Source organism: Lepisma saccharinum, chromosome 26, assembly GCF_977018435.1.
Source record: "Lepisma saccharinum chromosome 26, izLepSacc3.1, whole genome shotgun sequence".
Lineage (NCBI taxonomy): Eukaryota > Metazoa > Arthropoda > Insecta > Zygentoma > Lepismatidae > Lepisma > Lepisma saccharinum.
The window spans coordinates 3,766,994-4,055,351 of NC_139254.1; the positions used below are offsets into that span (position 1 = coordinate 3,766,994).

General features: G+C 38.0%; 6 protein-coding genes across 24 annotated transcripts in view; 2 read left to right on the top strand and 4 right to left on the bottom strand.

Moving 5' to 3' along the window:
* The window catches only part of heph (polypyrimidine tract-binding protein 1 heph), a 1,248,713-nt gene extending 1,230,304 nt beyond the window's left edge, over positions 1–18,409 (top strand). For all 17 annotated transcript variants that reach the window (XM_083112799.1, XM_083112794.1, XM_083112804.1 and 14 more), the window contains 3 exons: positions 8,525–8,602; positions 10,425–10,488; positions 13,767–18,409. In XM_083112799.1, the coding sequence (XP_082968925.1) occupies positions 8,525–8,602; positions 10,425–10,488; positions 13,767–13,835 (211 nt within the window). In that variant the 3' untranslated portion in view covers positions 13,836–18,409. The remainder of the gene's footprint in view (positions 1–8,524; positions 8,603–10,424; positions 10,489–13,766) is intronic.
* A 35,258-nt stretch (positions 18,410–53,667) lies between these two features.
* Positions 53,668–57,461, bottom strand: LOC145979358 (uncharacterized). The gene is made up of 2 exons (XM_083112222.1): positions 57,035–57,461; positions 53,668–53,756 (listed from the first exon to the last, which is right to left on the bottom strand). Exons 1-2 carry the CDS (start codon positions 57,459–57,461, stop codon positions 53,668–53,670), a joined length of 516 nt encoding a protein of 171 aa, XP_082968348.1.
* Positions 57,462–57,894: 433 nt separating this feature from the next.
* LOC145979360 (protein CFDP2-like) lies at positions 57,895–58,635 on the bottom strand. The gene has a single exon (XM_083112223.1). It carries the CDS (start codon positions 58,633–58,635, stop codon positions 57,895–57,897), a length of 741 nt encoding a protein of 246 aa, XP_082968349.1.
* A 25,504-nt stretch (positions 58,636–84,139) lies between these two features.
* aux (cyclin-G-associated kinase) lies at positions 84,140–171,389 on the top strand. Of its 3 annotated transcripts, none has more exons than XM_083112332.1 (23): positions 84,141–84,386; positions 85,673–85,734; positions 91,797–91,856; positions 92,795–92,909; positions 95,110–95,246; positions 98,702–98,827; positions 111,005–111,230; positions 113,767–113,922; positions 115,675–115,981; positions 120,025–120,349; positions 128,515–128,648; positions 130,146–130,259; positions 133,132–133,237; positions 135,937–136,127; positions 137,759–137,952; positions 138,497–138,606; positions 141,937–142,350; positions 143,996–144,227; positions 156,216–156,425; positions 158,329–158,433; positions 159,264–159,418; positions 160,864–161,037; positions 165,162–171,389. In XM_083112332.1, exons 1-23 carry the CDS (start codon positions 84,260–84,262, stop codon positions 165,270–165,272), a joined length of 3,891 nt encoding a protein of 1,296 aa, XP_082968458.1. In that variant the 5' UTR covers positions 84,141–84,259; the 3' UTR covers positions 165,273–171,389. The 3 variants fall into 3 exon arrangements, with proteins under 3 accessions (XP_082968460.1, XP_082968458.1, XP_082968459.1); XM_083112333.1 differs by having other exon boundaries at positions 84,142–84,386; positions 135,952–136,127; XM_083112334.1 differs by lacking the exon at positions 156,216–156,425 and having other exon boundaries at positions 84,140–84,386.
* A 2,453-nt stretch (positions 171,390–173,842) lies between these two features.
* Ns1 (Nucleostemin 1) lies at positions 173,843–229,865 on the bottom strand. Its single transcript, XM_083112422.1, has 11 exons — positions 229,731–229,865; positions 216,368–216,475; positions 211,839–212,167; positions 209,194–209,329; positions 208,380–208,628; positions 203,338–203,425; positions 200,553–200,733; positions 185,468–185,610; positions 182,739–183,006; positions 178,103–178,262; positions 173,843–174,130 (listed from the first exon to the last, which is right to left on the bottom strand). Exons 1-11 carry the CDS (start codon positions 229,744–229,746, stop codon positions 174,006–174,008), a joined length of 1,803 nt encoding a protein of 600 aa, XP_082968548.1. The 5' UTR covers positions 229,747–229,865; the 3' UTR covers positions 173,843–174,005.
* Positions 229,866–256,187: 26,322 nt separating this feature from the next.
* gammaCOP (coat protein (coatomer) gamma) lies at positions 256,188–285,750 on the bottom strand. The gene is made up of 15 exons (XM_083112185.1): positions 285,602–285,750; positions 282,875–283,005; positions 282,205–282,432; positions 279,484–279,650; positions 278,766–278,895; positions 276,188–276,430; positions 275,235–275,438; positions 273,337–273,496; positions 272,789–272,897; positions 270,033–270,276; positions 266,072–266,398; positions 264,354–264,528; positions 260,259–260,353; positions 257,798–258,035; positions 256,188–256,455 (listed from the first exon to the last, which is right to left on the bottom strand). The coding sequence occupies exons 1-15, from the start codon at positions 285,639–285,641 to the stop codon at positions 256,325–256,327; spliced, it is 2,622 nt and encodes an 873-aa protein (XP_082968311.1). The 5' UTR covers positions 285,642–285,750; the 3' UTR covers positions 256,188–256,324.
* Between the last annotated feature and the right edge of the window lie 2,608 nt (positions 285,751–288,358).

Consider the following 288,358-nt stretch of genomic DNA (forward strand, 5'->3'; position numbering starts at 1 on the left):
TCTGAATGTGAATGTTAAAAAATATGGAACTGAGTAAATACTGATAGATGAGAATAGCAGAGAAAATATGACATCGGACTGCCACGTCGTAAACCCAGGTTCGATTCTCAGTGTGAATGATTTCAAGCAGAAAATTTTCCAACATTATCCTTGCATAAAACCGAGTCTGTGAATGTATTTGATCTATTTTTATAAAACTTTCACTGATACGCAATATATGCACTAATTTAATCAAACTTGCATATTTTAATTAATAGGATTAGGTCTAAAGCAAAATATGGCCATTTAATACCATGTGGTCCAAAAAGATAATAATTGAGAAAATGGTCAACTTTTTCTATTTATATAGCCTATATTTTTGTTGTTGTAACCCCTATGCAAGAGTAGTATTTTCCTTTACATGACTTCGTTTAAAAATTGCGGCCCTGTTTGACTTATGATTTGCAGCATTTTTAGCCTTTGTAGGCAGTTGCGGTAATTATGATAACTCATCTAAGAAAAATTATAACTTGGGTAAAAAACATTGTTTTCAGTACATTTCAAGCTACATTGTATGTTTCGTGTATTTTTTCAACATATTGATTTTGACCAAAATTCAAAGTTTAGGATATTTTTGTTAGGGAAGTTATGTAATATCAGATTATTTCGGCTGAATTACTGTTATAGCTCTTTGATCGTTTCTTGATTCTCTTTTTCAAAATTTTGAGCCCAGACGTCTCCGATCGGGGAGCTAAAAAAATTGATATTTACAGCGTAAAGATTACTCTATGACAGGTACCTGTGAAACAAAAAATTCCAGATTGATATTTCATGGATAACAAACCTACAACAGAGGAGGGATTGGTCAAAAACAGGCATTTTACATTATTATTTACAAAGAAATGTTTGCTTTTTAATAATCATGTAATTAGAGTTATTGCGTTTATTAATTACATCCTGCGAATGGCGTAATTTGTCCGTTAGTACTGTTACGAATTAAATTTTCCTTTTTCTTTATCCCATTAGTTATGAAGAACTTCATCCCGGCTCAACAAATGTCACAAGGTCTTCAAACTAGAAAATAGACTGCTTTATGCCAAATTTAAGTCAGATTACGTGTCAGTAAGCAGTTTTTTTACCTGTCTAGACCCCTACTTCAACTGCGACATTTGTCCGAACGGGAAGTTTACCGATTCTGGCCTATGTTAACTTATTCTTTATAGAATTACAACAAAATTGGTTGCTTTGTTATTTTATTGTAATTTTGAAAAATCCAATTATGTATAAAAAGATGTTTTGTTACTATAATTAACTACTTGTATTTGAAAGAAATTGGTAAAGCCACCCACCTGCATTATGCAATGTGTTTTGATGGTGTATTGGTGGGTGGGTGGTGGTGGCTCTTTGCATATTCACAGTCTCGCTTATTTATAGACGCGATGCAAATCGTCTCTATGCTCCCACGTAGTTATATAGTAGAGTCCCTTGTACTTAGATGCACCCCATGCAGTGGGAGAGCCCACTTTCCTCACCCTCTCCTCCGGGAATCGAACGGCAGTCAAGCTCTCCTATCGATGGTCTTTATCCTCCCAAAAATAATTTCCGAAATAAATTATGACCGATTTTGAATCAGGTGCAACACAAACAACATTGGAGATATTGAATCGGTAGAGAAAACCCGATTTGTAGGTTGTAAACTTATATTGGCTCCCGAGCGTTCGTGTATATAAATACAACCCCCACCCACCACCCCCAAATTTTTATAATTCTCGGCATTGAATTAATAATGGAGGTTAGGATATTGAATCTTTAACCCGAAATTCATTATAAAATTTTAAAATGAATTCCTAATGATTTATTGATTTGGTGTTTTAAGTTCACTTTATGCACAGTAAGGCTAATCGGGACTGGGACAGGCATGGAACCCGGGATCCCTTGATTACAAGGCGACGACGCTACCACTGCGCCATCGAGGATGCTCAACTTTTAATGGGGATGTAATTCAAATTATTAATATTACAAAAGCCTCCCCGCTATTTATTCCATCCTGTTTAATGATTACGAAAGATTGTTGTTTCAATTTAGCATGTAGAAGGATTCGAACAGGTGTACCAGCCAGATTAAATCGGCGTTATCTTCCAACGTTTTGAGCACATACATAGCAACATCATCTCATCCCTGAAGATGAGAGCAATGTATACGATGGAAGCTAACGTCGATTGACGTCGCCAGGAAAGCTACAACTCCTATGTAGAAGGGTGGAAATACAAATGAGTTGGATGAGATAATTGAGGAAATTAATGAATGATAAGTCTGATGAGATGGAGGCCAAAATATATATATATATATATATATATATACATAAGAAGATAAAGTGCCTACTGGCAAGAGCTAAATATAATAAGATATTAGATGGAAAATACAAAAATTGATTTAGTAATAATTAGAGGTTATTGTAAGCGTAAAACATTGATGAATGAAAAATATGTTTTGATATGTTTAATAAGTTATGATTAGGGTGCGGATTTATAGGCAATTTTTTCTATCTATCTATCCATCTATCAATCAATCAATCATATGTTTTGTCACTGCTTTTTACCTACTAACTATTCATACTGTGCTTCAAAAGCTGCTTACTTTTAGGGATATTTGATATCGAAGCAACACGCGACAAGCGACACGTGTCTCTTGGTAACTGGCTCTCAGTAATAAACGCAATCAACCATTCAGCTTGTGTTGTCTGTTGCTTGTGTGTCCCTAGGACTGAGTTATTTTTCATACCATCCATCTTATCGCCCTTGTCTGTTGTTCGCGCATGCACAGTGAATATTTTGCTTTAGACGGCGTGAAATATCCATGTCGCTTGATTGAACGCAGGTTTGTGTGACATGTTATCCTACAGCTGTGTGAAACGTGACAGGAACTGTTAATTTAAAGGAATGCCTTTCTCATTGTACATTGCATGAAATGAAACTGTGTATTTTCAGAATGTTGAAATTACTAAAGGACAGGGGTTCGAGGCTGAGAGCTTGAGTATAAATTCCTCGTAAGTAGGGGTAGTTAAAGTGTTTGTTTAATCGGGTTGGCCTGGATCTCAGGATACCAAGAATATAATGTTGAGGATTGCCTGCACTGCCCTAAGTCCTAGCTTGGCTACCTTAGTAATATTAGACGAACATTGATTGGATTGTTCTCTAGACGAACCAGTATCTTTTTATCTTCGTATATTAAAAACAATAACTACTATATTCAAGGTCTGGTGTTCAAATTTCCTGCCGATCGGAAGTATTCTGGTGGGAAATAAATATTTACAGTCTAACTTATAAACAGTGGGTGGATTTTCTTTACACCTACCATGAGATGGGTTGATACCCCGACTACTGGAGAGGGATAGAGGAGTTTCTAGGAACGCAAACCATTTCCGAAAATAAAATGGTCGCTACGCTGCGCCGCTGTTATTGTTGTTAGTTTTATGACAGTTTTGCCATTCGCCAGCTTTACTGATCTTCAAATTTAACAAGTATTATTTATATATTTTATTCAATTTCTGTTATTTAGCGTCATTTTTTAGCCAACTTTGGCTAATCGCGATGATGATGATGAAGGGATGCCACCAAGGTCTAGTATATTATTGTTGTTTTATTTAATGAGTTTTAATTGTTTCATCATTTCACAATTTGTAATATGTAAATATCATAAACCATTGCATAAGAAGAAAGTATCGAAAGACACGCATAAAATGTCGGTTCTTAGTAGTGCGGGGGAAAGGGAGGCACCAAACGACAATCCTGCCCAGCGACTGATCTATGGGGCTGGTTTCAACTCGTGAACCTCGTAGAACGGAATTCGCCTGATTATGTGAAATGACGGCGCACAGGTTCACAGTTGACACTTACGATTCATCTTTATGATTGTAATTTCGATTATGATAATCTGTAAATAATGAAGTAGATAAATAACGTTCAGGTATGTTTAAAGTAGTCGAGACCCAGAGTATGAAATACTAATGAAAAAAATGAAACCTGCAGAAATGAGGTAACGGCGAGGAAGAAGAAAGATCATCCGTGTTAGATGTAGTGAAACAGCAGTATTTGTTGGTGTTTACCATAAATGTGGAAGAACTGCGCAATTAACATAAAATTTCTTGCCCGATCATTTAGCCATACCATAGAGGTGTACCATTAAAATTCCTTTGAATTATTATTACTTTTCAAACAATGTATTTATATTTATTTATTTCGTCTTCTTTTACATGGCGAAGTTAAGGCTGTGGAGCCTTTTCTTCCACTTGACCATGTTTACAAAAAAAATGAATGTGAAATAATTAAAATATTGAAAGAGAAAGAAAGAAAAAAAATATAAAATCAAAAGCTGCTTACTTTTAGGGATATTTGTTATCGAAGCAACACGCGACAAGCGACACGTGTCTCTTGGTAACTGGCTCTCAGTAATAAATGCAATCAACCATTCAGCTTGTGTTGTCTGTTGCTTGTGTGTCCCTAGGACTGAGTTCTTTTCCATACCGTCCATCGTGTCGCCCTGGCCTGTTGTTCGTGCATGCACAGTGAATATTTTGCTTCAGACGGCGTGAAATATCCGTGTCGCTTGAGGATTTCACCAATTGAACGAAGGCTTGTGTGACATGTTATTCTACAGCTGTGTGAAACGTAGCTGTTGACTGGATTGTTCTCTAGACGTATGTGTCCCTTGTCACTTCGGTCTGCAGCTACATTGAGAAACGTTGCTGTTGACTGGCTCATTCCCAAGCGACACGGAACATTCACATCAAGCAACAAGAGCCTATTCAGTTTAAAGCAAAACATGAACGAACAACAAACAGAGTCGACATGATACACGATATTGAGAGAAAGTCCCAGTCCGAGCGACATGCGACACGAGAAGCTTATTTCAGTCATGAACAAGCTATGAAGATGTAATTGAATTCATTGTCACTCGCCCTCTTAGGGAGAACTCACACCGAAGCGACACGCAACATATGTCGCTTGGGAACGAGCCAATCAGCAGCAACGTTTCACACCGTAGCGACATGGCAGGCCGCACATGCCTACGCTCGATTGGCGAAATTCTCAAGCGACACGTGTCGCCGGTCACTTGTCGTTCCGGTGTGTTTTCTCCCTCCATCACGATTAATGTATTCACATAATATCCAAAGTAAAATATTAATGAAACTAGAATTAAAAAAATTGCAAGATGTAGGTTCCATTATTATAACATAACATTATATATAGTATAATTGAATGTGCAGTGAATTATTTTTAAAATTTAAATATCTACCTTCAGCATAGTTGTCTTACCTCTTTATGAAATATATCGGTGTTCTCTAAATGTGAATGTATTTCCCAAGCGTGTTCTTTGTATAGACACAAATTGTATTTTTAAAATGCGTTGAAGTTAATGTGACTATAATTGAAATTATATTCAGAGATCGAGACGAAAACGAGAGAGCGTTTACATAACCCGGGACAAGAACAAGATTTACAGTTTGAAAGAGGACCAGACTGACTGTCTGACTTCCTCTCGCTGTAATTTCTGTAGGGCCTCCCAAGGCATGTATCTAGAAATACACCGAACCAAGTGTGTCAGGAAAAATAATAATATGATGTTTAAGTTAAAATTATATTATTATCACATAAATAGGTAAAAAGATCGAATAACAGCACGTATTCATTATCTAGCTTACCTGTAGTTAAGATCGGCATAATTTGCATAAAAACAAGTGCCGTGGCAAAGAAATTCATTTCAAATTGATGAAGAATTGAATATTTATTGAATAAAAGAGAATGTTAGATCCGGTTAGCGAAAAGTAAAGTTCCTGATTAATATTTGATGTATATTGTTATAAATAGTAGCGTGCAATCATAAATCTTTGGTAATTGGTACTGTCCTTCTAAGCCCCCTAATTCCAATCTTTCTTCCAATAAGTTCAAAGAGTGGGCCTCCTCGATGGCGCAGTGGTATCGTCGTTGCCTTGTAATCAAGGAATCCCGGGTTGTATACCCGGTGGATGCAAGTAGTTGTTCGAATCTCACTTTAAGCTGTAAGTCCAGTCCCGATTAGCCTTTCTGTGCAAAAAGTGGACTTAGAAACAACAAATCAATCAATAAGTTCATAGGAAATTATAACCATCGATTATGTAATAAATGCTACACAAATATATTTTCATTATTTAATTTTTTCACTTGGTAAGTCTTTCTTGGGGAGGGCTCCGGACCCCTCCCCAAATAAGTCCTTGAGTTTCCATGGAATTAGTAGTAATTATCTGGACTTGTATTCAAGGGGTCTCACGTTCGATCCCCGGTAGAACTACACAGTGGTCTGGATCCCACTTTATCCTGTAGCCCCAGTCCCGATTACCCTATTTGAGCATGTAATTGACTTAAAACAAATTTAATTTTGCTATAATTTATGTAAGATTCAATTGGGACAGTCTCTGTATTAATGTATTTATTATTTTGGAAAATAGAAATAAGACAAATGAAACACAATGAAAAAACAGCCGGGTGAAGGAAATCAACTTTGGATTTTCCGAAATGGTCGGAGCACGGTCAAAAGCTGCCCCCAAGGGAAAAGACAATGCCAAGGGTAGAAGAAGAAGTTTTCCAAGCCACGCCCACAGTAGTAAAACCTGGTCAGAGTCATCTATCGGCAGACGGCTGAACTTGTAGGATTTGAAAATAACCTCGCCAGCCGATGGCCAGCCTCGCCACGGCTCGAATAAAGCCATTCTCAAAGGTGTTTGAAAATGCATATCAATGTTTGCAATGGCGTATTGTCACAATGGGCCTCTCAATTTGAAAAACAAAAAAATCAGTTTACTCAGGAAGGGTGCAAGAAAGCCTTGCAAGGTTTAATTTTTACAGTAACTTAGAATCGGGCTCTATACGCCGATACAAAAACTGAGATATTTGACAGCTAATATCTATTAAAATATGGAAGTGATAAAAAAATTTCGATAATCACTGTTAAGATTCATCCTTTCTGATCAATTCACCACAAAGCTCATTCAAATGCCTCAAATAGTTTTCGAGTAAAAGTTTTCTGAATGAAGGTCTGTTTTTCCGCTGCCCATGATATGGCCTCTTAACTCCTCCCACTCTCACCAAAGTTTGGAATATTGTTGTAATAGGTTATAGGCACGGTGTCATATTCTGTCGAAAATACAAGACTGTCCAGAAGACAAACAGATACCATATGTTGTTGCATTCCAAGGCTATGCCTAATATAACAATATTCCAAAGTTTTTGTGAGGAGTGTAGATCAGCATTGTTCTAAGTGAGTGGCATGTTCGACAAACATACGTGGCCAACTTGCAGACACATAAATAGCCAAGCCTGTGACACAGTTTTCCATAGAATTCGTCAAATGCAATCCCTTGTCTGTATGAAAATATGGAAACCTGAAGATGCACACACGTGTAATGGAAGGAAAGCACATGGAGTGATGAAAATTCCACACATGTTTTTGTGCACTTTCTTTTATATCTTGGCAGACGTAAACATAGCTTGCATAGATGTAAAGGCCACCATAGACACAACATGAACAGTAGCAGCCATCATTGGAGTTGTCAACAGCCTGTAAATGTAAGAGGGCTATCCAGAAAGTAACTATCGTTTTGGAATAAAAAGAACAAAAGTGAAAGTAGACATCTTTTATTATATACATTTTGAAGTGACACTCTTACACTACTTTTCAACATAGTTGCCGTACAAGTTTAGGCACTTATCATAGCGATGAACAAGCTTACAAAGTCCATTGTCATAAAAATTTGGCACCTGTAACTTAAACCATTTGTGCACACCAGCCTCAAGGTCTGCTTTGTCATCAAAGCGCTGCGTTGCTAGCCAGGTCTTCATGTGGGGAAACAAGTGGTAGTCACTTGGTGCGAGATCCGGGCTATATGGCGGATGGTCGAAAATCTCCCCATGAAAGGCCTGTAAAAGTTCCTGCATCAGGTTGGTCGAGTGCGGGTGGGCATTGTCATGAAACAGCAGAACTTTTGCACTCAGTTTTCCTCGGTGTTTGTTTTGAATTGCTCTTCGCAACTTCTGTAATGTTTCACAATATTTGTCGGCGGTAATTTTTGCACCACGTTCACTCATCACATCTTTACCGTAAACTTCACACAGTTGTCGATGAATGTCAATCGGTTTAGTGTCTTTTGCCAACAAAAATCGTATAACCAACCTCACTTCACAACTGGCAGGATTTTCAATCGGAGCACTCATGTTAACAATGTATTATGAACAGAGCAGAAGCGACACGAACTTCACACGTCCACAGCTAGATGCACACTGATCGGGCGGAAGTCTCTGCACAAAATGGCAGGCCTCACTCTGCCCCTAGCGGCACCCTGCCGAAACGTGAGTGACTTTCTGGATAGCCCTCCTAGATTTCTCTGTCGGCATAATGTAGGAGACAGGGTGTTCTGTGTAGCGTTTGTCTTAATGTATCAATAGTTGTAAAAGTAAGCTAATTAACTATACAATATTGGTTGATGTGACACTTTTTTTTTCTTTTTTTACAGACCCACAGTTTCAGAAGAGCAGATAAAAGAAGCTTTCTCAAAAGAAGGATTCAATGTGAAAGCTTTCAAGTTCTTCCCGTAAGTAATATTTGTTAATTACTAGTGTTGAGCGATATATCGTGATATTGAAAAAATATTGTCCAGGTGATATCAACTAGACGATATATTCTCATGATAGTTTGTTGATATATTCGTGGAGATAATATAGTCAAATCTTCCGTGATGATATATTGTGATATCCATATCCCAATATCGTCCCTCCTTATTAACTACAGTGTGCTGTGTATAAATGTATTTACATTCCCAGATTATACATTTTCATGACATGGTGGTATATGCATTTCCAAGCATGCACAGTGCAAGTTCATGAGATTGTCAGGTGGCAGTTTATGGACCATACTACACCATGAACATGTCAGGTAACCGATAGAATCCACATGTGGATCAACATAAAATGAGTCTCATTAATTGACAGGCTGTGTATCTTAATGACAACATTACAGAGTTAGTTCAACCACGAAAGGTTCCACGTTTGAGCTCTGGCCTGGGCAAGGATGTTCCTTCAATAATGTCATAGTCAGTTACGAGAAATGAGCGGAAACCATGAATCTGAGTTGATACATTATCAATTTATTCATAGTGGATATCTAGTAATGGTTGTAATATCAGAATCATTTACGGAACAAAAGCAAGCAATTAAAAATTTAGCTGGTATAAAAAGTGGAGCATCATGCAGCACTTTTTCACTATGCATTTATGAAATGATGTTACGACACAAAGCTCAATATATAACATAGACACACATATAACACCTGGAATAATCAATGTGTCAAACCATACTTCACCAGACTAACTGTAGTTCAGTGAGGACCCAAACAGATAGTAATTAAAATATTCAACCATCTAGCAAATGCTGTAAAAGCAAAAAAAGACCTGACAATGTTCAAAAAATTGCAGAAACTATTATTACATCAGGATTATTACTAGGGCTCGGATAATTATGCATTTTGCATATGCAAATGCATATTTAAGGATTTTAAACTAAAAATGCATATTTCATATGCAGGTGCATATTTCTATGAAAATAAGTTGATGTGCATATTTTTGTATCCACAACCAACACCGAGCATGTACTGTATTTTATTTTTCTTCTCCTCACTTCTCTTCTCTTCTGTTTTATCTTTTCTCTGTCTTTCTTCTTTCAACAACTTCAAACAAGCATCAAAATTATAGAAGACGTTAAAGAGGCCCTCGCCCAGGTTATCCTGTGTATGTACAGAAATTGGATGCAGTATTGAAAACTAACAGTGGGTTTGCAACAATGGTGAAAGTTTGCAAAATTCTGGATACAAATGGACAATGTGTGGATGATCTGAAACTTGATATGTGTGACTTTGTTGCCCTAAAATACAGTTCACTTGTATCTTGAGAAGTGAAACGTGTGTTTTCTGAATATAAGACTATTCTAGCTGAAAACCGGAGTTTCAAGTTCAAAAATTTGAGACATCAAGTTGTTATCAAATGCAATCATGATCTTGATCTGTAATATGTATTGTGTTTCATTTAACGCAGAACCATATTAATTAAAAAAAAAATCTGTGTAGCAAATGAGCATTCAGAATAATGCATATTCATTGCCTGGCATGTAGTCTTTCATAATTTGTAATCTACAGCATTTATAAATTAAACAGGTTTTTAAAGTGCATATTTTACACCTTTTTAATGCATATTTTGCATTTTTTTAGTCCATAACTATCAGAGCCCTAATTATTACAGTGTAAGTGAATACTTAGAATGTAAATCATAAAAACCTGAGATGATTACGTACTTTTTTTTAAATTACTCTTTATGTCGAGAATTGTAAATTTTGTGTATTAATTATAATTTCTTTGCTTCGCAGGAAGGATAGAAAGATGGCACTGATCCAGCTCCCTACTGTAGATGATGCTGTAATGGCATTAATGGTAAGTAGATACTTAAGGTGTTGTTTCAAAGATTGGCTCTTATTGTATTAAAAAGCAGATTACTTGTGACCTCTACTTAATGTTAAGATAAGGCATAACTTACACCACATGCCATCATTTCACTAAGTAATGTTGCCACCCAGAGTTGGAGTAGGAAGGAGTGACAAGGCACTGCTTTGTCTTTCGCAATCGATTTCGCCACCCGTCTGGTAGCTTCGTCAGGCGTGGTTCCTTCTTCTTCCGCTTGTGCTCGTGGCGGCACTAGTTGATGCAGTCCTTTCACTTTCTGCCGGTCCTGTGTGGGCGTAGTGTTGCTTTCTTTTACCGTGGAACGGGGTTTTGGCACTGTTAGTGGCGGCTACCGCTCTCGTCGTCTGCTTTCGTGGAGCGACGCGTGTTCGTAAGTGCAGGCGGGCTTTTTTGCGAACGCTTGAGGTCCGTGCTTGGTTTCTTGTCGTGGGGAAGGAACAGGTTGGGTGGGTGCGCATATTCCTGATAGCAGGAAGCCAGGTTTTATTGAGGGGTCCAGGGTTAATGTTGATGTTGGCGGGCATGGTCACTATTGGATAAGTTTTCTTTGAAAACCATTCCAATGTAGATTCCTGCTACGAGAGCGGAAACCGCCGCTTACATCACCAAAACCCCGTTGCGCGGTAAGAAAGAACTACGCCCACATGGGAACGGCAGAAAGTGAAAGGACTGTGTCAACTAGCGCCACCACGAGCACAAGCGGAAGAAGAAGGAACCACGCCGGCTGCAGCAAGACAGTACATGCCTGACAAAGCCACCATACGGGTGGCGAAATCGATCGTGAAAGAAATTTACGCGGAAAAATAAAAAAATAGTTTATCCGAGTTAATTACTTTAACTTACCTTCCCATAATTAGGAGAAGGGAGACGCTGTAGTAGATAACTACGGAGAAATTAGTACTCACTTTATTCACAAAATTGTTTTGTTCTTCGGGTTCCATTAATTTCAGTGGCCACTGCCACCATCCTCGTTGGAACTCTGTGTACTGTTGCTACCAGGATGGTGGCAGCAACTAGAAGCATGCCAAGCAACAGTACAAAAAGTTCCAATGAGGATGGTGGCAGTAGCCACTGAAATTCATAGAACAAAGAAGAAGAAAATAAACTTGCGAATAAAGTGAGTACTAGTTTCTCCATGTACCTTCCCATGTCTTAAATCTTGACTATACTTGTCCTATCTCATGACGAAGCCACATGATGTGGTTCAAAGGCTTGAGTACCAAGTAAGTACATGCCATTTCTTAATGTTAAGTCTTCCAAATTCCAAAGAGTCTCCCATATCTGGCTGTTCTTTCAATCACCAGTCCACGATCTGGATAGCCCTTTCACCCCACCCCCTGGCATCTGAGGAGAGGTCAGCTCTTGCCAGAACACCCACTGTCGTTGTTCAAAGGCCTGTCCGAGAGTTCAGACTAAAACAAGTGACATCTCCAATTGCAACCCATTTCTTAGTCTTACGACACACAGCATTTTGCCAGTCAATAATGAATTCTGTAGAAATGAAAATCAGTTTATATGATTATTTAGCTTATTTTGTGAAATAATAATGAATCCTACCAATTTTCATTTTTAAGGCCTCTACAAAAGTTTGTCATACTACTACACTTTGATCAATGCAGAGGTAACACTGTCAAGAGGTTGCACTTAACCTGTAAACGGAAATTCTCATCTGTCAAAGAGATGTCAAAACTACCTGCTTTTTGTCATTTCATAGTTGAATGTCTTATTTTTTTAATGTTGCATTAAATTGTGTACTTGAATAAGGAGATAATTTAGCAGACGAGAGTGAATTAATTTTCTAGAAACATTATTTGAGTTACTGTAAATAATAACTACCATCCACTTTCTAATTGTTGTCAGCATGACTACAGTAATTTTTCATTTGTCTATTGTAGCTTCCTTCGATTATTTTGAACTAACATGTTTCTTATGTCATTTTAAATTGTGTAGAAAATTTTTAGGTTAGTTTTCATATTTTAAACGCATGGCCATGAAAATAGGCAGCTGGCCAGAATTGCACTGGTGCCACATATGGGACAAAAGTCGCTGGTTCCCACGCACTGTGGAGCAACGTCAACCGGGCTGCATTGCCTGCAACACCTCTCGGGATCACTTTTGTGTCATCCCTGATCTTTCGATCAAATACTGTCAGTTTGTATCACATGGATTGCAAAGACCAACTCTGCAACGAGATCTTTCATTCTCCTCTTAAACCTCCGAACACATGTGATTGTGCTGAGACGTGGCAACAGCATGAAATTCAGCCACCCGCCTAATTTCTAATTTCATGGCCGTGCATTTATCCAATGTATATGCTGCGCATTAGTGAAGAAATTAGTAGATACAAAAATACCGGGTGTCCGAGAAGTCTTTGTATGAAAACAAAAATTAACTGTATCCGCTATATGCAACATAGACATGAAAAAATGGTACCAAAATGTTCGGAAACTATTCAAGTTTTATTGGCAATAGGAAAGAAATCAATAAATCTCCACGTGAGCACCCTTGGTAGCACGGAGTACATCTAGTCGAAATTCAACTTTTCGCCATGCATTAGCCAACATCAAAGGAGGGATTGATGTGATGACTTGGGTTATCCGTTGTTGCAGAGTTGCAAGATCGGATGCAGGAGTTCTGTAGACATTGTCTTTCACATAACTCCATAGAAAAAATCTAAAGGGGTTATGTCTGGAGATCGTTCAGGCCACGCCGTCGGTCCATCTCGACCAATCCATTTTCCAGGAAATGTCTGTTCAAGGTAGGAACGAACCTCCATACTCCAATGTGGCGGTGCACCGTCTTGTTGAAATATAACATCTGGGTGGTATTCTAGCAATTGAGGAACAGCAAACAATTGCAACATGTCGAGATACACTCCAGATGTTACGGTGTCCTCACAGAAAAAGAATGGTTCGATTATTCTGTCATGCAGCAGCGCACACCAAACGTTCACCTTCGGGTTGCCCATGGTCGACTTCCTCACCTCATGAGGGGGCTCTTTACCCCAGATACGCACGATGTTTGAAACTGTCTCTGCACTGTTTTTTGTGACCTGCTCTCGTGAAACCACAGGAGACACTCAGCCTTTTTCTGATTTGTGTACATTTCCAGTTTGCTGGACACTGGCACTGCTACACTACTGCAACGGTACAGAAATCTGAAACAAAAAAAACTTGAATAGTTTCCAAACACTTCTCGGACACCCGGTAGATTTATCAATATTAATTCTTCTCTCTCTTTCCTGACAGAAAATGCACAACTTTCAATTGAGTGAATCCAATCACTTAAGAGTTTCGTTCTCCAAATCAACAATCTAACTCGGCTGTGAAGCTTTCACTGCTACTTCAGAACCAATCAGGGACGGACTTTGTATCATGTAGGCAGTGTATGAACACATCAAGAACAGGAAAAAAACTGCTTCCATGGAGGATTTCAACAAAGGCACATACTGTGCTCCAGTCAATTCTATTAATTACAAGAAAAAAAGAGTATCATTAGGATAAAGTTAATAATGTGGTGCAAGTGTTTTTTTTTTTTACGACTGTTTCCAGTTTCAAGAACTGGAGCAGCCTATGTGGGTTTACCTAATGTATTTTTTGAACTGCAGCAAGCTGTCTGGACACATATATATCTATATTACATATATATATATAATTTTTTAAATGAAAGTGAGCATTCAGTTCAAGTGAATAGCATATTCTAGATGGTGCACTTTTTTTTAGCTTGGTAAAGTGTGTTTAAAGTATTAGATAACGGAAGAAAGGAGGTGTTAAAACATAGACTGCTTAGGAAACCAGGGGGAAAACTGAACATATCGTTCGTATTTTCTGAACAAAGAAAGTGTGTTATAATCTATAGAATACTTTTTTCTCCATTATTTAACCTGAGTGCATTTCCTATTTTTCGTGGTAGCTCTTTTTACGATGTTTCAGGTATTCTACACTAGTAGGCTAGAGTTTCCAGTGTGCATATAATTGCCTTTGATAAAAATACCAACATTTTAATGTGCTATTTTTGGATCGCAAAATTATTGGTAGGACCTGAGTTTTTCCTTGTACCACTTTTGGATAAATATTTTTGCATTTGTTCCCCATAGGATGAGTCTAGCTCTTCGAAGGTAGTTCATATTTAGTAAACAAAACAACAACAAAAAAAAACAGTACCTAGAGCTGGCAAAATAAATGAACATTTTACAGAAAATCAGCACTTTTTGTATCATCAGCTGGGTTTCATCAGTAGCAGGGGAAGAAATTATGTCATTTAAATGTATTTTAAGAGAAACCATTCCAGAAAAGAGAAGAATTCTGTGGTGTGTTCAAGTATCATGGGTTCGATAGATACCAGCTCCACGATGCCAGGCTATTTTGAGCATTATTCAGCATGTGGAGTTGTGGGTATGGAATAACTTATTCCATGGTGACTTTTGACTTTTTTTAAATGGTGGAATGGACTGGACATAGTATATAACCTTTTTCCCCCTTTCACTGTTTTCGTTTTTTTTCCCTAATGTACATCGGTGACCAGTCCATTGTGAAAGTGAAGAAATTGGTACAGGCATTTCATTGTTTTAGTATATGACATGTAGCTCTAGTTGTATCTATAGACGCTTTACAAGTATTCTTTATTATTTAACTTCCTTTTTTTACTTTTTAAATGCACACCATTAATGCACAGGGGTGGTTAGGTACATTCTTCTGAAGAATATATATATATATACATAAATGGGGAGAATTGTATTGTATTGCCTGTTGCAGGGAATTTTATTATTTCTCCCCGTGGACCATAGATGTCAGCACTGTTGTGCTAAGTTTTTACTGATGCTTAAAAAGAAAAAGAATTTTTTCCATTGAGGTCAGCCAGTTCAGTGTTCTGATTCCATACGTGTGCGTGCGTGAATCCTAACCTCCCATTCCTTGTGTCCCTCGTACCCTTTCCCTTCTTAGGTAGGGTGTATGGTGTATCAGTATATTTGAAGCAGTATTGTTGTCTTAGCTTTAAAAACAAAAGAGAAAAACAATGGTTCGTGAGGAAGGGATGCCATGTTGGTGAACCAATCACCTTTTTTTTTTCCAGCTACACAATTGACAATCATTAGCCTCTTGGACTAAATAAAAAAAGAGGGAGGTGGAGACCTTTTGTTTCATCATTATGACTAATGCTAGTGGCGAAGGCGCTGGGATTGTACTACTGAATGCTTTGCTGGTTATGTGGGGGCATCGACATATCAGACCTCTTATTTTTGTACCTCAAGGTACAAAGTGCCTTTCGGATTGTAGAACAGGACATCTATCATGCGCCACATAACAGCATTAAGGTTTCTTGTACCCCTTGTGCATTGTATTAAATAATTAATATCCTTTTTGTTCGTTCATGTAATAACTACCACTTATTAGATGTAAGCCTTTACTTAAATAGTTGTCTTTTTTTAGAAAAAAAAAACAATCACATTTAAAGTAACTATTGTGAATTACTTTTTCTTGGTCTGTTTCTCAAGGTTGCATCTGTGTTGCAAGAGTGGCAGAGGCTCAATGTGTCATCCATTTTTTTTTCGTGGCATTAGATGCTACGCAAGATGGCAACACTATGCACTTCCATTTTTTTTGAGCTGTCTGTACACTGCAGTAAAATCATAACAGATTGAAAAAGAAAATTTATTGGTTATGTAAAGATGTGATAGTTGTATGTAACACAAATTTAAAATTTCTCGATTTTGCAAGGAAAAAGTGACATTGCAGTATGAACTATTATAGAAATTAAGGCATTTTATTTAAATATAGTGTTAATATGCAAGAAAAATCATCTATTTTGTTATAAACAGTATAAATACTTGAGAAAAGGGCCCTGCACTTGAGATGTGCCTCATGTTTTACGGGATCAAAGCAAGCGTATATAGTGGATATATCAGGTTATATATTTAAGAAAACAAAACAGTGTAGTAGAATTGTTCTGTGTATACTATCCCTGCCAGTTCAAGCTAGGTGTAGTTACCTATCCAGTTGTGTATGATGAGGGGAATACTTTGGCCATGTTAAGTGCAGAAGCGATCACGATTCTGCATTCGATACGGCCTGGAAAAAATTGATTTTTTCTCAATGTGAACGCGGTAGGTGACACTCTCATATGGTTTGCATAGGACAAGAATATGGATAGTTATCACTAAAAAAAAAAATTTAAGGAAAAAAAGCTATATTGTGCCTTTCTTCAGAAGCTTAAAAGAAAAAAAACCAGTTAAAATGTACACACGTTTGAATGAATGAAGTTTTGTAATGCCGATGCAGATAAAAAGAAAATCAACTTGTATTTCTCTGATTTCACCTTTGTATTTTAAACTTTGTGGCACAATGCTTTTTTCTAATTGTGAATCTTGTAACCTTTTTCCTGTGAATCTATTCATACGTTCAGGGGAAGTAATGAAAGTACATACTGGGTGGGAGTGGGGGTGGATCATATCATGAAATTGTATCTCTGGTTTGATTATCTTGTTGGGGTTGGAGTGTTTTCATTAGGTACCCCCAGTTAAGGGTGTTGTCAGTATTAAAGAAAACCTTATAGACATAGGCATGACTGCTGGCCAGCATTTATATTGAATTGTCAAGTACCAACATATGACCACAACTTTTTATATATTTTTAACGTACAAAGAAAAACAGAGGATGAAAAAGGTATATTGAATGATATATTATATACATATATATATATATATTTAAAAAAAAGCTATAGTGTGTTAAATTGTGATGCATATTTGAAAGTTCAGAAAGATGGTATAATTTTAAATTTCAAATCCTCTTTGTTTTTTGTAATAAAAGGTATGTGTACATTGTAATGCAGAAGTTACTAAGAAAAGATACATTATGCAAAAAACCTCACCCCTCATCCCACCCTGACTGCTGCGTTGACACAACCATTGAGAATCTCCTGTTGCTCGGCAATCGGTTGCAGGAAGTTTCTCGTGTTGTGTGAACCAGAAAAAGGTTTTTCTTAAACTAATGTTGCTTTTGCACACAGATATACATTAAATATATTTGTATATAACCAACAACATATTTCTGTGTAGGTGTAGAAAGACTTGATGTGAACGAGCCAGCGACCTGAACTTTTTTAAAAGAAAAAAAAGCTGCTTGTTTACTGATGATTCGTGATATTTATCTGAAATCATGAAACTGCTATCTCTACCTGCCAGTGTATGAAAATGTATTCTTAAGCTTCTATTTTGCTATTGCTGTATCTGTCTTTCACTTGCTCTATCGCTATAGTTCTTTGTACTACTTTTTTTTCCATCTTGTCCTGTGTTAATCAGTAGTGTGTCAGTGGACCGGCATAGACCTGTGGCCCCCTACCAGCTATTCATTGTCAGTGTTTGTTCCCAGAGTTTTGTAGGGCACATCAGCCATTTTCCATTGTATTCGTTCAGTCTTTATTATATTTTTTTTTAATAGTAGTGACGTAGAAATGAGACACGCTCCTGGTCTAGAGAGAGCGGGAGCAAGTTAAATTAGTGATAGATGTTAGTTTGTGTAGCTTTGTTTTCTCTTCCGTCACCTTAGACCGGAGGGAGTTGAGCAAGAAGCTAAGTGCCCGCAGCAAAGGGCACAGTGTGATGTGATTTGTGTAAAATTAATTGTCACGTTTCTTCTTTATGCACAAATTTTCATTTATTTTGGTTCTATTCTTCATAGAATACTTTTTATTGTTCATTGGTAATTTTTTCTTCTTCTGTATTCTATTTCAATATGTACGTACTGAAAAATTAAACCCAGATGGGACCCAAATCATTTCATTGCTGTACCAGGCTGAACTTCTTGTTGGTCTGAAGCGTACACATCTAACTGCATTGTCAATTTTGAGCTTTTTAAAAAATAAAATACATAGCACAAGTGTATATTGTGTTCAAGGTGTGGTTTTTAATTTAGTTCCCCCTTCATAGCTTAAAACCAAGTAAGCGAAATGGTGAATGGAAGTGGTTTTTGCATGAGGAAGAATGTATGGGTAAAAGCAGATGGATAGCAAAATAAATTCTCCCCATTGCGATCTTGTATTGTGCGACCAGAAATTGTCGGTTCTCTTTACAACTTTAAACTAAAGTAAAATGCATCTTATGCTGTGCAGAAAGCATTTTTAATAATTTGATCTCAATTCATAGTTTCCTAAAAACTGCTAGGTTGTGTTGATGAAGAAATTAAGTCCTGCTAAAAATTTTATTTTTGTTCAAAGTTGTAAAGTGACTTCTTCTAAACTGCATCTGTTCTTATTGGTGAAGAAAAATAAACCACAACACTTCCATTTCAATACCATTTTCCTCTACCACGAGCCTGTGTGAAAATTATTTCTGCAAATTGTATTTTAGTGGGAAGGGGAAGAGACAAAGACCAGCAGGAAGAAACAGTACTGATGTAGAATTTATTTCTTAGCTCTTGTAGATGCAAATATACAAAACTTTTCTCCTTCCTATTTATCCTCTTTCCTTCCTCTTTTTTTCGAATTTCTTTTCTATCTTGCTGTCTTCCTCCCCATAATCAACTTGATAACTTGATGCAGTCATATTTTAATGTATGTGTGTGTGTATGTGCAACTAAATAGTGGTAAATATAGGAAGCAGCAAGAAGAAAAAAATTGGGTGTTCGTCACCTGAAGGAAAGCAGTCTGAAATGCCATTTCAAAGTGGAACTTTCACTGAACAATAAGCAGGAGATTTCGAAGTCTTGAGTAAAAGGACTAGGTATACAGATTCTGTTTCCTTTGTTTTATGTGATATGTTTTGAGAGTTTCGTCACTTTCTGCCTCATATGTTGCTGTTGGTGTCATGAACATTTCGGTCGCCTCATATTGTCTGGCGTGTGTCTCCAGTGGTGTAGTGTAACGTTGTCACCTTGTAATCAAGGGGTCCCAGGTTCGATACCCGATAGAGGCACATGGCACAGTGGTTCGGATCCCACTTGAAACTGTAGGTCCAGTCCCGGTTAGTCTTTCTGTGCATAAAGTGGACTTAATACATCAAATCAAAATTATATTGTCTGGCCAAATTGCATGTAATCTAGAAAAAAGTTGGATGCTCTAATTGTAAAATCCTGGATGAGATCCAATTTTGAATTCCATTAGGATACAGTCCTGTGCGAATTAATCGGAACAAGATATTTTTATGCATGATAGAGTCTCAAACTTGACTATAATTTCATGATGATGAATCTATGACAAATCGTGTAATACAAATTATATAACAAAGAAGAACATATTAGCTATTAAGAAATATTACGAATATGTAATTTAATGTTTCTGAATAGTATAATTGATGAATTAGGGTATAAGTACAAAAAAATAAAGTGTTTAGTTATTGTCGTATTTCAATTAATTCACATGGGACTGTACGTGTGTGTGAATTCGCCCACTAATAAATGTATGAACGTTGAGAAAATATTTCAAATAAAGTAGGCCAATTAGAAATGAGGTCTACAGTCCCGTGCGAATTAATTGAAATATGACAATAACTACACTGGTTATGTATTTTTTTCTACTTATACCCTAATTCATCAATTATACTATTCAGAAACAATAAATTACATATTCGTAATATTACTTAATAGCTAATATGTTCTTCTTTCTGTTATATAATTTGTATTACACGATTTGTCATAGATTCATCATCATGAAACCATAGTCAAGTTTGAGGCTCTATCATGCATAAAAATATCTTGTTCCGGTTAATTCGCACACGGAACTGTAGGAAGACCAAAACTCAGGATCCCGGTAATCAGAATCATGGCAAGAAAGTAATCATAGATGAATTGCAAGGATATCTAGAGGACACTTAGCAGATGGTGCAAGGCCACACAAGGCTAAGATCACCCATTCTGCACCTTGGTTACCAAACACCGAAGCCTTTACTTTTCAGACATTGCTCCATCTGATTACCATGTGTTTCATTCACTAGACAACCACCCCTGAGGACAACAGTTTTCAAACCTAGACAAGGTGGAAACTGCACTTGTTGACATCTTTGGTTCACGTTCCTCAAAGTTATATAGTGGAACTACAAGCAAAAAAAAAACCTACGTGGACACTCGAGTCATGTCCACCGTACTCCTGCATGGAGGGGAGGGTCAGAGTGGAGCATGCTTCTTCTTTATGGCCCAAACTGAACGGAGACTTTTCGTCGAAGGTTCTTTTCCTTGTGGTCGCTCTGTAGTGGGATCCATGACCTTCCAGACCATTGGAGACAGGTCATTTGTGTCGATGGGGACTATGTTTGACTATTCCATTCAGTTTCACATTGTTTTTTGTCATTTGAATGAATGAATTAATTAAAAATGTTGCGTGCATCAGCACTTTAGGCCATTTTGCACGCTCCAATGTATATTGGGATATATATATATATATCCCTTTATCTAAAAATTGTTACTTAAAAATTTAAAAGAAGGTGTGTAAATAGGCCGTTTGGGAAAATTAAAAGTGTAAGATTGTAAAAGGATCTGACAAGACAAACACACATAAAAACTCTCTCACAGACAGTGGAAGAGTCTGGTTCTTTGCAAAAACTTAAAAGCTGAAAATTGAATAGAACTTCTTTGCTTACCTTGATATGTTTATATTTTGTCACTGACTGTAAAGAATACCAATAGCAAAATCTGAGGAAAGAAAGTGATACTTTTAATATATATCATATAAAACAAAGAATGTGGTAGCTGCATTGTTGTGTACTTTCATGTCAAATATGTGGGGGAAACTATTCTTTTGGGAAGTGTAGGTACACAACCAGAATCTTTGAATAAGTGCTTTGATATGTCTTTTGAATATGAATTTACAAAGGATGAAGAAAAAGTCATGTCTGAAGCTCAATAGATGCAGCAGTGATGTACTCCAAGCCCTCCTTGGTGTAGGAGCTAGAGTATTGCATGGAACCACCTTTGCTCGATCATACTCGTTCGAGTCTGAATGTGACAATAATCATAGAGGTACAGCAGTGTCTCGTTTATCCGACATGCCACCAAAAAGAAAATCGGCAACAAGAACTGCGAGCGTAAGCATAATCTATTTTTAGTTTCTCCCGACACTACTGCGTGGCGCGCCCGCCTACACTATGGCTCATGTGTCTGTCATTTGCTACTCACTGTCAGTGCAGTGCAGTTTATCATTGTGTGCAGATCGGTTTATTGTCTGTTACATGTGTATGTGTCTGTGTGTTAATTTGACAAATGTTGTTGTGGTGTTTAAAAGTTGAAATTTACGCAAGTACAGAATGGTGACGAAAAGAAACCTATTTACTGTATTAGGTTCGTAATGTGTAAAATTATAACATTAGTTTGACGGTTAATAGGCTTTTTCTTAACACCTCCCTATTATCCGACATTCTGCCGGACCGTTTATGTCGGATAACCGAGACACTACTGTATATGTGTAAAAATCTGCCCTGGTAGTTTGTCCATAAGCATCTATTTAATTTTCGCATACTGCTATCTGTTGGTAACATAGACAACTACATTTTAACATGGAGATGATGACAATGTTCACTTAAATTTCAATTTCCCTGCGTCTCTCACTCAGGATCAGTATCATTTTGTCTGATCGAGCTGAGATGCTGCCAATTCTGTATTCTATCTAGCATCATCTGTCTGAACTATTAGACACTCGAACAAAAAGCCCCCATAGCTCTCTAGTAGGAACTTTCATTTCAGTGTGTTGAACAGAGAGGATGAGTAGCTATAGGTTGTGAATTGGAGGCATGTAATGATGATTGCAGAAAGCAAAGGATGCCCACAAGAGAAGCCACATGAACTCATAGCAAATACAGTAATCTGTGGAAACATTTTACAATGGTGCGTTTTACTCACTATCGATACAGATAAAAATCTATAAATGACTTACTTGAGTGAGTAGAAATGGTTCAAAACGACGTTTCGGAAGTCTGTACAACTTCCTTCATCAAGTAAATAAAATTAAAAGCTTTAGGTGCCAAACATGGTACCGCGTTGTCAAATCGTAAGTTGAGGATTCAGGTTGTGGTAAAAAACTTACTGTGATGGCATAAAATCAGTGTTCTACCCAACACTGACGGGAGTCACTAGGGGGTTATAATAGGTCATCGATTTTTAGTTGTGTGGTTTTTGTTTTTTAACTTTTTAACCAGTGAAGGGTTTCATCGGAGTTTTTATGCCGTCACAGTAAGTTTTTTACCTTTTTTATCCTCAACCTGAATCCTCAACTTACGATTTGACAACGTGGTACCATGTATGACATTTAAAGTTTTTTTTATTTTATTTACCTGATGAAGGAAGTAGTACAGACTTCCGAAACGTCGTTTGGAACCATTTCCACTCACTCACATAAGTCATTTATATATTTTTATAATCTGTGGATCAAAAGAAAATTGTTGCCACTTCATATTTCACAAGAACATATTTGTCAATGTTGTTGACATTCTCAAATATCCATAACTGTGGGATTTGTCCAATACACTGTTATAATTTTCATACCAAACTGACGAGGCAGGTAAATTCATGGATATGGTTATGCCACCTAATTTTGTGGTGTAAACCATCCTTGTATTAGACAAATAAGCCACAAATCCTGTTAACTTGATTTTATTTTGAACTTTCCTTACACACAAAATATAACACTACAATATTGTCATACCAACCCAATAATCTTAAAACTATGTCTAGAGCACTCCCAGACACATGTGCTTGGTCTGAGCTATCCTGCCACCTAGCAGCTGAACACTGAAATTGCGAAATCTTTTTGCAAGTATTGAGGGAAGATCGCTCTTGACCTTGGAAACGTTTTGAGTCATTGTTTTGTGATGTTCAAGTCCCCATTGTTGTTGTTCCAGAGCTCCGTGTGTTTGCGGCAGACCAAAGGATAGAAGAATTGTGTGTCGAAAGAGAAATCAGGCGATAAAGTTGCAGAATTTTGAAAGAGTAGTGAATGAAATTTGTGCTGATGAAGTGAAAATAAAATCTATATTCCCAAACTTGATGGAATTCATGATGTAATATATTCCAATCGTACAGATGAAAGTTATAGTGAAGATACTGTGATCTTATCCCCAGCGCATAATACACATTGCATTGGACAAATTACTAACTACTACAATGTTAAAACTATTACATTATAAATACAGGGTGTTTGAAAAAGAACTCCCTAGTTTTAAGTATAAATTTAATAGGGAAAGTAATGAAAACTTACATCAATGAGTACATATCATGAAAGAGGATTCCTTCAAGTTTTGTTCAATGTTAGTACACCTCAACGTGGGATCCATTTGTTGCCCTGCACACGTCAAGACGATATTCCACTTCTCGCCACGTATTCACCAACATTTCAGGTGTAACTGTCCCAACCGCAGCGACGATTCTTTTCCGTAAATGATTGATGTCTCTGATCCTAGCACTGTACACAACATTTTTTATGTGGCCCCAAAAGAAAAAGTCCAGTGGTGTTAAGTCTGGGCTTCGTGGTGGCCAAGGTATTGGGCCAGCCCTGCCTGTCCACCTTCCTGGAAAGCGAGTGTTAAGAACCGCACGCACCTGTTTACTGTAATGAGGTGGGGCGCCATCTTGTTGGAAAAACACAAGCCCCTTTTCGGCCTCAATATCGTCCATTTGGGGAAAGACGTACTCTGTCAACATGTCATGGTAAACGTCCCCGTTTATTGTTTTTTCTACAAAAATGAAAGGACCAACCACACGATCTTCCATCAAACCGCACCAGACATTAAGTTTGGGAGAGTCACGTTGATGCTGAATAACTTCATGTGGATGTTCTGCCCCCCAAATTCTACAATTATGACGATTCACTGTCCCACTGACTTGAAATGTAGCCTCGTCAGAAAAGAGAATGTTTGGTAAAAAATTGTCATCATCAATTCTGTTTAGAAAGTCAACAGCAAACTCATACCTTTGGATTTTATCAGTAGGTTTCACTTCATGTAACAGTTGCAATTTGTAGGCACGCAACTTTAGTCTTTTACGAACAACATCATACACTGTACCTTTAGGCACTCCTAATTGTAGACTACGTCTGGCCAATGACTTCTTCGGGCTCTGAACACACGAAACACGGATCTGATCAACAACATCTTCGGACGTTCTCGGTCTACCTGGTGATTTACCTTTTAAAAAACTACCGGTTTCCTTGAAAGACTTTAGCCAATGACGGATAGTTTTTGCTGTAGGTGGTTCACCACCATACTGACGTCTAAAATTACGTTGCACTGTTATAACTGACTCAGTTTTCACAAACCAAATAACACACTGCGCTTTCTGTTGCGGAGTACACATTGTTGCAGAGTTGCTCTGCACTACACGAACGCCGGAACTGAACTAAGGGAACAAAGGAAAAAAAAACCAGCACTGGTGCCGTCTCAAGGTCAAGCAGACCTACCATCTGCAAGGGTGCCAAACTTGGAGAGTTGATGAATCAAACACCACAAACTAGAATACTGTATGTCACTTTGTACAGATTCTAGGACACATTAAAACTAGGGAGTTCTTTTTCAAACACGCTGTATATGCTTTCATTGATCCTTTACTGATATTTACACTTTGTAGAACAAAAGATTTCATCTTTGTTGCTGTTGCCAAACAAAAAGAATAAGTATGTCTTTTAGGTTAATTTTGTTTAAATTGCCTGCCAGAATAGGGACAGCAAGTTCGTAATCTTGCCACCAGGGAAAGAGTTACTCTGTGTCACTCTTTATCAATCAATCTGCGTGTTATTTGAAGCAATGCCTTCAACAGAGGTCAATCATAAAACAGTCTTATACAGCACTGGCAAATTATTACCGAGCGTGTCCATTTCAAGAGAGAAGCTACACATTCTCTTTGTCCATCTGCCTCTCGCACACTGAAATGAAACATGAATTGCACTTGCTAATGAAATATTATTCTAAGAATGTGGTAGCTGCATTATAGTGTACTTTCATGTCAAATATGATTGATCCAAGTTGAATTTTTGAACTTTTAACCAGTGGCATCTATTAGGGAAGACAGTTATTTGCCACTTTTGCCCCCGCACTATGCTAAATCATATCTACAAAGGGAAATATACAGTCCCCCCTGTTTTGAAACCTGATTGCTGCCACTGCTTTTCTATTTGCACCTACGTTTCAGAGACTGAGTTCTGTCTCAGTCCTCAGGATTGTGTATTTGTCTCTAACTTGTCACCTGTCAGTGTTACCTGTACACCAGAAGTTGTCAATATTCATGGTTACAGTGTAAGGTGTGATAAAAACAGTGTTGGGTAGCATTATCCATCAGTGGCAGAGGTTCTGCAGTGCTTAGCATAGTTCTCGCTCTAAACGTAAAGATTTGGCAGACACTTTCAGTTGATATATGTATAAAACTCTTAACTCATCACATCACTCACTTTAAAAAGGCCTCTGCAACCCTGCTTTGGCCAGTCAGCATGCAATCGAGGAACAGTGTAGCTCACGAACTGGGAAAAATGCATGCACACTAGTGATGGGTTCAAGCCGTTCATTTGTGCGAGTCGACTCATGAGCGCTCGCTCACTGAGAAGAGTCGTTCAAAAGAGTCGCCAAGCTTCTTTTTCTCGAAACACATGCCTGAAGAGGGGGAAGGGGGTAGGTGGTGTTGAAGCAGATGATTGTATTTAAGTAAACGAACACAACGTACGTCCTTCAAGATTAATAAATTGTATTGCATTTTTGTGTATGTGTGTGTGCGTGTAGCCGACTAGATGGCCAAGATTCTGAAGTAATCGACATTTGATCTTGCCACAGAAGTTCCCGGGATCTAGTCCCGGTCTGGGCAAGGATATTCTTTACGAGTGTCCCTTCATCTATATCATCACGCATCATCCTCATCGTCGCGATTACTTAAAATTTGAAGAAAAGCGGCATAAAATAAGAAAAATACAAATACGATTCTGTATGTGTGTGGATATACATATATGTGTAAACAGTAAACACACACACACACACAAACAAAATTTATACTTTTTTTTATACACATACTTGTTTTCATTACTCTGCCTCATGAGTGAGATTTTCTATATTTGTATCTTGTTTCAGTTTACATTTCATGCTGCGGATAATGCAAATTATGCAGTACGATAGCATACACAGAAATGCTATATAATAATATCATCAACCTTTTATTAGTAATAACGTGCATTTACATATTCTTCCTTTTTTGCATTCGATCACTGGTTTTAATATCGCAACAAAATACACTCCAGATCTGCGCTGCGACACATGCTTGCATTTCCACGAGCATCGCTCTTTCACGACTCTTGAAACAGCACGAAGAGTCACAGCACAGTCCCACGACTCTTTCCCCATCATTCGTTCACGACTCGCGAGTCGGCACGAAGAGTCATTAAGCACCTTAGCGACTCTTCTCCTCCCTCATCGTTCACGACTCGCGAGTCGGCACGAAGAGTCATTAAGCACCTTAACGACTCGCTCGCCTTAGCGACTCTTCTCCTCACTCATCGTTCGCTCGCAAGTCGCGAGCTCTCTTACACAAGGCGCGGCGGCGGCAGTCTCGCCAGCAGACTGGATCTACAGTTTAAAGTAGGATCCACCCGCTCGCTCTTGAACATTATCCATGTCCATCCCATATCCATGTTTTTGTTGTTCTACAGTCATTCAATATAAGTTTCTGCCAATATCATAATGTATGATCGAATTTCTATAAAGCGGGCCAAATTATACGTATGTATTTTTTTTAATGTTGCTTTCTACTAGTAAAACACCTTAACACGTAGGCTCACCGCAGATGGCCAACAGCTGTTTATATCATTCGTGAACATGACCCATGTCCATCTTACGTAGTTGTTCCTAATTCTGCAGTCATTCAATAAAAGCTTTTTTGCAGTATCATGTACGATGAGATTTATGATTAAACTTTTATATTTATTCTTTAATGCTGTTTTCATTAGTAAAATATTTACACGTTAATGTTAATTAAATATTTCACGTCATATGAAAACGATTTTGTCAGACAATGTTTAAAGTTCACTTTTTGCTCGGGATTGAAGCTACATTTTAAACTGGGGGTCTAAATCACTGGGCAAGGTGCCTCCACAGAGGATCGAATCCGAGACAGGAAGTGATTTCCTTACCAGGATTTAACAAGGAATGAAAGGATGGCTGAATAACATAAATAAAACATACTCCATGGTGCATGTTCTTTGTGTCTTGGTTTCTATGTTGGCCAGCTTGAAATAATCTTGGAGTGACAGATAAGTGGTGTCGCCCTCCTCAAAGTAAGCCTATTGACACCGAAAGTTCCGGGTTCGAACCCCAGCCCAGAGATGAGTGGTAATCTGTATTTAACCTCTTGTCAATTACTCTAATCACCATCCATCCTCCGTCGTTGCCTTGTAACGATACCTGGTGGATCCCACTTTAAACTGTAGATCCAGTCCCGATTAGCTTATCTGTACGTAAAATTCATTCATCCTCGCTGTCAATACTAAGTAATTAGGTATAAAAGATGCATAAAATACAACAAAGCGTGTTAGGTAGTTAAAATATCGAGTATCGTGGTGAGACAAGATGACTTGGCACATCGTTTCAACTCGTGAATGAGAATGCATATCTTGTTCGTGATTTGATTTCAAGTTAAAAACACCTGTCAGGTCTTGTTCGCTTATCGATTTCAAAGCATAAATCGGTATCGTTACTCCAATGAGACGAGATTCTCGGACAGTACATTTTACACAGAGTGTCTCTCATCATCTCACCAACTTTGGAAGGGTTGGCCCTGTTTTCATTGCGATTTTGTAATGCCCTGCTACTTATGAAACTGATTCACTTCCAACAATTTCAGTCGCCTCTGTGGAGGAGTGGTTAGAACAGTGCGCTAAGAGGAATCTCGGAATTGAGTGTCACTTCATCAATTTCATTATATCATCACTGATTTTCATGTTCGCGATTAGCCAAAGTGGCAGAAGAGCAAAGCCTGGGCAAAAGTGGTATCCCGAGCCGCTATGTGTATCCACCGAATATCGGCCTCAGGATTCCCTGCCCTCGTGCCGCGATGTGCTAACCACTCCGCCACGGGGGCCGGCCCTCCCCATCACATCTCTGTTTTATACTAAAGGCTATGATTGAATATGAATTTAAAATTTTGTGTGCGTCACTTAGGCTATTTTGCACCCTTCACTTTATACGGGATCCAGCCCCTTACCAGAACTAAAATAACTTAACTGTAATGTCCTGTAGTAACTAAAATATTAAAATAATCTGACCGGTTAAAAGCTGAGGCTGTAAAGGCACTCTGCACACATAAGGACAAAACACAGGACAACACACACACACACACACACACACACACACATTCCTACGAAAATTATACTGGCCGTAGGTATAGACGCCAGAGCCTCGTTAGTCTGCAAAATGCAGTCCAGGGTGTACTATGTGGAAGTGAGGTTGACAATTGGGTGTACTACGTCGAAGGATCATCCCTTACATCCCTTAAACTATATTTCTCGAGACCCTTGATGTGCTAACCACACCGGCATACATTATAGAATACTTGAGTTAGTTTTGTCAATATTAATTTTATTGATTGCATTTTTGATTTGCAATGATTTTGCGCACTGAATTTTCATATTTATCTTTGCTTTTCATTTGTGTTTTACTTTTATTTTGTATATAATGCTGTGTTTCTATTGGTGTAAATTTGTGATTCGTCTCTAATAACGTTATCATTTCAATGTGATTTAAATTTTAATCTTCTAATCTCACGTGTATAATATATAAGTATATGTATGTACACATGCATACAGAGAGAAAGAGAGGGAAATTGCATGATATGATCGTTAGAGGGGAAATCCCCACCGTTCCCCGCATAATTTCAAATTTGTTCCTTGTATTACACAAAATATATTAAATTAATGTTATAACAAATTGAATATCCATTATAGATCGTATTATAAGAAATTATGTATAACTGCGTGTGTGAGCGTGTGTTTGTTTCTCAGGTTCTTTATTAAAAAATCAGAAAAACAGAACATAATGTAGCTAGTATTCAAATATAAAAAGACCTTCATTTCACGAGTCCACTTATAATTAATTCATTATCATGTGGTTTGTTCTATTAGGTAATTCTTAACTGAATATAAAAAATTGTAAGTTATAATTTTTGTTTTAATACATGTTTGTTATTTTCACTAAAGGTTTATCATTTGAACTTGTGCTTGCTGCTTGTATTACGTCATTTTTGGATTTGGAGTATCATAAAACAAAAGGTGTTTATTGTCTTTGATCTTGCTTTAGAAAATAATGATTGGTTGATTGATTTGGTTTATTTTACTTCGCCTTTCTGTCACTTTTTTTGGGTAATCGCGAAGATCAGGATGAGTAATGAGGTGTACTAACCACTCCACCATGGAGGCCGGCGCTTTAGAAAATAATTAAAAGTAACAATCGCTTTCCACTCTAAGTATTTTGTGTTGCAAATTATAAATTACTGCCTCCCTTTTCTGATTCACTTTAATAGCATAGTGGTTAACGCTGTCATGTATTAAAATGGTTTGCTTGGCAAAAATTGTTATAAGTCCACTTTTATGCTCCAATAGGCTAATCGGGTCTCCCCGATGGCGTAGTTATAACGTCGCCGGTAATCAAGGGGTACCGTGTTCAATACAAAGTGGAGGTTCGGATCCCACTTTAAACTGTAGGTCCAGTCCCGACTATCCTATCTGCACATAAAGTGGACTTAAACAATAACAACTCAAAATAGGCTAATCGGAATATTGTAATCAAGAGGTCTGTGCCTAACACCTTCCCAAAATCTTTACAAGACTCCCCTAATATTTTTTACTAACATTAAATTTCTTGTAATTTTAGCGCTAATGGTTTGGCCGAACTTGAAACTACAGGACAAATTTGTTGGCTGTTCTTCGCTGCCCGTCATGGGCTGAGGTTGCGTGCTCTCTCTCTCTGCAAACAACACTCGCGAGTCGCGAGCTCGCGAGTCGACTCTTTCCTTCGTTCAAAGAGTCGCTAAAGTGTGCCACGACTCTTTGAACGAAGGAAAGAGTCGACTCGCGAGCATGCTCCTTCCCCTCTCATCGTACACGGCACGTTTCAGCCAGCTTTACTCAACTAGGGGTAGGGAAAAGGAACAGAGAGGACCCCTCCCTCTCCTCTCCAGTCCCCATTTGCTGCCCGCAGAATCGACTTGCTTTCTTTAAAGAAATCCGGCCGCCAGGCGAGTATACACTTGCGCATGCGCCTTCCTCGCAAAATTCGTGGAAAGGAGAGGGAATAATGGAATAATAGTTGCTTGGCGGGCGGAGGAGTCGTGGCACACATACGACTCTTTGAACGTGGTTCAATTCTGGTGAACGAGTCGTTCACCGCTCACAAGAGAGAGTCGTTACTTTTGAACGACTCGTTCACGAACGACCCATCACTAATGCACACCAGCCATTCCACAGAAAGTGAGCATAGATGTTCCGACAGTAACAGTGCTTTGAAAGTGTGTCTGTTGGTTACCACTTGAAAGTGAAATTGGTAAAAACATATCCCAGACTGCTGACCATTAGTACTGAATAATATGCTTAATTACTCTTTATCATGCTGTATGTATGAAAAGTTAATTGCGTTTTATGTAATGTTATGGTCATTACATGTAGGGCTAACTTTCTGTGGAATGATACATCCACACAATAATTCAGGTGCCGACATTTGCACGCAAGCGGCACTGAAGGAGATTCAAGATTATAAAGTTTCAAGCTTTTTTTTTTTTCCCTCAAGTTTAAAGTTTTCAAGCATTCAAAGTAAACTTTGAATGTCAACCCCAAACTTCTCTGACATGGAACTCCGGCCCACTACAAAGATAATCCTTCCCAACACTTCACACCCAAGAACAGGTCTTACCCAGATTACTATTACTACACAAGGTGAAGTTTTAGCTACCGATAAATACACTGGTCTACATATGAATTTTTTTTTCTGCTGACTTAGATATTTTAACTGATTCTATATAATTTGAGGTCGCTGATTCCAAATATGTAGTCAGAAAAACTGTATCACGTCACAATTTTTCACAAATCACATTTGAAAATCTTCACAATATTATAATACTGGGCTAATCTCCAACAATTTTCCATATAGATATCTGCACATAATGAAATTTCTTTTTCTGCTGACTTAGATATTTTAACTGATTCTATATAATTTGAGGTCGCTGATTCCAAATATGTAGTCAGAAAAAGTTTATCACGTCACAATTTTTCACAAATCACATTTGAAAATTTTCACTATTATTATACTGGGCTAAACTCCAACAGTTTTCCATATAGATATATGCACATAATGAAATTATAGGACTATACATAGGTGGCGTAGCTGATAACAGGTATTAAGTTGCATTGTTTCACAAGTCACATTTCAAAATTTTCAGAAAATTATATCTGGCTACATTCCAACAGCACTTGCAAAGAGAATGCGACGTAGTCAGATGTCCATGCAGAGTATCACGTCACGTTGTTTAACAAACATACGTTTCTATTTTCTCAATAGGGAGTTCTTAATGGACAAAAAGTTTAGGCAATTCCGGCAAATTGATCAATTTGTTTCACGAGCACATACAGTCAACACCTGATGCCTATACTTATGCTAAACTTAACATACACCACAGAATAGCACAACATGCATACCTACTTAGGCAAAAATTTTCATTTCTTTGATTTTCTGGAGTAGGTGGCCTCAGGAACGTCACGCTGCAATCACCAGCAATAGTCGGCCATCATGTTTTCATTCCATCTCTCCTGATATCAGTGCTCCATGGTTTTTATGCCTTGGTAGAAGCGTTCGCCCCGTTCTTCACTTACGACACCAAGATTGGACGGAAATACATCGAAGTGGCTGTGCAGGAAGTGAAGCTTGACACTCATAATTACTCCTAACTTTTGAAACATCACCAACAAATTTTCAACTAGAACCTCGTAGTTTTGCACCCTGAAGTTTCCAAGAAAGTTTGTAATGACTTCAGAAAAGGCACACCATGCATCTTTCTCTGTGCGGTTCATTGTAAGAATTCTTCATCTTTCATTAGCATCCTTAACTGAGGACCATCAAAAATACCTGCTTTTACTTTCTCATGCATCAATGCAGGAAATTTTGAGCAAATGTATTTAAAGCAAGCCCCATTTTTATCCAGAGCTTTTACATACTGCTTCATTAATCCCAACTTAATGTGCAGTGGAGGAAGTAACACTTTCTTAGGATCAACAAGCGGCTAGTTCTGGATGTTTTTTGCCCCGACTTCAAAGCTTTTCCTGGCAGGCCACAGTCTTCGTACCCAATGTTCGTTCCTTGCTCGACTGTCCCATAAACACAAAAAGCATGGATATTTCGTGAAACCTGCTTGTTGACCAAGTAACATTGAAATGACCTTGAGATCTCCTCACAGAAGCCAACTGTCATTTGCATACTTTATCTTTCGAAGCAGTTCTTTCATTGTTTCGTAGCTTTCCTTCAAATGTACGGAGTGGCCAACAGGAATGGATGCCAATTTATTTCCATTATGCAGCAACACACACTTCAAACTCCTCTTGGACCTATCAATAAAAAGCCTCCATTCTTCTGCATTATACGTACATCCCATAGTTTCAATTAGTCCCTTCACATCTGTACAATAGACAAGTTCTTCGTCCCTTTGAAAATATCTTAATAGATCTCTCTCTCTGTCTCGATACATGAAGGTTGTTCCAGACGCTAACATATTTATTTTCTTTAGTCTACACAGGTCCTGCATACTTTATGAGGTGCCCAGGATTTATCTTGATTACCCAATTTAATTCCGAAATATGCACTATATGCTTTCCTTACAAAGTTAGTAATATTTGTCCTTTGTTTTGGGGTTAACAATGTTCGAATAACTGATTGAAGTAATATTCATTATAATATTCCATGTGCTGCCATCTTGTGACCTCTTTACAGACTATGTTGTTTCATTGCTCTAAATATACATCCCTAATATTAGATAATTTTCAATTTTCCTCCGAAACCTGACGTGATAGAAAAAAACGGATTTCGGTTTTGAATTTACCACCCTCGAATTACTAAAGATCAACCATCAGCCTCCAGTCAGCAAAATGGACTAGACCAATGTAATCATTCCAGGCACTCTTTTTATCACACCTTGCACCGTAACCATGCGTTCCGATGCCCAGTGTTCAATCCAGTCTCTTTCCTCGTAAAGGATCTCAAACTTCATGGTAGGGATGTGGTCGGCATCAAATTATAATACTAAATAAATTTTTCCTTACTTCTGATATGTATTTCAGTTAACTTAAGTGTAGATATAATTAACTATCATTTTAATAATGATATTAGGAGAATCAATAAAATGATATAGCATGCAATAATGTACATTTACAGCAAACTAATGTGTTGAGGATTTTTTACAACATACCTGTGTGTGACATCATCAATAGTGTCTGTGGGTTTGTCACAGCCCTCAGTTGACACCTTTATTGAAGCGTATCCTGACCCATCTTAATTTTGTCATCGCCCTATTTATTGCTGAATGACCTTTTTATGGGGGCAGTCAGTTATCAAAATGGAGGATAATTCATTCATTGTTTTGACTTTTAATTATAAAGAGGATTGAATCAGTGCCGATTATTACAAAAAAAGCTGAAAAAGTACGTTCTGCATTAAAGTGAATAAAAGTAAGTCAGAGTGAACATGGTTGCCTAATTTATTAGCTATTGCAGTGGTTCCCAAAGTGTGTGCATCGGCATCCTCGGTTGGTGCCGTGATGCTTACAAGGGCACCGCGAAATGTTCCAATATTTTCACAAATGACACAATCCAAGTATCTGCTTATTTAGTACTTTTTTACACAAAATGTTTCTGAATTTGAAATACGTCATTTTGTTAACTTGTATCAAGCAACCCGACCACACTAACTGAGCATTGAAAGTTTTAGATAGGCCTACATTCTAACTTGGGTGCCGTGGAAAAATCTTGACACTAAGGGCACTGTGAAACGAAAAAGTTTGGGAACCCCTGAGCTATTGTCTGAATGCTCTCCCATGTTGCGATATTTTTAAGTGGACATTTTCAGTTTCCGGAGGGGATTTTCCCCATCATCCCCTGAATTCATCACTGTCAACTCCTTCCCTGAACACATCTGGTGTATGGGTAACACTGATAGATGACAAGTTAAGAGAAAACTAGTCTCTGAAACCCGTGTACAAGTAGAAAGTAAAAAAACTGGTTTAAAGTCCAACAATTCAATGTGAAGTCTTGCTTAACTATTTCTGCTTGCAGCTGACATCATCAAATGAGGGAAGTACACTACAGACATCTAGCCAATTTGTGCTCACACTTTTAATTGTATTTTCTATTGGAGGTAAGTAGAAGATGCTGTGTGTACAAATTTAACAAGTTGATCACAGGTACGACTATCGATATTGGGTGGGTAACAATCTTTACATTTATGGTAACAAGGTGCAGGGACATCCGAAGATAGCAGAATGGTGCAGTATCGCATCTTCCACAGTTGTACCGGTTTGGTTATGAAAATTTGTCGGAGAATGTTTGGGTTTATGCAGAATTTTGAATTATACTGAGCAAAACCTCAAGAAGTGAATTATATAACACTAGTTTGTACAGAATTGGTTAGCAAATAAAGAAGTCATAATCATTTAAAAATAGGGGATGACTTGGCAGGCACCCAGTAGATCCTTCAATACCACTTTATTTTTTAAAAACAAAAAAACTGCTAGTTCAATTCTAGAGGAGTGATCCATAAGCACAGTGGGTTGCCCCTGGGGTTCATACCCCCACCCTTTGGCCCAGTTTTTCTGTAAAAAGAACGCCGAAGTCAAGAATAGGTGACAAAATTAGGGCTGATTAATATGTATCCCCCTCCCTTTCTAAAATCCTGGGGACACCACTGCATAAGCATAAAGGGCAGAGTGTACTACATACTATCCAAATCAGGCTGTCAAAATGTAACTAGCAAATTTCATGATAAAAATGTGCGAAGATGAATATTTTTTTTCCCCCACAGACCATGTATAATGTGCTCTATACCCTAACATATAGACTGCTAAAAGTGCAGTAATTTTGAAATCATTTTTATTACATTCCCGGTAATTCTGGTCATTCCATATCACCACTTGAACTGAGCTGTTGCAACGTTATGTGTCTGCACCTTTCCTACATGCGAGTAGGACTTTTGAGCAGCAAATCTGACCATGTTGGTCTTTATGTGTGCATATACCATAGATAAGCATGACTTCTTTGCTTCCATGATTTTCCGTCAATATATTTTGACTGCTTCAGTACTTTAAAGAAATGGGAGGGGGGACATCATTATAAATTACTCTGGCATATAAAACACATTTTCCCCTTAAAAATACATAAAAATAGCATGCATCTTATATTCTGGTACTCAGTTTTTTCATTACCTTCATCTGTTCAGAGTTGGATGATTTCATTCTTGCTTCCATGAGGTGTGTGATGAAGATTAAAATGTATTCTTTCCTAGTTGGATTATGTATGTTACTAGTTGAAAGTAGACCTACATTTGAAATTCGTAAATTAATTATAAATCCAGTTATAAAGCTTTTTCCTAAAAATTGCACGCTTGAGAAATGTTGTTTCATCAGTTTTATACAAGAGTGAGATTTTCTGTTGAAAAGCTTTTGAAAATTTTACCATAAATAGGAAAATATGCCATGCTATGCCACCACCACCAGCTTTTCCTCACAATTGTGCATTCAAATCATCCTTTTTTTCTTTTCAACAGACTATGATATCTACAAAGACTGCCCCATGTAGTAATATTTGTCTAATCAGTGTCTTATAAAGAAAAGTTCTGATTTCGTACGGTTTTTGAGGCAACACATGTATGTAATGGGCATCTACTTCAAGAGTGTTATCTATTATAAAAACCTGAAATTGTCCAAGGCAATGCATTCCACAGAGCCCTGGATTCGTCCATTAAATATGTAGCTCCCATTTATCACCAGTTTTGGTGCTTTCTCAAAAGGATGGGATGGTCTCCAAAGTAGCCACCTGTGAGACCTGAAGTCCATAGTTTGCATTGGCTAAGGCCCGTGTGTTTTTGAGTAAATTGTCCCCTTTAGAATTAATTATCAGCAAGCTCTGTTGAGTGAGCATTGGCATGGAATGCAATGGATGCTGGTTTGTTCCTACTTGTAACACAATTATCTGATACTCCATTAACTTTGTGCACAAAAAAATGGCCGTTTTTTTGTTGTTTTTTTTGCAAAGAAATTACAACATACGGAGGAAAAACTACTGTCCTCTAAATTAAACAATATTATTTCTCCCATCTAAAAAAGGGAAAATGATAATCATGTTCAGGCAAAGAAAACTTTTTTTTAAGCAAAAACTGTGTTATGCAAAGTGTTTTTAGAAAAAATACTGCATATTAATTTTCACTTTCTGTTATGTAAAAATGAACAAGGTACAGTATGTAACATTCTTATTTGTACACACAGATTTTCAAAGAAAATGCTTTAATATCTGAAAGGAAATACACTCTTTTGAAAATGTTTCTCTACGATGCAATAACTAATATCATTAGGAATATACGCGTAAAATCTTACCAATGACAATAATAAATTAAATGAAACTGAAAGAGAAACATTCCATTTTTTGTACAACTTTTCTATTCGTAAACTTAATAATATAAAAGAAAAAAGTATATTCAGAGCAAATTGACTGACAGTTCTAATACTTTGATGCGTATCCTTCGGCTTTAATTACTGCTTGACACCTGTTCTTCAAAGAATTAACCCGTTTCCGACATGTTTCAGAGCTTATTTTATTCCACTTGGCTTGCACAACAGTTTTCAACTCTTGTTTGGATTTGACGCCTGCTTTATGGACTCGCCTCTTCAAAATTGCCCATAAATGCTCAATGGGATTTAAGTCTGGACTTTGAGCTGGTGTTTGTAGTAGTTTGGGCACATTCCATATTAGCCAATTCATGTAAACTCGCACCTTATGCTTACTGTCATTGTCTTGTTGGAATCCGTAGATAGGTGGCATGTCCATTTTTTGGACACTCTGCTTTACATTGTTCTTCATGTCCAAATAGACATATGCATCCATGATACCGTCAATAAACTGGATGGTACCAACACCTTTGGACGACATACAGCCCCAAATCATTAATGACCCACCACCGTGTTTAACTGTTGGAACTGTGTTAACGTGATCATTGTCTTTATTTGATTTTCTCCAGACCCTATTTATCCCATCTGACCAGTATATATTAATCTTGGATTCGTCTGACCACATGACACTATCCTAAAATTCCTGGTCCTTGTGGATGTGCTCTTTCGCGAATGAAAGTCTATTCCTGCGATTCACCTTATTTACATACGGCCTCTTTTGTGGTATTCTGCCATGATATCCATGCTTCCACAAGGCACGTCAGACAGTTTGATCAGACATCATCTTGCCAACAACATTTGCTACTAACGGTCGTAACTGAGGATCACTTAGTCGAGGGTTTTCTCGCACTCTTTTTAAAATAAAGCGTTCATCACGTTTATGTTGTTGAAATAAGATCTGAGAATGAGATAAATTTCCCACATCCTCCACACGTGTTACTTGAAAGGGGGTAAAAGAAACTCAGTAGGAAGTGGGGCCCAGAGGCAATTATCCTTTTGCCCTTAGGGCCAGTAGCCCCTCTTCTGGTATGCAGGTTATACAGCGTACGAGTTAAATATAACCATTACTATGGAGGATTTTGTGACGTTCATTTTTCTAACATTGAAATTTTGTGGATATTCTGTCAAACCAGTTCTTCATTTCCAGTGTGTTACGATTTTGTGATCCAGGCTACAGTGCTCCAAGTGAAAATTCCTAGCTGTGAATTTGCTTGTTCGAGCTTGGGGGTAGAAGACACTAGGAAGGATCCTTATGTGAATCAACTTGAAGACAATCAGTAGGTGGAGAAGGATATTCATGCAAATTATCCTAGCTCTGGGGGGGGGGTTCTTACTTGGAGAATAGCATCCCTCTGCGTCCTTTCCCCACACACACACACTTCGAGCACTGATGATCTATTAATTAAACGGCTCTTGTTTCATGAAAAAAACTTCTTCAAGAAATATCAATTCTCTATCGTAAAGAAATGACATCGTTAAAATTATGAACAACAATATTGAGGTCCACTAAAACCAAAATTAAACACCGTGTTCCTGTGGCAAAAACCTTTTTTGGGGGTAGGGAGTTCCAGTCCTTCCAATCGGCATTTCATTGAGTGGCAAGTACTCCATCTGTCTCTGAAGACTTGGGTCCGCTGCTACTTATTTCTTCATAGCAGATTGCAATTAACCTTAATATGATGTTAGATCATCATCGACAATCTAGAGGTCCAGTTCAACCTCCATAACTGAAAGGATGAGTTGATTGAGTATATTACTCGCCTAATGCTCATATTAGAAGCCTAATGTGAGCGGCTCGTACATTGAATATTGGCCTGGTGCAGCCTGGTGATAGCTTTTGGGACCTCAAAGTCCAAGAAAGGAGTGTTTACTATCCATGAAACAATTCCTTAAACAGTATCTTTGGAATATCTGTGTATTATACAAGAAACTAATTTAAAAAAATGTTTCAAGCAAAAAATACAAAGAATCGCAAACAAAAATATTTGGCTTCGTGAAGCCTCCCCACCCTTCAAAAAAGAATCCTGGCTGTGCCGCTGCATTGAAAAGAAAATATTTCTAATTTTTTCTTCCATAAATTTATCATAGATTTAGGCCATCCTGACTTAGACGCTACTACACTGATATACAGTATAAGTCGATATTTGGGATAAAAGTTTATTTCTTTTACAACTGGGGGGTGGGGACTAAAAGGCCACCAATATTATACTTGCAGGGGGGGCCGGAGAACTCTGCTTCGCCACTGGTATTCGTTGTTTTCCTCACGTATTAAACACTTGTTTTCCACCATAGCAATCACATAGTGTTTTCAAATGTTCGTACACATACATTTCCACACATTAGAAGAACTTAACCAACAACTTGATGGCCCATAACGTATATTTAACCTGTGTTGCTGGTTTTTACCTCCGTTATTTTAAACAAATGAATAATGTCACATGCTAGTTCCGACGACACAATGAAAAATGCAAGGAAGAAATGTTTCCCGACAGCGACGATAGATGGCAGCACGCCATATGATGAAAAGCAGAGTTCACTGTAGAAACTTGGAGCGGAGAAGAGCTATTATATATATTATAGTAAATGCAAAATATATAAAGGAAGAGTATAAAAATTATAGAAGGAGTGAATAAAATGTTGTATATAGCAAATTAAGGATATGCTCGTATATGAAACAATTAGGAAAGTTAATAAGTGAGCAAATGAATTCAGAAATGTATCTCTCTCCTTTTTGATCCTAGTGATCCGAATTTGATTTAATACCTCTGACGAGGAGAACATCGTCAGCTTTTGTGTTTGTCCGTCCCTCGGTGGCGCTGTGTCAAATTAGACGCCCCGAAGCACTTACCGTTGCGCTCCTTATTAGACGCACTGGGCCAGGCAGCGCTTGCTGTTAGCGATCCTGGGCTATTCCCCTTTTGGTCGTTACATTGGAGGTGGCGCTACTGTCAGTTTACACGCCCCTAATATTTCTATAAGTATAGCTTGTGTCATGCCAAAGAAGCGGGGAAAGCTAGCGCATATATGTAATAAATAAGATTATGCTTTAAAAGGAAAGACAATAAATTAGAAGAAAGAAAAGAAGAATAAGCCTTTTCCAAAAATAGACGGAAGAAAAGAAGAGGAAGCCTTTTCCCTAATCAAATATAGGAAGGAAGAAGAAGCCTTTCCCAAAATAGAAGGAAGAAATGAAGAAGCCTTTTTCCCAAAAATTACGAGAAGAAAGAAGATTTCCTTTCAATTATTCATATATAAGAAGAATATAACCGACGTAAATTGGAATCAGCATACATATCTATTTCAATGTATATACAAGCTTCGTTATATATATTCTCTGTATTGTGTACGGTTTTCAGAATATAGATCCGCATTTAAATATATCCTCTTGGCTATAAAACGCTTTCTTATTTGGAATTCTCGAATAAAGAACCTATCCCCTGAGATTAAGATATTTCTGTAGCCGTGGTAAATAACATTTAAGTACGCACCCCCAGGGTCGTAGCGTAGTGGAGCCTTACCTTAACTTACCCACGAATGAGATGTAGCAGCATTTGTATTCCAACAAGATGGTTCACCTCCCCATTTCCAGACTGCCTTGCTGGTACCTTCCCCGACATGTAGATCGGCTATGGGTCATCAAGACCTTGGGCGGCTCTCTCTCCAGACCTGACTCCCGTGGCCTTTCTTGTGGGTTTCATTAAGTCTAGGGTGCACCAAGTAAAGATCAGCACCATAGAGCAACTGACAGCGAAATAGCTGCAGCAACAGGGGAGATCTATGATGGAGAATTTGTTCCGCTCTAAGCAAGAGAGGTGGGTGCTATGCCTATGACTTACACGAGTTGTCTTCTATTCTAGAGTAATTTTCAGCAGTACTGTCAATTTTATCAATAAAATGCTTTTTCATTTCCTTTCCTTTTTTCTTTTTTTTTTTTCTTCCCGATCACGTTCCTGAGCTAACCGCTCACGTTCTTTCTGTTCCATGGCGGTGACGAACTGTTCCTGTCGTTGCCGGTCTCTCTCTTCTCTCACACGTTCCTTTTCAGCAATGGCAGCAATCATCTGATCCTGTCTCTCCAGCACGGCCTTTATCCAATCCGGGATCACTGACACGGTGCCTAGCACAGGTTCCACCGGCCGCATCCTCTGTTCAAAGCACGTTTGACACAGCAACTCCTTGTCATTCTCTTCGACCACAGTCTCTGCTCGTGTGGAATAAACTGTCACAATTTTGACATCGGTATCCAGATTCTTCTGTCCAAGTAGTGCTGCAACACGCCACTGTCGTCTCCTGTACTACGCTGCGTGATTGGCTCCTTAGGTTCTTCCTATCCATCTTCTGGGAAAGTGGCTTGAATTTTGGGAGGACACAAAACACTCGGGACCACTGGGAAGCACTTCACACAATGGGAGAAAAGACAATCTTCACTCTTCTCGAGCCCCGCGATGTGGCGCCAAAAACTTGCTACGTCCCGTGTAGCGGTGCACTTCACAAGTACACTTACCTTATAAGCTCAGCAGAGCATGCTGGATAATCCCAGGGTTCGGGTTGAGATACTGCGTTCCTTCCCCTTGGATCCACAGGTGAAGTCCAATGACAACCCACGAGGTTGTCCTCCTGATGCAGGTATCCACAAGTACGAAATACATTTTCGAAATCAAGAAATACCGCAATATGTTCAACTTTACGTTTATTATAGACACGCACGTATATCATGTAAGACTAAAATTACAATTAAAATACTTTCGAACGGTACAGCACGAAATGCGTAAGCCTCTTTCCCGTAACGCGAAGCACCTCTTGCTATAAATCGCTCCACGCAACTACTAACAGTTTTTTTCTGGAAGGCGATTATAGCTCCCTAGTTACACACTGTTACCAGACACAATAACCTTTTCATACTAGGAAGTTGTTAAAAGCAAACAGTAATATATTAGAAATAAATTAGGTATGTGGTGGCAACAATGCAATGAAAAGCGCGTGATCTTCTCACACCACAAGAGTTTAAATAAATCAACAATGGCTTTCAAAATATAAGAGAAACGAACGGCGTTTGCCAGAAACATGAAACAACAAATAGATATAAAGAATTTAACTCAGAAATTATTAACTGTATAATACCAACCATAATAAGCATGAAATAATAATGGAAGATATAATAATAATAATATAAAACCACGAAGTAATGGCAAACTCGGGGTCATTTCAATTATATTCTGAAGGAGGGCAAAATAGAATTCGAATGGTAGCATATGAGTCGAGAGTGATAATTGCATGTCGGGCGGAAAGAATCCTTAAAGAGTGGTTATGGCTGAAGGAAGTAATAGGATCGGCCACACCGACTGATTAGCCTGCGGATGCTGAACGTCTGCCGCAACCGTAAACATCGCCCATAGCGTGTGGCCGATCCTATTACTTCCTTCAGCCATAACAACCAATGCTTAAAGAGTGCTGAAACGCTAATCATTCTTTCCGCCGTGTGGACCGGGGCTAAAAGTTGTCCCATATCATGGTGAATTTGAAAGTACGAATTTGTATGGCGAATAGATGTATCTTTATTCCCAAGTACTTCAGATACGTTTATCATAGAGGTCGCTGATGTAACGTGTGCAGATTGAGCTGCGCTTATATATCCTACGTCGATGTTCACCTGTCACAGTGTGACGTAATTCGAATAGCGCATCTTGCGGCCTTTACAAAAACTTATCAACTACAGGTGCAAGCATACAGTATCTACACAATCTCAATATCAAAGCATAGTCTATATAAGCTAACAGGACAGGAAAAAAATTTACAAGGGCAAATATGAATCTGTCAATAAAGACCAAACAAACACCATTTCTCATTGTAATTTCGACCTTACTGAACGCAAGAGCGAAAAAATAGATCTTTCCATTGTTGTCAATAAGATATTATGTCACAATAACTTAAAGAGTTTTAGGAATACAGAGCCTAAACATACTGTTATGGAAAAAGAAAACTGACTGATATTTCTAATTTGATATTGATGAAAAATCAAAATCTGAAATATCCACTTTGACTGCGTTTACACTCTCTGTTCATAAAGTTGTGAAAAATATTAGCGAATTATGAACATAATAAACATTATCCCTGAATGAATATTTCCGCTATATATACGAATGAACATAACGTGTATGAAAGTTAATTCATTATTTTCTTCGTAACTTCATGTTATTTCGAAATAAGCATGTGGATGCACGTTCATGTCTTGTTAACACTTTTACTTTGTACTAATGCATCATTTCAATTCGTTGTATACGTGCGAGGGTTGTTTCAAAATTAACCATAAGGCTGTTTCATCTTAACATCTTGGATCGACATTATTTTTTTGTTCGATATTGAATTTTTTAACTCTTTCACTGCGGAATTCTCTGGCACACAATATCCCTTGGCTGCGTAATTAAATTTGAAAATATATTTTTTTTATAAACAAATAATTTTCACAATTACATTGCATTATATATGAGAGAGAACTTACAAAAGTCATTCCTTGCACTTGAAAACCATTCTGTAGTCCCTGGTGGTATGATATTTTGAAATTTTGAAAAAACAACAACATTTTTTTAGAAACAACAATTTTACAAACATTTTTTTAGAAACAATAATTTTACACAATTACACTGCAAAATATGTTATAGAGAACTTACAAAAGTCATTCCTTGCACTGGCAAACCATTCTGTACGTATACCCTGGTGGTATGATATTTTGAAAAATTTTGAAATTTTGAAAAAAAAAAAAATCTGTTCCATGATGTTACGGACGGAGGTACAAATTCTTCATCAGACACTACACAATCACTGTCACCACTTGAAGTCTCATAAAAACTGTCGCTATTATCGTCACAACTTAATTCACCTTCTGATTCTGAGTCGGCAAATAACAGTTGAGTAACATCATTATCAGACAAGTGTTGACAACTTGACGAAGTCATGTTGTTTACATTCGAACATGCATTTGAAACTGACATGTCAGAGAAACTCAACGCTCGTATGTCAAAGAATTCTAAACGGAGGCGTAATTAGTGACATCATACGGATAAAAACAAAACTACAAGTTCAAATAGTTCCAAATACTATCAACAGATGTCAGAAGGCTACTAAAAGCGACGTACTGCAGAAATGCGACACCCGCAGCGAGTGGAAGTACGAAGTCGCAATAATGCGACTTCCGCAGAGCAAGGCACCTGGCGTGCTGTGCATAAATGCGACGACCGCAGCGAAAGAGTTAAATTGAGTTTGGATGGAATGTGTTCGAAATGACAATCACAATGTTGCGCTGCCATGTGTTGCCTGATGGATGTGTGGAATCTTTTAGTGAGTTTTGGGTTTGGGACATAGTAGTGAGGGTGTATAAGGAAAAATTCTGACTAAGGAACACAAACGCCCGAAGGTTCAATAAGCTGATTTTACAGCGGGTGGAAATAAAATAAAATAATCAAAAACTGAAATTTAGTTGACATTTTCCGGATGGAGAGAACTTGGTTTCCCACCTGTTCAAAAGGCTCCGGCACCCACCCAGCGTCTTACAAAGTGGGTACCTGGATGAAATTCTGGGGGGTAGTACCTGCTTGTGGCAGCGACGGCGGAGGGACGGGGTTCGACGGGCAAGTCTCTGCCATGCCGGCCGGTCACGGAGGTGGGGGGAGGGTTGCAGGAGTATCCTACCCGTCGCCGACGGAACGCAGCTCGCGAGAGAAGCGTTCCGGGGAGAGGTTGGAGCGACAGCCTACCTTGCACGGCACGAGAGACCGACACTTGTCGGCCGAAAGTGACGTCACTTAATTTGATTGCGGAGGGACGGGGGGGGGGGGTAACGGTTAATTTGATTGCGGAGGGACGGAGGGGTAACGGTTAGGCAGATATATGAAATGTCAGGCTTCAAAATAACTCTTTATCTGCTTCCATGTACGGTGAGATGTCACTGTCATCTTTCCGGGTGTAAGGATCATTTCAGACGAACAGGGACGTCGGATCTCCACGACCTTCAATTACAACAACCTTTAAAGGATTCCCAACACTCCAAAGGTGGAATCAGCGAACTGCATTCCGTAGACTTGCAGTGCAGATAACATGTGCGTCATTGCTACTGGTTCACAATTCTAACTTCAAGCTTATAATAATACATTTTTTTAGTCTGTATTCATATATCGGGAATGTAGAACATTATAAATCACATGTTACACCCTCGAATATATAAACACTCAGTACGCCAGTTCGTTAACGACGCCGACTTAACGATGCTGTTTAAGGTCAGACGACCAAGGAACTAACACACAACAACCCTTCAAGCAATCGACTTGGTCTCGTTGCCATGGGGAGGGGCACCCCAAAAAGGTCAAGGAGCGGATAGGCCCATCGGTCGCTGCAGAGTTGTAAAAGGAAGGATCTCCTATTCTCTCTGTCTCTCCCTGAGCTCGAGCGAAGAGTGCAGGTTGACATGAGATTTGTCTTTTACGAGTGGATGAAAATCAAGCCTGTGGCAACTACTTTTGGAAACTAAAAGCCTATGTTAGTTCTTTCATCGCACGGGTTCAAGATCCTTGTACAACCGATTAGCCTTAATTTGTTACTGACAATGTAAGGATCCTACTGTGGGTAAGATTAGTCCCGTGCAGTTTGCTGCACTTTTTGATTATATTTGCACTGAAGCGTCTAGCAAAACCGACTCTTCTACTTCGTCGATTTGGTGTTGGTACTACGTTCTGGAGCGGTGTAGCGTGAGGCATGGCCGTAGGCAAGAACAATTTTCGGGGGGGGGGGGGTTCATTCATAATTGTTCCCATGGGCGTCGCCAGAAATTTGAATAATAGAAATAATAACAATAATTATACAATAATAATTAAAATTTCATAATAAAACAATTTTATTCCAAAATAATAATAATAATAATTATTATTATTATATCCTTAAGGGGGCTTACTCAATTCAGCAGATGAGTGAATATCGAGCACAAGGTTTTTTTTTGGTGTTTTTCGTACAGTGTGTACTGAAATGCACAATTATTATACTTTATCAAATTTTAAGATACCTTCAAGAAAAAGCTCTAAAATTTAGATAGAAATTTTAGTCATAAAGTTTTTGTTTGACCTTATAACTTAATTTTTGGAATTTTGAAAAGTGTGGAACCAGTTACTCTCTTTAAAAACTTAGCCTGGTGCATGGATTGTAACCTCAATCGCGTAATGCGCTACGAAACTGGAGATCCTAGGTTTGAACTCCTATCAAGGGGGATTTTCAACTTTATCGGACAGGGAATTTAAAAGTTGGAAAGAAAATTTTGGGACAATCATAAGGGAATTTTCAGTGTATATTCCTTGTGACGCAGGAACTAAACTGAAAAGAGGACAGCATAAATGAAAATGGAGGGGTCATGGGTGGGCTGCAATTCCGAGAATAAATCCTGTTTCACTCAACTTTCAGAATTCCAAATGTATGAAAATTCTAGCTCTATCGTTTCAACATTGTCTCCTTGTATTTGTGTGATGCTTCGAAAAAAAAATTGAAAATAGTTACAGATTTTGGTTTCTGAACTTTTATTAATCCAACATGTCAGATGTTTCGGGGGGGTTTGAACCCTAGAAACCCCCCCTCTAAATACGGCCATGGCGTGAGGTGTATGGGCATGGTTTGTGCTAACTAACCAAATGAACATGATGAATCTTTCCGTTTACTTGCTCGAACGTGATTTCCTTGCACCAACTAGACGGGACTATTACGACGTACTGTATCACACTCGCCAATTTTATTCGAGGAGGTGGTCCTTCCCGATCAGATGTTTGGAAGCAAGGTCTCTGCAACCACAGGTAGGCGACGAATTCGAACTCAAACACGAGCCGAGCCTCGTTCAATTTGATGGGAATCCCGGTTGATCCAACGCAGAGCGCCACTTCGCACGGACCCTGGGAGCCCCGTGAATACCTTGGATCAGGGGCGTCGGGAAAACAACGCCAGCGATGGTGCATGGATGCATGGAGAGGAGGAAGTTGGTATGCACTTCACGTCCAATGTTACAGCGGCTGCGAAAACCCAAGTTCAAAACACGGCCAACTCAAGAAAGACAGATAACTTCATATTTATAATTCGTCTAAACAATACACTTTTCTCAACGCTCCCGAAACATTAACAGAAATTCACAACCCTTACAGACTGTTGAAAATTGTAAAAATAAAAAGTAAAAAAAATATATATTGATGAATATTAATATGAGCGAGTAATACACTCCAATTATGTGTTAAGACACAGAAAAACATGCAGCGATAAAGAGACGGAAAAAGAGGGTGAAAGAGCGACACACAGAAAGCAAGAGCGAAAAGAGCAGAAGAGAGAGAGAGAGAGAGGGGGGGGGGGTGAGTTACTTCAGAATACAAACACTTGTTACGTTCAACATAATATTTGTTACAAAACCAATGGAATCTTCTTCGCTATATATTTTCTCTGTATTGTGTATAGTTTTTCAGAATATAGATCCGATTTAACTATATCCTCTTGGCTATAAAACGCTTTCTTATTTGGAATTCTCGAATAAAGAACCTATCCCCTGAGATTAAGATATTTCTATAGCCGTGGTAAATAACATTTAAGTACGTACCCCCGGGGTCGTAGCAATAATGAGTGCGGAAACCACGTGATCTAGTCACCAACCATCTGTACTGCGAGCCGTGCACTTGCGTGCTTCTGTTCTTTGCACTTTCGAACCGCACTAGGTGGCGTCACTTCCGCCAAGACCATACTTCAAGTGTGTACTTTGTACCTTTCGAACAGAGCCTAAGGTCGGAGTTGCTCTGGCCTTTTCCCCACATAAAGCGGCTTTGGGGCCCACTCAGTCTCAAATAAATGGGTACCTGGGAGAGTGGGGGGGGGCGGTAAAAGCGACCACCACTAAAATGACCAAGATCGAAGAATGTGAAGGGCCCTATCCCCACAACCCCCTATATATCCCTCATGGCATGGTACAAAGTGCACGGGAACTCTACCTTTACCTTACGCTACTTGATGACGTCAAGTATTTTTTCCACAACAATGCTAGCATAGCAACTTTCAGGCAAGACATCTTATGGCTCACTCTATATGTACACAAAAAAGAGAAAGAAATCTGCCGACGAGAAACACTTATTGAAACTACGAATTGAGTTTCGTAAACCGCCTTCTTATGCCGTGCGTTTTAAGCGTCAGATTTTGGGCTTCGTCTTCGGGACGTGCGCGGGTTCGAGTCTCCTGGGGGAAGCGTAACAACTTTTATCCTGAAATTATGGCCAGTGAATGGGACCGGTGGCCACCCACCATCGTAAGGAAATTGATGAGCTATGGGTAGCGTAACCCTGTCATGGAAACCTACAACAGAGCCACTGGGAGTTCGTCGTGCTGACCACACGTCACAACAATGAAGCACTTAAGTTGAGAGAATTGCACGTGACGTAAAGAAATACTGTGCAAATTTTGTTTTTTTAAAGTTCCGATTTCTTTTCTAATGTTGACATGTTTCTTTTAATTTATCTACCATAATTTTGCGGATAGATTAAATTAGACTTGCAATTTAATTTAGGTAACAGTTCGTTATATCGGAGACACATTACAATCGGATATTTTGTGTTTCTCATGGTTCGTACTTACGAATTGTGTATTGCGGAACATAGTTGAAGGTGCCATTATCCTTTTTACACAAAAATAACATCGATTTTTCACATTACGAGTAATTCTTTTGGTTCCTTTCTTCCGTTGCGGAGCATACAATATGGTGCGCACAGCTGTGGATCATCGCGCGTCGTGCTTGTGTTTTGTCGATTTGGAGTGGGTATGCAGTGTTTCAACCTTCGTAACCGAAAAATACCTACTTTAAAAATCATTCACGATAGCCCCACAAATCATTGACGGTTAGCCCCAAAAATCATTCACGATAGCCCCAAAAACCACTCACGATAGCCCCACAGACCATTTCCGGCAAGGTTAGGTTAGGTTAGGTAAGCATAGTTTTAAAAAAAAATCTCGTAAAAAAAAAAGGCACGTTTGGAAACATTGACGAGATCGCGTGACTTTCGACGCTCGCGCCATCTGCTGGTACATAATGGAAACAACGGCATAATGTTGTCGCTTTGCACAAAATTAGGGTGACCAGATATTTGTTGACCAAAAAGAGTATAGTCTATAGGTTGAAGGTGCACATGCACAAAACATAAGAGGAAAACGAAAATAAGGGTGGCTATTTGTTATTGCTTCTATTATAGCCCACATAAAATAGGTATACACTCTACAGATTCAAATTACTTATGGGTCTAATGTAATTAGCTAATTACAAATACTTACCAATTGGCACCATCGTTCATACTTCTGGATGATTTTGCTTTCTTGAGTATGTTTAAATCGTACTTTATTGCCAGTCCAAACTCTTCACAGGCCATGTCCACATTGAATTTCTCTTTCATTACTTGTTCGAGTGTTGACACCAGGAGTGTACTTTTTCCCTCTCACCAATAAGTTTTAAAAACACTGAACAGTCTTTCACAACCAACATTTGTACCAGGCAGAGTAAACAAGAATTTTATAAGAGGCACAATCACATAAATTTGACCCAGCCTGTACTAAAACTTTGCACACTGACCTCCACTTACCCATCATTGATTCTGATGCAATTCTTGAATATTCGAAAGCAAATTTCTTGGTATGTTGATGTATATAATTGGAGGAGAATATTTACACACCAATATTGATCAATATTTTGAACAAATTTTAATTATTGAAATTTTCAGGTATCGGTATCGGTGGGAATCGGTATCGGCTTAGCCCTAATCATTATCATTAAATTCAAATGAATTTGAAATATGTTTTGCTTGTTGATGGAATATGAAAATGACTCTTGAAATTGTTCATAAGAAATTCTTGAGTCAAGGAGTAAATACTTCAGTTTGTTGACAACTTGACGTTTTCCATTCTGTGGATTAAAAGGCATTTATAATGAATGAAATTACTAAATAGGAAGAAAAAGAGTATATTTCGGGATTTCTGCAAATTGAAAAGAGTATAGAGTATATGAACCTCTAAAAAAGTATAATACTCTTAAATAGAGTATGTCTGATCACCCTACACAAAATGCAAGTTTATTATATCAAAAGTGCTTATTTCTTGTTGTGCAGCATTCTACGGTGAGAAAATACTTCCACGAACTTTCAAAATGCTACAGAAACTCATTTCCGTAAGTAGTTTCTTCTGTAAAAATGAAGAAATGTGTCTCCGATATAACGAACTGTTACCTTAATTTAATAGCAGCACGTTCAGCATGAAATTCCTCATGCATTTAAATGTGAGAAGGAGAACAATTGCCATCAAAGAGCGGGGGCGACACAACTATCGTGTTTGCTGCCTCTACAAGACCTTTCTTAGTTGACCAGGCCCATTATCGGAAGGGCATTGCAGCAGTGACGTGCGGTGACGTCGGTACTTGGGGTTAGTAATGAGTGGCGTGCCCAACGGGTCATAACCCCCCCCCCTTCCTTTAGGGCCCAAAAGAAGAACGTCAAAGACAGGAAAAATTGTAAAGTTAGGAATGACTACAAAAAATTGTACACATAACTTCCACCCACTTTCGAAAATCAAAAACTATTTGATTTGACTACTGAACCATAGATGCTGGGTTTGAATCTCGGCTTGGCAATGGGTTATCTTTGTGTGTCCCTTTATCAATTTTATCGTATCGTCTTTGCGATTAGCCAAAAATGGCGAAAAGCGAAGTAAAACAAACGAAATGAAACAATCAATCAATGAATGATTTGATTTGATTCGCTTTTTTGACACATTTGGTTAATCGCGAAGATGATAAGACAAAATTAATGAAGGGGTAAACACAAAGAACACCCGTGTCCAGGTAGGGGTTCGAACCCGGAACTCCTGGTGTCGTACCGCGCTGTGGTAACCACTCCCCCACGGTTGGTTGATTTGATGTTTTAAGTCCACTTTATACACAGAAAGGCTAATCGGGACTACACCTATAGTTTAATGTGGGATCCGAACCACTATATGCCTCCATCGGGTACCGATCCGGGGCCACTTGCACTCCCCCACGGAGGTCGGCCGAGAGGAAAGCGCTAACCATTCGGATACGTGGGTATCGGTAAAGCAAACTGCATTTTTCCTGAGTAGTAATTTTCAATTGAATTTTTGAAATACCATCTTTATATACGATTAACGTTTTTTCAAAAATTTTGCATTGCTTGATTTCCCTAATTTCCCCATCTCACGATCTCGTTACTGAAGGATCCGGGCTCGAGCCCTGACCTTTGCATGAATGTTTCTTTGCAACCACTCTTCACCCGTTCAATTTAATAAACGTTCATCGTCATGGCAGAAATTAGGTAAAGCGATGGAAGAGAGAAGAAAATACAAAAATTTCCTCCCAGTGCATCTACAGGGCACTGTGAAATCAGGAGCCTTGAATTCTCTGTTTATGATTGTCCCTCACGACCAGCCCCGGCCCTAGGAATTTTGCCGCCCCGTGCAATTTTACTTCTTTCCCCCTCCCAAAATACGTACAAAGAAAACGTAATGTATGAACAACCAAGCTTGTTATCCGTGGCATTCACATGGTATAACCCATTTTTAACATAATAAAATGAAAGAATACATAATGTCAGAAGATAAGTTATTCATAAATTTTAAAAAATGTATATATTTAAGCCTAATAATAATAAAATATCTGTTGCATTTACTCACCACAGTTTCTGCCGACGTGCAGAACTCTCAGCTCTCCTTTTTTGTTTCACTATTTCTTCATGACTATTTATACCGTACATAATTATGTACATTTCCAGAACTTTGTACATGAAGTAACATATCTTCACTTCATTACTATTTACAATAAACTATGTATGTACAATTATGTACGCCTCGTAAACCACAATTTCATCATGATTACACTATTCACTTTGTACCTTCCCCCCCCCCCTTAAGTTGGAAAGCTTACAAATGAACTTTTCTAGCTTTCCTATTTGCAAAATCGCGAATAACAGAACCATAGTCTAATTTTTTACCAATTTCATGTTCAATTCAGATCATGGCAAGTCCTTCTAACCGCGATTCGCCCATTGTGGAACGTAAATAAGTTTTAATAAGCTTTAGTTTCGAAAAACTACGTTCACCACTTGCAACTGTTACCGGCAGAGTAAGCAGTATTCTCAAAGCTACGGCTACATTTGGAGCGAAACAATTGTCAATAATGTAGCGCAACACTTCAAGTGGAGGTGAATCATCTTCTATTAAGTGGGAAAGTACCTTCACTTCATCGCATAACTCAGTGGCATAAATGAGGTGCAACCAGCAACGACAAAAACAGCGGATATTCGCACTTACTATTGCGTCTTGCGCGATTCGGCAAAAACCTATCATCACCACCTTTCGCGATCAACACGTCAAAGAACAATGCAGCTCTACCTAGTCTGGCCATAAATACTATTACAAACTTTTGGCTTGGACTGTACATCCGGTAGTCAGGCTCATGAACCATGCTTGTGCTGAAGTTCACTCCTGACAATTGTGTGTTCAGCTGTGAAAGATCAAGTGTGTATCTTGTTGGGCTTAGCATGGAGTGGGGCGAATATGAAAACAGAGTAGCCGTAATTGCTCTGCATATGGTTGGGAAGTCAGTCATCAGTCACTGAGATTTTCCAGCCCCTAAAAATTCCGAAGATCAGCAAAAGGTTTATGTATCAGACAATTCAGAGATTCACTGATACTGGTAGCATGAAAGATCGTCCAAGAGTTGGTCGACTTCACACCGTATGAACAGCTGCGGCTGTTAAAGGAGTGATGGCTCGCATCCGCCGAAGCAAGTGATAATGGCACAGGAGCTAAACATTTCACAACAATCAATATTCAGGATACTTAATGAAGACCTTGGAATTGGAGCTTACCGGTAGAGTACTGGAAATTTCCTGACGACACAAGTGAAGAAGCAAATGGAACTGAAATCGAGACGGCTTTTGCAGCGGTACGTTGCCAATGGACATTGTAGGATTCTCTTCACTGACAAGAAATTGTTCACCACTGAATAAAGTTTTAACCGCCAAAATGAAAGGGTGTATGCTTCAATGCTTCAAACTCTCGAGACGTTTGTCAGAGAGTTCCCAACAATCATAGATGCCACCAGCCCTCCTCAGTCATGGTTTGGTGGGGGGTGGGGGGTGAGCTATGAGAGTTCCACCAGGCCTCATTTTTGAGAAAAAGGGCTTAAAAGCCGTGCGAAAGTGTATGTGAAAAGTGGCCTGGACCCTCTCGTGACACTGTTGAACCTAACAATGTTTCACAATGAATCCTGGATGTTCAAGAAATATTCTGCCCCAGCTCATAAGGTTAGGATGACGCGACGGTGACTGGAGACCAGTGTACTCGATTTCATCTCCACTTTCGATTGGCCCTTTGATAGCCATGATCTCAGTACCTTGGACTACAAACTCTGACCAGAGCTAGAGGGTACTGTCTGCAAGAAGAGGCACCCTATAACTGAAAGTTAAAAGCGCTCCTTGATAGCAGCAGGGCGGACTTTCCCATCAAGACCATCCGTGCTGCAATAGATGCCTGGCCAGGGAGATTTCAAGCCTGTGTGAGGGCGAAAAATGTACATTTTATAAACTGATTGGTGCTATTTGTGTGTAATATATCGTCGGTCCAATGACATAACGACGTATCTCATTTTTTTGCGAAATTGAGTTATTAACATCGTTGTGATCATACCGGTGCCCTGCATCACTTGGCAAATCGGCGTAACTCAAATCCAATTAATAAGGAAGTTATGAATATTTTTTAATTTTGCGTATCTCAATTTGTTAAAAAATTTGGTATGACATAGCGGCGTATCTTGACTTCCGTCGCTATGTCAGATAAAGTAAATCCTAAACTGTTTCGCAAGTTGGCGTATCTCTTTTTGCTTACAGCAGCAAAATGCAACAATCGGGGCCAATACACTCGCAAAGAGGAAAATAAAGCAATGCAGAAATGTATATTTCAGTGTTTACAAATCTTTGTAAATATCTGTAAAATTTTACTGGCCTCCAGAAAGGAAGTGGTACTACAAAGGGACTGTCATAGAAACATTGAATGAAGAATCTGCCGTACCTCTGTCTTATCTGCTGAAGAAGAAGGACGATGTATCATCCCCTACACAAGAACAGGACGAGAGTGACTGATGCCGAAAGTGAATTTCTTGAAGATGTCAGTGACCCGGATGATCCGGATTATTTGCCAAGAAAATCGCAACATTGTGAAGCAAGAGGATGCAAGGATGAAGTCTTCTCCTCATGTTCCAGATGTCACATCCTGCTTTGCTGGGATCATTTCGTTCAAGATAATGACTGTACATTACACAAGAAACGGGGCGTTATTGACAATTCAAAATGTGTGGTAAACAAAATGCAGGATAACAATTCTTTAATATGTGATAGCAATGCCATCACTAGAGACCACATTGCAACAAATCCTGAAAGTTATGATGTCGACGGATCACCAAAAGAAGGCTCTACTACAGCTTCTAGAAAAGGAGGGAAGAAAAATCTGAGTAAGAAGTTACGTAATGAAGGCTATGAATACTTCAGTTCAACTACAGGGAAGGTTGTTAAGAAAAGAAGTTTGCTGAAACCGCCCTGCATAGGCTGCACCCACAAAGGAAGAAAATGTTATGTACTGAAGAACAATGAGAAATCACGAATAATTATTTGAAATGGATTTTTCGATCTTGGAAACTTGCAACGTCAAATGGAGTACGTAGCACGACACGTTGATGTAGAAGATACAAGACAAAAAACCGCAAAACAAGCATCGAGACGTACAAAAACACAATTTTACTATCTTTCCCTGGATGGAACAAGCCTGAAGGTTTGCAAGAAGATGTTTTTGAATACTCTTGGAATTAGCGAACGATTTATACGTACGACAGTGAACAACATTCAAGAAACAGGCATATTACTAATTGAAAAACGAGGTGGAAGATACAAACATTTGAAAGAAAATGACGAGAGTATAGTAGAAGATCACATAAATCGCTTTCCACGAATGGAGTCTCACTATTGTAGAAAATATTCAACAAAGGAGTATCTGCATTCTGATTTAACTGTAAAGAAGATGTACAAGGAAGAGATTGACACAACATGTCAAGCATCTTTGCAAACATACACAAATGTTTTCAAGGGTATGAATCTTGCATTTCATCAACCCAAAAAAGATCAGTGTGGATTATGCATTACGTACAATGCGGGATCTGATGAAGATAAAATAAAGCTAGAAGATAAATTTAAGCAGCACGTTGCAGAGAAAAGTAAAGAGAGAGAATTGAAAGCAATAAGTAAGACTACAGCGACCTGTTCTGCTGTTTTGATCTGCAACAAGTTATTCACTTGGCTAACTACAACTTCACTGTCTATGCTGAACACGAAAAATTGTCATTGTTTCTTGTGGCATGAAGAAATCAGCAAGCGTGTATCATGTGAAATACCGTGCGTCCATTTTGATCTTCAGCCGAGAGATCGGGAGAAGCATGGCGGGCGGCGCTGACGGAGATGCCGACATTTGCGTCCTGTAATGCCCGCTTATTTTTATGGACATATGCATGACTTACTTGACTTAATTCCTGTTGTTCCCTGTGGAACATAGGGCATCAACAAAGCATCTCCACCTGGTCCTACTGACGGCAATTCTCTTCACTGCATTCCAGCTCTTTCCTTCCTCCAAGGCCTCAGCGTGAACAGATCTTCGCCACGTCTGACAAGGCCTTCCTCTTTTCCTTCTTCCCTGCGGGTTCCAGTCTAGTGCCTCTCTCTCGACAGCCTCATTTTCCTTCCTCAACGTATGCCCTATCCAATTCCATTTTCGCCGCTTTATTTGTATGGACACCTCGGTTTCTCCAGATTTTCTCCAAAGTTCTTGGTTTTGAATCACTTCTGGCCAAAAGATATTCAAAATTTTTCTCAGGCAGCGATTGATGAAGGTCTGTAATTTAGAGGTAATCGTTTTGGTTACCATTTGGTTTTGGTTAACATTACTTCGAAAAATACGAAGTTTGGTCTTCATAGATATCTTCTTGTTTTTCCATACTGGATAGAGCCTCACAAAGGTACCATTTGCTTTTTGGATTCGTTGAGAAACATCCTGTGCAGCCCCTCCGTCTTTTGCCACCACACTACCCAGGTAAGTAAAGCTATCCACATTTTCAATAGTCTCTTCACCAATATTAAACGGGTCTGTTTTTGTGGAGTTAATCCTCAGTGCCTTGGTCTTCTTGGAGTTAATCACAAGTCCTGCTTTTTTTGCACTTTCTATCAGATCTGCTAGTTTTGTTTGCATACCACCATGTGCTTCAGATAAGAAGCACAAATCGTCTGCAAAATCAAGGTCTTCTAGTCTGTTATTCAATCCCCATTGGATACCACGTCTTTTCCCTCCTATTACATTTCGCATCACTGCATCGATCACGATCAGGAACATTGTAGGTGATAATATACAACCTTGCCTCACTCCAGACTGCACATCTATTGGTTCAGATACACGGCCTTCATGTATAACTCTACATGTATAATCACGATAAGTTTCTCGGATAAGATCAAGAATTTTTGTGGGCACTCCATATCGTTTCACTTCCTTCCACATTGCATTTCTGTTGACCGAGTCAAATGCTTTCTCGAAGTCAACGAAAACTGTATAGAGACGAGATGACCATTCTATACATTGTTCCAAAATTATCCGCAAGGTGTTAATTTGATCAATACAGGAGCGATTTGGTCGAAACCCTGCCTGTTCTCTTCTGAGTCTCAAGTTAACATGCTCCTTAATTCTGTTTAGGATAACTCTAGTGAAGATCTTACTCGGAATGGAGAGAAGTGCTATACCTCTCCAGTTGTCACACTTTGATGTATCCCCTTTTTTCGGTAGCTTCACCAACAGGCCACTCCTCCAGTCCTTAGGCATCACTCCCTCTATCCATATCTTCTCAAATAAGGGCTGCAACATATTTGCTGTGGTGTTTATATCACTTTTCAGCACTTCCGGTGGTATGTTGTCGACACCAGCTGCTTTACAATTACTTACCTCTCTCAGAGCCTGTTTAATCTCTCCTACTGTTGGAACATCCGTCCTAATTCTTACACTGGGGCCAACATCACCATCATTGTCATCTTCCTCTTCCCCCTGGTCTATCTGAGCATCCACAGAGCGATTAAGGGTTGCAGAGAAGTGCTCCTTCCAACGTTTCACTTGGTCCTCAGTATTCGTAAGAAGGGTACCATCTTTACTTCTCACTGGTCGATTTCTCTGCATCTGTTTCCTTGACAGAACTTTTGTGATGTTGTATAATTCTTTAAGATTCCTCTTTTTTTGCTGCTTCCTCCGCCTGCTGAGACAGATTGTCTACCCAATTTCTTTGATCCCTACGAACACTACTCTTTACTTCTCGATCCTTCTCTGTATACTTTGTTTGCAATTCTGCCTTCCTTGCCCTTGTCCTGCTTGAGTTCATTGCCTCCTTAATTACTTTTCGCTCTTTAATCCTTTCCCAGGTCTGCAGAGACATCCAATCTTTTTTCCTCCTATCCTTGAAGCCCAGAACCTTTTCACTTGCTTCTGCGAAGGCAGATCGAATATTTGTCCATTCTCTTTCAATTGTTTCATTCTGCTCACTTTCATCGGTCAATACTTGGAACCGATTTCTCAGTTCAATCCTGAAGGTTTCCTGGAGATTCTTATCCTTCAACTAACTAACATCATACCGCTTCCTTGTCTGTTCCATTCTCTTCTTCTGAGCTTGAATTTTCATTTTAAAGTTAGCCACTACCAAATGATGATCACTCCCAATGTCCGCACCTCTCTTGTTTCTTACATCCTGTAGCGAACGTCGCCACCTCCGTCTAATTGCCATGTGGTCTATCTGGTTTTCTGTTCTATGGTCTGGCGATACCCACGTTACCTTATGGCATTTCTTGTGAGGAAATATAGTACCACCAATAACTAATTCATGGCTAGCACAAAAGTCCACAAAAAGTTGTCCATTCTCATTTCGCTCTCCTAAACCATGTTTACCCATGACATGCTCAAGGCCTTCGTTGTCCTGCCCCACCTTTGCATTTAAATCTCCTCCAATTATTATGATATCCTTCCTTTTTTGCTTCTTTATTGTTTCATTGAGCTGCCTATAAAACTCTTGTTTATCTTCAGGCTCTGCTACTTCTGTGGGTGCATAACACTGGATCATAACGATGTTTCTGATATTGGTTTTGAAATGTGCCACAATTATCCTCGCAGACACTGGATACCATTGAATAAGGCTCCTTTTTGCTTCCTTGTCCATCAATATACCCACACCATCACGGCTCACACCTTCACCCTCAGGTCTTCCAGAATATATGAATGTAACTCCTTCATGGGTATTTACCTCTCCAAACTCTGGCCATCTGACTTCACTTATACCTAGGATGCTCAGACAATAGCTCTTCATGCAGGCCACTGCCTGCCGTAGTTTTCCACTCTCCCGCAGGGTTCTTACATTCCATATTCCAATTCTCGTTGTCCTTTTCAGGCCAAATGTCGTCGTCTTAGAATCAGTTCGGCTTCCTCTTGTTGATGTTTCTTTAATAGTGTGATTTAAAGTGTGCGGGTTATTGGCCCACAGCACCCGATCTTGGTAATGGGGCTGCCACCTGAGCCTCCAAGCAGGCTAATTTTCTGTCGGGGTATTTTCCCCTAGTCTTTTAGGATCCCTCCTCCACAAGACAGTGGCTTTTTCTCATATTTATACTCACTGAGAATGAGTGCCTCTTCCGCCAGCTATGCCGTTCCAAAGGTCTCCTTCTCCGCCATAGTTGCCGTTGAGGTCTTCACCGTAACCCTGGCAAGGGGCCCTTACAAGGTACTACCAGCCGGTGCCAGCTGGCCCAAGGTTTTTTAAAAAGAGGTGTTACTCCTCCTGATTCATGGTTCTTCCGCCTCCTTCGCCGTTGAGATGGCCATCCATCTTCTTCCGCCATTGGAGCCGTTGACCAGTAGGTTGCTTCTTAGTCTGACTCTTTACCACTAGCCTGCCCAGCATGGGAGGCCCTACCAGTAGCTATGCTACCGCTGATATAGCCTAGTGGATCATCAGAGTACGCAAGCCCCACCACCAACTACAAGGTCATGCAACCACTAGGTGGGGTGGACATATGCATACATTCATTTAAATATTGCAAAACGCGCGCTAACCTGTGTTATAATTCATAATCTGTAATTCATCCAAGTTCTGCCCTTATATACACAAAAAATACGCTTTAGAAACGATGTTAAGAGCCACAGATAATGAAACATTTTAATCATAGTTTTGACAAGTAACGTCCTGCTTAAGTTTATATCCTTGAAAGAGTTTTGTGTCGATCGTTTGGAGGTTTCGAATGTGCAACACTGTATCAAGATTACGCTGCAGACGAAACCGTTAAACGTCAATGGTTTTCGTGAGCTTCCTTGCAATCCGAAATCTCCGAGCTCGAGTTTTTTGTTCCTTTGCGACTAGATGAAGACAGAGCTGTGAATATAGTGGCGAGCAGATGTAAACCAAGAGCATGTTAATTTCATACTGTGTGCAAGAGTGTTATTCTTGGTTACTTGCCGTTACTTGTTTGTGTTATTGCAGTGTGTATGTGTGTTGTGTCAGTGAGACGATTGGAATGCCAGCCGCAAGGATCACGTTAGAACAAAGAATTCTTATGTATGACACTTACGTGAAAACAGACTCGTGTCGAGACGTGTGTAGGCAATTTGTACAGAAATTCCCAGGCGTTTCACCTCCACATAGAGATACGGTTAGACATCTTGTCCTTAAATTACGAGAAACTGGATCGTTAAATTTTAAAACACATAAGCAAAAACGACGGATGTAACCCAAGCAAAACTCGATGAAATTGGTGCAGCGTTAGAACGTTTTCCAAACAAACCTCTACGCCGTAAGATGGGCGTGTCAAAATCATCAGCACATACAGCTACTAAGCTACTAAAATTAAAACCGTCTTATAACACAGGTTAGTGCTCGTTTTGCAATATTTATATGAATGTATGCATATGTCCATACAAATAAGCGGGCATTACAGGCCGCAAATGTCGGCATCTCCGTCAGCGCCGCGCGCCACGCTTCTCCCGATCTCTCGGCTGAAGATCGAAATGAACGCACGGTAGCAACATGTCTTTACCAGTATCTAATGAAAGTGGACCAAGAAAAGAAGAATACAGTTCACTTATATGCTGACAGTTGTGTTGGCCAAAACAAGAATAGGATTGTGGTGGCTGCGCTTATGAATGTAATGATAAAAGCAGAGAATATAAAATAAATTGTGCTCAGATTCTTTGAGCCTAATCATGGGCAAAACGAGGCAATCTCCAGATCGTTACGGAAAGTTTGAGAGATATTTGTCCCCTCTCAGCTTGTACCCATCATAAAACTAGCCCGAAGAACCCATCCTTACTTCGTGCACACAATGCAGATGGAAGATTTTCTGAATTTTAAGGCAATTGCTGAAGATCTGAGGCTTCTCCAGCTTAAGAAGACCGATGATGGTTGTAAGTTCAGTTGGAAAGATATTCGTGAACTACGATTGCAGAGCAACAAGCCAGATACTATCTACATAAAAACAAGTTTACTGCAAGAGAATCCCGCAAAAATCGTAGTAAAGAGCAGGGACGGCGACAGGGGTGGGCACGGGTGGGCAAGCGCCCACCCAAAAATTCCTGTGCCCACCCGATTGCCCACCCAATCAAATTCAATAAGTACATATACTCGGGGATATATGAATGATTAAATATGCAAGTGTAACCTGGTGTTCATAACATGTACATTTTACTAGTAAATATTATCTACGCTGGAAATGTTCACATATTATCAACCCATAAAAAGCCACTTTTGTCATTGTTGAAACAAAAACTGTGATCAAATGAATACTTCCATGTTTAAAAGCAGCTAGTAGGCTTAGGAGGCTCAAAATTATGCAGGTTATGATCAAGATTAAATCAGAATTGAGGGTGAACTTGAGGGCTGCAGCTCCGGGCCTCCACTACGTATATATATTCCGGCCTGGCTATGGTTAAAATAATCTCCAAATAAACAAATCTAAACATCATCTTAGCGTTACTTCCACCTGCAACACAATAAATTATTTCGACTTTCTAATTAATATTAGAATAATTTAATCAAGAAGACTTAGTTAGATGGGCAGGCCATGTTACACGAATGGCAGAGGAAAGAATAGTTTACAGGATTCTTGTTGGGAAACCTGATGGTAAGGGAACAGTAGGAAGGCTAAGACGAGGATGGAGGGATAACGTTGAGATGGACCTAAAATAAATCGGTAAGGATGGGAAAGATTGGATTGGTCTTGCCCAGGATAGAGACAGATGGAAGGCTTGTGTTGCTGCAGCCATAAACCTTCGGGTTTAAGTATGCTATAGAGCAGGCATGTCCAACCCGTCGATCGCGATTGACCGGTCGATCGCGGGGCGTTTGTTGGTCGATCGCAGTTATCTCTTGTAATTATACGAATATACGTTATTTGAATTCAACTTCTATAATGTATAATGGCTGAGTACAAATTTTTGCAAAGATTAACGATTAATAGTAGCCCACTGCCTGTTGTGACAATAAAAAGTAGATAACTGCTTGATTGAAGTTGGATATGCCTGCTATAGAGTATAATATAATTTTAATTAGCTCTGCATTGAAATTCCAGAAGTGTCCCTTTTTTTATTACAATTTTTATATACCTGTCATCTTCAAATATCAATATGGTATACGAAATATCAACTTTATATTCGTTCTACTAATAAGAAGGAATCACAACAATCACTACAATACCGAAGTGAATAAATTTTAATAAATCAGTTATATATGGAAAAAGCTACAGAATTATTCAATTGCTAATGAGTGGCTTATCCTATTTAGAAATCCTCGTTCCACACATAAATTTTGTCACATGAATCAGCCGAAAATGTAAACAGAATCTGTAGATGCAGCTGAAGTAAAGAAAACAAAGTTATGTCACGAAGTATATATAAGACGATTTTGTTAGTTTGTTTCTAAGCCCACTTTCATGCTCAGATAGGCTAATCGGGACTAAACCTACAGTTTAACGTGTAGTCCGAACCCGTGTACATTGTGCTTCCACCAGAGGACGGGGAGTCGAAACAGGACCTCTTCATTATAATGCGACAGCGTTATGCCATTGGGGGAAAAAATATACAGAAAGAACTCGCACCAAACGTGGCATTTTATCACCACAGAAGATGCGTCTATTTTAAGAGAGTGATTGCCTGAGACAAGTATTTGAGACTTTCGGAAAACAACGTCATTGTTCACGGAATTAGCTGCCTTGATCCACTAATGAAACGCCGTGCGATTGAAATTACCACCTCAACTTTCAAAGAGGTATAAAATAATGAATCTTCAATTTTGGAAGAGTAAGTTCTGGTTGATTTGTTTTATTGTGTCATTTTTCTGCTAATTTTGATAATGACGACGTTATAAGGTTCAATGGTGATTAGATGAAAGTAACCAAGGGGCGAAAACAAACACACGCTGACACTCAAAATACAAACCCTCATAAATTATTACTTTGACAGTGGTTCCAGGCGCCAGGGACTCGTTGCCCTGAAAGAATAAAGTTTCCAGGGTATGCTGCACAGGATAGAGGTTGACATTCTAGTGTGTTCGAAATGGTCACGCCATACAACCCAATGAAAAATAGATGAAGTATTACTGGTACGATGATCAACTTCGATGAATTTCTTGTGTCCTAAATAATTTTGTTACCTCAAAAAATATGTTCATGTAACCATACGTGTATTGCTTCTCCCGCATTAGTAATATGACAGTTCTTCAGAAAACGAAGAGCAATTTAGCTAATAATCTCTTAAATTCTGAACAGATTTCTCAATCTTACTTGTTTATTACTTATGACGAGTGATATTTTGTCAAAATAGCCTTTCATTAGCCTAGAGATACTTAATGGACAATGAACAAATAATTTGTTTTCCGTGTGTGTTTTAAATCATTCCTAATAAGACGTTCATTTTAATCCAAACATTCAGTGGCGGCGATTAGGAGGAGCGGGAAGTGGGGGATGCAGTTCCCCAGCCACATTTTGCCACTTTTTGCCCCCGCACTATGTCCTCTTTATGCTAAGCCTTTTATACCAAGAAAACGTATATTCAGGGGTGCCCACGGGGGGGATTATCGCGCAGGCTGCGCCATCGAGATTCTTTGGGAGATTTTTTCCCTTCAAATAACGTAAAATTGAACATTTATATATTTTTCCAAAATACAGGTAAAAATTTTACACCTTAAATTCACCATATGTAATCCATTAGAAGAAAAGAAAGTGTTTAAGGTCGTTATTGAAGGTGCGAGGGGGGGATAAATATCCAACTCTTATATGTTAGGCCTTAATTGACACGTGGGTTCTGGGGGCAATTCTGAATTATACTTTGGCGGGGACAGTATTCAACTCTAAGTTTTAGATTATGGCGGGTATTTTGGTTAGAGGGGCACTGAGCATTAAGGTATCCAATTCTTGTGTATTACTATTGTCTTAGAATGTTGCAGAAATTCTGGTGTGGAGACTGAGAATTAATTTTTTGGAGGAGGCAATATCCAGTCTTCAATAACAACAGTAAGTCTAAAATTGGCTTGGACATTTTTGTGGTAGGATTGAGTAAGAAATTTAAAGTGGGAGATAGGAAGCTCTTGATAAAGTGTTAAATCTTAGATTGTCAAGGGATTTCTGTAGTGAAGAGAGAGTTTGAACATTAAATTTTGGAGACTGTATTTAGCGATATGGTATCCACACGTTTTCAACCACGAACGTGCCAAAACAGAAGTTGGAAAAGACTAAATATCCCGGGATCCTAAGAAAGTATTGACACCCCGTTAAATTAATATTCTTGAAAGCCTGCAAAGACATGGATGTAAAAATGGTCTTGCTTGCTTCGCTCGCAATAATGTGTTTGTTACAACAATGCGTGTTTGGCGCTTTACTGAGGTGGATGTGAATTTTTATGCTATAGCTGCATTACAAGACATGAGCGATATTCTCCATATTCATGAGTAACATCACTTCTTAAAATATAGTGCTTAGTGTTGGTATACTGCTTAGGGATTACGATATAGTTTCAGGGCGCAAATGATATGCTTTGGGAGGGGGGCATGATTTTTGTGGGGATGCGCCATTGGCCTTGGGGGATGGGCACCCCTGCGTATATTGTCCTTGCCCCTCAAATGTTGGCACCCAATCGCTACTACTACAAACATTCAGATAGATTTGTCAGTTGTACAAACCTTGTAAGCTAAGAAAAGTAACCCCCAAGGAGTAAGAAAACTCTTTCATTCAAAAACTTATACGATGAAAATACTATGCTCAGGAACATGCATTTAAATTACGAGAAACTTCACGATTGTCTACCATCGCACTTTCTATCACTGTCGCCGAATACATAAAATCAAGTATGTGCCTTGTATTTGCAACACAAGCTTAAACCTAATTCACATTTATTTCACTGTATTAACATACATGAAAGAATGTGATTAGAATGTATGGCTGGTGTATGGCTGCGCATGTGTAAACACTTCCTTGAAATAATTGTGTCCATCAGAGACAAAACGAAAGGAAATGGAACAACATGCGACAGTAGATTAGAAAAGAATAAAGAGGAAAACAAGGAAAGGGAAAAGAAGCAAGAAGAAAATCGGGAGTGTAAGAGAGAGGGGGGATACATACGTCTTACGTACACATACATGGTCTTACATTTATACTGCCCACCCTAATCTATCACTTTGGAGCTTCTGCCCACCCGGTCGAAAATTTTTGGCGCCGCCCCTGGTAAAGAGATGTAATACTAAAGATATAGCGGCGAGAATGCCACCTCCATTGAACAAAGAAACTGTGAAAATAGCGCAAGAGAAATATGCAGATTTATTGTCAATGTGTGAAGGTCCTTTTCCCGTTGTTCTAGATAGTGACTGCAAAACCTTTTACGCATATTTCTCCACTCTATTCCACAAAAATGTTTTATTGATGTTTATGTAATGTAGCTAAATTATCTCCTAATATTGTACTCTTGTTATGTAGTAATTTTGCATGTATAGCTTTTTAATTGTACTTGTAGTGAAGAGTTTTGTAATTTGTACACGTACTTAAAGCATGTAAATCTAAAGAACTTCAAAATAAAAATAACCATTCACTTTGAAAAAAAAAGCGTCATGAACAATAAAATCATAAATATTATATAGTTTTGCTCACACTTTGACTAAAAAAGAAAATTTCTCAAATCATGAAGCAGTAACTTGATACTAATTTGCATGGCGTATCTCAAAGATATTTCTGTGTGAGTAATTATTTTGATCTGACATACCGACGTATGTCAAGAAATTATGAAATTTCAAGCACGTAACGCAACACATGTAACATTCAACCATATTATTTTACAGCAGAAACATAATACAAAATTAATGACAAAACAAAATTTGTTATGGAGTAAATGATTTTCTCACAAACGTCTACGAAAGTGTGTGCGAAAACGTTTTTTGCTTCTCCTGAAAAGTTGGAAAAAATGAGATAGGTCGTTATGTCATTGGACCGACGATATGTAAGTGTAACATACTACAAGAACATTTAAAAATCTGAAACCATATTCAATTTATTCACAAAATAATGTGTAACAGTATTTATGGCCAGACTAGGTATTTCCGACTACCGAAATCGACACGTCAGTTTAACTCAAACCTCGATAACAGGGGGCGGGGGCGGAGGACGAACGGACTGGCGCGCGATCAAACAATAGATAGCGTTGCAACTTGGCACCGCACACGCACAGTAGACGTTGCTTACCATTTTCACAGACAAAACAATAATAGATGCTTTCTTTCGCAGTTACTCTTTGCTCTTCTTATTCTTTTCTGCTTTATACAGCATACGCAGATGGATTTAATTTGAATTTTCTCCTCCCCAAGATGACCAAACTGCCTCAAATAATGCAGCTTCCATTTTTTGTATATTTTGCCGCCCCCTTGAGCTTGCCGCCCCGTGCAAATGCACGTGTTGCACGTACGGTAGAGCAGGCCCTGCTCACGACTATCATAAGCTCTTAGCTACATATTGTGATTAAATCTATACAGCTAGAAAAAGCGATGGGAGTAGTGTTATTGGGTTGTTTCAAAGTAGTACTTAGTAGGTATGCCTTTTTTTTATCAATTGAATATCACTTTTTGACATACTTTGACAATTTTTTGTCGATGTTTTAGCGTTTAGCGATGTTTTAGTACAAATTTTCACTATACTCATTTTTTCCCCACTCGTACTTGGTAGGTATATCATGATGTTACGTGATACAACTTAACCTATCTTTTTTGTACGATTATTTAATTTTTTTACGATCCTAAGTGATATAACTTAACCTATTATTTTTTTTATTTAGGTACTGTTTGAACGTTATTATTTGAGGATCATATTTTGTAGGTATTTTTTTTTATCAATCGAATATCACTTTTTGACATACTTTGACAATTTTTTGTCGATGTTATAGCGTTTAGCGATGTTTTAGTACAAATTTTCATCGCACTCATTTTTCCCCCCACTCGTACTTGGTAGGTATATCACGATGTTACGTGATATAACTTAACCTATCTTTTTTTTTACGATTTTTTAATTTTCTTACGATCCTAAGTGATATAACTTAACCTATCATTTTTTTTATTTACGCACCGAACTAACCTACAAGGGGGACTCTGTTTGTTTTAATATTTCAGTATTATAAGGTTTTCACAAATTTTATATAACCTAAAATGTGTTGGATGTTGATTTTTAGTATGTGGCAATTTTTTATGAATTTAAAACTGTTCCGTCACCCTCTCGTTCTTCACGTCGTGGACGAAGGACTTCTCCGCAATCAGGATGACACTGCATAGGGTATCCTCGGGCAGCGCGTCGTGGAACTCGCAGACGATCTTGATGTTGGTTCGATCGTTGACCACAACCTTCTTCCTCTTAGATGTGTTGATGACGGTCATGGGTCTCCGGGCTTTGAATTCGCTGGGCGTGTAGTACATGTCCACGCTTCCCTCGGTCACGCGTTTGTAAGCCGTGTAAGCTTCGTAAAGTTTGAGGTAATCGTTTTTGGTCACGTCGAGGTTGTAATTCTCGCGCGGGAACACTTCGTTGCGTCCATTCTTCAGATAAACGTTCTTGATCTTGCAGTCGTCGAACTTGCTGGAATCTTTCTCCTGATTGTTATCGCGCCCGGTCTGAAAAAGCACTACGACGAAATCTGGCATGTCGAACTGTATGTTGTTGAACTGCGTCGTCACGTCGAATTCCATGTGACTTCCCGACGCCATCTTCTGCACGCACTGGTAACCGTGAAAGTGAATCAACACCTGCGGACTTTTCAAGATCTCCGCTTTGTACTTGAGGGCGTAGTTCGTTTCGTATTCCACCACCGGCATTCTCAATTCCATGCTTCGGATGAGGCATTTCGCCGCTTCGGGTAAAGTGTTGGCTATCGGCGTGGTGCCGTCCGGACCCAAAGTAGCGTATCGCATCAGTGCGTCGTTGTCGTTGGCCGCTCTTCGAAACGTGACCCTCAGTCCTCCCTTCCACATGATCTCCTTGTAGTCCGAGAAGAAACCAGGCAGCAGACGCATGGGAAAGAGCACCGTGTGACTTTTCGTCGATATTTTGGACTCGGCTTCGAATCCCCCGGCCTGGTAGTACGCTGCGTCCGTTTTGGATAATTTCAACGTTCCCACTGCCGTCGACGTGATGCCTGGATAATCTATTCTGTCGATGACGGTGTTGTGTTTCCTCACCTCCACCTGCGAGAACAGGTAAGGCACGAAGTTGTCCACGAGTATCAAGTTTGCTGCTGCGGGAAATGCGTCTCCGCTTTCCTTCTTCACCACGTCGAATTGAAGGTAGAGGTCCGCTCTGTGAGGATGAATGAACCCATCGCCTACGTCCACATCGTATTCGATCTCCCTGTTCGCCTCGTTGAGATTGGCGAACGTGCGACGGTTGGGAGGGAAAGATTGCAATTCGTAACTTTCGATTTGCTCCATTTTACATGTATGGTTATTTATTATACGTTGATCTCCACGATGGCCGTCGTAGTGGCACCTGCGAAATCCACCACGTCTCCTTTCTCGTTCGTCACCACCAACTCTATGTCGTCTATGCGGTTGCGACATACTGGAAAATAGATCGGCGAAGAGGGCGTGTAGATGATCGGTTCCATGAACTCGGAACTTGGTTTGAAAGTGGCTATGATTCCCGTCTGCTTGTGACTTCCTAACAATCCGTCCGAAGATTTCGTGATCATACCTTCGGCCACGTTACAGTGTACGTTCAGAGTCTCTATGGCCAAGAATTTAGGAATGTTGGTTGCCACGTGCTTGATGCCAGCTTCGAGTTTGGTGTCGTTCTCGAAACCTAAAAGTTCTCCCATGGTGCCCAGGTCCACGGTCTCCGTAGCGGATAGGATTTCCACTCTGTGCGTGACCGAATTTTGAGAAAGGTATGTGCCTTTGGGTAACTGAGCTTGCAAAGTGGAAAGATTGTATTGTCCTGGCGTGACGACGATGTGTTCGCTTCCGACGCTAATTTTGTTGTTGTGCTGCGTAACATTAGGTATGAGGTACATGCTGTAGAATGCACGCAGAGCCACGGATTTAGGATAGACGATGTCGTCGTGCAGCGTGAGTTTCAAGATTGAAGATTCGCTCGTGAGATGGAACACGCCCATCCTAGTGATGCTGTTTGAGGTTCCACAATGCTTTCTGGAAATCCTCGATCGTAGGGTTATTTATTTTAGAGAGAAACGCGAGCACGGAGAGGCAGAGATGACCGCAGTTCACGTCTCCGAAATCTTGAATGCGTTCGTCGTTGTAGTATATGGAGGTTTTGTTCGTTTTCAGATAATGAATTAAATTTGTAGGTGGAACGCCTCCGAAAGAATCGAAAACGAATGCTTTATCATTATTGTTTTTGTGGTAACATATCCAATGCGTGCCTGGATTTTCTTGACCATCCAAGTTGACTACTCCGCATTCTCTTCTTTTGACGCTTGAAGGTAACGAGTCGGACATGAAAACTCCTCTGAAGTGTTTGATTTGTAACGGTTCGATCAGAGATTCAATATCTCGGTTGGTGAGTGCTTCTGTTTCTTTTTTTTAAACTTCTTCATCACGCCCTTCCCCTTCTTCTCCATGGCCAGGTTGTGACGTTTCTGTTCTTCCAATTCCGCCTTGTTCTTCTTCGAGTCGATGACGGTTTTCGCGATGGCGGCACTTCCGCCGGCCAAACTTCCAACGGCCCCCAATGCTGCCAGGATGGCCGGGATGCTGAATATGAAACCTCCGATCTTTTGCTGTTTCCGCGAACGCTGCAATCTTTTCAATTGAGGTGTGCTAAGCAGCAATTTCATTCCATGTCCTTTCGACAAGCAAGAACGTTTCTTCTCACGTTGTTTCTTGGTGAGTAACCCATCGAGGGCACCTAGATTTTTAAGATTGGAGTATGGTATCTGGTACACGACACCCTTGGGCTTCATGTTGATGCTCTATGTGTTATTTTCACGGTATGTTATTTATATATATATTCTGAGATTTTTTTTTGTGTAGTTTTTTTTACGGTATGTTATTTATATATTTTCAAGGCCTCGCAGTCGTTACACAAATTCTATTACGTGCTTCGTTTTCTTGCCAAGAAGTTCCTTTGTCCCCTTGTATACGATTCGAGTTTTGTTCTCGATTAAAATAGATAGCTTCTCGTCGGATAACATGTTAGCGTATCGATCTGGTAAAAATAGACTGTATTGTGCGTTGAGCAACAGGCGTACCTTGGGACCATACTGGGTAGAAACGATTGAACCGGAAGTTATCGTGTAAGGTTTGTCGACTTCCAATTCCTGAATTTTTACATACTCGACTGACAAATTTAGCATTTGTTTTAATGCTTGGAGATCACTTATTTTTTCGGTCGTCATATCAAGAAAAATTTCAAAGTGTTAGAGAGAAATTTAATTGTTTTTCACGATGTGTGTTATTTATATATACCGAAGATTATTTTTTTTTTCACGATGTGTGTTATTTATATATCAAGTTTTTTTTTTCACGATTTGTATCGAAGATTTTTTAACAGAGGAAGAAAATCCGTGCTTCCGAAAACGCGAGGATGTGCGTAAGGATATCTTCCTTCTCCTGCATAGACTTGTACCAATCATCAGTATACCATCTTCTTCCCTGCATCGCCTCGTACAGTTCGTCCGACCTATCGTCCAATTTTTGCCCTGCAGCCAAAAGCAGAATGTTGAGATCACCGCACCTCAGGCCGCTGATCTCCCGAAGAAGGTTGTTGAGAACCATTTCACAAGGGATGCGAAATTCCGGCATTGTTCTTGCTATGTTTACAAGTTTATTAACATCTCCGTTAACTACCTTTTTGAATATTTTAGATAGTAGCTCGGGTGGCAAATTAGTTATGCAATCCATGTTGTTTTTTTACTGTATGTTATTTATATACCCCACCCCAATTTTTGTTTCGTGTTCATGGCGATGGTGGTGCCCAGTGCGGCGACCCGTTCACCCAGCGATGCGTCTCTGCTCACGAACCTTTCGAAAGCTGCGTGCTCTAACTTTCTGTCTGCTTCGTGACGTGCGTCCAGATCCGTCTGCGTGGTGTTGTAGGCGATGTCGTGATCTTTGCATGCCGCGTCCAACGGATTCACACCCTTGTCTCCTCTCTCCAATCTTTTCTCGAGTTTGGTACCCGGCCCGCAGTACTGGTAGCCAGGTAGATGCATCTCGAAAGGTAACTTGTTGATGATGTCGTTCACGAGTCCCTTTCCTTCGGCCACGTTCCAAAATTTCGGAGGCAGCGTGTTGATGATTTTGATCAGGTAACCTATGCCCTTGTCGTCGTTCACGATGAAGTTGGAAAGTTTCGTGCTGATCATGTCCACGATGCCAACCTTCTCGTTGTAGAAATTACGGTTGCCTGCATTCTCTTCGCCGGCTATCACCAACAATCGGTCCACGAGTTTCCTAACGTCGTCCACCCAAACGAATTCTTTGGGTAACGTGTTGTAGCGTTTGACGCCGCTGCCTGTTTTGACCTGGTTCCAAATCGGTTTGATGAGATTCCTGTACTTCTCGCCGCTGCTCGATTTCACCCTATTCTGCGAGGCGTCGTTGTTCTGGTACAAGGCATCCGTCATGATCAGAATTTCCTTGTAACTTTGGTAATCTTCGTCGGTGTAATCTTTCGGCTGCTTTTTGGCGACGAGTTCCCACAGTCCCACCGTACCCGGATACCTGGTCCAACTATCCTTGTCGCCTAAATTGACTTTAATGTCGTTGCCTTCGAAGGTCACCTTCGATTTCCCAATCTTCCACACCACACCGCCGCCTTCGTTGGTTTCCATGCTGGGATACAATCCGAACACTTCATCCTTGTCGAATTTCCCCGTGCTCAGGTAGTCTCGTGCCAAAGGTCCCAACTCGATCTTATCCGAAGACGACGACGTGCTGCCTATGGCTCGACGTCGTGCCGGTGCATCCTTCAGTTCGAACGGCGTCGAAGGAATGCTCGAAATGGGCGTGGGTACGGCGTAACTTTTAGCTGCGAGCGGTACGAGTTCATTAATCAAATTTTTATTTTGTTCCGTGACACTTTTAATTTCTTTACCTAGACCGCTGATGGCATCGATCACAGGTTGATCCTGACGTTTCTTCTCTTCGTAGAATCCGCGATTCTCGGATTTCCAACCTTTGAAGCGTTTCGCGAGGTAATCGCGAAGCTTGAGATTTTCGTCTTCGATTTTTCGTTTCGTCATGACGTTATTTATATACGTCGTTTCTCACAACGTTGCAACGTTTAGAAAGTCGTTGATTTTGTTTCTGTATTTTCCGTCGTTGGGTTTCCTCGTCATGTCGATCGTCGCGAATCCGAAATCGTCACCGTTCCAGCAAGTAGAGCAGCAGCCTTCCGAAAATTGATTGTAGTTCATGTCTCCGCCTACGTAGTCATCGTACGCATGCTTGAGGTTGGTGTGATCTTGACGAAACAAACATATGAAATTGGCGTTGTCGCGCACTAACTGTTTTGGAATTTTGGAAAACGTTTGAGCTAGGTAAAAACAATCCATTCCTTTGTGACGACCTTGCGTGAAAAAGTTGCGAATTTCATTTTGATTTTCCAGGATGGCGTCGTCGAACACAACAACTGAATTTTCACGACAATCGTCGAGTGGTTTTATTTCCGAGGCGAACGTTGCAATGTCCAGACCATCGTACAGTTTCATCAGTTGCTGGTATTTGGATTGCTCCAAACTTTTCGAGAACACGTACAGGTGCCTGTTCTTCCAATATAACCAATTCGGTGCGAGGAGAAAATTGTCCACGAGCAGTGTCGTTTTCCCACACCCCGAAGGACCTACGATCAGACAGCGGATGCTGTCGGGAAGCAACTCGCCGTTCTTTTTCTTCGTTTGACTTTCCGGATCCGGTAGACGCTTCACCACGTTCCACGTACTCACAAGATCACTTCGTCCGCATCGATCCAACTCTTTTCCGGAAGTCCCAGCCATTTGACCAAAAGTTTGTCACCTTTCCTACGCAATACTTTCTCGATGAGGTACGTGTCGGGGTGTTTTGTTTTAGAGAGTTCCTCTTCGTAAAATCTTCCTTTCAAAATCTCGCCGCTACTATCTTTTATTATATACGTGTGTCGGTTTCCAGGTAGAACTCGAACCACCGTAAAGAGTTCCGTGCTCCAATTTTTTGTGAATCCCTTCTCGAAGGTGCGTTTGAATTTGCTGATCCTCACCTGGTCTCCAATTTTGTATTTAGCTTTTTTTGTCGTGGGTGTGTACTTTGGACAGTAAACTGTAGAAATTAAACGCTGCTCGTCGGACTTGGTAACGTCGGCTGGCTTCATGCCTATTGTTCTGTGTGCCGTGTGATTATAGGTGTCGACGAGTTCCGGCAGGATGTCGACCCATTTGTAATTTCCCCGAAGCGTGAATCGTTTCCACATGTGTGTTTTCAAGGTTCGATTGAATCTTTCCACGATGCTGGCTTTGATGTGACTGAAGCTCGAATAATGTCGAATCTTGTGTTTTTGAATAAATTTTTGGAATACGGCGTTGTAAAATTCTTTACCGTTGTCCGTTTGCAGAAACCGTGGTCGTCTGCCGCCGCTTTCGCGAAAAATTGTCTTGAATGCTTCCGTGACGCACGTTCCCGTTTTCGCCTTCAAAGGTAGAGCCCATGCGAATTTCGAAAACGTGTCTATGAGGGTGAGGAGGTACTTGTTGCCCTTGTTCAATTTATGTACGTTTTTCAAATTGCCGCTACTCATCTCCACGAGGTCGCTTTGCCAGAGGTCGTCGATGCCCTTGGTTACCACAGCCAAACGTTCGTAGTTGCGGCGTGCAGGTTTATGCAATTCTTCGACGATGGCCTGCCTAGACATTTTTTGTTTAGAGATTACGTTTCAAGAGAAGCACAAGCGTGATGGGATTCAAAGAGGGTGGCACTTCGCTCGTGTTTTGAATGATCAGCTTATCGCCGGCACTCACGTCGAAAACGGTGAGATCTTCGTCTTCGTGTATTTCATATATGTTGCGCGTTTCGTTCCAACGTGCCAGAGGAATGTTTCCTGCTTTCTGGACACCACGATTCGATATCAAAGTCATGGTGGGAACGCTAGCTTTTCTACCGTGAGACCAGTACGAAAATTCGTTTATCTGAATCGTGCCATCGAGGAGAAACTTGTAGTACGGATGATAAGGATGCAACATGTACAGTTTGTTACCTTCGACGAACGTGGAGATTCTCTGTTGATTGGGTACGCTGTTGATTTCGATGGCTTGCAGAGAATGCAGTTTAGCGAATTTAGTGTCGACGCTAACGAGGTTACTGTGAACTTGTCCGAGTTTATTTTCGATGGGCAGCAAATGCTCGACTATGGTATCCGTTACGGTAGAAAACGACGGTTTGATTTTCACTTCCACGTTCAACTGCTTGTAGTTTTCGTTGAGTTCTTGCAACTTGGCACCGAAAGAGGCCAGCGTCGATTCCTGCGTGGATTCCAGCACTCCGACTTGATCTCTGATGTTGACGACGATGTTCTGAAGGTTCTCGACTTGATTCAATTTCGAGCTCTTCTCGGTAAGATCGTTCACGATGCTTCGCATCTCTGTAAACTGCGCGTGAAGGTCGGCGACGCTCTGCGAAGTGGGCAGCGTCGACACCAGCGAACTAATTTCGTCTCGAATCTGTTCCACGTTCGCCGTTTCCGTTTCCAGTCGTTTCAGCATTCGAGATATGTTCCTTTTCAAAGCGTGCAATTCTTTGGAGGTGGGGAGATTGGCCACTTTACTCTCGAGATCGCTCAAAGAACTTTTGATGTCGCTCGAATCGGATAGTGCCGTCACCGCCGTTTTCAATTTTTCCAAATCTTCGCTCGAAGGCACGCTCGTCCGTAACGATTCCAAGTCACCCTGTATGTTGTCCAGTACGTGATGAAAATGAGCGAGATTCGTTTCGACGTTCAAATTTTCTAAATATTCGATTTTATGCTGAACCGTGCTCAACGTGTCTTGAATGCTCGTCAACGCTCTCGCTTCAGCGTGAATATTTTTAATTTCTTCGTTGATCAATTCCAAGGACGCCTGAAGCGTAGCGATGGTGGTTTGAATGTGTTCGAAATCTTGATAGGCCTCCAATTGAATTTTTATGTTCGCGACGCTTTTACCGATGACCTGCAGTTCGTCCGACGATGGTAGGTTCGTCATTGTATCTTCCAAAGTCTGCAACTTGGATTTAATTTCTTCCAACGTGCTGGTGAATTCTTCTTGTAATTTGGAAACGACGACATGCAAGCGTTCTGCGTCTATATCGTTCACGACGGTTTGAAGTTCAGAGAAATTCTTTTCTATTGCGGAAGTTCGTTCTTCGATTTCGAGTTTCAATTTTTCCAAATCTTCATTTTTCGATTGAAATTGCTGTAATTTGGCCAAATCATTTTGAAGCGAATCCACGCTCAACTGTATATTTTGAACGTTGTCGTAAGAAGGTACGTCGACATAATTTTTTATGAGCGTTTTCAGTTCGGAATCGATTTTCAGAATGGGGTCAAGACATTGCGTTTGGAGCGTAGCGATTTCCGACTCTAAACTTTTGTTTAAGGTTTCCTGCAAAGCGATCAAATCGGTCCTCAACTTCTTAACTCGAATGTCCAACATGAGAATCTCTTCTGCGTGGTCCACACGCTTGGTGTTGCCGAAAATGTCGTTAGGCATTTTGTTAACGGTTATTTATAATAGGATAGACGATTCGTAATTCTACGAAGAGAGGAATAAGTTTGTCGTAATCTCCGAGGAGTTCCATGTAAAGATAATCTCCTGCGGACACATCGTACGTAATGTTAGAAAGCATCTTGTCGTGCTTGATTCGAAAAATGTTCTTGCCGGTAGAAATTTTGATTTCGCCTGCGTTTTCCGGATTCACGGTGATTTGAAGTTTCCCGTCGATCGGAATTTCGTAGAAATGTAAATTGTTATTAAAAACATAAAACATCTTGCCCACATCGTCATTCAGTTTCGTCCAAATGCTGTTGAGGTGAATGATCAACAGACCGTTGAGTTTAGGTAACACGGAAGGTAGAAATTCATGATCTGTCGTCGTGCGGTGTACAGTCTCCATTGTTTGCTTTCGGAAACCAAAAAGATTCATTGTCCTTTGCTAGTTATTTATCGTGTATGTGAGACAGCTAAAGTTTATTTTTTTTTTTCAATTGCATTGCCTACAATTTTTACTAATTTCTAAACGACAGTGCCCCCAAGGTAACGTGTGGATTCCGCAAGACAAAATACATCTTTTATCGTCATGCGGATCCAGCGCAATTTTCTTAACTTTGTTTGTGGTAAGCACGTGGTCTACGCTTTGTATCCTTGTCTCCAAACGTAGAATCCTCGACTGTGAATAGAGGCAATTGATGTAATCCTCGAACACAAGCTTGTTTTTCACAGTATTTTTACCAACACCTTTGGCTTTTTTGGTGATGCTGGTTTCTGTTTTCACCACATACATTTTGGAACGTAAGCCGGCGAACTCCAGAATGATTTCTCCGTTGCATTCATCCTTCATTTTACCAAGCACTTTTTTATTGCGAGAAGGGAGATCAAATCTGTTTGGTTGAGGGAAGGAAGATGTGTCGAAATGATCAATCATTTTCGGTTGTTTCAAATTGTTGTAGAGGTCAGATGTCTGTACGGAATAAATAAAACTGTCCGTGTCCGTGTACAAAAGTGTTATATTTTCGTTATAGAAGGGTTTCATGACATTATAATGAAATTCAAACATATGCAGTTTAGATAAATCCAAAACTGTCGCCCCCACGTAGATTGGTTTGTTGAACTTGATTATTTTTTTATCCATCACAAACAGGGCCAGGTTTTCATCATATATATTTCGTGATTTGAATGTCGGCGATGCTATCAATTTTCTACATTTATTTGAATCGGGAACTAATCTCACGTCCACGTGCTTCCTGACATTCTCCATTGTTTTTCCGTAAACAGCATTATTCATGAGTTTAAAAAAATCTTTATCTAAATCTGACGTGGCGCGTGTTCTATGATACGTATTTTTTTCAATGTAAGGTTTTAACCACTCGGAATGTTTGAATTTCATTATTCTTCTCACATTTATTACTTGAACTCCCTTCTCAATTAAGAATTGAAGATTTTTGTAATGGAGAACGTATCTCTCTTTCCTATCCAATGTTAACAGAAGCTTACGTTGATTTGAATCAGGCGAACATTTTAGTTCGGGTGCAGGAGGTAGATCTTTGAAGTAATCGTGTAGATGGTCGGGGAATCCGAGGTCCGCCTCTATAAACAAGCCAAATTCACAGTCGTTGAAATTATTAATGTTAATGGAAGTGGTATCCACCCATTCGAACCCGCCGTAAGGAAGTTTTTGTATCATAGCATGTCCGTATAAATTATTTGCATCCACATAAAATATGTATTTCGATTGTTTGTTAGGATCGTATTCTTCTGTCATGTGAACGTTATTTGCTTTTGCATGTCTCTGTACGCATTGCACCATTCCACCTCGTATCCCCCTCTCGATAAAATATAACATGTCCACGTCCGGTATCAATTCGAGTTTTATTTTTGTCTGTAATAACATGGCAGACCACGCTAAGCCCGAGAGACCGTAAAAATATGCAGGATCTAATTTGTAAATATTCGCCGACGTTTTCCTGAATGCTTGAAAAACATCCGCGAGTATTGTCACGTCCAGTTTCAAGTAGGCATCGTGATAATCGCCGAGTGTCCTACATCCTAATTTGTCCCACATCCGTTGCGCGTGTTCGTATTCATCATCCGTGATTCCTTTCTCTCTGAGTCGACTGTAAAATTCTTTTTGAGGTGGAAGAGTGTCGTCGTTAAATTTAGAATTATCGCTAACATATTCGTAAGGATAAATCCCTTTACGTCTAATCATTTCTATGTCTACGGTGGGAAAATTAGCTCTTGTTATTCTAAATTGTTCAGCCGAAAGTTTGCTTGCAAGAGCGTCCAAGCTCGCAGATAAAAATCTGTAAGAATCTAAAAATCTCATCTCCACAGTTTCGTTTGTTCCCGGAATCAATACTCGCTTGCTGACACTGATGTACCTTTCTTCATTCTCTGCTAGAATATTTATCTTTTGTCTATCATATCCAAGATTCCGAATTAAGATATGGAAGTCGTAACCGCTGCCATTATGAAGGTATATGGGGACAAACGTAGGTTTTTGGATTTTTAGATTACACGTGTTACAGATTCCACCGATGTAGTTTCCGGTGAAGTGATTGTGGTGAAATACTTTCCGGTTCTCGTCGGTGAAACGTTGATCGCACACCGGACACGTTTCAATGTTATTGTGAGATTGAAGTTCATCGCTGGATAATGGAAGCATTGGTTTCGATTCGCGTAAGAGGCTGCCAATGGTCTCAACCTCTTCAACCATCTTTTCAAAAAAATGTTTGATTACGTCTGGTCCTCGGTAAACATACGGTTCATCTATCCTATCCTGTCGCACGACAACATATCCGAAACTCGAGGCTTCGTGCAACTGATACGGTGTTGTGGATGAAAGTTCGGGGTCTGGTTCGCAGTACGACAACGGTTTGAGAAAAGACTCAAAATCAGCAATGATGATTGCAGGATGTTCGAACAATGCCTTATGCATCCTAAATTCTTCGGCCTCTTTTGATTTCGGCATCAACATGCAAGTTGGTCTGTTGTCACCGCAGTAAATTTTATGTTCGGCAAGTTTCTCGATAGCAATTTGACGACTATGAAGATTTTGATGATCACGTCGGTCACGATCGTCGAACATGGTTAGGCATCTCGGGCAAACTTCGATGTTGTTTGCATGCTTGGTTGATTGACTTCTGACCAAACGTGATAGTGAACGAATTAGCGTGTAGTGATGAACATCCTCGTTTGAAATTAGAAGGAGATTAATCACACGAGCATCGTCATCGTCGATATCGCTTATCCTGACGGGATGTACAAGATATTTATCTGACGTGAAGGAATACACATTAATAGCGATGCGTTTTCCTGCACGATTTTCGAACTTTGTTATATCCGACAATGTCACCGGGTATTTAATGTCAGACATTACACTTTCAAACTCGGTCTCGTATTGTTTGTAATTAGAAACCTGTTCTGGATTATTTGACCAATGAACAGGATGCAGTGCAGCCAATATACACCAAAGGAAACACTTGTTATCGCGATTCTGTATATTTAACACAGCCCTCTTGTGTTGAATGTTCGGTGGAAGAGGAACGTAGCTGGAAGCTCGAAGAGGCGAGAATCGGTTCACGTAAACAGTTAACGTGTGAGGACTTCCACATAGAGACCATCCCGACCCTTTAGCCTCGAAATCGTCATGTTTCTTAACCAGCTCGTTGGAAACTTTATAATAGAAGTTGTCCAAATTTTCGACGTTCGCCAAATAAAGAGTCTGATTTTTTGTACGATGATAAAAGACTCTTGTTGTACCATCGACTTTTTCGTATTCGGAAAATAGATTAACGTATATTTTTATGGAATTATTTTCCAATTTATTTTTTAGAATATTTATCACGGATGTTTTTGTTTCACGCAAGAAACTAAGAATGTCGCAGCCTGGTTCCGAAGTAAAAAAGAAATCCTGAATATGACGGTTGAATGCAGATCTAATTGGTTTGCGTTCATTAGATAATTTAATTTGCTTGGAAGTGGAAGCTTCCGTTTCTGAATTATCGATTTTCCTTTTCGATGTTGCTTGTCCGGTCGATGGTTTGCAAATTTTGAGATGTTTACTTAAATTTGTAATGCTAATCATCTTTCCGCATCGAGCACAAGGCTTAGAAGGCAAGGAACGATTAATTCTCGAACCTGTTTCGCTACATCTTGCCCTGTGTACCGATAAATTGTTCCTTGAGATTAGCTTCCCACAAGTAACACATTCAGTTTTATCATTTTTACGATTGAAACTGGTGGTGGATGCCATTGCTTTCTCCAAAATCACAGAAATCAAAAAGTCTAGTATATAGCGACACAATTTTCAGGTATGTTATTTTATATAGAATTTCTTGGAGTGATTACAAAACTCAAAAATTCAATCTACTGTAAATAGAATTTCAGGTATGTTATTTATATAGAATTTCTTGTGTGCGAATACAAAAACTCAAGAATTCAATCTACTGTAAATACAATTTTCAGGTATGTTATTTTATATAGAATTTCTTGGGGTAATTACAAAACTCAAAAAATGAATCTACTGTGAATATAATTTTCAGGTATGTTATTTTATATAGAATTTTCTCGGGGCGTTCAATATTGTCAACGGTATCATATTAGAGCGCGGCGCTTGTCGCCTAAACACTACAGCTCACAGGTCGGTAAAATCTGACATGAAAGCAGATAATACGCTTATGCCTTATTTATATATAATTTTCACGGGGCGTTCAATATTGTCAACGGTATCATATTAGAGCGCGGCGCTTGTCGCCTAAACACTACAGCTCACAGGTCGGTAAAATCTGACATGAAAGCAGATAATGCGTTTATGCCTTATTTATATATAATTTTCACGGGGGCGTTCAATATTGTCAACGGTATCATATTAGAGCGCGGCGCTTGTCGCCTAAACACTACAGCTCACAGGTCGGTAAAATCTGACATGAAAGCAGATAATACGTTTATGCCTTATTTATATATAATTTTCACGGGGCGTTCAATATTGTCAACGGTATTATATTTGAGCGCGGCGCTTGTCGCCTAAACACTACAGCTCACAGGTCGGTAAAATCTGACATGAAAGCAGATAATACGTTTATGCCTTATTTATATATAATTTTCACGGGGAGTACAATATTGTCAACGGTATAATATTTGAGCGCGGCGCTTGTCGCCTAAACACTACAGCTCACAGGTCGGGAAAATCAGACATGAAAGCAGATAATACGCTTATGCCTTATTTATATATAATTTTCACGGGGAGTACAATATTGTCAACGGTATCATATTAGAGCGCGGCGCTTGTCGCCTAAACACTACAGCTCACAGGTCGGTAAAATCTGACATGAAAGCAGATAATACGTTTATGCCTTATTTATATATAATTTTCACGGGGCGTTCAATATTGTCAACGGTATCATATTAGAGCGCGGCGCTTGTCGCCTAAACACTACAGCTCACAGGTCGGTAAAATCTGACATGAAAGCAGATAATACGTTTATGCCTTATTTATATATAATTTTCTCGGGGCGTTCAATATTGTTAAGAGCGTTAGTTTTTGTAGAGCTCTCTTTTTCCATCTTTCCTCTATACAGTGAAGACACAATTAGCTAACCTAGCATACAACATACCTTCCTAATTAATATGGATATTGTCACACACTCCTCTTATTTTATACTGTTGTAAATAGAAAAGATTATGTACGGTAAATGTTTTGTACATTATAGGAAAAAAATGCAAAATATCCTCCAATTTTAATTCGAATCGAGTCGAATTTTTACATATTTCCACGCCGCCACATATTGTCCTATTTGCTTCTTTTACTTGCCTTGCTTAATTAACTCTCGCTAATTAGCATTTTTTTTGGAAGAAGTCAACTAGAACAACATATGGCGGTATGAGAAATATGCAAATCAAAGAACATTTTAGCAATATATGGGCCCTAGCAATTAGCTTTCTCGACTAAGAGTACTCTTTCAAACGTCTTCTGCTGATCGTATTACTAAACGAGGACGTTTAAAATTTTTGGGTGTTGAAAAAGTTTGACCCTACTTTTTTATTTCTATTGTTTGTTAATAGATGGCGCTAATAGTACCCCCTCCCCTCCCCTCTCCCCTCTTCTCCTCTGCTGTATGACAAATAGCACAAACATAAAAATCAAGATTTTGGAGAGCAAAACATAAAATTTGCATGCATCTGATGTCGAACCAGGAACTTTTATCTTTCGGGGAGTCAACATTATTTTTTACTCAGTCGTCATATAACATGAACACACGCAAAAATTCACATGTGCTTTTATTATTTTGTGTTCGGTAAGTACAAGTATATTATTACATAAATTATTGTTTAATTTAATAAATTGTAAACTCGGAGCCTGCTATACTAGCCTGTCTATTGAAAGCGAATGTTGCGTGCACGCGGAAATAGCACAGAAAAAAAAACCGGATGGAAGTAATTTAAAATCACTGGGGGCAAGGTCAGTATTACGAGAACGTAAAAAACACGTGCTTCATTCAACTTCGAAAAATAAGAATGAATGTGTGCATACAGAACACATATGCTTTCTTTTCATAGTTGTAAGAACATATAAATTGTGCATGAGGTAAGTTACGAGAAGGCTCTCTCAATTAGGTACAAGTATTGTACAATTAGGTACAAATTGTTGTACAATTATTTCCCCCAGTTGCCCAGTTGGAGTTGGGGGCATAACACTGGTATTATTTGTAATCACAGTGCTTACTCATGTATTTTGTTTAATATTTTATTTCAAATTCACTGTCAGAAACTAGTGTTGTTAGTTTCTGCATGTAGGTTTATTTACTCTGTTGGTTGTCACTGTCAAGTTTTTAGTATTCGTACAGCATAAAAAGCTATAACCCCCCTCTCAAAATATATACATTGTATACGCCAAGATGCGCAATAGCCTGGCAACACATCATGAAAAAACATGCCAAGAAGACCCAGTGGGTTTATAAGTCAGTGCTGCCAATTCCTATTTGTAGGTTAGCTTAGCCAGTGAAAGATCATATAGTAGAATTTTTGTAGAGTGGGTGTTTGCGAGTTCCACGACGCGCTGCCTGCCGATACTCTATGCAGCGTCATCCTGATTGCGGAGAAGTCCTTCGTCCACGACGTGAAGAACGAGAGGGTGACGGAACAGTTTTAAATTCATAAAAAATTGCCACATACTAAAAATCAACATCCAACACATTTTAGGTTATATAAAATTTGTGAAAACCTTATAATACTGAAATATTAAAACAAACAGAGTCCCCCTTGTAGGTTAGTTCGGTGCGTAAATAAAAAAAATGATAGGTTAAGTTATATCACTTAGGATCGTAAGAAAATTAAAAAATCGTAAAAAAAAAGATAGGTTAAGTTATATCACGTAACATCGTGATATACCTACCAAGTACGAGTGGGGGGAAAAATGAGTGCGATGAAAATTTGTACTAAAACATCGCTAAACGCTATAACATCGACAAAAAATTGTCAAAGTATGTCAAAAAGTGATATTCGATTGATAAAAAAAAATACCTACAAAATATGATCCTCAAATAATAACGTTCAAACAGTACCTAAATAAAAAAAATAATAGGTTAAGTTATATCACTTAGGATCGTAAAAAAATTAAATAATCGTACAAAAAAGATAGGTTAAGTTGTATCACGTAACATCATGATATACCTACCAAGTACGAGTGGGGAAAAAATGAGTATAGTGAAAATTTGTACTAAAACATCGCTAAACGCTAAAACATCGACAAAAAATTGTCAAAGTATGTCAAAAAGTGATATTCAATTGATAAAAAAAAGGCATACCTACTAAGTACTACTTTGAAACAACCCAATAACACTACTGATGGGGGATAAACAGGGGGCGAGGGGGCAAGGGAGGTAGAGGCAAGAATCTTTCCTTTACCTTCGGAAACCCGTTTCTACCCGGAACTGTGAGGCGGAGGAAGAGCGAGCTAGACCAGCTTTGCCTGCTGAACGCACCGAGGGACGAGAAGCGCGTGAAAAAAAAGTGTTGCATATGAACTGTGGCTTCAACAATACAAAAAATATTGTGATTTGAAAACAATTAGAGATTTGAGTTTGATTGCTCTATCTCTGCTAGACTAGCTACTCCTCAGTGCACGTCACTGCATTGCAGAAACATGATAACTGATTTTTGAGGAACCAAAACTATTAGGGGGGAAATTATACCTCGTCTGACTTTGCTTGCACCCCTGGAGAAAATCATGCGAATGTTCATGCTGATACATAGTGGATTTTCCCGAGTAATCGGACCCCCTGTCCCCGAGCTAACGACGCCTGTGTCGAAGCCTGTTGTGTTTTTGATCTACAGCATAATAGTTACATATATTCACTTTATTTTAATCTATATGTATGTATGTATATCATCTCATTCCATAAATGATTTGATTGTTTACTCCTGCAATGCGTACCCATAAACTGGAGTATTTTTCTTTTTAAAGGAACTAATTTGTAGGCTGTGTTTTATTTTTGCTGTTATTGTTTAAAGTGTTGATATATATATTTTTTGATGTTAATAGATGGTGTGTGTTCAGTCTTTTCAAAACTTTTCTTTTCATTGTTTCGTTTCGTGAACATCGATACGCTTTGTGATGTCACACTTTCCACCTAACATGAAAGCGAATTTGACAGTCGAAAGTCGATATTGTAGGTAGAAGAATATGTACTATGCGGTGACACGGTGCGGTGCATTGCAGTAATTTTGACTTTTCATAACCCTTCAGAATGTCTGATCTCTTTAAATCAGCTATAGGTTATTTTAGCAATAGTTCAGGCTCGAGCAATGAGTTAGTAGGCCAACTAGTTGAGATTGGAAATATCAAATTACGAGTGAAGAAAGTAATAGCAGAAGGTAAGCTCCTTCTTGAATATTGTTTTTGTTGTGTAAAAGCTAATAATAGGGTTTAATTTTTCTTGACACTGTTTTACAGTGCCAATGTTGTTGGTTATTTGCATTTTCTAAGTATCCTTTGCCAGCGATTTTAAAAATATTTCGGAATCATCTGTGTACCATCTCCGCCATTACAGAGGCGTTTGGCGGAGGCTACCAAACAGGTGAATATTGGGAGATAAATCAAATGTTGATTGGCCTCCACATATTAATCATATGTGATTTATTGGCAGTGTTCGGTTCTTTATGAATTCTAAATTTCCTCTGGCAAGATTATTGTTTTGGTACTGACCTGTCAAATTTTGTGAAAAGGAAAAACTTGAGTTAAAAGTTATACATAATTATAATTTTTAAAATAAAAATAGTATGCAGCTTTTAATAAATATACCTTAAATAGTACTTTCTTGCTACTGTTATTGTACTGACATTTGAATTCACTTCCATAAAATTAAAAATGTATGTGAACATGGAACACTATGTGGTTTATTTTGTGCATGGATATGGTACCAACAAAACCAGTATGGTACGGATTACCATTATTAAAATAACCTGGGGAATTATTTTTAAAATATTTGACATAGCCTAAGTGTAAATGGACATGGACAGTTTCCAATGATGGAATGAAGGATGTAAGGAAGTAAAATGCACAACTGCGATGAGAGTATGGAGTAAATTTGTATTTTAAGAATACTGACATTTCAAGTAGAAGTACACTGTTTTAGTAAATAAGAAATAAGTTGTAGGAAATATTTTTCAGTGAACAAGGGATGTATAATAAGTTTTTGGGAAACTTTTCATGGTTAAGCCTGATAGCATAACACATAAATATGCCACTAATGGACAGTTTATAGTGTGTAGTATTTGGCCAGACCAGTAACTGTGCTTGTGTGAGAAGATAGAAACTCAAAGTTAATGAACCAAATTAGTACAAATATGTTGGGTATTTTTTACTAGAAATTGTTTTGGTACTTGTTTACTATCCTTCGGACAGATTTCGTACATAGCCCCACGAACCATTTCCGGTAAGGTTAGGTTAGGTAGGGCCACGCATAGGTTACAATAGTTAAAAATTGGTTTCGAAAAAAATATTCGTAGCCCCACACACCATTCTCGCATAGCCCCACGAACCATTGACGCATAGCCCCACAGGTGTCCGAAGGATAGTAAACATTTACCATTGTTTTTAATATAACGTTTGTGTGGGTGTTAAAATCTGTCTTTGGTTATTATTATCCCTCCTGTTTCAGGTGGGTTCGCATTTGTTTTTGTGGCTCAGGATCCAAACACAGGAAAGGAATATGCTCTTAAGGTGAGTGTAGTGCTATTTGGAGAGAGTGTTAAAAACATCGTGATTGGCAGTTTTCAGTATAAATTGTTATTGATTGTTTAATACCGAATTTATCATGATGCACAGACAATTTTTACAAGGTTCGATTTCTAATTATGTCTGTTAACACATGCTTCAGAGTCTTAGTGATTACTTGACGGCATGTTTTCTGGAGAATGATTTTTCCCTTCCATATCATTCTATATGATTCTTTGTGAACAGCCATTAGTTTACTGTAGCCTTGTATACGGGCTGCGGTAGGACTGCAGAATATGGGCTGCTTAGGAGGAACGTGGTTCATAAATTTTTGGTAACGTTTTGTAGTTAGTAATCGGGAAAAGTAAGTTTTAAGGTGCGGAACAAATGGAGAAACGCATTGCTTTTAGTAGCAGGAAAAAACATTTTTTATACGCAATAATATAATAGTAATCGGAAAAGTAACACCGGAAAATGGAAGTAGAAGCTACGTACTTTAAGGGGATATACATTTTGTTAGTCTATTTAGAGGAAATAAGCAGCCCATGTTCTGCAGTGAGACCCGGGCTGCTGCTGCCATGTACTTCACGTGCATGGGGTGTGAAGGGGTAAATGCTGTCATTGTTAGGTTAGGTGGGTCAGGTTTTAGGGCTCCAAGCAGTAAAATAATGCACATAAATGTTTTAAAATGCCTGATAACATATCTGGTCTCGAGTATAATACCTCCTTCAAGTCTTGCATGAAAATCCGCAAATACTCGTGTCTGAGTCGACCAGAAACCAACAACGCATGCTCATGCAATCTACATTTCAAATCATAATTTCTCCGGTAAATAATACTTAGTGAAGGTTTTAACTGTACTAATTGGTTTTTCCAAGCTTCGGTCTTACACCCACAATCATTTCCACTATTCTAAAAAAAAAGGTAAAATGTTCCCCTGTGCATAGCACCACACCATGAAGGCGTATAGGGGGTGTGGGGGTAACGCCCCACACTTTCTTGATCCGGTCGTGAGTGGGGGTGATGTGATCAGCATCACGCCCCTGACTGCCTTTACCCCCCAGGGTTTCCCCCAGGTACTCATGTTATTCGACGCTGGGTGGGCGCCGGGGCCGCTTCCACCGTTAGAAAAGTTCCCGGATTTGAACCGGCCGGGGATCGAACCCGGGACCTTGAGCATGGTAGTCAGATGCGTTACCGACTGAGCCACCGCGGCCACTATTCTAAAGCACTTTCTAATACTCCTATAAAACTTGCGAGAAATCAGTAACACGTTAGCTGCCATGGGCATTTTAGAAAATCTATAGCACACACAATTGTACCGCCGGTGGTTCAAGTGTGTGGATTCCCAGGTGGCCAGTTGACCCGCAGGCAGTCAAGTGGCTGTTATGAATTTGTCATGTTTTGTAAGGCTCTGTTCAGATAATTGTAGAGTCAGTGTGGCCTGCTGGGAATATTATTTTCATTCTGCATGTGCAATATTTATATTATTACTTTTATTTATTATATTTTCATGATTATTGTTTCCTTTAGTACTATGGTTCAAATCAAAAACCCTGACACCTTCTGTAAACAAAACCACCTGTATGCAGAAAGCATTGCAAACTCATAGAAGTAAAATAATCCACACGAAAATCCAGCGTTGTTACAGTATGCATTACGTAAGGTAAAACAACAGCCAATTTGTAGTATGGGATACGCTGTCACAAATGACGTCTCACTTTAAACCCAATGCTCTTTCTTTTTCTACTTATTGCTTCACCTTTATGGTTAACTCTTTGCACCAGTAATCATTTCCCATAAATTTGGCTTCTTTCTTGCATGCGAATTGAATATATTTTACTTGCATTTTTTTAGACAAAATGATATAACATGGTAATGTATATTTCTAAGGTTTGATAAAGATAGGAGTGTATTTGAAATTTGTTTGTAGATTTTATGTAAATTGTATCTTATGTAAATAAAATATACAATGGGCATAAACAGCCATATGCATTGCTGTAAGTCCAATAAATATATTCATGATGATGATCAAAACAAGACAAAATGTTCGTAAATTTATTGTGGTTGGAAACTTTGACAAGCATCCTAATAACGATTTTTGTTCCGCCAAATATAGTGCACTTCGTAAAATAACTTGGTGACATGGCAAGGAAAGATAAGTGTGAACATTTTGTAGTAATATGCATTGTAACTTTCAATGAGCTTAGAGATTTGTGTACATAATGATATTTTATAACATTGGTTATTTTCTAAAAATAATCATGTGAACAGCAAGGAAGTAGTGCAACTTAGTAATATTGCCTGACTTATCGTTAGAAAAATAACATGCCGAGTTCTATGCGTGCGGGAAAGTCTCAGTGTTCTCCGAGCTTGTTTTCAAAACACCAGCAAGGACAGCCTTTGAAAAGGGGGTGAGAAACAGATTCTACTCAATATTTATGTAACGTTCTGTCAGTGGTATCCTGAGAAACCAGTAAATGAAGTGGTTAAGTTCGTATCCCAGTGCAGTGGTGTGTCAGTGTCTGCAGTTTTAAGGGTTATGAAAGAGAGAATGACCGGGAGAGTAACATTGTATGCGGCTGCATATTCGTCTGATGTTTTGAGAGCGGGTTCTCACATTCAGAGGCTCTTATATAAAATGAATAAGTGCGGCGAACTATGAGTGTAACAGCAGATGATTGTGGTCATGAATCAGCTGACGCGGAGTGATACATCGACCGTTTGTTTACAGAAGGTCTCAGGGTTGGTGATTTACACCATAGCTACAATATTTTTACATTTTTTTTTTTTACAAGAGAGCCGGAGTGGTTAGCACAGTGTTTTTTTTTGCTTTCCCAGAAAATAGACTGTCTAAAATGAGGTGGTCTGTATAGTACTAAAGTACCAAGTTCCTTTTGTTTTATTGAAATTTCATCATGCTACGAATGCAATTTTAACATGGTTCAATTTCAATTAACTTCTGTTAACACATGCTGCGGAGTTTTAGCGATTACTTAAGATTGTGTTCAATATTTGCTTTCGTAGTTAGGTTAGGCAAGCCAGGTTTGGTTCTCATAGCATTAACAAAGTGCCTAAATAAGGGGTGTTTTTTTAGAGGGATAGAACATGAACATGAAATAAAACTCCTGAAACTCGTGGTACTGGCCATGGTATTGGCTTTATTGGAAAGAGAATTGTATGCCATTATTGTTTAAAGATGATTTCGGGCATATGGGCACCGTGGCTGGCGCTAATAAAGCGCAATATGGAAGTCCAATTGTCACAGGTCCATATTTTTTTCTCCACCAAAATTTTACAAACCATTTTGTTATTGAATCACTGCTTGCTTTGTTGATTATATATGTACAGTTATTTACTGATAATTACAGTCATAAATTAAAATAATGACCAATTATTGCACGAGTGTCACACACAGTTTACCATTCATTAAAACTCGCAAAAACCATAATATTTTTTTACTAATGCTTTTTTGTTTGTATAGGTGCAGTTGTTTATTGATTATAATAATTACAAAAATTATCATCATTACCAACGAATTGTATGCTGTCACTGGCATGAGTGTCTCAAATCACACATTCAAAGATGGCACCTGATTGACCCACCAAGAACATTTTCGCCTGCTATTTACTTGACATTTATGTTTTTATGAAGAAAAGTAATATAGAAATATTGAGAACACCGTGGGGAACAATGTATTTATTTTCAATTTTTTATAAAAAAATTCAGTTGAAAAATGGATTAAATAGAGACTGTGGATAGGCTACGTTTAATATATGTGCGAAGAGAATCATATTGTTTCATGCATGCTACATTTGTAATAAATGAATTGTGATGTAGACAACCATTAGGCTCATTGGTTACTCTTCATCTCAAAATGAGACTTTCATGTATTCAAATGCAATTTTCTAATCTGTGATATCGACAAAAGCTCATATTAAATGTTTGCTTCATATTATTACACTTGCAGATGTGATTTTTTTCATTATTTTCACACTTATCTCACAAACTATTGAAAAGTGAAATAGAATTACATATCCTTGGTATCTTTTAAATAAACAAGTTATTTCCTAATCTTATTTTTTGTCTTTGGTGCCACAATTCAGATATTAGTTTTTAATATTATTGCACCATTGTTAAAGTATGTTCATTGACTCACTGTTGCAGCATGCTATAACTCTGAATCTTAATGTAATTTGTTCCATACAGGGCATACAGAAGAATGATGCGGTTTCAAAAGTTAAAAAAAATATATCACCTGATACGGACACAACATACACTGTCAAAGTTTCTCATGCGCTACCAGCAATTCGCTTCTCATGCTTACTGCTGTGTCATGGGGCCAGTTTCTAAGATGACGTCACAACGGGAGAAAGCTTTATGTATGCTCTCTTTTGAGGTGTCCATATCTGGGATTACAGTGCAGCGTGAGTTTCTTTCAGGGTTTTAAAAAAGGCTTCCCACCTCCCTCAAGAATAACAACCAGGTGGTACCAGCAGTTTGTGGAAACTGAATGCTTGTGTGAAACCAAGAGTCCTGGTCGACCTTGTGTGTCGGATAACAACATTGTAAGAGTGCATGAGGCGTTTCAGAGAAATCCTTGCAAGTCTGTGGCTAGAGGAAGCAGGGAATTGGTCATGTCAAAAATGACTGCGTGGAAGAGCTATGTTTTAGATCATACAAGATGGTATAGTGCAGGCCCTTTCACCAGCAGACAGAGTGAAAAAGAGTGACTTTTGCGAGGAGGTGCAGTTGAATATGAAGGAAGATGGTTTCATAGAAAGACTGATCATCTTCGAAGAAGCCACATTCCACATTAGTGGCAAGGTGAACAACACAATGTCCTTATCTGGTGAACCAAGCAATCACTCGATAGAGCACCAGCTGCGAGAAAGTGCACGGCCCATTTTTCTTCACTGATGCAACTGGTTGTTAACCCCAACTGAATACCAATTATGATGATTACTGTCTACAACTGTACAGATACCTCCCCCAATTTTCACAGGAATGCACAAGTGCTTCACAATTGTGTTCTTCCAAAGTGCTGGATCGGACATGCTACTACAAATGGAGACAACAACCTTCTCCTGTTCGCCAGATCTTACACCAAACGATTTCTCTCTTTGGGGATTAATTAACCCTAGAACATTAGTGTACGTAAAATTTACGTATGCTTTGTGCCCAAATCCCTCCCCTACCTCCCACCTTGCATCCACTCATCCCTCTCCTAGTGCCTCGGGGATTCTGTCAGACGCAAGGCAGCACTGTGGTAAGGATGGTGCAAGCATTGAACGTCTTCAGTTTGTTCATTATGTTGGATTCTGTACGTCAATAATACATAGCGCTAGAAATAGAAGAAAAATCGTGCACGTAATTTTGACATTTTTAAATTTGATTTGGATAGTTAGATTTTAAAAACAAAAGTTCATAACCATGCATTATTTTCTTGTAAGACTTTAAAATTACATTCATTCCTTATTTACAGCATGAATATTATTTTGTTTGTTTTTCATTGTTTGAAATTTTCACCTTCATTCTTAATGTACGTAAGGGCTTGTCAATCAAGACATTCTCTTAAAATATTCTATGTTTAATAAAACCATGTTTATACATTTTAAAATGAAGAATAAAACAACAATATAAGGAAAATAAACAAAATAATGTTCACAAAGAATAGTCATTTCGTTTTCATGATGTAGAGGTTGTTTTGAAAATCGATTCCTTCTTAAAATTTACGTAGTTCTAGTTATGCTGTGTGTTCTAGGGTTAAACAAAGTGTTTATGTACCACCATTGCTCACATCCACCCACGAACATCATGATTGGATAATGGATGCACTGCATTGCATTACAACGGGTCTTAGATTACCATGTGGATGTGTGTTGTATGACCCAGGGTGCATACATTGAAGGACTGTAATTAACAGTTAAGAAACCGCTGACAGTGTATGTTGTGCCTGTAACGTGAGAAATATTTTTTTTTTTAACCTTTGAAACTGCACCATTCTTTTGTGTATGTCCTGTATTCTCAAATGTCTAGCTAACTCTCATATTTCCATTCTTCCATAGCGACTTATGGGGGCAGATGAAGACACATGCAAGAATATCATGCAGGAAATTACTATTTTGGTATCCTTTGTGTGCAGTGTTGAATAGATAAGGTTCAAGGAGGGTTAGGATAAGAGAGAGAGTAGAAGGAAGAGAGACTTCAGAAATGTGTCATCATGCATTTAGGTATATTTTTTTAAAATATGACAACCTAATCAATATTGACATTACAATTGCAACAGTGTACTTTGTATAATTTCTATTTTTTTCATAAAAATTTGAAATTGCATTTATAACACCATTAAGCCTTGTTTCCATGATTATGAAAAACTAAATATGCTGACCAAGGCAGTAATTTATTTTATTAAAAACATAAACTAACGTAACGTTTCAACCTTCTAGCAAGGTCTTCTTCAGACTCTGTATCAAGTACAAAAGTTAAAAGTTCAAGTACAAAAGTTTTGTACTTGATACATAGTCTGAAGAAGACCTTGCTAGAAGGTTGAAACGTTACGTTAGTTTATGTTTTTAATAAAATAAATTACTGCCTTGGTCAGCATATTTAGTTTTTCGAAATTGCATTTGTACAATTATCACTTTCCTACCAAATTTTATATTCTGATACTGAAAACTATTGATAAAAAATAACTATTATAGTTATAAGGATAATTTTTTATTTTATTTACTGTACTTTATTACTTGGCTATTGTGTGCATTTTCGAAATCAAAAGATAAAAAACCTTTCAGAAACAATTCTCAGAATCGTGGGAATTCAGGCTTGATAGTTAACCTACTTCGGAACTGTTGTGTTGGTTAATTCCCACTGCAATATCATAAACTAGCCTGCTTACAGTATTTGCAAAACTTTCTTAATTTTAAAATTGTGTGATATGTATATTTTTAGAAATGTGAACACATCTGAATGTGATGTTTTCTTTCTTGCGTATAAGATTAAGGGTTTAGACTAATATTGTTGTCCTTTATTAACATAATTCAGAATTTTCTTAACTTGCTGTTAGAAAAAACTATCAGGACATCCAAATATTATCCAGTTCCTTTCCGCAGCGCACATTGACAAAACAAAATCTGGCCATGGCATGGCAGAGTATCTGTTGTTGACAGAACTGTGTGTAGGTAAGTTATGCATTTATTATTAAACACTTGAAAATGTTTATTTGCATCTTGTGAACAGCCAACTTTCAACTGTGTCAAAGAACAGGTTGTACAATAGTCATAATCTAAAGTTGTAGCTCAATAAACATTCATTTTATCTTCCATTAATTGTCAACGGTACCACAAATTGTACCCTATTTTAAAACCTGTAGGACCTTTCAACCTTTCACAGACGAAGCATCGCATGCCTGTATTCCCGTTGAAGCCAATGCCTTTTCAAATGCGCTCTTTTCCAACTTGCCACAAAGTACAAAAAAAAATTGGGCTCAAGTTCCTTTTGTTTTGTTGCAATTTCATCATGCTTCGAATGCAATTTTTACACTGTTCGATTTCGATTTGAGTCTGTTAACACATAGTACAGAGTTTTGGCGATTACTTAAGATTTTGTTCAATATTTTTTCGTGGTTAGGTGAGGTCAGGTCAGGTTTGGTTCTCTTAGCATTAAAATGAAGTCCCTAAATGCATTCTACTAAGGTTCCGATTTATTTCTACATTCATTCCCACTAGTCTACAATATTTACTGTCGCTTGTCAACTGAGAATACCTTGTGCTGCTTGCGTAAGGTAATTTTTAAGTTGTTTTTTGTTCAACATAAATAACTTTTTTCAAATCCAAACAGTGCTCATTACTACGATAATTAGTCTTCGTGGTAGGAGAATTTGAAAAAGAACCATAAAACAATCTGAACCGTTAATAAAAATTGGAGCTCAAGAACTAATTGCCAGAGAGAGATGAATTTGGTTTTGTTTCATCGCGTGTCGTGCTTGTGTTTTGTCGATTTGGAGTGGGTATGCAGTGTTTCCAACCTTCTAAACCAAAAAATACCTACTTCCATGTTATTCATTTTCAATTTAACCGATGTTTGAAATTATGCTAATACCTAAAATTTGGTGTCATATAACCATTGACGGATAGCCCCACGTACCATTCACGCTAAGGTAAGGTTAGGCAAGCATAGCTAAAATTTGGGGTTGTAGAACCATTGACGGATAGCCCCACAAACGATTCACGGTAAGGTTAGGCAAGCATAGCTAGAATTTGGGGTCACATCATCTTCTTGAAAAAAAAAACATGGGCTGGTTAGAAACAGTGACAGGGGGTTATGTCATCAAATGCACGGAACATACAGTTCTCGTAGAGGAAGTACATGGAATGGCAATTGCAATATTTTTATCCATATAAACATGAATTATCGCTAAAAAAGATGAAACGATGACAGAAAATACATTCGGGAACTTCATTGATGCTACAGAAAGTGATTTGCGTAAGTAGTTTCTTCTGTAAAAATGAAGAAATCCGTTTTTGACTAGTTCAAAGTGTTACAAAAATAATATATAAAGCGGCAATGTTGTCAGCTTCCTGACAATGTCCAAAATTTCACTTCTAGTGTTGCCCCTGCAAATGCTAAATGGACCAAATTTGGAGGGAAGGAAAGTTTGAAGAAGATAAACAAATTATGGCGTTCAGAAATTTTGTGTAACTACGGAAAATTTCAAACTTTAGACCGTTGCCCTTGTGTCTTCCCTAAATCCTTAATTGTCGGACGTTGCTTAAAATGTTGCTTTTTACTCATCCTTGCTTGTAGAATTTAAATTTTTTGAAACAATACAGTAATTTCAAATTTACAGCCATTTTTATAAATCTATTGCATAATAATACAGGAGTATTGAAGGGAAATTATGAACTTTTTCAAATGTCGCTTTTTAATAATAGTAACAATAGATATATTGTTTTATAATTCGAGTATCTCATACCTTCATATGTATACTAATGAACAAAAAAGACAGAATTGAAATATCATGTGTAGTTTTCGTGAAATGGCATGTTAAATTCTACCATGCGCTGCTGGTCAACATATTGACCATTCCAAAATCTACCATCTGGAGGCTAAAGGTTAAGAGCATTTAATTAAAAATGTAGATATAATTAGGTGTGTAATAACTGCAATTATGTATTAACAGTTTGTATTTAAACTTTTCTTTTAACCTTCCATTCCACATGGAATCAATACAAAATGTAAAAATTTTCAGGGAAATATTAAATTGTGGTTTACATAAGAGGATGTGAATTTTTTTCAGGTTCGAATAGGTTTTCTTTTACTTTTCAATCATGTATGATTATATGTAGTATTGTGCTTCTGATTGTTGTAATGTGTTTGTAGGTGGTTCGTTAATTGATGTCCTGAAATTGAAAGGCTCGTTGCCTCCAGAACAAGTATGTCAAGTCTTCTGGCAGACTTGCAAGTCTGTGCAGCACATGCACAATCAGAGTCCACCAATTATACACAGAGATCTCAAGGTAGGCACAGTATATTGTGTTTTTTGTCTTTCTCTATTTAATATTTTAATGCAGTTCATCTCTTTCTTAAGGTATTGCATGCAGGATACAGAGAAGCTAAAACTTTGGTGAAAAATACTTGAGAAATTGGTGAAAGCGGGATTTCATATGCATTATATAGTGTTTGATTTCATATATATGAGAGTCATTATACAATGTGAGATAAAAGTCAAGAACCATAGTGTTATTCACTTCAGCTTATATTGTCTACATGATATGCTCAATATGTTGCCCACTTCAGCAACGCGCATGTTCAGACTTTTTGAGACAGCAGCTAAAATTGCAATTGGCACCTCCTTGTTGGTTGCCGTCTGGTGTCTACCTGAGCAAGATCGATCATGCACACTGCCAGTATCCTTGATGCGTTTGGATAACTTCACGACTGCACTCTGTTTATAGGAGTGTAGACTGTTGAATTCTGTAGCAACATTTCTTGCACTGCGACTGCCAGCCAGCAGTACCACTTCAACACGTCTTTGGTCAGCATCATCTCAGCACCTAAAACACACATTAGTCCTATGGTTCCTGACTTTTGACTCACCCTGTATATGATTACAGTAGAAGTGTAATTAATGATTAACTGATTGATTTGTTGTTTTAAATCCACTTTATGCACAGATAGGCTAATCGGGACTGGACCTACAGCTTAAAGTGGGATCCGAACCACTTTGTGCCTCCACCGGGTATCGAAACCCATGATACCTTGATTACAAATCGACAATGTATAATTAACAAATACAAGTATGCATTGTCAGTAAAATAGTGTCCCATTTTATGTAATTGAAATTTGTAGGATTGATTTGAGAGCAAAATTTATTCCAATACTGTTTTAACAATTTCCACAGATACCTAAACTTAAATATTGTGATATAATTAGTATTTTTTCATACACTATTTCTCACAGGTTGAAATCCCAGGCTGAGCATGAGTGTTCTTTGTGAGTGTCCGTTGATCAATTTCATCATATCATCACTCATCCTCATCTTCGTGATTATCCAAAAGTGGCAGAAATGTGAAGTAAAATAAACAAAAAATCAATCAATCTTACACTGTTTCACTTAATAAGTATTTTTCTTACACTATTTCAATTTTCTATGTATTTTATCTAATTACGACCATGAGTATGAATGAAAATTGGCTGAAATGAATTTTAGGAACACTCATTCCCACTTTGGGACTGATACCATCAGTGGTGAGATTATGAGTCCACTCAACACAATGGGGTGGTATTTTTGTAACCGTTTAAAGTTCATGATATTTATGTTACAATTTTGTTGATATAGTACCATATTATTGCACAGAGTTTAACTTAAAAAAACATTAATTATATATATGATGGTTCAGTCTAGGGCACCATACCATGTAGGTAACTAGAGTTCAATTTCCAGGCTGGGTGATTTCATGGGATCTCTTTATACCCCTGCATAATCAGCTCTGGAGCTCACCCGCCTCTCGTCGGTGGTGCTAGTGCTGATCCACATACCGTATTTACATGTGTATAGTGCACGTGCGTGTATAATGTGCACCCTGGTTTTTGATGGGTAAAAGTGACAAAAAAATTTATCTTGTATATAAAGCGCAGTACAATCCAGTTTCAAGAAATATCTTTCTTAGTTGTAGGTCATAAAGCTGTTGCTATGCTGATCAAGAGTGAATGACATCATACCTATTCAATGAGTCACCTGTTGTTATGTGGACCAAGAGGAAAATATCCTCTTGTGTAAACAATAAGTCTCCAACTCATGCCACACACACACCCCTCTCGCAGCATCCCAAAGCTTTCACTCTTTAACCATCTTATTTATTCTGTAATAGTAGAAAGCGAGATCAAAATTACGTTGTGGATTTGCAGTGCTCAGGAAGTTATTTTCTATTATTTCTTGCCCAACAAATACTGCTCATATGCATCCCATGTCATGGAAGGTGCATGCTCGAATTCCACCAGAGTTGCACTGCTTTTCTGTCGCAGAACATTAGATTACAAAGTGAAAAACCATGTGAAATGGCCTTCAAACTTTTATATGTGGTTTTGCTCATTCCTTCTTTACTTTTTCTAAAAGAACTTTAAAATATATACTTTTTCTATCCGTGACTAATGTAACATTTATAGGAGGCACATTCGGGACCTTCCAAATAGCAGTTAGCTCCACAAGATTTCTTCCATTAAGAAATTTACACACTCCATGTATGTCATATTATTTGGCCAGTAATACATTTTAATTTTTAGTATATTTTTCCTTATATTTTCTTTCATCCACAGTACCATAAAAATCAGAACGTTTCTCTTGTCATGAACTTATTTCAACCGCATTTCACATTTGTGTTGTTATCTTGAATGGAATACGGTTTCCATATTCAGAAACTGCAGGATTTAAACTTTACAACGATATATAACATGATAGGGTTCCGTAAACATGAAAAATTAATGCAAGTGTCCCAAAATCATGGATCGACCCTGTATGGTTTCATGTTGGCTGTCTGAATTATTCCGTGTATAATACGCACCACAGTTTTTGGGTGCAAAAAGTGCACATTATACATGAGTAAATATGGTATCTCCATATGACCCAAGTTCAAGAACGTGGGGAGCACTTCCTCCACACCTTCACGCTAAAGCTGTCACCTGTGCATTACACTGTGTCATGAAGGCAAATAAGGGAGTTTGGATGTAGGGTTCCACACATTCTCAGTCGCAGCCATGCTGGACATGTGATGATTACCATGCTCTATGGCTGCCCCTACCTCAGGTACCCACTGATTACAGGCTGGGTGAGCCTCAGAGCCATTGGGAAAATTCCAACCTGGGATGAAAGATATGTAGCTTTTTTTAAATATATACTGATATCAGAATATGTATTAACACTACTGCCATTTGATTATCCCAATCTTAATTTAAAATTAATGAAACTGAATTATGCAAAATTTCCACTAAAGTGTTGGATGGTATTTTGCAGGCCGAGTGAGATACCCAAGGTAAAGGTTGTGAACATAAGGCCCGACATTAATGATCTCAGCCATTTTCTTTAAGTGTTGTGATCAACACCATGGTTTGCCTGTCTTTAATCCCAGATACCCATTTATTAGAGGCTGGGTAAACCCTAGAGATGTTTTATGTCACAGGTCTCCCATGTGACAGTCAGGTGGCATTCCAACTTGACTACAACTCCGAGACACCAAAATTCTGAACGGTATCTTCTGTTTGGTGATGCAATTTAAATTCTCAAAACGACATCGGTGTGTCCACTTATACCTAATATTTTGTTAATTATTCTGTTTCATTAAAGCTGTTAATATTTTGTTTCCCTCTTTTCCTATGTAAAATTTCCAAGCACGCAATCCTTTAAAAATGCTGGTACCTGAATATTCTGCCATTAATTTTCTAATAGAGCAATATTTCTTGTTTTGTGCATCTGCAGATTGAAAACTTACTAATAGGAGCTGACAATGCTATCAAGTTGTGTGATTTTGGAAGTGCTACAACGAAAACCTATCACCCTGACCCATCGTGGTCAGCCACTCAGAGGTCCCTTCTGGAAGATGAGGTAAGTTGGTGCATCATCTTCATTTTCGTACTTGTAATGATGAATAGGGCCCGGGACTTTGTCCTATAAAACTGTAAAATATGTATGTAATTATGTCACAAAAATTGAAAAATATGTCATGAAAAATTAAAAAAATATGTCAGAAAAATGCACAAACATTCCCAGTAAAGACAAAAGTATGTACAACAGTACGTTCGAATTTCTATTTTTAGAGATGTCAGTATCTTCTAGGTAAGATCGACTAGGGTAGGGGTGGGGTATTAAATGTAGTCAGAATCCCTTTAACCAAAGAATGTAGTTGAAAAACACTGAAAATATCGTTAGCTTCATTTACTACTGTGTTAGATTTACACCTTTGTGGAAACTGATGCATAATTGGCAGCTCGCTACAGCTTGGGTAAGTCTAGGAAACAAACACAACTTTTTTAAGGCAGACTTTGATATTTCACTGTGTGTAAATGCTGCAATACTGAATCTCTTCGAATATCCTACCCCGGTTTCACACAACTTGCAAGACAGAATCTTGTCACCTGTGGAGAACACATCACTCCTAAATTCTTTAACGTAGCTCTTCAGTCTCGCCACAATAGATTTCTTTACAGGAGGCGGCATTCAATTCACTTGCATTGCTACACATTGATAGGTGCCTGGCTCAAATGACAAGTGATCTTGAAAGTCCTATACTCGATTGCCGATAGAGTAGGGGCTATAATGTACCAAATGTTATTTTTAATTTTGACCGATTGTTTTGAGAAGTGAAAAAAAGGTAAAGCAATGAGAACAATTGAAACTTGTTTACTTCCCATGCCCACACAACAACGAGAGAGAACATTTTTCCTCAATAATGTTTGCAGTGCTATCAATTCAGTGAGATATAAAAAATGGGGGAAGGGGGTTATTATTGTTCTGTACTACTACATCTGCTCTTAATTTCTTTGTAATTTCCTTATCCTTGACACGGTCATGCCAGGTTCAACTATAGCATATTAAGATCCATAAGAATAGATTTATCTCAATACAAATTGAGAATGAGTAACATGAGACTGTATATCGGTATACACGTGATACCTCCCAGGGCACGGGAAAACATTAAGATTTGCAGTAAATTAACAAACTCAGGACTTACGTGTTAACATCTAGGTTCAGAATATATTTATCTTGATTATGCAATTAAAAACAACATTTTACATCATAACGAAATGCACTAAAAATCATAGTAACAGCAGCACAAAAATTATCACATCAACTTCCATTAATCTCGTAACTTCTATTCCCCCGCAACAAGATTCATATCTATCAGGCGGGATGGTATACTTCAGCAGTCTGTTCATACGTCCAGGAAGGACATGTCAATCGCCCCCTCCATTGAGTAACAAAATTGACGACGACTCGTGGAAGCACTCACAGTCTAGAAGATTTTGGATTCAACCTTCTAAAAGTATTTTCCTCATGTCTGGAGAACAATTAAAAATCTTGAGATTGTCGAAATTCACCTTGCACACTTCCTTACGAGTTTTTGTGTCCAATAACACTGCCGTGTTGAATTTCACTTGGGTAGCTATGAACGGTCCTGTCCACAAATAAAACAACTTGGAAATAGTTCGGTTAACAGCTGAACTTGGACGATGACTTCTTAGCAGCACCAGGTCATCCTCCTTCCACTGCAAAGCATGGAACTTCTGCTTCAGTTTCCGCCTCTGCACAGCATATCGTTCCCTTAACTGCACTTGAACAACCTTACTCTGCCAGTCTTTCTCACCGTCTTCGGATTCGGGCTGGAAATTTAGTACAATCTTGGATAGAACTTCACGTACAAAAACAATTTGTAATTGTTATCAACCAATGAGTCAATGTTGAAGAGCATTTTGAACAATATCTGGGAGACACACTGGCAATACACGTGAAGAAAACGTAAGAATTTCTGCAACTCAACTGGATAAAATCTTTGAATCACTGGAACGTCACTGGACAGATGAATGTCACAAACTAAGCCCTTTTCCGTGCCAGACCTCTCTGAAAACACCTTACTATGTGCAATAAATATCTCGAACAATTCGGCTCTTTGTTCCTTAGCCAATAATTCACTGGAGTCAATCTTCTCCCTTATTTCCTCTAGCGGTGTAGCCCATTTATGGTAGCTAGCTTCAATCCTCCGGACGCTCATCTGCTTATCAACGGAATCATCATCATCATCATCTAGCTTTTGCTCAATTGGCTCTCCATCCACCATTAGATACAACTTTTTATGCTTGAGATTGATCTCTGCTTCATATTTCTGCAGGAACGAATAACCCAATAATAAGTCTGAAGGCAAATCCTTCACAACAAAAATTTCTAAAGGTATGGTGCTCTCAGCAATTTCCAGCATGATTCTGCGCTTTCCCACAACTCGAGTTCGACTTTTTCCAGCGAAATCAGTAAGTCGTACCTCTGGAGTAGCTTGTAACATGGCCCCTGGCAAATTTTGCTTTATTTTCTTCCAAATCTCGAGACTCAGAACAGATATTTCAGCTGCAGTGTCCACTATACAAGTGATATCAACATTTGCTACACGTGCCTTGAACTCAGGTGCTCTTCCAAAGTTTTTAGACTGACTAGCCTGACACAAATTGTAAAGAAACTCACTCTCTTCATGATTAATAACAAACACCAGCTTCAGATCATTACTTACAGACTGGGAATTATTTTCTGCAGGCCCCAGTTCTATCCGAGACCGCCCGACATCAGAAGGGTACGTTTCTATGCCAGGCGTGGGGTAAAATCCCGCACCTGGTCGAGATTTGCTCCATTCTCCCAGCAAAAATTTCTGGTCAGCTCGACGCTCTGTTGCTGCTCGTTACTAGGGTACGACACTGCAGCATCTGTTTGTAAGCCACTGCTCGCCGCTTGGAATCGTGGAGAGCTACGACCTTCTCTCAAAGGTTCACTGTGCTCCAGGGAAGATACACGGCTCTCATTTCGTGGTCTCTCACAAGGTTCGTATCTGGGAGCAGCATACTCACGTCTCTGCCTATTTTGGCTTTGTTGACGATAACGATTGCCGTTTCTATATGGACCTGCAGGGCGATTTTCACGGTAATTATTCTGCCTCTGGACCATACGAACCCTCGGGTTTCTGTTTGCCGAGTTGCCTGGAATATCTCTGTTGATCTGGTGAGTAGGATTCTCCTTCCTCCACGCAGTTCGCCAAGCATCCTGCCCTTCCGCTTGCTCGTATCTCTTAACAAAATCTGCAAGCAAATCAACAGTTACGGGAGCGTGGGCCATACACAATTGCTTCACTCTATAAGGCAATTGGCCGATTGTGAGGTTTACCACCTCCTGCTCTGTGTAGTGGCTACTCAGGTTTCTGTAAGCAGAGTATACAGACCAAACATATTCTTCCAAACTATTGTCATTGTTTTTATTGTACCGCTTGGCCCTAACAGATGCCAACTCCCTTTCTTTTGCCTCTGAAGACGCAAAACGCCTCTTAAACGCCCTACGGAAATCTGAATATGTGTGGAAATCATTCTTATGAGAGTAGAACCAATGATAAGCCATGCCCGTTAGCAAACGAGGAATAATCTCCAGCCTGTATCTATGCGGGATCTGAAGGATCTCAAGGTTGGTATCTAATTCTTTGAGATAAATCTCAGCCGAAGTGGCTATAATATTTCCGTCGAATTTCCGCATGGAATTCAGATCAGCCATCCGGGGAGTCATCCCACCACGCGTAGCATTGGTTCGAGATTTTCTTTCTTTTCTCTTTTCCGATAAAGTAGACTCGCTGCCTGAAGAACTGGAAACGATCTCTCTGTGGCGTCTTTTTTTTACATGTGTACGGTTTCGTTGCCCCGAAGAGACCTCAGAACGACTAGGAGACAGTAACCTTCGAAAAGGCGGTCCACCCACGGTAACTCTGGTTCACCGGAGAGTGGCAACTTGCTTAAAGTGGTTGAAATTTGAGCCACTTCGTCACAAAGACTACGCATGTTTGAAGAAAGCTTCACTTGTTTGGATTCCATATCATTTTTCCACTCTTCAGCATTCTCTCTAGGACCCTCTGTGCCTTTAAGTTTTTCCGCCACAGTCTCTTCAACTCGCAAATTCAGGTTTTCTCTCAGCTGATATGCCATATTGGTCACCTGGTTGTCCAGCTCTCTGCGTTTCACTGATTTCCTTTCGGAACTCCTCCTTGGTCTGCTCAGCTTCTTCCCTCAACAGAACAACTGTTTCATGGAGTTTAGATTCCAGCTGCTGAGAATTTGACTGACATGCTTGACTTAAGCTCATCATCTCAATTTCAAGGCTTTCCTTCAATTTCTGCTGTCCCTCAGACATTTGCAGAGTCAGTTGTTCGATCCTCCGTCCCATCTCTGAATTGGACGCAGCGAGTTGTGAACAACTATGGGCCAGTTTCTCCTCCATCCTTGCTTCTAGCCGGCACTCAAGAGTTCTACTACTTTCTTCTAGTCTTAGTTGTAAACTGTGCTCCAAGATATTCATATTTTCCTGAAGTTTATCCTCTAACCTCCTAGAGTTCTCATGTAACTTAGCCTCCAAGCTATCAGAATGTTCCCGCATTCTAGATTCTAGATTATTAGCATTTTCCGTAATCCTTTCCTGGATTCTAAGTTCTAGATTACTAGTATTTTCAGTAATCCTTTCCTGGATTCTAAGTTCTAGATTACTAGAATTTTCTGCCATTTTAGCTTCCAGATTGCTGGAATTTGCCTCCAGCATTCGCTGCAATGACGCAAGCAAATCAGTAGTAACAGGAACAACAGGAACTGCAAGTTTTTCTTTGCATGCGAGACATGTTAATTCACAAGGAGAATTACTTTCCTTTGGTGACTTTAGCTTTGCACAATTTAAATGAAAAGTATTGTGACACTCAGTGCAAACAAACGTATCATCAAGCCTTGATGTAGTCTCACAGCAAAACACATGAACTGTGCTTTCGTCAACATTTAACGCTTTGCTTCCACTTCTTAATATTTTCTTTTCCATTGTTGCGCATCAAAAGTTCTGAGTCAACTGCAAATCTAAAACACGTTACCAAAGATTAACGTAACTAATGCACAATGTGTTCGCGGCCCCACGTTCTGTGCGCCAAATTATTGACACGGTCGTGCCAGGTTCAACTATAGCATATTAATATCCATAAGAATAGATTTATCTCAATACAAATTGAGAATGAATAACATGAGACTGTATATCGGTATACACGTGATACCTCCCAGGGCACGGGAAAACATTAAGATTTGCAGTAAATTAACAAACTCAGGACTTACGTGTTAACATCTAGGTTCAGAATATATTTATCTTGATTATGCAATTAAGAACAACATTTTACATCATAACGAAATGCACTAAAAATCATAGTAACAGCAGCACAAAAATTATCACATGAACTTCCATTAATCTCGTAACTTCTATTCCAAGATTCATATCTATCAGGCGGGATGGTATACTTCAGCAGTCTGTTCATACGTCCAGGAAGGACATGTCATCCTACCATCGAAAATACAAATTATCCATTGTTCTAAAGGTATGAAGAATAAATTATATGCAGACAATTACGAAATTATACAGAAATATGTCTTTATTATGAGAAAATCGAAGAAATATGTTGTAAAAATGCAAAATTGGTAAAATGTCAAAATATGCCGTATCAAGTTCATCTATTGCAGCTGATTTTCATCAGGTATGTAAAGATGTCACCCCAGTATTCAATCTGATACCAAATTAAAATTTAAAAAAATACTAATTTTTTTCGTTCCCAAACGATATAAAACAGAAAAAATGAAAAAATTTCATGAGTTGATTTACAAAGATTAAGGATTGGCTGGAAAATATATAACTGGCAACACTGCTGCTGCACTTAGCAAAGCAACTGACTTTGTCTAATGTGTGCAGTTATATATTTGTACATCAGTGCTGCGAGCATGAACAGATCTCAGAAAGATAAATCCCCTGATAGTCAGTTTTACTTCAATTAACATTCTGGCTCTTTTTTTATTTTATTTTATTCTTGTTCTCCTTATAGTTGAGATGCTGGTCCTGATATCGATTTCCCGTTGATGAATTCTCTTTTATCCAGATCTAAGATCTGTTTCCAATTGCACTGAGCATAAAGTGTATTTAAAGAAACTATGGTACAATGGTGAAAATGTGTAAGAAACAGGTTTCAGTATCATGCACTGAAGAAAAACAAATGCCAGGTGTTTTTTCGTAGGACACACATTTAATAGATTTACAATGGCTGGACTATGCATTAAAACACTTTTATGTGAAATTCTACTGTTTCCAATCTTCTGTTTTGGATTAAATTTAGATATACAGCGTAAGTCAAAATGATGGACTCGATTTCAGACATTTATTGTATGAAATATAATAAACAAATGTTATTGTGAGACATGTGCTAAGTTTTTTTCAAACACAAGTGTTCTATGTGAGCACCTCACGTAACACCACACATCAAACCGATAGTCTATCTCCTACCAAACCTTGTATAGCATGTTGCGGTGAATATCAGCAATGGCTGCTGTGATGCAGGTATGCAGATCATCCAATGTTGTTGGAAGTGGTGGTACGTAAACATGATCCTTGACAAAACCCCACATGGAATAAATCACAGGGGTCAAGTCAGGGGAACGAGGTGGCCAATGAAGGAGAGGTCAATCCTCCGGAGATGCACGGCCTATCCAACGTTGTTCCAATGCCCCATTGAGATGGTCCCGAACGCTGCCATGGTAATGCACAAGGGCACCATCCAATTGGAGAATGAAATCTGCGCTATCCTATGCAAGCTGTGGAAGGAGCCATAGTTGCAACATATCAAGGAATCCAAATCCTGTCACAGTACGTTCATGGAAGAAAAAGGGTCCATAAATCTTTTCATGGGATATGGCACAAAAGGCATTCACTTTGGGAGAATCGTGTTAGTGTTCCACAAATTCATGGGGGTTAGCAGTTCCCCAAATCCTTACACTGTGTCTATTCACTTTCCCTGAAAGGTGAAAAGTTGCTTCATCAGTGTAAATTAACCTCTCAGAGAACCCATCCGTTTCCATTAATGCGAGGAAATCAGCACAGAAGGACGTGAGCAAAGCATAATTATTGTCTTTTAAGGCTCGAACTAGTTGCAAGCGGTAGGGTTTCATTTGTAAACGTTTCCGCAGAACCCGCCAGACAGTTTTCTGTGGAAGTTGAAGTTCTCTCGCTGCCCGATAGGTGGACTTCTGTGGACTCTGCACAAAACATGTGCGCACTCGTTCCACTGTCTCTTCCCCAGTCGACGGACGGCCAGTCGATTTTAGTTTACAGATGCAGCATGAACCTCTGAAATGTTCATACCACTTACGAATGGCCTTCCCCATAGGTGGTTCTCTCCGATATTTGGTACGGAAATGCAGTTGCACACTAATCACAGACTTGTTCACATGATAATCAAGCACACAGAAAGATCTCTGTTCTCCAGTCAACGCCATTTTCCTGCTTGCTGCTGACTCCTAGCGGTAGAAAGTGGAAACACTGCATGGAAACTAAACTTTGAAAGTTAACCTTTCGAAGTGCATGTCTCACAATAACATAGATTTCACAGAATAAATGTCTGTAATTGGGTCCATCATTTTGACTTACCCTGTGTATGTGGCTGGAGGGAAATGTGAGTGTGGAATAATCCATATAAAGGTATTCTAGAATAGTTTTAGTTATGTTATAGCCGGTATAAACTAAATTCATGTCCTATTGCTCAGGAATACGTGTGAACTTGTCGGATATGGCAGCTGGTCCCTTGTGCATTTTTAGCAGTGTTTTTCTGCCACTTGTCTAATTGCAAAGCTGATGATGGGTGATGGTTAGATGAAATTGATGAAGGGGCCTCGCAAAGAACACCCTTGCCCAGGTTGGAACTTTGTTGGGCTCCTGTGTAACCATCTTTGTTTTCATCCCTTGCAAGTCAAACATTTTCCGTGTACCACTGGCATTATTAGAATGATTGAGGAGTTGAAAGGAAAATGTAGCAGGCTCAGCAGTAGAAAGCTAGAAATTAACAGTTATGGGGCTCGATGTGTTGACCACATGTCATCCAATGAAAAGTTGCTAGGTCCTCAAAGGGCTGTTGCCCCTTAAAGTTCAGTTTGGTTTTAAATTTAGCAGTTCTATATTTTCAAGACTTGTTGTACTTTAAGTTACAAAATCTTTTTAACTTCCAATGACAGTTTGCTAGGTCAGCCGCTCTTGTGGCTGTAAGATGTAGTTTTGTTGTAAATTCAGGGTGGCTACTCACCAGAAATTCCTTGAATTCCGGGAATTATGCATGAATTATTGGCGGTGGGAATTATGCTTGAATTTTTCTTCGTAGACCTGAAAAATTGCAATTTTTATTCGTCCAAATCCCATTGAATTATTATATATCGGGTGGGCTGAAAAGTTCGTAGGCTGACTCATAGATAGCGTTACTAGAATTAAATCCATGTGATTTTTACTTAGTACTAACCTTCAAAAGATACGTGTATAAATTTCACAGCTGCTGGATAATAAGTTCATGAGATATAGCATTGTGAGTGAAGCAGCTTTTGTTATTGTGAAAAAATGGATAAAAAAGAATTTCGTGTGTTAATAAAGCATTGCTTTTTGACGAAAAAAAATACTGTTAAAGCAAAGACTTGGCTTGATAAACATTATTCGGACTCTACACCAGGAAAATCAACCGTTGAGAAGTGGTTTGCTAAATTTAAACGAGGCGAAATGAGCATCGAAGACGATGCACGCAGTGAACGCCCCAAAGAGGCTGTTACCGACGAAAACATCAAAAAAGTCCACAAAATAATTTTAAATGATCGTAAAGTGAAGTTGATCGAGATAGCTGAGACTTCAAAAATATCAAAGGAACGTGTTGGACATATTGTGCATGAATATTTGAACATGCGAAAGCTGTGTGCAAAATGGGTGCCGCGCGTGCTCACAATCGATCAAAAGCAACAACGTTTTGATGATTCGGAGCAATGTTTAGCGATATTCAACCGTAATAAACACGAATTTTTCCGTCGATATATTACAATGGATGAAACATGGCTCCATAACTACACTCCAGAGTCCAATCGACAGTCAGCCGAGTGGACTGCACGTGATGAACCGAATCCAAAGCGTGGAAAGACGCAACAGTCGGCTGGCAAGGTTATGGCATAAGTATTCTGGGATGCGCATGGTATTATATTCATCGATTACCTCAAAAAGGGCCAGACCATCAACAGCGATTATTACATAGCGTTGTTGGAGCGTTTAAAGGATGAAATCACGAAAAAACGGCCCCATTTGAAGAAGAAAAAAGTGCTGTTTCATCAAGACAATGCACCGTGTCACAAATCAATGAAAACGATGGCAAAATTATATGCATTAGACTACGAATTGCTTCCCCATCCACCATATTGTCCAGATCTGGCCCCCAGTGACTTTTTCCTGTTTGCAGACCTTAAAAGAATGCTCGCTGGAAAGAAATTTAGCACTGAGGCCGAAACTGAGGCCTATTTTGAGGCTAAAGAGAAATCGTACTATAAAAAAGGCATCGAAAAATTGTATGACCGCTACAATCGTTGTATCGCCCTCAAAGGCAACTATATTGAATAATAAAATCGAATTTTGTCAAAAAAATATTTTTTACTATGTTAGCCTACGAACTTTTCAGCCCAACTGTTATTTATTAATGTCCTGAGGCATGTTTTTCACAGTTTAGGTTTTATTTTTATCAAGGAAGGAAAAGAAAGCTGTAATGAAAATAAAATAAAATTATCTAAACCTGTTTACTTTGTCTTTTGCCAAATAATCTGTCCGAAATACGGAAAATTATTGCAAGATCTGATATCTTGAAGTTGAAATTCTTACACAGTTAACAATTTTTCGTAGATTACTCTATTTCGTAAGATTTGTGGCTTGTGTTTGTAGTCTGAGTATGCGAAATGGAAAATTAAACTCTGCACCTTAAACTAAATATTTTAAATATACGCATATACCGTTTAATTGGATTATAATTTTTGGATACACTCGAATCACACAGACCCTTTATATTGTGTGTGTGTGTGTGTGTGCGTGCGTGCTTGTATACCCTTGAATTTCTAGAAAGTTTGTCTTGAAAACCTGGAATTATACTTGAATTTCATCATGGTCCTAGAGTGGCCACCCTGAAATTGAAGGAATGCAATCAAGAAATAATACTGTTGTGGTTCTTCCTGATTATCACAGATACCAATACTGATGCTCAGTGGCGGCAATTAGGGGGAGCGAGGGTAGGGGCAGTTGCCTCCCCACTTTTTGCAACTTTTGCCCCTGCACTATGCTCAACCTTATCTACAAAAGGAAAAATATTAGTATTTACCCCCCCCCCCAGGTTTGGCACCTTGCTCTCCCCCCCTCCCTTGCAGTTTTGGAACCCACTACTGATGCTTGAAAATTATAACAATTAAAAGGAATTGATAATATTTAAGTATTCTGCTGCAATTACATGCATGAATTTACCAGTGATTTGCTTTAAAGTAGCCAAGAATCACATCATAATATTATCATTTAATCAAAAAGTATATTTTTTTCACATAATACTTATGCAAAATTAATTAAAATCTTGAATTTTTCATAATTTCCAGGTTAATTGAACTCGGGGAAAGTGCCGCATGAAAAATATCTTCTGGTATAAATTGCAACCAGTACCACTGGTATCAGATCGTACATTGGTATTGATGGTGGCTCAACCCTAATTCATTAACATGTTTTCATTTTTTTTTTAGTTTGTACCAGGTGTGCCGGTTAATAATTCTTAATTGATCTGAAAGAAAACAAGTGTATCTGGGGAGAAAGGTAACAAATGCTTTATTTAAAGTATGAGCCATCGCTAGCTATACATTGTGCCCATCTGTCCGTCAAATTGTGGATGCCCTTCCAGAAAAATCATTCACATTTTGAGGTGATCCAGTCAGCAAGCCATTGTTCGACATCTTCGTAATTGTTGAAGTGTTGCTGGGAAAGTGAGTGAGACATCGATGAAAACAATGGTAGTCCAAATGGGCTAAGTCTGGTGAGTATGGTGGGTGGGGCAAGAATTCCCAGCCAAGTGCAGAAATGGTGTGTCTGATGCCTTTCGCTGTGTGTGATGAGGCGTTGTCGTGCTGCAAAATCACTTTTCCGTGTCTTGTCGACCAATCTGGGTGCTTTTTGATCAATGCATAGTTCAAATTGATGAGTTGTTGAAGGTAGCGAACGGCATTCACTGTTTCACCTGGTTTCAGAAGCTCATGGTACACCACACCCTTGTGATCCCACCAAATGCACAGCATTGTCTTCCTTCCGAAGCGATTCAGTTTTGCGGTTGATGTTGAAGGTTGTCCTGGGTCATCCCATGACTTTTTGCATTTTGGGTTCTCGAAGTAGATCTATTTTTCATCCCCAGTCACTATCCGTTGCAAGAAAGACTTTCTTTCATGCCGAGAAAGCAACACTTCACACACCGTTTTTTGCTTTTCCATGTGTCTGTCGTTCAGATGATGTGGGACCCATTTTCCAGCCTTCTGGATCTTTCCCATGGCATGAAGACGATCAGAAATTGTTTGGCGACCAACATTTAACTTCTCTGCCAGTTGTTGTTGCGTCTGCGTATCGTCTTCGTCCAACAGTGCTTGCAATTTGCCATCTTGGAATTTTTTTGGCTGGCCCGGGCTATCTTTGTCTTTAAGTCAAAATCACCGCTTTTGAATCGTCAAAACCAACGCACACAAGCATCTTGCGGTAGGATATTGTCACCGTATGTTTCCACAAGGATACGATGGCTTTCACTCACATTTTTCTTTTGATTGAACAAGAAAAGCATGCTCCTTATTTGGTTTGAAGGTCAACATGTTTCCCACACAAACCCAATATCACGATCACTCGCACTCGGTTGCACATCCACGGCATTTTGACAGGTACTGTCCTGGCAACACACTGACATAACAGTTGAGACTGTGCACCAACCCTTGCTTCCAGCACCATCCAGCGAGAAAATTAAAAATTATGAATCGGCACACCTGGTACATCCAATATATTGGTTATATATTAACTGCCATAAGATACTTTTGTTGTGAAAGTACTTTTGACACAAACATTGTGTTATCTTGTCGAGATATTATCACATGTAACTTATTTACTGTCGTTCTATCATTGCAGATGGCGCGAAACACCACACCAATGTACAGAGCCCCTGAAATGGTGGACACTTGGAATAATTATCCCATCACGCAAGCTTCTGACGTTTGGGCTCTAGGGTGCATCTTGTACATGCTCTGCTACTTGCAGCATCCATTTGAAGATTCTGCTAAGCTCAGGATCATCAATGGGAACTACACTATACCACCAAATGATGGGAAATATATCTGGTTTCATGATATTATTCGTAAGTATTTATCTTAAAAACTAACATTGGTAAAGGTAAAGTGCTCTCCTGTGCATAGAACCATGCCATGAAGGCGTATAGGGGGTGTGGGGGTAACGCCCCATACTTTCTTGATCCGGTCGTGAGTGGGGGTGATGTGATCAGCACCACGTCCCTGACCGCCTTTACCCCCCAGGGTTTCCCCCAGGTACCCATGTTATTCGATGCTGGGTGGGCGCCGGGGCCGCTTCCATCGTTAGAAAAGTTCCCGGATTTGAACCGGCCGGGGATCGAACCCGGGACCTTTAGCAGTCAGAAGCGTTACCGACTGAGCCACCGCGGCCACCAACATTGGTACATATGTATTTAGTAACTTTAAAGATTAGCTATTTCAGTGTCACATAGTTGAATTAATATTGTTGAAAGCAAATACCATATGGCTTAATTAGTATAATAAATAATAATTATTGTATTTGTTCATTGTAATGGTGAAGACTTTTTAATACTCAATGTCTCAACACATCTTGTTTGTCTCTCTTTCAACAATTATTCTGAATAACAATTTTTAAAAAGGGCTTCCCCAAAGGTATAGTGGTAGCATCATCACCTTGTAATCGAGGTGTCCCTGTGGTTTGATAACCTGTGGAGGCGCATAGTGGTTCAGATCACCTTTTTAAGTCTTAGGTCCAGTCCCCATTAACCTATTTGTGTATAAAATGAAGTTCAAACAGAACTCAAACAATGTTTATAACTCTTGAGAAAGATACATGTGATATGTTGAAATGTCAAGTACTCAAGAGCTCTACCAAGTTCGAATCCTGGCATGAACGTTCTTTGTGAGTGTCTCTTCATCAAATTCATCATATCATCACTCGTTCTCATTGTCATGTTTAGCCAAAAGTGCCAGAAAAGCGATGCTAAATAATAAAAATCATATCGAAAGCTCCAATATTAGCTAATTGAGAAATAATAAGAGAACCATGAATTTTCTATAAGATGGGTGATACTTTACAACTGTTAGAGGGATAGAACATGAACATGAAATAAAACACCTCAAACTCGTGGTACTGGCTTTATTGGAAAGAGAATTGTGTGCCATTATTGTTTAAAGATGATTTCGGGGATATGGGCGTCTGGCACGAATAAAGCGCAATCTGGAAGTTCAATTGTCGACCACGTTTTCGAGCAGCTGGGGTTGTATATGGGCAATCACACGGCGAATGTTGGCTTCCAAGTCGTCCATCGTCTCAGGTTTATCGGCGTAGATGAGCGACTTCACTTATCCCCACAGAAAATAATCTAAAGGTGTTAAGTCACACAAACTTGGAGGCCAATTCACAGGTCCATGATACGAAATTATGCACTCATCGAATGTTTCCTTCATTAAAGTGATTGTGGTGCGTGCTGTGTGGCATGTTGTGCCGTCCTGTTGAAACCACAGCTCTTCCACATTGATGCCAGTCAATTGGGGAACGAAAAAGTCCTGAAGCATGGATCAATAGCGCTCTCCATTGACTGTCACGTTCTGGTGGGCATCATTTTTGAAGAAATAAGGACCAATGATTCCAACAGCCCATAAAGCACACCAGGCAGTCACTTTTTGTGGATGTAACGGCATCTCAAGAATGGCTTGTGGATTTTCGCCACTCCAAATGCGGCAATTTTGCTTGTTGATGTACCCATTCAACCAAAAATGGGCCTCATCACTGAATAAAATTTTGTGATGAAACTGAGGATCACTGACAACCTCTGTTTCGGCCCAGGCACCGAACTCATCATGCATACGGTGGTCAGGCGGCTTCAATTCTTGGACGAGCTGGATCTTGTACACTTGTAAACCAAGATCTTTCTGCAAAATCTTCCATTCAGTGGATGGACAGAGCTCCAATTGTTGTGCATGATGGCGAATAGACTCATTCGGGTCCTCCTGAACACTACGCTCCACAGCAGCAACAACTTCTGTGGATGCGTCGTATCAATTAGAGTATGCGTGGTGCGAAAACGTTCGATGGTTCATTGAATAACTTGCTCTGATGGACGCTTATGTCGACCGTAGATTCGACGTAGTGCACGGTACGTTGCACACACTGAACCATGATGTTCGTAATGCAGTTGCACAATTTGCTGGCGTTCTGGCGTAAGTCTATTCATGGTGAAATGGCATACCACACTGAGCACAATGCCGCTGTCAGCTGTTCACTTGGCTGTCGTGGGCAGCAGTGTTGCCACGTCGAAAAACAAACCTATAAAAAAAACACCCTTTACATGTAATTCACTCCTTACAAAAAGTTTGGAATATTGTTATATTAGGTGATAAGCAAGGTCTTGGAATGCAAAAACACATGGTATCTGTCTCTGTCTGTCTGCTGGACTTCCTTGTGTTTTCGCCAACATATGCTACTGTGCCCATCACCCATTGCCTAATATAACAATATTCCAAGCTTTTTGTGAGGAGTGTATTATAGTTAAATTTTCCACATGTGTACAAAATTTGTTTCACATCGCAGTTTCCTTAACTGCAAACTGACATTAATGCAGATTATTTTTGATGTTGTAGGTGGTACGCTTCAAGTAAACCCAGAGCAAAGGATGACAGTTGCCGACATATTGGAACGGTTGGCAGCCATTGCTGAAACCCATGGGATTAATGTTAAGGAACCACTAAAGTTAGAAGGAAAAAGAATAGACACAAGCACTGCACCATCAAGTCCAGGTACGTTTTTCCTTATTTATTTTACCTGCACTTGTGATATTCTTCAGAAGTTAAAAGTTCTTATTTTGCTTTATCTGTGTGCTTAGAGCATGTATTGATCTGGTACAGTAGGCTCGTATCCAAGTTATTTCTATTTTTGCTTAGGACTGAACTGATAGAGATGCCAATGTATTGATAGATTCCAGTAGATTTGTATTGGGAAGTATTCGTTGGAATTTATTTACAGATTCCAGTAAGTACGTTTTAGCACAGATTCTGTAAAAGTGGCACGTGGCCCTTTTGTGGAATCTGAATATCCTGGAAATCACGCAAAGTGCATAATTTTCACTATTTATGCATAAACATTGTGAGGAGAAATGCATTTTATGATTAAAGGGTTATCTCGTGTGAAAGGAATATTTTGAAATAAAACTTTGATAGATTGATACAGTACAGGATGAACTTCAAGGGTTTTAATATCATGTCTATGATTAACAGGTCACTGTTCTTTTCTTTCATATGATCTTAAAAGTGGGAGAGGGACACTTCTATTCTCTGAGAGGCAGATAGAAACAATGTTTACTATCAGATTAAAAATTATAGATACTTGATTTTGGACTCCAATTAAAAGTTAACTTACATAAAAATGATTTACATCAAAATTCAGCTTTTCCAATTCTGCGTTAGTCTGTGCGAACCTATTTTTTTTAGTATGTTTTATATTTTCTATCATCGTGAGAACAAAAAAAAAGTGCAGGTGTTTTTGAGTTTTGCAAACGATCGCTCTATTTGAGATTCTATAAATGAAAGACAGGTTGTCTGATCGTGATGAAATTTTAGTACGGTGCAGGCAGAAAGGTTTTAAACACAATCCTTACTTTTCAGATTTCTAAAATTTGTCAAAAAGCCATTCTGATCAATTTTGCAAAACAATTTTTTCTTAGTATTGGGTAGTCTTACAAATACATTATTGGCGTTGTTTTGAAGCTCTTTGCATCTGTTCTCAAAATCCATTATCATTGTCAATTTGAATTGCGAATCCTATTTTATACAGATTTTTTATTCAATGAAGTAAAGATGTACGTGGAACGTGGCAACATGGCACACACCGATGTCCGTTGAACAGTGGAAACTGCAGGCTGACCCAGCGAGACAAAGCATGCGGTGTTGCCACGTTCCACGTACATCTTTACTTCGTTGAATAAAAATCTGTATAAAATCGGATTTGCAATATGAATTGACAATGATAATGCATTTTGAAGACAGATGCAAGGAACTTCAAAACAAGACCAATATTGTATTTGTAGGACTACCCAAGACTAAGAAAAAGTTATTTCGCAAAATTGATCAGAACGGTTTTTTGACGAATTTTAGAAACTTAAGGATTGTGTTTATGACCTTTCTGCCTGCACCGTACATGCATTTCATCATGATTAGACAACCTATCTTTTATTTATAGAATTTAAATAGAATTTAAATCGTTTGCAAAACTAAAAAAAAAAAAACAACTTTTTTTTGTTCTCACAATGATCAAAAATGTAAGGCATACTCGAAGAAAATAAAAGTTAGCATAGATTAATGCAGAATTGAATAAGCTAAATTTTGATGTAACTCGTTTTTATGCAGGTCTACTGGTTAATTTTTAATTGGAGTTCAAACTCTAGTATCTATAATTTTTAATCCGACAGTAGATACAGAAAGGTAGGTCATTTTTGATAATTTTTTTTTTTTGTCACAACCGAGCTCTAATCATAACAGTAAATCTACTTGCAGTTCGAGCACCCACGACAAACAATGCTGATGCCTCGGAGAGAAGGCCGCCTCAAAGACCTCCCCGACCAGGTGCACCATCTCAACCGCAGCCGAATGCAGCTCCTGGAAGGCCACCACCTCCTCCTCACTCCCCAGAGCCAGCTCATCGACCTCCTCCGCCGAGACCCCACCAACCCTCTCCCCATCACCACCCCCAGCAGCCACCTGCAGGAGGAGGCAGTCTGTTCTCATCGCTGAAAGGGGGCGCCGGTAGTTTCCTTAAGAATCTGAAGGATACATCCAGTAAAGTGATGCAGACTGTACAACAGTAAGCATTTTCTGGCATTAGGTTTTCTGTATGGTGTGCAAGTACATTTTGTCTATGTGGATCATAATTTTGATATGAGATTAACCCGGTGGCTACCAGTTCTTTTTTGCAATTTTTGTGTCTGTCATGTAATATTTTGTGTAAGATGCTCCTGTACCTAATGTTGAAAGATTGTTCACTTATATCGTGCCCTTATAATCAAATGTGCCTAGGGTTGATTCCCAGTGGAGACAAATTTCCAGTGGTTTGAATGCCACTTTTAACTGTAGGTATGGGGGATAAGGGCTGACCTTTTCTGAAGACACCCAAATGTCTACGTCCCTTCCACGTAGTACACCCTGGACTATATTGTTCAAACTCGCGAGGCTCTGGCACTGGACTCGTATCCAGTATATTCTTGTGCGGGGCTCGTGTTTGCTGTCCTTGTGTGTTTGCTATCGTAAAAAAGGTAAAGTGCTCCCCTGTGCTTAGCACCATGCCATGAAGACGTATAGGGGGTGTGGGGGTAACGGCCCACACTTTCTTGATCCGGTCGTGAGTGGGGGTGATGTGATCATCATGCGATTGTTCTTTCACTTATTTCATCCATATCTTTGCGATTAGCCAAAAGTTGCAGAAAAGCAATAAAAAAATAATCAATTAACTGTAGGCCTGGCTCCGATTAGCCTATCTGAGCTTTAAGTGAACTTAAAACCAACTAACATCTGCATGGAATGTACTCACGCATCCATGAAATGGTTTACTGTATTTACGCGTGTATAATGCGGACCCTGGTTTTTGTTAGGCAAAAGTGACAAACAATTATATCTCTTATATAATGCACACAGTGGTGTATACTGAGTCAAAGGCCTGGGCTATGTCACAAGGTCCTAGGCTATGAATAGAAATAAGTTTACCAACTGAATCAGGTTGCCAACTTATGGGGAATCGGGTTGCCAACTCACGGGGAATCGGGTTGCCAACTCACGGGGAATCGGGTTGCCAACTCACAGGGAATCGGGTTGCCAACTAACTCACGGGGAATCGGGTTGCCAACTCACGGGGAATCGTGTTGCCAACTAACTCACGGGGAATCGTGTTGCCAACTAACTCATGGGGAATCGGGTTGCCAACTAACTCATGGGGAATCGGGTTGCCAACTAACTCATGGGGAATCGGGTTGCCAACTAACTCATGGGGAATCGGGTTGCCAACTAACTCATGGGGAATCGGGTTGCCAACTAACTCATGGGGAATCGGGTTGCCAACTAACTCATGGGGAATCGGGTTGCCAACTAACTCATGGGGAATCGGGTTGCCAACTAACTCATGGGGAATCGGGTTGCCAACTAACTCACGGGGAATCGGGTTGCCAACTAACTCACGGGGAATCGGGTTGCCAACTAACTCACGGGGAATCGGGTTGCCAACTAACTCACGGGGAATGGGGTTGCCAACTAACTCACGGGGAATCGGGTTGCCAACCAACTCACGGGGAATCGGGTTGCCAACCAACTCATGGGGAATCGGGTTGCCAACCAACTCATGGGGAATCGGGTTGCCAACCAACTCATGGGGAATCGGGTTGCCAACCAACTCATGGGGAATCGGGTTGCCAACTAACTCATGGGGAATCGGGTTGCCAACTAACTCATGGGGAATCAGGTTGCCAACTAACTCATGGGGAATCGGGTTGCCAACCAACTCATGGGGAATCGGGTTGCCAACCAACTCATGGGGAATCGGGTTGCCAACCAACTCATGGGGAATCGGGTTGCCAACCAACTCATGGGGAATCGGGTTGCCAACCAACTCATGGGGAATCGGGTTGCCAACCAACTCATGGGGAATCGGGTTGCCAACTCCAGAATCAGCATCATCATCTCACTGATATGAATAATTTTGTTTACAATTTCTGATCGACTTTTCTCCTGTATTTATTTCTCTAGACTTCAGGTTTTGCAGGAAGCCTAGCTAGCCTAGAATATACGCTCCTGAATGCACAGTACAGTTCAGGTTCAAGAAATGGCTTTCTTAGTTGTAGGTCGTAAAGCTGTTGCTATACCGATCAAGAGGAGAACATTACATTACAAAGTAAAAAATTGTGGCACGTGGACTTTAAACTTTTATAAGTGGTTTTGCTCATTTCCTCTTTACTTTCTCTAGAAAAACTTCTCAAATATATACTTTTTCTATGACTAACGAAACATTTATAGGAGGCACATTCAGGACCCTCAAGCTATCAGCACAAGATTTCCTCCATTAAGGCATTTAGACACTCATATAAGTAGTTATTTGGCCAGGAATATATTTGAATTATTTTCTTTTTCCTTATTTTTTTCATACAAAGTACCATAAAAATCAGAATGTTTCTTCATTTTGTAATGAGCTTATTTCAACCGCATTGCAAATAAGTGTCTTTATTTTGAATCGAATAGTGTTGCCATATTCAGAAACTGCAGAGTTCAAGCTTTACAACGATATATAACATGATAGGGTTCCGTAGACATTAAACAATTAATCCATGCATGGGGCAAAAAAAAAAAAAGGTCGAAAAAAGTGCACATTATACATGAGTAAATACGGTATTTTTATTTAATTAATTTTGGTAACTCCTGCACCACCCACATAGGAACTTGCTGTTACCTGCTTGAAGGGGTTTCTGGTATGCATTGCTACTTTTGTGACTGCTGTTGCTGTACTGTATGCTTTGTCATATGCCAGTGGTTTTATTTGCACAAGTAGGGGAAGCCAAATGTAGTGGGTTTGTCCATTATCAATGCTAAGTTCATATTGTGATGTGCGTATTACTCACAGCTAAATAATGAAGACCTTTAAAAAGATCAAAGATCAATTACTTACGTGTGTGAATACGATTTGTCGATCAATACAACGTTTCAGACGTCAAGACTGCCTCCTTCAGGTTAATGCGAATTCTTAGGCACCAAACATGGTGTCACCTTAAGAAAGTGTTAGTTGAAGATACAGGTTAAAGGTTATGGTACAAAGCACTTATTAAAGAACCTGCATTATAGCTATAAAAACGTCATTCTACCCACACACAAATCTAAAACCGAACATATCACAATCTAAAACCTCATGAAAGAAACGTCCGAAACAGCTGTTGGAAGCCACTCGGCCAGTGCTTGGGAGAAGCGAATGTGCAGCGTATGCTCAACACGGAGAAGGAAGCAAACTTTCCCTCCTTAGTTTACCCCTCATGAAACCCGTGTGTCACCAGTCCAAGGCGAACTCGATTTCTGCCAGCGGCCCTCCTGACCTCGGACGTAACATGGAAACCCAATTTGGCATCATTATTCACGCCTTTATCCCATTTTTTGAAAAATGCAATCCATCCATCTTCCAAATTGCTGTCATCTCTATTAAGTTTATTCCAATTATCCGTGCTGTTTCATAAACATTCCTATCCAATTTGTTTTTTTTTTTTTACCATAACCTTTAACCTTTATCCTCAACTAACACTTTCTTAACGTGACACCATGTTTGGTGCCTAAGAATAGGCATTAACCTGAAGAAGAAGTCAGTCTTGACCTCTGAAACGTTGTTTTGATCGAAAAATCGTACTCACACACGTAAGTAATTGATCTTTTTCAAGTTCTTCATTAAATGCTAAGTTCGTGGCAGAAATGCATAATGTTATTTGCTATTTCTTTCGTGGACACTTTGAATTTGGTGGTTGCATCTGATGTGTTTGCTAGACCAGTGGTGGGATCGATCTTTGTAGCATCACGTATCTGCTGTTGAATTCTTTCGTTAATGGATGAGATAAATATAATCAATTGAATGAAAATAAACCGTTTCATGGATACATAAGCACACTGCATGTATATTTAAATATCTTACCATGTCTAACGTTTTCTGTAAAATAGAAGAAAACAATTTAGAACACGACTTTATTGTAGAACATCTTTATTTTAACACACACGTATTTTTTTTTTTCTATTCTGAAAATGCTAAACTTGCCATAGCAAAAACAATTGCCTATCTCAGATCTTTTGTTTGCAACATTAATTTTTCTAATGCAATTTCTTTCCACTCTGCAGATCAATTGCACGCTCGGACTTGGATTTCAACTACATCACCTCTCGCATAGGGGTGATGTCGTACCCAGCTGAGGGCTTGGAATCTGCATATCGGAACCACGTAGAGGATGTAAGAGCCCTGTTGGACGGAAGGCATCCAGGTCACTACGTCATATATAATGTATCTGGGCGATCGTATTCTTCATCTAAATTTGGGACGAGAGTACTTGACTGTGGGTGGCACACGAGGAGGGCTCCCCCGCTCTACAACCTGTATTCCATTTGCGGCAATATGTATGTTTTCCTGCAACAGGATCCGAAGAATGTGTGTGTGGTTCATTGTATGGTGAGTGGAATGTATTATGGTTGTATCATATCTTGCATGCTTTCTGGTATGAAATTTTAAGTATTTGGTTAGTGTTTTTATGGATGGTACAGCATTCCATCAGAATTGGCTGTTATAAGTGTACTAAAGAATTACTGATTTTTTCTTATTTATTTAGTGCAAAATTCTGCCAGTTTTTATTTTTTTTTTTTTTTTTTTATGGATGTGTGTAAATATTCTTCTCCGATTATATGTACCAATTTTCCAAGAAATTTGATTCAGAATATTCAAGAATTGCATCAGAATATTAAAATAGATATTATGTAATCACAAAATATAGTTTTCGTGCAAAATTGATGCAAAATAAAAATAATGTTGAAATTTTGCATAATTTCCAGGATATTTTTGCGGACCAATATGCCGGAAAAGTATCGGCTGGTATCTGTAGATGAATTCCAACCGATACTTTCTGATACCATTACCACTAGTATCGGCTGATACCAATACATCAGTATCGGCTCAGCCTTAAAGTAAACATATAATACGAGAATGTATTTCTTATTTTATGGTACTTGTCTTTGCATTTTATATCCTGTAATATGTTGCACCGCACTGTACGCTTCATACCAAAAGTAGTTAAGATATGTATAAAAAAAGTAAAAAACTTTTTTCTTTTTTTTTGGAAATAATAAATATATTTGCAAAGCAAAATGGGCAAACCAATATTAGGAGCATAAGACATCCTGGTTTATCTTAAAGTGTTTTTTTTATACATATAATTAGGACTGAGCCGATAACACTTTCAACCGATACCCTCACCGAATCCCACCGATACCGATACTTGAAAATTGCAATATTTAAAATTTGTTTAAAATTTGATCAATATTGGTGTAAATATTTTTTTTCAATTAAATGCATGAATTTACCAATTTAAAAATATTCAAGAATATTAAAATAGATGTTATGTAACCACAAAATACAGTTTTTCATGCAAAATAAAAAGCTAGTTTGAATTTTAATAATTTCCAGGATTATTAGACTCTGTAAAAGTGTCGCGTGGCTTTTTTCTGGACCTCGTGAAAGACCAAAATGCTGGAAAAGTATCTGCTGGTATCGGTAGAAGAATTCCAACCGATACTTTACGATACCGATACCACTGGATACATCGGTATCGGCTCAGCCCTACATATAATTCATATGCTTTAGTTTCTAAAGTAAATATCAAAATTATACATTAATTACGAGGGCAAATCAAAAAGTCTTTGCACCTAACTATTTATTGCCAGATTACAAACCATAAAAGAAAAACAAGATGTACACAATCTTCTACATACTGTTTGCTATTTTCCCACATAATCACCACACCTGTTGAGGTACTTGTCCCACCGTACCACAAGTTTCGCAATGCCCGTTGCATAGAAGGTGGCCGGCTGATCACTGAACCAACGACGAACAATGTTCTGCACTTGGGTGTCGTTCGTGATTCTCTGTTCTGCCAGGAACTTCTTCAATGGACCAAAAAGATGGTAATTACTGGGGGCTAGGTCTGAGCTATATGGGGGATGCTCCATAATCTCCCAACCCCATGACTAAAGTTTGGCGATTGTTTTTTTTGACACATGTGGTTTCACGTTGTCATGGAGGAAGAACACATTGCTCACTTCACGAATACCTTGACGCTGATGCTTTTTCCTAATGGCTGCTGCCCCATACACTGGCTCCATCTCCCTGTGGATATCTGTGGCTGTTTGTCCTTTGCACCATAAAAAACTAATAACACTTCGCTGCTTATATGGCTTGGACTTCCTGATCACTCCGGTCATCTTTGCCAACTGATAACAGCGCCGTGCCGTGGAAGAAATCTGAAGTTACAATAGGGCCGTTCCAAGAAAAGCCTACTGCATCGCTCGTATATCGCTTTTGTAATAACACTTTATAAGCGGGATTGGTTTTTATTGATTGGTTGCTTTGTCTATATTACGTTGCTTTAAAGTTGGTTTTACAAAAGGTTAACTTTAAATATATAATATATCAAAAACAGCAAAAACAAAAGAGAACCACACTTTACGTGGCCACACGCAGACCCTATTCCACGTGTGGTGTTCCGTATAGTAACAGATATCCCCTGAGACATCAGTTAAGCTACAGACGAACTTTAGCCTAACTTTAATAATCGGTAACTAGAGGAGGGCTTAATTGGCTTATGATTCACTAAAATGATAGAAGGTCAGACACCTTTAAACGACATATTTATTCATTGAAAAGAACATCGCTTGTGGCATAGCTGCCACCAAACATGAGCACTTCACTGTACAAGACACAAAAAAAGGTATACAAAAGATTTTGTACTTACATATCAGCCGTTTTCACACTAGATCAATCATACCTGGGGCCTTACACACGCTATTTCACTCTTTATCGCCACATCCCGACATATGGACAAATTTGGGGTACACCACACTAAAAAATTAATATTATGTGCTTCCTTGGTGTAACAAAGGCTTTGGGGGGTGATAAATGAGTTTTCCTGGCTTTTCTTGGATGGATGGCTAAGGACAACTTGGATATTCTCTGATATCCTATGGATGCTTCTATGGCGTCAGTCCTGCCGACCATGTGGTCTGGATTTCCACATGGGATGAGGGACACAAAACTCGCTATTTTGCTGAATTTTCACTGGGATCCTTAAATGCACTTGTGGACACAATATCCCACTTGGTCACACACACTTAGGCCTGTATTTACTGTAACAGGACCTTAGATCCCTTTTCCCTTTATGTATCCTTTGTTGCGGGCACAGGTGGCCATTCTCACACTGGATTTTACCAGCAACTTCCAAGCTGACCTGCTCTCAGGTGGGTCTGTAATACAAGTGAGCTTGACTAGCAAGCTCAGAACACAATAGGCCATCTGAAAGTCTCCTCTGTGACGTCACAGCCTTGACGGCTTCTCATTGGCCAGCTGGAGTCCTTTGAGATCTTTCCTTGTCTTTGGGAGAATTGCCACTTTCTCCCACCAGATGGCAGAGTTATCAATTGCTTAAAAAGCATAAACAAAAGTGTTTTTTCAGCTTTTCTGGCTTAGTTATGCCAGATAATTGCAAATGAGTTTACTTTTAATAAATTAGGCATTATTTTACCTATGGGTGAGTGTTATCTCTGATTTTCAGTAAAGAATAAAATATTTAGTAAACATGTGATTTGGAGCACATGGTTTTTGTTCTCCAAAATGGCTACTGTTAGCCTAACAATGGTTGGTTCTTTATAAATAAAGCATTTCTACCCCTCCCATGAGTGACAACTGGTTGGTAAACATGACCCATGATTCTAATTGGGGGTGGGGGGTATAAGTTTCTGGGAAAATAGCTCTCACAAGCTTTCCCTGATGCCAACCTAATGGCCCTTGTACTTAGGTTGGCCTGTGGTTATTTGTGTGTGCGCATGTATGCCCAATGCTGATTGGTCATAACTTATAACAAGCTAGAAAAAATTAGGTGCAAAGACTTTTCGATTTGCCCTCGTATGTAGGTTAATGAAAAATCAGTTTCTTTGTTTACCTTTGCAGTTTTATATCAGCAGTGGCCATTCCACAAAAAGTGGTCCTACTCCAGTAAATAACAAAGGCATCAACCTGGAAATTACTATATTTTTAATTGCATTAAGGCAGTGTGTGCACCGTGCGCCCTGAGGTGCCGTGGTTCGCTTACAGTGGCAAAATTTTCCAATGTTTGCACTGAAATTCAATTGATATTATTGTTCCAAATATGTATGTGCTTACTTAGTACTTTTTACATACTTTTTAACTTAAGGCAAGCAACCTAACCACACTAAGCGTTGCAAGTGTTAGATTGGACTACATTCTAACTTGGACGCTGCGGAAAAGTCTTGAAACACCAAGGGTGCCATGAAACGAAAAAGTTTGGGAACCCCCTGCATTAAGGTTTAAATGTCTGTGAATGCATACACTTTTGTATACTTTAGCATCTGTATCCTATATGCTTCACAGACAAATGAAGTCAAATCTTGGCTAAATTTTTAAAGCTTCACACATGTAACAAATTTTTATTAATGCTTTTCATGCATTCAGGCTATGCCACTATAAAGGTAAAAGGTAAAGTGCTCCCCTGTGCATAGCACCACACCATGAAGGCGTATAGGGGGTGTGGGGGTAACGCCCCACACTTTCTTGATCCGGTCGTGAGTGGGGGTGATGTGATCAGCATCATGCCCCTGACTGCCTTTACCCCCCAGGGTTTCCCCCCAGGTACCCATGTTATTCGACGCTGGTTGGGCGCCGGGGCCGCTTCCATCGTTAGAAAAGTTCCCGGATTTGAACCGGCCGGGGATCGAACCCGGGACCTTTAGCATGGTAGTCAGACGCGTTACCGACTGAGCCACCGCGGCCACTATACTCAAGATTTTTTCTTTCTTTTGTTAGCGGACACCACAAGGTTCTTCATAATTCTATGAAATCAGTTCATTGTGAATATTTTGATCCAATCTCATGCATACAACCTTAGATTTTATGTGTGAATGTCTCGCACGTAATGCTGTAAATATTAGGATTGGCAAAAATTGCATGTCTGTGTACCCCAGAACATCTTTCTGCCATGGTTACCAAATGACATAGAATAACTGCAAATACAGTGGACTCTTTTTTTTTTAATTCGAACTCCAAGGGGCTACAAAAAAAATCGAATTATCCAGAATATAATAAAAGAAAACACACACCAATGAAATAGCACACTCAGGGTTGCTACGCGACTGGAAAACAGGGAAAAGTCAGGGAATTTGGTTGGTCAGGGAAAAGTCAGGGAATTTTGCATATTTTCTGGAATTTACGAGCATTTTGGAGTTGCAGGAGAACCAGTTACAAAATGAACGAACGGTTCATTTCCAGTTCCGAATTCGGTTGTTGTGATTCCAGTCCCCCCAAAAGATTCAGTTCAGAAACTTGTTCCTCTCGTCATTATAACTTCTAGTCTGTTACGTACAAAATTATGGTTCCTTCGCATTTCGATTCTATATTTATTCACTCTCGGATCTTGGATCCGTTCATTTTGCGACTCTTTCTTCTGAACCTGTTCAAGACCGGAATTTGGAAAGGCGTGAGATTTTTCCTTAGAGAACAAGCTACTCAAGACGCACCAGCCATACTCAGAATTTCTTAAGGAAAAATGTTGCTTTAGCTTTGTGTGTGGTGAGGAAATTTTCTTTCTTCAAGAACACACCCGTTCGGAACCCGTTCTCTTTTGATACGTGAAGCGGAGCAGGTTGGTGTTCGTACAGTTCATTGGTTTTGGATCTGCAATAAAGTATGAAGAGCAGAATTTCACGTAACTGGCTGTGGTTGACGTCACACTGGACGGGTGCGGACGCCGAGTAAAAACAAAGGGACTCAGTACTTAGTTCCCCCCATGAACCCGTTCTGTGAATTTGAGTCCTTCGTTTGCGACCCGTTCAGAAGCAACCTGATCAACTGGTTCATTTTCTCGTTGTCGTAGTTTTTACATTGCAGAGATGTGTTACACCCGATAAATTAGTGATTTTATGCAGTATCAGTGACGTCATTATTCGAATATGCATGTGTTTTGTGCATGTAGAACGAATTTATTTTTAAAAAACTGGTGCGAAATAGAGGAATTAAACGTACGCTGGTCACACATCGTTGTTTAGGTTAGGAATGTTGGTTTGATGCCGATAGTAATTTTACGTATTTTTTGCGTGTAGAATGAAATTTTGCTGAAAAGTGGTGAAAATGGGCCCAAGTTCCTTTTGTTTTATTACGATTTCATCATGCTACAAATGCAACTTTTACATGGTTCGATTTCGATTTATGTCTGTTAACGCATACTGCAGAGTTTTAGCGATTACTTAAGATTTTGTCAAATACGCTTTTGTGGTTAGGTTAGGAAGGTCAGGTTTGGTTGTCTTACAATTAAAATAAAGACCCTGTACTAAGGTTCCGATTTATTTCTACATTCAATCCCACTAGTTTTCGATACTTACTGTCGCTTGTCAACCGGAGAATACCTTTTCCGTGGGAAGAGTGTATGATTGCGTAAGGTCATTTTGAAGGTTTTTTTTCAACATAAATAACTTTTTTCGAATCCAAATAGTGCTCATTATTTTAAGGAAGGTTCAAATTTCGTGTCACAATGAATGCCAAGATTCTATGATAATTAGTCTTCCTGCTAGGAAACTTTGAAAAAAAAAAACAACATAAAACATTCGGAACTGTTACCTTTTAGTAGACAGATTTCGATATTTTCCCGTAATATAAAATTGGTTCCAAACTCAAATAATGGAGATATTTGATTCCAAAGTATGGCCTGCATATATATATTTCTTTTAGGTGTATGGTTAGTCACCAGTCCCATTCACGTTCTAAATTTCCGAAATATGTACTATTTTCAATAAATTCAAAAATATAATCATTAAACTTATTTCATATTTTCTAAAGGTACATGACCTAATTTTGTGTTGTTTCTCATTTGTATTGATATAATTGAGCTTGTATACAAGTTACATTGTAAAGCTTTGATATATGCCACATTTTTTATTGATTTTTTACACCACCTTAATTGTAATGACTTAGTAAAAGGGGAAGTACAATAGTTATTTATTTTTTCATTGAATATCATTATATTAATCATTTGGTAAATTTTCAGCTAATAACTGTGTATATTCATATTCATAATAATTAACGTGCCTGCATATTTACTTGAAAAACATGAGGTTCAAAAGGAAAAATCATGACGACAAATATGTCTGGAAAAATTTCATTTCTGGTCTGGAAAACCTGGAAAAGTCAGGGAATTTCATAATCAAAAAATCGTAGCTACCCTGTATTAAACATAAAACTGCATTAAACAGTAATACACAAACAGTACACCTTACCTTACAACTGCTATGTTTTATCCATATCTCCATCCATGAACAGTACACTTATTGTAATATTTGGGTCACGTGATTGTTTTTCATTCTTTTTCATTCCTCTTTCTACCTCTCTAAGCACTTCAACTTTCTTATCTAAGGTTAAGCTACTGTGCGCACCACGTTTCGACATTGTGACTCTACTAAAACACACAGACAAATGATCCCTTCTGTCCGGCTATCCGCTCCCCTCTCAACTTGTTTCAGAGAGGGTGAAGGTCACATTCCTACAAACAAAAGCTCTGGGGATTCCAGCTGCCCTCTCTTATCTGCCATCGGCACATCTGTTAACCATAAAAACAACCTTTTCAAGAAGAAAAGGGGGACGAGTCATCTGTTGGAATTTCTTATGTAGCAACCACTTTGGTCTTTCTTGGAAAGATTTATGTTAAATTATTGGAATTTCGATTTCGAATTATCTAAATTTAAAGGTAAAGGTAAAGTGTTTCCCTGTGCTTAGCACCACGCCATGAAGATAAATTATCCAAATTTAACCTTCAAAATTCGAATTGAGTAATCATTTTTAACATTGTTTTAGATAGGGGTTTCAAGGGGAATGTGCTTTTGTTCGAATTATCCAAGTTCGAATTAAAGAGAGCGTACTGTATAAATAATTAATAAGTAGAGGGATACATATTTCGTTTTTGACGAAAACACGAAATGTGAAATAACACATTGTAATGTTAATTTTTCATGTTTCTGAAAGGTGTGAGGTGCATTTTCCTACCCTGTCTTGTCACGAAATAATGCGAAATTAACTGCAAAATGCGAAATATACTCAAAAACACGAAATTTACCGTTTATATACAGACGTGACACTTTCTGAAGTCAGAATTATCCTGTGAGTTATGCAATTCACGGAAAATTGATTAATTCTGCTGTAAATACTTGAGAAGCAAAAATGGACCCCTTTATACAGGAATAAACTTAATTTTCTGGTAATGATTTAATGTGCTATTAGAAGGGATATGTTTATTTTATGTAGTAAGTGCAGTTTTTAAATCAAATTTGGGATTATATTTACATTTTTAAAACCAAAATGGTAATTTTATATGCCGCTTTTTCACTGCTATAACAGCGAAATTTAATTTTATTTACCACTTTTGAACCTGAAATTGACTGTTTTGTACCGAAATTTTGCTTTTTTATTTACCAAAAATATGTGCCTCTAGTAATAATTAAGAAATGGTGATAATATTGCCATGAGTTGGCTTGCTACACAGGAATACAGTACTTGTTTTCACTTCACAGGATGGGAAAGCCTCGTCTGCGCTGCTCGTATGTGCTCTTCTCATGTACGCCAACTTGTTTAAAAGGCCTGAGGATGCAGCTCAAATGTTTGCTGTAAAACGAATGCCACCTGGACTGCAGCCGTCGGAATTGAGGTACTTCTCTACATTACAAAGTAACACATGTTTAAAGAATTGAAATGATCTGCCAGTGAAATTTTACGGATGGTTCTAAAATACAGGGCTTAAATATTAAGAGATTGAGATAGTTGATATTTTGGTGAAAACTGATTTTTTTTTTTTTTTTTGATCAAATTATATACCGTATTTATGTGTGTATAATGTGCACCCTGGTTTTAATGGGAAAAGGCAACAAACCATTATATTTGTTAAAAACAACAAAATACACACAAACAGCACAATAAAAAACACTTTAGGAGTTCTTCCAAGCTTTTGATTCCATCTCTGAATCATCATCAGCGCTGATCAAGAGACGTCGAAAGGGATGTGATTGAAGTTCTGCTGGCACGTGACATAAGAAGTTTTTTACTGTCATATACAATTATATCTTGTATATAATGCTCAGGACAATTCCAATTCAAGAAATGGCTTCCTTGTAGGTCGTAAAGCTGTTGCTATGCCGATCAAGAGCGAATGGCATCAGAGCTATTCAATTGGTAACCTGTTGCTGCGTGGACCAATACCATCTTGTATATACAATGTGTCGCCAACCCACACCACCTTCCCCTCTCTCCCACCGCTGTGTTTTGCTTCCCATTGCTTTCACTTCTGTAACCACCTTGTTTATTCTGTAGTAGAAGAAAGCGAGATCAAAATTATGTTATGGATTTGCAGCCCGCAGGAAGGTGGATGCTTGAATTCTGATATAACAGCGCCACTTTTCTCAGTGTCTTAAAACGTTCCGTTACAAAGTGAAAAATTATGGGAAATGACCATTTCACTTTTAGTGTTTTTTTTTTTTTAAATAGTATAACTAAAGAAATTCAACCTGGTAATTTATATTTCCACCTGTTAATATATACATGTTATATGCAGTGACATAGTAAAAACGTGCATGGTTTTAATGTTGGCTGCCCGAATAATTCCATGCATAATAAACACCACAGTTTTGGGGGCAAGAACTTTGAAAAAAAGTGCACATTGTAGATGAGTAGATACCATAATCAATTTGTTTAAAAAGTACTCACCTTGGTATATCATGTTCTTCTTAAAGGTTCACATAACCACTTTCTATAGATGCAAAATATCTACATGGTTATTTTTAGTGGTTTTAATTTAGTTTTATTTTATTTTATCTTGCATCATAAGGTAGCAATCATATATCTTTCCAAGTTCACATAGATCCTCAAGGATACTGGAGCACTTATATTTTGGAGAATGCAGCGATAAAACTATAAAATTTTGTGCTTTTTCTAATTCATCACTACACCTCTCTCGCATCTATAATTTTCATAATTTCAAATCCATTATTTTCACTGTCCGATCACGTTAATTTAGTGTGCAAATGTTCATCTTGTATTCTCTGTTGCCCAAACTTCAATGTGTGGCTTGTAAATAATATTGTAATGGTATTAATTTTAGCAAAATGCAATCTTTTTTTTTTTGTTAATAAAGTATTCCATATATTTTCAGGTATCTAGGATACATGCAAAGCGTACTTGAAGACCCTGAAAATGCAGTTCATTTTAAACCTGTGACGTTGGTATCCATTACTCTGCATCCAGTACCTCTTTTCACCAAAGTTAGGTAAGTATTGATTGATAAATGTTGCAGAGTAAGAAGTGTCTTCAAATGGTTATTATTTAGTGAAAATATAAAACTAAGCAATTCTGTTTCGTTTTCACTGTTGATATCAATTTATATTTCTTTATAAAAAAAGATATTGAATTCTATAGCATGAGAGAGGTCTGTTTATTCTGTTAAAACCAAATATCAGGTCATCCCATATAATAACAGGGTGGCGACAGACCTGGAAAACCGGGAAAAGTCAGTGAATTTGAGGTGTCAAAAAAAGTCAAGGAAATGTCAGGGAATTTTGTCTTGATTGAACCTTTTTTCTAAGATATCGTTATGGAACTCTGCATGGGAACAAGAAATCTTGTTGCTAAGTTTCGGCCTCAACTCTTCAGACTGCAACATCCAACAAAAATCGCATGCATAAACAAGAAGAGCTTTAGACTGCAAATATGCTACTGGAATTTTATTACTCTTCTGGCTCACTTCACCTTATTTAATGTAGCAGTGCTTACGAAGGTTTTCTTTCATCATCCTGACATATTACTGGTGTTGCACAAGTTAACATACTTTTATAATGACATTGCACTATTCTTAGATATCAAGAAGAATCCAACTAAACTGGATATATATTGAATACTATCACAAAAAAGTGAATCATAAATCTGCATTGATGAACATTATAAAAATTTGGCAAGTGCATGCTCCCAACCTCAAATTGACTGCAACACTAGTATTGCAATGAAATTAACGCAACTCTCTGTCCTGTCTGTTTAAACTCGTGAGACATGGTCATTAATCTCTCACTGAGTGAAGTTAATGTCCAATATTATGAAATAAAATACTAATAACTAATACGTAAAATATCTTAAAATCATATTTACTCAAATCATTCAATCATAAAAGCATATAACTTTCTTCACGAATTGACTTTTCTCTGCCAGCCCTGCTAAATTTTTACTTTTCATCTACTGATTTATACGAGGGGTGCCCAAAAAGTAATTTCCAATTAGTAAGAACCTTGATTTTTCGCAAACGACGCGAAAATCATGAAAAATGTTAATTGCTGTGAAGTTGTGTTTATGAATGTGCAGTGATGTCTGGACACATTTTTTGCCAGTCCGAAATATCGAAATAACGCACATTTGGCATAAAATGCAAATTGTTCCAGTTTTTAGCGATTTTTTATAACAATGTCCTAAAACAAAGAAAAACTCCATGAAATCCAACATTCTTGTCTTTTCTAGGCTTAACGAAACAAAATGTGCCATACTGTGTACATAGAACGTGCAAGTTTTCCAACATTTTATTCAAGAGTAAAGTATAATGCTTGTTATACATGGAATAATTCTGACAGCCACATTAAATCATGTATTTCCCACGATTTTTTCAACTTCTATCAAAACAGTTTGCATTACAGAGCAACGTGGCAGGGTTCTAACAGGAGATGAGTGCGTATCTACCGTCACATGGGAGCCGCATCTTAAGTATTTGTCGCGCGAGGTGTGTTTTGAATTCCCAAGCTAAGTGCGCACCATCGGCATTTGTCGAGCGAGAAATAATAAAGCTCAGTTATTAGGGCATCTGACTACCATGCGAGAGACCCAGAGTCGTATCAAGCGGGTACCTGGAGGAAACTTTTGGGGTAAAGGTAGCCAGGACCATGGTGCTGATCACTTCACCCCCACCTTCGGCCGTGATCAAGAAAGTGTGGGGCCCTGACTCCACACCCCCCTAGATGCCTTCATGGCTTGGTGATAAGCACAGAGGAGCACTTTACTTTTACTTTTACTTCCTCAAAAATCTGTTCCAATATATCAAACTGTCACTAAAATACGTAGACCATGTGACCTGCAATTTAAAATATTAGTTTGAAAGCACAGTGGAAGTGTACGTTTTGGTATATTTGGCAGAAAAATGTTCTAAAACAAAAACGCAAATTTTGGGAAATGCAACACTAACAATCCAAAAAAAAGATAATGCCAATTTTTGGTGCCATTATATATCAGTATCTGCCACTTGAGATTGCTTGATTTAAAATTTTTGGGTCCGTTGCCATTTATGGTCATTATGCACCCTTCAGTATACATATATGGGGAAAATTTATTTGTCTAAAACCCTTACCTTAAAATCAAAAGAGGGTTATGGAAAATAACTTCCAAGATATGAAATTCTCACGAAGAGGCTTAGGCCATGTGACTTACAATTTGAAACAGTAGGTTAAAAACACCATGAAGGTATAATTTCAGGTATTTGCTAGAAAATGCGCTAAAATGAAAATTTAAATTTTGGGAAAGATAACTTTGAATAGTAAGAAATAAATAATAAATAATACACCAATTTGAAAAAAAAATAAAAAATCAAGGCCCCTACTGATTAGGCATAAATGAAACAAGAATATGAGTAGTAATTTATTGCATTAGTAACAGTGACTCCTAACCTAATTTTCGGCATAATCACCACCGTTGTTCTGGCATTTGGAAGTGAAGGTGTTCATCCAAACAGGTTTCATCCAGGAGACCCAGTGGACACTTTGACAATGATGGAATGAGGAATGCCATCAACCTGTGCACCGTCGGCTGTCTCTCCCAGATGGAACCTGTTCAAATGAACACCTACTGTTGCTATTTCTGTCTGAACCAGCCAGCATTCCAATGACAACGAACCTTCCAACGTCCTAAGCATGGAAGAGTCCTTCACGTTAGGACAGAGCTACGAACTGAAAGTGGTAAATACAATATGTGCCACATATTCGTAACTACGTTGGTGCAAAGCATAAACTAGTTCTTAATTTGTTAAATTTTTATTGTCATTTACTTTATCTTCGTGCCTTAACTTGAGAATGTTGGCACACAATGTTATTGTTCTTATTATGTCATTGTAGAGATGGTTGCCGTCCATACGTTGAAGTGTACCAAGCAGAAGAGCGAGTATTGTGTACATTGCAAGAATATGAAAGAATGAGGCTATTCAACATTGCTGAGGGAAAGGTAAGCATTGTGAACAGACACATTCCTTATGCATTACACAGTGGCAGCTTCTGCCTATTTGCACAGCCACACATGCACAATGCAAATAAATCTGCATGCAATTAATTCACTTATTCACTGAATGCCTTCTCCGTCAATACATCAGTGTTGCCACACCACTTTTCCTTCCATTTGCTTCCATACTTCACCATCATTTCTGCCTGCAATCAATCCTTCAGATCGACTGAAGCTTGCAGTTTTCGGAGTGATTTATACCTCTTGTTCTTTCCGGCATGCGAACTAGATAGGCTCTTATGGCAAGGACTCACATTGCACTTAACCGTAAGGATGCCCATATAGGTAAAAAATTACCCAGATAATTTTGCAAACACTAAGTTGCTGACCAAGGCAGATTTATTAAGAAATAAAAACACTTAACAAGTAATGTTTCAACCCTGTATCAGGGTCTTCCTCAGACGAAGAACTAAACTACTACTACTACTATTTTTGTTTTAGTTCTTCGTCTGAGGAAGACCCTGATACAGGGTTGAAACGTTACTTGTTAAGTGTTTTTATTTCTTAATTATATTACTAATTTTGAAATATATTTTTTCATCACTTCCGATGAGTGTCTGAGACCACCCTTCTCACTACCTTTCCATTGAGCCCTTCCAAGTGTCGGGACCTTGAATCGGCTGTTCGTTTGTTAGTTTCGCTCTCAGGACCGTAGAAACATTGCTTGGGTGAATTTCAGGACCGTAGAAACATTGCTTGGGTGAATTTCACCCAATGCATGTTCATATGTTTGGTATTCAAACATGTTCCTTATTTCTCATTTTAATCAATTGTATGATTCAATGTAAATATGTAAAATTATTAAAATCAGATAAACCAATGAAGATTACTATTTACATGCTTTAAAACAATTGAAATTCACACTTAAGAAGTATTTTTTCTTCAGAGTATTTTTTACCAAGCCCATGGCAGAGAGCACTCATCAGTTTTCTTATTCTTCATCTTTTCTCAATTTTATCTTTCAGTAATGAAATAAAAATGTTCAAACTTAATAAAATTAGATTAATCAATGAAGGCATTATTTTTCGCATGCTTCAAAGCAATTAAAATTTGGACTTAAATGATAATTTTATTTGTTGGAGTTTTTTTACCCAGTGTGTGTACTTATGCCATAGCAGAGAGCATGCATCCTGCTGGGTTAAAATATGTGAAAGACTATTCCAAGCATACACAGGCATGCCTGTGACATCATGCAGTGTTGTAATCCTGTTCCAGTTGAGACTTTGTGATTGAGAAGAGAGCAACATGCACGCCTTTGTAAATTGAGGCAATTTTGCTTTAGAAAAAGGAAATTTCGTTGATACCTTTCCCCATCTCACCCTGTTCTGGGCATGGTAGCATCATGAAAACCTTCGAGTACCTGGTGTAAAACCAGTTGAATCTGCCCCCCCCCCCCCCTTTTCCCTCCTTACCCCCAAAATCCCACGTACAACCTGTCATCCGACAAAATGATACAAGCAAGCATGAATTTGCTTTTGTATTGAGCTTTTCTTAAAACTAACATTAACCAGTGTAGCAAACTTTAAAACTTTGGATTTGTTGTGATTATTCAATAATAGTTGACTCATTTATTAATTCGAAAAATACTGAAAGTCTCAGAGGGTCCACTCCTCTGTGTTCATCCTTAATCCTCGTATGGCCAGGCTTAACTTTAATATAAACATTAGATTCAGGACGATGTTTGTACTGTATCACAAAGAAATTTAAACATAGATCATTAACATTGTATCTAAACATATCTGGCGGTTACGTGGAGATAGGTAATTTACTCTGATTACCTTACTTTTTATTTTTCCACGTAAATTTCCTTCGCAGTCGATTTCGCCAACCGTCTGGTGGCTTCGTCAGGTGTGTGTGTACATTTTCGCTGTATTGAAAATGGTGTATACATGCTTGACGAAGCCACCAGACGGGTGGCGAAGTCGATTGTGAAGGAAATTTACGTGGGAAAATGAAAAGTAAGCTAATCAGAGCAAATTATAGATCATTAAATCAGACTGGGTTTTCATTATAGCAGATCAAACTATATGTAAAATTTGATGTTAAAAGACTAAGTAAATAACAGAGATCCCCCTCCCCTGTCTCGAAAATGACATAGTCAGTCTTAAGTTCGGAAATAATAATGTAGAACCTTTGGATTGCCAATACAATTAGCATCATTAGCTACAGTCACTACTGTGAATCACAATATCTGATAATTATTAACTTACTGAAGGCATATTGATGAAAATAAGATTCATCTAAAGTTTTTTTGGGAGATGTAGACTCTCATACATGGTTACTGCATGTGTATATGTATTTGAGAGGTACTCAGTATGCTATTCAGTGGTACTGAGAGAATGTTTTGCAATTCATTCAATTGTTCTCTATTTTTTCTTATGTTCTTAGTTTCAGTTCTTGCTTAAGTGTGTAACATCCTGAGAGTAAATAATAATAATTGCACCGTGCTCTGAGCAAGGTTCCATACATTCTCGAACTTTATTCTCACTGGGAATTGAACCTTCACCTTTATTATACATTTACATGCATAATAAATTTATTAACCGCAGAATTTTGAAAAAAATTATCGTTACTAATCAAGGACTGGAACTTTTGAGCATACCTTGTTAAAAAACATCTCCCACTGCCTGTTATGATGGATACAGGTTTTGCCCCTACAGGTGACAATTCCGCTGAACGTGCATGTCCAAGGAGATGTGACTATCATCATGTACCACGCGAGGAACATGTTGGGTGGCGTCATATCACAGGGGAAGCCGACTGGAATAAAAATAGCTCAGGTTCAGTTTCACACTGGGTTCATTCCAGAAGAAGAAACAAGCCTGCGATTTACAAAGTAAGTGAAATTCAGATTGTCAAATATGCGTTGTGTGTGTGTTGTAAGGAATGGTACGGGATGCATATTCTTTCCAAATTATAACTTGATTGAAAGTTATGTTGAACGTTGTGGTTTGACCAGGAATCGAACCCTGGTCTATGATCTTTTGCTCTAACACTGATCTCTACATAAATTCATAATTTCCAAAGCTGAATTTTGTGTTATTGAAAAAGAGTTCTTACCTGAATTATTGTAATCCAACATTTCACCAGTCACTTGGCTTCTCAAGGGTAATTAAAATAGTAATATATAGCCTCTGTGGCTGAGTGGTTAGCACAGCATGCTGCGATGCCAGGGGTCCCAGTTTTGAATCTGGCCTGGGCATGTTTTTGAGTGTCCCTTCATCAATTTGATCGTATCATCACTCATCCTCATCTTCGCGAAGTAAAATAAAATGATCAATCAATCGGTAGTCTGTGCCAATGTTCAACACATGTAATTAATTAAAACTTGGCTCGCACCATGTGCCAACATCATGATAATGAAAAAGAGTATAGTAGAACGTCGTTTATCTGCATTAATTGGGACAGAAGGTTATGGGGATAACGATTTTTGTGGATAATCAAACATGTGTTTATTTAACAAAGAAAAACATGTACAGTACAGGTTTATTTTATACATACACATTTAACAAAGAAAAGCATTTACAGTACACAAAGAAGCACTCTTAAAAAACAGTAATGTACTGTACTGTACTGCTAGTTTCTGATAAGAATGCTAGGTTCTGATAACAATGCTAGGTTCTGATAACAATGCTAGGTTGACAAATTTAAAGTTGCTTGGCAGGTGTTCCCACCCCTTCAGCTTAATTGTTGCAGAGTCCGTTACTCAACTTTCCTTCTGCAGGGTTGCCAGTCCATTTAAAAAAAAAAAACTAAAACACATCTAGATCCAATGTACAATTGAAGAAATTGCTTAAATTTGTTCAAAACTGAATCTTGCTTTTTTGAGTGTGCGGATAATTGACGTGCGGATAAACGACATTCTACTGTACTTTCATGTGTAGGCAATGGTTTAAAAAATATAACAAGAAGTAAAGAATTGCATGCTGCAGGTGAAAGGTGCAGGATAAAACTTCGCCACCTACATGTGCAAGTACTTCTGTTTTGATGATCTTGAAGAATCCAAGTTGGCCATGGTGAAATATTGTATTACAACCAAGTAAGTCTCTCTTTTTTTTTTTTAATAATATTATGTAGCATGTGCCAAGCTTTAATTAATTTTGTGTGCGTTGGCACAGATTCCTGAAGACCAGGTTTGATTCTATGCGTGAGCCACAACATATGTAAACATAACCTTTCAGTAAGTTCTATTCTAACTTATTTTTATACTTGTAAAAATATAATTGATGTAAGCTGTTTTATGCAGTTTATTCAGTTCCTTGTAGATGTTATTTTTTTTTCAAAGGTACAATAATGAATAAGAGAAATTTCAGTAAAAGTTTAATGTGCCCCCATTTGTATGCTGTCAGGGAATAGGCTAGTGATTATAGGTTTAAAGGTCTCTATTTTCTTGTCAAAAGTTCACTTCATGCTATGTTAAGTGATAAAATCTTAAGTGCTTCTTTTTCAATGTTTTTCTTAATGCAGAGGGGAGATAGATGACATCCAAGAATCGGATCGCTACCAGGAGAGATTCATTGCAATAGTGAATGTATTTGTGTCAGATGTAGACCGGAAGCCTCCAAAGCCTATGCCGTGGGAGGACCACAACCCAAAGAAGCTGTCTCCGGATGTATTGTTCTCTACTCGGATTGAAATGGAAGAAAATTTTGAAAACTTCGGTGAGTATACTGCTACGTAGTCGTTCTTCAACCTTTTTTTGATATCTCTGGTACATTTTTGGTTTTCCACCTTTCTCTTTGTACATGAAAAAACACACAGAAAGAGCATGCCTGTGCCATTTACAGTGTACTATACCGTGAAGATGACACACATTAGAGACGTTATCCAACAGGTCAGGCCCTCACATTATTGATGTTGTGCTAGAGGCGGTGCTCGAAGTAAGGGAAGATGCGAAGGAATGGTATCATGCCAGCTAGCAGAATTTTCACAAAGCATCCTCTCAGCAAACCCCAAGGCTCAAGCACCCCCCAGCTACCATATTCCATTTCATGTGTTGGCTGGAGGTGTTGTGATCAGCACTATGCTCCAAGTGTCTTTTTTAGCCCAGGGTTGTCTGTATGTATTGGTTTACGGTGACAGTGTTTCCATGTGGTGCACAGCAGAAGATGGTTCCATCAGGCTGGGTGAGCATGCCTTTTAAAGTAAACTAAAGTAGTTTTGTAATAGTATTAATGTTTTTGACACCAATTGTAATTTTTGCAGTCAATCGACCTGGTGCCAACTCCTCCCCGTCAGTTCCTCAAAGAAACGTACAGCCGCAGCCTCCTCCGAGACCTCCACCGGCGACTCAGCCCTTGCAAGACAAGGAGAAGGTAAGTTCTCATGTTTTCCATTAATTTGACTTTGTGGAAGAGTGCATGCTTTAAAGCAGTCATCCGAATGGTGCAACACTGCCTTTTGGGTGTTAGGCAAGTTCTGTGTTTTGTGTTGCACACTTTTTTTTTAATGATAGATAAAAATCACAGGAAAGTAATTTGCAAGAAAAGAAAAGGTGATGAAAATGTGATTAATTTTCCCTGAGTATTTCCAGATTTTATCCCAGCCCAATCATGAGTGTTCTTTGTTAAATGGTCTTTCATTGATTTCATCTAATTTTCATTCATCTGATCGTTGCTGTTGCAATTAAACTAACGAGGCAGAAGAGCGACGTGAGATAAGAAAAAATCAAATATGAGGATCATTAAAAGAAAAGTGATTCCTGCCTACTTACATAATTGTAGAGGATGAGGTTACTTTATTCCTCCGTAATAGTCTCTGACCGACTGTAGCACATGTTTCCAAATTTCTGGCAGTTTCCTCATACCGTCAGCTGAATCCTTTTTCTGTATAACACTGAAGGACCACCCTAAGAAATGCACTAAGTCATCGATGGTATTGAAGCGACGTCCTCATAGAGGATCTACTAGCTTCCAAAACAAGTCTAGTTGCAAGAGTTTATGTCCATACTATAAGGATGTGCTGAAGCCGATTACAGATGTATGAAAGTCAGCAGAAATTGACACATTGGCATCGGCAAAAATTCGATATTGAAACCTGTACAGATAATACTAGAGTTTACCTTCTAATAAGTTTTATATTTTAGTTTTCTAAGATTTATTGAAAATTAGGTTATGATTCTTCATCACTGTAGAGTTTTTGTAATAAAAGTTTTGCAAACTTCAGAGGTTCAACCTACATCAAAATCGGAAATAGAACAATACATTGCTGAACCAAGTAGTCCTCGTGACCAGTATCCGCTGTTGTATTGCAAATTAAAAAATGAGTACCTAAACCTGAAGCAAGTGGTGAGAAAATACTTGGGCATATATGCTGCATCAGTAATCAGTGTTGCTGGACAGATTTGCGATAAAAGAAGAAGTAAGTTACTTCAAGAAGTGCTTCCAAAACTCGTGTTTCTGAAGTTGATTCTTCCAGCATTAAATTTACTACATTAAGAACAGGAGTTCATTTTGCATTTTGAAGAACTGCTTGTGTACTAATGTTAAATCTCTTGAGAATCTTATGTTGTTCTTAAAGGTTCACATAACCACTTTTTGTAGATGATTTGCATCTCTTGAGAATATATATGTATACAGGGTGTTTCCAGGCTGATGATACAAACTTTCAGGGATGATGGAGAAGGACACATGTATCAATTTGAGATAAGGTAATACTTTTATTACCTGCACAAGTTTCACAAGCTGCTACATTGATTGATTTGTTGTTTTATGTCCAATTTATGCACATTAAGGCTAATCGGGACAACCTACAGTTTAAAGTGGGATCCGAACCACTATGTGCATCCACATTCACAACAGTTGTTCAAAGTGGTGTCCCCCAGCTTTGCTGCAGGCATGACATCGTTGCACAAAGTTCTTGTGTAACCATTGGAATAACCCAGGGGTCGTTCGAACAATGTCACAGGCAGCGAGAATTCTTGCCAGGCATGTCTCGACATGTGTCTCGTACACAAGACTTTTAACATGACTCCCCTGCAGCGAAGCTGGGGGTTGCCACTTTGAACAACTGTTGTGAATGTAGCAGCTTGTGAAACTTGTGCAGGTTATAAATGTATTCCATCTTCATTCAGAGATTTTCGCTTATAACTTTTGACTAAGTCGTTTCCGGACCAGGGTTTCTTATCTAAAATTGATACATGTGTCCTTCTCCATCATCCCTGAAAGTTTATATCATCAGCCTAGAAACACCCTGTATACATATATGAAATAGAAATGTACATAGCAAATTTATTTTTGTCATGCTGAAAATAACATCACATTTCTGTTGAATAATCTTATGTATTGGAATCAGTTTAAATATCAGTTCTAAAAATTATCGGTGAGTACATCGGCATCTGTAAATTTTCAGCTTCGTAGCTTTAGCACTTCTCAATCGTACCGCTCAAGCAGTTGCCGCATTAAATTTGCAACATGGCACCTTGAGTTGTGGTACAGCACAATCGGATGTCTTGCCAGAAGCGTTAGTCGTTTCCAAATAGCTGGATGAAGGCAATTCTCCATAAAATTACTGTAATAGTCACTGTTCACAGTAATTTCGTTCGGCACTGTGTGACAAAAGAAAACAACTTCGTAGTCATAGGCCACAAGAAGCATCTCTTTAACCTTTTAACATATATTTGAGTTTTTAATTTTAACAAACATATTAAATCCCGAGTATACTCGGTGTTATTGTATGTTTACTAGCACTTCTTTCGTGTTTCATTTAGTTCTTGTGATTTTCGCTAGATATTGCTGTAATTGCTTTTGTTTTGCATTGCGTTCTTACCGTTGACAGTAGCATCATCAAGTCTGACAGTTCCAGCAGCTACCGCTTTTCTTACGAGTGTTAGAGGTGTCCTTGTACAGTATTTGTTCTAATGTGCCTTTTAGTTAAATGTTGAGTGATAATATGACTTTTCATTTGTAGCTTCATGTGAGAGATCATAAAAAATGCTGTTTATTTTCATCACGAATATACTCGGGACTTTAAAATTAGTACTTTTGTGAGGTCAGTATTTCATTGTTGTTCTTACTTAAAAAATAATCTAATAGGTGCCATGATTAGTGTACCTAAGTGCTTATTACATTTCGGCAATAAAAAAATTACATGAAATTTGAAGCCTATTTTTTATAATAATCTGTATGTTAAGAAGTTAATTAATGTTCCTGGGTGTTTGTTGGAACTTAGCAGCCTTGGTAAATCAGTATGGCGAACCATTTTAACCACTGTTGGATTTTGAAGTACTTCATCACCATAAGCTTCCTGACACTTAACAGCATTTTTTCAGGTGCAACTTGAATTTTGATGAACGCACTTTGTTCTTTTCGTGAGAATATTGTTTTAGATTGCACTACTCAATACAGCTATATTCAGCACATTGCTGTCAACACATATCAAGCTGTGGAACTATGACATGTCAGGTGTAGATAGGGAATAAAGCCATTGTCTGAATCCAGGATTAATTTTTGCTACCAGTGACAAAACAGTGGGCATATTGTTGAGGAATCACTTTTTTTAATTGATCTTCATACAATGATTAAAAAGAATACTGGATTGGTGTGTTCTGGATAAATTGATAATCAGTATGTCATTAACACTCACTCACTTTATCTGCTGTCTCTAATTTACAATTGTTATTTTTATCGTACTTTCTGTTTGTGCAGGGAAACGTAGAGGAACAAGAAGGTCTGCTAGAGAGTGATGAGGAAGGAGGAGGGGACAGCTGTAGGACAAACACAGTGCCATCGAAGCCCCAATCTGCAATGGAAGCGGACTTACTGAACCTTGGCGGTGTCGGGGGTGGTGATGGTGGTGGGCAGTTTACCCAGATGTCGGACAATATGGGCTTTCTCAATATAAACAGTAACAAGTTATCTCAAGCTTCCAAAGGAGGGGACAACGTGGATTTGCTTGGTGGGTTTGGAGGAGAGTCCGGCGGGATTTCGGCACCACCTCCAGCTTCGGAGAACATGTTCGATGGATTTGATCTCTTCCAAGGCAGCAAATCAGCCGCCACACAGCAGCAGGCGAAAGCACAACCAGATTTGTTCGATCCTTTTGGAACAGGAAATGTTCAGGTATGCAATTATGCAAGAAGTACCATGAGTTGAATGTAAATTTAATTTGAATATTACTCCCTCTGTCCCATAATTATAGTCCGGTATGCCAAAATGGTAGTACAGGAATGACAAAGAGGCAGATGGAAAGCACAATTTGTACTGATCCTGGGGTAGTAAAGTTGTATGACTCATTCCCTTGTTTCATGTTCTTCTTCTGTATACACCAATGTCACAGTTTGAATATCGGGCAATTATTATGAGACAGCAAACAAAGGTGTACCGGACAATAATTATGGGACAGAGGGAGTATTATTATTATTATTTTCCATTTTAAAGTTAAGTGAGCTAATAAAGATATTTATAGTGTGAACACAAGGAAAAGGATCTGTGCAGAACTGCATGTTGTGTGTCTTGTACTCGCATATGGAGGGGAGAGGTAGTGAGAGCAAGCTTCACTGTGGGCAGAGCTGAACGGATGGAGGGGAAGATGCATGAACGCTTCTGGCTGAAGGTTCTTTTGTTTGTATTCGCTATGTAGCTGCTAAAGAAACAGTTCATATTATTTGTAAAATGCCCGTGGCTATATACAAATTTGCAAAGATTTATATATCTTCTAGCATCCTGTGTTTTCCATGGGGTGCCTGAATCCCAGAATAATTTTGGCAATGAAATTTGAGTACAGTAGAGCGTCGATTATCCGAACGTCGGTCAACCGAACGACCGCTTAACCGAACTGTGTACTCGCTCGCACCTGTTACTCTCCCACCCTACCGTCCATCATCCCCCTCACTCCCAAACCAAGTTTCCCACAGTAGTCGCCGCACTGAGCCACCGCTGGCGGAACATTGCTTCTAATGGGGCCTTCATAAGGCGCTGCTGACCGGCCAAGCCGCCAGTCGCTGTGTTTCAACAATCAGCACACTTCTGTCGGTGTATGTATTGTTCATGCAAAATGCGTATGTAATATGTACATATTTTTGTTTAATAAACTGTACCACATACTATATATTCCTACTAAAGTTGCCTTTGTACGTTACTTTGTAATACTTAAAGAGATGCCTGTTTTTATGAATAAATTTACTGTACAGTACTTCTTTTTGGCAAATAAACATGTACAGTTCGATTATCCGAACAAACCAGTTTTCCGAACACCCATGTCCCCCAATTACTTCGGATAATCGACGCTCTACTGTACTACTTTTGATACCGATGTTGGGTATCAGAATATACACAATGAATAATTCATGTATCAGTATTGGCCCACTCCTAGTGACAAGATCTGGACACAGGGTTAGTGGATTTGGTAATATTGTGGCTTTTATGCATTCATACACTTATTTTTAGTGTTTCTTGAATGGTAGAAACATTTACCTTCATTAAGAATTTTGCTACTTTGTGAATATGCTGCACTAAGTAGGGTAAGTGTTGTGAAAGATGGGAGAGGCATATTTGTAACAGTGGTGGTGCACGATTTTATCAATGCAGTTCATGTGACCTAAAGACACTGGGAGTATTAGTAAAAGGTGCCAACTGCTTCCTCTGGGTGTGCAGTAATTGCAAGATGCAGTAACTTTATTTTTTGATGCAGATCTCTTGCCAGTTTATGCTAGCTTGTCATGTCGTATTTGTTTGTGCATATAAGTGTGTGTGATTTATTTTTCAGGGAGCGATTCCAACCTCGACAAGTCAAGGGAACTTCGCTGCATTCAACAGCGAGATGCAAGCCAAGATCAACCAAACGAACCTTCTCGGAGGATGGAATTCCATGGCAAAGGAAGCTCCTCCCGTGTTTAATGTATCACCCAACAATCTTGGTCGTCCTGCACCGTCTATGCCGAGAAATGCGAGCACTCCAAACTTAGAAAGTAAAGCAAAGGATCCGTTTGCAGACTTAGGTATGCACTCGTTAGTTTTTCTGTCATTTCTTGCCATACTGTGTGTGTGTGTAACACTTTTGGAGAGAGGTTGCAATGTAGCATTCGCATGAGCATCCAATTTCAGAAACCTTACAGGCAATGTCATTGGTCTACCATGCAATGACTTGAAGCTGTCCTATGTTCAAATCCTGGATGTATTCCCTCATTTCATTGGAGCTGAGCCAGTACCAGTTTGAAATGATGCCGATTCTCTTCCTCATTCTCACTAATATCCATGCTTGAAATTTTAACAGTTAAAAGTTATTCAAAATATTAATGTCAGTATGAAAGTAAGTTATTCAAAATATTAATGTCAGTATGAAAGTATTGCATTGCTATTACCTGCATTGATTTACTAGAATTTTGCTTCAAAATATTCAAGAATTACATCGTAATGTTACACTGACTGCCACTTAATCAGAAAATCCATTTTTACGCACAATAGTGGTGCAAAATAATGAAAATTTAAAATTTTGCGTAATTTCAAGTGCAAACATTTTGCTTGGCATTTTTTTGTGGACCTCAATACAACTCCTGAAATGTATTCATGAATGAATTTGAACGAATATTTTTTGATGTCAAAATCAGTGGTATTAGCCAATGCATCAGAATTGGTATTGTCGTATCTCTACATTTAATTCGTCATTCATCATTATTGTGATAAACCTAGAGATGTTGAAAAGCTAGGTATTTATATTTTTCACATTTTGTGTGAACTTTTGTGCCTCTAGGGGCCGGTTGTATAAACATCACTAACTGGAGATAAGATTTGACCTATGATCCGGGAATAAACTAAGATGAAGCTTCTATCATGTTGTATAAAGCTAACTGTCAATTTGTTGATCATAGATCAAATCCTGATTTGAATAAAGAATAAATTTGAGATGCTGGACATAGTAAATATTTGAACATATTGCAAATTTAGTAAAATCATGTAAATTAAATACTAAACAGCCATTTATTGCTTGTGTGAGTTCCACGTGGATGATTTGTCATTGACAACGAAAGCAACTATCGGTTCTCGGTTGCAAAGGGGAGAAAATATGCTTGCATAAATAGAATTTTTTTTAAGTAATCTGTATTTCATTTTAATGCTAAAAAGAGATATAACAACTTTCTTATACTCGGATTTGGAGCTATTGTTCATGTGAGGAGATGTTTATTATATTTATTTTGTGGTTACTCGATAACGTGGTACAGGTGGACCATTGCTTCCTGTAAGTAGCATACGGAATTTTCATTGCACTTAATTGAATAACCTACGTTTTCAAATGTAAGATGTGTTTGTGTTTTCCCGAATGGAAATAAATATTGAAACGACAATGGCGTTTGTCCTCTCGGATGTAAATTATGCCCAAAAGAAATAATATTCGAAATAAAAGAAGATATGTGTTGTAGAAGGAGAGAAAGCTTTACCAACTATGACAGATCATAAGTTCTCTAGTTGAAAATGTTGTATATAAAAATAATCACGCTGTACAAATTACAACTTTGCCAGCAATGTGTAAAAAACTACAATGGCAATCACGCTGTACAAATTATAACTTTGACAGCGCTGCAAAGAAAAGTCATATTGGCAATCGCATTGTATTAAATAGAGGAATAGGAGGGTGGTGAGATTCTGTGGCTTGGTTGAATGGAAGCCGGGGTTGTACATTTATGCGATGCATGTGAATCGGATTGTTTTCTAACAAATTTCAAGCATGTTTGCATGTAAAAATTAATAAAAATCTGAATTTACTAACACCAGACTCGTTTTTGACATTTTCATGAGTTAGCGTATGTGGTTTAAGCCTGAAAGGTAAAAATCCAAGTAAGGAAGTTGGTCCCCTGCGATTCTCAAGTTGCGAGAAGTGCTACGAGAATAGGTAGGCGGTCATAAAAAGATTTTATGAGACTCAGTACGCTGTCTCAAAGATTATTCGTCTAAAGATTATAATGTGAAATATTTTACATTATCATCGCAACTAGTTTGCAAAAACGAAATATGTGATTCCACGATTGTGATAGTGTTCAACTAGTTCTTGTTTGGTGCAAAGTGAACTTAAGTGGTTTTACGTGAAAAATAAGAAATATGGAGCAAATATTGGCTGAATTGCGAGCTATCTCGAAGTCACAAGAGGAACTTAAACAGGAGTTAGGACAAGTGAAAGCAGAATTTAAGAGTGATCTAAAGAATCTAGAAAAAAATATAAGAGCTGATCTGAACATCCGACTGAATGTCATGCAGAAAGATGTGTCCCTATACAGGCAAGAATGCATTTCTAGGAATGAGAAGGTTAGGAGTGAAACCCAGAAAGTTGACATGGAAGTGAGAAAATTGATAGAAGAAAAGGATGAATTGCGTCAGGAACTGGTGGTTGTGAAAAACAAACTTTTTGAACTGGAAGAAAGAATAGAAAACAATCAAGCCAAGACTGTATGGTGTCATCGTCAAGTACAAGTACCAGAGTCTGTCAAAAAGAAGCCTGCATTTTCACCTGTAGATCACCAGGAATCTACTGAAGAGCCATCAGAAGCTGAAGAATGGTTTAATTTTATTGCTGGTAAATCCCACACAAGTGAAAATATTCCCATCGAAACTAGTGAATTTCAAAATGGTAATGTTTCCCATGAGGTAGAACATTTAGTGGGTATTGTGAACAATACAGTGTTGCCCGTTTTGTCAGGTGTAGCTCAACAAGTTAAAGTTCTACAGAATTCAACTACTACCATGCTACACAGGTTTCGGGAAAGTGATTCAGATAGTTCACCCAGCACAATTAGCTGTCATTCATCTGGGCTTAAGAGTAGAAAAAAGAATAGGTCTAGGAAAAGGTCTCCCTTAGTAAATGTGAATAATAATGATAGTGTAACAACACTTTTCCCTAATGGAACAAGTAAGAGTGTTTCTAGGTGCAAAGAAAATCAAGTTTCCTCACATGTTACTAAAAGAAATTTCTTGAAGTCAGATCAATTAAATAGGTTTCCGAAATTCTCTGGAGTTTCTAGTGAACTAATCCCATCTGAATTCTTAGATGATGTCGAAGAGAATTTCGAGTTATTTCAAATAGCAGAAACAGATTTTATGACTTATGTACCAACGCTGCTAACAAAAGATGCTAAGCAATGGTACAAGATCTCAAAGCAAAAATTTTCAGATTACCAATCTTTCAAAATTCAGTTTCTGAATCATTATCAAAATTCTAATTGGAAAACAACGATGCTCACCAAAATCTTGAATTCCCAGTATCAAAAGTCTGTTCATGGGTCACTGCTATCATTTTTCATGGACCAATGGAAAATTTTGCAGATTGTTCAACCTAACACTGACGAAGCACAAAGGCTAGCTCAAATTGCTACTTTGATGCCTTTCAAACTTAAGGAAATTTTCATAATGAAACCTGTTACTGAGCTGAGTGAAGCCATCACGGTAATAGAAAATTCCGAAGCCCTTAGCAAAACTTCATTACGTGAAAGGCCACAGGCAGTATTTAACAGTAGAACTAAAAACTTTGATAGTAATAGAAACGTAGCAGTTATTCAAACTAAATGTACTGATCAGTCTAAAGACAGAGGTGACAAACTCAAGTGCGAGGTTGTTGATCATTCCAGCACACAGCGTAACTCAAAAAGAAATGTAATCGCCAATGCTAATAAGTCTACTTTTTCGGGAAACGAGTAAGTCGCTCATGTCGAGAGGGAGGTGTCATGAGTGTACCTGCTAATCCTCCTTTGCAACAACCCAACTCTAGTAATCTTAATCACACACACAAAAAATTTTACAATTCAGTCAAAACAAATACCGAAGCACAGGTCATTGAACCCTTGTACAATAATGTCCATTTGCTAGGTGATTCCATGATGATCCGCGTAGCAGAAACCTTGGCAAACTACACTGTTTCATATGATTCACTAGGTAAACGGAACATAGGGTTATGTACTAGCGGCCAAACTATTTCCAACCTATCTCAAAAGATCTGTCCAGATACCAAAGTTGGTAATAAAGTGATGTTGCTTATTGGCACCAATGATTTTTTGAGATATACAGAGCTACACAAAATGAAAAGTGACCTCAAAGGTTTAATACACAAGTTATTACCTTTAACGAATCAGTTAATATTACTCACATTACCACCAATCCCAAAGTTATTAACTGCTGACAATCCTGATTTGTGGAGTAAGTGGAGTCAGTGGAATAATTTTCTAATGGAGTTAGGGAATGATGAGAATCTCATTGTAGTGAATATTAGTCATCTGTTTTTGAATGCAGATTCCAGTATAAAATTGGATCTATTTGAAAAACACTTAGGAAATCCAAGGAATGGCCGAATTGATTTAATTCATTGGTCAAAGTCTGGGATGAATGTAGTTTTTGATTTCTTGAAACAAAAAGGTCTGTTCAATGATGTCAATCAAAATGAAATCACAGTCCAGGCAGACATACACCAGTTTAACTTGTTAAACTAGTTACGAGCTCATGTCAAAAAGCAGGTGATGTGAGTGATGCGATAAATCCTGCTATTCATTTTATAAACTTAAGTGAATGTGATGAAATAGATTGCAGTGCAGAAATCAAAAATTGTAAGCAACCCATAAATACTAATAGCAAGCATAAACCTTCTGCTCACATAAAAGTAAGAATAAACAATAAGGAATATACTTCTTTACTCGATAGTGGCGCTGAGGTCAGTGTTCTCTCAGAAATCCTGTGGAAGTCTATTTGTAGTCAGGCTTCTAAACCACGGCTATTGCCAGTTACAGGTATAAAATTAGTAGACTATACAGGGAAAAGGAAAGACAAGCTAATAGGTTCCACTAATTTGAACGTGGACATTTGTGGACTTTCCTTTTACATTAAATTCCTGGTAGTCAGACATTTAAAAGTAGACATCATTCTCGGTTTAGATGTCCTATACAATATTGATAGCACTTTAGACTTTGTCCAGCGAGGCTTACTCTTGGAATCAAGCGAAGGAATCAAATTCTCCAAATTTATCGCTGTCTCAAATGAAAGTTGTCCGGAAGAAGAGTTAGATTTCAGACCTTCTGTATCTAACATATCCCCACGGTCATCCTCTCATCCTTCTGATGAAGACTTGTGGAGAAGGGTTAAAGAGTGTGAACATTTAAGTGAGTCACAAAGGATAGCTTTATTTCAGTTGTTAAAACAATATAAAACATTGTTTTCTGAATCACCAGGTCTCTGTAACAAGTATACACACACAATAGAACTGGATACTTCCACACCAATAGTTAACAAAAACTATCCAATGCCATTACCATATAGGGATGAAGTTGGCAGGCAAATAGAACAAATGTTCAACTTAGGCATTATTGAATATTCTGAATCAGAGTACTTATGTCCTCTCCTAGTTGTAGTCAAGCCCGGAGGAGGCATTCGTCTCTGCTTAGATCAAAGAAATATCAACAAACATGTCAAGCTTGAGCAATTACATCCTATGAACATAAATGAACTCTCAATGAGTTTCCATGGATGTCAATGTTTGTCCTCCCTAGATTTGGTTAATGCTTTCTGGCAGGTCCCCTTACACCCCAAAGCAAGAAAGTATACTGCTTTCAGTTTTCAGGGAAAACTTTACCAGTTCACAAGGGTAGTGTTCGGATCAATCAATGGAACGTCTGCTTTCATAAATGCTCTGACACGAACCTTGGAAGGTACGGAATCTTTTACAGTATGTTATGTAGACGACGTAATTGTCAAAAGCACGTCTTTCGAACAACATCTTTTTCACTTAAGACTTATTTTTGACAAGTTACAAGATGCCAACATGACACTGAGACTGGACAAATGTAGGTTTTGTCAAGTCAAGGTGGAATTTTTAGGGCATTCTATCAGTGCACAGGGTTATGAGAAATCTCCCAAGTATGTTCAAGCCATAAAAGACTTACCTGTCCCTTGCAATATCAAGCAACTGCAGAAAGTCTTGGGAAGTTTCAATTGGCTATCAAAATATGTTAAAGATTATGCCATCATGGCACATCCCTTGTACCAGTTATTGAAAAAAGGCAAAAAGTGGGAATGGGATGAAAGTGCACAATGCTCCTTTGAGTTGTTGAAACAGTCCATTATTGCAGAAACAATGCTTTACCATCCAGATTTGAACAAACCATTCTTTGTTCAAACTGATGGATCAAATATAGGCATTGCAGGATATTGTTTTCAACTGGTAGACAACAACATGCGTCCGATTGGATTCGTGTCAAGGATTTTGAAACCTTTTGAGAAATCATATACGTCCACTGAAGTAGAAGTGTTAGCAATACTCTTTACACTGGACAAATTTAAATCACTGTTGTTAGGTAGAAAATTTACTGTTATCACAGATCATAAATCCCTCACGTGGCTAGAATCTGCACACACTTGGAACAATAGGCTGACTAGATGGTTTATTCAAATACAACAGTACTCATTCCATGTCGAGTATTGTAGAGGTAAAGAAAACCTCTTGGCAGACCTGTTGAGTCGATCTTTTAATGACCATAATAATGAACTCATATTCATGAATAACTTTGAGTATCTTGATGAGTCATTAATATGTGATAAAAACAATTTTGTTAATGAACAAAATAGTGATCCGTATTGCAGTGGTGTTAAGTCTGTTCTCGCTGGTTGTGAAAGTTCACAAGAGAGCAAACATCGAAACTGGAAAAATATATACCTTATTCACAATGATCTACTTACCATCAAAGATTTTCACAATCCAAACCGGATAAGAATATGCGTGCCTCAATCATTAGTAAATCTTGTACTGCACAAGTATCATGATGAAGGTGGTCATTTTGGTACAGACAAGACACTCGGTAAAATTTACCAAATATTTTACTGGCCTCATATGAAAAGAGACACAAAGTCTTACATCACTGATTGTCAAATTTGCATGAAAAATAAACCAGATAAACATCCTCCTAAGTATCTGGAAATCATGCACAAACCCTCAAAACCAGGTGAAATATTATTTATTGATTTACAAGGTCCATTCATACGTTCCTCCAAAGGTGAAAAATATTTACTAACAGTATTAGATTCTGCTAGCCGTTATCTTGTGGCATATCCTATTGGCAATAGTACAGCTTCCATCGTAACTAGAAAACTAACACATTCTTACTTCATCCATTTGGGAATACCAACAATCATTATATGTGACAATGGTCCACAATTTCGTGCAGAACATTTTACGAAAGGTATGCATGCTCTCAATGTAAAAATTTTTTACATACCCAGTTATCATCCAAGTGCTAACTTAGTGGAGAGATATCACCAGGAAATAAATAGATTGATGCGTATATTTTGCAATGGTAAACATAAGCAATGGTCTAGCCATGTTGCTGCCATTTTACATCTGTTAAATAATTCAATTTGTTCCAGTACAGGTTATGCTCCTATAGAACTCAGGCTAAATATTGAACCTCAAAATATCTGTAAAAAAGTACTAACGGATCGCATTCCTGATGTAGAGATGTGGAAAAATAAGCTGCTTATGGCAGAAACATGTAGTTTCAATAAGAGACAAAAAGATATTATAAAACAGCATGAAAAACAAGCAACAAAAAATCCAGTAAAGCAAGGCGATCTGATCTTCATAAAACTGCATCCTCAAAGTGACACTATCACTTGCATTATAAAAAAATATTGTAATTTATACCAAGGTCCTTTTGTTTATATGCAAATTCATGATGATAACACAGTTAAAGCCATATGCTGCAATACTGGAAAAGACATTGCAAATATTTCCGTAAAAAATATCAAAGCTTGGCATTGTTCATTGGACAAACAAAAACTTTGGATAAACAAACTCTTAAGCATGCGTAACGATTTGCAACTTCATGAGTTAGGTTTGGAGCAGTTGCATGATGCTGTCTAACGATATTTATTAAGAGCATGATAACAAATTGTAAATTATAGTGGTACCATATTTGTGATATGTGGAGTTTGTGCATACATGTTGTCTATTGCATGTTATGAATGTATGCATGCTAATTTATGTATGCGAGATGCATATGTTATGATTTTATCTCTGCATGCAAATTGTACATGATGTGTTTTCTTTTTTTTTTACTGATGCATGTAAACTGCACGTGTGTTGTTTTATGTTTATTCTTGAAAATTGTACAAATTTGGTTCTGCGATTATGCATACAAACTGTACATATGTGTATTCTGTTTTGTGTTTATGCATGTTAAGTTATTTAATATATGAATCTGATATTTTGTCATAATCTTACATGTTATATCTTTGTTTATGTGGTGTTTGTTTTGTAACTAACTTCTTGCATGTAGACAATGTCATAATTTTAGTAATGCATGAAGTATTTGACATTTCTTCTTGATTCTCAGTAAGAAAGTCAAATTTCCCAACCCCGGGGAATTTATGACAGATCATAAGTTCTCTAGTTGAAAATGTTGTATATAAAAATAATCACGCTGTACAAATTACAACTTTGCCAGCAATGTGTAAAAAACTACAATGGCAATCACGCTGTACAAATTATAACTTTGACAGCGCTGCAAAGAAAAGTCATATTGGCAATCGCATTGTATAAAATAGAGGAATAGGAGGGTGGTGAGATTCTGTGGCTTGGTTGAATGGAAGCCGGGGTTGTACATTTATGCGATGCATGTGAATCGGATTGTTTTCTAACAAATTTCAAGCATGTTTGCATGTAAAAATTAATAAAAATCTGAATTTACTAACACCAGACTCGTTTTTGACATTTTCATGAGTTAGCGTATGTGGTTTAAGCCTGAAAGGTAAAAATCCAAGTAAGGAAGTTGGTCCCCTGCGATTCTCAAGTTGCGAGAAGTGCTACGAGAATAGGTAGGCGGTCATACAACTAAAATGCAACGTGCTCACTTCATAAAGCAGTAGATATATACACTACAGCCAAAGTTACATGCTCTGTTCCATTTTGTGGACAAAATTGAATTGCAATGACACTTGGCTGGATGCAGTAAGTAAAGCGAAATGGTAATATTTTTATACTCTCTTTTCATCCCAACGCAAATTTCACATTCGCAATGATATCAACAAAAGAAAACGTAAGCGGGTCATATTTTCTGACCTTTCTCTGATCATGAAATTAAACAATATGCTCTTGCAGTCATTTAAGGCAAATTTCAAGAAAAAAATACACTGTATTTCAAACAGTACATATAAATATCAATGACACGATATATGAAATGGAAGAAATATTTATCATTGTTCACTTCGTTGGGCATGTTTCTTCTTTATTATTATGGAAACAGGATTTATGAATTGATTCTCTCATCTTGCTGCATACGTTCACTTGCAACACATTTTACAAGCAAATATTCATTAGTACAGCCATGTTACAACAGCTGAACTACGGTTAATGTCTGCTGATCGGAGAAAAATCGCGGGTTAACTTTGACCGCAGATTGCAGGGACTTTATCTCGGTTCAACTTTTATACAACACAAAATCAGAGTTCAGCGTGACTCAGGATCAATTTTACTGGCTAATCGAAGATCAACTGCTTTATACAATCGGCACTAGGGTAATTTTGACGATAAGGATGAGTGATAATTTGATGAAATTGTTGATGAGACACGCACAAAGAAGTAGCCATATACAGTGTGTTCTAAAAGTAACTACCATATTTACGCATGTATAATGTGCATGCATGTAAAATGCGCACCCTGGTTTTTGATAGGGAAAAAGTGATAAACAATTATATCTCGTATATAATGCACAGTACAATCCAGGTTCAAGAAATGGCTTTCTTAGTTGTAGGTTGTGAAGTTGTTGCTATGCCGATCAATAGTGAATGACATCATTCCTTCAATGAGTCACCTGTTGCTGTGGACCAAGAGGAGAACATTACTTTACAAAGTGAAAAATTGTAGCGCATGACCTTGAAACATTTATAAGTGGACCATGGGGGCCACCCCCCTCCCCCGAGCTGTGAAATTTTAAATGTGAGCCTATAAAAAGCTAGAAAAATAACATCGACGATGTTTCACATTTGTAAAAAAAAAATCGATTTTGTCCTTGCATAAGTGAATAGGTTTGTTGTGTACAGATGCAGGTTCCAGAAGTGTGCAGTCTGCAATATTGGTAGTTTTAGTTTTGTAAACATCGATGCAAAGCTACCAGATGTCCCAACTTAGTTGGGATAGTCCATTCATTTTATTCCCTCTTCTGGCTTTTCGAAGCAGTCGTCATGAGAAAGCATATCTTTTTTTGGTTAACTCACAAGTTTTTTATAATAATAATAATTGCTAATACATATAATTTAATTTTTATTTATATATTACTTTCTAAACAAAGAATTATCATGGCTGTTAAATGATAGTGGTATAAAAAATTTATGTAAATTGAAAACCATTGTTAATTTGCGGAACACTGTACTATTTGAAAACTTATGAGAATTGAATGGATACAATAACCACAAAGCACCAAAAATGTTGCTGATTGTTGGGTTTAGGGGGGAGGGGTGGGGTCTATTTTCCCATTACTTTGGACCATAATACTGCAACTCTACAATTGTATGTTTAGCTCTAGAGTGGCAGAGTGGTTAACGAAGTATGCTACGATGCCAGGTGTCACGGGTTCGAATCCTGGCCTGAGCATGGGTGTTGTTTATGAGAAGGTTCCTTCATCAATTTAGTCATATCATCAATCATGCTCATCGTCGTGATTAGACTTGGAAGAAAAATGATGTAAAATAACCTAATTCAATCAACCCTACAGAATTGTGGATCTTCTCTTCGTTCCACATTTTCGGATCTCCCCCCTCCCCCAAGGATGTATTTCTGACCCCTGGACTCCAATCCCCCCCCCCCCCCAAACCCGTAGTAGTTCTGCATACGTATTGTGAATAGAAAAGTTTTTAACTGTCCTGAAACATCTAATAGTTTAATATTAACATTTGCTTCATTTTTATGACATCACAGGAATGCAACTTGAGTGTAACCAAATCATTTTCAGTTTGTAAACGGTCTATGATATCATGACAATGGCACAAACACGTGAAAGTTTGTATTAAGTTCATTTTGTTCTCAGATAGGTTAAAAAGGAGTGGGCCTACAGTTTGAAAATGGAATCCGAATCACTATGTAATGTGTCTCCACTGAGGATCAAACCTGGTACCCCCTGATTATAAGACAGTGTTAGCACTATGCCATTGGGTAGGTAATACACAAACCCTCATATGGGAAAAAAATTAGTAGAGGCACATATTTTTGGTAAATAAAAAAGCAAAATTTCATAAAAACTGCTATATAAAATGACATTTTGGTTTTAAAATTGTGAATATAATCCTAAATATGATTTAAAAACTGCACTTATTACACAAAATAAACTTATACCTTCTAATAGCACATTTATGTAGTTACAAGAGTATTAAGTTTATTCCTGTGTAAAGGGGTCTATTTTTGCTTCTCAAATATTTACAGCAGAATGAATCAATTTTCCGTAAATTTCAAAACTTGCAGGATACTTCAGACTTCAGAAAGTGTCTCGTCGGTATATAAACGGTAAATTTCATGTTTAAGAGTATATTTTACATTTTCCAGTTCATTTCGCATTATTTCATGACAAAACGGTAGAAAAATGCACCTCACACCTTTAAGAAACATGAAAAATGAACATTACCGCATGTTATTTCATGTTTTCATCAAAAACTAAATTTGCATGCCTCTACAAATTAGTAACTAGCAGAAATGACCAATGTATGTCCCTTGGATGTAAAATTATTTAGGTAGTTCCAAAATATAACATTAGGAACCTCTAAGACACTTAACTGACATTGTAAATGAAATAGGTCAGCTGTAATTAGTAAAAAGCCAAAATTTCCAGTTTTTTTAAAAAAGCCGGCTTTTTATCGGGGGCGAAAAACTTCCATTCAAAAAAGCTGGCCTTTTTTTGTAACTAGTTGAAACGCTACTGCATATATTTACATCAGAAACTAACTTACATCATAATGGTTTTTCAATTTTTCTGCAGGCAATTTGAGTGGTCTCGCACCTGGCCCTGCAGGAGGCTGGGGTGGTTCCAAACCGGCCACCCCAATAAATGGAACTCCCTATGGTGGAAGTCCCAGCGTTGGAAATACCCCTCAAGGTGGCTCTCCGCAGCACAGACCTGCAAGCTGGCAGCCTCAGGGTAGCCCGGCACCTGGATGGACCCCTCCACCTGCCGCTCAAACACCCACAGGTACAATTTGCTTTCTTTCATCTTAATTCTATGGAGAAAGTATGCTGTGACCAGTGCCAGAGTTCAGTATCATGCCCGGGACTTCGGATCTATTATTGGGGTGAGATCTTTACATATCTGATGAAAATCAGCCGAAATAGACAAACTTGACAAAGCATATTTTGACATATTTCACCAGTTTCGTGTTTTTACAATATATTTCTTCAATTTTGTTGTAATAAGACATATTTCTGTATAATTTCGTAATTCTCTCGTAGCTTTAGCACAACGGATCGTTCATATTGTCGATGGCAGGATATGGAAATTACAGAGAAAGAAAGGTGCCGTCTTTTCTTAGTACAGAACAATATAATACACCACTTTTTTATCCCGCCGACAATTGATAGCCATGCAAACATTATTGAGGCAAAATGTTCTCTCTCATTGTTGCACAGGAAGTAAAGAAATTTCGTTCTCATTTCTTTGCCTTTTTCGCTTTTCACAAAAATCACTAAAAAGTAAAAATAACATTCGGTGCATTACAGCCCCTACTCTACTCTATCGGGTATGGGAGAAATTTGTGAGTACTGTTGTGCATATTTTTGGCTTTACTGGGAATATTTCTGCATTTTTCTGACATTTGTAATTTTTCAGATATATTTTCCAATTTATATGACATATAATCATACATACTTTACAGTTTTATAGGACATAAGTCCCGAGCCCTAGTAATAATTAAGGACCTCTAAAAAATTCGCGTTTTTATTGTAGCACACTTTTCTGCCAAATATACCTAAATTTATACCTTCATTGTGCATTGAAACTAGTATTTTAATTTTTAGGTCACGTGACGTACGTCCATTTGCGACGTATATGTTGAAAACTATTTTTGAGGAAGTTATTTTCCATTAAGAGCTGTGATGGTCTAGTCAGTAGGGCATCTGACTACTATGTGGGAGACCCGGGTTCGACTCCCAAGGTGGGTGATCCAAGGTCGGAGTTTTTCCAGCCTTGTCCCCACATGAAGCAGCTCTGGGGCTCACCCATCCCCAAATCAATAGGTACCTGGTGGCAATCCTGAGGGGTAAAGGTGGCCGGAGCATGGTGCTGATCACATCACCTCCAAAATGTCAGATTGAGAACATGTGGGACCATACCCCACAATGGTACACAATTTATTTTACATACCTCCCCTACTTCGTATATACATCTTTATGTTACAATCCATTAAGTACTGCTCCCGGTTGTTTTTTGCCCCAAAACAGAGAAATGCATTTAACAGGACTTCATTCTACGAGTGCAATATTAAGCATAGTGTTAACCTGTTCTTGCAGTTTATCATGCAAGAGTCCCTACGCAGTCCTCTCATTCAGTAATGTACATTTTATCTGAGCTACGATCGCACGCACTATTTAGCATAGCGCTAACCTGCCCCCGCAGTTTATCACACAGAGGTCCCTATGCATACGGCGTTCACTCTCTGTGCATCTCTATGCATTCATCTGGCTCAGTAAAAAAACTGTCTCAATCCATTAGGCATTGCATTGTATCGGAGTATCTGAGAGTCTGCAAATGTCGGAACCCGGTATATATACCTCCGACAAAGTGGCTCGCCCCTAACCACTGAGGCAAGGCCCTATTGTTACTTTTCAAACAGGAAGGCCGTTGAGGGAAAACAACCGTTGCCTTCCCCGGCTACCGGGCAAAAAGCAACCTAGGTTACAAATATCCAAACTTCTACATATATATCTCCATTTTCCAGGTGTGAGAGTTAAAACCACACAGCAATGGTGACCAGGCACCCTGTATATTTCTACCCCCGGTGGAAAATATAGTAGAGTGTGTGTGAACTACCCTTCCTATTTTCAAGCTGTGGCCATTAATGTTTAATAGAGGTTGACTGAAATGCATCTGTTTTCCGCAGGCACACCTCATCACCAAGTCAAGTCTCCAAATGAAAACCAACGCCCTGACTACAGCAGGTCACACTTTGACACGGCAGCTGCAGGAGGAAAGGTTGATCCAGCAGGTAGGTGCCTTACGGAATATGTTGCAGAAATGATAACATAACTTTACAATTGTTGCCTATTTATCAAGAGGGTTTCGGCCATTTATCCTCTATTTAGGCACAATGGTTCCTTTGCACTCCACTTTAAACTAAGTCCAGTCCTGATTGGCCTATTTGAGCATAAAGTGCACTTAAAACAAACCCAGAGGTTCCGGGTTCGAATCCTGGTCTATGCATGGTCGTTCTTTGTGTGTCCCTTCATCAGTTTTGTCATATCATCACTCATCATCATCTTTGCAATTAGCCAAAAGTGGCAAAAAAGTAAAGTAAAATAAATTAGATTAATGAGTCAATTAAAACAAAGTTTTTGTGCTTATGTGGCCATTTGTTACACACAGATGTGCCATATTAGGTAGTGCATGATTATGGAGACAGCAGAAGAACACTTTAATTTTTTAACAAATTTAACGTTGCAAGTTTAGTATAGTACATGAGATTCAACCTGACTGGAAACCCGAGAACACTTGTTCGAATCACATCGCCAGGAAAGCTACAATTCCTACTTTCATAAAATTAATGCTGGCTCCTGAGGAAAAGGGCTGGCACCTAAATTATTTTTAGTTTTGTCTAATCCTCGCTATAACTCACTTTTGAAAAGTATCTCTCCCAACTGTTTATTAGCATGTTAAAGTACCAAAGAATGGTCTCGGAACTTATTGTAAAATTGCCTGGAAAATTTTGTGAATTTGTTTTGCCAAAATGATCAAGAACACCGATCTACGATCATTAAGTATTTTAAGAAACATACAAGTTGTTTTGCTTGTATATTTAATGTTATTTATTGATTGCAGCTAAAGTAAAGGGGAAGTCACCGGGAGATGTGTTTGACGATCTGCTGGGGAGCCAAGGGTACGAGTTTGCTTCCAAACGCGAGGCTGGTCCGAGAACTATTAATGAGATGAGGAAAGAGGAACTGGCGAAGGATATGGATCCAGATAAATTAAAGGTACTGTGGCAATTTGTATTTGCGCATATTGATATATACATGTTATACGCACCACAGTTTTTGGAGGGCAACAATTTTGGAATACAGTGCACATTATACATGAGTAAATACAGTATTCTAGAGTAAGTATTTCTCCCGAGTTATTAAAAACAACATAAAAATGTACAACATAGGCATTTCAACAAAAATGCAGGCTCAATCAGGACTCAAACCAAGGTCTCTGACATACCATGTCATTACTCTACTATCTGAGCTTTCGAGCCAGCCCGATTTTGCTGTTTTACCTGTGTGTAATTGTCTTTGCTAGTGTTTACCGCAATGGTATGTCATATCACCTTTGAAAGACTGATGACATCAACAATGCCTAGTTTCTCCCAGCATGGAGCTTTATATTACATTATCATTTTGTTCACAAAGGAGATGCACTATGTAGAAAATGTTGAGACTTCCATGTATTTCTTGTGGAGAATGAAAGCATTCCATCTGTAATTTGTCTGATTGGCCATGACAAAGTAATATCTGCTGAAAAATGCTACTGGAAGGACAGAGTGACTTGCATGAGTGTACAAGAAATACATTCCATTTTCCTCCAGAAATATTAGATCCTCTTTGGAAATCTAAATTTGCAGGTTATCAGTGGGACCTTGTATCTCTTCAACTAATAGGTGTAAATTTGTTACTGGTTTTGCAAAGGTGGATTTCAGATGGTCTTCATCATCCATTTCATTAGATGCATTTGTAAGCAGTGTGTGCTATGAAGCTTTCATTAGTTTTTGCGAAGAAAAATATGAAACCTCTGTCCACAGCTGTACATATCGAGACACAACAGGTTTCCTTCAGTTCGAGAATCATTATTGTTGTTATTAAGCAGCATAATTAAATAACATTTGAATATAAATACAGTGAAACATCGATACGTTCCCATATTTTACATTTTCATGCATTATACATTCAATTGTCACGGTCCCAATAGAGCAAAATGTTATAAAATGAAAATCGGTACATAAAATGGCATTTTGGTGTTAAAATAGTGAAAATAATCCTAAATTTGATGGAAAAACTGTGCTTATTAAACAAAATACATAATATCAAGAGTGTTAAGCTTCTTATTCTCGTGTAAAGAATCTGTTTTTGCTTGTCTCATATTTGCAGCAGAAATAATCAATTTTCTGTGCATTTGCAGAATTCAGGATAATTCAGACTTCAGAAAGTGTTGATAAATAAACTCATAATTTCACAATTAAGAGTTTATTTCACATTTCATAGTTCATTTTGCATCAATTCGTGGCAAAACGTGGTAGGATAATGTACCTCACACCTTTCTAAAACATGAAAAATAAGCATTGCATTGTGGTCACATTTTGTGTTTCCGTTAAAAGCTTCTCTAGTTATTGTGAATCAGGCAAGTGTAAACAATGAGTTTGCATCTAATCCTTGTATTGCAGATCCTTGACTGGTTAGAAGGGAAGCAGCACAACATCCGAGCCCTTCTGTGCTCCATGCACACCATACTCTGGGAGGATGCTAAGTGGAAGAGGGTGGATATGTCGCTGCTCGTCACGCCCAATGATGTCAAGAAGGTGTACAGGAAGGCTTGCTTGGCAGTGCATCCAGACAAGGTAAGTGGGGTTGTACCTCTTTTAAATTGGCCCACAATAAAAAAAGCTTCTAGCAATGAACCAATTAATTTTCAGGTTCGGAAATGCTAGTGTTGGGGAGATTTCGGACAGAAGTGACGACAGCAAGGGGGTTCACACCAAAGTGACAAGCAACAAGTTTATAAGCAAGGAGTCACCACTTGGGTGGGAACAACAGACCAAGGTGATGTGATGCACGTATTGAGAAAAAGACCCAATCCACCCAAGCAGTACATTATGATTAGGTAATGGATTTTTATGTGCTAAAAGAGAGGCATTTAGGACTTTTACGTGCTAATAATAAATTAATAGCTGTAATTATTAATAATTATAATAACTTTCAGTGCAGTGAATTCTATTCTTTGATTATAAGAAAGATACAGTTTGCCCAATACAAAATATCACATTTAAAGCACTGGACCACGATATGCTTTTCAATGTTCTCTGTGGTGAAGTTCTTCCAGTCATCCATGAGTAGGCACTTGGACAGTCACTGACACTACTGGAATCTAACTATCTGTAACTGATTGTTACAACCCAGAAGGGTTCATGACATGTGAACCTTCTCTCCACAGCAGGAAGTTACTGGTGCAGACTTCAAAAATGCAACTGATGCTGATTCCCAAGGCAAGCTGCTTGGGGATCCCGAGGCATAGTGGCAACGTCGTCACCTTGTAACAAAGAGATTGTTGGTTCAATATTCATTGGAGGCACATAGTTGGTTTGGATCCCATTTGAAACTCTAGGTCCAGTCCCAGTTAGTCTATCTGTGCATAAAGTGGGCTACAAAAACTCAAACCACAGGCAGGTTCGCAGTGGTCTTTCATGCCTCAGTTGTAGTTTCTGGAGCAAACCCTCTTTTCACATAACTGTTGTGTCAATGGGGAAAACAGACACCGTGATTGGTCACTTGCAGAGTTGTCTTTCCTACTCGTTACAGCAGGCACTCGAAACAGCCAATCCGACGGAGGTATTTTTGGAATCTTCCCACCCTTTTTGCACTGTTGGAGGCTGGGAATAACGTTTGCCCTGTTTTAAGAACTGAATGATTTTGTAGCTAGGATTCCATCGAAAAACATCCAGCATTTTCGTTCACCTACAGTCCCTTTAATTGCCTGATAAGTACAACCAGTTCACTCCACATTTTTACAATCTTGTGATGCAGGAAACTCCTTCTAACTTGTTTGGAATTGATCGTAAGATTGCATATGCAAATGGAAAGTCTGGAAGATGGCAGAAATTTGCAAAGACGTTGACAGCCCTCGCTGTTGCATTGCGTCTTTTGCCGTTTGGATTCATTCAAGCTCGTTCTTAATAAAAGTTATTTTTAAAGCTACGCACAAGGTTTAAAAGTCGTTTTTCAGGATAATATAGGGCTTTTAGGCATTTATAGTTCATATAATTTCAGTAGAGGGGTACTGTGTACATGAAATGCAAACGTCTCCAAATAGCACACGTCTAGGACGTAGCACAAAAAAAAAAAAGTATGTACCTAGAAATACGTTCCCTAGTTATGTTATGACAATTTCCTGTCATGCTGTGTACTACACGTGCACGAGAGGTTGCCTGTACATGCCAGTTTGGCAGTGTATTCTGTGGTTGAGACTGTTGGCAGCATGCAGGAAGTACGGAAGCAAAAATGCCACATAGTAATGAAATCATCGAGACTGGTCAAAACTCACAGGTAGATATTACACAATGTTCTTTCTATGTTATTATTTATTGGGCCGATTTTACTCTGACAGTTTTATTTTAACCTTCCCAATGATTTAACATAAATGTTTGGAGATGATGTTTGTGTTTTAGCTACTGGTTTTAGGTTTTTGAGAAGAGCGGGCCTTTTAAACTTGCACTTTCTAACATTTCTGAAGGGACTTTTTACCCTTTAAGGTATGGATTTTAGATAAGGGAATATTTCCTCATATACTTAGAAGGGTGCAAAATGTGTCGAAGCACCCAAAAATTTTAACTCAATCAGCTGTGTGGTTATCTGTGAAGTGAAATTAAAACCTGTTGGATTTAAATGCAATCTTAAAATTTCATTTGTCATTTACTGGAGATAAGGGAAATATTAGGTCCTACACTCAGTTGAATGTGTGGTGATTACGTGAACCTAGTTTCATGGTCATAACTTATATTGTGTAGTGTTACTTCGATTTGAAAGGTTGCATTTATTACTGAGCTTTCGTTTTCAAGGGACACGTTTAGCTTGTCGCCTATCATTTCGGTCCGAGAGCTCCCTTAGTTCTTACAGGTAAAAAAATACGAATATCCAATCCAGAGTATTAGGTTGGTACAGTTGTGAATTGAATTTTTGTGATTCATGTAGTATGACTACCAGAAACAGGTCCATCTTGTGAGAAACATAGCGGAAAAAAGGTCAATTTCCCAAAGAAAATTTGTTACTAACATTGAATTAGGACTGAGGCCGATACCGATGCTGATACTCTTACCGATTCCCATCGATAACGATACTTGAAAATTGCAATAATTAAAATGTGTTCAATATTGGTGTGTAAATATTCTTCTCCAATTATATGCATCAGTTTACCAACAAATTTGCTTTAGGTTAAAGAGAAATTATGCAAGTTACAAGTCTATTGACTACACTGTCAAACTGAAAAGTGAAATTTATTTTGATTCAATCATTGCACAAAAAGACAATAAAAGTTTGTCCTACTAGAACAAAAACGGAATAAATTTATAAACAAAGTTTTGAGACCACATTCTGATGATGTCACTCTTCACTGCCTGAGAAAAATTCCTTGCCTTGGGGTTTATACTGATGGAAGAAGGTGTTTCGCATTCAATATTTTGATTGTACAGCAGGGGGTATGGAGATGGAACTTCTGGAATCATTCTAAGTTACGGTAATTGCAGAATATTTTCCATTTAATTCCACGTCATAATCAAATATTTTTTCATAAAGTCTGTAAAAGGTTTGGTACTGGTTCAGTATATTTTCAAAGAGTTTGACTGTTCAATTTCTCAAATATATTTGACTAAACCTGAAATTCTGAGAGAAATTACCTCCTCGGAAAAGTACCAGTTAAAACATATAGTAAGAACTGTAGTGTTTAGTATTAATTACAAGTTTAGAAATTTAATTATGAAATCACATTATTTTAAAAGTGAAAAGTGTCAATTTTGGTAACACTTTACTATACCAGAGACGGATTTCTTCAAATTTACAGGAGAAAGTACTTACGCAAATCATTTTCTGTAGGGTTGTTGATGTTTGGGAATGTAGTTTTGATCCATTTTAATGCGAATGCATGTTGTTTTGTACGAAAATCTATTTCCGACGTGCTATTGCTGCTGCCGCCATTTGCTTTTTGCACGAGAGCACAATACGCTCTCGTATAGTCCGTATATGCTAAATTGAACGAAAGGAGTGCTAATGGAACCTAACCTAACAGGCCTAACCTAACCTAGTAGACATACCTCGTCCCCATAATGGTTCGTGGGGCTATCGTGAATTTTTGGGCTAATGTCAATGGTTTTTGGGGCTACCCGTGGATGGTTTGTGGGAAATAAGGAACAACAGTAAGTACTCATTAATGTAAGAAATAGACATTATTTTCGTTAGAAATTCATTATTTCACCTAAATAAATGTTCCGCAATGCAGAATAGTACGTTAGCAATGTAAAAAATTGCAAAATAAATCATTGATGTCTCTGGTATAGTAAAGTAGTACCTCAATTTTAAATTACTTTCTAATGTGTTGTAGAAATGTGTATTATTATATTTGAATGTTTTGTGTCCTACATTTTGGGACATTATGTCCTCCTTTTTCCTTATAGTGATCTGGTAACCCTATTTAGAATATTCAAGAAATACATCAGAATATTAAAGTAGATATTATGTAGTCACAAAATATAGTTCTTCGTCAATTCCAACTGTGGCTCAGCCCTAACTTTGATAGATACACTATCAGTTTTTCATTCTATATATGGCTACAAATCACCTAGTTAGCATTATTTTTTAATAAATCATGAAGCCGAATTTTGAACCAATGTGCCCATTAATGAACAAGCAACAATGTGATTGGAAAAAAGATTAATCCCATCCCAACAAAATAATACCATACTATTCCCTATTGCAGCAAATGGGCACTCCAAATGAAAAGATAGCGAAACTGATATTCATGGAATTAAACAATGCTTGGAGCGACTTCGAGAACGATGCTGCCCAGCAACAGGTGTTCGGAAAGTGAATCACCATCGTACCCAGTGCATTTGAAACACTTAGAGGTAAAAAAAGAAAAAGATAATGTGCCATGTAGTATTCTTTGTGTGTGTATATTTGGATAACTGAATGGGTACAGATATCCACAGATAAATTGTGCACACTGTCTATGTTTTAATCTATCCTCAATGTGCTGTGTGTTTTAAAAACCCTTTATTCGCATTATTTCTCTCTCCCAGTCTTAATATTTTGAGTTTTGCCAAGATCGTATTTAATAGGGCACTCTCACTGTTACATTTATGTGAACGCAAAGTTCACAAAAGAGAGATGATAGGAATTGTATATAATATTGTTTTTAATAGGTAAACATTGTATTTGTTATTATGACATTGTTGATAGAATGCCTGGAACAAGCACATGAATGGATTAGCTAATCAATACAGACCTGCATAAGTGTGTGTGTGGATGTGCGTATGTGTGTGTACATATATACATGGCATATGTTTGTTGTATATATATATATATATATATATTTTGTGTTGTAACAGAGAATTATTAGGTTAGCGCAGTCTGTGTTTTATTTTGTATATAAGGTAATCTAAAGCAAGTGCACATTATTGGGACAATGTTATTGCATTTGTTTCAAGATAGTCTTATCACTAAGACAGAAGACAATATGTATTTCACTAAGTACATCGCTAAAAAAAAAGATAAAGTGTGTAGGAAAAAGTACTTGAAGGTGCGTTTACTTATGCGTTCGATGCAATGTTTATCATGTTAACTTCTTGTAATGTGCGTGCGTGGATGTGTGTTAAGTAACACAATTTGCGTGCGTTTGAAATTGCAAATCCAAAACTCGCCTCCGTAAAGATTGACGTAACCGTTCGTTTCCTCCCACCCAGTAACAGATGCAATTAATTCAGGTTGCTAACAGATTAGACATGCTTATATATCTATGTCTGCACATGTCGTAACGTCTTGCTTCATTGTAACATACATCGCCAACGAGATGCAACGTATGAGTCGCACGCAAAGATTAGTATCTGTCTCCCGTAACCGAGACTTAAGACAAGAGTGTCAATGACTGTGATGAAATGGTACCTTTCTGTATGTTGTACTTAGGGGCTGCTTCCCGGCGTATAAAGAAACTTCATCTTACAGAGTGTACCCCATGACTGATGCAATATCTACTTGTGATTGGCTAAAAGGATAGATCTCGTTCCAGCTAGGAATGAAGCTACTATGTGATGTGAAAATATTTTGGGAGCTAAATCCCCTCTTGTCATAACATGCAATAAATATGTCTGTAGCATTCCATGTAATACAAACGTTATATTTATGTTTAATGCTCACCAGTAACTTATTTCTTTGTAAAATTGAGATGTGTGTGTATGGAAAGGATCTCACAAAGTACAGCTCGAAGTTTCTTACCGTAATTTCACTCTAATGTGCTTTCGTGGCTTTAACTTGTTGGTTTGTTATGCTTTGCATAGTTTCCTAAGTGATACTGATTGTTGGATATGTTTCTTCACTGTATTCTTCTACATATCCCTTTTGTTACATTTTGAGGTGGTGTAGTTCTTCTCTTATTGATTCATTAATAGAATTAACAGGGAATGAATGGTTAGTTTTGTGTCATGCAAGAATGTACTGCCAAAGTATGCTACGATTCAACAAAACAAGTTTTCATAGCCTGATCCCGGTCATGTCTCAGCCACAACTTTTATAAGAACATATTTCACTTCGACCAACAGTGTCATTATATTCATATTAAACGTATGGACAGATTAATGGGTATTGGCTGACATAAGCATATCAGTAATATTGCCAATAATTTTACGAATTTGATATATATCTGTACTTTAGTGCAAAAATCATACCTTTTTTTGTTACTTGTATGAATATAAACTTATCATTTGTATGACCTGGTTTTTTAAGCAGAAGTCTAAACAAGTTCATTTTTCAAAGGTGACACCCATTGCAGTCACCTAGTTATAAACATTAATTAAGGTCGTTAATGTTCTTCGGGAGCTGCAATGATCTAGTCGGTAAGGTGTTGCTGATCACATCACCTAAAATAAAGGGGGCTGAGATTCAAAATGTCTGGGGAACTTTAACTTACCTACCTTTAATGTTCTTCATGGAACATTTGCAATTTCTTATCATATCAGTAGAATGTTTGTTATCGTCCAGTTCATCCCTAATATAAATGTTATTTACAGCACATGTTATTGTAGTGCATTTGAAATAATGTTGATACCGAAAATAACGAATTATTACATCTGTTGAGAATTCCTTCTAAAGCCACTGAGGGAAGTTTCACGTAAGATAAAAATGGACCACAAATATGGAGGGAGTATTGCACAGGCACACTGGGGGTATGAGGTGACTTGATCAACATCATGATCCAGTCACCTTTACTAGGGAGGGGAGTGCAGGATCCCAAAAAAGTTGGTATAGAGCGACCATAACAAAAAAAAACCTTGGACGAAAACTCCTTGCGCAGCTTTTTCTTCTTCCGTTCAGCTCGGGCGATAAGGAAGTCCACTCTCCCCTGCCCCTCAACGTGGGAGTCACTGGTTTCTTTGCTTGTGGTTCCATTATACTAGGATCGTGAAGAAAACTTCCTGTCCTGATCCCGACTTCGGGAAATTCAAAATGGTCATGTTTAAAAGTGGATAATTCTCAATATTTTCTGCATTGAAAGTGTCTAAAACTTCTCGAAAATTGTTAGTTTTTATTCTAGGGAAGACAAAACCAAACAATCACTTAAAGAAAAATTACATGTAGAATTAGAGATTTCCATGGGGTTGGGAATTTTCGAACAGTTCCCATCTCAATGCCTGAAAGTATCCATTGATTAGAGAATAGGCAAACCCCCTGAGCCACTTATGCAGGGACATTAACAGAAAAATTCACACCCAAGATTACCCACTCTTATCAACTAGGTCCTATGTATGGAAACAGCAGAAAACAATCAAGATGAAGATCCTCTTGGATGACTTCAATACAGAAATAGAAATATGTCCGAATTTACAAAGTAAGATATGTTTTTGTAGAAGACTTTGGAGAGAGATGCCCAGGGTACAATTGATCTTTAATTGCAATTGAAGGATTGATTTTTTTTAAAAATTTGTAAAGCATGCTCTGGTACATACTGGGAAAAATACAGTGGAACCTCGATTTTACGTTTTTCAAGGGACCAAGTTGAAGAAACTTAAAATGCGGGAAAATGTAATATCAGGGAAAATTTTTTAGCATTTTCCTCTTTTGGGGCCATGAATATTGAATGTATAACGCAGGGAAAATGTAAAATCTTGATTCCACTGTATATATATTTCAGTAACTAGTGGAATCTTGGTTTTACATTTTCCCTGCATTGTAAAGTGTAAATCACCAACCCTGAGACCTTCTGTAAACAAACGGTCGATGTATCACTCCGCGTCAGCTGATTCATGACCGCAATCATCTGCTGTTACACTCATAGTTCGCGGCACCTATTCATTTTATATAAGAGCCTCTGAATGTGAGAACCCGCTCTCAAAACATCAGACGAATATGCAGCCGCATACATTGTTACTCTCCCGGTCATTCTCTCTTTCATAACCCTTAAAACTGCAGACACTGACACACCACTGCACTGGGATACCAACTTAACCACTTCATTTACTGGTTTCTCAGGATACTACTGACAGAACGTTACATAAATATTGAGTAGAATCTGTTTCTCACCCCCTTTTCAAAGGCTGTCCTTGCTGGTGTTTTGAAAACAAGCTCTGAGAACACGGAGACCTTCCCGCACGCATAGAACTCGGCATGTTATTTTTCTAAGGATAACTCAGGCAATATTACTAAGTTGCACTACTTCCTTGCCGTTCACATTATTATTTTTAGAAAATAACCAATGTTATAAAATATCATTATGTACACAAATCTCTAAGCTCATTGAAAGTTACAATGCATATTACTACAAAATGTTCACACTTATCTTGCCTTGCCATGTCACCAAGTTATTTTACGAAGTGCACTATATTTGGTGGAACAAAAATCGTTATTAGGATGCTTGTCAAAGTTTCCAACCGCAATAAATTTACGAACTTTCTTTGTCTTGTTTTGATCATCATCATCAATATATTTATTGGACTTACAGCAATGCATATGGCTGTTTATGCCCATTATATATTTTATTTACATAAGATACAATTTACATAAAATCTACAAACAAATTCCAAATACAATCCTATCTATGTATATCAAACCTTAGAAATATACATTACCATGTTATATCATTTTGTCTAAAAAAAATGCAAGTAAAATATATTCAATTCGCATGCAAGAGAGAAGCCAAATTTATGGGAAATGATTACTGGTGCAAGGAGTTAACCATAAAGGTGAAGCAATAAGTAGAAAAAGAAAGAGCATTGGGTTTAAAGTGAGACGTCATTTGTGGCAGCATATCCCATACTACAAATTGGCCGTTGTTTTACCTTACGTAATGAATCCTGTAACAACGCTGGATTTTCGTGTGGATTATTTTACTTCTATGAGTTTGCAATGCTTTTTGCATGCACGTGGTTTTGTTTACAGAAGGTCTCAGGGTTTGTGATTGGAACTTTAGTCACGTACACTTCTGCATTTTAACAAATTCATTCCGTGGCTGATCATTCAATCTTCATGGTACCGATTAAGCAAAATGTAATTTTCTCCAATTTTAAATTTTGCTTTTGTCCCTTAAGGAATCTGAAATCCAGTTTCCGCTGTACATGTGTAAGTGCAAACAATGTTGGGAGTAAATTTTAAATGTATTCCAAAGTTTATCTGCAACACATGCTTGTCAGAAAAACATTCATGTTATCCACCAATAAGAAGAAAGATGGATATTGAAGAAGTATCAATATTGTAATACAAGAAGTAGTTTATTGCATTGTAGTCATGCAAAGCAAAAGTTGCAGTTTCACTTAATAACCCACTTAATTTAATAATGCTTGAGAAGTTTCAACTGATTAATATATTTGCTTAATGTAAATTACATATCATGATGTCTGGTTATTTTCATAATGCCAGCATGTTAGGTTTCATATCTTTTCTAATATTTGAAATGTTCCTTTTTCTTAAACGTGAGTTTTCTCCCCCTATTTATTGTTAACTAACCAAACTGACTGTACAGTGATAATACAAAGTATTTTTTCCTGATATTTTGTGATATTGTTTTTCAGTCTATTGAAAAGAGTGATTGTTATCGGCATATAAATGTTTGTTAAATAACTCCTTTGTTTCTTGCCATCTTCGTCCATTGATCTTTTCATTATTAATAACTAAAAACTATTCCAGTTGTTTCTTCCAAATAAAGAAAATAATAATTTTCTTTGCAGCAAATCTATTGTAATTGTGGTGCTCTGTAATTAATTTTTATACGTTTTGTGATATTGTATGCCTTGAATTCATATAGCATAAATGCGTCACGATAGATGCAAGTTCCTTGCCTAACCAGTAAATAGATTAATTTGTTTACTTATCCTAAAGTTTTTGCTGTTTGTAACTTTGAGTGTCAATTTGTGAGACCCTACAGTTTCTTTTTATATAATATATATGTAAATGTATTTATTTTTGAAGCATTTGTGTGTACAGTAAATCGCAGTAGGAGTATCGTGTCAATATACAAGAGTGATGTGGCTTTTAGAAGACAAAAATACTCGTATGTACCATCCTATCCTTTTAACATTTAGGAACTATGATGAATATATATATATATAGGGCTTTCACTTAAGGACAAAAAAACTGTATGTATTCGTCGTTTTATTGTCATGTACTTCTTGTAGCAGGAGATCTGGGCTCCTGTTTTTTAAGTTGAACATTATTTTGGCCCAAAAATTTTGATGTTAACAGGCAAATATCAATATGTGGAGTGTTGAGATAAAGCGCCATAGTTTTTGCCTTCACCCTTGTAGTATGCATGAGGATGGACACTTGTTACTTTGCCAATGTGATTTGCAAAAAATAAAGGAGAAGAGTATTTATTTTGAGAGTAAATGCAATGCAAAAAAAAAAGTATTGTAAGTTACAATATACATATATAATAAATGACGAAGTAATTTGTGTAGAGAAAACATTCACATTGTTGCAATAAAAATGCAGTATATCTTCATTTCTTGTTTAAAAGCTTTGTATTATGTCAAGTGTGACTAGAATTTAGCGAAAAATGCAGGTATGGCCTGGACTCTAACATGCCGTGCCATTGTTTACCAACTGAGCTACCGAGCCAGTCTTTGCTGTCGCCATTTTACCTGTTTTCAGTTGGTAAGCATGCCAGAGATCTGAGTTCGAGTCCCGGTCAAACCTGAAATTTTATGTAATGCATGTCCTGTATTTGCCAAATCTGAATGCAAATCAAGTGTGACAAGTTGAAGTGAGCAGCAGTCTGGGTGGTCAACAAATTATCTCATTGTTCAAGGTTCCGAGAGTCTGACCATGGATAATGCTCTGCAAGTGTCTAGGTGTACTTCAAGCTCGTCGCCACACAAAAATACGCAAGTGTTAAACATATTCATGTTAACAAAAACAGTGAAATTTTATTATAAATGAAACTGTCCACTAAAAAAAAAAAACACAGGATTGCTAGTCAATGTTCCAATAATGTTGGCAGGTACAGCGGGATGCACTGGTATTTCTTGGCAAATTACCAATGTCCATTTTCATTAAATTTTCTCTTGAATCGTATGTGGATTTAAGAACTAGATTTTTATGTATGGTAGTGCAAAGGGTTTCAGCAGTTTGTTTCAATTCCTGAAAATCACATTGCGTAATACAAAGAATAAACATGGTGATGGACAACTTGCTAGGTAATACTTATGCATCCCACTGTACATAAATGCCAAGACGAGGAAACAAAATAATTAAGTCCACTTTATGCACACATAGGCTAATCAGAACTGGACCTACAGTTTGAAGTAGTATCCAAACCACCATGTGGCTCCACAGGGTATCGATCCTGGGATCCCTAAATTACAACATTTACCACTACGCCCCTCAGAAGGGCCAAAGATCACGCCTGTAGTATTCTACCATGTGAGTATCCTTTTAGTTCTCACTTGAAGAGGAAGCGTGGTATTTCTTTGTGAAGAAATCTTTGAAAGCTCAATCCAAGTAGATCATTTTTGAATGAGACCAACCATTTATATGGTCTTATATGTTTTTGCTGAAGATCTAACTGTAAATGAAGCCACGAATATATATTTCCACGTGCAGATTGTTACATTGTTTCCCATACCTATGTTTGTTAGAATAGGGGGGAAGGAAAGATGGATAATACAAACTGCAGGACATGGAGGAAGATTAAACACCACTGTATATAGTATAAAAATTAACAAAAATTTATGCTATAATAATTGTAAGACATTTTACTGGTTGAAGATTGAAGTGTGTGGATTTTGAATACACTACAAGAGTTGTGCAGTTTAATATGTTTAGCATATAATACAAAACAGCAAAAATAATACCTTTCCTATGTTGTTTCAGCACATTGCTGGCTGAACGCAGTTTTGTCGGAAATGAATTGACATTATTATAATGTTCCGTACATGTAAATGCAACATATCTGGAAGTCACGTGTGAATTGCAAATAATGTAGTGTATTCAAAATCCACACACGTCAATCTTCAACCAGTCTCCTGAAAAGTTACTGCAGATGGACATACGACAAAATAGTATTCAGCCAACATGTCTTACGATTATTACAGCAATAATTACCATACGTTTTTGTTCATTTTCATACTACTATATACAGTGGTGTGTTTAATCTTCCTCCATATCCTCTGAACCGATATAAAATTGCAAATGTTCCTTGAAGAACATGAATGGTTAATTCAGCTCCTTTATTAATCTATGTAAGCAGATGACTGCAACAGATTTTTGATAAACAAAGTGAGCATTGAAACATTTATTTTACAAAACCACGACATATGAATTACATATTTTATTTATGAATATGTCGGTGGTAAAATTATTGGTAAAGTTCCCGATAGATTGATATGTTTACATTGGCCAACACCATATATAATATCAACAACATCCTCCCGATGGTGCAGTGGTAGCATTATCGCCTTGTAATCAAGAGGGCTCTGGTTCGATACCTGGTGGAGGCACATAAATAGTTCAGATCCCACTAAGTTGTAGGTCCAGTCCTGATTAGCCTTACTGTGCATAAAGTGGACTTAGAACAACAATTCAATCAATAATAAAAGGTGAGGATAGTCTAGTCAGTAGGGCATCTGACTACCACATGGAGACCCAGTTTTAAATCCAAGGTCAAAATTTTTCCAGCCTTGTCCCCATATAAAGCAGCTCTGGGGCTCACCCAACCTCAAATCAATGGGTACCTGGGGGTAAAGGCAGCCAGATCATGGTGCTAATCACATCACCTTCTAAATGGCCATGTTTGAGAATATGTGGCCCTACCCCCACTAGTGAAAATACATTTAGAGTTCTCGTGGGAACCCTGAAAATGTCCATCCTTCCTTCCCACCCCAGAATCTTTCATCAGAGTTCTTCCAGCTTGTCATCTGTAACCATGGTAAGGCCTTGAATATATAACATACAAAAGAAAGAAAAAATATTTTCTAAATATGTTCTTTATGTATTGATAATACATATTTAGGCATGTATAACACAGGCGGTGTTGTAAAACTACCCAACCAATGGAATATTCCAGCAATTCAAATTAAGATGTCAGCTTCTTTACCATGATCAGTAAAAATCACATTTTCTACACTCGCTCGCCTGCCATATCTTCACTTCCAGCAGGATCAAAGTCAACATTGAAATCATAGTCCTCTGCCGTTGAAATACACACGCTTTCCAGCACACCTGCCAATAATGACGATTGCTTCTCTGGAAAAGAAGAGAATCGTCTTATAATAATTTTGTCATCTCCGTGTATCCTCATAACAGCATTAAGTCAAATACAGATACTGGCAAAAATTCCTTTGTGCCTTTACATTATTTATCCATTTCAAAATCTTGAACTGTTTTGTTTCCCAACATCACTTTTTTTAGCAGCTCGTTTTAAAAACCTTATTAGTTTTTAACAAATTGCTATCAGATTAAAAATTATGGATACTCCGAGTTTGGACTCCAATTAAAAATTAACCAGTAAACCTACATAAATATGAGTTACATCAAAATTTAGATGAAATTCTAGTACAGTGCAGGCAGAAAGGTTTTAAACAAAATTTTAAATTTTCAGAATTTTGAAATTGGTCAAAAAACACCTCTTATGAATTGTGTGAAAATGTTTTGGGTAGTCCTACAAATACTATATTTGTCTTGTTTTGAAGCTCTTTGCATCCATTACCATTGTCAATTCTCATTGTGAAACACATTTTTTTCAACATAGCAGAAGCCATATTTTCAACAATTACAAAATAAATTTTGTTCGCTAATATTGTACAAGTGACAACTAACTTCTTGTTTGCATATACAGTACATTCAATGAAAAACCGGCCCCCCGGTACAGTTTAATAGTTGGCCCATTTGCCTGTTTCGTTGTTGTGGCAGTCTTGTATGTACATGTACATGTACTTGTAGCGGGGACTGAGAGGGTGCGAGGAAGGGGCGAGAGGTGAGGTAGGGTGGATGGAGTGTAGCGTAACAGTGAAAGGCAGTGTTGTTCTGTGAGTCACCATTAGTTTCCTCCACGCTTTCCGAGTGTTGTGTTGTCTGTTAGATAGTGTGACTACCATGCCGTTTAGTGCTAAAGAACGTGCTTTCATTTTGGAACATTACTTTAGAACAAATTCATATGCAGATGCTCGTGCCAAATTTGCAGCAACATTCCGGAAGGCCACTCCTGCGAAAAGCTCAATTCAGGATATGGTAAAGAAATTCCGTGGAACAGGGTCCTTGTTAAACATGAAACCTAAACGGCAGAGGTCTGTACTAACAGAAGAAGTTGTGGAGGGTATTCGAGGCGCCATAACACAATCTCCTCACAAATCGTTGCGGTGCTTAAGCCAAGAGAAGAACATTCTTAGGGTCCGCTCACACAGCTGTGATACAATGAAAGCACGTTCCTTAGCAATAAACAGCATGCTTGTCACACTATCTAACCGACAACACAACACTCGGAAAGCGTGGAGGAAACTAATGGTGACTCACCGAACAATACAACCTTTCACTGTTACGTTACGCTTCATCCAACCTCCTCTACCTCCCCTCTCACCCTTCCTCGCATCCCCTCACTTCCCGCTACAAGTACATGTACATACAAGACTGCCACAACAACGAAACAGGCAAATGGGCCAACTATTAAACATGTACCGCGGGACCTGTTTTTCGTTGAATGCACTGTATATTCTACAGCCTAAACCTATCATTTTCCAACGATCAGATCAAAAGTAGGTGATAACATTGTTTTTATCTTGCCTCCCCCTTCACGTGTAGTCATTTTTGTACATCCAATAGCAAAGGTAATAGTAGGCAACTTGTTCATCGATATTTTCATCCTTTTTTTTTATTCTACATCATGTGATGTTTTAAGGAATAGAATTCTGCTGATTCAAAGCAGATGTTTTAATCTACTTATTGATGTTCTTCCCATTATCATCACATTGTAGAAAACAGGCATGGACAATTCTACCATTTCTTTTGCCTTTGGCTGTACATGTATTTACCAATGCACAATCAACATACCATTTACATTATCCATAATTATGTGGCATATTTATAAATACCAAATATGTTCATTGGCACACTGTTGCTTACACACTTGTGTAGAGGATACTGTCTAAAATTTCCTATTACATACACGTGTGTCAATCATACTAATTTATGCAAACCAAGATATGAAATACAAAGTTATTCATGGTGGTTGCGGTAAATGCGGTTTAAAATTACTTACGTGAAATTTAAAAGATTTCGTAATTCCGCGTTGCACAATTTAATGGTTCAATCCTATTAATTTCGAAGATCCACTGTCTTCATTCACAAAAGGGTACGGCGTTTGAAGCGGAGATGGTACCGCGTCAGTACATTGTTTGTTCCCGGGCGGCGGTGGTTGCGATTTTTCCCGTTCGGCAGCACTGGCGCGCGCATCTTGGTTTGCGTCGTCTGCTTCCTGTTGTCCGGTGGCGTTGGGGGTTGGGGGGCTGGGCCGTGTTGCTCGGTAATGTGCCGTTCCTGTTCCCCGCGTGGCTGGAGGGGGGTCGAGTATGCGCATAGCATCTTTTCTTTTTCAGGTCGGGGATCTTTCTGAGGACAGGGTGCCAAGTTGGGTGTGCTTGTCCATTGTCTAGGTTTAGTGCTGGTTTCTGCTGGATGATAGCATAGTTTTCTATGTCATAGAAAACACCATCAAAGAAACCCATGCTATCATCCAGCAGAAACCAGCACTAAACCTAGACAATGGACAAGCACACCCAACTTGGCACCCTGTCCTCAGAAAGATCCCCGACCTGAAAAAGAAAAGATGCTATGCGCATACTCGACCCCCCTCCAGCCACGCGGGGAACAGGAACGGCACATTACCGAGCAACACGGCCCAGCCCCCCAACCCCCAACGCCACCGGACAACAGGAAGCAGACGACGCAAACCAAGATGCGTGCGCCAGTGCTGCCGAACGGGAAAAATCGCAACCACCGCCGCCCGGGAACAAACAATGTACTGACGCGGTACCATCTCCGCTTCAAACGCCGTACCCTTTTATGAATGAAGACAGTGGATCTTCGAAATTAATAGGATTGAACCATTAAATTGTGCAACGCGGAATTACGAAATCTTTTAAATTTCACGTAAGTAATACAAAGTTATGTCTGTGTGCTTGCGACAGGCAATTGTTCTCCCATTTCAATACACAGGGACTTCTATGCTGGTCCACACTTGGTGCCTAGAATTAACAAAGATGATCGTAATATATTGGAATACGATGCAGAATACAAAATAATGAAAAATGGTGATGGATAATTTGCCTACAGTTATCTTGGCTGCCAGTTGTACACAGTGCCATGTTTAATTGGATATTTTGTTTCAGTTAGGGATGGGCCAATATTGATAAAGTACCAATAGGAAATTTACCGATACCAGATAATTTACCAATCCAATATAAAATTCCAAATAGTTAATTGACCTCCTTTATAAATGAATGTTACCAGATGGACAAAGCTTTAGCAATGCAAAATCACCCTTACTTTTGAAATAAGTACAGAATGGAAAATTATGTGTTCATATCCATATAAATTAAAACAAAATGACACAATATTGCAATAAATTGTAAGATATTTATGAATATATCAGACTGGTAAAAATATTGGTAGATCGGCCAATACTAATAAGAGTACCAATTAATGTGACCTATTCCTTCATATTCAATTCATGGTCCACGCAATTCTGCCACTTTTGGCTAATTGTGAGTATGATTGATTGATTGATTGATTTATCGTACTTTACTTTGCATTTTTTGCCTCTTGGCTAATCTGCAAAGATGAGGAAGAGTGATGAAATTGATGAATGGACATTCACAAACAACCATGCCCGAGTGGGATTCAACCCGGGACCCCTGGCATCGCAGCACAATGTGCTAACCACTCAGCCACAGGGTCCGGCTTGCGAGGATGAGTGATGATATGATGAAGTGACACTCAAAAAGAACGTCGGGATTCGAACGCAGGATCCCTGGTGTCATAGCACGTGCTAACCACTTCGCCATGGAAGTCAGCAAAACAAGAGTTAATGAACAAGGGTATGGACAATTGCATACTATTACTTCTGCCATCAACTGTACAATAAATATTTAGAGAATTTGAAAAAGCAAGAAAATAATGCATTTGTATGAAAAGTTTCATTTAAGTTTATGACGTCCGACTTACCTCTCCTTGCACTTTGTTTCTTCATCTTTTTCATCTGAAGTTTCCTCATCTTGTTTATCATCTGGTTGCCTTCTAACAATGATTCAGGATCCTTCTTCCTCTCCTCGACTTCAGATTTTGGTTTCTTCTTCTCAATATTAACTCTTACATTTCTTGGAATCTGAAGAAAAGATAACAATGTAGTTTTTGGCAGAAACAATCTACATTTATAAGCTTCATTTTTTTTCCACATAATAGTAATTATTGAGGTTGGAGTTTAGCTGGTACCGATAAAGTATCAACAGAGGCATGCATATTTTGAACGGATACACGAAATGTGAAATGTTTTCTCACTAAATGAGTTGCAAAATGCAAAACAAAGTTTTAAACATGAAATTTAGAGTTTATTTACCGATGTGACACTTTCTGAAGTCTTAATTTTAATGTGAGTTATGCAAATTACGGAAATTGATGGCAAAAATGGCCTCCTTTACACAGGTCTCAACTTAATACTCTGATAACTACATAAAATGTGATCTTACAAGGTCCAGCAGGGAAATCTGTTTTAGTTTGGCAACACTGTTGGTAGTGGAGTCAAGACTTCACGCGGGACCTGGGATTTTACTAGACACGTGATGCCATTTCAGTCGGCATGGAGCAGTGGAATGCTGTACATTGTGCTTTTGTTGTGGAAATATTTTTTTTAAAAAAATGGTGAGTCTGTAGATGGAACATTTATTGCAATTATTTTCTATGAGAAACTTTATCAAAGGGACAATTCATAGGGAAAGAGCTGAAATTCCAAAAGATATGGTCTAATGTGCTGTGCGAAATGGCAGTGACAAGTTGCGAGAAAGTTCACAAGAATGGTTCTCATTTCCATAATATCATTTTTAAAATTTAGACATTTCTTCATCCAGTTTTTCCATCAATCATTCATAAATGGCACTTCATTTGCTGTAAATACTAAAAATAAATTTTGTTTTGTATCAAATTACAACCTTGTACTATGATTTCAATAACCGTCACATTTCCCTGCCAGACCTTGTAGAAGGGAAATGTTTATTTAGTGTAGTTTTTAAATCAAATTTAGAGTTATTACACCATTTCAACACCAAAATGCCATTTTATATACAGCTTTTGATTCCGAAATGTGCCCAGGTTTTGTACTGAAATCTTGATCTTTTATTCACCATAAAAATGTGGTTGTAAGTATCAAGATAAAAGCTCCTGATACCAATAACCACTATTATACTGATCCGATATATAATTCTAAATTATTATGCAACAGCTAATTGCAGGGGATTTTACATTTAGCACAGAAACTGTACATATAGACTAGATGTGAACAGATATTTTTTTAAACCATTATTGATACAAATGCTGATATTAAATTCCAATCAATAATTAAATTCCTATCAATGAGTATTTTGTACGAGATAGGGATGGACCAATATGAAATTTTGGTCGTTACCGATAAATTACCAACACATTGATTGATTGAGTTGGTGTTTAAAGTCCATTTTATGCACAGTAAGCTAATCGGGACGACCTACAGTTTAAAGTGGGATCCGAACCAGTATGTGCCTCCACCAGGTATCCAACCCGGGACCTCTTGATTACAAGCCGATGATGCTACCACTGCACCATCGGGGAGGGTAAAGTACCAATATAAAATTTACCAATATGGATAAAAGATATCCTACCAATCCAATATAAAATTCAAAATGGTTCATTGACCTTAATAAATGTATGCAAAAGAAGCTGCACATTCTCACACTTACTTAAAAAAATGTACATAATGGAAATTATATGCTTATAACCATAAAAATGGCACAATATTGCACTAAAGATTGCAAGATATTTATACAGGGTGTCATTTTAATGGCGCCCACGGACCACAGATTCATGTAGAGGACATCAAAACAAACAACTTTTCTCAGTAACATTTTTCACATTGGTGCGTCAATTCGACGCTACAGCCGTTCAAAAAAGACCGTTTTGCCGCCTGGATGCTGGCAACCCAACACAACATTTGATCGTATCTGTGACGTCATTTCCTGCGGCGAAACATCGCACGGTAGGGTTGCAAGGAACACACAAATTTTGTGAAAAATGACAAACTATCCAATCACATTATTAGCTGTAAAACGAAGCGAGAAACGCGTCCAGTAAACCGAACATCATAGCCTACCAGCCAGAAGATCAGCAGTCATCTCAGGGGAAGGGGGAAGTGAACCAACGATATGAGAAATGGTAAAAACGTATTGAAAATGAAGAGTCAATATCGGATTTTGTCTCAGCCTACATGTCAAATATCAACGACAATAACTTTTATTGTACTTACAACTTACATGTGGCTGTTTACGCCCAGCTACATGTCAATTATATTTGCAAATCTCGTTGCAAGGTTGATATCTACAGGTTTGTGTCCAGATGCCTTGTGGTACTTTGTGCTGATAACGGAAGTATCTGAGGTTCACGTTGTTACATTACGGCTAAGACACGTACAACCACAGTAACAATCTAATGATGAATCAGTAGCGAATATACTGCCCTGTTCAGAGTTGCAAACTATTACATGTGTATCCGGTGCGTAGATAAACACAGTCGTCGGAGAGTTTTTTTACTTTTCTATGCTACTACTTATATCCCTGTATTTTCAACCATTTTTGCCACTTGCCTCATAATGCCCTGAATATACATTATATTATGTGTTGCTTACCTTTGGAATTTTGAGTTGTTTCATTTCTATTTTGTCATCTGTTCAGTGTGTCACAGACAACTAGTATCAGAAGGACAAAGTGGATAGACTAAATTGTAGATGCCAACTTGGTAACTGGATTTGCAAATATTTGACATGCAAGCTGATACAAAATTCGATATGACCACTTCCACTTGAATTCCATTTTCTTTCTACCATTTTTCGTATCGTTTGTTTACTTCCTGTTAGGTTACAGAACGTGTTTTCTCGTTTTGTTTTACGGTACATACTGTGGCTGATTGTAGCTATGTCATTTTTCACAGAATATGTGTGTTCCTGGCAACCCTGTAACGCATAGCTTCACGACGGGATATGACGTCCCAAATGCAATCAAATGTTGTGTGTGGTTGCCAGCATTCAGGCGGCAAAACAGGCTTTTTTAAACGACTGTAGCACCGAAACGACGCTCCAACGAGAAAAATGTTACTGAGAAAAGTTGTTTGTTTTGATGTCCTCTACACGAATCTGTGGTCCGTGGGCGCCATTAAAATGACACCCTGTATATATATATATATTTTACCAATATATATTGGCTGATACCAAAAGACTACCGATTAATCTGTCCCATCCCTGATATGAGATATTCATTTAATCACAGAATGCATCCCTCCCTACATAATATTGCTGCAAAAATAATGAAAATTATGCATTTAAAATATTTTTCAGGATATTTGGACTGCACCAAAGTGTATTCTTGCAGACAACTCGAAATACCCAAACTCCAGAAAGTATTGGTGATGCCAAACCGATGCCGAATCAATTCATATTTAATTTAGACATTTACTGTACAAAAGCAGGATATAATTGAAGGGCTCGAAAATATCGGTATTGAAAAAATCAATCTTAATGAAATTTTCTTATGATAGCATTATTATAAGAAAGTACTGGTACATCTGTGCACCTTCAATTGAAAGTAACGTTTTTCTCAGAACTGAAGGAATATTTAAGGTGCAGCTTACATTTGATGGTACCTTGAATTTGAAGAAATACAGTACCTACAATTAGGGATGTGATGAAGCTGAAAATTTACCGATACCGATGTACTCACCGATAATTTTTGGAACCGATACCGATGCCGATATTTAACCGATTCCGATACATAAGATTATTAAACAGAAATGGGATATTATTTTCAATATGACAAAAATAAGTTTGCTATGTACATTTCTATTGCATATCATATGTATATACATATATATATTCAAGAGATGCAAATGTACATTTGCATCTACAAAATGTTATGTGAACCTTTAAGAGCAACATGGATTCTCAAGAGATTAAACATTAGTACATAAGCAGTTCTTTGAAATGCAAAATGAATTCCTGTTCTGCCAGATTCAACTTCAGAAACACAAGGAAGTAACCTACTTCTTCTCTTATCGCAAATCTGTTCAGCAACACTGAACACTCAATCACTGAATACTGATGCAGCAGGTATGCACAAGTATTTTCTCAGGATTTGCTTCAGGTTTGAATATGCATTTTTGAATTTCCAATACAACAGCAGATCCTGGTTCAGCAATGTACTGTTTTATTTCCGATTTATAGTTAGGTTGATCCTCTGAATGAGTTTGCAATAATTGTATTACAAAAACTGTAGATACAATAATGACGAATCATAACCAAATTATCAATAAATTTTACAAAACTAGAATATAATTATTAGAAGGTAAAAACTCTAGTATAATATGTACCGGTTTAAATATCGGATTTTTGCCGATGCCGATGTGTCAATTTCGGCCGATTTTCATACATCTGTAATCAGCTTCGGCACATCCCTACCTACAATGTAATACTTGCATGCTGGAATTTATAAACATTCTGACCTATTTTGTTATCAGTGAGAATCTGCACTTGGCTCTGCTCCATAATAAACAATACATAAAGCCTTACCAACTTGCTTCCATTCTTCGCAATATTTCCCGTGTCCACTACCATCTTCTCCAATCCATCCTCCTGGAGGACCTCCACAGGACCAGTGGATGGTAACTGCATGGTGTCTCCAGGTAGAACCGGTTGCAGAGACTTTAGTACAGCCATCTCCATTTGCTCGATTGAATTTACGTCAAATTCGGCAGCCATTTCTTTCACTATACTTGCACTGATGTGTACTTCATGTTCATCCTCCTCAGGAGGGACCGTGAAGTATTTTATTTTCCCACTGCAACAATAAGAATAATATTACATTCTAAAACAACAATCAATCTCTTTATGAATAAATGCATAGGAAACATAATGCAATGGCCAATGCTGTAACCTTTTGATCAAGGTCTCCAGATAGAGCTGTGTGACACTGTCGAAATCAAGTTGATATGTAAAGTTCTAGTATAATGACATTGACATTAATGACGGGGGTCTCAGTAATGGCATCCTGGTAACATTGTAATCAATGGGTCCAGGTTCGATACCCAGTGCAGGCACTTTAAACTGTAGGTTCAATCGCAATTAGCCTATCCTTGCAAAAAGTGGACAAAAGATTTTATTGACATTCATGACACTGATAAAATCAACAAACATTAAATAGAAATCAATAATTTTAATATCAACAGCATTGATATATACACACACACAGCCCATGATTCGATTTCTTGTGGAGTCACATTTGACTTGGCTGAAACCTTGGCCGATGGGTGGGCAGCTTTTTTTAAATTTTATATTATCAATACTTTAATAGACTCATGCAGCGATGAAACTATTGAGAATATGTAGGCAACAGCGAAAGCAAACCACACAAAGATTCACATGACTGACATAGAAGAAATTGTAAGCATACATTATTTTTCATTTTCTTGGAATATCATAATGATTTTTCAGAAGGAGATAACAATTCGAAAAAAGCAGTCCATGTGTTGACCAAAGTTCCAGCTGAACCTTATGTGGTTAAGATCCCACTTCAAACTGTAGGACAACTTACGATTACCTTATCTGACCTTAGAGCAGATTTTATTGTCAAACAAAATTTAAGGTGTCACTGGACTTTTGACTTTTCTGGAGATTTTTTGCATTTCTTTCTCCTTCAAAATAAAAGCTACTCTATTTCAAATTCAGATATGTAGAACACAGTGAAATAAAAGCACATGAAGATTCACTTCCATTTTCCACAAGAAATATGTAATATCCTACTTGTTTACAAAATAAGACAAGTTTCTGAAAGCAGTTTTTATTGCTAATTGCAAGCACACAGTCTTATATATTTCAGAATTTTTAGACACCCATCTGAGAATAATGTCAAAATAAAGAAAACATCTATCTATTTTTAGTAGGGATGGGACCGATTAATCAGTACTCTATCGGTATTGGCCGATATAGGCATATCGGTGTATCGGTAAAATTACAGATTATTTTACCGATCCGATATATCAATAAATATCTGATAAATTAGTGCACAATTCTGTCATTTTGTTGTACTTTTTATGGATAACCTCCATGCTCTACTTTCTAAAAAAATAAATGTCTAAATATGCAACTTCTTTTGCACTGCAGTCTCCTTGAAACAATTTATTAAGGAGGTCAATGAACCTTTCAGGTTCTTCAAGGACCATTTATAATTTAATATCGGATCGGTAGAATATCGGTTATCGGTAGAGCCCGGAAGTTCAGGCATTTATTTTCGTTAAAATAGGCAGGCAAAAAGGCATTTATAATGTTGAAAATAGGCATTAAAAATGAAAAAAAAAAAGCAAAATAAACTGAAAAAAAAAGGGCACATTTTGAAGTCCCTTACTTTTATTTATAATTTCTGGCAAAATGTTAAAATCTACATTGGGAAGAGCATTTCAATTTTCACTAAATCCACGCACGCAATCGTGTAACTTACCACTTGACGGCACACTAAATTTCAGCATGATGACAACTACACGATCCTTTCCCTCCAAAGTGCAGAACTAAACTAAAGATAGAGAACTTTATTTTGGAATTGATGCAAAGGCCCTTGGGCATTAGTGCTGTTTCTTGTCAATAACCTCCTGACAGAGACGCTTGACGTGATGACGTAATTGTGCAGATGTTCTGCAACAGGTTTTCAGCAGTCAATCATGCACAAGGAAATGTTAACCGAAAGGCAATATCCTAACTCGGTATGAAATACTTTTTTCCCACACTTTTCTCCTTCAGCAATGTTGAAACATGCATGAGTTCAATATTACTTAAATAAGGCGAAAATTATTCACATAATAAACGGAAGAAAAATAAATGCCAACAACGTTTTTTGGGAGAAAAAAAAACACACTTTTTTTTTTTTAAAAAAAATGGCCCAATTTCATTGAAAAAGGCAAAAAAAGGCATTATAATTAAAAATAGGCAGTGGGGTCCCAAATAGGCAAAATTAAAAGGCTTCTAAAACATTCGAAACAACCTAAAAAAACGTATATCTGGAAATTTTTTATCAATATATGCAGTAGATAAAAAGAGGCATTTTGCCAAACTTCCGGGCTCTAGTTATCGGTATCGGTAAATTTTATATCGGTACTTTATCGATATCAGACAAAATTTCATATCGGCCCATCCCCAATTTTTAGGCTTCAAATTTTAGAATTTTAGAAGTTTCACTTTCAAAACATGGACTTACACCCTTGAATTTTATTTTGGGGCTGCCCTATTTTGTACGAAAAATAACACGTTACCTGTTCCAATCCATTATGAGAGATTTGGCAGCAGTCCTGAGATCCGGAACTCCGCCTCTATGCAACTTTCCCATTTTCCTTGACTTCATAGCAAGAAATTCTGTTGGTGTGGAGTAGTCTGCAACATTATACAGCATCATAATCTGGAAGAGTAGAGGGAGACACATGCTTTACACAACAAATAATAACAATCAGGGTTAAGTCAATTTGGAATTTAATCAGACAATACCAGCCGATACTTTTCCAGAGTCTGCGTGCTTCATGGGAGTCCCTAACGATGCCAGGCAGCACTTACACGGAGCCTGAATATCTTGGAAATTACGCAAAATAAGTTGTTTTTTATAGTGCTGAGTCAATACTGCTGATGTATCGGTATTGAGAAGTACCGGCAGCACTTTTCCTGCATTTCAGTCTTTCACGGGCTCCACAAAAATGCCACACGACACTTCGCTGAGTCTCATTTTCCTGGTAGTTGTACAAAATTTAAAGTTTCTTTTTATTTTCCACCAGTTTTGTGTGAAAAAAACTAAATAATGTGATAACATAACAAATAATTTAATATTCTGATGTAATTCTTGTGTTTAAAATAGGGCTGACCCGTTGTACAAAACATTTACAACTTTATATTGGACCAGGAGAATATCAGTTATTGGTATTCGCAAAAATTTCATATCAGCCCATTCTTATTAATTAAAATTATTATTATACGGATGTGGTAGATAAATCAGAACTCTACTGGTATTGAATCTACCATACACAATTTGATAGCTTTTAACACTCATTTTTCCGGATTCCAGTATGTTTCAGAGAAGGGCCCCCTTAAATTTGAAACGAAACGTTCCCATTTTCAGCAGGAAGCAAGCTGTAGATATTTAAACTAATTTTTCAAGGTTCCAAACCACAAGCATTTAACACCTGCTTCCATGAAAAATTGAGCTTCCAAAGGGAGGTAAATTATCTGTAGTGCTGCCATGTTTATTTACAGTTTAATGATAAGAAAAAAATTACGGGAGAAGTACACTGCTATTTTTGCCTATAAAAATTATTGAATTTTAATCTTTTGCCGCCCAAGGCCTTTTTCACAAGTAAGCCTCTATTGCCCGAGCCGATTTTGAGCAAAATGCAGAGTTTCAATTAAATGAGTGTAGATCGGAGGCTAATTGCCCTAGAGAGATGAGGGATATACCGTTGTACGCGGAATGAACCAGAGATTCAGACTATATGAATTTTTTGCAAATTCGGCATATATGTGGCGGGGGGGAGGGGGCTAACTCTCAAAATTCCAAAATTCCGGGAAAATTTTTTTTCTTCCCCCACCCTCCCCTCAAGCAAAAAGTACATGACAGTGTCGACATGCACATGGAAATGATCGCTAACATGTAAGGAACACAAAAATATTTGCATTATTATCATATGACCAATGTAACTTGAGTTATTCCCCCAAAAGGAATTGTCGGCACGCCACTTATTCAAGCTTCAAAATGCAGCGGTACCTTGAAATGACTTTAGCTCAGAGACTATTTGCCCTGGAGATATGAACGATATACCGTTGAATGAATTACAGAATGAATTACAGATTCAGACGATATATAATTTATGCACATTCGGCGCACATATGGAGGGGGAAAGGGGGGAAATCCTCTGAAATTTTTATTTTTTTAAAAAAATGGGGTTTCTCCCCCCACCCCCGAAAAAAAGGATATTAAAAGTTCAAAATGCACATAGAAATTATCGCTTTCATGTAAGAAACAGAAAAATATTTGCATCATTGCCGTATGACCAATGTAACGCGAGCTGTCCCCCTGAAACGAAAGGCTTGTACGCCACTGTCTCAAGCTTCGGAATTGAGCGAAATGCAGAGTTAGATTGAATTGACTACAGCTCAGAGACTATTTGCCCTGGAGATATGAACGATATACCGTTGTACGCAGAATGAATCACAGATTCAGACAATATATAATTTATGCACATTCGGCGCAGATATGGAGGGGGAAAGGGGGGAAATCCCCTCAAAAATACTTTTCTTTAAAAAAATGGTGTTCCCCCCCCCCAAAAAAAATGTCAAAATGCAAAATTTATGGAAATTTGGCGTATATATGGAGGGGGAAGAGAGAAAACCTCCAAAAATTATTTTAAAAAATTGTCACTTCACCCAAAAAATGTCCTTGTACTTTGGCACAAAACGACACCTACGCACAACATTCACAGACGAAAAGCTAGAACGTAGTGAAAAATGAGCACCAATTCTTGCAGCTGCTTGAAATTATATTTTTAGACAATGCTGGGTAACCCCTGTTGCCACTTGTGGACACTTGTGCTAAAAAAAACAAAGGTTTCCTTCAGCGTGCTTCGAAATTCCATTCTCACAACGCAGATTCAACAACCAGTCTTCCCCCTCCCCCTGCTTGCGCCCTCACGGAAAACTTTCATTTTGACATCGGATACTGATAAACAAGCTTCCTTCGAATGCACTTAGCAGGAGGGAGTGAAAAGCATTGCTTTAGAACAACAAAGCCAGTCTTCCTTTGTCGGCAAAAATTTGACGTTGAAAAGAGCCGCAAAAGAGAAGTACCTTTTCCCCTCCATTTTCATGAAGACAAAAAAAATGCAAAAAACCATTTCTGTTAAATACATGTGTTAGGAACAATATAAAAAAATAAAATCGAAATTCTAGCCAAAAATAGAAAAGTTATAACGTAAAAACTACGACCTTGACACAGTGTCTCGTTCGAGACGCTTGGTTCCGTGAGGAGAACTTTTGGGTATCTCGTTCGAGATGCTTGGGCAGCAAAAGGTTAAATCAAGATACAGACTTCTGGCACGGAAATTCCAGCTTCCGTTCCATGCTTTTCCCTTCCAAACTCCTCTGTCGTTATGTAGTGTTCTTTCGGCAACAATGTGATTTAGTCCCCCTGCCGAAAATGGGAACTTTTCTGCTGTAAGGAGGAGGAGAGAGATGGGTTTCTTCCTTCTGCCAATCATTTTCTTCTTTCAAGCTCTGTGATACAAAATTTCAATTTTATAGAACAATCCATTCTCAGGGTGGCGACAGACTTGGAAAACCAGGAAAAGTCGGGAATATGAGGTGTCAAAAAAAGTCAGGGAATTTCGTTTTCATTGACTTTTTTAAAATTTTTATTTATTTATTTATTTATTTAAAGATATCATTATGGAACTCTGCACGGGAACAGGAAATCTCGTTCGTAAGTTTCGGCCTCAACTTTTAGGCCCCTTTTATGCGCAACACAACCACGATGCCAGAAACCAGTGATGGCATGAGGAGAGAGAGAGAGACATTTCTTTCGCCCTTTCTTCTCGGCGGGAATTTTAAATTCGAACTCTCTTTGGAGGAAAATTGTTATAACTTGGGCACTATGGGAGCAATCTACTTCGGATAACTTTTGTTTTTCAGCTAAAACATCATAGCATGCAACTGTGTACCGAGGAAGGGGGTTTGGGGGGCACGACCCCCGAATTTCAATGGAAAGAAACATAATAATCTTGAGTTTGCCCTCTCTTCTTGCACTATTTTGGAGAGAAACAGCGAACTTTAGTATTCTTTTCAAAGAATGGATATTTCTCAAGAGAATGAAAAATGTTTCATGTTCTTGGGTGCCATACAAGTTGAATAATAAGCCAAAATATGATTTTTTTTACGAAAAAAGGTAATTTCCAGTATTTGAGGAAAATTGTTATAACTCGGGAACTATGGGAGCAATCTACTTCGGATAAGTTTTGTTTTGCAGCTAACACATCATAGCATGCAACCGTGTACAATTCAGAATGCCGAACTGAGGAAGGGGGGTTTGGGGGTGCGACCATTGAATTTCAATGAAAAAACAAAAATCTGGACTTTGCCCCCTCTTCTCCCACTATTTTGGGGAGAAGGCGCAAACCTTAGTATTCTCTTCAAAGAATAGACATTTCCAAAGATATTGAAACATGTTTCATGTTCCTGGGTGCCATACAAGTTGAATAATGAGCCAAAATGTGAAATTCTGTTCGGAAATGTGTCATAGTTATGTTGCGGAGAGGGAGGAGGTTGGTCATCAATATGAATTTCCCAGGCTTGCTCCAGACCTGTGTCAGAGTTTCCACCCAAACATAAGAGTATGAAGGTCCAAAAAGCACATTCATTTCATAATCAGCACCATGATACGAGGGTCACTATTTATATTTTGAGCCTAACAATGAAAAAACAGGAATTTGGCATTGAAAACTGCTTTATTGTTTTTCGAAGTATTCTCCTTTATGGTCAATACACTTTTGCATTCGTTCGAACCATTTGTCAAAGCAGTTTTTCCAATCTTCTTGAGACACCTCCATAATATGGTTTTTGAACGCATCAACGGCATCTTCCGCTGACGGAAATCGTTGTCCACGCAATTTTTTCTTGACATTCAGGAACAAGAAGAAGCCATTGGGTGCCAAATCAGGACTGTACGGCAGATGACCCATCAATTCGATTTTTTGACTGTTCATAAAGTCGGTTGTTAGACGAGATATGTGACAGCTGGCATTGTCTTGATGAAGAATGATCCGACGGCGTTTGTTTGTTTCGCGTATTTGACCGAAGACCTCTGGCAAACAAATTGTTGTGTACCATTCAGAGTTGACCGTTCTACGTTCCTCTAAAGGCACAGTTGCCACATGACCAGTTTTCCCGAAAAAAACAGGCGACCATTTGTTTCGATGTGCTTCGAGCGCGAACAACTTTTGTTGGATTGGGTTCATCTTGAAACACCCATACAGTCGACTGCTGTTTACGTTCCGGCTCATATGCATATATCCATGATTCGTCACCTGTTACAATCTTATATACGTCTTTTGAAGCACCACGATTGTATTTATTGAGCATTCGTTTGCACCAATTGACGCGAGCGTCTTTTTGAGTTTTTGTCAAATTGTGTGGGATCCAACGAGAACATACCTTTCTCACAGCTAAATGATCATGTAATATTTTATATATGCTGGTGGAACTAATGCCTATGGTTGCCTCAATCTCACAGTATGTCACATGACGATCTTGCAGTATTAGGTTTTGCACAGCATCAATGTTTTCTTGAACAACAACTGATTTTGGACGACCATCGCGAATCTCGTCGGTGAGCGAATGGCGGCCACGATTAAATTCGTTATACCAGCGTTTCACAGTGGCAAAGGATGGGGCTTCATCGCCAAATGTGGAAGTAAGTTGATCGATGCACTCTTGTCTTGATAATCCACGTCGAAAATCGTAAAAAATCATCGCACAAAAATGTTCACGAGTTAATTCCATTTTATTGTTGTCGTGCAATCTCCAAGGCAACATAAACAACACAAATGAAGCTATTGACAAAACATTTGAAGTACGTTATGGTCAATAATGCCAGACGATTCCGTGCAAACGTCAAATCGCGCCTAACTTCAATCAGTGTTGCCAAGGCTCAAAATATAAATAGTGACCCTCATACCGTATGGTATCATCGGGCGAGTATGACCTTACTCTGATGATACCATATGGTATCATTGGGGGAGTAAAGGTTAAGCCTCTAAATATTACATGGAAAATGCATTGACTTATCATTTTTTCTTGTCTGTATGGGAGTAGTAAGGGGATTTGTCAACAGATGGAGGGGATGGGAGCAGGTGGCGCCATCCAATAGTTGTCGGACGTCGTAGTAAGGCATTTTGTTGGGCAAACTAAAGGAACATGGAAACAAATAGGTTCCATTGATACCTACGATTTTTTGTCGAATATCGACACCCGACAAAGTACCTCACTACAACATGCGACAGAAATTGCATGGACTGCAACATCCAAGAAAAATCGAATGCATAAACAAGAAGAGCTTTAGACTGCCAATATGCTGCTCGAATTTTGTTACTCTTCTGGCTCACTTCACCTTAATTAATGTAGCAGTGCTTACGAAGGTTTTCTTTCATCTTCCTGACATATTACTGGTTTCGCACAAGTTAACATACGTTTACAATGACATTGCACTATTCTTAGATATCAAGAAGAATCCAACCAAATGGGATATAATATATTGAATTATATCACGAAAAAGTGAAACCTAAATCTGCATTGGTGAACATTATAAAAATTGGCAAGTGCATGCTCCCAATCTCAAATTTACTGCAACACTAGTATTGCAATGAAATTAACGCCACTCTCTGTCCTGTATGTTTAAACTCGTGAGAGATGGTCATTATTCTCTCACTGAGTAAGGTCAATGTCCAATATTATGAAATAAAATACTAATAATAAATACGTAAATATTTTAATATCATATTTACTCAAATCATTCAAACATAAAAGCAAGGCCCAGCCCTGCTAAATTTTCACTTTTCATCTACTGATTTATACGAGGGGTGGCCAGAAAGTAATTTCCAATTAGTAGGGACATTGATTTTTCACAAACACCAAAACCGTGAAAAATGGTAATTGCTGCGAAGTTATGTTTAGGAATTTGCAGTGATGTCTGTACACATTTTTCGCCCGTTTGAAATATCGAAATAATGCGAATTTGGCATAAAATGCGAATTGTTGGCTTTTTTAGCAATTTTTTTAAAAGAAATATCCTAAAACAATGAAAAATTCCATGAAATCCAACATTCTTGTATTTTCTAGGCCATGTTTGTGTACATAGAACATGCAAGTTTTCCAACATTTTACTCAAGAGTAAACTATAGAGTTATACGTACATGGAATATATCCGACAGCCACATTAAATCATGTATTTCCCACGATTTTTTCAACATCTATCAAAACTATTTGCATCACAGAGCAAAGTGGCAGGGTTCTAACAGGAGATCGAATGCGTATCTACCGTCACATGGGAGCCACATCTTCGTATTTGTCACACGAGATATGTTTTGAATTACCAAGCTAAGTGCGCACCATCGGCATTTCTCGAGCGAGTAATAATGGAGCTGTCATTAGGACGTCTGACTACTATGCGAGAGACCCGGGGTCGATCCCCTGCGGGGGAGAACCGGGATGTTTTCCACCTATTCAAACTGCTCCGGCACCCACCCAGCATCATATGAAGCTGGTACCTTGAGGAAACTTTGAGGGATAAAGGTAGCCAGGAGTGTGGTGCTGATCACATCACCACTACCTTCAGCCGTGATCAAGAAAGTGTGGGGCCCTAACTCCACACCCCTATACACCTTCATGGAAAAGTGCAGGGGAGCACTTTACTTTTAATTACGTTTCGGTATGTTTGGCAGATAAATGTTCTAAAAGAAAAACGCGAATTTTTGGAAACGTAACACTAACAAGTCAAAAAAAGATAATGCCAATTGTTGGTGCCATAATATATCGGTATCTGTCACGTGAGATTGATTGATTTTAATTTTTTGGGTGCGTCGCCAGTTATGGTCATTATGCACCCTTCAGTATATACGGGGAAAATTCCATTATTTAAATTCCTTACCTTTATATAACTTACAAGATATCAAACTCTCACGAAGAGGTGTAAGCCATGTGACTTACAATTTGAAACTAGTTTAAAAACACCATGAAGGTATAACTTCAGATATTTGCCAGAAAATGCACTAAAATGAAAATGTGAATTTTGGGAAATATAACACCGTATAGTAAAAAATAAAAAAATAAACCAAATTTTTTAAAAACTAAAAAATATCAAGATCCCTACCGATAGGCATAAATGAAACAAGAATATCAGTTGTAATTTGTTGCATTAACAACAGTGAGTCCTAACCTAATTTTCGGCATAATCACCACCATTGTTCTGGCATTTGTCGGAGCCATAGGCGTAGCTAGAACTGTATATTTGGGTGTGCACAACGAAAAATATGAGGTCTTGTGCCTTTTTAATAGCATATTTTGCAACACAATCACTTGGCTCTTTAACTGCACTGATGTTTGTAAAGGAATATAAATTCAATAAATAACAGTATTGAAAATTTCTGAATATATGTAGTAGAAAAAATCAAATTGCATAGAAATTGCACACACAAAAAATGTTCATAAATGATACAAACAAATACATCAAAATACACGTCATCTATAACAAGAGACGTCTGTCAAAAGGTCCAATGTTCTTAAACTCGTCAATAAATTCATTTTCATCAATAGACTACGCTTTTTCTTGTTCCACAAATAGCAAGAGCAGGGCTTCCAATCTATCCTGCTTCTGAGTTGCTCTTAATTTAGTTTTAACTTGAGTAAGCTTGGAGAAAGCTCTCTTACACGTGCAGCTTGTGACAAGTATAGAAGAAAGGCACTGTAGTACAGAGTAGAATGCAGTAAATATCTTCTTTCTCCAATGACATCAAAAAATCGAAAATCTATAGACACTCGTTTCATCAGCGATAATGCACACGTTTGTACCAAGTAATGACATTTTCAACTTCTTACAAACTGTCGATTATTTTCTCTCTGATTGAAATATCTGTCTTTAATTCTCTTTGATGAAGCAGCCCATTAGGGTGTGCCTAGGCACACTGGGAACGCCCCCTAGCTACGCCTATGGTCGTAGCATGGCACTAAATTTTGTATGCCCATGGTAGTGGGTGAGTCTTTTAAAAGAGGCCCCGTGGAAAATGTGCTCCTTGCATGTAGGCAACCCTGGTACACCGAAGAGAGGGGCGGGGTAGAGAACAGTCCAGGATATCGGTGCCAAGTAGTTTCGACAACATTACATACAGGGGGATTGAAAAGAAAGTGTCCAATGATGACCTTGAGGCAGGCAGCGTGCAGGTCAGTTGAGTGCAGTTGAGCGGCGAGGAAAGTTGTGTGTGTGGTTAACGGTGCAGCTGCGTATCTTTGTTGTCGAGACGTATGCCCGCCTCGGTTCTTGGAAACAGTGTGCAGATTTGTTTACGACGGAGTTCGCGGTGAATGGAGTTCCAGCGAAGGCCCAAACCAAATCAGTAATGCAAAAACTGATTGCAAAATGGCGGGAAACCGGATCCGTGCTGAATAGGCCAAAAGTGCATCCAAAGACTGTCCGCACTGAGGCAAAGGTGGGCGACGCAGCGCAGCTAATTATACGCAGTCCTCGAAAATCATCTCGGCGTTTGGCACAACAGTTGCAGGTGACCCAGTCAACCGCTATGCAGATCCTGAAGCAGGACTTGAACTTGCACGCATTCAAAGTTACCGTGATGCATCAGGTGCGGGATGTGAACAAGGCAGCTTGCGTGCAGTTTTGTGGGTGGTTTCTGTCCAATATTGTTCCGGAGGTACTGCAGGATGGTTACTTGTTCATTTCTGATGAAGCATGGTTCCATCCGTCAGGCTACATAAACTCCCAGAACACGCGACACTGGTCAGGTGACAATCCACACGTGTTCACTGCACGCCCAGAAACTCTGTGTCTGGTGTGCCGTGTCGTCACGCCGCATCATCCCCGTGTTCTTCCATGAGACTGTGAACTTGACTCGTTACATCAGTAACACATTCAACGTGTTTGTTGAACAACTGACTGAGGATGAGCGAAGGAACGCTTACTTTCAGCAGGATGGAGCCACGGCGCATATAGCATGTGCAACGATCACGCGCATTGAGTCAGTGTTCCCACCTGATCGCGTCATCAGCCGTGGCACGAACCAACCTTGGCCACCTTGTTCTCCAGATTTATCACCCTGTGATTTCTTCTTGTGGCGAGCTCTAAAGGGACTGGTGTATAGCAACAACCCTCACACACTGGAAGAACTTTAGAACAATATTATCACAGCTATCCAGGCCATCCCACAGGATGTCCTCGCCCGTGCTTTTCAGAACATGTGGTATCGTCTGCACACGTGCCTCGAGGTCAACGGAGGACACTTCCAGCACCTCTTCTAGGTAGGTTGTTGCCACGCTGCACTGTATTTACAGAAGAGATGTTTCATTCATTTAAGTTTATGTCAAGTTGTCTAAACTGCTTGGCACAGATATCCTGGACTGTTCTCTACCCCGCTCTTTTCTTCGGTGTACCAGGTTTGCCTACATGCAAGGAGCACATTTTCCACGGGGCCTCTTTTAAAAGATTCACCCAGTATGTGTGTCTGACAGCAAAGACTGGAACTATCTCTACCGCAGTGTAGCTGTCAAATCCTTGCCTGCCAGAAACCTCTTCAGTTAAACAAAGAGATGAAAGTCTGTACATTCAAGGCCAGGGCTGTACAGAGAGTGGTTCAACATCTCTCACCTGAAGTGATGCAAAGGGCCCGTGTGTACTCAGCTCTATGGGGTTGTGCACATTCGATTGGCCTTCCGTGAATTGTCTGCACCATCGTCTGACCATACTATCACTCATGACGTCCAGTCTGCACACCTCACACAATTGCTGATGGCTCTGTACCAAATTCTCAGCGTGCAATGTAGGCTACATCACAGTTGGTGGGAGACTGTATGAGAGCTGCATTCTTTAACCTAGAAGTGTCCTAAAACGGCTGCATTGCAACTGTATCAGATTACAGCTACATGCCACTTCTACCTGCCTACATATGTGTGTGTGTGTCGCTCTCCGACCACTAGTGCTGCGTATAGGCACCATTGGAGCTTTTTTCAGGATGCCCCTCGTATATGAACATTCAGAAGTTTTTATTATTAGTGTGTTCCTGTTTTAATGTGTGGTTAGCTAAATCAGGTACCTATACAATGCAATTCTTTAAATTCCTTGCGTTAAATTTCTAATACCTACATACCCTTTTCGTCAGCAATAATGGTATAACTGCATGTTGTCAGTTTCACAGTACTTCACTTGGATATACTGTACTGAAGCAGAAATCCCATTGATAATGTAAGGAAATATGACACTTTATTTTGTTCGATTCAATTGTTTCACTTATATGCAAGAGTTAAGTTGTTTGCTTTACAGAGAAGAGAGAAGTAGCTTTATGCATTGAAAAATGAGTCCGCACTCATGGTTCTTGTAAGCAGAGGGTTCCAAACCCCAGTGGAAATATCAACATATAATACCGAGAATGTATAAGGTAAAGATAAAAAGGTAAAGGTGGTCGCGGTGGCTCAGTCGGTAACGCGTCTGACTACCATGCTCAAGGTCCCGGGTTCGATCCCCAGCCGGTTCAAATCCGGGAACTTTTCTAACGATGGAAGCGGCCCCGGCGCCCAGCCAGCGTCGAATAACATGGGTACCTGGGGGGTAAAGGCGGTCAGGGGCATGATGCTGATCACATCACCCCCACTCATGACCGGATCAAGAAAGTGTGGGGCGTTACCCCCACACCCCCTATACGCCTTCATGGCATGGTGCTATGCACAGGGGAACACTTTACTTCTTCTTTTTGTTCCCCTGTGCATAGCACCACGCCATGAGGGCGTATAGGGGGTGTGGGGGTAACGCCCCACACTTTCTTGATCCGGTCGTGAGTGGGGTGATGTGATCAGCATCACGCCCCTGACTGCCTTTACCCCCCAGGGTTTCTCCCAGGTACCCATGTTATTCGACGCTGGGTGGACACCGGGGCCGCTTCCATCCGTAGAAAAGTTCCCGGATTTGAACCGGCCGGGGATCGAACCCGGGACCTTTAGCATGGTAGTCAGACGCGTTACCGACTGAGCCACCGCGGAGACTGATAAATTACAAATTGTATTTCTTAATCAATCACTCTTCACTCTTAACCTCATTTAGTTGTAACTTTAAAAATAATCAAGTATTTTATTTTAAACTTACTGCGTATGACAACATTCCATAATCCTTCTCTAGTTTGTGAATTGTAATAATTTTCCAAATTCACTATTTTTCAGTTTGAATTCAAATCATAGAGAATAGAGAAATTAAGTCAATTTCATAAAAGATAATATTGGTACTTAACAAAACCATACGTGGATCTGTGTGAGTTTATTATTTCTATTTGCAAAAACATCGATTTAGTTTAGTTTGTAATTGTCAGGGAAAAATGTAAATTTTGTCCTGGAAAAGTCAGGGAATTTTAGTTCTGCTTGTTTGTAGCCACCCTGCATTCTGTTCTTGCCTTATGATTATGTATGAAAAGTGCCCTAGTTACGTAAAGTTAATGTCAAAACACAGGTTCCTTTACTGAGGCCGTTAGTGCAAACACTAGACGATAGAGGTTACTCAATTTCAAATGAGTATGATCTGTGTTGCTGAGTATTTCTTGAATTTCGTAGAGGCAGAACAAGAATTCTTATTGTATTATTAAAAAAAATAGATTTGTGGAAGTAATGTAATTCCCAGATTACTTATGAAACTATCAATAAATTGAAAAAGAAAGTTGCAGTAGAGTAAAATTGAAAAGGCATAAAACCAGTTGAAAAGTATAAAAATAAAAAGGTGTCACTTACGTGAAATTTAGAAAATTTCGCACTTCCGCATTGCACAGTTTAATGGTTAAATCCTATTAACGCCGTACCCTTTTGTGAATGAAGACAGTGGATCTTCGAAATTAATAGGATTTAACCATTAAACTGTGCAACGCAGAAGTGCGAAATTTTCTAAATTTCACGTAAGTAATTTTAAACCGCGTTTACCGCAACCATCATGAATAAAAATGTGTGTCGGAAACATCAAATCCAAAGAAAAATATGCAGCACATAAGTACCACATCAATCTCTTACGACTTATTGCATTGAAAATCAATAGTAAGGCCAAATTTCATTAAGAATCTAGATGACATTCAAAACAATGACATCACTAAAATTATTTTCAATAAAATCAAATAGGAAATTATGGGACAAACAGTTGGTCTATACTAGAAAGTATAGACAATATCAGCAGTTAAAGAAAAACCCAAAACATTCATTATAAATTATTACACTTTGTACACTGTAATCAGGACAGGATAGTAGTGAAGTAGAAATTGGGAAGCATGACTCCAGGAACTTACATCAGGAATGGGCACCAACAAAATACCAGTAATAGTGCACAATATTTTACTGATCCAAATGTTCCCTACCGAAAATTAGTGAGAATTCACATCGTAGTGGCATGACAGGCTGCACAAGCATGCGTTGGATTAGTGAAATCCTCAAGTGACATGTGTCGCCTGTTGCTTGCTTACTTACTTACTTAGTCGCGTCCTCTTCTACCTGCCGGTGTCGAGGGGTTACAGAGAGCTCTCCAGACGTTTCTGTCCAACGCCTTTTCCTGTGCCTCTTTCCATCTTATGCTTCGTTTCTCCAAAATCTCTTGGACACTCATATTCCATGTCTTTCTTGGTCTTCCTTTTGGTCTTGTTCCTTGTGGACGTGCTTCCCATATCTGCTTTGGCAGTCTCGTCTCACTCATTCTGCTCAAATGGCCGAACCATCCGAGTTGATTACGTTCAACTGTTTCTTCTAGTGGCTGAGCATTTAAAGATTGCCGAATGGTTTGATTCCTTATCCGATCTTTCCTGGTTTTCCCACTTATTCTTCGAAGGTACCTCATTTCCATTGTTTGTACACTTTGCAGGTGTTTCCCAGTCATTGTCCAATTTTCACTGCTATATGTAAGTGTTGGTATATAAATTGTTGTATATAGTGAATTTTGTTTGGGTAGATATTTCTTTTTTGCCTATAAATCCTCGGTTTATCATTTGATATAGCTTTCCTGTCTTCATGATTCTATCTCTTATTTCTTCCTCTTCTTTTCCTTGACTGTTTATAATTACTCCAAGATACTTGAAATTTGTCACTTGTTCTAAAGGTTTGTTATTCAGTTTTATCTTATCGCCTGTTGCTTTGGTGTGAATTTTCCCTTAACAGCTCATTTATAATTTTAAAGCATGTAATCAGGTCTCTAGAGATGATTCTGTCTTAGATAAAGAAACAGCAAATATACATTTATTGAACACAAATTCCGTGCACCTGAATTATAGCTTTATATCAACAAGATAAGAAAATGACATGCATTTACATTAAATTACAGGATATTCAGAGAAATACTGTATTCAGGAAAGTACTGACAATCTTACCAGTACGGATGTATTGCAGTAAATATGAATAGAGTACAGAATATTACACAAAAATGTTGGATCGGTAATAACAACAATTTTACAGATAAATTCAATTATGTAGGGCTGAACCAATATGAACCTATACCAATGCTGATTACTACTAATACCGCTACTTGGATATTTTTAAATAATTCAGGGTAATTTCATAGGGATGGGACTCATTAATCAGTACTCGGCCGATAATGGTCTATCGGTTTATCAGAAAAATACAGATTATTTTACTGAACTGATATATCTATAAATATCTTACAACTTAGTGCAAAATTCTGCCACTTCCTTATTATTTTTATGGATGAAGGTCAATGAAGTCAATGAAGGTCAAGGACCACTTGGAATTTTATATCAGATTGGTAGAATATCGGTTATCGGTATTCGTAAATTTTCTATCAATACTTTATCAATACCAGCCAAAATTCCATATCAACCCATCCCTAATTTATAAATTAAAATACGTAAGTTAACGATGAAAATTGTCCTATTTGCATAATTTCCAGGATTGGGGGGGGGGTTCAGGGGGTCAGGAACCCCCCTTCCCAAAAGACTTTTCAAGTACCAAAATAAAATATTGAAAATGTACTTTTTAGCATTTGTTGTACTATAATCGATGGTTATTTATTTCGTATCAACTTGGAAGACAAGGATTATTATATTGGGATCATACTGCTTTGAAGGACAGCAACAAAGATGATTTATGCACAGTACTACTTATGAAAGTATTCATAAAATATTAATCAGGAACATCCTTTTCTATTATTCAATAAATTTTCAATTCTTTATCTATTTCATATTAATTTCCTTGTTTTTATACAAATTTCGCAATTTTAAGTACACACAAATTAGATAATAAATATATGCTGTTATATTTATATTCCATCTTTTTAAGCAATATTGTGATAATAAAAATGCAATATTAATAAATGTACATATTTTAATTAATATTTAATTTAATTGTCTTAATTTAAACATTATTATTATTATTTCAAGGACACTTGATTCAGATCCCTTCCAAAATATATTTCTAGCTACATGCCTGTTTGCAATATGGGTATCAGTGGTATTGGTTCAACCCTACTTATTTATTTCTATGCAGACAGATATGGATTAATTTGTTTGATTTCTAATGTACAAATCAAGAAACATAATTCATCGCAATTTATCATGTTATTACCTGCTCTTTGTTTGCTCTCTGCAGAATAGCCGTGGCAGGTGTTATAGGGTCTTCCATCGTATGCACATTCAGAGCATTTTTTAAGGCTACAGAGGCGTCAGTTTCCGAACCGGAGGATAACACCACTCCTGGGCTGTCAAGCAGTTTGATCTTGGAGTCGAGCTGCACCACTTGCATCAATCTACATTCAAAGAAAAAGAATAAGACTTTGAAATTGCAACCCTGGGGGAAACATCCACAGGCCTCAACCTCAGGATCAACAACCACCGGTCCTCCATTCAAAACGTGGACTTCTACTGTAGTGAAACCACAGGCAAAAGAGTCTGAGCAGACCCACGACTCCTGTGTGGAGGGGAGTGGTAGAGTGGAGTATGCTTCCTTACCGCCAGAGTTCAACCGATGGAAGGGAAGGTGCACAGAGACTTTTGGCCAAAGGTTCTTTTCCTTATGGTCACCCAATAGTGTAGCTGTCCATACCGAGAATCACAACATCCCTTTCAATGACTGCTTCTGGGCAGCGATCATACATCCCTTACCCGAATTCATCAACACCTCAGTACGGAAAATATGGGAGAGGGCCTATATATCAAATATCACTGAACCCACACACCCCTGGCATAACTTTCCCAATCAAACCCATCTCCACCCCAACCCTCCCTTCTTACCTGCACACCCACAATCCACCACTCAAACTTTCAGACAAGCCTGGTGAGAGAATCAAGTTTTTCTGTACCAACTAAGTCTTTGATCTGGAGCTGGCAACTCTGCAGGTCGAATACTCACTTACGTTTCTGTCATATTTTTTACTACTACTGATGATGCTACTTGTGGCCGCAAAAATGTAAAATTTTTCCAGTGCCTGGTGAGAGTTTGTTTCTTTACTATATGCTATATTTTCACTTTAATAAATAAAACATTTCATTGGGATGAATTATACAAGCATTCTCTTAATAATTATATAAACTAAGAATGAATGAAGAGAAGGAAAAACTGATTAACCTTTAGCAGACGGAGCCTTGCACGCCTGAAAAAAAGATCAAGAACTAATTGTCGTAAAGAGACGAAATAGGTTTTGTTTTCTCTCTTAACGACAGGGATTTTAATGGTAAAATGTATACATTGTGCCTTCCAATAATGAGAGTTAAAGGAAGAAGAAGAAAATTGAAATAAAAAAAATAACATAGCTAGTCCATGCGGACCCCACCAATAGACCGAAGTGAATGAAAAATGTAGTATATACCAGTATTACATTCCTACAACCATGCAAAGTTTCGTTGAAAAAGGGCTTATACTTCTTCTGGAAAAAAATATGTAAGAACTGCAGTGTTGGCAAATTACAAAAACAATTTCCAGAATTTCAATAGTAACAATGGATATATTGTTTTGTAATTCTAGTATATAATACCTTTAGAGGTGTACGAATGAACAAAAAAGACAGAACTGAAATATCATGTGTAGTTTTCCCAAAATGGAACATTACTTGCTAACACATGGTCTGGGCAAATTTCGAACTTTGTCTCCCCCTCGATGGACCCTTATTGTTGTTTTTCCTCATTCTTGCTTGTAGAATTTATTTTTTTCAAAAAGATGCAGTTTAGAAGTTATAGCCACTTTTATAAATCTATCTCATAATATTATGAGGGGTAACAAAGGATATTTTCAATCTCCGCTTGTTAATAATAGTAACAATGGGTATATTGTTTTGAAATTTGAGTATGTCACATCTTCACATGTATAATACTAATGAACGAAAAAGACATAACCGAAATATTGTGTGAACTTTAAAAGAAATGGGACGCTAATTGCTACCACATGGTAGCTGGTCAATATATTGCCCATCTGTCCGCTAAAAGTTAACATCACATGTACTTGTGAACTCATAATGAGTATGTGCTGAATGTATGATTTTGCTATATCATTCATTCCATAAATAAAACACAGGATTCCCTTTTTTGTGATGAATTATACAATTATTGATTGAGTTGGTGTTGTTAAGTCCACTTTATGCACAGTAATGCTTTTCGGGACTGGGCCTACAGTTTAGTTTAAAGTGGGATCCGAACTACTATATGCCTCCACCAGGGAGACCCTTTATACAATCACTAGCTGATTGCGTGGGTATTTATTTGTCCCAATCTTCTATTACACAGGAAAATAATGAGTTGTAACTATAGTGTAAAATGAACTTGGGAGTTGAATGGCATTGGGAGTTTCACTATTCATCTTAGCGACCCCGAAAACTATGGATTCCACACTAATATTGCTCGTTTTACATCTCACCCCCTTCCCACCCCCACACCTAGGGGTGCCAGGGATGTCTTACCTCCACAGTATTTCTTTCCAGATTGTAAGTCACATGTGTATCAAGTTTGTCATTATAAATGTCACCAATTAGCTTTGAGACTCCGAAAACTATGTATTCAACACTAATCCAGGTCATTTTTGACATTTTTATTTTCACCCCCTCTCACCCCCCCATCCCGATAGGTGATGAACTTGGGAGTTGGATGGCATTGGGAGTGTCACTATTCATCTTAGCAAGTTTGGTTGAAATTGCTCCAGGCGTTCGAGAGTTATGCAGGAACAAACAAACACACACCCACACACATCCATCCATTTTTATATATAACATATATAGAAGATAAATATAAGATTGTCTTCATAATTATATAAACTAAGAATGGATATTAAAAAATAATACTTATCAACAAACTACTGATTAATGTAACATGTATATGTGAACTCGTAATGATTATGTGCTGATAACACAAGGGGGATATCATACCTTGTCACTCCAGGAACTGCACCAGTGTTGCAAGCTTTCTTCCTTTTCAGACTGTTTATAATGCTGCTCTTTCCAACATTTGGAAGACCTACAAGAAAAATCAAGAGATGAAAGAAATTTAAATGTCGTACTACTACTCTCATAACAAATACAGTAGAACATTTTTCTAAGTGGTACCGAACTTCTAAAGGCTGGATGCTTTCGTAAGTAGATTAGGTCTGTTAGGATTGCGTGGCTTAGCATTTCTGCATTTTTCTTGTATCCTCTGCTCCTTCATAGAAGATAACTTTGGTACAGTGGTTATCAAGGATTTTGATGCACAGCACATGAATGCAAGCAACATTTTTGCAATCAAATTATAGTGGAAATTATGCATTATTCGAAGTTTCCAATTATTTTTCCACATATATTTACGTGTGTATAATGGGAAAAGCAAAAAATGATTATATCTCTCATATAATGTGCAGTACAATTCAGGTTCAAGAAATGGTCTTCTTAGATTTACATAAAGCTGTTGCTATGCCTCCTCTTACGTATACAATGAGTCATCAACCCATGCCACCTCCCCCTACTATGTTTATCATCCAACAGCTTTCACTTCTGTAACGACCTTGATTATTCTGTAGTAGAATTGATTTGATTTGATTTGATTTAGTTTATTTTACTTCGCGTTTTGTGCCTCTTGGCTAATTTGCGAAGATGGGGATGAGTGATGAAATGATGAAATTGATGAATGGACATTCACAAACAACCAAGCCCGACCGGGATTCGAACCCGGGACCCTTGGCGTCGCAGCGCGATGTGCTAACCACTCGGCCACAGGGTCGGGCATTCTGTAGTAGAAGAAAGCAAGATCAAAATTATGTTATGGATTTGCAGCAGTGAGGAAGTTATTTTCTATTATTTCTTACCCGGCAAATACCACTGACATGCATCCCGTGTGACGGGAGGTGCATGTTCGAATTCTGCTAGAATGGCATGGTGTCATAAAACATTCCTTTAGAAAGTGAAAAAAACATGGGAAATGGCCATTTCACTTTTATATTGTTTTCTTCCCTTTCAAAATTATTATTAATAAAGAAACCCAACCTGCTAATTTTGTATTTGTGCCTGTTATACTATGTGTGTTATATGCAATGACATAGTAAAAACATGCATGGTTTCATGTTTGATGTAATAATTATTCTGTGCATAATAATACACACCAGAGCTTTGGGGGCAAAAACTTTGGAATAAATTATAACACCATTAAGCCTTGTTTCCATTATTATGAAAAAATATAAATATGCTGACCAAGGCAGTAATTTATTTTATTAAAAACATAAACTAAATGTAACGTTTCAACCTTCTAGCAAGGTCTTCATCAGACTCTGTATCAAGTACAAAAGTAACAAGATACACAAAAAGGGCATTATATATATGCACAAACATTACTCCCTCCAGACTATTAGAAAGTTGTTAGGAACTTTCTAGCAGGTGGCTTTCACTTTCCAACTGTACTTTCACCTAAAAGGCTAAACATAATTACTTTCATATAGAATGTGAAGAGATATTCATATAGAATATCTCACGATCTTTTTCCTTCATTTTTCTCCCTTCTCCTCTCCTCTTTCTCTCTTGTCCTTTCCACTCTTTCTAACACCTTCTTCCATTCTTTGTTTAACTTCAGTCCCCCATTCCAGTTCATTGTGTCTTCTTCACCTTTCTTCTCTATTTCCTTGGCTTCCTTCCATTTTCTCACTAGCATTCTCTTCTCCCTTCCTATCTGCTTAGCCTCATCCCACTCTATGTCATGTCCTGTTTCTCTTCTGTGTTTAAATATCGCATTTCTCTCTCTCTCTTAAGTCGTACATCATCCCTATGTTGTTTCAACCTATCTTTCAGTCTCTTTTTCGTTTCTCCTATGTACACACACCGACATTCTTTACATTTTACTTCGTAGATAATCCCTTCCTCTTCCTCTTCTCTGTTCTCCTTTTTCTTGTTTGCATTCTTCGTTATTCCTAAGATGCTTCTCCCTCCCTTACTGTAAGTTTTAATGCCCGCTTTCCTAAGCACTTTGCATATCTTTTCTGTGGTCTCCCCCATACTCCTTATTCCAAACCATCTCTCTTTTTCTTTCTCTTCCAATTCTCCCCTTCCTCTTTTCTTCCCTCTTCTGTTTATGTCCAGTCTATCCTGCTTCTCATAGCCATTCTTTTCCAGCTGTTTCCATAGCCTATTTATTTTGCCTTCTTTTTCACATTCCTTCGTGCATATTTTCGTTATTCTGTCCTCCATATTCTTTATGAAATTTCTTTTTGTCACCTCACTTACATCACTTCTTTTGTGGCAGAATACCCCTGCTGCACACTTCTTCTGATGCCAAGCGGTTTCAATTTCTTCTCCTCTCTTCCATTTCATCAATATATCAAGGTAGCTTAACTTGCCTTCTTCTTCTATTTCAAGTTCCAATAAAATCCCTCTTTCTTCATCTTGTATTTCTTTGGCAAAAATGTCAAGCTGCCTCTTTGTTCCCTTCCATATGCCAAAACAATCGTCCACATATCTGCAAAACAAAATTATTTTGTCACCTCCTTTTTCTATCACTTTCTTTTCCCATTCATTCATAACCAATTCAGCCAATGGTGGGCTTAAGCTAGAACCTATATTCAGTCCTTCACTCATTAACATTATTTTATCTCCCATTATACTGTAACCGTTATTCCAAATGGTTTCCAGCGCTTTCACTACCCTTTCACTATCCCATTCTCCTATAATTTCCTTTCCCATTCTCTTTTTAATAATGTCCAAAACGTGTCCCCTCTTGATGCTTGGGAACATACTTTTTACATCTAAGCTAAACATTGTCGTCTTCATCTCATTTAACTTAAGTCCTTTTATGAGGTCTACTACTTGCTCACTGTTCTTAACTGCTCTGCTTTCTTGCTGTGTTACTAACACGTCAATAACTTTCTTTAATTTCTTTTCTAAGGGTTCCAAAATATTGTTTCTGCAGTTCATTACTGGTCTTAACTTTATCTCCTCTTTGTGTATCTTTGGAAAGCCCTTCAAACTTGGTAGTCTTCCTGTCTCCTTTATGCATTTCTTGAATCCTCTCCTCCTACAGTCTTTTATGATTCTTTCTTTTATAGTCTGTTCTTCTCCTGTTCCACAAATCTCCTCATATCCATTTTCTTTTAGGTCTTCAAACTTCCTCTCGTACCATTCTCTTTCCATCACCACAATTGCTCCTCCTTTATCTGCCTGCTCTATCACCACATCATTTCTTGTTTTGATTTTCTTCATCCCTTCCCTTTCTTTTTGACTCAAATTATCTACTTTTCTTTGTTTTACCATTTCTTTCTTTAGTATGGCTGCTGTTCTTCTTCTAATCTTGTCTCTAGCTGGTTCTTCTTTTATATGGAGCACTGCTTCTTCAATGTCATATACAACTTCCTCATAATCTACATTTCTTTCTTTAACTTTGAAACCTCTTCCTAGTTTTAAAAAAGCTTCCTCTTCTTTTGATAGGTCTACGTTCCCTATTACCACAACTCTTCTTCTGGTATCCTCTTTTTCTTCCTCTTCTCCCCTTTCTTCTTTCCATCCTAGTCCCTCTCCTTTCTTCTTCAACTTTATTTTTATTTTCTCTCTAAATTTCTCCTGCCAGCTTTTCATTTCGTAAAATGTATATTCTCTCGTAAAAATGGTGAGACCATCTTCAATAGCATTTCAATTCTTTTAAGGTTCTCCTTTATTATATATAATGCCCTTTTTGTGTATCTTGTTACTTTTGTACTTGATACAGAGTCTGATGAAGACCTTGCTAGAAGGTTGAAACGTTACGTTTAGTTTATGTTTTTAATAAAATAAATTACTGCCTTGGTCAGCATATTTATATTTTTTGGAATAAAGTGTGCATTATACATGAGTAAATATGGTATTGTGCAAAAAGCAGTATTTTGTGATTATATAACAGGTATTTTAACATTATGATGAAATTCTTCAATATTTTGAAGCAAAACTGGTAAGCTGATGCTTATAAATGGATTGGAATCCTCACAAACAAATACTAAAAAAAGGGCTCAGAAATTGATGATATACAAATGGTAAAAATGATCAAAACATAATTTCACTCTAAACGTGAAAGCTGGATTTCTTCAAAAATGTAAAGAGAGTAGTTGAATAATTCGATAAAAATCACTACTGAACCAAAGGGAAAAAAGCAATCAAGTGCTAATGCTTATTTCTACTTCAAGGTTACATAAAATACATCGCAAGAATTTTCCTTATAAGTCATGCATCTCCTTTCAAAGTGGGCCTTCCACGATACAGTAGTCAGCCAGCATCTGAAAATACAGCCGTGTTTCATGTACATCAAATCATAAGTTTTTTATATTGTGACTAATTTTACTTTAAAACCACAGATTAAAGCAATAATATTGATCAGTAAGGGAACCTTAAGGTAGGGTTCGCACACAAAATATTTTAAGTTTGCTGGAGAAAAAATAAATATTACACAAATACTATATGTTATGTTTTCACCAATATCATAAGAAATGGAACACTTAAATTTAGGGAAACATGACTCTGCATTAAATCACATATCTCCTCAAGCCCTGACTCTAAAGGCACGAAACAAAAACCACAATCTAGAGGAAATCATAAGCTATGAACTTGGTAAAGAGACTTTAGGACGTAAATTACAGTTTCTTACATATTTTCTGTTTTTTGTGTCGGAAACCAACTTTTATGCTACTTCTAAAAAGAAAATATATGAATCATTCTAATTCAATTAAGATTCATGGTAGCTCTGTCAAACAAAAACTATAATTTAGCAAATTCTCTGATCATCTATTTTTGTTAACTTGACTTTTAGTGTACAATGCACACTAATCATAATAATAAAATTATTTAAATTATTATTAAAAAATATTAAAATAATTAGTTATTATTATTATTAATAATAATAATAATAACTAATAAAATGTTAGTTTTTATGCATTGGTATTGGGGTAAGTGTGCTAATTAGAATAACACAAATAAGAAACTATACATACCTACAACACCCACTTGGATGGATGTTTTAATTCCCTTATTTCGGCAATAGTTTGCTAATACGGACATGAGCAGATCAGCTCCCATGCAAGGGGAACTCTTGATAAGGTTTTGTGGACATCTCACCAAACGCCGCCTCCTATGACCGATGTTTCGTCTCTGTGACTGCGTGCTTGCTTTGAAAGGCACGGTGGGGAAACTTCGCCTCAGGTAAGCAAGCCAAGCATGTAGATTATCCTGGGGGACCAAGTCTGCAACGAAATGAAATAAAAAGGAAGGCAGTCAGTCAGTGTTGCTACTCTGTAAAGATGATAAAATTCAAGTTTCACTCCATAACGTAAGGGCTGACAATTTTGGAAGGCACCAAAATCTCAACCTCATTTCTATAGCCATGGTTTTCAACTTTTTGGGGGGGGGGGCACAGTGGGGCACTTCAGATATGAAGTGCATATCACTGGCAATCACAGCTCTGTACTGTGTGTGTTCCAATTATATGTATGTGTTCTTCCTATGCCTTATTTACGTGGTTTCCCCACTTCAATTTCTCCTGACATTTGAGGGGGTTTTGTCCCCTAAAACAGTTTTTTTAAGCTGCAACACAAAAACAAGTGGGCTCCTCTATACACCTGCCAAGTTTCATGGAAATCGGAGAGGGCACTTAGATAACCTCTCTTGTTTGTGCAGGGATTTAGTTAAAACACAGTAATTTAAAAGTAAGTAAATAAAAAAAAAATTGAAGGTGAACCCATCAACAACAAATTATGACACATTGACAAAACATGGTTCATATTACATCGATCATACTAAATAGCTTACCTGCTTTGTTAAGCACCAAAACAAGCCTTTTGCTAGGTCCATAGTCCAGAACAGCTCTCTCAACTTGAGGACATCTTGTCCCGAGTGGGTCTCTTGCATCCAATACTTCTAAAATCACGTCAGCAGCTTCTATAACCTGCAAGAATGGACATATTATCCATATTGAACCAACACCCATGCCGATACTCTAATTCTCAACAATAACGAGTACTAATGCTTTAAAAGTTGACCACTTTTTGCTCCAAAATATCATTTCCATATTAAAATTCAAGTCATGTAATCACAAAATAGTTTTTCACTCAATATTTGTGCAAAATAAATGGAAACTTTGAATTTGACATAGCACTTTTTTGGAACTCATTAAAGACCAAAAAGCTGGAGGAGTATCACTTGGCCCTAATACACTTCAAAAGGCAGGACTAAAATTTACACTTGGGATGCACCGATTTGATTGTATTATCCCCCCCCCCCATTAGTGATAATTTAGCAACATAATAATCCTGGTCGCCATGGTGACTAAAAATTTCAGCCTGGCGACTGATCTTATGCTGTAATATGACTTGTTTTACGACTATTCAAACATCAACAAATGATCCCACAAATTGTTAAGAGTTGGTATTATTATTGAAGATTAGGCACACAGAGAAGATGTATTACGTAGAAATTTTCAGCGAAAAATGCAGGCTCGACCAGGACTCGAACCTGAGTGTCTGGCATACCGTACGATTTCTCTAACCACTGAGCTACTGAGCCAGCCTGGCCTCGCCTGGTTTCTCACTGTCGCTGTTTTACCTTTGTGGAATCATCTCTGCCAGTGCTACCGCAATGGGATCAGTTGCCTTTGAAACACAGTAGACTTCGACATTGCCTGGTTCCTCCCAGCATAGAGATGTTAATGCATTTTTCGCTGAAAATTTCTACGTAGTACATTTCCTGTGTGTGCCTGATCTTCAATAATTAACATCTCTACGCTGCGAGGAACCAGGCAACGTCGAAATGTTTCAAAGGCAACTTTACAAAGGTAAAACAGCGACAGCAAAAAATCAGGCGAGGCCAGGCCGGCTCAGTGGTTATAGCAATGGCATGGTATACCAGAGACCCATGTTCGAGTCCTGGTCGAACCTCCATTTTTCGCTGAAAATTTCTACGTTGGTACATATTGTTAAAAATCATTTCTCAGGTGTTTTCAGCAAACTAACAATATTTTTTTAAATAATGTAATTGCTTTTATTTGGATTCATGTTAACGTAAATTTATTAACCCAGTGATAGCGTACATGATTAGTTTAGTGCAGAAAACCTGGTGTAAATACCCCTTACGGTTTTCATGATATACATTTTCATTGTTTGGGTTGTGCGACATTTGAAACACTCTGTAGTATGCACAATTGCTAGTAGGTAGTTTCCTGGCGCCTGATTTTCAGAGCTGCGCCTAACTTTGAAGAAAATTTTTCGAGCACTGATAATAATTACTTATGTAGATACTCTAACAGTCTGAAATTACTCGCATGGTTTCCCTTATAAGCTTGGAGAGTTTCACAGACTTATGAATCACCCTGTATAATAATTCCATGTAACTTATGAGAAAATTTTGCTTATTTTGGCAACCCACCATCACCACTCAAAAAAGGAAGTTGACTGACATTCTAATAATAGGACAAGTATAACACAGAACAACAATCATTCGACAGGCTTCTGTGAACAGACTGCAGGTTGCCAGTATATAGATGCTATTAAATTACATTTTTACGAAAGTTGAATGCTATTATTATATAGGAGGATGCAAAAGTAGATAGAACAGTTACGGAACATGCAAGTAAAAAGTAACTTGCAATACAATAGAATAGTTTAATTTAATAATAAGGATATCATATAAATGTGCAAATGCCATCAACTTATAAGGGCTTGTGGGGCTAGAGCCCACCCATTAATTTGCCTCGTTATTGTATAAAGTCGCTGCTTAACAAAAATATTATATTATACACCTAACAATGAGATGCGGTAGCTCAGTCATTAGGGTATCTGACTACCATGCGAGGGACCTACCATGCGAGAGACCCAGGATTTTTTCCACCTGTTCAAGCTGCTCCGGTGCCCACCCAGCCACAGGTATGGTGCTGGTCACATCACCCATACATTCAGCCGTGATCAAGGAAGTGTGGGGTCCTAACTCCACGCCCCCTATATGCTTTCATGGTATGGTGCAAAGCACAGGGAAAAACTTTACTTCACTTTTACACCTAAAGAATTCTCTCAACTTAATTACTGTTCAATATAATTTTAGTTCTCCAATTTAAAACTTGTCAGCATTCTTTATTATTTACACTATATGTGACCATATCGTTACTACAAAAGTAATGGAAAATAAGGGCTTATGACATGTGTTGCGTGTTGTACAAATTTACACAACAAATCTTCTAGTTTGTACCACCCATTCTTTTTCAAAAGTTGACACCACTCTAAATGAGAATTAACAACCAACATTTGTGTGTTCAAATTGCTTGCTTTCAGCATTAACACACTTCCGTACAATGTACAAACAACAACTTCATATCTACTTTTTCAACCCCTTGTATATGCCTAAGAAGTGAAATTCAACTATGTTTGTGCTAAGAATTTAAATTACTTTGCGAGGGCATTACTTACTTTTCTGAATTCCCTATAGCATGGTTTCGGTGCATACGATACTATGGATACCCTTGTATTTGGTGGTAGAGTAAGATTTTCAAACAGTGTATTTCTTGCCTCGGCACTTCCTACAAAATCGTTCACAGTTATGCCTGTCCCCATTTTCAAATCTTCTTCCAATTTCATTGCTTCTCCACCCATCTCTTCTTCTTTTTGCAATTCTTCCAATCGTGCACTCAGTTTTTCCTTCTCTTCAACCATTCTCTGCTTGTATGCATCAGCTTCTTCAAGAATTGACGCTTTGAATGGACACTCATCCGGAACATCTATTGGCTTAGGTTTTTTGTCTGAAATAGCCAATACATGAAATATACAATATCAATGTGTGTACCAATGTATTAGTATGGATTTAAACGCACTGCCATGAAATTAGGCAGGTGGCAGAAGTTCGTGCTGTTGCCACGTCGGAGCACAACCCTGTGTGTTCCGAGGTTTAACCTTTTGTGCCCCAAGTATCTCGATCGAGATACCCAAAAGTAAGCCTCACAGTCCCAAGTTTCTCGATCGAGATGCTGTGTCAAAGTCGTAGTTTTTACATTATAACTTTTTTATTTTTGGCTAGAATTTAGATTCTTTTTTTATATTGTTCCTAACACATGTATTTAACAGAAATGTTTTTTTTTCCTTTTTTTTGTCTTCATGAAAATGGAGGGGAAAAGGGACTTCTTTTTGAGTCTCTTTTCAAGGTCAAATTTTTAAGGAAGACCGGCTTTGTTGTTCTAAAGCAATGCTTTTTCACTCCCTCCTGTTAACTGCATTCGAAGGAAGCTTGTTTAACAGTATCCGATATCAAAAAGTTTTCCATGAGGGTGCAAGAAGGGGGTGGGGGAGTGGGAAGACTGGTTGTTGAATCTGCATTGTGAGAATGGAATTTCGAAGCACGCTGAAGGAAACCTTTGTTTGTGAGCACAAGTGTTCCACAAGGTTGAACATAGGTTACCCTGCATTGTCTAAAAATTGAATGTCAAGCAGCTGCAAGAATCGGCGTTCATTTTTCACTGCGTTCTAGCTTTTTGTCCGTGAATATTGTGCGTAGGTGTCATTTTGTGCCCAAGTGCGAGGACATTTTTTGGGTGAAGTGACAATTTTTTTAAATAATTTTTGGGGGGTTTCTTCCTTCCCCCTCTATATATACGCCAAATTTGCATAAATTTTTCATTTTGTGCATTTTGACTTTTTTCGGAGGGGGGGAACACAATTTTTTTTAAGAAAAGTATTTTTGAGGGGATTTCCCCCCTTTCCCCCTCCATATGTATGCCGAATGTGCATAAATTATATATCGTCTGAATCTGTGATTCATTCTGCGTACAACGGTATATCTTTCATATCTCTAGGGCATTTAGTTTCTGAGCTATAGTCATTTCAAGGTACCCCTGCATTTTGAAGCTTCAATCAGTGGCGTGCCGACCATTTCTTTTGGGGGTACAACTCAAGTTACATTCGTCATACGACAATGATGCAAATATTTTTCTGTTTCTTACATGCCAGTGATAATTTCTATGTGCATTTTGAACTTTTCATATCCTTTTTTTCGGGGGATGGTGGGGGGGGGAGAAACCCCATTTTTTAAAATAAAAAGTATTTTTTAGGGGATTACCCCCCTTTTCTCCTCCACATATAGGCCAAATGTGCATAAATTATATATCGTCTGAATCTCTGGTTCATTCTGCATACAACGGTATATCGTTCATATCTCCAGGGCAAATAGTCTCTAAGCTAAAGTCATTTCAAGGTACTGCTGCATTTTGAAGCTTGAATCAGTGGCATGCCGACCATTCCTTTTGGGGGTACAACTCAAGTTACATTGGTCATGATAATAATGCAAATATTTTTGTGTTCCTTACATGTCAGCGATCATTTCCATGTGCATGTCGACACTGTCATGTACTTTTTTCTTGAGGGGGGTGGGGGAACCAATTTTTTTTCAGAAATGTTGGAATTTTGAAAGTTAGCCCCCTCCCCCCACCACATATATGCCAAATTTGCATAAATTTCATATAGTCTGAATCTCTGGTTCATTCCGCGTACAACGGTATATCACTCATCTCTCTAGGGCAATTAGTCTGCGATCTACACTCATTTAATTGAAACTCTGCATTTTGCTCAAAATCGGCTGGGGACCCAGAGGCTTACATGTGAAAATGGCCTTGGGACTCGAAAGGTTAAGAGAATGACAGATCTCTTTGCAATCCATGTGATACAAACTGACATATTTGCTTGAAAGGTCAGGGATGACACAAAAGTGCACTGAAGAGAGGTCGGTCTGACACTCAAACTCTGCAACGCAGCACGGTTTGACGTTGCCACACAGTCCCTCTCTCGCTTTGCTTTTCCCATATGTGGCACCAGCGCAAATCTGCCCAACTGCTTATTTTCATGGCTGTACATGTAAGTGCCAATTTTGTACTACTTTTACAATTTGTACGGGGGGAGATACTACACACTAGAAATAATGTGACTTTATGCATCGATAGTTCCAATCTAATAATAATAATAAAAAAGAACATTTAAATGTAAACCTCCTATTTCCGTACCATATTTTGCCAAATATAAATTTCATTAGTACTTATTTAATTACAAGTATTGTTAAACAAATTACAAGGAAAAGTCATTAAATAACAGGAATATTATTAATAACTTTTTTAAACTATTTACACAAATTGGCTTACTTCTTGACACAACTGCCCTGTTTCACTACACTCTTGGTCCACCTGTCACCAGGGTTGCAGGCACCCTCTAGAAAAACCACAACTTTGCACCACCTCTATTATCTCAACATCTGCACACTTCTGACCACACAAATATGGCACCAAGTCTGGGATGTAATGAGGATGTTTCAATACTTCAAATTTCAGAGCATGTAGCGTACCTATATGTATACAGGGCCACTCTCCCAGCAGAGGGCTGCTCTTGAATTTTTCCCGAGTCCAGGGATGACTGATGTTCCCACTACATCAATTTTCCCTTACTCTCATGTTCATAAGAGTGCACCCAGGACTTGTCTTTTGTCACAATTCAAAAGGATCTCCTTCATAGGCATCTCCGTAAAACTCTTCCCCCATGCACATGTGTGATCTTTGAACAGCTGTCTGGGAACTACCTGTTACACACTTTCCTATACGAGAAGTCATCATGGACAATATTGTAACCAGTCATAACTCATGTTAAATTCTACAGCACATGTCATCAATAGTGACACTCTCAGATTCTCAGCTCGATATGTTGTTTCACAGTTTCAGTTGGAACGCTAACCAGTTTCCCACTTCAGGATTGTCCACTGACATTTTGTCTTCAGTTCTTAAAACTAAAACTTTCCATCCATTTGTACACTCTCCGTTGAAGTAAAGAACCTTCATTCTCCTGTAGATCGATGGTTTCACACTCTCTGACCACAAAGAAACAAATTAATTTTCATTGCTCTTCCATGCTGCAAGTCAACACTACAGCAGCCATGTTGTATGAACAACTACTCGATATCACAACCCAGGTAGGATTTTTGCTAAGGAGCCATTTTGTGTTGTGGTGCTGTTACTTAATAACTTTCCCTCATGCTAAAAAGCTCAAAATTTGTTCTTACAAATTACTGAATAAAATCAGAAAAGTTGACCAAATACTGACTTACCAATCATCATTAATAGCACCAAACAGAACCTTAAAACAGGGTGTTTCACCATAATGTTTTACATGAATGAAATGTTCATGAGACATAGCAAGTTTACATGATTTACGTGTCTTCTGTTTAAAGTTTAATAACAAACGTTACTGACTAGATTTACTGCATAACTGCATTTAAAATGTAATAAAATTCTCAATTTATCTTGCTATGATGGATTTTCTTGACTAAATGGTAACTATTTTATGTATTTCACTGATATTCCTTGAATATTTTAAACGAAAACTTTGGTAAATGAAATTGATGCATGAAATTTGTAATCAAACACACACTAATATTGATCGATATTTTGATTAACTTTTCTAACACCCACTATCAGATTCGGTGAAAATGTGTAGGAGCCTAAGTAAAAAGTAAATAATTCACCAAAGCACTCAAAGAAATTATTTCCTCTCCCCCTACTTACCAGTGCTGAATTTTGCTTCTTTATACAGCACTTTTGTCCAAGTTGTAGTGTGATTGACAATGGACCAATATGATGTATGAAAAGTAGTGCATTACTGAGAGAAACGAGTGTACATATAATAGGGTTAACAAATGTCCTGTATTTGAGAAATAACAATTAAAAATGTATTTTCCACTAGGGAACACAATTTTGAATCAATCCTAAAGGTGTATATCAAGATCTTTTTTTTTACTTGCCTGTGTGTTGACAGCATGAGCTATACTATGCTCTAAACAAAGTTGAAAAATAGAAGCCGGCATTCCATAACATTCAGTGACAGTATGAGTGAGATTGTGTGCATGCTAAAAAGTATGTATGTTAAACATATCAGATCCTATACATACAACTGCACATATACATATTTCTTACTTTTAATTGGATTTGCTCTTGCTGCCCTTCTAAGTTTTCTGTTATGCTCTCGGACTTGCTTTATAACCCTGTATCTTGTCTTCGCAGGTACGCGATGACTCTTCCTTCCTGTAAACAAAGAGGAAACCAAACATGTATCATAATATACTCATTCAGAATCACAGACAACCTTACACAATCATTTCAGAAATAAAATATAACATATTATAGACAGCACAATAACAATACATAGAATCCTCATGATATATCCACAAACAGCTAGGTGAAACATGTAGTAGATGTTTACATATTTGATGTATTTGTATGAAATACCATGTAAATGTCAGTAAGTGTTTGCATCTAATTGCATTAGCTAATATATAGTTTGACGTATGTTGATTCTGAAGTCAAATTCACTAAGTCAAATGCTGCATTTTCGTTTTTTGACATATGTTCCCGTGTGTCTATAAAATGTTTACTGTGCAGGGATGCTTACAGGCGGGTTTGCAGACGCACGTTCCAACTTTTGCTTCGTTAACGTGTAATAATCACTTCGAATACTGCTAAGAGACAGGTAATAAGTATTATCATTATCGGGGGGGGGGGGGGGGGGCAGTTCTTATTAAGTTTTAAATTGTCAGCCAAATTCTCCTGGGGCGATTAAGCATCAAATTTTGGGGGGAGGGTACACTATAAAACTCTTGACTATCAATATTAAGTCTTAGATTATACTGGAAATTGAGCATTATCTGTGGGGGGCCCTAAAGGGGGAAATATCCAGATATTGGATATCAATTTTAGGTCTTACATTTACACGTTTTCATAGTAAGGAGGATGGGATATTTAGCACTTTTGGAAGTCGTATGGTATCAACTGGATTTTACTCTGAATTATTTGCTAAGCAAATTGTCGATGGGTGCCATAACCAACCACATTTGTTCCTTCTCTTCTAAAACGAACATCGGATACATGAAAAAGTAGTGACGTAAAATGTAGCTCCACTACTAAACAAGAAGTCCACTGGTTAACTATTCGTTACTTTACATCGCTTTTCTGCCACTTTGAGCTAATCGCAACAATGAGAATGAGTGATGATATGATGAAATTGACGAAGTAACGTTTCACAAAGAACACCAATGCCCAATCCTGGATTCAAACTTAAGACCTCTTTCGTCGTAGCACGAAGTGATAACCACTCCGCCACGAAGGTCGGCACATGCATTACGTGACATGAACAATATTCTTGATGTTTGGTTGATAACATCCGTTTTAAAAATACAATAAGGTTTGTATACTACTACACGATGGTTGTTTGAATAGTTTAGTAAAATTTCAGGACATGATACCGCAGTTAATTAGGTGAATAGATCACTTTCCCAAAGCCCAAAAAGTGCTTCCTCAACAGGAAAATGCACCGTCACACACATCAGCGTTGCAATGGCAAAATTGAATGAATTTTGCTTCGATTTTATTCCCCATCAAGTCCATTCATAGGATGCATCGTTTTAACGATGTTGTTCTATTACAAATACTACTGTATTGTCTGTAATAATTTTACTAAATATACTACATAGTAACGGATTATAAATAACCCGATACAATAGAAAAATAAATAATGTAACCTTGTCGTAGGAAGTGAATTGTGCAAATTTTGACTATGAAATACTCTAAGTCAGTGCTGACTGGTGGTCTGGCCCTATGGGTATGAACTTCAACCATCCATACGCCCAGAAGAAGTGTTATAAGTCAGTCATCTCAAATACTCGCTCCCTGTTTTGCATACATAATGATGCTAAATGTATTGGCAACACACGTTATGACCACCTTTCACTGAAAATGAAGTTATGGGACAGTTGTGTTTCATGAAATATCTTATTTGTTTCTTTTTAGGTACATTTATGCACAAAAAAGCAGAGACGGCCTACTTTAAAGTGAGATCAGAATCACCATATGTCTCCCCTAGGCGTGTGGCTATTTGTTTTAAAAAAGAATTGAATTTATTGTTGTCAAGAATTAATTGAAGTTACTGTTTAAGAACTAAAAAAACATATTGCAAAATCATGTAGGGATTTAAGCTGAGATTACTGTTATTTTGATGCCATTATGCAGGTACGTGGGTTGTAAATAAAGTAGCGGCAACACTGTCAGGAAAAGGTGATAATACCGTGCATGTGCTATCAGGCAGTGAGCAATGTCAGTTTGGGCTCATGTCTATGTGTGGAGTGCCAAACGTGGTATGTAGCAGGTTGAAATAAACACCGTTTTCTGTACTGCTCTAAAACATGTTTACAAAGGTAGAACGGTGATTGTAGACCAAAATCCAGGTTGCCTGTGGAAAAAATGCATGACAATGTCAGCAAGACTTGCATGAAGCCTGTGGCAACAATACCTAGCTGTATCTGATGGTTGCATAATGGGTAAGTGCATTTCTTTAGAAGGTTGAGATGCATCCGTGAGAACAACCTCAACATGAGGAAAATTGCATCATGCTGGGTTCCTGATATTGTCACCCTTGTGCAACCATCAGTTATTGTTGCTTCAGGCCTCATGCAAGTTTTGATCACATTCTTGAGCATTTTTGCCATGATCAAACCTGAATTTTGATCCACAATCACTGTTCTATAGATCGACCACAAGGAAAAAAACCTTGGGACGAGAAGTCCCCGCGCAGCTTTTCCTTCTTCCCTCCACCTCGGGCCATAAGGAAGCATGGTCAACTCTCCCCCTCCCCTACTCGCGGGTCTGCTCAGGTTGTTTTGCTCGTGGTTCCACTATACCTTTGTAAACATGTTTTAGAGCAGTACAGAAAACGGTGTCATTTCAGCCTCCTACATGCACCACAGCACTCGCTGTACCGACTACTTTTGACACTCCACACATCAACATGGCTCCAAACTGACATTGCACACTGCCTGATAACACATACACGGTGTCATTACCATTTCCTGACAAGTGTTGCCACTACTTTATTTACAACCCACGTATTAAATAAACACATTTTCACATAACTACAATAAATAAAAATTTTCTTTAACAGTAACACTCAAAGTATTTTTAAAATAATATGGCTATTCCTTTTTGGTCATCAAAACCATAAATATATAACATGGCCATGATTTACATTGCAACAAGGTGGACAAGAGGGGGCATCACCCGATATCACCCGAATGGATTTCTTCAAATTTACATGAGAAACTACTTACTGAAATCAGTTTCTGTAGCATTGTCAAAGTTCTTCGAGGTATTTTCTTTCGCGGAAACTGAAAACTTCACCATAGAATGCTGCAGAACAAGAAATAATCACTTTTTATGAAAGGAACTTGCATTTTCTGACATTATGCCGTTGTTTCCATTATGTACCTGCAGATGGCGCGAGTGTCGAAATTCATGCGGTCTCGCCAGTGTTTCCAAACGTGCCGTTTTCTTAAAAGATTTTTTTTCTTTTTAACTATGCTTACCTAACCCAACCCAAACTAACCTTGCCGGAAATGATCCATGGGGCTATCGTGAATGGTTTGTGGGGCTATCATGAATGTTTTTTTGGGGCTATCCGTCAATGGTTTGTGATGACATAATGAACACAAAAGTAGGTATTTTTTGGTGAAGAAGGTTGAAACACTGCATACCCACTCCACATCGACAAAACACAAGCACGACGCGTGATGATCCATGACGAGTGCATGCCATATTGTCTGTTACCCAAGCGGAACAAGGAATACAAATAATGACTCGTAATATGAAAAGTTGACACTATTTTATGGAAAAAGGCATAACTTCACCTTAAAGAATCTTCCGCAATGCAGAATAAGTAAGTATCAATGCTAAAATTAACGAAATAAACGAGTGAGAGGTGTTCGGGCGATATCGCATATTTACCAAAATTTTATCTCGAGCCACTCCTGCAAACAAGCGATTCAAAGACCACATACAGAAATTCAGTTCTAACCTCTAGCAGTTGTGTATTTCTAATGACCGACAGACCAAACAAATAAAATCAGGGTGGCCACTCTAGGACCATGATAAAATTCAAATATAATTCCTGGTTTTCAAGGCAAACTTTCCAAAAATTCAAGGGTAAAAGTAGATGTTTTCTCTATTTCAATCTTACATATTACAGTCTTTCACCACCCACACACACGAATATATTAAATATATAAAGGGGCTGTGTGATTCCAATGTATCCAAAAATTCTAATTAAATTAAACGGTATATATATGCTATTTTAAATATTTAATTTAATGTGTGAATTTCAAATTTGCCATTTCACATACTCAGCCTCGAAATACAAATCACAAATGTTACGAAATATACTAATCTATGAAAACTTGTTAATTGTATAAGAATTTCAAACTCAAATTTATGATATCTTATCTTGCAATAATCTTTCTGCCTATCAGATAGATTGTTCTACAAAGGACACTAACAAAGTAAAGCGATTGAGAAAATTCTCTTTTATATTCCACGCAGCTTTCTTTTCTTTTCCTTCCTTGATAAAAATAGAAGTTAAACTGTGAAGAACTTGCTTCAAGGCATTTCTAAATGCATGAATTCATTCACATTAACAAAACTAACAATTTTTCACGTCTACAGAGAAAAATTCACGTAGAATTCGTGGAGCCAATAATTCACGCACAATTCCAGGAATTCCCGGTGAGTAGCCACCCTGAAAATCTAGCAAAATCAAGAGAATATTGAGTATTAAAGAAAATAGCAATACTCACACTACTACTTGTGCCGTGTCCATATTATTACTGTGGTCGCTGCATGCTTTGCAGCCAACTTCCCACCAAATATTCAACAACGTTAAATATTACGTGCGTATATGTTTTCGCTGTGTACAGTTTTCCCTTTCACCATGAAATCAAACACTTTAAACTGAAACAGGAAGAAGCATTGGACAGTGCAACCATTTTGCAAAGCATGAACAGACACACAATGAAAACAGCTGACTGATCAACGTTCCCCCCACTCAGGTTGATCAACTACAGCGCCACAACGACAGTTAATTTTGCCAAAGCTGCATTAAGCAAGGGCCATGCAAGCCATTGCTTAAAACACGAGTTTTGCTTTCGGTTGCCCCCTTCCTTCTTGGAACAGGGTGGGCGAAGATACCATAGAAATGACCATTTTAAAAAAAAACTATTTCCGATAATGTGTGGGTTGCCTCTACTCTACCACACGATCTCGAATGGAATGAGATTGCAACACTGCTGTATTGTGAACACATCATTAGCAGTGTGAGTAAAGCCCATAATACTGATCTAGAAGAGCGAAACCCTTCTCTTTTCTTGTGTGCTGCAAACGAGCACACGGCAACTTGTGTGCGAAGCGAAAGTATCTCAGCGGCAGGCGCTGGTAAAACAAAGCCGATAGGGCGATTGGGCTTCAGAACGTTTGATGTTTTGAAGGAAATAGTGTTCAGTGAATAAGTTTAATAAAAATTAATTGCATTACAGATTAATTTCGGTGTGCACACAATAGCCAGAAGCTGCTACTGCTCTAAGGATAGGAGGAAAATCTGTTGCAATAGGCACCAAATTCTATTTTCACTTTCTACGAGACTGTGTATGAAAAAAATAATTCAGTCTGTCAAACAAACTGGAGCACAAATATTTGGTGTGCTCCACTGGCATACGCAGGGTGGGAGAGCTGATGGTGCTGCAACTCCTAAAAATTTTAGAAAATCAAATTTCCCAAAGGAAAGCAGTAAAGAAGTTGGAGAAAAGGCAAAATGATAACTGTAGACTCCCCTTACGAGTCCTCCCAATTACCATTTTTTTCTTTGAACAACTTTTAAAACGAAGGTAAAAAATGATATTTACAAAATACTGTATCCCATTTCCTCCCAGAATGCAGCTATGTAATACCTACCTTTACATTTCCAACCCTTTCAAAAATACAATAAATTAAATCTACACCAGTTACATTTTTCAATCTTATCATTAAGTTGCCAGCTTTTTAACATTTATTCCCCTTTATAAACTTACAAACTGTAAAATAATTTTGATGTATTCTAACATTTACTAGAAATGTTAAAATCTTGTAATAGTGTGTTGATATATGTAATTGTAAATGAATTGACCTGTTCAACATCATGTACATTATGATCTAATGAAAGGAAACTAAATGAATGAATGAATGAAAAATTCATTTTCTGACATTTCAAATTATCTAACCAATGTGCTAGCTTTCTGTGTGTCGAAAAATTAAAACATTTTAAAATAAAACTGTCGACCACTTTACAGGCTATTGCATTCAAATTAAAATCAGTTACTACGTATTTATTAAAATAATTTTGGGAGGGGGGATTATGATGAACGAATTTGGGGGGGACTGCATCCTGCATTGTTCAAGGAGAAATATAGCAAGTATAAAATAACCTTTTTATACTTTTCGTGAATGTTTCACATAATCCATTACGCGGAACTACAATCCTGGTGAGTTTTCGTAAAATTCCTAAGGTAAACATATAGGAGAAGATTGCCCAGTTGAGTCGGTCGGATCCTCTGTAGCTCCTTCAAAGAATTGTGTGATCACCGATATTAAGTGTGTGAAATGTAGAAGAACTGTTCAAAATCGTATCTTATGGGATTTGTGGAATCATTTTAGAGGTGTAGGTATAAGTGACAATGAGTTGCGAAGTGAGGGAACTGAATGGATGTGTCTGAAGTGTGTAGGTCTAGTCCAATATGGCCGATACACGTATGGCGAGTCCACAGAGTGGCGGTGGTAAGGTGGAAGAAGGCACTCTTCTGGAGATAATATCTGTGATAAGGCAAGATATTGAAACATTACAGGATGAGGCGTGTGACCTTTAGTTGGGCAAGGGATTCTCTTGTGGTGAAGTTGTGTCGACGGCTGAACTTGATGAAAATGTGTGGCAAATTGTCTCACATGGGAAGAGAATACCCTATATGAGCCAGAAGAGGAATAATGTAATGGGTGATGGTGTTGTTAGTGAGAATAGATATGCAGTCTTGGGCAGAGAGGAGGATACATGTGGAGATCAGGTTGGTGAACCAGGGCTCACTGGGAAAGTTGAAATAGGTGAAATAGTCATGGGCGTGGCTTATCTTCAATGCTAAGAACTTCTTCAAAATGTGCTGAAAACCTAAAAATTGAAAGTGTTGTGAAACCAGGTGCAACTTTTGAACAGGTGGTAGGGAACAAAGAATATTCAGAATTATCATCTGATGAATTAGTGGTGCAAATGACGTAAGCAAAGATGAAACATTTGATGCTGTAGCGACACTGCGAAAGACCTTGGGGAGGCTGACTCACAAATGTAATTGCAGTAAATGTTCCACACCGCCATGATCTTAGAAGCTGGTCTATTGTCAATAAAGAAGTAGAGAAAGCTAATAGCATGTACAGTAATGTATGTAAAAATTTTGAAAATGTAACGGTTATTCATAGTTCCATACTTGCTACAGAAATGCATACCAGGCATGGCCAACATTTGAATGCAAACGGAAAATTGGAATTGTGTAAAATTATACACAGGGTTATTCAGGATAGGCTAATTGTTAGACAACATATGAATATTGCTGTAACAGATCGTACGGAGCAGGGAAACCCGTAATAGTGGCCAAGTGCAATACTAGTGAAACTTGGCCTATATCTACAAACCAATCTAACTTAAGTATACCTAACAATATCATCTTCATACTCTGAACAATCAGATGTTAACTTTGGTTTTAACAATTCTCATGGGGAAGTTAGAGCATGTTGTTCTAATTTTCACACTCCATTGGATTTAAAGATAGGTTATCTCAATGTACAGGGATTCGGCAAAAAACATGAAATCATTAATGATTTTGCTAATGAAAATAGTTTTGATGCTGTTTGTCTAAGTGAGCATTGGTGCCATAAAAGCGAAATTTCCTTCAAAATACTAGATGACTTCTATCTGATTAACAGTTATAGCAGGGAACAAATTCAACATGGTGGAGTGTCTATATATGTAAAAAATGCATTTGTACATGCTAGTTATAAGTTAGATCTTGAATTCCTCTGTAGTGAATTAAACTTTGAAGCCACAGGTTTATTTATTAGAGACCTCAAAATTGTAATAGTTGTGCTTTATAGATCACCAAATGGGGATCCTACTGTTTTTCTTGAAAAACTTGAGGAAATGTTAGATTTTTCAGTAAGTCTCAATGGAAACACTTTAGTATCGTAATTGGTGGTGATCTTAACTCTCATTTTGATGTAACAGAAGATAAACAAAGTGTGACTGGATTTAAAAATCTGCTTAGGCAGTTTGACTTTAACTAAATGAATAATAAACCCACTAGGGGTTCAGCATGCCTGGACAATATATTCACAAACATAAAAACATCTCGTATAACATGTGATGTAACTGTATTTGCATACTCAGATCATGATTCTCCTTGGCTAAAAATACGTAACTTAAAACCGTGTGATTGTAACTGTAAGGAATCGAAAATAGCGATCTCAAGACCAATAACGGATGATAAAATATTGAACTTCAGGAACTTGCTCTGTAATATAAACTGGCTAGATCTGTTAAGTAAACCTCAGTCCTTGGATACAGAACACACATTGGCTGATGTAACATTTGAAAAGCTTCTAATGGTATTTTTAGATATTTATGATAGGAGTATTCCCCAGAAAAAGTGTAAAGTTAGTCTCAAAGTTAATAAGAAGAAAATACCAAAAAAGAATGCTGATTGGTACACTCCTAAGTTAGCCTCTATGAAATGTAGGGTTTTATTATACATAGATTTATTTAAGAGGGATAAGACAGATCTAGCTAAATCAATCTACCTGAGGGCAAGAAAGGAATACAAATGGGCTATAAATGAATCAAAGAAATTGTATAATCTAACTAATATTGAGGCATCCAGGAAAAAATGCAAGACTACCTGGAAATTAATTAATTTGATTGCCAAATACAGCAAAAAAGATGGTACAGAAATCTCCCCTAATGACTTTAATAATTTTTGTATTAATTTTGTTGAGGAAATTTGTAAAAACATTGTACGACCCTCTGAAACAGTTTCAGACTTACTTGAACAGTATAGCGTAAGACATTCTGAATTTTTTTTTCTTAACTAACTCCAGACATAATTATAGATGTGAAAAAGCTGAAACCATCAGATAGTGTAGATATCTATGATTTATCCAATAATCTTGTGAAAAAAATCATAGATTGTATAATTCTTCCACTGACCTTTTGTATAAATATATGTCTTAGGGAAGGAATTTTTCCAAATGTATTGAAATTATCAAGGGTTGTATCAATTTACAAAAAAGGTGACAAAAATTGTTTAGCCAGCTACCGTCCCACTCACTGACTCCAGTGTTTTCAAAAGTTTTAGAATCCATTATGTAATTACTTGAACCATAACAACTTAATTTGCAAATGACTGTTTGGTTCAGGAAGGGTAAGTCAACAGTTGATGCCATGGACTCTTTAGTCAAAAATGTACTTAAGGCCTTCGAAACTAAGGACTTTGCTGAGGCCTCTTTCTGTGACCTGAGCAGGGCTTTTGATTGTGTACAACACACTTCACTTTTAGAAAAGATGACATACTATGGCATTGGTGGTACCTTCAGAACCATAAACTAATTGTCTGCATAGGAATGGAGAGATCAAATGTAGCTGAGGTCAAAGGCGGTGTATCTCAAGGTTCGGTTCTTGGACCATTATTGTTTGCTCTTATGATGAATGATTGGTAACAGTTTCATACATCGGAGACACATTTCTTCAATTTTACACAAGAAACTACTTACGGAAATGAGTTTCTCCAAGGTTTACAACGTTCGTCGCGGTATTTTCTTTCATTGTGGAATATATTTGACCAGGAAATCATGTATTTTTCAAGAGAAATATCTCACTGACACACAATTGCCATTGCTTTCATTTGCTTGCCCTACGACAACCGGATGCTGGTACGTTTGAAGCCTTAAGCCCCTGTCAGTGTTTCAACTCCCCCCCTTTTTTTTTTACTATGCTTGCCTAACATAACCAAACCAAACCTAACCTTATGGTTCGTCAGCTACCCGTGCATAATGTATAATTTCCACCGGTGACTAACACGATACTAGGTATTTTTCAGTGAAGAAGGTTGAAACACTGCATACCCACAACCTGAGTCAAGATGTGGCCGCCATATTGTGTGTACCAGAAGCGAAGAAAGGACTAAAAAAAAGCACTCAGAATGTGAAAAATTGCATTTGTTTTTGTGTAAAAAGCATAATGGCACCTTGAAATATGTTCCGCAATACACAATTGGTAAGTACGAACCATGCGAAACACAAAATATGTGATTTTAATGTGTCTACGATCTATGAAACTGGTATGGAATGATTTACCATTTTGCGTCACTGCTCACACAATACTATATGCAGATGATACTACCTTCTTTAATGCCAGCTCTGACAAACACTCCTAAAGCCATAACTGATAATACCCTGTATCAATCTTCTTTATGGTTCACAGCTAATGGTTCTTTGCTGAATGAAAGTAAAACCCAGCATATGTTTTTTAGTCTTAGACATCCCAATCGATAATAGCTCAGACAATGTGAAATTTCTAGGTATTGTCATTGATAATAAATTATCATGAGAGCCACATATTAAATACATAACTGCCAAGCTCTCTAGGGTTATATATTTGTTAAGGAATCTAAACAGTCATGTACCTGAAGACTACGTAAGATCAGCTGACTTTGCTTTCTGGTACTAGTTTACTATCCTTCGGACAGATTTCTACAGAAGAAACTATGGTAAATATGCGATATCGCCCGGACGGATATCTTCAAATTTACAGGAGAAAATACTTATTGAAATGAGTTTCTTTAGCATTCTGGACGTTCTTGGAGGTATTTTCTTTCACGGACAGTAAAAACTTCGTAGTTTAATGATGCCGAACAAGAATTAATAACTTTTTATGTAAGAAATTGGCATTGCCTGCCACATTACGCCGTTGTTTCCATTATGTGCGTGCAGATGGCGAGAGCGTTGAAAGTCACGCGATCTCTGCAGTGTTTCCAAACGTGCCTCCTTTTCACGAAAATTTCAATTTTTAACTATGTTCGCTTATTAACGCTTTCTTTTTTCGATGAATTTAGGGGTGAAATGAGTGCTAATGGAACCTAACCTAACAGGCCTAACCTAACCTTGTGTGAATGGTTTGTGGGGCTATCCGTGGATGGTTTTTGGGGCTAACGTCAATGGTTTGTGGGGCTACCCATGGAAGGATTTTGGGGCTAACGTGCATGGTTTGTGGAGGTAAACATGAAAAAAAAATCGAAATAGTACATAATTTTCCGTCATGAAGGTTTGAAACACTGCTTGCACACTGAAAATCGACAAAACACAAGCTGGCACGTCATGACGTGCGATGATCCATTACGAGTGCACGCCATATTGTCTATTACAGAAGCGGACCAAGTAAGACAAATAATCAATCGTAATATGAAAAGTTGACAGTATTTTATGGAAAAAGGCATAACTTCACCTTAAAGAATGTTCCGCAAGGCAAAATATGTAAGTACCAGTGGTAAAATTAAGGAAATAAATGAGTGAAAGGTGTCCGGGCGTTATCGCATATATACCAAAACTACTTACCATAATAAGTCCCTGTAGTATTGTCAAACATCTGGAAGGTGTTTTGTGTGATGTGGGAATGTTTCATAGCGGAAATTCAACCATTGACGCATAGCCCCACGAACCATTTCCGGTAAGGTTAGGTTAGGTAGGGTCACAATAGTTAAAAATTGGTTTCGAAAAAAATATGCGTAGCCCCACACACCATTCTCGCATAGCCCCACGAACCATTGACACATAGCCCCACAAACCATTTGCGGAAACATACGTTCTTCAGTTACAAAAACATTTTTAAAAAAAATTATTTAAAAAAAACGTGAATACACGTTAAAAAATGATTCGCGAAGCAGATAGGTAAGTACAAATGTCAAAAATTGACGAAACTTGGAAGTTATAGGTGTCCGAAGGATTTACCAGCCAGGAGAATAATTACAAACTCACACAAATTAGTTCATTGTAAGCCACTGTTCATTAAGTTGAAATTTATGACTGATAAATCTATATATTTACACTGTACTGTTGTATGTAAAGAAAAATTGGTATCATTATCGTATGAGGGAAACGGATTCCTTCAAATTTACAGGAGAAAGTACTTACGGACATCATTTTCTTTAGTGTTGTGGAAGTTCCTGAATGTAGATTTGATCCATTTTAATGTGAATGCGTGTTGTTTTCTGCGAAAATCTCTGTCCGACGACACGCTGTTTCTGCTCCCGCCATTTGCTTTCTGCACGAGAGTGTAATGTTCCGTGTGTTAAGATGACGCAACACCGTAGCCAGTGTTTCAGCCTCGCCGTGTTTTCACTAGAACATGACGTGTCGAGTAATTTTAATTTTTTTTTAACTATGCTTGCCTAACCTAACCTTACGGAAAATGTTTTTGGGGCTAACGTGAATGTTTTTTGGGGCTAACGTGAATGGTTTTTGGGGCTAACATCAATGGTTTGTGGGACTAACGTCAATGGTTTGCGACGTATTAGCATAATTTCAAATCCGGGCACGAAAGTAGATATTTTCCGGTGAACGAGGTTGCAACACTGCATAAATCGACAAAAAAACAATCAGAACGCCCCCTAAACCAGTAGGCTATCAGGGCCATAATGTGTTACAGATTCGAAACAACAAGTAACAGCAAGTACTCGTAAATAGAAGAAATAGACATTATCTTAGTTAGAAATGCATTATTTCACCTTAAGAAATGTTCCGCATTCGAAAATAACACGTTAGCAATGTAAAGAAGTCCGAAATATATGATTCGTAGGTGTTTCCCTCATACGATAATAGTACCGAAAAATTTGCCACAACTACAAAGTAGACAAGATGTACATGTACATTCCTATACTACAAGAAACAGCAGGCGTATAAATATACCCTATCATAGACTCTCAAAATCCCTGAATAGTTATGAAGCTCTAGGATTAAAACTACTTAATAAGTTACCTCTTGATGTGATGAATGTATTTAAACATAAACTGTATGCCTGGTTAGTTGCTACATCATTGTACTCAACTCAAGAATTTCTTGAAATTAAAAATATTGTATTTTAGTGCATCTTAAACATAAAAGGAGTCACATTTTTATATTCTTTTATAATATATTTCACATGTATTTTGCTCTTGACGTTGTCTATTGCTGTACAAGCTTAATGACAATAAAATATTATTATTATTAGGTCACAAGTATAATCTTGTGTCAGACCAGACACCTGGTTTCGCGTTCTTACACCAGGAAAACAAATGTATTTAATCACTATTTGTCTCCTTCATAACCATCACAATGGATATTTAAAAGTCACACCAATACTTACTAAGCATTTTCTTCATTTTGTCACTTTTCAGATAGCCAACAAAACTGCCAAAAAATAGAGTGCTTTCACGTGGGTAACCACCACGGTTTACTTTTCTGCTAGAAGAATAGGAAGAAGAAGAAAGGTCGTCAGCTTCCTTGCAATGGGCGCCTCCAGAAACGTTCAACGTTGGAGCCGGGCGTGGTTTCTAGGTTGGAAGTGTGTTGGTCATTTTTCTTTAAAAAAAACAACTGAGTTTCACTGAATTTGCGATCCACGGTATTCCAAGTCCCACTGTAGCTACTAGCGATATGCGGGATCCCGAAAAGTTCGGATCGGGAAAAGAATTTCCCGTCCCGATCCACTTCGGCAAATGACTTCCCGACTTTTCGGGATCCCGAGCAGTCGGGAAATACCGAATGGTCATTTTAAAAAGTCCTTAATTCTCGACGTTTTCTGCATTGAAAGTGCCTGGAAAGTCTGTGGCCTAAAACCTATTGGAAATTGTTAGTTTTTATTCCATAAATGCAAAAACAACCACTTCGTGCAAACGAGGAGATTTCCAGAGCTTCGGGAAATTTGGAACATTTCCCCAAATTTCGAGATTTTCCCGTCCCGTCTGCTACGCACGCCCCTACAATTGATACTTGCGTCTGATCTAAATTTCGCGCATATTACCATAGATATAATACATTGCTCCGTTTCTCGAAAAAAGAATGTTTTATTTAAATGTTTCGAAAAATAAATTGAACAAACTCGTGATATTCTTCGAAATTTCCTTGCCGCATTACAGTGATTTTCCCCATGCCAGTCTTCTGTCAATCAATGTGTTTTCCCTGATTTATTTACAAATTTCAAGAACATGAAATGCGTGAAAACTTTTCGCTTCTTCTGACCCATAAAACGATTTAAAGCCAAAAACTTAACAGTAGATGTTACTTTTTACAATATCGCGACTTATTAAATAAGTCGGGAAATAATTTTTTTCCGTCCCGATCAATAACAGCTAGGGGCGGCGACGTGTCATAACTGGAAGGGAATGCAAGGAAAGTTTACTTTCTCTTGCAAGGCTCAACATTCGAGGCCATAGTGCGGGGGAAGGGGGCCGGGCACAGAGTTAAAGGCAAATTACACCCTATTCGCCGCCACTGACAACAAACTCTCTCTCCTTAAAGTCACGGATCCATGGGGAGGGCGATAGGGGTGATCGCCCTTCCGAACTGCCATGTTTTGCATGTTATTATGCCTAATATTCTTGAAGTGTTTGCTATTCATAACCAAATTTTCAAGGCCCGTGAATATTTATTAAAGTTTGATTAAAGATCACTTTAGGCTGGACCTACAGTTTAAATTTGGACCCGAACCACTGTGCAATATGCCTCAAAAGAGGGTCATACCCAAGGCCCATTGAGAGAATAGGTTTTTGTTTTCTTCGTTCATTCGCTTTACTTTTCATGTATGATCGTTCATTTTAACGTGGCAATGGGAGGAATTATGATAACAGCATAACCCTGGACTCCCTATTTTTGCAAAACAACGCTCTAATCATGCTCTAATGTCTAAAATACGGAAGTCAGCTCGGTTTCTGTTCACAGTACTATTATTGTTTATACAAAATAATGCAAGTGTGGATAAGATCAACTACTCAACTGAAATTCGACCCTCCCAACCGTAACTGCTAGATCCGATAATGGGTCCGTTCTGAAAGTCGCACGAGTTTAACGCGTTAAACGAGTTATGGTAACTGGCTGTCCCATAAGTGCTTCCGTGCGTTTCATTATGCTGTCCCAAAAGTCGCATTCCGTGCGTTTCGTGCAAGAACGAGATTCACCAAACGCACGGGTCAGGAGGCTGGTTCGTTCCGTGAGAATCGTCTGCTCCTTGCAGACAAAGCACGTGCTGATGGATTCGAACTGCACTAGTAGTGTTATTTGTGGTACTATGAGCACAAAATCATACAAATGAAGAGCTCATATGATTAAACAGCCCGATTTAGCTATACTTAAAACAATGTCAAGATGCCCATATGCCCCAATCGGCCAAGTGTGCACACAGTTAAATCTAAAGAATCTTGAGTCCTAGTGTACAAATGAAGAATCACACAGTGTACAAATGAAGAGCTCATATGATTAAACAGCCCGACTTGGCTACACTTAAAACAATGTCAAGATGTCTATATGAATCAATCGGCCATGTGAGCACACATTTAAATCTAAAGAATCTTGAGCCCTAGTGTACAAATGAAGAAGCCTCAACAGACAGATTTGGCCATGTGTGCAAAGGCTGAATCTCTCAGTTTGTTGTCTGTAATCCTGCTAAAGATATAGTATTCTTGATATTGTTATGGCTACACTTAAAACTAAGCCAAAAATGCTCATAAGAGCTTTTGCTTACACAGTAGTATAATGTAATATATGCTTAAATACTTGTTACCTGGAATATGCTCAATATTTTAATTGGACACCAGGCCCAACTTGCATATCTAGTACTAAGACAATATAATATGCAGAGGCCTTCTAGAATTGCTCTGTGACTCTCTCATTTCTTACATCATAGTGTCATCAGGGAGTGTATCGTGGAATTCACAGATAATTTTAATGTTTGTTCTGTCATTAACCACAACTTGTTTTCTTTTTGAAGTGTTGATGACAAACATGGGTCTCTGTGCTTTGAATTCATCTGGTGTGTAATACATGTCAGTATTGCCAGTAGTGACCCTTCTGTATGCTGTAAATGCTTCATATAATTTAAGAAAATCATCCTTGGGCATGTTTAAATTATAATTTTCTCTAGGAAACACCTCATTTCTGCCATTTTTAAGATATATGTTTTGATGTTGCAGTTATCAAATTTACTTGAATTTTTTTCCTGATTATTGTGTCCCAGTCTGAAACAGTACCACCACAAAATCTGGCATGTCATATTGTATACTGGAGAATGAGTTTGTAGCATCAAATTCATAATAGGTACCAGTGGCAGGCTTCTGCACACATTGATATGTATAAAATTGTAAACGCACCTGTGGATTTTTTAGGATATCTGCTTTGTATTTAAGAGCATAACTGGCCTCATATTCAACAACCGGGATTCTTAGCTCCATAGTCTGAATAAGGCACTTGCCTTCATCAGGTAGGGTACTAGGCAGAGCTTCCCCTGTAGAGTTTAATGTACTGTACCTCATCAAAGCATTATTATCATTGGCAGCTCTTCTAAATGTAATTCTTAAACCACCCTTCCACATAATATCTTTGTAATCTGAGAAGAATCCTGGCAACAAGCGCATAGGAAACAATACTGTGTGGCTTTTAGATATAATTTTATCACCAGCCTCAAATCCACCTATTTTGTAGTATGAGGCCTCGGTTTTGGATAATTTTAGTGTGGCCAAAGCTGTAGAGGTAATACCTGGGTAATCCACTCTGTTTATAACAACACCATGTTTTCTGATCTCAATTTCAGAGAACAGATGTGGCACAAAATTGTCTACCAATCTTATATTTGAATTTGCCGGATAATCTGTACCATCGAGCTTTACAACATCAAATTTGATGCATAGATCTGCTCTGTGGGGGTGTATAAAGCCATCCCCTACATCAAGATCAACCTCAATCTCTGTGTTGGGTTGATTTAAATTTGCATATGTCCTCCTGTTTGGAGGGAATGATTGTAGCTCATAACTTTCAATATTTTCCATTTTTTTTGTATGTATTTTTATTTAAATATTAATTTCTATGATTGCAGCCCGACCCTGTGGCCGAGTGGTTAGCACATCGCGCTGCGACGCCAAGGGTCCCGGGTTCGAATCCCGGTCGGGCTTTGTTGTTTGTGAATGTCCATTCATCAATTTCATCATTTCATCACTCATCCCCATCTTCGCAAATTAGCCAAGAGGCACAAAACGCGAAGTAAAATAAACTAAATCAATCAATCAATCAATCTATGATTGCAGTTGTTCTGGCTCCAGCAAAATCAACTAATTCTTCTTTTTCATTAGTGACCATCAACTCAATGTAATCTATTCTATTATGGCACACAGGAAAATATAATGTTGGTGATGGAGTGTAGATGATCGGTTCCATAAATTCAGAATTAGGTTTGAATGTGGCAATGATGCCAGTTTGTTTGTGAGTGTCTACGCCATTTGATTTGGTGATCATACCCTCGGCCACATTACAGTGAATATTCAAAGTCTCTATGGCTAAGAATTTAGGTATATTAATAGCAGTGTGTTTGATGGCTGGTTCAAGTTTTGTGTTGTTCTCAAAGCCTAACAGCTCTCCTATAGTACCCAGATCCACTGTCTCTGTAGCAGATACAATCTCAACTCTGTGAGTGACAGAATTTTGAGTTAACACTATACCTCTAGGTAACTGAGCATTTAGAGTAGATAGATTATATTGCCCTGGAGTGATAACAATTTTTTGATCCCCAACTGCAATTGTGTTGTTGTGGTGTGTAATATTAGGGATCAAGTACATGCCATAAAATGCTCTGAGAGCTATTGTTTTGGGATACACTATATCATCATGTAATCTAAGTTTCAATATTGAATTTTGGCTGGTGAGATGGAATACCCCCATGATGTTTTAAATACCACAGGGCCTTTTGAAAATCTTCAATTGATGGTTTATTTATTTGAGACAGATATCTAAAAACAGATAAACACAGATGTCCACAATTAACATCTTTGAAATTTTGAACACGGGCATTATTGTAATAAAGATTAGTTGATTTTAGATATTTTACTAAATTTTCAGGTGGAACACCTCCAAATGAATCAAACACAAATGCCTCATCTTTTAAATATTTAAGATAACAGATCCAGTGAGTGCCCTGATTTTTGTACTTATCCAAATTAACTATGCCACACTCTTTGTTGAGTGGTTGTTCTGGTAAAGAATCAGACATGTACACACCTCTAAAATATTTGATGCCCAGTGGCTTGATTAAAACTTCAATATCTTGGTTTGTAAGCGGCTCTTGTTTTTTTTAAACTTATTCATGGCTCTCTTAACACCTTTGCCTTGTTTCTCCATGGCCAGGTTATGGCGCTTCAATTCATCTAACTACTTTATTTTTCTTGGCATCTATTACTGTTTTTGCTATGGCAGCTGATCCCCCAGCCAAGCTCCCAACAGCCCCAAGTGCTGCTAAGATGGCCGGGATAGTAAATATGAAGCCACCTACATGTGATTTTTTCCTGGATTGCTGTAATTTTTTTAATTGGGGGGTACTAAGTAATAATTTCATACCATGGCCCTTGGCAAGACAAGAATTTTTTTTCTTGAGCTGCTTTTTGGTTAAAAGACTATCAATAGTTTTAAGAGATTTAAGACCTGCATAAGGTATCTGATACATAACACCCTTGGCCTTCATCCTAGGTTTATTATATATATATATATTCTGGGATTACATAGCTTAATTAAGTGGCTTAAATTTATTTAATCTATCACAACCCCCACCCCATTTTTTGTTTGGTGTTCATAGCTATGGTGGTCCCCAATGCTGCTATTCTCTCACTTAAAGAAGCATCTTTGCTTACAAATCTACCAAATGCAGCCTCTTCTAATTTCTTGTCTGCAACATGTCTCTTGTCAAGATCAGAATGTGTGTTGTATGCTATGTCATGGTCTCTACAAGCAGCATCTAGGGGATTGACACCAGGATCCCCTCTGTTTAGTCTATGGTCCAATTTTGTGCCTGGACCACAATACTGATAGCCTGGAATGTGTAGTTCAAATGGCAGCTTGTTTATGATGTCATTAACCAGCCCCCGACCCTCAGAGATATTCCAAAATTTAGGTGGTAGAGTATTAATAATTTTTATAAGATATACAATCCCCTTAGTGTCATTCACTATAAAATTAGACAATTTGGTGCTTATCATGTCCATAATTCCAACCTTTTCATTGTAAAAATTGTGGTTGCCAGCATTTTCCTCCCCAGCTATCACCAGCAACCTATCTACAAGTTTCCTGACATCATCAACCCACACAAATTCTTTAGGCAGGGTGTTGTATTGTTTGATCCCACTACCTGTCTTGATCTGTGACCATATGGGCTTGATTAAGTTGTTGTATTTTGCTCCACTGCTAGACTTGACTCTTTTTTGTGTGGGATCATTGTTCTGGTATAGAGCATCTGATTTTATTAATATTTCTTTGTAATGCTCATAATCTTGATCTGTATAGCTGCCAGGTCTCTTCCTAGTCATCAGTTCCCACAATCCAGGTGTGCCGGGATACTTAACAAAACCACCTCTTTCTCCAAGATGAGATTCTGAATATACAATTATATCATCTCCCATAAATGTTACTCTGAAATTGCCAATTCTATGTATGATGCTACCATCACACTCTGTCAGCATATAAGCCAAAAACCTCATCTTTGTTGTCTTTAGGTGTGCTTAAATATTTTTGAGCAAGAAGACCCAATTCAATAGGATCCTGAGTAGCTTCAATTCTTCGAGGAGGAACAGGACTAGGTGTATGAATACTAGAAAGTGGGGTGATTGGATAATCTAATATGTTCCTAGCAGCTACAGGTACAAGCTCTGTGATCAAATTTTGATTTTGCTCTGTAACAGTTTTGATATTTTTACCTAATTCACTAATAGCATCAATAATAGGCTGTTCTGTTTGCTTGTGTTTTTCATAGATTCCTCGGTTCTCTGATTTCCATCCCTTAACTCTTTTTACAAGATAATCTCTTAATTTAAGATCATCAATAATTGGCCTTTTCATGGTTATTTATATATGTTTCAATGTCTAGAAAATTGTTGATTTTATTTCTGTATTTACCACTATTGGGTTTCCTTGTCATATCAATTGTGACAAACCCATAGCTGTCCTGATTCCAGCACCTACTGCAAAACTTGGAAAAATCATTGTAGCTCAAGTCATCACCTACATATTCATCATGTATGTGTTTGAGGTTGGTATGATCTTGATGAAACACACATATAAAATTGCTGTTGTCTCGGATCAGCTGCTTCGGAATTTTAGAAAAAGTCTGTGCCAGGTAGAAGCAATCAATGTTTTTGTGTCGGCCCTGTGTAAAGAAATTTCTAACCTTGTTTTGATTATCCAGTATAATATCATCAAACACAACAACAGAATTATCGAGACATTCATGGAGTGGCTTAACATCTGATTCAAAAGTGGCAATATCCAGTCCATCATATAGCTTCGTCAGCTGCTGATATTTTAATTGTTCCAAGCTCTTAGAGAAGACATACAAGTGCCTGTTTTTCCAATCTAACCAGTTGGGGGCCAATAAAAAATTATCAATCATTAGTGTAGTTTTACCACAAGCCGATGGCCCAACAATAAGACATCTAATATTATCAGGCAGCAGCTTGCCATTTCTCTTAATCTGCTGTTCAGGATCTGGCAATCTTTTTATAACATCCCGGATGTTCATAGTATCACTTTGTCTGCCTCGATCCAGCTGTGTTCTGGGAGTCCTAGCCATTTGACAAGTATTTTGTTGTCTTTTCTGCGGATGATTTTTTCTATGAGATATGTGTCAGGCTGCTTAGTTTTGCTGAGTTCTTCTTCATAAAACCTGCCTTTGAGAATTTCTCCTCGGTGATCTTTTATTATATATGTGTATCGGGTCCCAGGTTTGACTTGAACCACTGTAAATAATTCAGTGCTCCAGTTTCTTGTAAAGCCTCTTTTGAATAAGTGCTTATATTTGCTGGTTCTTACTTGATCACCTACCTTGTATTTGGCTTTTCTTGCTGTTGGCTGGTATCTAGGATAATAAACAGTGCTGATCAATTTTTGCTCATCAGATGAAGTTACCTCAGAGGGCTTCATGTTGATTGTGGAATGGACCGAGTTGTTATATTTATGTAGAAGTTCTGGTAGAATACTGAGCCATTTATAATTACCTTGAAGTGTGAATTGTTTATACATATGATTTTTTAGGGTTTTGTTGAATCTTTCTACAATAGAGGCCTTGAGATCACTGTAACTCAAGTAATGTTGTATTGACTGGCTTTTAATAAATTGTTGGAACACAGAATTATAGAATTCTTTGCCATTATCTGTTTGCAAATAGCGCGGTGATCTTCCACTCTGATTGATGATTGTCTTGAAGGCTTCTGTAACACATTTTCCAGTCTTGGATTTGAGTGGCACAGCCTAGGCAAATATTGAAAATGTATCTATGACAGTGAGTAGATACTTGTAGCCCTTGTTGATCTTGTCTAAGTTTTTCAGCTGTCCACTTGCCATCTCAACCAAGTCACACTGCCATAAATCATCTATGCCTTTTGTAACCACTGGCAGTCTCTTATAATTATGTCTGGCTTGTCTGTGTAATTCATCAACAATAATTTGTCTAGACATAGTATGTAAACAAGAATATTGCAACTATAGGATGTTCAGCAGCTGATACTACAGGATTTTCTAAATACAGTTTGTCTCCTATTTGTATATTAAATTCCAGAGAGCCATCATCTTCAGCATAAGATGTTTCTAATGTATTGGGGTCTGTAAAATCTTCTAACTCTACACTGGTAATTTTTGCTTTGTTATCAGCATTTGTTATTGATAAGGTAGGGTAGTGGTGTGCCTGTGGTTGAAGTCAATATTTGATCTTGATTGGTCTCAGTGTGCCCCCAACAAAAAACTGATAATAAAATTGTGCAGGAGACAGCATATATATTTTGCCACCTGGTGTAAATGGTGAATCATATTCATTGTTGGGGATACTGTTCAATTCAAGAATTACTGTATGTTTAGGATTCTCGATTAGGCCAGTTATTTCTTTTTCTGCTGTAAGCAATCTACTTGTTACAGATTCAAGATGCTCATTAATAGTCCTAACAACATCATCATGGCCTGGCTTGATCTTTATGTCCACAACAAGTTTCTTGTATTGTTGCACAATCTCTTGTAGCTGGGTGGCAAAAACAGACAAAGCATTTGCTTGATTGGATTCCATGGTCCCTAGCTGTTGCTTGATATTAGCTACAATTTGCTGTAAATTTTCAACAACTGCCAATTTTGAATTTTGAGCTGTAAGATCATGGACTTGTCTTCTGATATCCTCAAACAGGGCATGCAGTTCATTAATATGTTGATTAGTTGGTAGAGTGGCCACTGTCTGAGTGAGTTGTTTGATCTCTGTGTGGATATTCTTGATATCTTCTGATTTCAATATGCGATTCACAGCTCTCTTAATATTTTTAAGTTCCTGTGATGTAGGCAGATTTGATACAGTATTCTGCAAATATTCAAGTGCCAATTTCACATCATTTAATTCAGAAGCATCAGCCACACTTTGCATAGCATCTTGGAGCAGGGTTATGTCTGCCTGAGTAGGTGTTGATTGTTGTAAAATTTCAAGTTTTGTTTGGATATCATCGATCAAGTGATGAAAATGAGATAGCTCAGATTCAGTGTTGAGGTTTTCAAGTTTTGTGATCTGTTGCTGGACACTGACAAGGGTGTCTACAATACCAGGCAGGCGAAATTCTAGAGATTCTTGTACATTTGTCAGATCACTTTGCACTGCTGCTATTGTACCCTCAAGATGGGTTATGGTACTCTGAATTTTTCCAAAATCTTCATATGTTTCAAGTTGCAGCTTGATGTTGGCAACACTCCGAGTTATAGCACTCAAAGCATCAGAAGATGGCAAGTTGTTCATAACATTTTCAAGTGTCTCAATTTTTTCTTTAACCTCGGCTATGGCATTGTTCAAGGGGTCCAGATTAGGTATCTGTAGTGATTGAATCTGTTCCTTTAGAGTGGAAATCACTAGATCAAAATCTTCTTGTGATTTTATGCTTTTGACAATTGTTTGGAGCTGTGCCTGGACATTATTAATCTGTTCTTCTAATTGTTATTTCAATTGCTCAGAGTTGGTGGCCTGAGTCTTAAATTTGGCTTGAAGAGCTGCTACAACCTCCTCTAAACTTTGAAAATTATCCAATGTTGCCAAATCATTATATTTCTGAAGCAGCAATTTGAGTTCTGAGTCAATTTTAAGAAGAGGGTCCATGCATTGTGATTGTAAATTTGTAATTTCTAGTTGAAGACTGGCATTGAGTGTGGTTTGTAAAGCTTGTAGATCACTTCTTAATTTCTTGACTCTGACATCAAGCATCAGAATCTCATCACTGTGATCTTCATGCCTTGTATGGCCAAATATATCATTAGGCATTTTTGTTTTAGTGGTTATTTATTATTGAATATCTAATTCTTAATTCTATAAAAAAAGGTATAAGCTTGTCATAGGATCCCGGGACCTCAATATATAAACAATCACCAGCAGAAACAGTATATACAGTGCCAGAAATCATGTTTGAGTGCTTAATTCTATAAATATTTCTCCCTATTGAAATCTTGACATTACCCTCGGGGGCTGTAATAAATTGTAATTGACCACCTACAGGTAATTGGTAATGATTTAAATTATTGTTAAATATGTACAATGCTTTACCTGTTTTATCATCAATATCTGTAAGTATGCTGTTCAGATGAATAATTAACAAACCACTTAGTTTAGATATTATATCAGGAGAGGGTGCTGGTGTTGGCAGGTCCATAATAGCCTGTTTTTTGAACCTAAATAAGTTCATAGGCATGTTTATTTATTTCAAATCATGCTCTGTAATTGGCCATTTTTTGCCATTTTTCAAATCACAATGACCCCATGGTAGAGTATGTATGCCACATGACAAAATGCATCTCTTATCATCATGTGGGTCCAGAGCCACTTTTCTTACAACATTTGTAGTCAACAAGTGATCCATACTCTGGATTCTGCATTCTGATGTTCTAATTAAACTCTGGGATTTGAGACAATCTTCATAATCTTTAAATTGGAGCTCTTTGTCCACAATTACTCTACCAATACCCTTGGCTTTTTTGGCAACAACACCACTACACGTTTCGAAACTGTACATCTTGGCCCTTAACCCAGCAAATGCCACAATAACATCACCAAGTGTCTCATCTTTTAACTTGCCAGGCACCTTTTTGTTGCGGGGCTGAATTTTTGAATGTTCACTGGTATCAAAATATTTAAACAATTCAGGCTGTGATATATCTTGATAAACATCTTCTGTCTGAATATCAAGAATAAAGCTATCTGTATCCATGTACATCAGTTTTACACGATCATTATAAAAAGGCTTCAACACATCATAATAGAGCTCCAGCATGTGTAATTTGGCCAATTCTAATATCACAACCCCTACATAAATAAGCTTATCAAACATAATCTTTGTTTTTTTCATGTTGAAGAGTGCCATACAATAAATTCATAAATTCATAAATTCTTCTGTAGTTGAAATTAGGCTTTGCTATCAATTTTTTGCTCAGGCTGGGGTCAGTAATTAATTTAACATCAGTATGTTTTCTGACATTTTCTATGGTTTTGCCATACACTGAATTTACCATCAATTTAAACAAAGTCTTATCAAATTGGCTCATTGCAGATGTTCGAAGCTCTGTGTTTGTATCAATATATGGCTTCAACCATCTTGAGTGCCTGAACCTCAAAACTTTGCCAACTTTGGTCACTTGAAAACCATGATCCATTAGGAACTGGAGGTTTTTGTAATATATGACATAACCCTGTTTTGGCTCCAGAGTCATCATGAGCTTCTTCTGTTTAGAGCCAGGTGAACACTCAACCTCAGGAATTGGGGGCAGATCAGAAAATGTGTCGTGTAAATTATCTGGAATTGTCAGATCAACTTCTAAGAACAGGCCATAGTTACTGTCATCAAAATCCTGAAGATCTTCAATATTGAAATCTTCAACCCACTCAAGCCCTGCATACGGCAATTTATCCATCATAGCATAACCATACAGGCTGTTGGCATCTACATACAGTATATAATTTGATGGCAGTGCTGGATCATAATTGAGAATATACTTGTTATTTGCTCTGGCATATCTCTGAGAACATTGCACCATGCCTCCTCTTATACATTGCTCCATAAACAGGTACATATCTTGATCTTGGATCAGATCCAATTGCATTTTAGTGTTTAAAAACATTGCAGACCAAGCTAGGCCTGGAGCACTGTAGAAATACATTGGATCCAGCTTATAATTTTCCATGGAAGATTTTCTAAATGCCTGAAGTATATCAGCTAAGAGAGTCACATCAAGTTTTAAATATGTCTTGTGATAATCACCAAATGTCTGGCATTTTAAATTGTTCCACATCAACTGGGCATGGTGATAATCTTCATCAGTGATTCCAGATGCGCTGAGTTTACTGTAGAACTCTTGTTGTGGTGGCAGAGAACACTCATCAAATTTAGAAAAACCTGTAACATAATCATATGGGTATACACCCTTCCGCCTAATTAATTTCAGGTCCTGATTTGGAAACATAGCACATGTGATTTTGAATTGATCATCAGATAATTGACTGGCCAGTGTAGCCAGGCTAGCAGACAGAATTCTGTAGGAATCAAGAAATCTTAAGTGAATAGGAACACCATTAACTTTAATTATCTTGCTAATGGCTATATATTTCTCATCATTTTCTGCTAAAATATTTAAATTCTGCTTGTCAAACCCCTCGTACCTGATCAAATGATGAAAATCATAATTGGATGCACCATGGCAAAATATAGGGACAAATTTTGGTCTCTGGATCTTAATATTACAGCTATTACACAGGGCCATTTTGAATTTACCATCTGTATGAGAATGGTGTTTCACCTTGATATTTGTATCTGAAAATTCAGAATCACATACCGGGCATTTTTCTGCATTGTTGAAATCTTCAATCTGTTTCTCTGTTAAAGGCAACATAGGTTTTGATTTTAATAAGATATTAGATGCTATGTCGTGGCACTCATTTTCTACTCTATGTGCAAATTTTTTGATGGCATCTGGTCCCATGTATAAATATTCTTTACTAACAAATCCCATCCTGTACAACAACATAATAAAAACTAGAAGGTTGATGTAACTGGTATGATGTAATTGAAGATTCATCAGGATCTGGGCTGCAGAATGCAAGGGGTTTGAGGTTTGATTCAAAATCACACACTATATATGCTGGGTGTTCCAACAAGGCTTCAAATTTTTTGAATTTGGCATTTTCACTTGGGTTAGGCATAAGCATATGAACAGGTTCATGGTTGCCACAGTATTTTAAATGTTCAATTAACTTGTTTTTAGCAATTTCTGCATTCTCTTCACTATTCACCATTTTTCTACCATCAAATACAGTCAAACATCTTCTACACAACTTGAATATTGTCTTAGATTTGTCTAGTTGTTTTCTGACTAAAGCTTCAAGACTGTGTATCAGAGTGTAATGGTGTGTGTCATCCCCTTCAATTAAGAGCAGATCAATCGGAACAGCAGAATCATCATCAAGTGTACTGATTCTGAGAGGTGCTATCAAGCAATTGCCACGGCCAGTAGAACAAATAAAAACATTAATAGATAATTGTTTACCATTGATATCCCTGGCCTTTTTTTCAAATTTATCAATATTCTGAACAGACATTGGATATTCTAAGCCCTCCATAGCATCATCAAAATTGTGTTCATATTGTTTATAATAAGTTATTCTCTGAGGATTCCTTAAAACTGGATACAAAGCAGATAAAATACACCACAGAAAGCATTTCTCATCATTATTTTCTATGTTAACCACAGCTTTTTTGTTTTTAATATTGGCAGGTAATGGCAGATATGTAGAACCTTGTAATGGGTTGAATTCAGAAATATTAATATATAACTTGTGTGGAGATCCGCATAGGTTCCATCCTGACTCTTTTGCTGCAAATTCAGAGTGTTTAATATTCAATTGCTCTATCAAACTGCTTATTATTTTGTCTAAATTTGCATTTGAATATATAGGTACAGTTTCTGTTATGTGGGGCTGTGTAAATTTTGTGCCATTTGGCTTCTTATATTGTGTAAACAATTTGAGGGACAGCTTATAAGAGCCATTTTGTGCATTTAGAATTGCCTGCATATCAGGATTTATACTGTTCAAAAAATTCTTAATGTCACATCTTGGCTCTGATACAAAACTGTAATCCCTAAGTTGGCCCGCAAAACTGCTATGGATAGGTGGTGCATAGCGTGGCTGCTTTGCCAGTCTAGCATTAACAGGTGTTTCATGCTTTCTTTTCAGACCAGATGTAGATGGCTATGAGGGCAATGTTGATGACTGTACATAACAAGTACACTTATGCCTTTTGTAATATGCCTTGCTTAATATTTTATGGCATCTTGGGCATATCTTTGTAGGCTTTCTGCATTTCTTAGGATCACAATTATGCCAGTGCCTAGCCCAATTAGAACTAGATATATTTTTATTGCATTGATTGCAATATTTCAAGTTTGGCATTTTTATTGTTTATTTATATAAAATTTCTTGGTCCAAAAAAACAGAACTATGGATAATATGCCAAAACAATTATAACAGCAGTTAGTGGCTGAGCTGGTGCTTTTATACCCAGACAACAGCAGTAACTAGGCTCTGGTGATCCCCAATATAAAATAGTTTTGCTCTATTATGCTGTTGTATAACACACTTTACCAGGTATCAAACCTCAGCTGTATATCAGTTAGCAGTGAATATTCTCAAAATCTCACATGTGGGGATATTATTCTGCCACATGTATTTCAATCTTACACATTTTACCAGGCCTCAAACCCAGAAGCCTTTGATTACAAGGCAGCAATACCAACACTTTGCCATCAGGGGAGGCCTACACATTCTACCAGGTTTCAGACCTGGGAGCCTCTTGATTACAAGGCAGCAATATTAACACTTCTCCATAGAGAGGCCTCAAACCCAGAAGCCTGTGATTACAAGGTATACGGGGTGTTGCAAAATACCTGTTACAACGCTTGGGAGGTGATTCGACAAGTAAAAACAAGGAAAAAATGCCATGTGAAAAAATGTCGAAATCGGCACCGTTTGCGAGTGACAGGCGTGCGAAAATCGCCTCACACCATGTGTAAAGTACAATAACTCAAGAAGGAAGAAAGATATCAATGTCGGATTAAAAGAATACAAAGAAAGTCGTGCCTGACGAATACAATGGTGCATCAATTGAGGCCCAGTATAAATTGCGCAAGGGGACTCTCAAAGAAAGTGGGGAATCCCCTGATGGAAAATACAAGAAATTTACTACTATTTTCTACATAATGTTGAGATCAGAATGTAGGCAGTAAAGAGTGACGACGTATGTCCACATGTCCCACTACTGCTGGGACACCGTCCCACACTTGGGAAATAGGAAATTCACTCGAAAATGACGCTATGCCATCAAATTACGCTCAGATTGATTTCAGCTAATTGATACAGAAAGCCCCACTAGAGGCGCTGTGTGATAGGTCACCTGTTACGTATTAGTGTTGGTGTATACTACGTAGAGAGTGTAGTCGACTGTTGTTTATCCTGGCTTCTTCTGCGTCTCGCAGCGTGGAGTTTAGTCTGGCGTGTGTGTATGGTTGAATTGCGCCAAGGAATATTGTACGTAGAGTACGTATTCCCGTGTTCTTTCTCGGTTTGCAACAACTGCGTGGACACCTGTGTAACATTACGTGGGTGCTAATCACTGTAGTTGTGATCCGTCACTCGGAGGGAAAGTACCCCTGTTGCTGGGCAGTTCTCGAACAGGACAATGGTGCAGTACTCTACCCACGAGCTTGCTGATATGCATCTCGTTTATGGAGAGGCAAACCGAAACAGCCGTGAAGCATGGCGTTCGTATCACGAACGTTTTCCGAATAGGCGTACTCAACAAACCCACCATAGCAATGTGTTCCGCGTTCTTCAGGAGGAGGAATTGCACCCATACAAATTGCATAAGGTGTACCACATACTGCCCACGGACTTTCCCCTACGCATGGATTTCTGCCAATGGTACGTGCAACAAACTCTTGCCATTCCAGATTTACCAACAAGAGTTTTGTGGACCGATGAGGCAACATTCAGTAGGGACGTCATGTTCAATAGCCATAACAGCCACGTCTGGGATATGGACAATCCGCATGCAATCATTGTGCGCCATCATCAACATAGGTTCGCAGTGAATGTGTGGTGTGGCGTAGTAGGTGACCACTTGATAGGCCCGTACATTTTGCCCTCTACTTTGTGTGGTGGGAATTATCGGGTGTTTCTACATGACGTATTACCTGAACTTTTGAAAAACCTGCCACTGGCAGGTAGACAACGTATCTGGTTTCAACACGACGGCGCCCCCGCACATTTCGACCGGGCAGCCAGGGCCTTACTCAACGATATTTTCGGCGATCGTTGGATTGGCAGGGGTGGACCTTTACCGTGGCCACCACGTTCCCCCGCCCTCATACCACTGGATTTCTTTGTGTGGGGAGAAATGAAAATGCTCGTGTATGAAACCCCCGTGGAAAGTGCTGAGGATCTCGTTGCTCGTGTTAGTGCCGCTGCTGGGACAATTGTTGACATGAAAGAGGAATTTGCGCGTACCAGACAATCAGTGCTTCGCCGATGTCATCTTTGTCTTGAAGTCAATGGCGGACATTTTCAACAAAGTCTCTGAGTATACCGGTGTTTGTGAGTCCCTATCAGCACCGCATAGTGTCCTTTAGTGAAAGGTGCGAGTGAAGATGCTGGATATCGCTGTACTTCATACCGTCGATCTGCATGTGCGGAGGTTGTGCGCTTCTCAGTGGAATCCCTTCCAGATGTGCTGTGCCTGGAAATGTTACATGCCATTGTGTGTGTTTTCTCGCCATTCTCCGTCTTCATTCCTTCGAGGATTACCCACTTTCTTTGGGGAGCTCTCTTGTAGTATACGTATGTACAGCCTGACGACATGTGGCCATTGTTTAACTTTTGTTTTTCGTACTGCAAAGTAGTGTGTCAACATTAAGGGATTGAAAACGTTTTTTTATGATTTTCCCGTATTTTTTTCCATTTGGGATGGTGTCCCACAAGTAGTGAGACATGCGACAAATTGGTTTCTTTTCTTCTTCGTACCGCAATGTGAACCGTGTACAACAGGAGATTTGCAGTTATTTTCCTATTTCTCGGGTGTGGGACGGTGTCCCAGCAGTAGTGGGACATGTGGACATACGTCGCCATTTTTTACCGGCTACATACCGATCTCAACATTATGTAGAAGATAGTAGAAATTTCTTGTATTTTCCATCAGAGGATTTCCCACTTTCTTTGAGAGTCCCCTTGCGCAATTTACACTGGGCCTCAATTGAGGCACCATTGTATTCGCCAGGTACGATTTTGCTTGTATTATTTTATTCCGACATTGATATCTTTCTTCCTTCTTGAGTTATTGTGCCATAAACATGGTGTGAGGCGATTTTCGCACGCCTGTCACTCGCAAACGGTGCCGATTTCGGCATTTTTTCACATGGCATTTTTTCCTTGTTTTTACTTGTCGAATCACCTCCCAAGCGATGTAACAGGTATTTTGCAACACCCTGTATAAGCTATGGGGCTATGCCCGCACTTTACCAGGTTTCAGACCTGGAAGCCTCTTGATTACAAGGCATATAAGCTATGGGGCTATGCCCACACTCTCTACCGGTTTTCTAACCCGGGAGCCTCTGAGCTGGATATCAGCTAGCAGTGAATATTCTTAAAGTCTTACTTGTGTATATATTATTGCAGAGCAAGGCTTTTTAGAATTGGACTCATGCTTGCATGTTGTTATGCAAGGGGGTAATGTTCTTTTACTAAGAATTCCTCCTATTACACAGAAATATTAATGGAAGTTTTATGCCCTTTCAGTGAATTGGAGTCAATGCCATGTGTCAGGCTTAGAATTATACAGAAATATCACTAATGCCCCTTTTAGCCTATTTTTCTGTATAGATTCTCCCCCCATGCGTGATAGCAATAATGGAATATGAAAGCCCCTAAGCGTGCATAATTTATTGCCCCGGGGCAAGCAATTACTTAGCTCGGAAATGCATCAATTTTCCCGATCGAAATTGTCTGATAGATTAATGCATTTCCGAGCTAAGTAATTGCTTGCCCCAGGCATAAAATTGATCAAAGATTAGGAAGAAAACAGGTAACAGTTTCATTTGCAGCTTGCCTTTGTCCAAGGTAATTTTATATTGTATTAGATATCTTTAGCAGGATTACAAACAACAATCTCACAGATTCAGCCTTTGCACACATGGCCAAATCTGTCTGTTGAGGCTTCTTCATTTGTACACTAGGGCTCAAGATTCTTTAGATTCAACTGTGTGCACACTTGGCCGATTGATTCATATAGACATCTTGACATTGTTTTAAGTGTAGCCAAATCGGGCTGTTTAATCATATGAGCTCTTCATTTGTATGATTTTGTGCTCATAGTACCACAAATAACACTGCACTAGTTTCGAAAATGTATTATAATTTTAACAGAGACCGATATGAAGCAACATGCACAAGATGAGTATGCCTTGACTGTTCTTAGAATGTGATTAAAATGAGTAATAGTGTCCACAGTAGAGTTAATTTTTGCCATAAGGACATTCCATCCGCTGACGCCATGTGGAAACTTTCTCTAAACAAAACGCTGCGCCTGCGCTTTCACCTAGTGTGTCCCATAAGTCTGTAAAATAACTGGTTTTACTATATTCACGAGCCCAGTTATTTTCGTTGAATGCGTTCGTTTCGTTAAGAGTTTCGGAACGCACCCAATGTCTTAAACCAGAAGGTTTATGGCTGCAACAACACAAGCATTCCATCTGCCCCTATTGCCCGACCCTGTGGCCGAGTGGTTAGCACATCGTGCTACGACGCCAAGGGTCCAGGGTTCGAATCCCGGTCGGGCTTGGTTGTTTGTGAATGTCCATTCATCAATTTCATCATTTCATCACTCATCCCCATCTTTGCAAATTAGCCAAGAGGCACAAAACGCGAAGTAAAATAAACTAAATCAATCAATCAACCATCTGCCCCTATCCTGGGCAAGAACAAGACCAACCCAATCTTTTTCATCGTTATTCCTTACCTTACCGATTCCCTTTAGGTCCACCTCAACGTTATCCCTTCATCTTCGTCTTGGCCTTCCTACTGGTATCTTACCATCAGGTTTCCCAACAAGAATCCTGTAAACTCTTCTATCTTTTCCCATTCTTGCTACATCGCCTGCCCACCTAAGACTTCTTGATTTAATTATTGTAATAATATCTGGACATGGATAGATATTATTCTGTACAGCCCCGAACCTAGGAATTTTGCCGCCCCGTGCAATTTTACTTCTTGCCGCCCCACCCCACAATACGTACGTCAACGGCAAAGGTAATGGTAGGCAAATTGTCCACCGCTATTTTCATATATTTTTTTTTCTACATCCTGTGTTGTTTTAAGGAATGAAACTATGTTGGTTCGAATCAGGCATTGTTCTCTGCTTATTGACGTCATTATTTCAAATCATTAAATCACATTGTGTAATTCGGACCGAATGAAAATTGTGGTGGACAATTAGCCTACTGTTTCTTTCGCCGTTGGGTCAAAGAAAACGTAACGTATGAACAACTAAGCTTGTTATTCGTGGCAATTTCACATGGTATAACCAATTTTTAACATAATAAAATGAAAGAATACACATAATGTGAGAATATAAGTTATTCATAAATAAAAAAAATAATATATATTTAAGCCTGTAATAATAAAATATCTGTTGCATTTACTCACTATAGTTTCTGCAGATGTGCACAACACTCAGCTCTCCTTTTTTTCACTATTTCTTAATGACTATTTATACTTTACATAATTATGTACATTTTCCAGAACGTTGTACATGAAGTAACATATCCTCACTTCATCACTATTTACAATAAACTATGTAGGTATGTACAATTATGTAGGCCTCGTAAACCACGATTTCTTCATGATTACACTATTCACTTTGTACTTTGGCCCTTAAGTTGATGAACTTTTCTAGCTTTTCTATTTGCAAAGTCGCGAATAACAGAACCATAGTCTAATTTTTGACCAATTTCATGTTCAATTGAGATCATGGCAAGTCCTTCTAACCACGATTCGCCCATTGTGAAACGTAAATAAGTTTTAATAAGCTTCAGTTTCGAAAAACTACGTTTCTCGTTTGCGTTTACGATATTCTGCACCCGAGAGTTTTTTCCTTTTATCAGACATAGTACCTTAGTTTACAATTACAAAATAAACAAATAATTTGTAAATCTTTTACGACGACTTGACAAAACGGTTGTTTTAATGACAGCTCAAATACACAAGTCTCTAATCTCAATACATTGTCACACTCAAATGTGCGTGCGTTCTCACACACGACATACACTAACTGCACTATCGTTACACCGTCAAGATCGAAGATGAGGTGCAACCAGCAACGACAAAAACAGCGGATATTCGTACTTACTATTGTGTCTTGTGCGATTCGCCAATAGGCTACCTATCATCACGACCTTTCGCGATCAACACGTCAAAGAACAATGCAGCTCTATTTCCGACTACCGAATGCGACACGTCAGTTTACTCAAACCTCGATAACAGGGTGCGGGGGCTGAGAACTGGTGCGCGATTAAACAATAGATAGCGTTGTAACTTGGCACCGCACACGCACAGTAGACGTTGTTTACCATTTTCACTGACAAAACAATAATACCGGTAGCTGCTTTCGTAAGAGGACAACTAAACTTTCGACACCGCATTCCTTCGCAGTTAACCATTGCTTTTCTTATCTGTTTCTGCTTTATACTGCATATGCAAGTGGATTTAATTTGAATTTTCTGCGCCCCAAACTGCCTTATATAATGCAGCTTCCATTTTTTATACATTTTGCCACACCGTGCAAATACACGTGCTGCACGTACAGTAGAGCCGGCCCTGATTTTGTATTCTACTTCGAAAGGCTGAGGGAAACACCCTCCTTCAGTGAAACGTAGTATGTCTATGAGTGAAACGTTTTCCTTCTAATTTAACACTAGTGGCATGACCAGGATTTTCGGAAGATACTTTTTAGTAGTCAGCTCTCATTTTGCCATCTTTTCCTTGTATCGGCCTTCTTTCTTAGGCATACTAGGCCAAAGTGGGTTATGACTTCCTCATCCTTGGGCATAGGTGTAACTTGGAGGGGGCAACGGGGCACTTGTCCCCTCAAAAAAAAATCAGGCAACTAAATTTAAAAGTTAATGATGCTTTTGTTAACCTCTTGGGAAATGAGTGGCTCATTTTTTGTTGATTTGGGTTGTCAAGCATGGAGTTAGCCATGTTGTATGTATATTCTTAGTTATGGATTAAATTATAATTTTGTATAAAATCGAACCCACCTGATTTATTATATCATATTACCATGGTTTGGTAATACAACAATTTGTATGTGGCCGCGGTGGCTCAGTCGGTAACGCGTCTGACTACCATGCTCAAGGTCCCGGGTTCGATCCCCGGCCGGTTCAAATTCGGGAACTTTTCTAACGATGGAAGCGGCCCCGGCGCCCACCCAGCGTCGAATAACATGGGTACCTGGGGGAAACCCTGGGGAGTAAAGGCAGTCAGGGGCATGATGCTGATCACATCACCCCCACTCACGACCGGGATCAAGAAAGTGTGGGGCGTTACCCCCACACCCCCTATACGCCTTCATGGCATGGTGCTATGCACAGGGGAGCACTTTACCTTTACCTTTACCTTGGGAAATGAGTAGCAAAGTATTGAAGTGTATTTTTTATGATTGTATGCTATTCAGCAAAATAGTTCTGGACGTTATTTTTATGGGATGGAACACTTATTAATTCTGTCCCCAAGTTAAGCGCCAAGTTTGATTATGGCCCCAAAATTAAGTCCCAAGTTTGATTCTGTCCCCCACCCCAAAGTCAAGTCTCTAGTTTGATTTTGCCCCCCCCCCCCACTTCAAAGTAAAGTCTCTATAGTTTGATTCTGCCCCTTCCCCAAAGTTAAGTCCCAAGTTTGATTCTGCTCCTCCCAAGTTTCATTTTGTCCCTTCCCCCCAAAATAGATTTTTGCCCTCCCCCCAAAGTTAGGTCCCAAGTTACGCCCATGTCCTTGGGCGTCACACTGGAAGTAATGAAATATAGTCTACTAAAAAGGCACACACAGACAGGAGTAAGTTGCCATTGTTAGGAGCCTCTAGGCCAGGGGTGGCCAACGCGTAGACTGCGGTCTACCAGTCAACCAGCAAACTGCGAGAAATAGCCCAAGGTGCTCTGACATATTATACGGATTTTATTATGCATAATCACAAAACATTTTATTACTTCTCTCTCTATTTTCAACTTTGTATCATGAAAAGAGCTTTGTTGCAACAGTTAATTTCTTTCTTTGTAGAATCTCATAATAATTAACCATAAAAAAACTATTGGAAACTATTGTGTGAAGACTTCTATCCAAATATTTGCAAAGTGGCATTTTATTTGACTGCATTTTTCGGATCTACATATCTATGTGACTCGGTGTTCTCTACAATGAATGCAATAAAATCAAAGGAGAGGAATCGATTAAATGATGATCACTTCGATTTCCTGCTAGAGAGTAGCAGTAACGTCAAATGACTTGCAACATGATAAACTCATTGGCAGAATGCAAAGTGTCTGGAACTGACTGCTGAAAAGTACAAAACAGTTGTGTAATTTTTTTTACTGATGACCAGCAACAAGTGAAATACTTTTGTTAAAATGAGTGTTTATCAAATAATAAAATTGTAGTAATTATGTTTATGTAAAAAAAAAATTACCTTCTCATTAAAAGGATGAAAAGATGCTAACGATGAACTGGGGAGAAACGGCCTAAAACAGTTGCCAGAACCACAGTACTGAAGCCAAAACTTATTTAATAAATAAATAAGTAAATACATAAAATTAATAATCAATGTCAATTTTATGGTATTGGCCATTTGCTTCCTTTTTTAGGCTCTCGTTGTTAGGTCTCATAAGATAAGTAGACCGCCAGTGATTCTTGAAATGTAAATTAGCCCTCAAACCAGAAAAGGTTGGTAACCCCTGCTCTAGGCAATCCTCTGTTTTTGGCATGCCAAAATTATTAGTTATTATTATTACGAGTATTATTAACATTTCTTTTATCATGATACTTCACTTTCACTATTTTCATGCTCTGTATTAATAACACTTGTAAACTTAAAATATACACACATCTGATTAAAAATTATTAATTAAACTTAGTTTTAGTTTAAAAAAGCCATTTGCACTAAGCATTTTGCCACACCACGCACCAAGGAAAATAAACCTACACTATATTACAGTAGACACACTGGCTGTGAACTGGGAAAAAAGGATGTTGATTTCACCATCAATACACCTCCACTTGACTAGCTATTGACACTGCAATCGTGGCACAGATCACAATAGTAATCCACTCATATATTTTCACATGCTACTGCAACACTCTTAACTTGGCTTCTAGTCTACCTTCCTGGAACAGTTCAGGAACTGTGTTCGTCCAGCCGTTATTTGAAATATATCCATTGTTGGCTTATCATTAGAGCTCATTTTTCAGTGGAGAACAATAGTGATCCATGCGATCATTGACAGGAGTGTTTCAGGATACATAGTATTTCTATACATAAAAGCATGTGTTTTTAAAATCTGTTATAAATATTAGGGTAAATCAAAAAGTAAAGGCAATTTTCACATAACATCTTTATTTCCACACAAGAAGAACTACACATATCACTTTTCCACATATGCCCTGCACGGCAATGCACTTTTGGTATCGTGCAATCAGCTTCTGTATCCCGTCCGCGAAGAAGGTTTTTGGTTGGTCACGAAGCCACGTCTGCACCACCTGCTGGACCTCGTCATCTGACCTGAACCGACGACCACGCAGCTTTAAAGTGGTCCACCCACTCATACACCCTACGTTGAGTCATAGTGCTTGCTCCATACTGCGCTAACAGCACACGGTGGATGCCTGCCGGTTTGACTCCCTCTGGCCACAGAAAGTGCACTACGACGCTCTGTTCCTCGATGGTGCATTTCTGGAGTGGTGCGTCCATACGTGTGACCTTTTTGCTCCGCGACACTCGACTGAATGGGGCAGTAATGGATACTCCTACTTCCACGTCACTCCAAGTATACACGTGGTGACGTCAGACAGTATGTTTGAGTTAGTGTTTTAAGTCCACTTTATGCACAGTAAGGCTAATCGGTACTGGACCTACAGTTTAAAGTGGGATCCACCGAGTATCGAACCAGGGACCCCTTGATTACAAGGCAACGACGCTACCACTGAGCCATCGAGGAGGCCCGTGACATCAGACACACTCAGTCTTCATTTATTCTTGCGAAAACACAAAATTGCCTTTACTTTTTCATTTACCTACCTTTTTTTTTTTTTTTTTTTTGTGAACCAGAAGACTTCAAAAAGGACGTTCTCGCTATAAAATCAGAGAAATTTTTACCAATAATGGATAAAAACAATAACATTCTATAATCACATTAGTGATCAGTGCGACCAATAACGGGAGTTTCTTCCATGCTGTGGAAGTGTTAAGTGCTGTCATTCAAAATCTCTACATTCATTTTTTCGAGGAACAATTGTTGATATGCACTGTTGTGTGACCTCTGGAAATTGAGCTATAATGTAAAAAGTTATTTAAACTCTAGACACTACTTTTTTCATGAAATATGCATGATGTTTTATTTTGCTATTATCACAACATTAGGAAATTTTAATAGTCAATGGTGTTCCTCTCTTTTGCCTTTCAGCATCTCATTTTTGTGTGGCACCTTGGCCTTGATATAGCCTAGGATAGCCTAGTGGCAAATCCCCCCTGCTTAAGATATATAGATTTTTAACAAATCTGTGTTTTTTACGTAAAATATTATGTTTCACTTGGATGACTATTCTTTTCACAAATAATGACATGCTATGTTCTCAGAGTAACAAAATTTTCCTTACCTATTTTTGGAACAAATTAAAATTTGCAGAGACTGGCAAAGTAAATCCATAGGCAGGAAGTTGAGTACAAATCTTCCTCATTTGTTGGGGATTAATCTGCCACCATCCTTATCTGAAGTGGGCTGATACAATTCTAGCTGGCTGGATCATGGTCCTATCTCTTTCATGACTACAGTATTCCCCTCATTAGAAGCATACTTATTCCAGATTTTGAAGATATAGTTCTGTGTAGAACTTTTCTTTGAATATTAATTGGAATCTGTGTATGGATATGACGATTGGTTTTGCACATGGCTTTTTAATTGTCTAATTGTGTAGTTAATTTTTTTTGGTAAACTCCATCAAGTAACAGCTATTTGTATCCAGTTGAGGTGTCTATATTTTCTCGAATTTTTGTTGCTCTGGGCAGAGAGGCTAGGAAAATAACAATATGTCATGGAATTATTAACTGTTAGGGTGACTTCTCTACGTTCTGTAAGGGGAAGATTTGTTCTAAGATGACGATTCGTGAAGAAACTTGAGATCTTCGAAACAGATGCCAAGCAGGCAAAGAGAATCACCCTTCCACTCCCTACGCCATTTTGGAAGCTGGACAGGAACACCGGGCCTAGAAAAGAACACCCCTTTGAATTTTTGTGCGGCATTGTAGGCGTTGGATTTGAAATTCAAGTCCAGCTTACATAGTCTCTGCACCCTCCTGGACAGCACAGTTTAGCACTAGAATCCGCACACCAAAGAAGTCTCTGTGACAGTTTGAGAAAAATGCAGGACTGTCTTCTTTGTTGTTATTGTGTTTATTTTTAAAAAGTATTCACAAATCCTTGCCCACTCGGAAGTGTGGTGACTGTCTCTAAGGAAAAAAAAAAACTAGCTGCTAGTTCCTACTTGTGCATTCAAATTAGGAACATGAGTTTACATGATTGTGATTGAAATAGAACAGTAATGTATATTGAATTGAACTGCTTTAAAGTCCACCTCATGCACAGAAAGGCTAATCGGGACTAGAACTACAGTTTAAAGTGGAATCTCAACCACTGTGTCACGTGCCTCCACCAGGTATCAAACCTGGGACATCTTGATTACAAGGCAACAATGTTACCATTGCACCATCGTGGAAGCCCAGACCAGCAATGTGCAATACACATGGTGTACATGTACTGTGGTGACACTGTATCACTTGCACATTTCTTGTAAACATTACCACATTACACAATGGCTTCTAGCCGGCCCCTGTGGCAGATTGGTTACACATCGCACTATGACTCAAGGGGTCCCAGGTTCGAAACCCAGCCTGGGCATGGATGTTTGAAAGTGTCAATTCATCAATTTCATCACTCATCCCATCTTCACAAATTAGCCAAAAGTGGCACAAAAAGCGAAGTAAGATAAAGCAAATCAATCAATGGCTTCTAATTCAGCAGCTATTGACAGCCTGATGAGGAACGAGACAGATATGATTACTCCCAGGATACTACCTGACGAGAAACAAGACACATCTGATTACTCCCAACCGAAGGACAACACAAAAGAAAGGATGCAGTCCAAGCATATGAAAAAAATTAAAACAATGGTAGACACTTCCATAAAAAAATCAAAGGGATAACATGGAACTTGTATTTCTTTATATTATTTTTTTATTTTTTTACAGAACAGAACATTATTTCAATTAACATACAATATAAGTTCATTCATTTATAGATAAATATATGGAAAAGCAAAATTGATTTGTATTTCACACATACAACCTAGCCTACCGCAGACGTGACCAATTCTGCAACATCAGGGTCGGTGCAACGAACAGTTAACTGCATTGTTACTCCTTCTCCCAAAGCCAGCTTTGCTCTCACCAGCACCTCATAGCCACCTCGGTAAATACCTATGATAGAAAAATCGATTATTATACATCCAAAATTTGTTTAAAAGTATGATAATAACAGACTGAAGTGTTATATTTTATAACATAATACATCATTACAGAATTATTTCTCTTGTAGTCTACGGCTATTATAAGCATAAAAACATAGTTTTTTGTTGTGACGTTTCAAGAGAACACACGCTTCCTTCACGAGACATTTATTTTAAGTTTGATTAAAGATACAGTTATAACAATGGTTAAGAATTTTTTAAACAAAAAAAAGAATCAGTTATACAATGGATGTTGTCAATGTTACATTGTTGTAATATAGAAACTTAAGTTGAAAACAAGCAGTCTGTTTTACTTTCATTTCAGATAAAAATTTTGATCACATTATTTTTTATTTAAAAATTATGAATTCCAAATATCATCAGGCAATTCAAAACCATCATTGCTTTCACAGAGTTTCTTGATGTTTTCTCTTACATTGAATTTTAAAGATGGTGGCTTACTCCACTTGTGAAAAAGAAAAATCCATAGTGGGTCATGTTACCATTTTCATTATTTAATTTATTCCAGTGTTCTTCTGCAATGAACGAAGCTTCCCAGACATTCAAATCTATGTTTCCCATCACTCTTTTTAAAAGCCTTGTCTTTTTAATCAAGTGCTTCTCTTCAATGATATGAACTGACAAACTTGTTCTTGGGTTAAATTTATAATGTCCAAATTATGTTCGTGCCACCTTATTGCCATTTTCCTTGCCGTTTGTCCTACATAATACTTTGAACATGAACAACTTATATTATATATTCCTGTGGTTTCCACAGAATGTGAAATAACATACTGTAATGATCATTTTTCGTTTTTGAAAGGCATGAGGTGCATTTATCTACAGTGTTTTGTCACACAATGATGCGAAATAAACTTTTAAACATGACACTTAATTCATTAAACAATGCGACATTTTCTGAAGTCTTAATTATCCTGCGAGTTATGCTTATTTGAGAAGCAAAAATGGACTCCTTTACACAGGAATTAATAATCTGATAACTACACAAAAGTGCTTTTAGAAGGGAAATGTTTCTTTTGCATAATAAATGTAATTTTTTTAAGATCAAATTTACGCTTATATTCATTTTATATACAGCTTTTGATCCCAAAATGTGTCCAGTTTATGTACCGAAAACTTGATCTTTTGTTCACCATAAATATGTGGTTCCATCTATTGGTATTTGTAACAGCTTTTGACATTTCTGTCCTTGTTCCACTCGTAACAACTTTGCAAATAAATCAACAAATTAAAGAAATCCAGCTTACTTTCCATGAAAAGGAGACTGTTTAACAGTTGCAGAAAGTACCTACCAGACAGAAACAGTGTGTGGGCACTTTTGCCTTCAGGAACCTTGTCGCTTCGTTCACATGGCTGCATGCCCATGAATTGGATAATGTTCTTCACAGCCTCCTCCAGTGTGTTCATGGTGGAAAGGGCATATGTATCCTCTAATTCATTCGTTGCCGACATTTCTTCCCAGGCTGCGCTGAAGTTCGCCTTTGTCACCTTCTGAATATGATCACCCAGGGTAACCTCTATGTCTTCCAACTGGAAATAAGAAGTGTGTTGTGGCAATTTTATCCTATAACTATGTGGAAGATTCTTTTATAAAAGCATTTGTAATTATGATTAACAAAGAAACTATTTGTCATTTCTTTTATCTGTATGAACTAACACCATTAGTTGTGCGAATTACTCACTGATTTCAATTCAAAAAGTATTCTAAAATACAAAAACTTTTTTGTACTTACGATTCGCGAGTATCTGGTTTTCCGATGAACGACGTTTTTAGAACAACTTCAGGTTCTTAAGTTACATAGGCTATCCAAAATACACCATAGCTACGTCAATACTTTTCTCCCAAAATTCCAGAAACAAGATATAGGTTTGGTTTTTAATATAGGAAAAATTGGAATCCATACTAAAACCCTTTAAAACTTCCAAGGCCTTCGTTGTTGTTAAAAACACGGTATAAAACCATCTCAGGCTAAAAGAACCCTTCCTACAACAGCTGTTCTCGAAACGTCGTTCATTGGAAAAACAGCTACTCACGAATCGTAAGTAAAAAAAGATTTTGTATTTTAGAATACTTTTTGAATCTGTATGAAAACACTACAGTACTGAAAAATATCAACATATTGGAAATTACATTTTTTTTCTTCCTTTCCCTGTCAAACTTTTACTCTGCGTATTTCCTATTTCACACTGAAGTGACAAGCACAATCTGGATAAAGCACAGATCTTAAGCAATAGTGACCCAAATGCTGCATTCACGTCAACTCTTAATGCCTCAAGCTGACCTCCATGGTGGAGTGGTTAGCACACCATGCTACAAGACACCAGGGGTCACGGGTTTGAATCCCAGCCTGGTGCTCTTCTGAGTGTTCAATTTCATCATATCATCATATCATCACTCATCTTCATCTTCGCAATTAGCCAAAAGTGAAAGAAAAGCTGTAAAATAAACCAAATCAATCAATGTAATGTCTCAAAGCAGTGATTCTTTCACACAAAAACAGTCACATTCCAAATCGCCAGATTTGACTTTCAATGGAATCGTTACAAGCCGGCAGTGTCCGTGACTGTACATGAAAGTGCACAAACAGAAATAATAAAGTTAAAAACAACACTGCATGTAAATTTTGAAACAATGTACACTCCTGTTCAGATAAAGTGACTGTTCGACCCTACAAAGAGCGTATGTGAACAGGACCGTACACAATGATGCTTTATTATACTACCAAACAAGAGTTCCAAATATTTCAAAGATGTCTACCGGTTGGCCTCTCTTATAGAGTTTACATGCAATTTGTTATAATATAGTATTCACCAAGCTGCAACACAAAGCACAGTGAAAAAAGTACAAGCGACACAAAAGCAGCTTGTCGTGTCTCTTTGGTATGAAAGGTTACATTTATTTCTAAAGGTTTGTTTCCCAGTGACAAGTGAAATTTGTTGCTTATCATTTCAGCCTGAAAGCTCCCTTAGGGTATAGGCTGATCACGAAGTATGTGGATAAAGGAAAACATTGTCAGAAATTCAAAAACTTGCCTTAAGATCAAATCTAGGCTGTTGAGAAAAAAGCACTTAAGTCAAAAAATGCAATTTTCCAACTGATAATTTCTATGTTAGGGGAAATAACAAATGTGGTTGATAATAAGAAGACATAAGTGAGTTACTAAAATAATTTCCGCGAAACTTACTTGTAAATGCTCTATTAATTTCGTGGAAATTATTTTAGTAACTCACATCTTCTTAGTTTCTATGTTTATTTTTTTTAATAGCAAACATTACAGACATGATATACATGTTGGAACATCACTGTACAAAATCTTTACACATGCCCAATACAAAATTACATTATAATATTTTCTTAATTGATTCATTTTGATTTTTGATTTGCTTTATCTTACTTCTCTTTTTGTGCCACTTTTGGCTAACTTGCGAACATGGAGATGAGTGATGACATGATGAAATTGATGAATGGATACTCACAAACATCCACGCCCAGGTCAGGATTCGAACCAGAGACCCCTAGTGTCCTACCACGATGTGTGCTAACCACAGGGGCCGGCTCTTAATTGATTGAGATGAAAGCAACAGAAAATCACAGTTTGTGAATTTTTCCCAAACACCCTAGGAATAGGGTAGAACAATTGGACGAAGGAGCCAATGGGAATGGAAAAGAACCCAAAAAGAATACTATACAGTACCAAAATACTATAAATGCTAGTGACAGATTAATATGAATTTGCAGAAATGTCCACTTACGAAATACTCATCATTATATCCCTCATCAGAATCGGGCTGCCCTGTGGCCGGGTCACAGTCTTTCACTAAGAATTTCAGGGTGGCGCCAATAGTTCCTGGAAAGAAGAAAAAGAAACATCCAATCTTTCAATTCTTACTGTTACAACAACACAAAAGAAACAATGATCTTGACAGCAGATTTGTCACAAATTTGAACAAACAGTACACCAAAAGTTGAGCTGTGTTTAAAACCTATGTCCCTATGTCTAATTTCTAATTTTTGTTATTTTTACCTTGCTTCTCTGCCACTTTTGACTAATTGCAATAATGAGTGACGATTACATGAAATTGATGAAGGGCTACTCATAAAGAACATGCATGCCTAAGTTGGAATTCAAACCTGTGAACTTTGGTGGTGAGATCAAAACTTGAGACTCCCCGGTGGCATAGTGGTAACATTGTTGCCTTGTAATCAAGGGGTCCCCGGTTCATTATTTGATTTAATAGAAGATTCCAAATACAGCGTTAGCCATTTTACATTGGAACGTACTAACAACAGAAAATAACAACAAAAAGAATAGTATAAAATAAGAGAAAATAACACGAACTAAACTTATATACATTTGTTGAAGAGACTCGCATACTTCTAGTCAACAGTCTTCTAAAACGTGCCAGATTATCAAATATGTCTATTTGGCTTGTCAGATTATTATATTGGCTGGGCAGTCTATGGAACAGAGAATGCTGGATGAGACACAATCTTGGCTTCTGCGAAGCGAAAAGTTGAGTGCTTCTTGTTGAGCTGGGCAGCACTCGAAAGGGAATTTCCTGAAGAAGGCGGTCACTTCTGATGTTACCATTCACTATTTTATGCAAGAATATGTGGTCGGCATCCATGGTAGGCACATGGTTTTTGGATTCCATTTCAAACTGTAGGTCCAGTCCCATTTAGCCTATCTGTGCATAGCGCTGTTAATTACTCATAGCATCTGTTCTGCTCCAGTCAACTTCCATGGAAGAGTGGTTAGCCAAGCACGGAATGATGCCAGAGGTCTCGGTTTCAATCCCAGCCTGGCCAAGTGTGTTCTTTGCGAGTGTCCCTTCATCAATTTTATCAAATCATCACTCATCCTCATCTGTGCAATTAGCCAAGAGTGGTAGAAAAGCAAAGCAAAATAAACCAAACCAATCAATCAATGATTCTGATCCACAGTTCGTACATTCTGTGTATTAATCCTGACAGCCGAACAGAAGTGACGCAGATCAAAAGTGTAGCCACGTTTCTAAATCATTCTGAACCCACAATTGCTTCGTTTATTATGTGCCTGAACATATATTATGTATTTTCCCCCACTACAACTCCCAATTTTCTGCATTGCATTTCAAGTGACACTCAATATCTACGGAAGCCCTTATCTTCTCTGGATGCTGTCTTCCTCAATATTCAGGCATTTTTTTTCATGAACTTGTTTTCATTTAATTCAAACATAGCTTATATCTTGTGCCAACATTATTATGAATTAGGGATGGGACGATATGAAATTTTGGCCGATACCAATAAAGTACCGATATAAAATTTACCGATACCGATAACCAATATTCTACCGATCCAATATAAAATTAGAAATGGTCCTGGAAGAACCTGAAAGGTCATTGACCTCCTTAAAAAATGTGTGTTTCAAAGTGACTGCAGTGCAAGAGAAATTGCATACTTAGACATTTACTTTTTAAAAAAGTAGGGCATGGAGATTATCCATAAAAATTACAACAAAAATGGCAGAATTTTGCACTAAACTACCAGATATTTATCGATATATCGGATCGGTAAAATAATCGGTAATTTTACCGATAAACCAATACACCGATATGCCTATATTGGCCGATACCAATAGAGTACAGATTAATCGGTCCCATCCCTATTATGAATAAATTTGATTTTTACATTTATTTTGTATTAAAACTTCTGATACCCTAATGATTCCCACTGATATCGAAGCTTGAAAATTGAAATAATTAATAGTTCTTCAAAATATTAGTATATAAGTATTCTACTCCAATTATCAAGAGTTTTGCATTAAAACATACAAGAAATATCAGAATATTAAAATAGATGTTATGTAAACACAAAAATCAAGTTTTCCACAGAAAATTAGAACAAAATAAAAAGAAGCTTCAAAATTTGCATGGCACTTTTATGGACCCCATGAAAGACCAAAATGCCAGAAAAATATCGGTGGTAAATAAATTTCAACCATTGGAATTGGTATTGAACCAGCTTTAATATATAATCAATTAAATCATTGTTTCAGCTTGAGTTCAGTTGTAATTCTTCGTCTTTGGAATAGTGGAGACGGAAGTGGGGACATAGGAGGCTCCATTAATCCACATGTAGTGTCTCCCTTGATAAATTTGCAGTTGGATGTTACATGATCTGGCAGGCCAAGAAATATTCCATATTTTGTAATCCCGTTGACCCTGTACCCTTGACCCTCTGTACCCGTAAATAGTTTATATTGCCCCTCTTTAGTTTTTGGTTAATTTAAATTTATTGTCCACGAGATATGCGAGTTTGAAGAGGAAGGTCCCTGGAAGATAACTTAAAGTGTGCAGTGTACTCTGTCGAGAGCAGTACAGTTGTGTGCCATGATCAACAAGATGGGGATCGTATATTGAAATTGATGAAAGGGGAAGGTCCCTGGAAGACAGTGTCGCGTACTTTAACCTTTATGTATGTTGTGTTTTTTTTATTAGGTCGGATGGCAGAGGTGATGAGCATTTGTTTGTCGCTGAGCTTTTTCCCATTGTTTAGTCGCCGGCCTCGTGTGCCCGAAATACCAACAGATGTAAGTGTAAAAAAATCACTTACATTACTTGTTTCAATGTTTAAGTAATTGCCACTGATGTAAATTCTCTTTCTTGTAGTCTACGGTTGATACAAGCATAAAAACTCAGTTTTTTTGTTGTGACGTTTCAGGAGAACAGGATTTGGTTTATTCTGTTGGTGCTGAAGCCAGTTTCTGTCGCTATACTGAAAAGCTTTTCTTCTTCATTTTTGATATCCTTATTTTTAGAACATAGCTTGTGCTCTCAAGAAAAAAATACATTATCTATTAAAAAACGAGTTACAAAGAAACTAAGAGAAGAAAGAAAAGAGGACAAGTATGACTAATCTGTTTGAAAGAAATTGGTTTGTATTCCTTTCCACAAGGGGTTCTCACATGAAATTGCAATATTTTTAGAAAATTTAATTTCAAACCTGTTTTTAGATCACCAAGAAGTTTGGAATGCACATTTAATGAATGCAAAATGAGATAATCTGTACCAGATGTGGAAACCACAGGAATATACAATATAAGTTGTTCATATTCAAAGGATTATGTAGGACAAACATCAAGGAAAATGGCAATAAGATGGCACAAACACGATTTGGACATTATAAATTTAAATGCACGAACGGGTTTGTCAGCTCACATCATCGAGAAAAAGCATGAGATGAAAAAGAGAAGGGTTCTGAAAACAGTGACAGGAAGCTTCGTTCGTTCCGGAAGAACACTGGAATAAATTAAATAATGCAAATGGTAGCATAGACCCACTATGGAGTTCTCTTATTCACAGGTGGAGTAAGCCAGCATCTTTAAAATTCAATGTAACAGAAAACAAAGAAACTCTGTGAAAGCAATGATGGTTTTGAATTGCCTGATGATATTTGGGATTCATAATTTTTTTAAAATGTGATAAGTTTTCATTTTAAATAATAAAACAGACTGCTTGTTTCACAGGTAAGTTCCCAAGCTCCATTGTATAACTGATTCTTCTTTAAATATTTGTAAAAATTTTTATAACTGTATCTTTAATCAAACTAAAAATAAATATTTGATGAACGTCAAAACAAAAATCTGTTTTTATGCTTGTAACAACCGTAGACTACAAAATAAATAATTCTACAATGCAAGAAATGCATACATACAAGTAAAAAATTGATATAAATTCCCTTATGAATCTTCAACCTAGAGTTAAATTTTCTGATACACAATAGAGCACTGGGATATGTTTTTCACAGAAATTTCGACATTTTGCTAGGCATAAATGTAATGTCGAAAAGATTTCAGAACTCACCAACTGTGGCTGCCAATGCATCAGGAAACTGCAGGACAACATATGAAGTTCCAGTTTCATTGAAGGGCAGGCGAGGGCATGGAATGTCCTTCATTATCTGGAAGCCTGCTGGAGGCTCAATCTGGACTCTTACATTCTCCAGTAATTGGTCATTAAGGGTGTTGCTGCAATCAAACTGAAAATAAAAAATACAACAAAATATTTTTATTTAAATAGAGTATTTCTCCTAAGCTCACACTATTACATGTTTATAAAGATAATATTTAGTCTAAATCACTTTCATGGTTTAATTATTTAATTGAGGCATCCTGTATTAAGGATGTATTAGTATAGTCCACGCATTTACTTCGTTAACGTGGAAGTTCTAAAGAAAGCCGGTACCACAAACGTGGGTGGGGATAAATAGCGGGCGAGTTGTTTTCGTCCAATGACACTCAACCTTCAGCCAATGGATGAAGCTGTCATTCTGCTCGTCTACTCCACGTGGAGTCCTTGAGCCAATGGGCGCAGCTGTCATTCTGCTTGTCTACTCCACATGGAGTCTCAGTCACCTGACTGCGGATATGCTGTTGCCGTACTTTACAACTTCAATATGGGAAGGTGGTTGTGTGCAGAGGGGCAAGGTGGCGTAGAGCAGATGTGTGGGAACACTGTGAGTTGAATGTGATTGTTGAAGCTGCTGGGTATGTTCCGTCGGCTTCAAAGCCAGCCAGTCGTTAACGTAGCTAGCGCATCAACTATATCAAAATATTTTAATGTTATGTTTCCATACACTTCTACAATGAATTAATATAATGAAAGGAAATACTCACTTATCAGTGAGAGTTCTCATTCATCTAAAAATGAATTGTACAATGAAGTTTAACCCTTTCTGGACCAAGCATAGCCACCATCTTTAAAATTCAATGTGACTGAAAACATCAAGAATCTACTGAAAAATTTACATGGACATTGTGTAAATTTACGAGGATTCCAGTTCGACACATTTAGTAACAATTTCCATCCCAAGAAGAAGGTTTTTGGTTATTTTCCATTAATTATTTTTATATTATGTATTGAACATATGTTTTCAATAATTTTTATTACATTTTTTTACTTCAAAAACTTTATAAATGTGAGAAAAATTTATGTAAAATGTAATAAATTATACACAGTGAGCCTAACAGAAATAGACAGATTAAATGCTTTAAAAATCTAAAACTGTTTGTTTTATCAGGAAGCATTTCATACTGTTTTATAGAGATAGTCTTCAAGTTTACAAGCTCCACTTCTTGTTTTTTTCGTTCATCAGCATCACGTGAGCATCCTTGATGCCAATCAAGCAATATGGCTGACATGCTGTGATATGTTTGGGGAGAACCGAACTATTACATTGATATCTGTCACGTTACAAAAGGGTCATACACAGAACTTTTGTAACTTAGCCATGTAAACTTCAAGACATACTCTTCCAACCATGTAAGTATTTTAGTCATGTGTTTAAAACTTGATTCTGTAAAACTTTGAAACTGTCTATTTCTTTTACGCTTGCCCTGTATATCTGTGGAAAGAGGATATGTTGTAGATTTCAGAAATATGTGTTACATGATAACACACATAGCAAATATTTTCAACAAAAATCTAAGTCTCCTGGGAAACACTTGGCATTTTCAGGCCTGCCCAGAAAGGGTTAAAAGCTACAGTTATAAAAATCTCCTTTAACAGTGAACAGCACCAACCTGCAACACAAGATGATCCTGGAAGGTGTGCTTGATGCAGCACACAACATACTCGGTCTCTGATTCCGTGAGTTCAACAGGCTCGGAGCTATGGAATGGTGCACCCAGAACTGCAAGCTCCGGAATGGCTTGCAACTTCTCTGCATATGTTTCCTCTCGTGTTATGGTAACCTTGGGTTCAGGACGAGTTGTCACCAAGCCTTCAGGGACAGCCTTTGGTTCGTCAGAAGCAACCGCAGCCAATGGGACAGTTTTGATGTCGAATGGAACATCGGTAGGACTCAGAGTATACTGGTGTAGAGCACGTTCTAGACTTGGAATTGAAACCTGATAATGATATAAAAAAAGAAATGGCAATTAGAAGTAAAGGCATATTCAAATACACTTTAAACTCATTTACATAAACCAGAGAGGAAAAGAATACAAAAAATAACAAAAACCAAATAAAGATTAGAAAAGAAAGAGACTTGAGAGATTGGTTGGTGGAGATGGTTTTTAAAGCCCACTTTATTCACAGGAAGGCTAATCGGGCCTGGACCTACAGTTTAAAGTGGGATCCGAACCACTATGTGCCTCCATGGAGTATTGAACCCAGGACCCCTTGATTACAAGGTGAAGACCAGCGGGGAAGCACAAAAACTTGAGAGACAGAGAGAGATAGTAAAAGGTAAGGTTTTAGGAGTTAAGATAAAAGAATACAGCATAAGTATATATTCACTTTTTCTTTGATAGGGAACAAAAACTGTATGGAAAAATGAACCATGAACTTATTAGAGTGAATTAACTCTCTCTGCATAACCACCAAACTTTAGATACAGGTATACATGTTGTATTGTAATAAGGTTAAGAATTTGCAAGATGTAGTATTTATTGTTATTTGTGGGAGCTTGAACAAAGATAATACTTATCTAAGCTACGCACAAGACTAATATAAAAAGGTGCCATATAAACTTAATTAAGGATATCTCAAAATGTCAAGCCAAAAGTTATATGATAAGATGCATGTCTCATTTAAATTTACATGACAAAATGTAGGTATTTTAAAGTGGCAACACTGTCACCTTTTAATCAAGTGGTGCTTATTTCAATCTTCCATGGAGGCACATTACAAAGTGCTTCTCATCCCACTTTAAAATGTAGATCCAATCCTGATTAGCCTATCTGAGCTAAAAGTGGTCTTGAACAGTAAGACTTGAAGTTATATCACACATGGAATAACTCTACCCTGTTATTCTGTTTATTTCTGCAGTATAATCCTTTTTTCTTCGATAGACCTAGCAGAAGTCTGCTTTGAGGTGCAAACCACGCTCAACTATCTTGCCGTTCTTTACTCCACCAATGTATAAAAAAACCGATCAGCCAATCTGCAGCTCCTTTATGTCCAAACAGTGACAAACAGGTGGTTCCATTTTGAAGAAATGGTATCATTTTGGGTGCCAATGAATGATAATATTAATAAAATTGAAGTAAATCTTGAAGTTTTCCTGGCGACGAATGATGAATAAATTCTCTCAGGCTATCAACCAGGTCAATTCTGAAAAAGTTTCCAAGCTTTCGATAGCCTGAGAGAATGTATTCATTAATAACATTATATAACATGTAATGTTACATAATTTTCCCAGATTTTACAAGGGTCGTTCAAGGTTGACCGGGATTTTCGTACGTAAAAAATCGATGAATAGCCGGATCATGATGAAACGTGCAGCTGACGTAATGTATTCCTTCGCGAGTAACTAGCGCCCGGCATGATGTATTTCGCGCATGCGCAGCAGTTGCAGCGAACATGGCGGCAAGCAGTGTGTCTGTGGCTGTGGAGCAGCGGTGTGTAATAAAATTTCTCGTGAAGGAGAAAGTGAAACCAGCTGAGATTTTCAGACGATTGCAAGCGAAGAGTGTATGAATGGTGTGAGCAGTTTCGCGAAGGACGGGAGCTGGTGACAAATGAAGCGCATGGACACATTCGCCCGACTGCAGTCACACCAGTGAATATCGCGTGTTGAGCAAATGATTCTTGAGAACCGGCGAGTAACAGTGCGGGATATTGCTGCCGAGGTGAATATCAGTGTCGGGAGTGTTGAGACAATCATTCACGACCACTTACGCTTCTGCAAAATCTGTGCAAGGTGGGTTCCCCGCCAGCTGACATTCAATCAGAAGTGGATACGCAGGACGGTCTGTGAACAGCTTCTGAATCGGTGTCGAGCAGAAGGTGATGAATTGTTGCAATCCATCATCACGTGTGATGAAACATGGTTGCACAATTCAACCCCAGAGACCAAAAGACGCAGCATGGAGTGGCGGCATAAAGGTTCCCCGCCCCCCAAGAAAAGCAAAACGCAGCCGTCCACTGGAAAGATCATGGCAAGTGTCTTCTGGGACATGAAGGGCGTTATCCATGTGGATTTTCTGGACAAAGGGAGCAAGATTAATGACCAGTATTACTCCACATTGTTGAGTGGTGCTGTACGAAAGTCCATTCGCAAGAAAAGACCTGGGATGTTGTCTGGAAATGTCATTCTTCTCCATGACAATGCCCGCCCTCACATGGCCAATGTGACAACAACAACTCTGGCCGACATGCGCTGGGAAGTTCTGCCCCATCCCCCCTACAGTTCGGATTTAGCCCCCAGTGATTATCATTTGTTTGCACCCCTTAAAGACCATCTGGGAGGGAAGAAATTCACGACAGAGGAAGCACTGCAGAGCGATGTCCTCCAGTGGCTACGACAACAACCAAGTTCTTTCTACGCCAAAGGAATTCGTGAGCTGCCAGAACGATGGCAACGGTGCCTCGGCGCGCACGGAGAATACTTTGAAAAACTGACATAGTTTGGTGTTTCTTCTGCTACCTATTTCCTCTGCAGAAATAAAAGTCCCGGTCAACCTTGAACGATCCTTGTACATTTTCTCACATTTTAAGTTTTTCCCCTTTGTTGACTAAAAAGTGTAAAATCGAGGTTCCACTATATAAGGTGCAACAGTCAGCCCAAGTGATGCATGGTCAGCTCAGCATGTCATGTCACCAGACAACCCCTGGTTCTTCATTTCAAGGCACTCTCAATTGTCCTTGCAATGCTGGGTAAAAACCAAAATTCTGGAGGGCCCCAGAGGGAATGGAACCCAAGACAGATTGCACCAAAGGCCATTTGGATACAGTTTTCGTTTTAACGATAACACCGAAAAGTTGAGGAAAGAAAAATAAAGTGTTTAAAATGTATTTGGGTAGGTAAAGGAAGCAAGTTTTCGGTGTTTGGAAATCGCGAAATAACGCGAATTATGCCATCTTTTCAGAATAACACCGAATTTTGCACTTTTAACATGAAAAATGCCACGAAATATGCAATATAAACTAGGGATAATACTTCTTCTGTTAAAAATGAAGCCTATTAGATCTGTCATTTGGAGTCTAGCTGGTGATAGTTCGATTCAAAAGAAATTTATTGTAGTTTGGCGTCTTCTGTTTAACCTCGTCCTGAAATAGAATTTGCTTGGGGATAATCATCCAAGAAGGGAAATTTCGTAGGAAAGGGAAAATTTTGAGGGAGTAGCATCTGTGTTTGGGGGGAGGGGGGTATGTATGTGTGTACACAAAACGGTATTTTGAGCTCGCAGAGGGATTTTTTCATATTGCTAGGGAAATATGATGTGTCTGATTGTGTTCAAAGATTCTCACAAAGGTAAGCCATATTTGTTTTGTCATTAACACTAAAATTTGTCTCCATTTTCCAGAACTAAAACAATGAAAACATTTTAAGCATAGAAGAAAGAGTAAAAACACATGCAAAAATACTATCGATTTTAAATTAATAACATCGAATTTTGCCCTAAACCGTGAAAAATAACACCAAATTGCAGTAAAAAGTAACATCGACATTTAGGGGAAAATAAAACGAAAACTTCACGTCCCTACTCATAAATAATAATAAAAAACAAAACAAAAAATAAAGGAAAAATACTCTACCTGTAATCCTTCTACAATGTACTGGTTATTGAGTGTTTTATCCTGTCGTTCCAATATGCTGTAGTAATATGTAGCTCTGTCCCTGACTTCATCGTCTGTGTCCATCTGGCACCTCGCAAGCAGAACCTGGATGTTGGGTAACAGATCAGGGCAAGTTGCTCCAAACTGAGCCATCGCAGCCACAGCAGCTGCACGGACAGCAGCATTTTCCAAAATCACTCGATTGTAAATAAATCGTATGTACCTAGGGGGAGGAGAAAACATCCAATTACACTTTAATGTCAAAACAATAAAATTTTAAAATCATGCACTTAATTGCATTTATAAATATGGCAGATTGGCAAAGTTGTAACCAAAATATGCAAAATAAAAATGCATTTATAACTTCAAATGTCCACAAATATGCCCAAACAATGAATGTTTATTTATTTCATGAACCTTACTTTCTGGGGAAACAAGTAAAAGCCACACAGTATGAAAGCATGTATTAACTAACTAACTTGTCTATCCTGGGCGAGATCAATCCAATCTTTTTCATCCATACCGATTTCCTTTAGATACATCTCAACGTTATCCCTCCATCTTCATCTTGGCCTTTGTACATGTCTGTTACCATCAGTATGTAAGCCTATTAATTTTAGGGATGGGCTGAAATGAAATTTTGGCCGATACCGATACAGTACAGATATAAAATTTACCGATACCGATAACCAATATTCTACCGATCCGATATAAAATTAGAAATGGTCCTTGAAGACCCTGAAATTTTCATTGACCTCCGTAATAAATGTGTGTTTCAAGCTGATTGCAATGCAAAAGAAGTTGAATATTTAGACATTTACTTTTTCAGAAAGTAGAGCATGGAGATTATCCATAAAAATTACAACAAAATGGCAGAATTTTGCACTAAATTAGAAGATATTTATCGATATATCAGATCGGTAATTTTACCAATACACCGATATGCCTATATGGGCCGATACCGATAGAGTACCAATTAATTGGTCCCATTATTTTCTTTCAAATATGCTGGAATAATTTCTGAAACACTCCTTGTTAGTTCAATATACGAGGAGAAGTCAATATATAAGTCGCAAAATGAAATATCTTCGAATTGCTGCAATGTGAAATTGTTTGATGAATATCAGTCATTGCACTGATCCTTTCCGCAAGTGTTGGTGTAGGCGGCAGCACCTCCGTGTATCGCATACGGCGCTAGTAGTCACATACTAGTGCGACTGTGAGTCATTCGAGTGCCAAGTGGGTAAGATGGCAGTTAAGGTCACCCAGTCAACATTGAAGGTGATGGTCACCGTGTTTTGGAACAGTAAAGGCATCCTACTCGTGGAATTTCTGCCCCAGGGTCACACTGTCACTGCAGCCACGTATTGCAGAACCCTGACGAAGTTACGGTCAGCCATTCGCAGGAAACGTCCAAGTGCTTTGAGAGATGGAGTTCTTCTGTTGGGTGACAATGCTCATCCACACAGTGCCAATACCACAATGGCTCACATACGGTTCCTAGGTTGGGAAAGACTGGAACATTCAGCCTACAGTCCAGATTTGGCACCATCAGACTTTCATCTCTTCGACCCACTGAAGAATCACCTGGGTGGTCACCGTTTCCAGGATATGAAGGTTCATCGGGAGGTTACCAGCTGGCTACGACACCAACCACAAACCTTCTTCGCTGCTGGCTTTGAGGGACTCGTGAAACGCTGGGACAAGTGCCTAAATGTTCATGAAGATTACATTGAAAAATAAACCACATTTCATCCGGTAACTATTTCAACTTTTCTTTCTATTCCATTTTGCGACTTATATATTGACTTACCCTTATATAAGCCTTGAGTTGCTCTGTACAAGGACTAGTTTCTGAAACTTTTCAAATGTTGACTTGAGTTGTTGTTTAAGTCCACTTACACAGATAGGCAGGCTATGTGCCTCAACTAGATATTGAACCCGGGACCCTTTGATTACAAGGTGACAACATTACCACTATGCCACTGGGGAGGCAATTTCCAACGTAAATGGTACCCTATTGTCAGCCGTATAAAACCCTGTACCCAGAGAATTTTCTGTCTGCTTTGACTGATACAGGAGCTTAACACCTGAAGTGGAAATTGCTAGCAGGGGGATGCATCTCTCCGCATCCCTGCTCACTTTGAGTACTGCAAGAGGTGTAAATTTAAACACCTGGGAAATATCCACGTGTGAAAGACAAAAGCGAAACTATGTTGGAGACCGAAAAATGGTTAAAATTTGGGTTCAGATGACACCACCTTCAACCAATATCAATCTTGAACCAATTACAAATTTGAACCAATTACAAGATTTTCAAAATATTAGTAGCATCAATTTACACAACTTTGCTCTAAAATATTCAAGAATTACATCGGTAAGATTGAAATACCAGTTACATGGTGCAAAATAATTGAAACTTCAAATTTTGCAAAATTTTCTGGATGATTACGCTACACAAAAGTGCTGTGTGTCACTATTGAAGACCAGGTGACAAATTAAAACATCAGAAAAGTATCGGCTGGTAAATAAAATCCAATAGATACATCTGCATTGGTAACTAAGTAGTAAACAATGAGCTATGCATATTACATATGCTCTAACACCACCACCTTAATTCAGTTAGTATTTCATTACATGGATTCCTGTACAATTCAGGAATGTATCACATTTACCAAAAAATAAAATAAAAAACATCCTACTCCAAGTAATGACAAATAGTGTAAAAATAATACCTCGAAGGTTGCTTAGTTCTTGGGCCTTCTCTACCCAGCAAATGGAGAATGCGAACGGCCAGGCTGGTATGCTCACAGTCCTCAATGAATTCACAGAGATGGGCCAATCCTATAAAATACGTATACGTTACCTCAATAACATACAGCTGCATACAGAAACCATGCAAATTAAGGAAAAGAGCCTGGAGATGAATAGATTTATGAGCAAAATTGAGTTGAACAACAAGACAATGCCAATCAATTTTTCATATCAATAAGAAACTTTTGCTAAAAGAACAAGTATAGTATTACAATATTGAAAATAAAGTACACAAATAAAAATTTAGTTAGAAAATCAATATTTGGTTGTGCAGTTCTTTCGAAATTTTGCTTTTAACAATTGTACCTAATCAGTATTTTTCAGGAATTCTGAACCAATTTAAGATTTTTAGAACCTATTTTAGGACTTTAAAGCCTATTTTAAGAACCAAAAAGCACACTTTTTAGAATCTACAAATCAGAGGTTTACTTATACCTATGTAACACCAGAAAAGTGAACATTCTCTCACCTGTTTCCTTGGCCTCAGGATTTTCCTCTATGATCGTGATGATAGTGTCTGCAATGGATGCCTTGTATTCCAGGCCCCCTTCATCACGCAGCATGGCTGACAAGAAGTTCATCAACACACTATGTTTTCTTGGGAACTTGAGGCACAAGGCTCGAATGGCCTGAAAACAAAGAAGTTATTGGATCATTAAAACTTACTAACATATGATGAAAAGGTCATGTTCCTTAATCCAGTTAATGGTACAGATAAGAATCCTGATGAAAGTTGGAACCGTAGCTTTCCTGGCAAAGTGATTCAAACAAATGTTCTCGGCTTACCAGACATGTTAAATTAGCATTAGTGTCTCTCATCTTCAGGGAATGTTGATTAGAGACCTGACCTAAACTAAGAACTTGGTCTCTAATCAACATTTTTTGAAGATGAGAGTAACATTTGTGTTCGAAATGTTGGATGCTAACACCTACTTTTTCTTATAATTTGACATAAGATAGTAGGGATGGGATAGATTAATTGGTATCAGCAGATATATGCATATAGAGGTAAAGCTTTATCAGTAAAATTACTGATAATTTTATCAATCCGATATGTGAATAAACGTCTTACAATTTAGTGCAATACTGTACCATTTTGTTATAAATTTTATGGATTTAAACACAATAAGTCTCTGTACTTCTTTCTAAAGTAAATGTATAAATATACTGATTCTTTTGCATTGCAAAGGCTTGATTCATCTGGTAATATTTCATTTATTAAGGTCAATGCACCATCAAGGCATTTGAAGAACAATTTGGAACTTTATATCGGATTGGTAGACTATTTGTTATTGCGAAATTTTATATTGGTACTTTATTGGTATTGGCCCAAATTTCACATCAGCCCATTCCTATAAAATACTTATTAAATAACATCCATTTCTAAATGAAATGTTGCTACCAAAATAATGAAAATCATGTATTTTGCATAATTTCCAGAATAATTAAGACTCCATGAAAGTATTGCATGGGATTTTTGTGGACCTTGCAAAACACCAACATGACAGAAGTATTGGTAAAAAAAGTCTAGCTCAGCCTTGCTTATTGGCTAATTGCAATGATGAGGATGAGTGATGATCAGATAAAATTGATGAAGGTACACTCAGAAAGAATGCCCACATCCAGGCTGACCACTTGATGTGTTCGGCAAACAAACTGGCTGTTATTGTACATAGTTTTGTGGTAAAACACTATGAATACATTTGAGAAAGTAATAACTGGGGCTTGGAAGTTGAGGAAAAATCCTTCTTTTCCCTAGTGTCCGAAGATGAGGCCCAACATAATATATGTTCATTTTGGGTCATTGTAGGCCAGAAAAAGGTGGGTTTTATTTGTCCTTTTTTGCCTTTTTCCACGTTTCTTGGCTTATTGGTCCTTTTTTAGCCTTTTTTAAGGTCTTAACAGCTTTTTTTGCAACCACCTTCATTCGACTAAGTTTTTACTGCCCATTCTCAATTCGAATCATCATCAGTTCACCACCTCTTAAACATCCTTTCTGTAGTACAGAAATAAAAAAAAGAAAGAAAGAAATTTATTTGAACCATCATTGAAACGAGAGAAAAAAATTTTTGGCCGACTGAAGCAGGTACGGTACGAGGTCCTTTAACAGTAACTTGTCTGGAAGATCACGCTGTAAGTGGCAACTTTCTGTTGCTTTGAAGCTTTCAGTTTTTTCACACTGTGTGTTCCATACCACCAGAATTTTGTATTTTTTTATTCATTCAATATGTAATTAAAACTGAAATTATTAATTAATTTGGATCACATTTATACGTCTGTCAGTTTTTAGGTCCTTTTTTTATATTTTTAAGTCTTTTTTGGCAATTTATAGGTCTTCAACTTCCTAGCCCTAGTAATAACACTTACCTGCACAACAACTATCTTGAACTCATCGCTAATCTCACTCACAAAGCTGGCAATCTGCTTCATGAGCCTGTCAACAGAGGACTCAGCCCCTGTCTTGAGCAGAGTGGTGATCGCTAACGTGGCGATGGAGCGGTTGGAGTCCGTGATTAGGTTCTCCAAATCCAGATTGCATGCAGTCACTGCTGCTGGGTGAGACATCGCAACCTGGAAAAAGAATCAACAGGGTGAGTGTCCAAGTCAAATGTCAACACAAACAAAAATTAAAAGTAAGAGTCAATAAACTTACTGGTTTGTTCTTTTACAAATATATTAGGGCTGAGCCAATGCCGATACAGATACTTTGAAAATTGCAGAAAATAAAAATTCATCAATATAAATGCATAAATATTATTTTCCAAGTATATGTATCACATTATCATGAAATTTGCTTTAGAATATTAAAGAATTACATCAGAATATTAAAATAACATCCAGTTTTTCGTGCAAAATTGACGCAAAATAAATAGATAGTTTGAATTTTGTATAATTTCTAGGATAATTAGACACTGCGGACCCTGTGAAAGACCAAAATGCCAGAAGTATTGGCTGGTATCAGTAAATGAATTCCAACCGATACTTTCTGATACCAATAGTATCGGTATTGGCTCAGCCCTAAAATATATACAATGAATATATTCAGAGTATCCACTCATCTTTGAATAAATTCTCCAATTTTAGCAGGAATTTTCAAATAACTTCAAAGATAAATTTTTATAATGCTTTGGAACTCTTAACAACATCGTAGATAAAAGGTCAAGCACAATTAAACATCCTCACTTTATCCAGGTTTCAAACATATGGCTTATGCATATACATTTAACAGCATTCACATAAGAATATAGTAATGACTGTGATAAGAAGTAAAGAAACATGCAACTAGCTTGAAAACTCATCTAAGATATACAACTGCTCACCTTATTCAATGTGCGAACTGCTGCAAATCGCAAAGTTGGTTTGGGACTGCTGCAGAACAGCTGAAGAACGCTCACGGCAGGTGCCAGCTCCCGCGATGTGGTCTTCTTCATGTTGACGATCGCGTGTGCAGCTTCGTAGATCACCATCTCAGACTTATGCCGCAGGCAGGACTCTATGAACTCGAAGAGTGGAGAATCCGTGCCAGCATCCTCCTCTTCTATAAGTTTACAGGCAATACGGATCTGTAAGGAAAAGGGCTCAAGCATGAACTTCTAAAAATTAAGTGTTATTCACCACAATGCCTTCTGACTGAATATGATGTTAATTGTTATCAAAGGAATAACAAAAAAACAATTTTACTTCAGTAATGTTTGTATCAGGAACAGGGGAGGGATGCAATGAAGTACCTTTACTAATAATGAAACATTTAACATTCATGCACGGTTTCTTATTCATATATTCATGTCCTTTGTGTTGCATTCTATTTTCTCTTAATGCTGCAAGTAATTAATCAAAATTCTACCTTTACGAGTACATCCAGGCATTTAATCAGTACATTTGGAAACAATCTCATAAATCAGAGATAGTCCAATGAGAAATTTTTGCTGATATCGAAAAAATAAAGACATAAAAATTTACTGAAAACGTAATATTCTACCAGTTCAGAAAAAAATAAAAAATGTTAGAAGGACTTGAATGATTGGTTTGGTTTATGAATTTAATTAACATATTGGTCAATGCAATGGATTTGCCCTTGAAAAAGGAACTGCACATTTGCACTAGAAAACCACATACATTACAGTCCCGTTTAACCGAATCGCTAAAAAAAGCTGTTACTCACGTGCGACAGTGTTATACGCAGGAGCACCGACGAAGCACTTTTGTCTACATTTTGATCTACCAGTTAGTTATCGAAGAGTAAGTTCATAGTTACAATGCATTGGCTATACTCAGCCACTCCCCCATCCCCATCTACCAAATCACACAGAACCCACTAGAATGTTTGAAGACATCATGGTTTATATGGAACAACAACACGAAACCTCCCCTGCTGAATTGCTTCTGATTAAACGTCTTAGAGATCGAGCTGCTAAGAAGCGTGCATCTAATCTTAAGCAAACGAAAATATCATATTTTTTTCACAAGCTGAATTAAACTTTATTGTTTTAGTCGTACAGATATTTGAACCAGAGCCTTAATGTTACTGTAATTCATGTTCTTGAGTTAAATGACTACATATTATTGTAAGCTTTTTGTTTATGCCTACACCCTATAATACGTATGTACTGTATATCAAAATACTGTACGTACTGCAAGTATATCAAAAAAACTTTATTCCAGTTCAACCGAATTTTCGTTCAACCGAACCACCATCAGTTCCATCAAATTCAGTTAAACAGGACTGTAGTGTACTATGAATATGCTTATATTCATAAAAACACTGATTTATGGACATAATTGTCAGCACCAATAAACTGATACTGTAAGGCAATGGTTCCCAAAGTGTGTGCCATGATGCCCTGGGAAGCCGTGGATGGCCTACAGGAGCACCGTGATGTTTCAATATTTTCAATGACTTTACACTTAGTCTACAAATGGTTTTAGTACTTTGTACATGTAAAATGTTTCTGAATTTGAATTATGTGTTTATTTTTTAACATAAGGCAAGCAACCTAATTACACTAACTGAGTGTTGCAAGAAAGGCCTACATTCTGACTGGGACATTGTGGAAAAATCTTGAAACACTAAGGTCGCCATGAAACGAAAATGTTTGGGAGCCCCTCCTGTACGGTAATGTGTCATCTCCATAAAAATCAAACATTTTTAAGAATAATGAATCATAAAAGTGATACGACTATCCTGCAGAATATGCAAAATGCTGACCAATAGCTTTTTTTTGTAACAATACAGAAATGTGTGAATAATTTATGGTCTTCACAATATAAAAAACTTACGTGAGTGAGTATAATAGTCGTAACAATACTTGCAAACGACGTTTCGCTTCTTCAGGTTTTCTTATCAGTAAATAAAACACTTCGTCATATATATAAATAAATCCAGGATTCGGTAAAAAAGGGTATTGGGATATAGAATGTAAAATTACATGACGTTAAAAGTGGCATATAGGCTAGGAGATAATTCTAAAGGAACGGTATACCCATACTACATACAGAATGAATGAGTACTGTAGCGTACGAGTGCTACATCCCTTCCAATGTGAACTCCACAGATTCCGAAGCACCGTGAGTCACTTCCGGCGTGACAAGGAATTTAACAGACACGGTTTTTCCCCATCATTTAAACATTTTGATCCATGTTTCATCCAAGTTGCTGTCATATATATAATTTATGGTCATTTAAATATTCATGAATCTACTAATATTTTTAACGCAAATTTCTGGGAGATTGACATTCTATATTCTATCATATTTACAATATTGACAATTGTTGAAAAGTCACAGAAGCACAGCTCATTTATTCAAAGTAGTAAAAATCAAACATTTTTAAAAATAGGGTCTAGAAGATGCATCCAAGCATTACAGAGTTAAACAAATTCCAATTTCTGACCAACTTACCAACATACAAACTGCATAAGGAGACTTCAGGGCCATTCTTGTAAGCTTTGCAACCAGCTTAGTAACAGCAAGCCTGTCAGACTTTCTTATGTGGTACAGAACTCCCAAAGCATGGTACTGCACCATTACACTGGATGAGAAAGAGAGCAAAATTAATTACTGAAAATTGCACACAATGTAAAACATAATTGAGAGATATGGCCTTGATTAAAAAGTTAATTTTAAGTCTACTTTATGTACAGATAGGCTAATCAAGACTGGACCTACAGTTTGAAGTGGGATCCAAACTAGGGATAGACAAAAATATCCAGAATCCGGAAAATTTAAAATCTAGATTTCAAACTTTCAACAGTGTAAAAAAACACATTAAAGGAAAGAGGACAGGTTGAAGATTTTGTTTGTGGTGGGAAAAGTTGAAACTTCCATTTGATTAGCAGTAATTTGAAGTTGGTTCTTTATAATAAATACATGTGATTCTGTAAATACTTACTCGTCATATTTCTTACAGATCATATCTAGCTTAATAAAATCAACCTAAAAAATTGCTTCCACTTGAAACATGGGGAGAAATCATACTATCTTACATGCAATGTTTTTTTTTTCAGTAGCATTCTGGCAATATTGAAATAAATGCACATCTGGGGTGAAACTTTCACTCCTTGCCTTAAGATACCATTTTAGATAGTCAGAAGTCAAAAAAATTAATGGTGGACCCTACCTATCAGAATTTACAGCTTCCTGTGCTTCATTAACCCATCTTTTGACGACGTCTCCTGCAATCTTTGTCAAATGGAGACTACTAACGAGTGCTGCACTACTCACTGACGGATTCCGATCGACTATTGCCTGCTTCATGTACCTCTCAATGGCTTGCAGCATTGTGACCTTAAAGAAAAAGAGTATACAAATTTTTAACCACATTCTTTCCAATGGAAGCTCTGTTGTTAATGCCATTATTAAAGGCAAGCCCAAGTTGTCATTTGAGAGCATCAATAGGCAAGGACACATTGCGTAATTGGCAACAGAAGTGATAATTGCTTCAATGTGATATTCTCACTTCTAAATTGACTTTGATGTAATTCTCTATGAAAATAAAAATTCATGAACAACTAATTTCTTTTTAAGAATTACGTTCTAAATAGAAGTTTTCATCAACATACACTGATGTCAGAGAATCTACCAGCTCTAAAAATACTATTATGTATAAAAATCACCCTATTTTCTTAGAAAAAGGAGCAACCTAACCCAAGAAACCACAACCATTGGGCTAACGTCAGTTTTTACGTGGGAAAGGTTTGCAAATTGACGTTGGTCTTACGTTGGGCCAGCGGTGGTTGCCAACATTTGCCCAACCTTGGAAAAGTGAGTCAACATCAGTTTTAAAAACAACTTTTTCACGCTAAGACAACTTTCAAGAGTGTGCTGTAAATTCTAGTGTAAAATAAATGACATGTAACAGTGTTTCTTTTCGAATATTTCACTCACAGCACATACTGGAAGTACAATATATTTTTAATGAAAGTAGAAGGTATTTTTAACTTGCATTCACTCACAAGTCCTTGTCAGCCACCATGGATGAAAGATTGTTGGCAATTCTTATTGTTTGTCTCTTTAGCTGTAGCAGAACAAGAACATTCTTGCAGGTATTCTTGTGATGGTGGTTAAGGAATGTTATGTGCAGACTAAATTCCATGAAAGGTGAAAGTAAACACTAGAGAGTTTTTGTGCTACCACTTGAAGGTCCGGTGTTTTGAAAACAATGATACCATGTGACTGGGAAAGTGCTGTATTTTTTTCATTTTCATAAATAATTTGTACAATTGTTTACATTTGGCCTCACAATAAATTGTGTATACATCAGAAGACAAACCTACCCATTCTTTAGTTTTCAGTACATTGATTGATTGAGTTGGTGTTTTAAGCCCACTTTATGCACAGTAAGGCTAATCGAGACTGGACCTATAGCTTAAAGTGGGATTCGAACCACTATGCGCCTCCACCGGGAATCTAACCTGGGACCCCTTGATTACAAGGCGACGACGATACCACTGTGCAATCGGGGAGGCCCTTTTTCAGTACATTGGTCCAACTTAAAACCATATGTTGGCCCAACGTCAAAACCATGCATTGGGCCAACGTTGGAACCATGGCCAAAATTATTGTTGCCAAACATCCTATCCCCAAATCCCCTAAATGTGCCTTCATGGCATGGTGCTATATGCACAGGGAACTTTACATTACACCTAATATACTGTTTAATGTGGTTATTAGCAACTCATGTAACAGTTTTAAAAGAAACCTCAAACAACATTGTTGGGACAACAGCAGGAGAGAAACACATTTCTCTACATCATTTTCAGTATTATCATCATTCTATGATACTAATTAATTCACACATAATGATAACATTAATGTTAGGATTATAATTAAATTTTATGAAGTGTTTGTGTTATTGACACTTTTTTTATTACTCCTGTATGGTTTATTACTATTTTTCATGTAATATCTATCCCTATCTTCCGTGTTGACATGGGTTGGTTGTATCAATGGTCCAAGTATGCTTCCTTCAATAAAGGTGGATATTAATATTCTTCTTAATTTAAAGTTAGATATAAAATTTCCAACAATGATCATTTATTTCAGGAAGGGATGTGACAGAATAATCGGTACTGGCAGATATAGGCTTATTGGTAAAATTACTGATAATTTCACCAATTTCATATATATATCTTACAATCTAATGAGTATTGTGACATTTTGTTATAATTTTTATTAGGGATGGGCCGATATGAAATTTTGGCCGATACCGATAAAGTACCGATACCGATAACCGATAACCGATATTCTACAGATCCGATATAAAATTAGAAATGGTGCTTGAAGAACCTGAAATGTTCATTGATCTCCTTAATAAATGTGTGTTTCGTGGTGACTGCAGTGCAAAAGAAGTTGAATATTTAGACATTTACTTTTTTTAGAAAGAAGGGCATGGAGATTTTCCATAACAATTACAACAAAATGGCAGAATTTTGCACTAAATTATCAGATATTTATCAATATATCGGATCGGTAAAATAATCGGTAATTTTACCGATACACCAATATGCCTATATCGGCCAATACCGATAGAGTACCGATTAATCGGTCCCATCCCTAATTTTTATGGATATAAACATATAACCTCCATTCCATACTTTCAAAATAAATGTCTACATGCGCAGCTTGTTTTCCATTGTGAAAGCTTGTTTCATTTGGTAACAAACATTTATTAAGGTGGTCAATGAACAATTGGAATTTTATATTGATACTTCCTCGGTATCGGCCAAAATTAAAAATCAGCCCATCATTAATTTAAGGGGGGAAAAAATTCTGAGGTACTGAACAGGAGCCTAGTATGAAGTTAAAATAAATAAAAAAATATTGGAAAAAGAAAGCTCACATCAGTAATACTGCACAGTGCTCTGATGGCAGCTGCTCTGTAGAGGTCTTCCTTCCCAGTCATGTCCTTCGTGAGGCTTGACGTGACTATGATCACATCTTCTGCTATGGTGGAGAGCTCCTTGATTCCAAGATAAACCATGCGACGAAGGATGACATCTCTTGACTGGAACAGCTTGGTGACTGCAAAGAACGCCTCTGTTGCTTCTGTAGTGCCTAACTGCTCTCCCTGTATCCAGACGTAAGGAAAGTTATAAAATAAATACAATAAAAATAAAGGCTTAACCTCTATTTGTTGTATGATCATTTCAGTATTGATACAAATTCACAAACGTATATGATATGTTCTTCACACTTATTGACTTTTCTTGTCACAAAATATTTATGGCACCTTCAAAACATACGAAATACTTTCACTGAATTTCGAACTTACGTCTACAATCATTTCTAGTATTCTAAATGTACTCCTCATATTTCAATTAAAATTGTTAAAATCATTACACCATCAGAACTATGGATATTAACTAATCTGCAGTGCAATGTATAATAGGTAAGAACGAATGTGAAAAATAACCAAAGAAATGAATTTGAGACGTCTCCCGGAGATCGGAATTTTAATGGAACATTTATTGAATTTAGGACTAAACAATAAGAATAAAATCCTGATGTACCTGATTTATAAGATACAAAATCTTTGTAAGAATGTGAGTGCATTTTCTTGGATTGACTGGAGTATCATTAAATGTTCTTGCTTCCTGAAGTACAGTTGTCTTCTCTAAATTTTGGAATGGATTTCCTCCTCCTGAAAGTAAAAAATGTCATGAACACACTTATCTTTTTCTTACACATGTTTCTTATATGTATTTATCCATATCAAAAAATAAAATTTGCTCCTGCCTCAATTATGAAAGATATGCAGGCTCAACTGCTTCAGGATCTGATACTTAATTCCCAATAATTAATAAGTTCAGAATTTTTCTGGCCTTGTTTCTGCATAAACTGGATCTGGGACTCACCCAGCCTCAAATCAATGGGTATCTGGGGGCAACCCTAGAGGGTAAAGGCAGCTGGAGTGTTGTGCTGATCACATCACCTCTAAAAATTGCAGAGATCGAGAATATGTGGGCCCCTACCTCCACCTACACTAAATGTGCCTTCATAGCACAGGCAACTTAACCTTACCTATAATTACTTCCTACGAATATTACGTGCACCTGAATCTAACATTATAATTTAACTTACAGCCTCAATATATTCAATATGTAAAGTAAAATAATCGGTAACAGTTCATTATATTGGAGACACATTAAAATCGGATATTTTGTGTTTCTCATGGTTCGTACTTACGAATTGTGTATTGCGGAACACAGTTCAAGGTGCCATTATGCTTTTTACACGAAAACAAACACAATTTTTCACATAGAGAGTACTTTTTGTTATTCCTTTTTTCGCTTCCCTAATGCAGAATATCACAGGCACACGTTGACTACCATTGTCGGTATGCAGTGTTTCCAACCTTACTCAGCGAAAAATACCTACTATCGTGTTCGTGCAAATTGCACATTATGTACGGGTAGCTGACTGATAGCACCACGAACCATTTCCGATAAGGTTAGGTTTGGTTAGGTTAGGTTAGGCAAGCATAGTTAAAAAAAGGGGTTGAAAATGCTGACAGGGAGTTACGTCATCAAACGTATGGAGCATCCGGTTCACGTAGGAAAACAATGGCAATTGTGCGTCGGTGAGATATTTCTCTTGCAAAATACATGATTTCCCGGTCAAATAGATTCCACGATGAAAGAAAATACCTCGACGAACGTTAGAAACCTAAGAGAAACTAATTTCTGTAAGTAGTTTCTTGTGTAAAAATGAATAAATGTGTGTCTGATATAACGAACTGTTACCAAATAATCTCCAGGTAAATTTAGTCGGTAACAGTTAGTTATATTAGACACACATTTATATAGGTTTTTTTGTGTTTCGCATGGTTCGTACTTACCAATTGTGTATTGCGGAACATAGTTCAAGGTGCCATTATGCTTTTTACATGAAAACAAACACAATTTTTCACATGCAAAGTGATTTTTTTATTCATTTCTTCGCTTCCGGAACACACAATATGGAGGGCACATCTTGACTCACGTCGTGGGTATGCAGTGTTTCAACCTTCTTCACTGCAAATTATACATTAAGCACGGGTAGCTGACGGATAGCCCCACGAACCATTCACGGATAGCCCCAATAACCATTTCCATAAGGCTAGGTTAGATTTGGTTGGGTTAGGCAAGCATAGTAAAAAAAAAGAAAAAAAAAGGAGTGGGACATTTCTCTTGACAAATATTTGATTTGCTGGTCAAATAGATTCCACGATGAAAGAAAATACCTCCACGAACGTTGGAAAGCTTGGAGAAACTCATTTCCAGAAGTCGTTTCAGTACTAATTTGATATTCTCCGGACAGATTTCTTCATTTTTACAGAAGAAACTACTTACGGTAGTAAGTTCCTGTCTAACATCTGGAAGGTGTTTTGTGTGATGTAACGGATTTCTTCAAATTTAAAAGTTTGGGGCTCATTTGGGGGCAGGTGACTCCTGCAATTTCTAACATGCCTTTAACAGGGAGTCTATAGAGGAAGCCGGGCAGCCGGAGCGGCGTTAGCGGTTGGGGGCAGTAGGTCAATTACCCCAGGGGTAGAGGCCGGAATCGGTGGGAAATTTAGACTCAAAAATTTCAAACGAAAATAATTTGTTTCTTTAAATTTTCCACCGATTCCGAGACGAAAAACGTGAATACACCTTATAGAATGTTCCGCGAAGCAGATAGGCAAGTACAAATGTCAAAAATTGACAAACCGAAGAAGTTATACGTGTCCGGGGAATATCAGATTTTTACCATAGTTTCTTCTGTAAAAATGAAGAAATGTGTCTCCGATATAAGGAACTGTTACCATTTAGTCTTTTGCGATAAGGTATCAACTAGGGGGACGATGATGCAAAAAGAATGCCGACACAACCTGACTTCGAGAATTTTTTCAGACAATGCAAATAAGTATTTTGACAACTTCAGTAAGAATTTCTAGTAACATACTTAGCAATATTGACCATCAACATTGAGCTAACTAGAAATTTTATGCATTCTTGGAAAAATAAAATTGGAAGGGGGCTGTATGGCGTACAGCCATTTCCACAATATTCACGCATTTACAACATTCTTTTGCGCAAAATATTATGCAAGCCGATAATGTCCGATACCTTACGACTTTATTTAGAATTATTTACTGGTAACATGATAAAAGTACAGCCGGATTGAAAAAAGTAGATCGTGCCTTGCACAGAACTCTTAATGAAAGTCTTAAAAATAAACTTGTAATACTATCTACAAGGAGAATTGACACTAACCATCCTCTTCTTCCTTCTTATCGCGCTTAAATCCAATCATTTCGCTACTGTATGATTATTGTATAACATATAACTGCACAAAATTCTTCTGCTATAGACAAAAAAAAACAGTTGTTCAGTATCACTTCGGTACACGTCAACACACAGCGTCACTAACATTTATCGTTTCTTCTTCCATGCATGCGAAAGCATGGACGCCTCCAAATGTACCCAACAGCTGGGGAAGGGTTTAGCGGTAGGTAGTGCCATTAGTTCTTTAAAAAATAACGTTGGTTTATTCCTTATTCCTATTCGAATATAAAACAAAACATCATTAATAAATAATAGAGCTGTTAGCATATCATAGTAGTATTGTTGATTTATTTATTTTGGTATTTTAAGTCCATTTTATGCACAGTAAGGGTAATCGAGACTGGACCTACCGAATAACTATGTGCCTCCATCGGGTATCGAACCATGGACCCCTTGATTCCAAGGCGACGACGCTACCACTGCACCATTGGATGGCCAAAGAAACAAGGCCACCCGCAGGATTTATCTCATTTGGGGGGGAAGCAACAGTGCTAAAAAATGGGAGAAAGAGTTTGATGCTTTCCCGCAATTAACAGAATTATTATAAAGCATTCCCAGAACTAGAATAATGTTCAAAGACACAATATCCTGTCTTTAACGGCACTTTTCGTCCATCTTTTTCACGGTACAATGGGTCTGTTCATTGCCAAACTATTCCGGTGGCAGCGCCACCCCTATTGTGTCCATAAATAATTTCGTTCATCATTTGGTTGCCTTAAGATTTTCATTCGAGCACGATGGGATGGCTATTCAGTATTCAAACGTTATTGTCAACGAAGGTAAGAAATTCTCGTGTAAATCGATAATTAAAATGGGTTTAGTAAAGTTTTTACGATTATGTAGCAAGTCATAAGTTTCCTAAATTTACATTCTCCTTAAACTAAGAATTAATACATGAAAGCGCAACGGCAGGGTAGCTCAAAGGGGCAAAATATAGCATGTTTATGCACAAAGAGCACTAAACTAGACGTCATTTGGGTCGTCCGTAGCTGCCACGGGTCGATACAAAAATTAAGATTTTTTACACTACGCAATGTTTTTTTTTCTGGTTGAGCGTATGTGTAATCATAGGTGCAATTCAACGGCGAAAGTTGGAATCAGAGAAAGCACGAGAAACTCCCAAAATTATAAATTATATATATATATATATATATATATATATATATATATATATATATATATAAAGTGCATAAGCACATCATATTTATTATCATACACACTATCACACAATGCCCTATCCGATAACTTAATACTAACGTATTTTTTTCCTTGTATTTACAACAGTGACGTGCACTGAGGAGTAGCTAGTCTAGCAGAGATAGATCAATCAATCTCACGTCTCTAATTATTTTCAAATCACAATATTTATTATCTTAAAGCCTCAGTTCATATGCAACATTTCTTTCCACGCGCTTCTCGTCCCTCGATGTGATCAGCTGGCAAGGCTGAATACCCTAGCTGGCTCTTCTTCTGCCCTACCTGATCCAGGTATAGACAACCGCCCGAAACGAAAGGATAGATTTCTGCCTGTACCTCCCTTGCCGCCTCGCCCCCCCCCCCCGCTCCCATGGTTGAAAACCCGTGGTTTCAGCATATGGTTTCAGGTCCTCCAGTCTATCTCCTATAGGACAGATAGGGGATAGGTTTCCTTTCGATTCCTTTGTAAATCCTCTAAAGAACTCAGGGGAAAATTTTCTGCAGTACTTATGTTCTCTGTATTTACACAACCTTTTAAACGTTGTACAATATGTATGTATAATATGGGATGTAGTTTTATTTGTATATGAATGGGAACGTACTTGTATTATGTGCAGACAAAAATGTTATGGTTTCTTTTCTTTTTCAAATATGGAATATATAATGATTAAATAACAAATATTTGCTCACGCTCTGTCTCTCGCTCTCGTTTTAGTAGTGTTTTATTTAAATATACTAATAATTTGGCCTCCAATAAAAAATGGGTAAGCTAAACAGTCATAAATACGGATGTATTAATTTGGGCAAGAAAACTAATTGTTGTTGTTGGTTTGGTTTATTTTACTTCACCTTTCTGCCACATTTGGTTATCGCGAAAATGAGGATGAGTGATGATATAATGAAATTGATGAAGGGACCTCACAAAGAACAATTCAGGCCGCGATTCGAACCCGTGACGAGCGCGCATTCTTGTTCCTATGTGTTGTACTCTGCAGTGAATAATGAAATAATTTGGAATGTAAAATGTATCCCAGAACTAAAAATACCAAATGAATATTGTTGAAGAATCTACAAAAAAGTGTGGTTGTTACCTGTTCATCCCCTCTAATATATTGAATTTTTGCCATCTTTCATCACTTGTTCTAGCTGTATAGATTTAATCGCGATAAGTAGCTAATGAGCTTATGGAAGTCACGAGGGACAATCATAAACAGAGAACTCTGGACTCCTGATTTCACAGTGCCCTGCAGATGCACTGGGAGGAAATTATTTGTATTTTCCCCACTTTCTTTAGTGTTGCTATTAAATCACTTTACCTAAATTCTGCCATGACGGTGAACGTTGATTAAATTAAACGGATGAAAAGTTTTACAAAGGAACACTCATGCACAGGCCAGGGTTCGAGCCCGGATCCTTCAGTAACGAGATCGTGAGATGAAGAAATTAGGGAAATCAAGCAATGCAATTTTTTTTTGGAAAAACGTTAAT

Excerpts from the sequence above, each read along its gene's own strand:
- LOC145979358 (XM_083112222.1), bottom strand. The coding sequence starts at position 57,461 with ATGCAGAGAAATCGACCAGTGAGAAGTAAAGATGGTACCCTTCTTACG. Across the intron at positions 53,757-57,034 it reads AAAGTGTGACAACTGGAGAG|GCTTGAAATCTCCCTGGCCA; the intron begins GTATAGCACTTC and ends GCCCTCACACAG.
- LOC145979360 (XM_083112223.1), bottom strand. The coding sequence starts at position 58,635 with ATGAAGAGCTATTGTCTGAGCATCCTAGGTATAAGTGAAGTCAGATGG.
- aux (XM_083112332.1), top strand. The coding sequence starts at position 84,260 with ATGTCTGATCTCTTTAAATCAGCTATAGGTTATTTTAGCAATAGTTCA. Across the intron at positions 156,426-158,328 it reads TGCCGCTCAAACACCCACAG|GCACACCTCATCACCAAGTC; the intron begins GTACAATTTGCT and ends TGTTTTCCGCAG. Across the intron at positions 161,038-165,161 it reads TGGCAGTGCATCCAGACAAG|CAAATGGGCACTCCAAATGA; the intron begins GTAAGTGGGGTT and ends TCCCTATTGCAG.
- Ns1 (XM_083112422.1), bottom strand. Across the intron at positions 200,734-203,337 it reads GCAGTTCCTGGAGTGACAAG|ATTGATGCAAGTGGTGCAGC; the intron begins GTATGATATCCC and ends CTTTGAATGTAG. Across the intron at positions 183,007-185,467 it reads CTCATAATGGATTGGAACAG|TGGGAAAATAAAATACTTCA; the intron begins GTAACGTGTTAT and ends TTATTGTTGCAG.
- gammaCOP (XM_083112185.1), bottom strand. The coding sequence starts at position 285,641 with ATGATTGGATTTAAGCGCGATAAGAAGGAAGAAGAGGATG. Across the intron at positions 275,439-276,187 it reads CAGTTCGCACATTGAATAAG|GTTGCGATGTCTCACCCAGC; the intron begins GTGAGCAGTTGT and ends TTCTTTTTCCAG. Across the intron at positions 272,898-273,336 it reads TCCTGAGGCCAAGGAAACAG|GATTGGCCCATCTCTGTGAA; the intron begins GTGAGAGAATGT and ends CGTATTTTATAG.